The sequence below is a fragment of the Dipodomys spectabilis genome, unplaced genomic scaffold, assembly GCF_019054845.1.
Source record: "Dipodomys spectabilis isolate Male_0828 unplaced genomic scaffold, ASM1905484v1 ptg000436l, whole genome shotgun sequence".
Lineage (NCBI taxonomy): Eukaryota > Metazoa > Chordata > Mammalia > Rodentia > Heteromyidae > Dipodomys > Dipodomys spectabilis.
The window spans coordinates 4,399,059-4,663,306 of NW_024871113.1; the positions used below are offsets into that span (position 1 = coordinate 4,399,059).

At 39.1% G+C, this 264,248-nt stretch overlaps 3 protein-coding genes, 1 long non-coding RNA gene and 2 pseudogenes across 8 annotated transcripts; 4 read left to right on the forward strand and 2 right to left on the reverse strand.

Moving 5' to 3' along the window:
* LOC122097813 overlaps positions 1-910 on the forward strand; it is a 1,588-nt pseudogene extending 678 nt beyond the window's left edge.
* Positions 911-43,002: 42,092 nt separating this feature from the next.
* LOC122097814 lies at positions 43,003-45,247 on the reverse strand (annotated as a pseudogene).
* A 19,218-nt stretch (positions 45,248-64,465) lies between these two features.
* Positions 64,466-74,091, forward strand: Spp1 (secreted phosphoprotein 1). Of its 5 annotated transcripts, none has more exons than XM_042668412.1 (8): positions 64,466-64,579; positions 65,716-65,783; positions 65,884-65,922; positions 68,817-68,900; positions 69,419-69,460; positions 70,824-71,174; positions 72,444-72,481; positions 72,617-74,091. In XM_042668412.1, the coding sequence occupies exons 2-8, from the start codon at positions 65,730-65,732 to the stop codon at positions 73,704-73,706; spliced, it is 1,698 nt and encodes a 565-aa protein (XP_042524346.1). In that variant the 5' UTR covers positions 64,466-64,579; positions 65,716-65,729; the 3' UTR covers positions 73,707-74,091. The 5 variants fall into 5 exon arrangements, with proteins under 5 accessions (XP_042524346.1, XP_042524347.1, XP_042524348.1 ...); XM_042668413.1 differs by having other exon boundaries at positions 65,893-65,922; XM_042668414.1 differs by lacking the exon at positions 72,444-72,481 and having other exon boundaries at positions 72,594-74,091.
* Positions 74,092-87,286: 13,195 nt separating this feature from the next.
* On the forward strand, positions 87,287-126,777 carry Pkd2 (polycystin 2, transient receptor potential cation channel). The gene is made up of 15 exons (XM_042668467.1): positions 87,287-87,991; positions 95,392-95,505; positions 104,445-104,578; positions 106,158-106,408; positions 111,640-111,864; positions 113,108-113,336; positions 114,734-114,901; positions 116,739-116,920; positions 118,955-119,075; positions 120,623-120,721; positions 121,484-121,605; positions 121,860-121,977; positions 123,040-123,203; positions 124,427-124,574; positions 126,071-126,777. Exons 1-15 carry the CDS (start codon positions 87,388-87,390, stop codon positions 126,308-126,310), a joined length of 2,919 nt encoding a protein of 972 aa, XP_042524401.1. The 5' UTR covers positions 87,287-87,387; the 3' UTR covers positions 126,311-126,777.
* Positions 126,778-137,796: 11,019 nt separating this feature from the next.
* Positions 137,797-153,650, forward strand: LOC122097872. Its single transcript, XR_006145598.1, has 3 exons — positions 137,797-137,806; positions 150,376-150,381; positions 153,418-153,650. It is a non-coding gene; the product is annotated as an uncharacterized LOC122097872 (long non-coding RNA).
* Positions 153,651-154,512: 862 nt separating this feature from the next.
* On the reverse strand, positions 154,513-210,882 carry Abcg2 (ATP binding cassette subfamily G member 2 (Junior blood group)). Its single transcript, XM_042668468.1, has 16 exons — positions 210,799-210,882; positions 193,584-193,797; positions 182,340-182,399; positions 180,236-180,350; positions 179,231-179,383; positions 174,062-174,219; positions 172,117-172,268; positions 170,439-170,543; positions 168,788-169,038; positions 165,464-165,546; positions 162,975-163,064; positions 161,664-161,788; positions 160,618-160,772; positions 157,372-157,461; positions 156,601-156,692; positions 154,513-154,715 (listed from the first exon to the last, which is right to left on the reverse strand). The coding sequence occupies exons 2-16, from the start codon at positions 193,784-193,786 to the stop codon at positions 154,568-154,570; spliced, it is 1,980 nt and encodes a 659-aa protein (XP_042524402.1). The 5' UTR covers positions 193,787-193,797; positions 210,799-210,882; the 3' UTR covers positions 154,513-154,567.
* Between the last annotated feature and the right edge of the window lie 53,366 nt (positions 210,883-264,248).

Sequence of the window (264,248 nt, forward strand, 5' to 3'; positions counted from 1 at the left end):
TTAAACCTGTCAGTCTCTTATTTCAGCCAAAGAGGTGCCTGGATAGATGGACCTTTCCATTTTCCAGCTACGGTTTGGTAAGATTTTTGTGCCAGAGGTTCAAGCGTACTTAAGATCCAGAGACTTGCAGGAAAAGGCTGGGCTGTTTCGAATAATTCACCAGTACATTCAATAGAAAATATCCTAATGTCAGATGATGGTCAAATATTTGCCATCCAACATGGCTTCACTGATTTGGCTTCTGGATCAGGGAGTCATAGCAATGATGAAGAGAAACTATCATGCAGGTCTTCTCCGGAACAACGTGGAAGAAGGCAAGGACCTGAAATCACTTCAGAAGAAGCTAACTCTGTTGGAGGCACTTGATGAAGTAGCAAACCTGTGACCATCAGCACAGCTTGGAAGCAGATTCTCCCCACCATAGAGGAGAATGGATAATAGGAGTTGGATGAAGATATTTCTATGACTTCTGTGACTGCCATCTTACAGCCATACCAGAGGACTGGAAAGCCTGAGTCCTGAGAACATTGAAAAATGTCTTGAAGATGACAGTACCGAGCCAGGTATGAAATATTAAGCAACAGTGAAATCATCAGGAGAGCACAAGGCCAGACAGATAAACCCTGTGAAAATGAGGAGGAGGAGGAAATAGAATTAGTTCCAGAGACACATATATTACGCAGTTTCCTTCCAGTGGACTGAAAATGTATTAGATTATCTAAAACAACAAGGTGATATGATTCTACCTGATAGGCTGGTCATATGTAAACTTCAAGTCACCATCAGAAATAAACAGAAGAGGACAAACGAGTCAACGATGATACTTCAATGTTATCATCGTTCTGGTAATTGTATATACTTTCATTTGGGGTGCGAGTTCTCAAGATGCAGTCCTGTGAAATATATCTGAAGTAGTTTTAGAGCTGTGTGTTTCATTCCTTTATTTGAACAGTTAGTCAGAAACTGATTCTGTTCATAAATTACATGTGTGTATATTTATTTTGCTAAATCAGCAGTCAATCCCTCTGTAACAGCAATATCCCTCAGATTCTCTAGCAAAAGTTAGAGATAGCTAGGTGCTGATGGCTCTCTGCGGTTGGAATCCTAGCTATTCAGGAGACTGCAATCTGGGAAGACTGCAGTTTAAAGCCAGACCAAGCAGAAAAATCAAGTGACTATCTTTCTAGCTAACTGGCAGACAAGCTGGACTAGAAATATGGTTTAATTAGCAGAGTGCCAAGTGTGAGCACAAAAACCAAATGAGAGAATGAGGCCCTGGGTTCAAGCTTGGTATACCAGAACAAATAAAGCACAGTGAGCAGATTGAGCACTTTCCTGAAGTCTTTTGCTTGAATTTTGAAGGCTGCTACAGCCTTGTGCTAGCCATCTTAAATGGTTGTTTTGTGCCTGTTTAGGCTGACAAGATTGGAAAGATATTTATTGTTAGATTTTAAATGACCATAATAATTGCACATGAAATTATAATCTATGAAGTATTAAATAATTTTATAAGTCATACTTCCATTTTCTTACATTGGTGTGGGTGGCAAGGAGTGGAGATAATTCTGGAAATGCAGAAAGCATATTAAATTAAAGGAATTAGAGGCCATTGGAAAGTTGATATGTAAAAGGTATTCTCTTCAATTCATATGTGGGAAACAGTTAACCTAGGAACTTTAAAGTTTACTTGTCTAGATTGAATAAATAGGTTTGTGTTAATTTGGTTTTAAGTTGGGTAGCAGTATAGAATTATTTATTCATCTGATTATAGCATAGGTTCCGTAATGTTACATGTAAAGGTATGTTATATTTAGGGATAGCTTCGGATTTAGAAAAGTATTAAGGATTTTGTTTATTTACAGAATAATATTTAGACACAATCTATAATTTGACACATTTTGCCATAACAATAAGGTTTTTGTTATTTTTAAATAAAGCCTATATTTGTATCCTACTGGCAAGTGCCAGTGAGATGGAAATTCCATTGTTTATTGCTCTGACACTTCTGAAATGATTATTTCTTCTAATATAAGCTAGAATTTTCACAAATTTTCTTTAATTTTATTATTCAAGATATGGAAATATTTTGCAAAAGTTAAAATATTTATAATTAAAAATAATCATCACAAGATATTTCATTTGGAAGACTCTCTTTTTCTTTTTCAACTCAATTCATTTAATTGGAAAATTGCTAATCATAGAAACTTGATGCTTAATTATCTTCAGAACACATTGCTCTCCACGTAAGTTTTACACCTAAGTGTTAATTATTCCTAGCAGATACATTTCCCTCCTATAAAAGTAGGATGTTTCTTAGCTTAATTTTTAATATTTCTGTTCTTTCCATGTTTGGCACATGGTTGAGTTCTCCAGGGAAAAAGAACCAATGTGGAGACAGAAGCAGTGTAGAATTATCTATACTGTACATATCTGTACATATACAAACCGCCTCTTACAAGGAGAGCCAGGAAAGCTGGTGGTAGCATTTGAAGGCCTGAGACACAGTCAATAGTGTAAAATTTATTCTGAGTCTGAAGGCTTCATAATCAGGACTCTTCAAGGAAGGAGAAGAAGAATTCTTTAGAATAAACACACAGGAAAAAAAGAAAAAGTCATCCTTCCTCCAATTTTGGGTCACATATTAAAGGAAAGACCATGAAAACAACAGCAACAACTAACTGGGTTGTCAGCTGTTTTCTCACACAGAAATTGAATTGTGTTTTAGAAAAGACAGCATGGAAGCAGGGGTATTTGATAATTTTTTCAATTTTTTAAAAATTGGTGGTGACACAATGAAATTCTTTTCATTGGTGGGTCCCCCCCCCACAAAACTAACAATTATAAATTCCTTCCTCCCTTTTCCTCATTCAAGCTTAAAATATCACCAGTGTGTATTTCAGTGCTCTGCCTGGATATTAATTCACAAACCACACTTACTGGGACCATTATTCATAGTTAAACCAAACAGTCGCACAAATAGCTCTCTGGAAGTCAACTGAATTATGATTATGTACTTTCTCCTGAGCCAGGAGAGAAGAGTTCCAACCATCCAACTACGCAAGTTTGAGGTGCATGTTGGGGAATTATTATTTGAACAAATAAACAGAATTTATCCAAAGAGGCACAAGATTTACAGAGAAAGTATGTTTGAGTATGTAGAGATTTGTTTATTTTGTCTTTTCTGATAAGTACAAGATAGGCATTGTTCAAGATTTATTGTACTGATATATAGATGTGTTGGATTAAAACCCCTTTGCACCCTACTTTATTTTATTAAAAAATAATCAAGCACAGAAACTGGAGTGGTTTCAGAACTTTGGTCCTCTGGACTGGATGTCAATTCACAAATAATAAACGAAGGATTTTTCAAGAAAAGAAGTCAAATATATTCATTTTCCCAGGCAAAATAAGGTCTTCATGAGCTGCTATCTGATTTTTGAGGGCACGCCCAAGATGAAGGGGCTCCTCTGTTTTGAGTTGGTTATGACTTCAGGTCAGAAGTGGCCTTAGGCCTGCTTGTTTCATGCACTAGCTCCCAAAGCTGTGCGTTGCTCTCACTTCCTTGGTCAGTGACAAAAGGAAAGGAGCATGGTGACCTGGCCTGAAGCTGAAAAGACCTCCCCCTCCTCCCCCTCCCCCTCCTCCTCCTCCTCCTCCCCCTCCTCCCCCTCCCCCTCCTCCTCCTCCCCCTCCTCCCCCTCCTCCCCCTCCCCCTCTCCCCTCCCCCTCCTCCTCCCCCTTCTCCTCCTCCTCTTCTTCTCCTTCTTCTTCTCCTTCTCCTTCTCCTTCTCCTTCTCCTTCTCCTTCTCCTTCTTCTTCTTCTTCTTCTCTTGAACTCATGTCCAGGACTGGGCCTGAGCTCAGCTATACCTGAGCTTTTATTACTTTTTATTTTTTAAACCACTGATCTCATCTTCACTTTTGGCTTTTTGATGGTTAATTGGAGATAAAAGTTTCATGGACTACTTTCAGCATTTTGTTATTCCCCTTCCCTTCCCCGAATCAGATAAACATATATACAAGGGGGGAGGGTGTACCAGAATCAAAGACAGTGATTGCCAGCCATTTCAACAATGATACTCACAAGACACTATGTCAGAAATGAACTTTACAACTTTGGGGATGAGGGGGAAGAGTGGGGGAGGGTAGGGATAGTGGGAGAACAACAAAGGAGTGGGTAACAATGTTCGACAAGAAATGCATTCATTACCATATTCATGTAACTGTAACCCCTCTGTATAGCATCTTTAAAATAATATAAAAACAAAATGTAATCAAGGTCTCATGGACTAGCCTTGGATTGTGATCCTCAATCTCCAGCCTCTTGAGTAGTTAGGATTACAGGCGTGAGCAAGCAAATAGACTGGCCAACAATGTAAGTGAGTAAAACTATAGTTGTCTGGGTAAAACTATAGTTGAAAGTTTATTTAGTTGTCTGTTCCTGTTCCAAGAGAGCCTTGAGGTCATGTCAGTCTTTCAGCCTAGTCTTCTGCTACATATATATATTGTACCTCATGGAAGCACACCCCATCATCAGAGAGATCCTTCTTTCTGCCTTTCTCATCTCTCCAATTCTATCTGTTCCCTATGTATGTCCCTCCCCGCCTGCCTCTCTTCCTCTCTTCCTCCCTCCCTCCCTCCCTCCCTCCCTCCCTCCCTCCCTCCCTCCCTCCCTCCCTCCCTCCCTCCCTTCCTATTGTCTTTCCTTCCTTCTTCCCTCCATAAATTGCCTACTCTTACCCTCTTTCTGCCCCAGTGGACCTCTTCTTGCCTAGTGCTTTCCAAACGTTGTCTATATTGCCTATTCCACTTGTCTTAGTATGTGTTTCATAGCAGATTATAGCAAAGTAGTAAGAACAACGAACCTGTCTTTCTTGTCCTTCAATTCTGCTGTGTGCTTAAGACATGAGTCAAGTATATTGTAGTTTTCTAATGTATGTCCATGTATTAATCTGTTCTGATATTTCCTCTCCCTTTCTCCATTTTTTTAATAAAGCTAGGAATGCATCTGGAGTAGGGAAGGTGAAACATGAAGACAAACATGAAAGGGCACAGGTGATAAGTAGAGGAAGGAAGGAAGGGAGTAAGGAAGGAATGGTAGGGAAGGAAGGAGGACGGGAGAGGAGAAAGGGAGGGAGGGAAGGAAGGAAGATAGAAAGAAGAAAAGGAGAAGGTAGAAAGAAAGGAGGGAAAGAAGAAGAAAGGAAGAAAGAAAAATTGTGTTTAGTAGATTAGACCCATCAAGTACATCTGGCTTCACAATATTTTTTAATTTACTGATGAGCTTATCAGAAGTTCTCTCCTCATTTCAGAACCACAAATTTCCAGTCTAGGTAACTCAGAAGGAAATCCGTTTGCCTTCTAGTTACATATTCACACACAGACACTTGTTCTTTGTGTACTCTCTATGAAAATGACCAATTTGTTTTAGCTAAGAAATAGAGCCTTGTTATTATATGTAAAAATGGGTTAATGATGGTGACACACCTCATCTTCCTTCACAGGAAGCAGTAGGAGTGGGGGAAGAAAATTAAAACAGGAAAGCTATGTTGAAACAATTTGAAGAGGAAAGAGTTGCCCTTCTCCCGGTTCTTCATCATGTCCAGAGGGGTTGATTCATTTCCTCTTTTAAGTGAATTCAGAATCCTTCTCTGCTTTCTCCGCCAGTTGCTGAATCTCACCTCTAGTCCATTGGTCCAGTGAATCACAGCGTTCACACCTCCATTCAGGAAGAAAAAACTCAGAAGTAGGAAAAGTATGCTTTTTTAAAAAATTAGAAAAAAATGGAAAGGGAACTTCCTCCATTGAGTAGCTTCTACAATTATTAATAGAATTGATTAAACAATGATGAAAATTTTACAGAGGTATAACTTGGATAAAAAATTTGACAGCCAGCTGGGAGGCTGTGAAACTCCCATCAAGATTACCCCCCAGTACAGCTACTTTCAGAAAAATGTTTCCACCAAACACCAAGCTTAGGAAGGGCAGACTCTTCCCCCAAGCTTTTCTGCCAGCCTTGTAGGCCAAGAATACTTAAACTTGCCGGATACATGGCCTTACAGGTATGGTGTTGATTAGTGCATCTACCATCTTTTGCGAGTTGAGCTTTGATTGACCCAACACACATGTGGAGATCACTGGGTCAAGTACAAACCTTGTTGTCAAGTGCAAAGAGATGATGGATACAGACAGAATTCAAGGATTGTCAGCAACAGATGATCATGAGTCTACTTTTTGGCAATACAGGCATTAGTGTGCAAGTATTTGTTCCATGTGCTGTTTTTCTTGGGATCAAGCATAAACACAATATATCCAAGTGCAGATGCTATTGCTCAGCTTTTCCTTGAACAAAAGAAACCAAGCTGAGCAAGTTAGTAAGACCAAGAGCCAGTAACAGTAAGAGCTGGCAAGATTGGTTTAAAATGAATGTTCACTACCAGGTACCAATGGTTCATGTCTGTAATCTTAGCTACTCAAGAGGCTTAGATCTAAAGATTATGGCTCAAAGCCTGCCTGGGCGGGAAAGTCCTTGATACTCTTCTTTCCCACTACCAAAAGAGCAAGGAGTGGAGCTGTGCCTCAAGTGGTAGAGAGCTAGCCTTCAGCAGAAACCTCAGGGACAGAACTCAGGTCCCAAGTTCAAGCCCAAGGACTGGCACAGAAAAAGTACGTGCCCAGGTTGTAAGTGTGCAAGTTAATGGAGTTTTTCACAGGTTATAAATATAATTGTATGCCTGTGTGCACACATTGTGAAAATCATGTAATTCTATACAAATAAAAAAACTCAGCATTATAATAGTCAGAAAACATGTGTTTCCACAAGTTCACAAACATCATATGTCCCACACAGTTAACGCCTCCATATTTCTCCCTTCTTGGGCTTGTCTTTAGAATCTACAGAATGTCCTTTTATGGCCGTTCTCATTTAGCCTGTCTGTGAGAGTCCTTCACAGTGTTGTACATAACAATATATGGAGGGTTGTTATTACTTTTTAACTGCTGTGCATCATCTCATGGTCTAAATTTTACCAACTAAGCAAGTTTTGTGATTGAAGTATAGTATCATAAACTTCCTTGACCACTGTTTTTGAAGGGGAGGGGAACAGCAGTGATGAGAACTAGGCACTAACCTTGTAATGAGTCTTCCTACTTCTGTTTCCCTACTGCAGTCTGGCTTACAAACCTGGTCTCAAGAATTTCCATAAATGAGCTGGGATTCTGGTACCCTGAACAGCTCTCAGTGGATCCATGTTGGTCTAGAATGTTTGGTACAACCACAAATCAGACTTTTAAGGCCAGCCATGATTTTGACACCTATTGCCTATCCAAGCTCACTGTAGCCCAATTGTGAGATTTCTGACCTCCTACTGTCTCCTGTCCAAACACACCACTGCTGTTCTGGTCACAGGTCCCTAACCTTTGTTTATGAACATACCAATCCCTTCCTTCTCAGAAAGCATTTTGTCAATCATAGAAATTAAGGACACAGGGGTTTTTTTTGTTTGTTTGTTTGCTTGTTTTTGCCGGTTGTGGGCACTGTCCCTCGGCTCTTCAGCTCAAGGCTAGTGCTCTACCGCTTGAGCCACAGCACCACTTTCAGGTTTTTCTGCTTATGTGGTGCTAAGGAATCGAACCCAGGACCTCATCCATGCAAGGCAAGCGCTCTACCATTTGCCTCTGGACATCTTCTTGCTAGGACTTATACAGTTATCAAAAGTAGCAAGTGGTTTAATTGGAATTTACCATTGAGTTGGAGGTGGCCAAGGGAATACACCTGGGAACTTTTTGGCACAGTAAAGGTTAGAAAATTGGAGAGAAGTTCCAATTCTGCTACTTTCTATGCATCTGGACTTGAGTCTTAGCCTAAGTCTTAGTCTTCTCATCTAAAACAAAAACAAAACCTTCCTTACAGGCTATTATAAACAATAAATTAAATACTGCCCGTGACTTTAAAAGGTAACAGACACATACAAACTGTAGAATGAATCACAGTGTGTGTGCGTGTGCATGTGCGCGTGTGTGTGTGTGTATGTGTGTGCACGTGCGCACACGCTAGTAAAGGGCTTGAACACAGGTCTAATATTCTACTGGGCTTACTTGACTTGCTTGCTCAGCTGGTGCTCTACCATTTGAGCTATACCTTCAGCTCAGTATTTTGCTGGTTAATTAGGGATAAGAGTCCTGTGGACTTTTCTGCCTATGCTGGCTGAGAACATCAATCTCCCAAATCTCAGTTTCCTGAGTAGCTACAGTTGAAGGAGTGAACCATCAGCACCAAATATCCTTATCATTGTTAATAAAGAAGCTGTATGTACATTGTAGAAGCTCAGAGTACAAATTTAGGACCAGGTTGCCTGAATTTTCATTTCAGATTTTCACTTAGTAACCTTAAGTCTTGGCCACATTATCAATCAGCATGTGCCATAAGTTCCTCATTGGATCCTTCTTCAGGGTGTTCAGAAAGATTAAATGCATTAGTTGGTAAGTCTTGACTGCTAACAGTACTGATCTTATTCCTTATCACCAAGTGCCAGTACCCATGGTACTCTCAGAGAACACTACTATTCTTCAGGATTTCTGGATTTGAGTCTTGAATGATAAGGAAAAGGTTGAAGACAATATGCCTAGAGATCTTTTTGAAAAGGATTGTTAAAAACAAAACTCCCAACACCAAAAGATCTGTAGAGGCAAAATAGTAGCCCCACAAGAACTACTACTGTGATCGGATCAAAGAAATGTTCCACTGTACCAAGAGACCCACGTGACCGGGCGATCGGGGACCAAGGCAAATCTGTGTTTCAAAATGGGCACCTGAGAGTCCTTGTTGCTCACTAATTCATGGAGCTCTCCACCAGACGGAGGGCAGAAGTGGTGCCATGTAATTCACACTGTGTGTCTTTTTGTTTGGGTTTTGATGGTAGTGAGATCTGAATTCAGGGTCTCATGTATGTTAGGCAGGTGCTTTGCTATTTGAGCATACTTCTTAAACCTCCCCCCCCCCCCCCCCCACCCCCGCAACCCTGCATTAGCTATTTTTCAGGTTGGATGTTGTTTTGGGCTGTGATTTCCCTATCTCTGCTTCCACCAAAGCTGGGATTGCAGATGTGGCCCACTACTACTGGCTTATTTGTTGAGATGGGATCTTTAGAAGTGGAAACTTCAATAAACCCTGCTAAGATTTACAAATGTTAAAAATTTCCTTTTTAAATGTCCAAGGCACACTATGTCTTCAAAGCCTCCAGGATTACAGGGAGCTTTTTGCTTAATGGATGCTTTGTTCTGTATTGCAAAGTGGTCATGACTGTCTTGTCCAAAACATTAACAGAGACAGAAAATAGGGAAATACAAGTACACAGAGAAAACCACACCAAGCAATCCCACAATTATACTGTGCTCAAGGAAATGGTGAGAGCCTTGTAGGTGGCAGTGCATGAGGCAAATGAAGTACTTGCTTACTTGAGTCAGTCTCTGCGGGTGAAGTCTCACTCCCACTACTTCATTTAGCTGGAAGTGCTTCACGGAGGGCACTGCATTTGGAGTAAGGAAAGGAGTAGTTAGAAGAAATTTATTTAAGGAACGAAACGTCGCCTACAAAACAGTGTTTCAAGAAAAATACAAGACGCTATACTATTTCTTTGGCCATAAAAGACTTAATTGAAATGCATGAATTTCCTAAGAGTAGGAATCCAGACCATGAACTAAAATCCTCCTCCTTGTTTTTAATTCACACACCAAGTCTTGGGAGTATACAGTTCAGGCATAATTAGTATAGCAAGCACTGCAAGATCCTTTTGCAAATAGCTATGCTCTTTTTCTGCTGAGGAGAGAAAATATTTGGATTTATTGCAAACAGAGATATCCAAAGGGGCATTTATTCATTATGGCAAAGAACTCAGTTCCCCTTCGGAGCACTCAGTCCTGGAGAGAAAACCAAGAACTGCCGACTCTAAACTATAAATATCCTCAGGGAGCAAGGGGGCATATGTTTTCAATTTGTGCCTGGGTGGTTTGTACATTCAGAAATACCTGCCTGGTTTTAAGGCATCTGAATAGACGCCACAGAGGAAGTGCCCATTTTCCAGACTTTGTTGTCATTTGGGTTTGTGAACTCCACCTGCACAAACAAGAGTGACTGTGACCACCAGGCCCCAGAACTCCCCTCCAGCCCTGGACTTCCGCATGGATGAGGGGACCGGAAACCAGTCTTGGTGCGTCTGCCATGCAGATATGTGTAAGCCAGTGACTCACAAAATAGATTCAACACTTAATTTCTGTGACTGATCCACTTTGTAATCAGAATAATTTTGGTATTACCTCAGGCTTAGCTCTGTTGCCACCTTGCTTTTTCATGGTCAATGTTGTATTCTAGATCATTGCCAGCTTGGTGTTTAACCTTACACAATACCTAATTAGCTGGAGAATGGACCATGTACCCATTTTTATGAGTAAATGTAATGACTTAACAAGAAAAAGGAGTAACTAGGCTTGGATCTAAAATATAAGAAAAAGAGGGGTCCTATTAGAAATTGGTCTTATTTATCCTTTGATTCTGCCTAGATAATAGATAATACCTTCCACGTTCACAGTGAGTAAAACTAAGTTATTGAATCCCAGCCTATTTTCTTAATTTTTTTTTTTTTTGTCGGTCATGGGGCTTGAACTCTGGGCTTGGGCGCTGTCCCGCAGCTCTTCAGCTCAAGGCAAGCGCTCTACCACTTGAGCTACAGCGCCATTTCCAGTTTTCTAGTGGTTTATTGGAAATAGGAGTCTCGCGGTCTTTCCTGCCAGGGCTGGCTTTGAACTGCGATTCTCAGATCTCAGCCTCCTGAGTAACTAGGATTACAGGCGTGAGCCACCAGCGCCCAGCTTTCTTAATTTTTTTTAGGGAAAAAGTGAGCTTTACAAAAGGAGCTTGCACACAGTCTCAAATCCTAGGACGCCCACACTCCACAGACCTGAAAACAACCTGGAAAATCATTTAGTGTCACAATTTCTCAGTCTGTAACATCTGTATGAATGCAAATCTTTCACAAAAAAGAAACTGTCATTTGTATTTTCTGACCTATATATATAGTATAATTCCAGAAATTATTTAGCTTTGTCTAGCCTAAAATCTAGCACAGCTCTCCCAGGACTCTGGTCTTGATCAATTTTTTATTACCAAACAAGTATCCTGTCTTTTATTTTTAAGAGTATCTTAAATAGCCACAGTAGGTTAGTTATAACTGAAAGCTCATTTTGTGTTAAATACATTTTAATGTGTAGTGAGTACAAAAGATATATAATAATCCACCCCTCCCAAAGCTTTTGTATATGCTTAATCTATTTTGTGTTGCTTATAATAAATTGCCTGACCCAGGGCAATGTAGGAAGGAAAGACGTTTGCTGGGCTCCTGGTTCTAGCCACTGGGGACTGAATGAAGAGCAACAGGCAACACATATGGACATTTTCATAGGATGAGAAAAGTAAGAGACTGTGGAGGGGTCATGCTCACTTTCTTAGAGCAATCCACTCAGAATCTAACCTGGGCTTTTCAGTTATGGGAATCCCTCTGGAGGGTGGTGTTTATCATCCCATTATTTCCTTAAAACCTCACCACTTCTGCAGTGGTGGGGGGGAGGGGGAGATTTGGAAGTGCCTGAGTAGCTGTGCGGCTGGAAAAATTAGAGGCGGAGCCCAGGCGATAACTGTCAGCTGCCCAGGGGGAGGTGGGGTTCTGCATGGGGAATGAGAAGGGGAGGAGCCTGGGGATTCATGGAGACCAGGAAAGACATTCCTGGTCACCAGGCTCTGGAGCCTCTTCTCCTCAGAGGAGCTTTGTTATCTTAGCGTTCACAATAAACTTCCTTTTGGCATGTGTCCTTGACCTTTTTGCTTTCTTTGCTTTTCAGCGCATACTAGATAAGGCAGTCTGCTGCTACTCTGGTTGCAGGACTGTATTGTCTCTCTGTCTCTGTGTCTGTCTTTGTCTCTGTCCTCTCTCCTCTCTCTCCTTTGATCTCTGTCTCTGTCTCTTTCATATCTCTGTCTCTCTCTCCTTTCTCTCTCTCTCAGTCTTCTCATTCACTTTGGCTCTTGCCTCTGTCTCTTTCTCTCCTGCCTTCCTAGTCGACTTTACAAACTCTCAACTCTTTGAGACTAGTTGAGGAGATGGATTCAAATCCTGCATGGTAACACTACCATTACACTGAGACCATGCTTTCAGGACATGTACTTTTGAGGGACACATTGCAATACTTCCAAATATCAGCTGGTTACTGAGAGCAAAGGAATACCTGTGGTATAATGAGGCACAAATAAATTATAAATAACCCAAGAAACAAACTCATACACAGGAGGTCAGAAAACAAAAATGAGATTGATGTCAATCAAGGGGTCTTAGGAATGTTTGCACTAACCCTTAATTGGGGAGGCCTTTGGATGAGGAAAAGCATGTTGAAGGACATTTGCTTCAGATGTGAGAACAAAGAACAAGAAATCATTGCTTCAAAGAAGCCTTCTGCCAGGTACCAGTGGCTTACTCCTATAATCCTAGTTACTTAGGAGACTGTAAACAGGAGGATCTTCATTTGAGGCCTACTTAAGCAGAAAAAGTTTGTAGGACTCCTTTTCAACCCACAGCTGAGTGTAGTGGCTTCTGTTAGTCATGAGAGGCTGAGATTGAGTGAATCACAGTTCCAAGTCAGCCCCAGGAAGAAAAGAAGACCCCATCCTAAAAACAACCAATAAAAAACAAAATGGGGGATATGGCTCAGTTGTGGTATGCCAGCCTAGCAAGTGTGAAACCCTGAGTTCAAACCCCAATACTATCTCCCCTCACACACACATACAAAATAAAACAGCATCAAGCATCAATGCTGAAGAAATGGGGGCTCATTTGTACCTTTGGAAGCCTTTTCTTGCCTAGCTTAGCCTGGGCCCTTCTTGGAAAGCCTTCAATTTTTTTCAGTAGAGTAAAAGAGTAAGACTCACAGTGGCTTCTGTGAGAAAGTAAACAGAGCATTTGGACATTCTAGATATTTCCTAGCCAACATAACACAGTTGTGAAAAGTACAGTAGCTTAAGCCCTTGTCCAGTGGTTCAGATATATCATGTGTAAAAATGCAATATCAAGCCAAGTGCTGGTGCCTTATGCCTGTAATCCTAGCTACTCAGGAGGCTGAGATATGAGGATCACGGTTCAAAGCCAGCCTGGGCAGGAAAGTCCGTGAGACTTTTATCTCCAATTAACCACCAGAAAACCGGAAGTGGTGCTGTGGCTCAAATGGTAGAGCACATGCTTTGAGCTGAAGATCTCAGGAACAGTACCCAGGCCCACAACTGACAAAAAAAGGCAAAAAGTAGAGATTTGTGGTAGAGCACAATCCTTGAGCAAAGAGCTCAGAGATAGTATGCAGGCCCTGAGTTCAAGCCCTGGCACTGGCACAAAAAAAGCAACATCTGCCTGAGTAGTAAGGATATCATGAATATTTCAGATATGAGGAACCAGAGCAAAGATGTTGGAGACATGGCTGTGTCATGGAAATGACTCTTCTCATGCACAGCAAAGCATCTAACTTGATATGGTTTAGTTTTAGTCTTTGTAATTTTTGGTGTTGCTTAGGATCAAGCATGCAAAGCAAGAACTCTACCACTGGGCTGGGAAGTTGGCTCAGTGGTAGAGCGCTTGCCTTGCATGCATGAGGCCCTTGGTTCGATTCCTCAGCACCACATAAGCAAAAAGAAAAAAGCCAGAAGTGGCTCTGTGGCTCAAGTGGTAGAGTGCTGGCCTTGAGCTGAAGAGCTGAAGGACAGCGCCCAGACCCAGAGTTCAGGCCCCACAACCAGACCCCCCCCCAAAAAAAAAAAAAAAAACTCTACCACTGAGTCACATTCTTCAGCCCATTGATATGGTTTTGACATCTCAAGTAGAGACCTTGAAAGAGCACATGATTGCTTCAATGATGCTTCCATTCTTTAAGCCACTTGCAGGCCTTTCTATTTAACTTGCTCTCAGAATTCACAGCCCAGTTCCTAGAGTCTCCTCTTCACCAGATTCAACTCTCGCCCTTTGCACTGCTGCTCTCCACAACATGCCTGCCGCACTTCCCTAAATTTATGCACCTGCCTTTATTTTGTCCCAGACTCTCTTCTTCCCCTGTCTTATTTATTGATTCTATTTCCTGTCCACCCCCTACATGTAGGAGTCACAGGCTAGGGCAGAGAACACACGGTTTGAATTGTAGGAGATTTACTAAATCATAAACTAAGAAATAGGCTGTGCTCCATATGCAGATGGAGACCAGAGACACAGTAGGGAGGAAGAGAAGGGAAGTGAACAAGCACCTAAGAATGAGAAGAACATATCAAGACACCTGGAAAGCAAGACCTATGGGAGAGATGTAGAATTATAACCTGAACTCAGTACCAATTATTGATAAGGAAGCATTTGCGGATTTTCCCTGCCTCACCCAGTATGCATGGACTTCTGGTTTATTGGGCCAATTCTCATCAGTCTATTTATGCCAACCTTCTTACCAGTCAGTGGGATGCAGAATTGATAAGGTAGGGAACTCAAGAAGTAAGAAGGGAAGGGTAGTAAGAGAGTGAAAATTGAAGTTGGTAAATAAGAATCTAGAGCATAAAAGAGCCTGAGTGTAAAAAAGTAGATAGTTCATGTTCTGTGAGCTCATCCCCTGTAATCCTAACTACTCAAGGTGCCGAGATCTGAAGATCTAAGTTTAAAGCCAGCTGTAGTAGAAAAGCCTGTGAAACTCTTATCTCCAATTAACAACCAAAAGTCAGAGGTGGAGCGCTGGCTTAAGTGGTAGAACTTTCTACTTAAGCAAAGAAGCTTAGGGTCAATGCCCAGGCCTTGAGTCCAAACCCCAGGATCAACATAAAACAAATAGAACTATCAAACTAATTCAATTTCTCTTGGAGATGGATCCTAAATGAGAAAAAAAAGCTAATTTTAAAGGTCTACTTTATAGGAACTTTTTTCTGTTTAATCTATTTTATTAAGATACAACTCATTCATCCTAAGATATCCTACATATGCAAAACTTGGGAGTTTCAGTATCTCAAAGAGTTGCATAAGCCACCATCACTGTCAAATTTTAGAGCAATTTCATCCACATTCCTGAAGAAAATCACATAACCATTGGCAATCATCTGCTGTCCCCTCCCCAACCTCCTGAGATCTTTCATTTGATCTTTGTCTTTGTGACTTTGCCTTCTTTGTACATTTTACATAAATGGAGTGGCAAACTTTTGATCTTAAAGTCAAGGTTCCCACTGAAGGTTGTTAACACCTGCTTTATGTTTTCAATGATAAGAAAACAAGGAAACGAACATATATAACACTTTCCAAGGAGAGAAATTTCCACTCTCAGATGTTCTCAACATTTAAAAAGACTTATCAGGGGCTGGGAAGGTGGCTCAGTGGTAGAGTGCTTGTCTTGCATATATGAGGCCCTGGTTCGATTCCTCAGCAGAAAAGGCTGGAAGTGGTGCTGTAGTTGAAGCGGTAGAGCACTAGCCTTGAGCTGAAGAGCTGAGGGACAGCGCCTCAGCTTACTTACCAGATTACTTATCAGATTACTTATCAGGTAATCAGTGAAACATGCTTATTGAGAACTTTTATGAGAAAGAAGAAATAGTGTGCACCTGTGTTTTAGTCAGTGCGAAAGGATGCCAGTGGCAGAGACAGGAATTCTGACCTCAGACTGAAATATATTGTTGGGCCAGGTTCTTTTCATATGACACAGAGCCTACTGACTCACAAGCAGTTTCCTTATTATTATTGTTATTGTCATTACTATTATTATTTAGACCCACAGATTGAACTCAGAGCCTGGAACTTGGTTAGATTTCTGTGCAAGGCTGGTACTCTACACCACTTCAGTTAAGCCTCCAGTCATGCTTTTTGCTGGTTAATTGCAGGAGATTGAGACTTATAGACTCTTCTGCCTGGACTGATTTTTTAAATTCACATCTTCTCGATCTCATCCTCCAGAGTAGCTAGGATTACAGGCGTAAGCCACTAGTGCCTAGCTTTTTCAATTATTTTAAAATATGCCTCTTGTGGTAACATTTACAAGATTGTTGGCCAAGAGAAAGAATTCAAATGGGAACACAGTGTTCAAAAATAGAATAAAGTAATAGTATGAGTAATATTTTAATGGAAAGATCATATCATGGGCTCACAATTCCATTCAGGGAACATAAAAATACCTTAACTTCAAAAAAGTAAAAGAGGTCTGGAAACATGGTTCAGAGGGTGCACTGCTGGTCTGTTTTTAAATATTTATTGATTTAATAGTCAACTTTTTCTAAATTTGTCTTCCTTTTCTTTTTTTGTTGTGAAAATACTGTACAGAGGGGTTACAATTACATGGACATGATAATGAGTACATTTCTTATCAAACATTTTAGCCTCCTCCTTTGTTTCCCCTTCCCATCCCTTCCCATCCTTCCCCCACCGCTACCTAATCCCCCTCCCCCCACCAAAGTTGTAAAGTTTGTTTTCGACATAATGACTTGTACATCACATTGCTGCAATGGGTCCACCTGTATCCCTATTTAAATGATCTGTTTTTTTTTTCCTTCCCCTCCACAAATTATACCAACATCAAATACAGTGAAAGTAGGGGGGTTATACCTGGGAGAGGGACATACAAAGCAATAAAGAAATCATCTTATAAATGTGTTAGAAACAATCACATGAAAGAAAAAACATTTGAATACATATCTTAGAGTTCATTTCCTTAACATTACCTTATCTAATCTTTCCTGCTTGACTCAGATATATACTAGTTATTGCAAATAAAGGAAACCATGGGATTTATGTTACTTTAGGCCTGGCTTACTTCACTTAATATAATTTTTTCCAAGTCTTTCCATTTCCTAACAAATGGGGCAATGTCATTTCTTCTGATGGAGGCATAGAATTCCATTGTGTATATATACCACATTTTCTTGAACCATTCAACTACTGAGGGGTATCTGGGTTGGTTCCATAGCTTAGCTATGGTAAATAATACTGCAATAAATATAGTCGTGCTGGTAGCTTTAGTGTGATCTTCGTTGTGATCATTTGGGTAAATGCCCAAAAGTGGGATTGCTGGGTCATAGGGGAGCTCTATGTGGAGTCTTTTGAGGAACCTCCATACTACTTTCCAAAGTGGTTGAACAAGTTTACACTCCCACCAACAATGCAGTAAGGTTTCCTTCTGTCCACATCCCCTCCAGCATCTGTTGTTATTAGAGTTCTTGATTATAGCCATTCTAACTGGGGTGAGGTGGAATCTCAATGTTGTTTTGATTTTCATTTCTTTTATGGCTAGGGAGGTTGAGCATTTCTTCATGTGTCTATTGGCTATCCTTTCCTCTTCAGAGAAATTTCTCTTTAAGACTTTAGCCCACTTATTTACTGGGCAGTTGTTTCTTTGAGGATTTGTTGTTGGGGGATTTAATTTTTTGAGTTCCAAGTATATTTTAGATATGAGACCCTTGTCCATTGTATGGCTAGTGAAGATCTTCTTCCAATCCGTGGGCTTTCTATTGATCTTGCTAGCTATGTCCTTTGCCATGCAGAAGCTCTGCAATTTCATGCATTCCCATTTGTCCAACGTTTCTTTGATTAGTTGTGTTTCTGGCTCTCTATTAAGGAAATTTCGGCCTGTGCCATGGAGACCTAGGGTTTCTCCTACTCCATCCTGTAATGTTTTCAGGGTGTCTGTTTTGACTCTGAGGTCTTTGATCCATTTGGAGTTGATTCTGGTGCAGGATGACATATAAGGATCTAGCTTTAGTTTTCTACAAGTACTTTTATGTCTTCTTTTTCTTAAAAAGAAAAATTTAAATGTTCCCAACTTGCTTGAAAGTTTAAACTCAATCTATACTTTTCTTTTTAGTGTAGTTTAGGGGACTTAATTCCTCAGATTACTTGCACACAGCTGGCACTATACCACATGAGCCACGCTTCCAGATGCCCAGAAAAATCACATACTTTTATATTAAATTAGCATCTGATAAGCTGGGAGTAGGTTCTTTAAGGCTCCATATTAGTTGATTAGAGCTATGATGAAAATATGCCACTTTTAAGAAATGTGATAGATTTTTTTGTTGGTCGTGGGACTTGACCTCTGGGTCTGGGCGCTGTCCTTCAGCTCTTCAGCTCAAGGTGAGTGCTCTACCACTTGAGCCACAGTGCCACTTCTGGTTTTCTTCTGGTTTATTGTAGATAAGAGTCTCATGGACTTTCCTTCCTGGGCTGGCTTTGAACCGTGATCCTCAGATCTCTGCCTCCTGCATAGCTAGGATTACAGGTGTGAGCTACCAGCACCTGGCAAGAAATGTTATTTTTTTATCAAGGATTCTAAGATCAACTGTCTTGATAATCAAGCACACTTAGATTACTAGTAATCATTTACATAAAAATTGGATTTCTTTTTTGCTTTTACTTCATTATACACTGGGTGAGAGCAGAAAAACAAATCTATGTGTCACAGTTATGAAGGCTAGAAGACCAAAGAGAGTGTTAGCAGGGCCTTACTCCCTGGAGATCTGTAGACTGAAACCTGTGGGGAAGGCTTTTCTGGACTGCAGTGATTCCTGCAATTACTATTGCCCTGGTGACTTTAGATTTGTTTTATTTTCAGTCTCCATAGGTTGTTCTGTGTGCCACTGTCTCCTTTATAAAAAAATCAACAGCTTGGGCTGGGAAGGTGGCTCAGTGGTAGAGAACTTGCCTTGCATGCCTGAGGCCCTGGGTTCGATTCCTCAGCACCACATAAGCAAAAAGAAAAAAGAAAAAAGCCGGAAGTGGTGCTGTGGCTCAAGTGGTAGAGCGTTAGCCTTGAGCTGAAGAGCTGAGGGACAGCACTCAGGCCCAGAGTTCAGGCCCCATGACTGGTCCCCCCCCCCCAAAAAAAAATCAACAGCTTAGGGCCCTTCTCATAAATGCATTTTAATGTGATTACCTCTGCATAAATAAGTCTACATTCTGCAACACTTCACATGAGGACTTCAACCAACAGTTCAACCCATGAAAATGCTCAAGCAGAATGATATAACTACTTACTGATCCAACATACATACATATATACATCTGTTATTTTGTGTGCATTTGCTTTTGTTTTTACTTTATAAAGTCAGTTTACACATTAGAGGAGGCCATGTTCCAGATAAAGAAAGAATATGAGCTCAAATTGCTTCAATGTGTGGAAATTTCCATCCTTTTGTAAAGAGACTGACAGCAGCAGTGGAAAATTCAAGGCACCTTGACAGGTCATTGAAATTATTTTTACCATGACCAAAGGTGTGCTTCATGCTTTTCTATCCAGGTGATCTCAGCACGTAGATATGATGAGAAAGCACAAGAGGTTATTGGGAAATGTGATATCAGCTGTGCTCTGATGAGAATAATAATAAGTAGTTGACTTCACCAAATATTTATTAAGTACAGTTATGCTCAGATATGCACAGAATGAGGATACAAAGTTAACATAATATGCGGTCCTGTCTTTAAGATGTTTATCTCTCTGAAGGAAGAAACAAAGGAAATATTTTTTAAAATCTTCCAAGCAGTGGTGGATACACACCTGTAATCTTAGCTACTTGGGACAACCAGATTACAAAGATCACAGTTTAAGGCCATCTCTGGGATCAAAGTTCATGAGTTCATGAGACTCCATCTCAACCAACAGCTGGGTGTGATGTGGTGGTACACCACTGCCATCCCACCTTGCAAGGAAAGGTAAACAGGAAGATGGGGGCCAGATAGCCCAGACAAAAACAAAGACCTGATTGAAAAAAAATAAAAACAAAAATAAATGGGGCATTGCTCAAGCAATTGAATGCCTTCCGGAGTTCACGCTTCAATATTTATGAATAACGTAAAAAGCATACTCTATTTGCAACAGTCAAATCTGGGATAATAGTCATTGAAATTAATAGTCATTGATACACCTTTATTAAGTATTCCTTGCTTAATCTTCCTTGTCTTAAATTGAGCCCAATGACCAGATGCACTGATCTTGAAAGCATTCCATTCACCTATCATCTTTATGATGAGAAAGAAAATGATGAGGGACCAATTGAATCTCTGTTATACGCTACAGAATGTTTACACTTATAAAATGAGAGATGGAATTAATGTATAATTGTATTTTGAGTTAACAACACAAGCCTCATTATTCTACATTAAGGCAAGGTCAAAACAAACTTTTTCCATGGGACTCCAAAGTAGTATAATTAACAGGTTTTATTCTTCAAGATTGTCTTTATTTTGTCCAAGCTTATAGTGATGCCTGGCCTCACAGCTGCTTGGAAGGTGGAAATAGGAGGACTGCAGTCCAAGACTGGCCTGAGCAACAGTGAGAGAGATTTCATCTGTAAGCAAAAAGAACTGAGACTGTGGTTAATGTGGTACAATACTTGCTTACCAAGCATAAGGCTTTGGGTTCAATCTCTAGCATGGCCAAAATGTAATATTGCAGTATCTCTTAAAGATCAAATTTCAAGTCTTATAATATATATTTATTTTGCCAGTCATGGGGCTTGAACTCTGGGCCTTGGCACTGTCCCTGAGCTCTTCAGCTCAAGGCTAGCACTCTACCACTTGAGCCACAGCACCACTTCCAGTTTTCTGGTGGTTAAATTGGAGATAAGAGTCTCACAGACTTTCCTGCTTGGGCTGGCTTTGAACCTCGATCCTCAGATCTCAGCCCTTCTTAGTAGCTAGGATTACAAGCATGAGCCACCACCGCCCTGCCTTATAATAATTATTATCCCTCACTTAGATGTTCATTCATTTTCAGTACTGGCTTTTTTGAATTGCTTTCTTTGAGACAAGTTCTCTCTGTGTAGTCAAGGTTTGTTTTGAACTCACTATGTAGCCCAACTTAGAGTCAAACTTTCTCCCAAATGCTGAGATTACAGGAATACACCACATATGAAGCAAATATTTCATTTCTATTTCTTCAGTGCTGCAGGTGAGACCCAGGGCTTTGTGCATACCAGGCAAGTACTCCACCACCGAGCAACTCACACAGTCCTTAAACAGTACTGTACCTTTGTCATTGGTGAAATGGAAACAGAGGATGAGGAGAGTGGAGACCTGTCTGAAGTACTTAGGACCAGAAGCTTATATATTGTTTTAAAAATCTGCACAATAATTGCACATATTTTGTTATACATACACAATGTTCATTTCTATATCGTTTTATGGGACACACAGTTATGTTTGTTACATATATATATATATAATGTGCAATTTTATATATTTGTTTCTTTTGTGGTAGCGGGGTGGGGGGTGTTGGCTGTTGTGGGGCTTGAACTCAGGGTCTGGGCCCTGTTCTGGAGCTCTTTTGCTAAGGATCTGGGCCCTGTTCTGGAGCTCTTTTGCTAAGGGCTAGTGCTCTACCACTTTGAGCCACAGCTCCACTTCCAGTTTTGGAGTGATTAATTGGAGATAGGAGTGTCATGGGGACTTTTCTGCCCCGGCTGGCTCTCAACCATGATCCTCAGATCTCAGCCTTCTGAGTAGCTAGGATTGCAAGTGTGAGTCACTAGCACCCAGCTATTCTACATCTTTTTAACAGAAAAGAGCATCAATTTGATAAGTACAAGACAAAGAAAAAGGAGTCTTAGTACATTGTGGGAAAGTGACTGAAAAATCTATGAGAAACTAAGGAAAGATAAAATCTCTTTTAGCAGGCTTATTTGCCCAAGTTCACACCAGCATTGACTGCCAGCCTCTGCTGATGAGAATATTCCCTTCCTGGTGCAGGGAAACTATGACCTGGTTTTAGGTAGCGATGGGGAGGGCAGAGCCCTCGCTACACCAGCTACATCTCAAGTGCCTTCAGCTCAAATGACTCATTGTGCCACATTGGTATGTAAAGGAGCTGGGAGCATTTCCTGAACCCCTTCAAAGCCATGGCAGAACTGTGATCAGCAACTTGGCCACAGTCAAACTTGGGCCATGAGGACAGACTGCAGATTCACTTATATGACACAAACACCAAATTACGGAGCCCCTCTGGGGTTTTGAGCTAGGCCATACCAATAATGCCCTGAATATTTGTGCTCAAGAAATATACTTGGCCTACTGGCAAAAAAAGGCTGTTAAAAAGGGCAGGATGACATTAGCAGTGATCACCTCCAGTGTCCATCTGTACTTCCTTCATAGCTCCTCCTCCAGGCCAAAATAAATACCTTTGGTTGTGCTGATACTAGGGCTTGAACTCAGGACCTGAGCCATATCCCTTAGCCTTTTTGCTCAAGGCTGGTGTTCTACCACTTCAGTACACCTTACTTCTGGAATTTTGCTAGCTAATTGGATAAGAGTCTTATAGACTTTTCTGTTCAGACTGGCTTTGAACCTTGATCCTCAGATCTCAGCCTCCTAAGTAGCTAGGATTAGAGGCATGAGCCATTGGTGCCTGACTATTTATTTATAAGGTCTCACATTTGCTGAGCATGCTTGCTCATCCATACTATCTGAGGCATATCTGGCTGTTTGCTGGTTAATTGGAAATGAAATCTCATGGGTTATTCTACACAGGCTGTACAGCATCTGGAGTAGCTAGGATTATAGCTGTGAGCTACCAGTACTGGGCAATAAACATTTTTTCTAATTTCAATATTTGATTGAACTTATATATTTTTTGTGTGTATATTCTAAAAAATTTCCTTCCTTCCTGCCTCTACTATGCACACATAGCTATTCTTGTACTCCTATCACTATAACCATTCCTTCCACAGCACCCTAATGAAAATCTCAACTTTCTCATGTCTGTCATAGGGTAGCCCGCAACTAGTGGACAATCTACCTCCGAAGAATTGCCAGAAAGTGCTCTTCTTTTCCATCCCTATTAACAATCATGAATCATTTTTCTTGCCTGAATGACACTGTCGTTCTACTTGTAAAATGCCTTCTTGGATTTTCCTCTCAGGAATCTAGTCTCCAGCCTGCTTCTAAAGATATCATCACATTATGGCCCTGTTTCCATCATCTTTATTAGGGACTTACATAATCATTCATGAGCCAGTCCTGGCCTAGCCCTAGAATTCACTCTTCTACTCTGTTCCCAAGCAAGCTTTGCTGAAGCCAGTTGAGTCCTTATTGAATCCTGAACATCCCTCATTACCTGATAGTCTTATTGGCTATTCCTGTACTTTATGCTCTTCTCAGCACACTTAGATATCTTGGGGGTCATTATTCAGATGTCCACACCTATCTTTCTGTCTCAGACTTTCCCATGCAACCTAAACCTAGCCTCTCTCTTTGGAAATTTGTTACATTTTCTGGGGATATTTTACTACTGTCTGAGTTTGCCTGGGACTGAGGGTGTTCCCAGAACATAAGACTTTCTTTGTTAAAATGAGAAAACTTTCAGGCAAACAAGGATGAGTCAGTTACCCTAAGTCCACATCTTTGTAGCACTCTTCACATGAAGTGACAAGGTATAATTTCCCTGCTCTTCAGTCTTTCTCTCCTGCTCAAGTGTGGGCAGGAATGTGTTCCTTATATGCTTGTGATGCTTCTGCCTCATTATCTGGTATGTGCCAAGTGCTTCATTGGGGAACGGATGTGAGCAGAGTTTGTGGCACAGCAGACAATCAAGACTGAGTGGAAAGTTTTCAATCATGTGACCAGAACAGAAATAAATCAAAAAGGAACACTAAATACCAGGATGATATGCTATGTTCTCTTGGGTATTTGTTTCTTTACTTTTCCCATCTGAACTTTCAAATTTGAATTAAACAAGGCAGAACTCTTTGGAAGAACCCAAATATTCCCAGTTCTTGACAGAACACAGCGTCTCTGAACAAACAGAGGCGCTATTTACAGCTCATGTTTTCCACTTGTCTTGCCTTTTCTTGAAGATCCCTCATCATAAACAAAGAACATGGAAAATAGATTTAAGGCCACGTTCTCAGTCTTTAACGTTTATTTTTCTTTTAAAAATGAATAAAATGGGCTCATTCTTGCCAGGAGCCGATGGCTCATACTTGTAATCTCAGGTACTCAGGAGGCTGAGATCTGAGGAGCTCAGAGAGCTTGGAAGTAAACTCCATGAGATTCTTATATCTAATTAACTGCCAGAAAGCTTAAAGTGGAGCTGTGATATAGCACTAGTCTTGAGCATAAAGCTCAGGGACAGTGCCCAGGCCTGGAGTTCAAGCCCCAGAACTGGAACAAAAATTACTACCACTTCCACTACTACTACTACTACTACTACTACTACTACTACCCCATTCATGTAACTTATCTCCTGAATGCCATGGAAGCTGGAGCATAGATGTGTGACTCTCTTTGAGAGTGTGACTCCATTCCCATCATCTGTCCAGCCAACATTCTTCAATGAAAGTGTCCAAAATTATCCAGTAAATTAGTTAATGAAACAATCAAGATAAATATTAAAAATAAACCAGGACTTTAACAAAAACATCAGTTTGCCAGGGTTATTGGTTCTGCATTGCTAATTCTGGGAAAACAAGCTTCTATTGCTGAGCATGCTTGTGCCCGGAAGCCATCTGTGCTTATGATGCTTGTGCACAACCTGTGAATGGAAACTGTGAGTAGAGAAAGAGAGTGAAGTAAGTATAAAAATTCGTAAGTGTGTAACTTCTGTGATCCATTCTATAAAGAGAGGAACTAGAGGGCCAAGCATTTTGGCACAAGCCTGTGGTCCCAGCCACTCATTCAAGAGGTAGAAGTAGGAGGATTATGTTTAGCAGGACAATCTACCCAATAAAATAAGAGCAAAGAAAACTTCTCACATAGTTCAAGTGATATAGAGCCTGCCAAGCAAGCATGAGACCTGGAGTTCAATCCTCAGAGAGAGAGAGAGAGAAAAAAAACCTAGAAAGTCAGAACCTATGTTACACCAGTGAAAAACCAGAGGCTTTACATCTTGTCAGAGGATGAGATATTTCTAATGAATAAGAAAATGAAATTTGTAATTTTTAATGAAGATCAACTATATATGTATATATACATATATATGTATATATAGTTGATCTACATATATTGATATATGTATATATATATAAAGTTGACATACATATATATGTATATATATAGTGTGTGTGTATGTGTGCTCACCCGCGTGTGCGGGCCCTCCACAGTACTAGGGTTGAACTCAGAGCTTCAAGCTATTGCTTTATTGCTTAGTTTTTTTTTTCACTCAAGCCTGGTGATCTGCCACTTGAGGTGAGAGCATTTTAGATTTATCTACCTGGGTTGGCTTTGAACCAGGAACCTCAGTCTCAGCTTCCTGGGTAGCTAGAATTACAAGTGTTAACCACTGGGCATGCCTAGTTTTTACTTCTTAATGAGCTACAAGGTAGAATTTTTTTTAAGAGCTGTATAGGGCAACCTAGATTTCCTGAGCTCTCTATGTCCTCCATATATATGAACTTAATACTATTTGAACTGAAATGGGAAAGGAAAAGTTCTTGCTTTCCTTTTACCACAGTCTGGAATTCTGATTACCTTGCTTCATTAGATTAAAATTTAATCTAGTGAAGTTGGTTTAAATAAATAATGCATTTTATATAATCACGAGAAAAAATTGGAAGGTCTAATGAAGGTTGTGTTAAATGTTAACTTCTACCAGGAATCTGAGGCTGAAGTTTTACTAGTAGAACTGGGAGTTTCATTATATGAATCTATTGTCAAGATGATTCAGTTGTGTTTACAGGATACTAGGCAGCAGTAATAATCCAACATTTCCCCCTTAGAAAATATCAGTGACCTAGTTTTTTGTCTTCATAATATATATGTATTTATTTATTTACTTTATGTTTTGTTTTCTTGACCCTTTAGCTAGGTAAAGGGTTTACTTCTGTAAATCTCTAGTATCTTATCTTACAACTTCAGGATTTTAGAGTCAGAAGAGCTGTTAGCTGAGGCAGTAGCTTCCAGATGATTTTTTAAAATTATATAAACTGGGAAAAATAGTAATCTATTTAAGACAGCACTAATCAAGATGCATTATATTCATATGTTGATATGCTGAATTGAAACTACTTTGTACAACTATTTTGATAATAAAAATAAATAATTAAAAATAGACAATAAAATCCTACTAACTACTGTCAGTGCCATTTCATAAATGACACAATATTTTCACTCCAGAAGAAACCAAAAAACTATAATCTAATGGGAGAAAGGAGAGAAATGTATTTGGAGATGGTCAATAGGTTCAAATATGCAATTAGATGAGAAAAAACAACTTTGAGTGTTCTGTAGTGCAAAGGACACCAATTACTGTGTGTTTTGAAATAACTGAGAGGATTCTGAATGCTTTGTAATTTTTTTAAGTGAGAAAAATAAATATCAGACTTGATGGGTATGACAATTTCCCTGATCTAGTAATTATCTGTTTGGCCTTTCACTTAATTTTTTAGCTTGCTTCCATGGCTTATGCTCAACCACTTGATTTTGGCTGGTTAATTGGAGATGGATCTTACAGACTTTTCATCACAACCTGGCTTTGAACCATGATCTTTCAGCTCTCAACCCCCTGAGTAGCTAACATTTTAGGCTTGAAAGACCAGTGCCTGGCAACATGTACAATTTCTATGTGTCAATAAAAAATTGAAAATATATTAAATATATTTGAATACCTTCTAAATACATTTTTTATCAGTTACTGACAGAATTGTTTTCTTATTTTATCCAGTTAGATAGACTTTTGCCTGGTAACTCAGGAAACATTGATCTCATTTACCTTTGAATCTTTGATTGAGGAAACTAAAACTCAGGGTCATTTGGCCAATATATTAATCTGCTTCTTTATAGCAACTCTTATACTATATATATATATATATTTATACATACATACATGTGATGAGATATGCATCTCATCACATCAAGTAATAAATCAGAGTTATATAAAGCCCATTTATGTTTAGAAAAGAATTATATAAGACAATATGGACATAGTATCACTATATAGTAATTTATGTCTACTTAAACTACTGAAAAACCATATCCCAATACAACAATGATGATACCTGATAGCTCCATTATGAATGTTTTTCCTTTCCTAAGTGGTTGTGATTATCACTCTTTTCTGTAATAATTATATTTAGTTTCATAATCATAAGAATCAACTACATTTTTTTAAAAGTCTAATAGCATATCTGGGTTATGATCTAGTGCCAACATGCTCTTTTTTTAAAAAGTAATATAAATATGTACCTTCTAAAGAAGTTGACATTTTCATCATGGTTTCATCTTGGTTGACTGGTTTGATGAAAATCAGATCACAGATCACACGTCACTGAGGGAACTCATTGACCCACAGTTCTGCATCTGAAAAGAATATATAGCTTCTTATTGTGTTTCACAAACTCTGAGAAGCAACAACTCTTGACTAACATTTGTGTAAAATTCATGTGTCTGAAATTGCAGGGATAAAAACAGAAACTAATGTCTAACCTTTCAGCAAATTGCAATCTTTAATCTAGAGACACTTCCCTGGGAGTCAGGTTTAAGTCTGCTATGTTGCAACCAAGCAATGATGAAGATTATCATAAGAACGCATGTGGTCCTGAGATCTTAAGGCTTAAATAAAAAAAAACAGCATCTACCTTGTTTATGAAGTATTTGCATCTTAGGATTCAGAAATCTCTTACACACAACCTCACACAATTAAATGTCTTGATCTAAGAGAAAAGAAAAACAATCTCAAACAGTTGAAGAATTTACAGAGAAAAGAATCAAATTAATAATGTTGACTTAATACTTTTCTGGCTTCATCAGATGTAAAACAGATGTAAGACAGACAATTGAATGGTAGAGAAGAATGCATATTTAGTAAAAATGAATACTTATTTTAATGTTATCATAAAATAATTTAAGAGGCAAATATGGGCCATAAAAGTGGAGAAAATGAGTATAGTATTATAGGAGTTGGCATTATATGAATGTAATTTAAAAAACCCTCCAACCCAGTGGGCACAAGAAAGAAGCAATATATCCATGCAACTGAAAAACCAAAAGTTGTGGCTGGATTGACTCTTTTTATGCCTCCAGTCTGAAGTTCTCTGCTTTAAATTCTGTATTAATCAGAGTTCTCAATTACAAGCAATAGAAACTGACTATAGCTAGTATAAACAGGGAAATAAATTCATAAACATATTTCATTTAGCTCTCACCAACCTTGAAACTACTTTATCTACCTTATAGAAACTACTTTTGGACCTGGATCCAGAAACACACCCATAGGCTACTTAAGAACCAGATCAGGGGCTGGGAAGGTGGCTCAATGATAGAGTGCTTGCCTTCTATGTGTTAGGCCCTGAGTTCGATTCCTCAGCACCATATATACAGAAAAAGCTGGAAATGATGTCATGGCTCAAGTGGTAGAGTGCTAGCCTTGAGCTGAAAAGCTGAGGGGCAGCGCCCAGGCCCAGAGTTCACAACCACCACCACCAACAACAAAAGAACCAGATCAGTGAAGACACACTGGGCTCCAAGTTTCTTCATCCCAGACACTGAATGTTTCTGAGTAAAAGGCTTCTGATTCAACACCCAAGGAACCCAGTGCTGGCAATGTGTGTAATCCTATCTACTTAGGAGGTTGGGATCTGAGGATCAAAGTTCAAAGCCAGCCTGGGCAGGAAGGTCCATAAACTCTGATTAACTACCAAAAAAAGCCAGAAGTAGAGCTGTGGCTCAAAGTGGTAGGAGGCTAGCCTTGATCAATAAAGCTCAGGGACAACAATGCTTAGGCCCTGAGGACCAGCACAAAAACATACACAGACATGGGCACAGACACATACACATACATACACACACACCCCAAAAACCTAACAAGAGTTAAGTCTGGCAAGTTTTAGAATACATGAATCCTAGGGCAAGAAAGATTAGAAAAGTTAAAAACACAGCTTTGCAAATAAAGATATCATCAAATGGGAAATTTTTTCAACATATAAAGTGTCAAGGTGTTCAGGGGCATTGTATGTTGTCACATGGTCATCAGCAGCTCCTGAGTTATGATCCTATCCCAGTTTCAGGGGCTGGGAAGGTGCCTTGCCTGCCTGAGGTCCTGGGTTCGATTCCTCAGCATCACATAAGCAAAAAGATAAAAGCCGGAAGTGGCTCTGTGGCTTAAGTGGTAGAGTGCTAGCCTTGAGCTGAAGAGCTAAGGGACAGCGCCCAAGCCCAGAGTTCAGGCCCCATGAGAGGACCCCCCCCAAAAAAAGTAAAAAAAAACACACAGCTGTATTTCTGCAACAAACCTGGCAAAATACTCTCCTGTACTGGCTCTAATAATACTCCATGCCCACACTGAGCCAATCACATGAATTGGGGAAAGAATCCATCTCTAAACTACACACTACATATTCCTTAAATACTGAGTTAACTGTTATTACTGATCTTTAAGAGAATCTAGATAACAATTTATAATGGAAAGGTGGAAATCATTTTGTTATTCAAGGAAGATAGATGTCAGAAGCCTATGTCACATGTTTATAATCTCAGCTGCTCAGGAGACTGCAATCTGAGGATCGTGGTTGGAAGCTAGTCTGGGCAGGAAAGTCTGTGAGACTATCTCCAATTAACCATCAAAACCCAGAAGTGAAGCTTTGGCTCAGGAAGTATAGAAGACCAGCTTTGGATAGAAGAGCTGAGTAAGGAGAGTGCCAGCGCCCTGAGTTCAAGTGTCAGTACCAGCAAAAACAAACAAATAAATATTTTTTAAAGGAGGGTTAATGATCCCCTTTTCTTCTCTCAGTTGGCTGCAGTTTGAGGAAACACCCTATTGAAAAGTGCGCATGGCTACTTTGTGTGCTTCTGCTATCTGGGATCAGGACAGCCTGAAATGACTATATGATGCATATATTCCAGACTGGCACAGTTTACCAGTGTGATCTAGGTTCCAGACAGCTTCTTCTGCAGGTTTGTGACTGAGTATTAGCTGCATCTCCTCCTGCAACAGTTCTCCTGGACAACTAACCACTGACAATTAAATAACACCTTTTGCATTTCTGTAGCATGGGGTTGCTGGAAGATCTGCTGTCTGAAGATAAAAATGCTTTGCCCACTTGGTTGAGCAGCCTCAAATACCCTCACACCTCAGACTACAGAGACAGAGTATAAAAAGTGGCAGAGGGGTAGGGATTCATGTTGCTGTTTAAAATTGCCCCATTAGAGGTTCTGAAAAAGGATCTTAAACTTTAGTTGTGTGGACAGGTGATGTTAATCTCTTTTATTCTATCATAAATATAATTTGGATTCAACTCTCTTTTACTATATACATTTGGGCCTATTAACAAATTTGTCTTCTGTTACTTTTTTAATATATATATGTATTTATTGTAAAGATACTGTACAGAAGGGTTACAGTTACATGAGTAAGATAATGAGTACATTTCCTATCGAGCATTGTTACCCCCTCCTTTGTTTTTCCCCTACCATCCCTACCCTCCCACCTCCCCAACTCCTCCCTGCCCCTGGCCCGAAGTTGTAAAATTCGTTTTCAACATAGTGTCTTGTACATTTCATTGTTACAATAGATCAACCTGTATCCTTGTTTCAGCATTTTGTTACTTTCCTTCCCCTCCCCAAATTAGAAAATTGTATGTACAAGATGCAGGGCACCAGAATCAAATACAGTGAAAACAGTGGTTATACCATGGGGGAAGAACATACAAAAGAAACAAAAAAATCACATAGTACATTATAAGTACACTAAAAACAACAGCAACAGAGATAAAACTTCTTGTGTCCCTATCTTGGGGTTCATTTCGCTTAAGTTTTAATATATAGAAAAAATTAAGAGTTTCTTTCTTCCTGTTTCTGAAGTTATAAAAGTAGTAAGAGTTATATTTTTAAAAGATTTTATAAAAATGTATTTTGCTCTTTGTTATGGTGTGTGTGTGTGTGTGAGTGTGTGTGTGTGTGTGTGTGTGTGTGTGTGTGTGTAAGTCAGTGCTGGGGCTTGAACACAGGATCAGGTTACTGGCCCTTTTCTTCTCAAGGCTAGCTCAGTAGCTCTTGAACCGCAGCTTTACTTCATGACTTTTGGTGGTTAAGAGTATCACGGTCTGTTGGCTCATACCTATAATCTAAGCAACTTAGGAGGCTGAGATCTAAGGATCATAGTCTGCAAAGAGCCTGGGCAGAAAGTCTGTGAGATTCTTATTTCTAATTAAACACCAAAAAGCTAGAAATGGAGATGTGGCTCAAGTGGTAGAGCACTGGCCTTGTGCACAAAACTTCAGGGACAGTATATAGGCCCTGAGTTCAAGCTCCTAGGCCACAAAAAAGAGTATCACAGACTTTCCTGTGTACTGGGCATAGTTTCTGTTTGCAAGATAAAAAGTATTTCTAGTTATCTGTTAAATAACATCATGCATATAGCTAAAACAGTAGTACACTGCACACTTAAGATGTTAAAGTTTCATGCTATCTATTTTTAACCACACTAAAAACTTCAAATTTAAGATGTTAAAGTTTCATGCTATATATTTTTTTTTATTATTATTTTATTTTCATGCTATATATTTTTAACCACACTAAAAATTTCAAATCTTTCCAGCACCACAGAATCCTCTTTGATACTATATTTATTTTGTAGTCATCCTCAAAGGCAATTATTAACTCAAACACTGTCATTTAATTTTTTTTTTAAGTTAACATAGAGAAAATAGACTGTGTATTATTTTGTACATGACTCTTTTGTTTAATATTATTCTTGGAGGTTGATCCATGGTATGGCATGTAGCTGTTCTTTATTTATTTTCACTGTTCAATAGTATTCCATTCTCCTGTTGATGCTTACGTGGTTTGCGCCCATACTAGGGCAACAACAATAATGCTGTTAGAAACATTCTTGTATATTTCTCTTGTTTCACACTTGGAGCCATTTGGGTATATCATATCAATGAGCAGACTAGCTTAGTCATAAATAGGATGATCATCTCTCCTAGTTTCCTCAGGGACTGCCCTTTTCCATGCCATTGATCTCAGCATCCCAGTTGGCTTAAAGTTGAGATCATTCTCTCTCTCTCTCTCTCTCTCTCTTTCTCTCTCATTGTGACTTAGTTATCAAGAGGGTTTGGTAGACTCTTACTATTTTGATCTACCAGCTATGACTAAGTTATCATTTAGCCATCTAGAACTCTGTGAGACACATATATGGTAAATGCAAGTCTCAGGTTGGCAATGGATAAACCTGAAGGGTAGCCACCAATAGCCTAATTCTGTCTTTCATCCCTTTATAGACTTCTAAATAACATGCTCCTTTAAGAACAGCATCTTGGGCATTCAATGAAACAACAAAATATGAACCAGCAACTAAGAAGCACAGATTTTCTGACTTTCCAACATTAGGAAATGATGGGAGAACTTGTTGGGCTACTGCCCAGTCAGACACTTAGTATCCCCAACCAGTTGTCCCATGGCCAGACCTGCAGCCTAAGATGTGCAAAAATGAGGGGCAGGATTTGGGATAACCATTGGAAATTGTGCGTGGCTAAGTGGATTTATATGGAAATAGAGGTTAAGCCATCCCTCTATAGAAAGTTAGCCTTAAATTCTTAGGTAGCTTTGTAAATTACTGGCTGCTGTAAATCCACAACTATTTATATATTTTGTTGCTGGATAATAAGATAGAACCAAGGATGTATACACAAATGGAATTGATGAATCATATGATTTCTCTTTCTGTGTGTGTGTGTGTCTGAGAGAGAGACAAACAGAGACAGACAGAGAGACAGACAGACAGAGACAGAGACAGACAGAAACAGAGACAGAGAAAGAGGAAGAGAGGAGCTTCCCAGTCCTTCTCTATAGCAGCTACACCATTTTACATCCTCAGCAACAGTGCATGAGCTACTTAGTCTCTTCACGTCTCTGCCAATAAGTAATTTGTGAAGAGATATCTCATGGTGATTTTAATTTGCATTTCCTTGATAATTAATAACATTGAGAAAATTTTAGGTGCTTGTTGATACGTTCTTTGGAGAAATCAAATCTTTTGCTAATTTTTTAAATGAAGATATTTGTTTTTGCTGTTGTTGGATTGTAAGGTTTATCTATATTGTTTGGGTATTTACCATCATCAGATATACAGTTTTCAAGAATTCTTTGCTTTTCTAGAAGTTGCCTTTGTACCTTGTTGACTATTTCCCTCATGAAGTCCCATTTATCTATTTTTTACACTTTTGATATCACATCCCAGTAATTATTTTCAATCCATTTTTCTTTTCAAGCTTGTTCCCTGTTTTCTTCTAAGAGTTTTGCAGCTTTGTCTTATGTTTAGACATTTTATGAGTTTTGATATGCTGTTTTTCATTGCCATTCAATTCAAAATCATGCTCAGTTCACCTACGGTTCCTTTTCTGACTCAGATGTAGTGTCAAAGTTTATTAATTATAAAACATCTGGGCACATTCTAATCAAGTCTCAAAAATTTTTTGTCACTTAGAAGGAATTAGATTTAATTTTAGATCATCATGGCTCTGCTGCATGCAAATGGCTTCTTAGAATTCTTGTTTCTCTGCTCTGAGGAGTTAGTACATCTTCCTAGAATAATTCCTATATGCTGATCTCACCCCTACTGACTTTCTGCTCTTAAATCTTAACTTTATAATTTCTCATTACTATCTTAGCATGCTCATGCCTAAAAGTTGCTTCTTGTCATAGCTGTTCTATGTCATAGTTATCACTAGAGGAATTACTCTAACTATACTGCAAATGGATGATATTTGTACAGCACATGGACTTCTTCAAATGACACTGCTATCTCAAAAAGTAGAAGTCTGTTAGATCCATGTGGTCGAATCATAGTATCACATACTCTCTCTATATAAAGGTTAAATTGTTTATTACTTGGGATACTATGAGATTTCCCCACTCCTCTATTTTTTGGAATTAAAGTCCTCTGTCCTCCTCATAGTGGAACAGGAAGAGGTATAGATGTGAGGCTACATAGAAAAGGGTTTTATGAATTAGCAAAAGGAACATGTTTTACATCTGGATCATCCTAGGTAGATCATCATCACATGCATGAGAAACTGGAGTTTAGAAAATAGAAAAGGCCCTGAGAATTCCCAGAACTCTTAGGAGAGACGTGAAACATCCTCAGATCAGTCTTTCTTCAATACTGAAGGCTACAGAGACCTCTGAGTGGCAACTTGCTTCAAATACAATGGACTCATGGATGTCATGTTATTCATTACTTCACCTGTTCCAGGCCCATGTAGCTCTTTGATTTTTTTTGTATAAATTCCATGGCAGTTATAAACTACACAGCAAACAAAATTAAAAGAGCATTTAAAGCTAGAATGACAGAGAGAAGATACTAAGTGTATCCATGAAAAGTAAGGTAAGAAGGTTATATGTAAGTTTGTTGGTTTTAATGATCCAATTTTTCAGAAATAGTCTTCTCATAACTTATAAAATATTTTAGTATTAAAATTTATCTGTGCTGAATGCTGATGGCTTATACCTATAATCCTAGCTACTCAAGGAGGCTGAGATCTAAGAATTGTTATCTCCAATTATTTACCAGAAAACTAGAAGCAGTATTTTGGCTCAAAGAGGTAGAACACTAGCCTTGAGCAAAAAAGCTCAGGAACAGTGTCCAGGCCCTGAGTTCAAACCTTACGACTGACAAAAAAGAATTATTGTGAAAAATTTCCTCTTTGTTACTCTTATACATGAGTTTCTAAAACTCTTTTATTCTTATGACAATATTTTTTTATTATTCTGTCTTCTATTTTTGTGACAACATTTTTATTATTCATCTATGTATTCCATGAGTCTTTTTATGAATGTAATAAACGCTACAGCTGAGCAGATTATAGACTAATTCATTGCAGCATATACTGGCAGTTATGGGCAACTGACCATCAGACTCCTTCGCACTTGTCTAGACTCAAACAAAAGACATCCGTAATAGGCTTAGAAGTGTTCCAATACTTCTACCAGCATAGTCAGACCAGCAGAAATAACATGTGGTCTGACCAGAGAAATAAAAACTTGGCAGCCACAAACTTGGGGAAAAAAAGAATAAGGTTTGCACAAAGATGAGTAAGCCACACAAGCACAAGATTCAGAAGGTGCCATTACAAATATGCTACCTTCACCTCTATACACACAAGAGTTTATTATTAAAGTTATCTTTGTAATAAAACTCATCCACAGAGCTGAAGGTTACATGGATAGAGAGAAAAATATCCCCAAATATGTACTTGGTATAAAAGATATAATGTTAATTCTCATTTTCAGTCCATGGCTCTTGGACAGGTAATTCTTAGCTCTAGGAAAGACGACAGATTATACTGGCCACAGGTTTAAGGTGAATGCTGTGTTTTATAGGAAGCAGCATATCTTAGCAGGATCTATCCCCAGAAGGTATCATAAACAACCTTCTGATGCCATTCCACAATTCCAGAAGACTGGTCTGAATGTAATGAAGATGTCATACTAACTTTAGCAGTAGCATCTGGATAGACAGATTGGACACTCAGGGATGATGTAACAGAGGAGCCTTGGAGTAAGCCGGGTTGGTGAGCCCATGCACTACTGTATCATCTTCCCATGCTAATACTCACCGGTAAAATAAAGGACTAAAGAAGAGTATGACATTACCAATTCCTTTTAATTATCCAAAGCAACCATTCACTAGTTGGGTACCAAGTGGCAGGCAATTATATATGACCCAAATGCCTTCCCACGTTGTGCCATTGTGACTGGCCCAGAAGACACCTGTCTTCCAGCTCTTACCACCAATCCCCTTGTTTGTTCTCTCCAAACCTTTATTGGCTGACCAACCAGCTTGTATGATCTCCCTTTCTTTTATTAAGTCATTAAACAAAAGACTGTCCAGAGCTCTTTCTACTGTGAACATATTCTCCTCACTGTCTTTCAGTGAGGTTTTAATGTAGAAGCTATTCATTTCTGTTGGATGCCTACAGGTCATCCATTCAGAAACAAGGCCTACTCTTTTTCCTTTCCTTCCAGCTATATATAGATAATTCCCCCAATGAGAATGTAAGTATAGTCTGAGGGAAAGGCAGAAAAGCAATTAGATCAACTACCATGGAAGTCTGAGGTACTTGTTCATCTAGTTTAGTTGAGTCTTGTGACGTTATTCAGCTCTTCTTGTTTCATTTGCATTTTATACTGGGAGATTATATATATGTTTAAGTTTCTGGTGCATATTCACTTATATTTTCAGGTCAAGTGATTGGTATTTGACACACCAGGCACAAGCCAAAAGGTGTATTTCCATAGAGAATAAAGGGCATAAGAGGCCAAATCTTATTCTAATCCAGAAGGTCTACATTGCAAGTTTGCTCAAAGCTTCCTATAGCATCCTATGTTAAGTGAATTTTTAATTGCTCAACATCATAGCTTTACTGAAGAACAATTTGTTGCTGTCTTGGTTTCAATTCCTTTCAAAACTTGCAGTCTTAGAAGTTTCCCATCAAAATTGTAAGAGTAGCAACCATATATAAGGTGCATGCATCCTTCCTATTCCTGAGGCTGGCAGGCTGGGCCTCTTTTTCAGTGGTCCATGCAAGATGCAGAAAGTTATTTAAGGAGAGATAGTCCAAAACATCCAAAGACAACTAGGTTCTGAAAAACTTCTCTTAACACTGAATTGACGAAACATGGCCCATATGTATTAATCATGTAGGTGTTTGATTGTTCCTGCACTTTGATTTCAGTTCATCAAAGCTTTGTCAAAGTAATGCATTAGGGTAGTGTCCTGTAGGATACAAAAATGGTCCCTGCAAGCCACATATGACAATGGAAGCGAAGGGATGCCATGCTTAGAGAAGTCAGCCTAGCTTCCTGTATACTGTAAACAATCTCCAGACTACTTACAATACCTAATACAACATGATGCTATGCAAATACTTGTTAAACTGTATTGTTTGGGGAATCATGACAATAAATTTGTATAGGTTCAGTAAAGATGTGGTTTTTCCATATATTGCATCTGAGACTGGTTAAATTCAAAACCTGTGGATGTGGAGGGCAGACTATTCACAAAATAATTGAGATGTGACAGAAAAGCATGCAGAAAACAGCAATCTAAGTACATCCTAACAACAAGTACAAACCTGTACAGGATAATGCAGAAGTAGGCTTTGGTGATGACGTTTATAACCAAGGGATTACCCTTTATTTACCTCTATAAGTCTGTTAGCCTTGCTTCTAAATAAATATCTTTTTTGTAGTAATTTTAAAAACTATGTCAATTTATCAGTTTTTACATGTTGTGTAAAAGTACTACTTTCCAGATGCCATTGGCTCATGCCTGTAATCCTAGCTACTCACAAAGCTGAGATCTGAGGAAGCCAACTTGTGCAGTAAAGTCTGTGAGACTCTAACATCAAAGGTCAGATGTGGAAGTGTGTCTCAAGTGATAGAGCACTAGCCTTGAGATAATGCCGAAGACATGAGTTCAAACCTTAAGACCTCCACCAACAAAAAAGAAAGAAAGAAAAAACAGTTACTACTTTGTTTGGTAAGACTGTATTGAAAGAAGAAATTGCTGCCCTGTTTCTTCTATCCTTCTGATCCAAAGTCAATACAATATTATTTTAACAAAAACTAAGACTAAAACTTTTTTTGTAATGTTTTGATAAGGAGCATTGTTAAAAATCACTCTTACACCCTACTGCACTATTGGTGGGAGTGTAAACTCCTTCAACCACTTTGGAAAGCAGTATGGAGGTTCCTCAAAAGACTCCACATAGAGTTCCCCTATGATCCAGCAATCCCACTTTGGGGTATTTATCCAAACGATCACAAACAAGACCATACTAAAGCTATCAGCACAACTATGTTTATCACAGCATTGCTCACCATAGCTAAGATATGGAACTAACCCAGATGCCCATCAGTAGATGAATGGATATATATGTGTGTATGTGTGTGTGTGTGTGTGTGTGTGTGTATATATATATATATATATATATATATATATATATATATATATATATTCTATGCCTCCATCAGAATCAATGACATGGCCCCATTTGTTAGGAAATGAAAATACTTGGAAAAAATTATATTAAGTGAAGTAAGCCAGACCCCAAAAAACATAGGTCCCATGGTTTCCCTTGTTTGCAATAACTAGTGTAAGTTTAGGACAAGCAGAAAAGGTCAAAAGCTATTTACATATGACCATATAAGATGATATTAAGCAAAATTATCCCTAAGATAGGGACACAAATGGTTTTTTTTCTTGCTATTGTTTTAAATGTATTTATAATGTACTATGTGATTTTTTTTTTGTATCTTTGGTATGTTCCTCCCCCACAGTATAACCCTTGTTTTCACTGTATTTGATATGGGTGCCCTGAATCTTGTATGTACAATTTGGGAAGGGGAAGGGAAATAACAAAATGTTGAAATAAGCATATAGGTTTACTCATTGTAACAATGAGATGTAAAAAACACTATGTTGAAAATGAACTTTACAACTTTGGGGGGGGGTATAAAAGTACTGCTGCTCACTCCATTAGTACGTAAATACAGACTTCTCAACCTAGTAAGCAGAGTCTTTGCCCAAAGTTTGTGGCTTTCTACATTATTTTAGCCCTAGTACAAAAAAAGCATTCTTTGTTGGTTCTTTTCAGTTGTATAATGGCTAAAACACATCAGAATTTTCTTCAGCCAGAAGCTAGAAGTCATACAAAAAAAATTTTTTTTTTAAAAACACCCATCCAAAAGTGACATCTTTTTGTCTAAACCAGTGATTCCTTTTTTTCAAACCAAATGATTTGATTATTTAGTACAATGGACATGACATTTGATCTCTATGTTCTCTTCTGAGAGACTAAAGTGATGAAAATCCTTAGGAAAAATTTTGTTTCAGACCACAGAATATTTAGCACCACAGAAAAATGGAGACACGGCTCAAATTTTAGGTCACCAGCAATGAGCAGAAGAGCCAAGTGAGAGTGTAAGACCCTGGATTCAAGCACCAGCACCAGCACAAAAAAGAAAAAACAGAAAAATGCAGAATTGTCCAAAATATAATTCTGTGAAATGTGCCTTTCGTTGAATGAAAGAGAAGCTCAGAGGTCAAGCATGTCATTTGCATTCCCAATGTTCTCAGTTTGATTTCTAGTATAAAAGAAAAAAATAGGAAGACTCTTTTTCATGGAACTCTAATAACATTTAAGCCATGGCCACAAAGCATTCATGAACCATGGTCTTCCATTTTAAAAATGAAGACCAGGCATTGATGTCACTACATTGTACATGCTATTGTGCCCAGATTGGGTTCAATGAAAAAAGGAGTGAAAATTACAAAAACAAACAAGAACTTCTATAAAGAGAGCTTCTCTAATATACTTCCACTTTCCATTTGTAGCCTGATATCCATAGAACAGGCTCTGACTCACCTGTCAGGTGAGGGTTTCCCATCTATATGACCAGTAGAATCTCACCACTTTCTAAGTCTATGACTTTCTAAAATTAAAATATTAAAACAGGAAGCCTTTTAGAACTGTATACATGAGTGAATTACTGGAGTTTGGACTCATGGCTCTCTTGCTCACAGCTGGTGATCTACAATTTGCACCATAGCCTTTGCTTCTGTTTTTGTTGTTGTTGTTTGTTTTTTTTGTTTTTTTTTTTTGCTGATTAATTGGAGATAAGAGTCTCAAAAGTTGTCTTCCTTGATTGGCTCTGAACTGTGATTCTCATGTCTCATCCTTTAGAGGAGCTAAGAGCTGTGTGTGAAAAACTGGTACCCAACATACTGGTGATTTTTGCAGATGAAAAAATGTCCAAGAAACATGCAAACTATGTTTTTGAGAACAGCTGAGGGTTCATTCCTGGAAATCACCAAGAACGTTTGCTTGTTGTGCATTTTTTTTTTGTTTCTCATGTCTGGGAGTAAGTAGCCCAGTCTTGTCCTCTGCAGTCCAAAGTTGCACCCATGATGTCCAGAGAAGGCCATTTCTTCAAGCATCCCCCAAGTCAATGTTCAAAAGTTTGCTTTCCTCTAACCACTACTTGATTTTATAGGCCTCTAGTCTTACAAATGGGAAAAAGAAAAACAAACACCAAAATAGCACAATAGAAAATACTAAACTTAAGATCTATTCCTGTAATAATGGAACTGAGTGAACTAAGAGATAAAGTATGACCTGTTATGCTTCTTCATGATTTCTTTAATTAAATATCATTCTAATGAACCTTCAATTATTGGAACAGTTTGACAACCAATAGAGACATCACTTCTGCCTTACTGACAAAAAAATACTATTCTGAAAGTTTACTTTGGTGCTAGTAGTATAAGATGTACCTTCAGCACATAGACACAGGCACTTTCTTCATTTCAGTATTTACCTTCTTTGAGTATTTTGATTAGTGGTTGTGATATATTGCAGGTCTTTAGAAGTTCATTTAAGAAACAAGACTTTGGCCATAGTGGTAGTTAAGTATTATTGGAAGAGTCTCAGTCAGGGAACCTTCAATTCTGTACATTCTCTATGAGTACCAATGTTAATTCAAGCTTGATTTAGGACCCACAATAACCTTGAGCTAGCAACTATTTATGAGTTAAATGAAATTATGTAGAATTTTATTTCCTTTGAACTGGTGAAATAATCTGAGATTTAAAAAATAAACATCACTTAAGATAATTTTTTCCAAGCCTTTCCATTTCCTAACAAATGGGTCAATGTCATCCTTTCTGATGGAGTCATAGAATTCCATACTATATCCAAATTTTCTTGATCCATTCATCTACTGAGGGGCATCTGGGTTGATTCCATATCTTAGCTATAGTAAATAATGCTGCAATAAACATAGTCGTGCTGGTAGCTTTAGTGTGGTCTTGTTTGTGAACATTTGGGTAAATGCCCAAAAGTGGGATTGCTGGGTCATAGGGGAGCTCTATGCGGAGTCTTTTGAGGAACCTCCATATTGCTTTCCAAAGTGGTCCCATGGTTTCCTTTATTTGCAATAACTAGTATATGTCTGAGTCAAGCAGAAAAGGTCAGATAAGCTGATGTTAGGGAAATGAACCCTAAGATATGTATTCAAATGTTTTTTTTCTTTCATGCGATTGTTTCTAACACATTTATAAGATTATTTCTTTGTTGCTTTGTATGTCCCTCCCCCACGGTATAACCCCTGCTTTCACTGTATTTGATGTTGGTATAATTTGCGGAGGGGAAGGGAAAAAATCATTTAAATAGGGATACATGTGGATCCATTGCAACAATGAGATGTACAAGTCGTTATGTCGAAAACGAACTTTACAACTTTGGTGGTGGGGGGAGGAGGATTGGGTGAGGGGGAAGGATGGGAAGGGATGGGAAGGGGAAACAAAGGAGGAGGCTACAATGCTTGATAAGAAATGTACTCATTATCTTGCCCATGTAATTGTAACCCCTCTGTACAGTATTTTCACAACAAAAATAAAATAAAATAAACAAATGAAACCTAATATGGACTAGAAGATTTAGCTACTCAGACACATGCACTGCTCCTGATGTCACTGACAACTTCTTCTAATCCTATCCCTCTCCTCCAAAAAGGGATAACTGAAGACTGCAATTCCTACCCCCTTCACTGATTATATCAACACTCTCACTGAGTTTCTGGTTACTGTTGCTAAAGGGATAAAGTCAAATTAATCATGTGTCAACCTAGTAACACAGCCTAGTGAGCTGGTGGCACATGTCTGTAATCCTAGTTATTCAGGAGGCTGAGCTCTGAGGATCACAGTTCAATCCTAGCCTGGGTAGACAAAACCATGAGACACTTATCTCCAATTAAACAGCAAAAAGCCAGACATAGATGCATGGCTCAAGTAGTAGAGGACCAGCCTTGAGGGGGAAAAAAGGTGAGTGAGAGCATGAGGCCTTTAGTTTAATCCCCAGGACTAGTACACCTACACAAAAAGCAAGTTATAACATATCAAATACCATGTCATACATCTAAAATATATTCAAGAAGTTGGAAAGTTCAAGTGTTATAAGTTAAAGTATTATAATCTGAATGAGCATAGCTTCATCTATTCTTTCAACAAATATTTTGAACCCCTACTACCTTCTAGGCACTGTACCATGTGATAAACCAATGAACAGCAGGAACCATTTCCTACCCATGCAGACCTTCCATTCCAGTGGGAGATTCAGACAAGGAATAAATGAGTTTATTAATGGACGATAAAATGTCAACCAAGCGTAAATTCTAGAGGAATGCAGCAAAGGATGAGCACTGGGAGAGCGATGAGCTGGCACACCCTCTTGAGGACCAGGCATCTGCTCCAGCTACTGGAATGACAAGAGGGAGCCTTCCTGGGGGCATGAGGACAATAATTCTGGTCTGGAAGAATAGCTGCAAGAGTCATGTGGCCAACTTAGAGCCTGGGGACAAAACAGGAAGGAAAGAGGCAAATCCAAATAGAGCCAAGTGACTTTGGGGAGAGGGTAGATTAAGTAATAGTTCAACATAGGGCAGAGCTATTTAGAAACCACAGAGAGGAGTTGGTAAATCATCAGGAATAAAAGTTGCAATGTTCACCTAAGGGGGAAGGATAATAGTTTAAACCAATATTTAGCTTATATTTGCACTGCTCTGAGCAATATTCAAACTTGGGTGTTTTCAGGATTTGTAGGACCAAGAGCAGAAGCCCGCATTCCAGAGCTGCTTTTAACAGTGCTTCAAATATATCTAAATCTTCACCCAAAGATTGGTAAAATGGCAGGAAAGATATTAGAAATAACCCTTCATTGATAATAATAAGGAAGAGTTACTAAGTATCATTAACTAGAAAGGCTGTACGGGTACTCTCAACTTTGGAAAAAATCCAACCAACCTGTCTGTCCCATAGTCTCAGGGCTCTCAACCTTAGCTCCCTCTCTGCCAATCCATCCTCTGCCCTCATTGGTACACCCATATATGCACACACCTGCGTCCAATCAAACACTATCTGTTTCTATTACATATTTGTCTTGTTCCACATGGAAATGAATGTCTAAGAAAATCTTTTTTAAAAAACTAAATGTTAGAATTTATTTCATCTTGATGAGTATAGACATAGGGTAGGCTAGACAAACAAAAATAAACCAAAGCACCCATCTCTCACATTTAAGCAGACACGTTTTTCCTGTTTATAATGCAGTTTGACTTAATTCAGATGGAAGCCATTAGCAGCGAATCTTTGTAATTTAGGCTCTTCTGTAGCCATTCCATGTATTATATTCAATTATTTGCCGTAAACTCTGAGACAGTATTCATTTCAGTGGTCTTGCAGCATTCACATCTTAAATCAGACAGCTCTTGCTAAGCTGTTAAAAGCTGTCTTCCTCAACTTTGTTAACCCAAGCCATCAGCAATCTTAAATGTCATATAGAAGTAAATCCAAGTATTGCTCAAAACTTGCTTGGATCCCTTTTTAGAGCATTAGCTCCCTGAGGAAACAAAAAGGTCCTGACTACTTTCATGAACAAGGACCCCCATACTGTGTATATAATGTCCTTTGCAGCAGAAATCAAAAGGTCAAGGAGCCCCGTCACTTTGACTAGCTTATAATGATTTATGCAGAAGGTATATTTGAAGTTGATTCCAGACCATATATTGCAACCATATCCCAAGAAATTGTCCCCTTTAGCACAGTGAATTCCTGTGAGATGCCAAAGCAAGTGAGAAATCATCTCAAAGCAGCATCTTTACACAAGGGAGGAAGAGGCAACTTCCTCCCAAACTCATTAAATAGTAATGACTTCATAGTCTTAAGCTGACAAATTCCAAAGTCCTCTCAATTTCCTGATATGAGGAATCCATTTTCAAGGTGACAAGCAAAGTCAAGAAGAATTTTCAGGCTTTTCTTTGCCATGGCCCATGAACTCCAATCCTTCAATAGGAATCTCTTTCTCCTTTTATTGCTTTCTGAACACACTGCTGGTAATGCTTGAAGAGATCGGTGCAAGGGTCCCCAGAACCATCCCCCTTGAGGAACTTCTTGGCAAACCAGAGGTTGAAGCACTGGGCGTATTCGCGCTTCGTGTTGGTGCAAGCCTCCCCGACGCTGTTCCTGGCGGCAGCGGCAGCGGCTTAAGAAAATCTTGTGAATGCTAAAAGGACAAAGACTTGAATAAGACTGAATAACTCCTTTCCTGTGTTTGCTAATGACTGTTTACACGTTGCTAATGGGTCACTAGGGTGTGGAGCTGAGGGAGAAATGTATTTAAACCTCCTGGTCTGAGAGGAGACGTAAAATATACGGATAGCCTTGGGAGATGTGTGTGGATCCTACGATGTGCTCACAGGATGTGATGATCTACTTTTCTTTTTTTTTTTTAAAAAAAATTTTATTTTATTTTATTTGTGAACATACTGTACAGAGGGGTTACAATTACATGGGCAGGATAATGCCTACATTTCTTACCAAGCATTGCAGCCTCCTCCTTTGTTTACCCTTCACATCCCTTCCCAGCCTCCCCCCCCCCCATTCCAATCCTTCTCCTTCCCCCCCCCCCCCCAACGTTGTAAAGCTCGTTTTGGACATGACAACTTGTACTTCTCATTGTTGCAACAGGTCCACCTGTATCCTTAAACGACTGGTTTTTCTCCATCTCCTCCACAAGTTATACTGACATCAAATATAGTGAAAGCAGGGGTTATACTGTGGGGGAGGGACATACAAAGCAACAAAGAGATAATCTTATAAATGCGTTAGAAACACATGCATGAAAGAAAAAAACATTAAAATACATATCTAAGGGTTCATTTTCCTGACATCACATTTAAGCCATCAGTTTTAAAGATTTAAACTTCCTCATTAGAAAAATTAGCACATTGGCTTCTAATTCCTTTACTTAGAATAATAATAGACAGCTATTATCTTCTGGCAGGAGGAGGGGGGGAGGGGGAGGGGGAGGGAAGAAGTGAGCAGAACAGGTGATTCCGGCTGCTTGGGAGAAATGAAGGGATATCCCAGGGAAGGCCCTTGCTTTGCAGAACTCTTGACTCCTTCCAAAACCAAAGGTAATTCACATTCCAGTACAGTTCTGTGAGCCAATTGAAAATTTGCTCACCATGACGTTATTTACTCTTTCATACTTCACAGAAAACCCCTTTCTGTTACTGAAGTAAGTTCAAATGATACAAGCAAAATATTTCCCAGCACACACTGCAAAATCAATAACTACTATTAAATTACCTATTACATGGCTAGAATTGCTGGATCTGGAATACAAGGACTGTGTAGCCTGGGGGTGTCTCAAGTGGGTCCAGCCAAACATTGGCTGAAGGTGACATAATGGAGTCTGGGACAACTGGTAATGGCCAGGCTCTCTCTCTCTCTCTCTCTGTCTCTGTCTCTGTCTCTGTCTCTCTCTCTTTCTGTCTGTCTCTGTCTGTCTCTCTGCCTTTCTGTTTTTCTATCTGTCCATCTCCCCATCCCTCTTTCTCTGTCTCCTCTCCTCTGTTTCCAGGATTTCTTTGTGTGATCTCTGTATAATATATTTATAGGGCTCCCCATCAATGTGGTGCTTTCGGAGCAGGACTTTTTCTATGGCAAATGACTTCCCTGAGAACAAGTATCTCAAGGCCATATACAGAAACATGGCATTTTTGTGACCTAACATTATGTCACATGGTATCACATTATAATGCCCCACAGTTCTTAGTATTATTATAGAGTTGTATATCCCTCATTAGAGTTCATTTAGATATTATTATCACATTAAAAGCAAACTTCAGCAGAGTATCAGTGGCTCACATCTGGAAACCTAGCTACCCAGAAGGCAGAGATCTGAGGATCAAGGTTCAAAGCTAGCCAGGTCAGGAAAGTCTATGAAACTCTTATCTCTAATTAACCACCCAAAATCCAGAATTGGAGCTGTGGCTCAAGTAGCATCATCCTTAAGCAAAATAGCTAAGGGACAGCACCCAGACTCTGAGTTCAAGTCCCAGAACTGGCACACAAAAAAGTAAGTAAATGGAATCGTCTCTGGTTTCTTCCCTTAGCTTCTTTCAATTACTTATCTGTCTCTACATATTTGCCTATTTGACACCTATGACTTAAAATATTTCTCTTATCTAAGAATAATTGTATACCATTTAGCAAATATCTCCTCATCTCCTTCCTGCTAATTCTTATAAAACTTTCAGTGCTATCAATGAATCATTATAGCATATATTTTGAGTTTCTGAAGCAAACAAGAATATTAATGGATAGCTCAGCCCTGTGAAGTAGGAATGTCAACAAGATTTAGGATTATTTTGTCAAGGAAAACCATGTCGCTGGCCGTGTATTATTTTCAGTGTCTGAGTAACGAGAGCAGTCTCAAAGGTGACATTTTTGGGAAAGCACAATCCAGGTAATGTTTATATGGGCTCACATTGTGGGATCACAAAGAGATATATCCTCTCATTAATGGATCCCGGATGCTCATCCAAGGAGTAGGTGCTGGCTTGGCACTTGTTGGTATTGTGCCATTATTTTATCCTGTGGCACAATGCATACTGATCTATCAGATTTTTGTTATAACACTAATTTTCCATGCCACTCTTTTAATCAGAGGATGTTACGTATTTGATAAAAAATTAACTGCATAGCCAGGTACCAGTGTCCTGCTCCTATAATCCTAACTACTCAGGAGGCTGAGATCTGAGGACTTCAGTTCAAAGTCAATCCTGGAAAGAAAGTCTATAAGACTCTTAACTTTAATTAACCACCAAAAAGCTGGAGGAGGAGCTGTGGTGCAAGTGGTAGAATACTAGCCTTGAGCAAAAAGAAACTCAGGGACAGTGACCAGGGCCTTGGTTCAAGGACTGGTACATACACACATAAAAAAAGATTAACTACATGCCAAATATGCAGAGAGGTCAATGCAACCACAGGCAAAGATTTTATTCCTGAAACATTCCTCAGCTTGTGTTTATTTCCTTTGGCTCCTGACCAACTCAGTCCAATCTTTTGCCCTTGTTACTGGGGTTTTCTTCTTGATTTACCTTTTGAACTATATGTCGGTTTGTGACCTTCCCAAAACTTTCACTAGCTTGCTGTTTTCTGGAAGAGTTTCTTAACAATTTACTCACCATTGGAACTCAACCACTACCCCTTCCGTTCCATGCCTCCCACCAAGTGGAGTAGATGGACCTCTTCCTGCTGTTCAGGACCCTGACTTGCATGACTGGAGCTAAACCAGAAAGAACTAGCCAAGAAGCTGGGGAATAAGTAAACCAATAGTAACCAATATGCCAAAGCAAAGTGCAAAATTAATTCAGTAATTAGAGTTCTTTCATGAATCTGTGAGATTAGAGAGAATGCTACACATTTATAAATATTTTTTTAATTTCTGAAAGGGAGGAAAGAGAAGGAATATATTAGACATTAACTGTTTCTTAATGTTTAAAAATATGACTAAGAGCTTTGAGAACCCAAGCCCTTCTGAAAGTTTGAAAAGTCAAAGTATTATATATGCTATTTTTGTATAGTAGAAAGAACAGTAATATAAGAATTTGACCAACATGTATCAAATGCAGATTTTTTTCTAAATAGAATGCAACTGACATCTTAACCCATAACTTCTTATCCATAAAATGTTTAATAATACCTATCTTATAGGAATGGTGTAAAGATTAGAGATAATAAGGCAATTCCCTAATAAAGATGATTTTTATGAATGTGTGTAATGACAGTAAAAAAAAAAGTGTTATACTGAAATTCGGGGACCCCCAGAAGACCACCAGAGACCACGATCAATGTAAGCAACAAAGAGCCGGTTTATTGCAAGCTCGAGCTTGGTCCTAAGCGCACATGGTAACCGGTGATGCTAAGAGGCCCTGAGCATAGAATCAGGGCTGTTTTTATAGTATTGAACAAACAACTTTAAGGAACTTTTACATAAGAACTTACATGATTGGTTAACATTTAAAGCAAGCTAAACTGGGCAAATAATGATTGGTTGACCTTTACAGAAAAATGTCCTTGGTCCATAGCTTGACCGAAAAAGGTTACGAGTCACACCTGGACCAACAGAATGCATGGCATGTCTCGCCCCAGGCTCTGAAGAACAGGTTGGTTAGAAACTCTAAGTCCTAGGTGGCTGGGGGGGGGGGCACACCACTTGGGGGCTAACACCTGCTTAAGCAAACGCCATCTATGGCTCCAAGATTGTGCATGGCTTTCTGTCATTAAATTCCTAGCATTGGGGCTAAAGTGGATCACGAGTCAAGTCGCAGAACTGAGATGGAGTGTTAAACAAAAATGGAGTTGCTTAGGTTTCTTAAAACATTATATTTCTTCCCTAGGCCTTACTGCCCCAGCCTCCGGGAGGGGCGTTGCAGCTGTGGGGATGATTCTGAGGGCTTTTCGCCCTTGGTCAAGGCTGTAAAGCCTTTGAAGTCTTTTACTAAGCAACTCTAGGCTCCCAGGCTGACATTCCACTACTGAGTAACTAAAACCAGTCACAGTTAAAATCATACAAAAACCATACAATCATCTAGCACAAAGCAATTCATACAGAGGCAAAAATGGCTGTTAGGTGCTGTCATATATATATATATATATATATATATATATACATATATATGATTTTTTTTTTATGTTCTTCAAAAGAAGTTCCAAAAAGGAGGACATTGGGAGAGATTAGGGATTGGAAGATTTGGAAAGGCAAGTACATTTATTAATTAAGGTAGAATAACTTACATGAAGCAGATAATTTTTTTGTTTAAAAAATGCATGAAACTGATATATAATCAAATGACATATTTCCTATTATCTCTGAATTAGTACCTCAATAAAGTTTTATTGTAAGTCAAATAAGTCAAAAGAGAAGATGCATTTGTTCATAGAAGTAAAAGCAATCTTCCTAGCCAGCCTCCATCTACCCAATGTTCCTGTGGGAACTTCAGGACAAAGAGAACGTATCACATTTGTCCATCCTGAGCAACAGAGAGGAGAGAAATAATCCTACCATGGAACTTACAATCTAGAAGAAACTGTAATTTTAAGTTCATCTGAACAATGTTTAGCTAAGTGTATGAAAATAGGCATAATTTTATACTGAACATGAGGGAAAATATTTAATCAATCACAAACAAGGGTGCTCTGCTATAGAATGGAGCTGAAATTTGGGGGTCAGAAGATAGAACAAGCTGAGCATGGGTAGCTCATGCCTTTAATTCTAGCTACTCAGGAGGCTGAGATCTGAGGATAATAGTTTGAAGCCATGAGACTCATCTCATTAGTCAGCAAAAATCCAGATGTAGAGTTGTGTCTAAAGTGATAAATGCCAGCCTTGCGGAATAAAAGGCTAGGGGACAACACCCAGACCCTGAGTTCAATCCCCAGTACCAGTACAAGGAGGAGAGGAGGGGGAAGGAGGAGGAGGAGGAGAAGGTGGAGGAGGAGGGGGAGAAAGAAGGGGAGGGGAGGGAGGAGGAGGGTAAGAGGAGGAGGGTAAGAGGAGTAGGCCCTGAGTTCAAGCCCCAGTACAAGGAGGAAGAAGGAGGAGGAGGAGGGAGGAGGGAGTGGAAGGGAGAAGGTAGAGAAGGGGAGGAAAGGGAGGGACTTAGAAGTGAACTTGGAAGTTGTGGGCTGAACCATGCGCCCCCACCCTCCAGATGTATGTGTTGCAGTTTTAACCCCAGTACTTCAGACAGTGACTCTGTTTTGAGATAACCCCTTTAAAGAGATAGTTAAAGTGAGGTCACTTAAGTGGCCTTAGTCCAACCTGACTTTGTCTTCCTAGGAAAGATGAAGACATACAAAGAGATACTAGGAATTCACAGGTCCAGAAGAAAGTCATGTAACGTCACAAGGGAAAGAAAGCCATCTACAAGCCAGGGAGAAAGACTACAGGAGGGTCATCCCGGCCCATACCTGGCTCCTAGGCTTCTAACTCTGTAAGTGGCATAAATCACCCTGTTTGCAATCCTTGCTGTAGCAGACTCATTTAAAAGATAACAGGAAGTACAGGGGTAGGGGTAGGCTAGGCAGAGTCCAGAATTAGAGGCAGCAGCCTAAGGAGAGACAGCTAGTCAGAAGCAATGAGTAGGGGTCCATACACTTCATGATAGCATGAGAATGACTGTTATTAAAGTTTAACTGTTGCCTTGTGGTCAGTCATGCTGGAATTCTACCACACAAGCCCCAAACTTCATTACAAGCACCTGTGTTTTCATATTCTGGTCAAGGAAAAATAGTCAAGTCATGGTCTCGAGTTGAGCAAAGTGACTCAGAAGATTTGTAGTTGGAAGACACAAGAGAGAGATGAATGTGAGAATTTCAATCAGTACATAAATGAGAGTGAGAGAGAGAGTGGAGATTTGAGGCTGGCCACGCAGCTGCTCCTGGAATCACTGCTGTGAAGAGTGAGTTCTGAATGAATGCTCTGTGAGCCACTTGGCTGCTGTCTTCAAGGGCCCACCAGGATCTTGAAATGTCTGGAAAGTAAATGTTAAGTAGCTACAAAGAAAAGACAGTGTTGTTACGGACAATTGTCATTTGACATACTACTTGACACTAACTTTCACCTTAGAGTAAGACAATTAGAGACCTATTGGGATTAAACACAGGTTCCTTCTGAAAAGGTTCAATGTAAACAGTCTGTATTTTACAGACATCACAAGTACATGAATTTAGATGAGCGCAGATGCTATGTGTTGAAGGTACTCCCCTATGACATTGGTCATCATGCATTGTACTCACATACTGAGACATTGCGTTGAAATCCCTTCAAACAACTACTTAAAGATAACAAAACAGAATATGCTCCCTGGGGTTGGAGATGTGGCTCCATTGGTAGAGCTCTAGCTAATGAGCAAAAGTAGCAGGTACCAATTATGAGTCTTGGCTGTGGATATAAAAAAGGAAAGAATAGAAAGAGAGAAGGCTGGGAAAGTGGCTCAGTGGTAGAGCACTTGCCTTGCATGCATGAGGCCCTGGGTTTGATTCCTCAGCACCATATAAGCAAAAAGAAAAAAAGCCGGAAGTGGCTCTGTGGCTCAAGTGGTAGAGTGCTAGCCTTGAGCTGAAGAGCTGAGGGATAGCACCCAGGCCCAGAGTTCAGGCCCCACAACTGGACCCCCCCCCCAAAAAAAAAGAAAGAGAGAGAAAGGGGGAGGGAGAGAGGGAAGAATGGAGGGAGGGAGAGAGAAGAATATATTCCCTTACATTCAATAGACAATAGCCTAATTTCATCTAGTACAGTGTCCTGGCAATCACATTTGTCTTGATATATTGTCACATAATCAATTATATCTACCCTAGAATATTAATATGAAAGCTAGCAAGAATGGAGATGGACTGAAAAAGATTCTCCTACTTTCTAAATACTTTCATATTTCTAAAGCATACATAACTGTCTTCTGCAACATGCAAAACAAATAGAACAAGGATACTTAACATTTTACAAATGTCTCCTTTTATCTGTGGCTTTACTGTTCACATTTATTTCCCAAAATCAATCACAGCTCACAAATATCAAAAATTTCCAGAAATAACAATTTATAAATTCAGATTGAATTAATTTCATGTGTGATGAAATCTCATATTCTCTTCTTTCTCCATACCACATCGCTAATCATCCCTTTGCCCAGCATGTCCTCATACTCTACCCAACTATCACCCATTTATTATCCCTGTAGATTATCAGAGAGATTGTCACAGTACCACAGTGATAATGTTTAAGTGATCTTTACTATACTTAATAAAACCAAAGCAAGAGTAGGATTGTGGACATTCAGACATGCCCCCAAAGAACTGAAAACATGTTTGCTTTAATTGAAAGGAGCAAGTTCACAATTTAATAAGGGAAGAAAAATAACTAAGCTGAAATTGCTAATATCTACTGTATACCAAAAGATATTATGAGAGAAAAGAGACAACATTCATATAATTTTAATTACAGTATATCACTATAATATTACAACTGTTACTAGTTGCCCCTGGGCCTCTTCTTGCTCCAGGTTAGTGCACTACCACCTGAGCCACAGCATTACTTCTAGTTTTTGAGTGGTCAATTGGAGATGAGAGTATCATGGGGGCTTTTCTGCCTGGGCTGGCTTCCAACCAAGATTTTCAGATCTCAGTCTCCTGGGTAGCTAGGATTACAGATGTGAGCCACCAATGCCTTGCTAGCTGTTTTTAATATACTTGTTTTCAGGATTCTTATATGGGGAATCCTGTAGGCTACAAGGTTGCCATCCTTTACTGATGGTTTGATATTTGTAAATATAAAGATTGGAGTCACCATTGGCCAGAAGGAAACATGAGAGAAGACAGAGAGGGTGGCAAGAAGGCAAGGAGGAAATGAGGTAGAGGAAAAGAGAAAAAGAAAACAGAGAGACAGTTATTGAAAGAGAGGGCTTTCTTCTTTTAAAAATATCATTTGCTCTTCTTGTGGAAAATATGATATCACTATTAGAACATATACTATTTCCTCAAACAGCTCATAGATTTCCATCTGTAAAGAAATGACATATGACTTCAATACACAAAAACCTCTCCAGCAATAGGGTATTGGTGCAATGGAAAATGAAAATTACAAGAATCAAAATAGACTTGTTGAGGCAGCACCATCAGGAATCCACTCACATCCCTAAATTAGAGGAGGAAGGCATTTTCCTGACCAGAGATGATACACACAGAAAGGAGAAATCTTCAGCTTCTTTCTTTCTGTCTACCGGTCAATATCATTCGTTGACTAAAATTAGAAGGTGATAAAAGACAGTGCAGTAGATTATCCCTCCAACCCAAGCTTAGCAAGTAAAATGAGAGTGCTAGATATGAGACTACTTAGGCCCTAATCTGTACATACCCTTTGTCTTCCACTTTCTTGAGACTATGAGACACCATCCCATCCCCATCACAGAGCCTTACTCTAAAACTCAGGAATTATAGAACCCATGACATCACTAGCAAGTCATCCAATGATGGTAGATCATGGAGTAAGCTTTAAGAACAAGAAAGGCAAGTTAACTAAGTCAGTGTTTTAAGATCCTCAACACAAGTGCTTCAGAGTCTACCCCATTTATTAAAATTTAGAGGCAGACTATTTCCTTATTGAGTTTTGCTTTCTTGCTTTCCTTGAACATAATCATAAATCCAAATTTGGTAAATTTATACTAGATAATCACATTCTGCCAAATTACAGTATTTATTTATATTGCCTCAAAAATATTCCAGTAACAATTTCAGAATAATGAAAAAGACAATAAGGACTTGAAGAATAATGTGATGTTCAAATTCATAAGTAGTTTTTGAAAGTTACATCTTGTTAATTGCAAAAGACTAAAATATGTTAAAACCCTAAAATTATGTTACAATCCACAAAGAAAACTCTCACAGTTAATTTGCATAGTGAGATAGTCCTAAGAATTTTATCTGGGGGCTGGGAAGGTGGCTCAGTGGTAGAGCGCTTGCCTTGCATGCCTGAGGCCCTGGGTTTGATTCCTCAGCACCACATAAGCAACAAGAAAAAAGCCGGAAGTGGCTCTGTGACTCAAGTGGTAGAGCGCTAGCCTTGAGCTGAAGAGCTGAGGGACAGTGCCCAGGCCCAGAGTTCAGGCCCCATGACCCGACCCCCCCCCCCCCAAAAAAAAAGGATTTTATGTTTATTTTAACCAGGTTTGGCTCTTTCTTGCCTTCAGAAGCCATAACAACTCCTTTAACAAGTATCAGCAACAACTCCTACCACAAGTACCAACAAAGCAAAAATAAAATCATGATAACAAAACAAGGATTTTTTACTTCTTTAATGCAAAGCTGGAGTCTTGTCTGATTTTTGCATCTCTGGCATGGAGATTCTGTTTGGTGTTGATATTCACAAATCCTTTAAATATTTGGAAAGTCTTAATCATTGGATTGGGGAGGAAGGAATGGAAACTTGGGGACATCACAGAAAACAATGCAGCAGGAACTGCATTTCATGACATATCACCGACCACAGAATAGGATTGTCAAGTAGAGTAGGGATGTCCAGTTAAATGTGAATGTCAAGTACATAATAGTTTTATAGTGTAAGCATGTCCTGAATGTTATATGTATAAAACACTTGAACATTTATATTTTTTATATTAAAACATTGTCCAATGTTATATTTACCTAGACATCTTTACGTTTTTATTTGCTTACTATGGCAAGCCTACTATATTAACCTATTTGTGCTTAGACAACAAATACTAGAGGTTTCAGTACTACTGTACTGAAACTTAGCTCTTAATATATTTTTTAACCAATATATTTTTAACTCATTTATTCTAATGGAAAAATAGCTCTGCATTCTGTATATCCAAAAATACTATCAAAATAAATACAATGTGCCAAAATGAAATACAGTGACAACAGGGATATACCATAGAGGGAAGAATATACAATAGAAACAAAAAAAATCACATAGTACATTAAAAACAACAACAAATAAAACCTCTTGAGTCCACCCTGTATCTTGTATATACATTTATGTAATTTGGAGAGGGGAAGGGGAATAACAAAATGCTGAAACAAGGACACAGGATGACCCATTACAACAAGATACTCTCAAGACACTATGTTGGAAATGAACTTTACAACTTTAGGGAAGGGGGGAGTAGGGAAAGTAGGAAAGAGAAGGGATAGTAGGAGAAAACAAAGGAGGAGGTAACAATGCTTGACAAGAAATGTACTCTTTACCTTACTCATGTAACTATAACCCTTCTGTACTGCATCTTTACAATAAAATAAAATTTAAAAAATAAATACAATGAGCCGGGCGCTAGTGGCTCACGCCTGTAATCCTAGCTACTCAGGAGGCTGAGATCTGAGGATCGCGGTTCAAAGCCAGCCCGGGCAGGAAAGACCGTGAGACTCCTATCTCCAATAAAACCACCAGAAAACCGGAAGTGGCGCTGTAGCTCAAGTGGTAGAGCGCTCGCCTTGAGCTGAAGAGCTGAGGGACAACGCCCAGGCCCAGAGTTCAAGCCCCACGACCGACAAAAAAAATAAATAAATAAATAAATAAATAAATACAATGTATGGAACTCTACCTGTGTAATTTTACTATAACAAAGATAGACATATGACTTTTATTTGCTGCAGAAGGATGACTGAAAAGCCTAGGGAAAACAGATTGCATAAGGAAGTGTGTGTGTGTGTGTGTGTGTGTGTGTGCGTGTGTGCATACACACACACACACACATGATCACTTGCACACACATATGTGTGTAGTTAAAACCTTTAGTAATCAACTGCATTAGAACAAGTTAAGACATCTTACCCTACTTTGTGATAAGATTATTATGAAGACATAGGCTGGCATTAGTTTTATCTGATAGAAAAGTAGGGTGTGAGCTTTGATGGTTCATTTACAGTTTGTCAAGGAGAAGAGAATCTTAGCACAAGCACTGACTTTCCTGTTATCATTGAGCTGGATAGAACACTTTTGTTTAGAAATAATGACGTTTGTTTAGAAAGGACCAAGATGCCGATTGATCCATCGATCATTGGATAGATAGATAGATAGATGCCCTAGCTCATAGTTCATCATGTCTATTCCAGTTTGCTTTCTAAGTCTAATGAACTCACCAGTACTGATGGTGTCTCTTCTCCTCTGAACCAAAACTCCTACTGTAATCTCTATTCTTTGTGTTTTCCTGCTGCTCTTCTATATCTTGGGTGGTCTTACAGCTTTAAAAGAGCCACAAACATAAACAACAACAACAACAAAAAAAACCCTACCCATTCTTTTCTCAGTGTCCCACCTCCCTATTCTTCCTCTTCCTGAGGAAGAAATTGTAGCACTGGAATTATGGAATTATAGAATAGGAAGTGCAATGTATTTATTTTATTTATTTTTGGTGCCGGTCTTAGGGTTTGAATTCAGGGTCTGGGTACTGTCTCTGAGTGTTTTTACTCCACAGCTTCACTTCTGGCTTTTTCAGTGTTAATTGGCCATAAGAGTATCATGGGCTTTCCTGCCCAGGCTAGCCTTGAACCATGATCACCAGATCTCAGGGTAACTAGTAACTAGAATTGAGTAACTAGAATTACAGGCATCAGTTACTGACCCCTGGCTGGGATGTCCCATTTTTCATAAATGACTATTTTTTTCCAAAACATATCTTCTGAATGCCTCAATAAATACTTAAAACTTAAAGTTTAAAATAACAACAATATTTTTTTTTGCCAGTCCTGGGACTTGAACTCAGGGTCTGGGCGCTGTCCCTAAGCTTCTTTTGCACAAGGCTAGCACTCTACCACTTGAGCCACAGTGCTACTTCTGGCTTTTCTGTGTATGTGGTGCTGAGGAATGGAACCCAGGGCTTCATGCAGGCCAGGCTAGCACTCTACCACTGAGCTACCTTCCCAGCTCAACAACAGGAATTTTTAGGCATGTGCTAAACTGTGTTCTTTCAAAGCAACTAAAATAAGTATTTATAAAGCAATATGTAGATAGCCATCTTGTTTCTTTTAGGAATTAATACAAATTTATTGGTTTCTTAGCTTTGTCTTCATAAATTCTTCAGATATTTATTATATACTTTTATGCTTCATGAAGTTTTTATTTTAAAGTATTCAAATCCATTGAGTGAAAGATAAAATGAGGAAACTCAGACAAATAATACTGGGGTCCCTCATTTCTGGAAAAGTGGGGTAGAGTTTAACTATTTTGTATCCTGGTCCTGATCCTTCTGCCTACCACTTACCATTCAGAAGACAGAAAAGCCAGAAACAAATTGGAGGTTCACTTTTACAAATATACCATGAAAATAGTTATGCTTTTAAGAAAACTAGACATACTATGTGTAGGACTTTTTAATCCTTCTAAAAAAGTAGAATATTTGTTATCCATTCCTATACTAAAGATTACAAGATTTAAATCAAGTCTGCTCCTCTTTTCCTTCCAAAATCAGAATATCAATGCGGACTGGATCTGTATGAGATTGAGCTTGCTGAAATAATACATATTTGAGATCTTATTAGAGGTTAAGATACCACATTTTACTTTTTTTCTAAACCAGTTCCCCATAAACAAAAATAAATCTGAAACCCCAGCCTGAGAGCTTTGGAAATGTCTAAAAGCAGAAAAAGGTGACTTTCTGACCTCAGCCTCCACTTCCTCCCCAACTCAGACAAGTGGGTGTATGTGAGCTCTACTGAGATATCACACAGAATCTCTTTTGCTGCCTCACCAAGAACTCTGGCTAACCCCTTAGCCAAGCTAAGATCCACAGAAAAAAAGCCCTCCAATGGTTAGGGTTTATCAATGAAATACACAGGACAGGGTCAAAACTCTAGCTCCTAAAGCCATAAACCTTACTGTTTCTTGTAATTATGGTCATTCCAATATTATGATGGTACATTTTAAAAAAATTCATTAACCTTCCTAGAATTGGTGACCCACACAATATTTGATCTAGTAGGAAGTGACTAAGTCTAAAATAAATCTGTACACAAATCTTTACCAGTAAATAGAAGTCATCTAAAATTGTAGAAAACATGATATTTAAGTTTACAACTATAACCAGATAGGCTGATGTTTCCTTCTCTACCTGTCTCTATTAGGAAATCAGGCCAAAAAAGCAAAATGTATCCAAACCAACAAATAAAAACAAGAACAAACAAAAACAACCCTGGTAGCCTAATTAAAAAATGAAGCAAATAATATGATGTGAACAATCTGCATCTATTGAAAAGTCAATTTATTACCTAGGGAGAAGTTTTAGTAGCTAAAGTTTGTAATTTAGGCAATATAACAGTAATGCATTTCATTTTCGGCATCGGACACTCTCCACTAAAACCTGCATTAAGGCTTACTCATCTCCTGGTATAAAGGGAAAAAAAATAATATCAAGAAAAACCTTTTGTCCCTGGTCAACAGAAAACTCAAGCTGTATCTTCTTTGGGTCCCTGCCCTTTAAAAATGCTTCAAACTTCTCCCCATTTGGCCAAAGGATAAAAAAGAGAATTATGGAGGCACATAGTGGAACGTAGAAGTAGAATACATCAATTCAGTTCGCATTCCATTTGTAAGAAATGAAACAAATGTGTTCTATTTCCATGGCCACGCTTATCCACGGAGTAGCAGCTGGGCCGAGGCCTCAGAGCAACTACTCTAAAGAAGACAAAGCTTTGGTATACAGTAAGCAGCACCCGCTGCAGTTATTAGGGGGTACAATAAGGAATTTAAATATAGTACTATGTACGGTTAACTATGAAACATACCTGTCTCTCAATAGGATATCTGTTAAAATATGACAAGGAATTTGCTTCAGGGTTAGAGAATCAAGAAAACTAATACTGAAGGTCATTGTAGGGTATGTATTTTATAAGAAGCTAATGATATCTATCAATAATCAGTAGAAGTGTATTTTTATTAGTGATTCACAGAGATTGAGATCGACAGTCTCTCACATATATTGTTCATGACCCTTGAATGATATTTGAATGATATTCTACAAAATAAGAAGCATCTGTAAAAAAGTAAACCTTTACATTTTATTAAATTTGAACTTATTAGAGATAAAACTGTTCTTTAAGAGACTTCTCACACCAAACAGTTACAATACAGCTGTTGTTGTGTTTCATTGGTTTTTATTCTGTTTTAACCAAGTTTAAGCTAAGGTATTTATAATTTTACTTTATAGCTTATCAGTCATCCTTGGATCAAACTTAGCTTATTATTATATTTTGATGGAACATTTATAGTATACAAGATTTGAATAATATATGGGATTTTAAAATGTACATTAGATCTAATATTCTTAACAAGGATATGAACACCATAACCAATCCTCAACTGAATGAAGGGTACCTTTGTAAGGTTTTTCTAATCCCAGTGGTAAAACAACCACACTCTCCTCTGAGCCCCACTAACTCTGTAAACATATCCTGGGATATTTTTTTTGAAAGAGCAAATCAAATCAGTTAAATAGATGTGATTAGCATACTAAATAACTTCTACTAGATGCTTATTTAAGATATTTGATCCTAAAAATTCATATCAAAACTTACACAGTTAGGAATATTGGACATAATGTATATTTGGATATAAAGCTTATTTTTGAATTTTGTACATTATAATTTATGTTGTCAATGCTGTTATTGTTATTTAGAATATCTTTTTATATAACTAATAATAATACAATTAACCAATAATAATAAATCCTTAAAACTCTAATCCATAGATTGCAAATACAACAATCATAGCTTATTTTCTGAGGGAAAAAGGTATGCCTTTCTCTTTTAACATGTGATAATAGAAGCTTCAACCTTGCTGCCTGTTATCACAGAAAAAGTAAACGCTGACAGTGTAATTTCAAAGAAGTATTTTTGTGAGAAATATAGTAGAAATTGTATTAGGTATCAAATAGGCAAGAGGAGCAGAAATTTTGGTCTTAAGCATGGATTCTGGATAGCTCTTGAACAATTTCATGGGCTACATGAATAGACATGAATAGATTGTCTAGACTGGTGACATGCACAGATGGTTGGAAATGAAGAGGATGTGATTGTGGGAAAGAAAATCTAAAAACATCTCTTGATTATGGTTGGGCCTGATAAGCCTGATCTCTTTGGCAAATAAACTGCCCTAAAACAGCAGAAGGCATTCTCCAGTAAAGTAACAGTCCACCTTTTGGGTTCGTCTCGCACTTTGGTGTAATAGAATACTCCCCAGGCTTGGAAAATGCCTCTAGAAAATTCACATTGTATGAGATAAGGGTCAAATTTTTCAGTATGAAGACACTGCCTTCAAAGGCAAATGTTTAGGCTGATTTCCCTGATTTTCAAAAACATTTTTTATTTTAGTTTTGTGATATTTGTATAACAATGCTCATTAACTTTTTTGGTCTGTGATTAAAAGAAAGCACAACAGGGGTTGGGAAGGTGACTCAGTGGTAGAGCGCTTGCTTGCCTTGCATGCCTGAGGCCCTTGGGTTCGATTCCTCAACACCACATAAGCAAAAAGAAAAAAAGCTGGAAGTGGCTCTGTGGCTCAAGTGGTAGAGCGCTAGCCTTGAGCTGAAGGGCTGAGGGACAGCGCCCAGGCCCAGAGTTCAGGCCCCACAACTGCCCCCCCCCCCCCACCAAAAAGAAAAGAAAGAAAGCAAAACATGTCATGCACAGAGGCTCAAGTTTGTAACTATAATTTCCTTGAGATGCAGATATTGTATAATCATGTTTAAAGGGCATCCTTTAAACAAAAAGGTCAAAAAAAAAAATAAGTTAGTGAGACTTTATCTTGACCTATGGCTGAATGAAGGGATGCAGAGCCATGTCCCAGTGACAGAGGGAAGCACAATGGCTGGGTGTGGTGGCTCATGTCTGTCATGTCAACAATGCAGAGATGAATAAATAGGAAGTCATAGTCAAGGGTAGCTCAAGCATAAAGCCAAACCTTTGGTTAGACATAGCACATTTGGGCACAGAATCTTGTTTAAAGTTCTCAGAGATAATCTTTTCAGCATGAAAGTTATTTCTAAGGGAATCTGGACAGATATGATATGAAATTTTTATAAAAACAACCAAAAAGTAATCAGGAATAACTCCACTTACATAAAATCACATAGATTTTATGATAGAGTTAAATCTATTCATTGGCACCTGAACTTCAGAGAATAAACATAATGTAGAATTCACATTATACTGAGAAATTCAAATGTTAAAAAAGAACAAAAGATTTATTATACATGTTTTAATTTTTATATTTTAAATGTTTTATGCCATGAAATAGTGGTGGTAACATAGTCATTCCTCAACAGTTTTATAACTGTGTTTCTTTTTTTCATATATGAAATTTCCAAGGAATTTGGACATTTGCATCTTTTGACTCTGACAAGCAGCCATGATCCTGCTATGCTAAAGAATGTAAGTTAACATTAGAGATACCCACACATGAATATTTATTACAACAACATTCACAACAGCCAATGAATGGATAAAGAGAATGTGGTATATGTACAAAGGAGTATCATTTGGCCATAAGGAAAATTAAATTATGTCATTTGCAGGAAAACAGATGGAAACGGAGACTATCATGTTATGCCAGATAAGTAGACTTGGAAAGGGAAATCTTGCATGTTCTCTCTCATCTCTGGCATCTAAACCTTAAAAAATATGGATATATGTGTGTATATGTATATATATAATGTTTAAATGTATCATGAATGAATATAATAAGGGGACTGTTTGGAGAAAGGAACCAGTGGAGATAAGGTGGAAAAAGGTCAGAGTGATGTAAAGTAAATATGATCAGCATATATTATATGCATCAAAATAGCATAATGCATTCCCTTAAAACATTTTTCAAAAGGGGAGATAAGTCAAAAGACAGCAGAGCAACAGAGAAGGCAAATTTATTAAAATATATTGCATGTGATATGGAAATGACAAAAGAAAAGAAATTTTTTTATACAATTCATGTATGCAAATAAAAAGAAGGGAAAAAGAATGGAAACGAGAAATGAATGCAGATTGAGCCTCTCTGGTTAAAACTGTTTAATATATTAACTATAACAATAGAAAAATCCCACTAAGATGTTAGAGGCACATTTAGGTACAAAAAGAGCAAGACATGTGCTCCTCTCCTAAAGTCAGAAGGGCATTCTGTCTGTTCCTCACTTTGCTGGATTACCTCTATTACACATCAGTTTCTCTTCTCAGCTCTGAAGAGTGACAGGCACATTCTTTAACCACGGATTCGTGAGGAATGACTCTGAGTGAGACATGAGAATTAGTAACCTTTTCAGTGTAGGAAGGGAGAAGAAAAAGATTGTGTCACCTTGAGATTGCTGAGGGCATCCACAGAGCTTTGTGTGTGAGCTGTGCTTTGGTTCTTTGAGTCTCTGGTCCCAATTGTGTAGAGAGTCCTAGTTGGAAAAATATTTCCTCCTCTGGCATTTCAAGAAACAGGGGCCTCCATGTCTGTGCTGTAGTTTTGTCATGGAGCAGGCTGGGGTTCTCTGTTACGGTCATGAGAAAAAGTAGTAGCAAGATTATGGTCTAGAGTAATTTTTGGAAGTGCTCCATCATGTGGCCCTGTGGAACTACAACAAGACATCCCTACCAGAGTCATATAGTTCACATGGCGATGGCTGAGCTCCAGCAACATCTGTTCCTATAACTCTCTAATTCATACTGAATCATTCCCGTAGGCACAGGGTAAACCACAAAGAGCTCTGCAGAAATCTTGTTTTTATAAATTGTGGACTTCCCACCACTTAATTGCAAACATGACAAGCTTATGTGGACAATGTATTTAAAGAGGGGGAAAGCATTTTAAAAACACAACTTACATCCTGTGTGATTAATATGTTTATAGCTATAAGTAATTTATAAATTTATTCAACAATATCAATTCATTAGTAATACTTCTAAGAGATATATTTCCTGCCTCACCAAGTATTTAGAAAACCTATGGATTGGGATAGGAATGTGGCTTAGTGGTAGAGTGCTTGCCTAGCATACATGAAATCGTGGGTTAAATTCTTCAGTACCACATAAGCAAAAAAGGCTGCAAGTGGCACTGTGGCTCTAGTGGTAGAGTGATAGCCTTGAGCAAAAGAATATCAGGAACAATGTCCAAGCCCTGAGTTCAAGCCCCAGGACTTGCACTAGTATATATATGAGTCAAGCGGAAAAGGTCAGATAATGTGATGTCAGGAAAATGAACCCTTAGATGTGTATTTTAATGTTTTTTTCTTTCATGCATGTGTTTCTAACACATTTATAAGATTATCTCTTTGTTGCTTTGTATGTCCCTCCCCCACAGTATAACTCTTGCTTTCACTATATTTGATGTCAGTATAACTTGTGGAGGAGATGGGGAAAAACCAGTTGTTTAAGGATACAGGTGGACCTGTTGCAACAATGAGAAGTACAAGTTGTCATGTCCAAAACGAACTTTACAACGTTGGTGCGGGGGGGGGGGGGGCTGGGGGGGGAGGAAGGAGAAGGATTGGGATTAGGGGGGGAGGGGGGAGGCTGGGAAGGGATGTGAAGGGTAAACAAAGGAGGAGGCTGCAATGCTTGGTAAGAAATGTACACATTATCCTGCCCATGTAACTGTAACTCCTCTGTACAGTATGTTCACAAATAAAATTAAATTAAATTAAAAAAAAAAAGAAAAAAGAATAGCTATGGATTATCTATACTACTGATCTTGTAGGAAATTACTTTATATATACCTTAAAAACAGCAACTGGCAAACAGAACTGACATTTAGAATTAATATGATAGTAGAGATTACCTTTCATCTATTCCCACAGGGAGTGTGACAGAAATAGTGTGCTCTCCCTTTCACAACTAAGAAAACAATGAGCACAAAGTCATGTCAAGATAATATTGTTTAAAATAGACCAACAGTTCTACCTGAATTGAGCTCTACTTCAGCTATACTTGAATTGTGCTCTACTATTCAGACTTGACCCATAATTTTCTCTCAAACACTTTTTAAGTTCTCAGTAAAGCTTTGTTAATATAGACATTAATTTTTTTCTTTTGTATTAAGTAGCTAACCATATATTCTAGAAAAGGACAATTCAGAAATGCATTGTATTCATATAGAGATGCACAGGCTACTCTTTAATGTATATAGTTTAAAGATCTCACGTGTATGCTAATTCTAAGAGCACATTCTATTTACATATCAGAATGACCTTCTCTTGTCAAAAATGTCCATCATAATTAACACACACAATCCTTAAAGTATGCAGGGACATCACACCTAATACATGCCACTTGTTACTAATGTCATGTACACTAACCCACACTTCTGAACAACCTTGAAGACAGGCAATAATAGGTGCAATCCTAGCTACTTAGGAGCCTAAAATCTGAGGATCACAGTTCAAAGCCAGTCTGGGCAGGAAAATCTATGAGACTCTCATCTCCACTAACCTACCAAAAAAAGCTGGAAGTGGAGCTGTGGATCAAGTGGTAGAGTGCTAGCCTTCAGCAAAAGAAGCTCAGTTACAGCACCAAGTCCCTGAGTACCTGAGTTCAAGCCCCAGGACAGGCACCAAAAAGAGAGGGGGAAAAAAAGTATGATAAAACTTGTCCTTTGGAAAATCATTTATCAACTTACTTTAACAAGAGTGAATAAAAACTATTTTACATTTGAAACACTATTATTTTTTAAATAACACATTTTTTTCAATGCAAAAATATGATAGAGACAAATGTGGTTGCAGATATAAACTTCATCTGTAACTAAAAAAAATCCATCCTATTTAATTTGTTAGATATTTTTCTATTAACTCAGAAATTGTAAATAAAATCTTCATAAGAACTATTTAAAGCACTCAATTCTACCTATGAAAAGCATACAACTAATGTTTTAGCTGTAGAAGTGTGTGTGTGTGTGTGTGTGTGTGTGTGTGTGTGTGTGTGTGTGTGTGTATGTGTGTGTGTGTGTGTGTTTGGTTTAGTATTTTGGTTTATTTTTTTTTCAATCACAATTCCAGAAGAGGAAGTGTGGGAGCAAGTGGGCTGGGCAGTGGCAAAAACCTCCTGACACATCACTCCGCCTCCCTGTGTTGGTGGAGAGTGTATGGAGCAACCTTTAAATTCTGGGAGGTCTGGCCTGTGAGCAGCAGGAGCAGGCAGGGAGCACAGCATCCTCTGGCTCTGACTTTCACTGGCCAAGGTAAGCCTCTAGCACTGTGTAGCTGGGCATATGCTTTTTAATTGAATGGGGAAATTGAAGATTTAGGAAGATTATTTTGGCTGTAATGCTGTTAGTCAGTCTTGAATTCTCATAGTCTTTCCAATAAGCAGGTCATGTGTGTGTGTGTGTGTGTGTGTGTGTGTGTGTGTGTGTGTGTGTGTGTGTATATGTATATACACATATACATTAAAGTTTCCAGGTATTTTGAAATACTTCAAAAATATGCATATAATCTTAAAAAACTTCTATCCTTCTCCAAAAAGACTGAAATCACTGTTCTCAATAGAAAAAAGGGAAAATTCTATGCTTCTTTGGAATAATTAATTATAGCAACATCACTTTCAGTAGTTATTATGAAGGCAGATAAAAGAAGGATCATCTTTGATAATGTAAGCCATCAATACTGTTAGTTTTTAATGAGTTAATTTATTTTATTTTCAAGGAAAATAAAACTCAAAGCCCTTTCTTAATATCTAACTTTTGAATTAATCTGTTGAAATTTTCACCAAGAAACCTGCTTGGCACTATGTAGACTTCTTATCACAAATAGAAAAGTTGCTGGCTGTTTGTTTGTTTCCTTTTCACTTAAAATTTCTAAAGTATTTTTCTGAAATAGCTAACTTCCAAAATGGTTATCAGTTCACCTAAGTAGCACCCTCTTAATAATTTAAACTAAAAATCACATCTAAAATGCATGTTAGAAAAATGGACAAAACAAATTTCTTTCATAATTTTATATCTGTGTTTTCTTTTCTTCCTTGAAAAATGTATTCTTGGGTTAGTTTATTATTTGAATTTATTAAATTACTTTCTGATCTGTTTTGGGGTTTCTGTAGCTGGAAATATAAGTGAGTAATGGTAGAATCTCTGGAACTCTAAATTTAAAGTTGAGTAACTATAGATGTGTAAAATTCCCCTGTCCCTTGTCAAGTGAGAGAGAAGGGTGGAAACTGCAGATACTAACTCAAAAGAACGTCACAGTAAAAAGAAAAGTGTCCTGTAAGAAGTAGAAAAGTTCCACTATAATAATCTTTGCTTGTGATGATTTTGTCATACAGCAGTATGAAAAAGCTATCTGTTAACCATATTAAATGTTCCTTTCAAATGTTTTCCAGGAAAAATCACAATCATGAGAATTGAAGTGATTTTCTTTTGCCTCATAGGCATTACCCATTCCCTGCCAGTAAGTACAGCAGAATCTTAGGGAAAGTTCTTGAAAAGCATCAATGAATTATGCTAAGAATACATTAACATTATTTGTCTTTTCCTTTCTTCTTTCCAATGTTAAACAGATTGAGTCTGGCAGCTCTGAGGAAAATCAGGTAGGCATTTTCTGGGTTTATCATTCCATGCAAGCATTTATGCAACTATTCCAAGAGGTGCTACAAAAATTGCTTATTAAAATCAAGCTTGCTAATCACTTTACCCTCAATATGGTTAATTTTTAAGTATTTATCCACTATCTACTGTAATATAGGCTTGTTAATTAGACTTATGAATATTTAAAACAACTTTCCATGTTATCAGTGCTCATATCAGATGAGTTTTATAAATGTGTGTGACTTTTTCATGAGTCAACATGTTCTAGAAACAGAAAATGTTACTTGCTGCTTTACTAAGTAAAACAGTTTAAAATTCACCTCAAACACTGGCCAGAACTGTTAGTATGCCCACAAAGATATTTACTAAGGAGCTCATTGTGAAAAGAAAGTCTATTTGTGCCATTTGTACCTATTGTGCTTATCTGCTGACATTTTTCTAACTAAGCCTAAGACCAAACCCAATTCTTTATTCATTACAATAATTTGGCCAGCATCATCCGTGTACTTGCCCCTCCACAATAGATAAAACTGTGCCAGCCAAATAACAAGTGAGCTTTGTCCTTGGAGCAAAGACAAAAGAGAACAGAGAGTTCAATTCCAGATGAACATAATGAATGCCAATGTTGTGCTGCCTGGGGGTCACTGTAGGCATGGATTTTCTGGCTTAATGAAGACAGTAAGAGGTGTTTGTATATGGTCTGTGTGGGAGTGGAAGTGTGGGCACATCCGTTTTCTATCTCATTTGATAACACAGGTGTTAATCACAATAATGAACCAGGAATGTAACATTTCCTGGTAAGATAGAGGCCAAACTAAAGGCAAGAACTAATGTTTGTAAAAATAGAATAAAATATGGCAAGGATATAGAACCATGGAGCCTTGGGGTGAAGAGTTCAAGTCTCAGTCAGCCCTTTAGAATCCCAGAAACTCTGACAGAGCAAGTGCAGAAAAGTCTGTAAGGTTAGAACCCAGAAGATGAGCACTAGCTGCACTAGCTGTTGGTGTTAGATTGCTCAATACTTTTAATATGTTCATTTTACAGACATATATGTCTATATATGTTTCCTCTATATTATTTTTAAATTATGAATTTAACTAATAGTTGGTTTTCCTGAACTTGTATTACATGTACCATCAGTGTGTGTGAGAGAGAAACATGTGCACATGAACACATACACACATACAAAGCAGAGAGATTGCAACAGAGACAAACATGCGTGGACACACACCAACACATGAACACACATACAGAAGACACAGAGACAGAGAATTCATCTGGCCTGGTGGCTGGCTCGGCCTCTTATTACCACTGAACCACATTGTGGCTGAGCTTCCTGAGTGGTAAGATAGAAAAAATAGTGTGGTCTATCTCACGGCATTTCAGAGGATCAAATGAACTAGTATTTATAAAGTCTTTTGAAAAAGTGCCTAAGACACTATTAGTGCTATTAAGAATTCAGTAAATGAGTCTGGTGCTGATGGCTCATGGCTATTATCCTAGTCAGGAGAGGAGATCTGAGGATCAAGGTTCAAAGCCAGTTCAGGCAGGAAACTCTTAGAGGCTCTTATCTCCAATTAACCAGAAAACTGCTATAAGCCTTGAGCAAAAAAGTCAAGCAAGAGTTCAAGACCTTGAGCTCAATCCTCTATACTGGCAGGTGCGCATGCCCCTGCCCCCGACACGAAGGGTTTAAAAAAATGAATTGTGAAACCTGATAAATAGTAAAAGACAAAAAAATAAAAAATATTACATTTGGACATGATAAATTAAACAGGACTCAGTCATACAGTGAGACCAAAGGAAGTTATTATTAGGAGAGAATCAGAAAGGCTCAATAGCTATATCATTATAAAATGATACTTATCGGCCTAGAAATGTGGCTTAGTGGTAGAGTGCTTGCCTAGCATGCATGAAGCCCTGGCTGCAATTCCTGAGTACCACATAAACAGAAAACGCCAGAAGTGGTGCCTTGGCTCTAGTGATAGAGTGCCAGCCTTGAGAAAAAGAAGCTCAGGAACAGTGTCCAGCCTCTGAGTTCAAGTCCCAGGACTGGCAAAAAAGAAAAGATACTTATTGACAAGAACTACAAGAAAAGGAAACAAGAGGTTTGTTATTGTACTGTTTATACTTTTCTTTTCTTTTTTTTTGGGTCTGGTCGTGGGGCCTGAACTCTGGGCCTGGGAACTGTCCCTCAGCTCTTCAGCTCAAGGCTAGCGCTCTACCACTGAGCCACCTTCCCAGCCCCTGCTTTTCATTTTTTTATTTCTGTTTTTTTTCCCCTTTGGTCAGTTTTTGATTTCTGTACCCTTTGTCTTGTATGTTAGTTTGCCTGAATTGGGGAGTGGAAGGGGAAGTACAGAAGCAGTGGGATACTAGATACTATGTTAGAAATGTTGAACTGTACAACTTGGAGGGAAATGGGGATCTGGAGGGAAAAAAAAAACTGGGAGAAAAATGAAGGATGGGGTAACACTGTTTAAAAAGAAATGTACTCATTAACTGAATTACATAACTGTAACATCTCTGTATATCACCTTTACAATAAATATGTTTTTAATTGTTTTATTAAAAAAGGATATCTGTATCTGGCTGAATATGAACACGTAATGTGTTTATACACTGGGATTAGCAAAGTGTCATTGTTTTTCCAGTTTATCAAGTTGAGATCCTTGAGTTGTTTAGGGTTGTTCCAATGACAAAGATTCACCTTTCTTTCCTTCCTTCCTTCCTTCCTTCCTTCCTTCCTTCCTTCCTTCCTTCCTTCCTTCCTTCCTTCCTTCCTTCCTTCCTTCCTTCTTTCCTTCCTTCCTGCTTTCCTTCCTTCCTTCCTCCTTTCTTTTTTCCTTCCTTCTTTCTTTCTTCCTTCCTTTCTTTCTTTTTCTTTCTTTCACAGCTTTTTAACAAAAAATATCCAGATTCTGAAGCCTCATGGCTAAAGCTTGATCTGTCTGAGAAGAATAATCTCCTAGCATCACAGGTATTTCTAAATTTCCTAAAATTAAACAGTAAGCCGGGAGCGGTGGCTCCTTGTAATCCTAGCTGTGATCTGAACTGCTCAGGAGGCCGAGATCTGAATATTACAGTTCAAACACAGCCCAGGCAGGAAAGTCAGTAAGATTCTTATCTCCAACCAAAAGGCTAGAAGTAGAGCTTACGTGGTAGAGTGCTAGTCTTGAGTAAAATCACTGAAGGACAGCCTTCAGGCTCCAAGTTCAAGCTCCACTACCAGCACCAGAAGCAAAAACAACAAAAACCCAAAGCAAACCTAAACAATAGACAGCAACTAAGCTGTCTATTGGGGTTTCTGACAGGTCAACTGGATTTCCCACCTGGTGGGGCATATGTGCCTAGATCACCAAATAATCCCCTGGTTAGATTCTTGTGTTGAAAGATATCCCTACTGAGGCTGAAAACTGGCTTTGGTTTTGTATCAGAAAACTGGGCATTTTTAATATGTATTGTATGTAATGTATTAATGTGTCCTTCTCTCCTCAGAATGTGCTGTCCTCTGAAGAAACTGATGTCTTGCCACCAGAGGTGAGTTTCCCTGGGGTTTTACAGTTCTGTCACTGGAGACAAGGAGGCCCTGGCCCTCTTTGACAAAGTACCACTCACAATTTTTCCAACTAATCTCCATTGCAAAACCTGTTCAGGAAAAAATTTTTAAAAAGGCCTTACATTTACTAAATGTGAGAAATGGAAGATACTTCGGATAAGTTTGGTGTTGCAGGAACTGTCTATCCAGGTCTATCACTTGAAACTTTAAGCCTCCTACAATTTACCGAAAGAATTCTAAATGTTTATCTAATATCTGAAAAATACGGCATTAATGTATCCCAAAGCTAGGATTTTTCCATTAGCATGTTCCTGTTTCTAGCACAATGCTTTCTGAAGTATTCTTTTTAACTAGGATCATGAATATATTTACTGAGCAAAGTAAATATATTTTCCTTAAGATTCCATTTGAAGATGCTAAGAATTCTTAAAGAAAAGTAGAAAAGGACCTAACATATTTACTGTTACAATTTAATATACTGTGTAATTCAATGCCCAGATTTGAACTGTAGTTACTTTTTGACCATCCATGTAGGGAGTAGTAGGGAGGGGTTATAGGTTTTGATACACGTAAAATAGATTCTTAGTTACCTTGAGACTTTTCATTTCACACAGAATAATGACATTTGTCTGTATCTATTATTCCACTGAGTTTATCAAACTACATCATGTCTGAATTATGCAAGTATTCTTGCACATTTTATTATTAATTTTATCAACAATCTCCTTGTGTGTGTGTGCATATGTGTGTGTGTGTGTGTGTGTGTGTGTGTGTGTGTGTGTGTGTGTGGTACTGGGGATTGAACCCAAGGCCTGAGAGTGCTGTATCACTGAACTATACATCAAGTACCTCAGACCAAAGCAATAGTATCAATATAGATGTTTTACTTAGGTATTTGGATTTAAAATACTTGTAAAAATTATGTGTGTATGTGTGTAAAAACTGTGTATGTGTATGCCAGAACTGAGTCTTGAATCCAGAGCTTTCATTCTTGCTTGGCTTCTTTGCTCAAGATTGACATACTATCCACTGAGCCATAGCTCCACTTCTAGCCTTTGAGTGGTTAATCAGATATGAGCCTCACAGACTTTTCTTCCTGAGCTAGCTTTGAACCTTGCCCCCCAGATGTCAGACTCTTGAGTAGGTAGGATTACTGGATTGGGAAATAGGAAAATCCCTGATTTCATTCATTCTTTTATTAAACTGATTTGCTCCTAAATGCTATAGGTGTTCTTAAACACACAAAAAAGATACCAAATAAAAAAGCAAGCAAGTAAAAGACTAGAAAGACTAAGGGAAAACCAAACTCAAGCCCTAATCTGAGGGATCATCTTTAACTCTTAGACCTTCTCAAGTAATCCCAATGAAAGCCACATGGATGAGTTGAATGAGGATGATATTGGAAACCACATGGACAGCCAAGACTTCACTGAGTCAGATGAAAGCGATCATGATAGTGATCATGATCATGAGCACCATTCACACCACCATGATCACCACAATCACCACGAACACCACAAAAACTCTCACCACTCCCATGAATCTGAAGAAGTGATCAGTTTGCCTCCTCCTCTCACACTGGAGACCCCGGTCTTCACTCCAGTTTTCCCTGCAGTGAGCACACTCGAAAGCCATGGAGATAGCAATGCTCCCGATGGGAAGAAGTCTAAATCTTCGGACATAACTAATGTTCAGGTAAGTCCCTTCACAGATACGTTCAATGGCTCTAAGCAGAGCTCACTTCTTGGAATGCAGGCTGTGCATATTCAGCTGTCATTCAGCAAACACAAAAACATTTTTAGTATTTAATTTATGATCTTTAGTACAGTCTTCTTTCCATTTGTCTCCACAGCATAATTTTACTTGATTTTCCAAATGCTGACTCTAAAACATTCATTATATTCACCTGACTTTTTAATCTAGAAAGATTTCAGAAAAGGGAAATTACTTATAAAATATACCTAAGAAAAATATAAAATATACCTAAGAAAAGTTGTAGCATCATAAATTACACTGAATCTACACAAAAATTCCAATCCAATTTGGTGTGCCATTACTGTTTACTCTACATTTTAATTTTCTCTTCCTTCTTTGTGGGGAGGGAGTAAAAGTGTATATTACTGGGGTTTTGAACCCAGGGCATCATATTTGCTAGCCAAGAGCTCTACCACTTGAGCCACACCCTCAGACCTTTTACTTTAGTTATTTCTTTTTTTTTGGGGGGGGGGGGGAGGTCCTCTCATGGGGCCTGAACTCTGGGCCTGGGCGCTGTCCCTCAGCTCTTCAGCTCAAGGCTAGCGCTCTACCACTTGAGCCACAGCACCACTTCTGGCTTTTTTCTTTTTGCTTATATGGTGCTGAGGAGTTGAACCCAGGGCCTCATGCATGCAAGGCAATCGCTCTACCACTGAGCCACCTTCCCAGCCCCTACTTTAGTTATTTGTTAGGCAAGCTTTCACAGGATTTTTGATTGCTTAGGATGGCCACATTGCACTACAATCTTCCTACTTACGCTTTTTTTTGAGTAGCTGGCATATCGGGCACATAACACCATGCTCAACTTTTTTTTTTTTTTTTGCTGTTGTGTTAGGGATGTTACTTCTTTGTCTGGGTTGAGCTCAAACCTGGAACCTCCAGAGCTCTGTCTCTAGGGGAGCTTGGATCACAGATGTAATCTGGCTCCTGCATTTTAACTTTCAATGCCCATTTTCTTTAAGTAAATAAGAAATATTGAGGCTACCCCATAAGTTTTGTCACATACCTAAGTGATTAAACTAAATGTGTCACCTTAGTAAAAAAAGAGAGATTTGAACATAGAATATGCTAACAGGTTTTCATTCAACCAAGTTTGGACCATATTCAGGATGAATTTGACCTGAGAGAGAGAGAAAAAAAAAGAAAAATATTTAATATTCCCACCCCTGCCTGGCCATTTAATTCTTCTTCCATTTGTGCTGTGATTTGTATCCTGATGATACACCTGGGGAATCCTCACACATGAGAGCAAGGATCCCGTTGTTCCTGTTGCCACTCATGAGGACTTTAGTCCACACTTTAAAGCCAAGGAGTCTTAATGATGCATACCATTTCATCCCTATTCCTAATGCTTCACAGGTGGACCTTACCTCACACAGGAAAAGCAAGGAGTCCCATGATGCATTCAAGGTCATCCCTGTTCTTCATGAGCCAGCAGATGAACTCTTGGAAGGCAAGGAAGGCAAGGAAGGCAAAGAAGGCAAAGAAGGCAAAGAAGGCAAGGAAGGCAAGGAAGGCAAGGAAGGCAAGGAAGGCAAGGAAGGCAAGGAAGGCAAGGAAGGCAAGGAAGGCAAGGAAGGCAAGGAGGGCAAGGAGGGCAAGGAAGGCAAGGAGGGCAAGGAGGGCAAGGAAGGCAAGGAGGACAAGGAAGGCAAGGAAGGCAAGGAGGACAAGGAAGGCAAGGAGGACAAGGAAGGCAAGGAGGGCAAGGAAGGTAAGGAGGGCAAGGAAGGCAAGGAGGGCAAGGAAGGCAAGGAAGGCAAGGAAGGCAAGGAAGGCAAGGAAGGCAAGGAGGGCAAAGAGGGCAAGGAAGGCAAGGAGGGCAAGGAAGGCAAAGAGGGCAAGGAAGGCAAGGAAGGCAAGGAAGGCAAGGAGGGCAAAGAGGGCAAGGAAGGCAAGGAGGGCAAGGAAGGCAAGGAAGGCAAGGAAGGCAAGGAAGGCAAGGAAGGCAAGGAAGGCAAGGAGGGCAAGGAAGGTAAGGAAGGCAAGGAAGGCAAGGAAGGCAAGGAGTCGCATGATGAACACTCGGAGCACAAGGAGTCACATGACACACTCAGGGTCATCCCCATTCCTCATATTACACACGAGGACTTTAGCCCACACTGGGAATCCAAGCCCCATGATACACTCAAGGTCATTCCCATTCCTCATCATATCAGTTTCCCCACTGAATGGGACACTCATGAGTTGGAACAACACGGTTTAGAATTACGCCGTTCAGAATCAAAAGGTTCAGAATCACACAACAACAACCACAATAATGGTGATCATTCCTCTGGATCTAAGAAATCCAAATACAAGCCTGATGGGCCTGACAGCCTGGGAAGTTCAAAGGTCAGCCACAAGCTCCATAGCAGTGAGTTTCTTAGCCAGGAAGACATGCTGGTCCTAGACCCTAGAAGTATTGAGGATAAACATCAGAACTTTCGCATTTCTCATGAATTAGACAGTGCATCTTCGGAGGTCAATTAAAAAGAGAATTAAAATTCTTGCTTTAATTTTATTAAAAAGAAAAAAAACACATTATAGAGAATTAAAAGTATAACGCATATTTCTCAGTGCAGTGAGTAAATATATATGTATGTGGAAATACTGTTTTAATCATTAGTTTGTTGTTTCTGGTAAGACCTTTTAAACCTAAAAGCTTCAGCATATACTTTCCATGCAAGCAATCAAAATTCCAACAATCACTACATTTTAGTGTTTGTTACTCAATCATAAATAGAAATGTGTGTAAAATCCAACAAAATACTATCTCATGCTTTCAAAAGAGACACTATATAGCATTTTATCTCCTTATAATAACTGTTTTTAAGTTTCTTGTGATCATTGTGTGAATAAATTTACCTTGAATGTAGCAAGTTCCCTGGTGTTAATTGCTTTTTCTTATTGGTTTTCCATGCTTGCCTTGGAATTCACAAAAAGTAACTTTTTTTTTAAATGTCTGTGTGTGTGTATGTGCTAGTCCTGGGCTTGAACACAGCACCTAGGCACTTGTCCTTTAGCTTTTTTTACTCAAGGCTAGTGCTCTCCTACTTGAGCCACAGCTTCACTTCCAGATTTTTGGTGGTTAATTGGATGTTGGAGTCTCAAAGACTTTTCTTCCTAGGTTGACAGTAACACTTGAAGATACATCATTAATACAGACACAAAAAGATAAAATGCTTAATAAGAAATGTGCCACAAGTATGCTAGGAAAATTAAAATATTACAGAAAAAACCAACAACATAGCATGTGCTATATCTGTTTTTTTTTTTGTTTTGTTTTTGCAATAGGGCATTACTATGTAGCCCAGGCTGAGCTTGAACTTGTGATCTTCCTGCCTCAGCCTCCCAAGTGCTTGGAGCTATAGGTGAACACAACCATTCTAGCTAGCACTTATTTTGTCGAAGGACTATACAACAGTTAAAAGATATTAGTTCTCCTGAAGTAATATATATGTTTATATAAAAATCAGGATTCCAATAAACAATAAAAGTAAGCCAAGGGCTGGTAGCTCATGCCTGTAATCCTAGCTACTCAAGAAGCTGAGATTTAATGATTTCAGTTCGAAGCCAGCCCAAGCAAAAAAAAAGTCCTGGACATGCTTATCTTCAATAAACTACCCCCAAAACCAGAAGTGGAGCTGTGGTTCAAGTGGTAGAGCACTGCCTTGAGTAGAAAAGCTCAGGGAGGGGCTGGGAAGGTGGCTCAGTGGTAGAGCGCTTGCATGCATGAGGTCCTGGGTTCGATTCCTCAGCACCACATAAGCAGGAAAAAAGCCAGAAGTGGCGCTGTGGCTCAAGTGGTAGAGTGTTAGCCTTGAGCTGAATAGCTGAGGGACAGCGCCCAGGCCCAGAGTTCAGGCGCTAAGACCAGACCCAAAAAAAAACAGAAAGAAAAAAGAAAAAAGAAAAGCTCAGGGACAACACTCAGCCCTGAGTTCAAACCCCAGGATTAGCACACAAAAAAGAGTAAAAAGTAAAAGTAAACTTTTTTCCAGGAATAAAGCAAGCTAATTCTAAAGTTGGAAAATAAGTATATAAGAATGACAGCAGTAAGAGAAGATTAGCCTTCATGAATATTAAAATATACTATAAAGTCTCTATAATAAAAGCATTGTGGGCTGGCACATGAACAATTGTCCATAGAAGAGAACACTAAGGCTAGAAATAGATTGAAGCTCATGTGGCAATTACTGTATGAAAGTACCAATCTATATTTATCTATTCTAATATATAACATGACATAACATCATACTTTCAGACAATATGAAATGACATGACATATTATGAGATCTAATACCACTTGGGAAAAGATGGAGTTTTCAATAAATAAGATTGAATGGTTGGATATCAGATCCCTGAGCATCTAGAATTTGTCTTTGGACAAAGAAAGAGTTGGATCTGTATCTTACACCATCAAAATAATCCCCCCATATTTCAATTTTAAAGGAAACTATTAACATATCAGACAAACACATGAGACAATCTCTGTAGATGTCACCAGGTAAAATGCAGTGGGCGGAGCTGGTAATACAGCTTGCTCAAGTGGTCCAGTGTCAAGCAACTAAAAGTAACAGCGATTAATTGTGCTCTCCCCATATGTCATAGAATACATTCATTCATTTCCCACATGCAGGCTGCTTAGCTAGCTATCCTTGTGCTCAAATCCAAAGGCAGAGCAACTAAACACTAGAATGACATCTTGCAATCCAGGTTCCATTCAAAGGCCACTCCTGTACTACTTTTCCATCAGTTCAAGCTCATTCACAAGATAGAAAACACAACAGTAATTTAAGCAAGAAAATTTTGCTACCAAGTAGTATTAACAAGAAATATGGAGTTAGCCTGAGAGGATCAATGACAAATTTTCATCACACCATACATAAGATTAAATTTGAGATGAGAATACTCAAAGATTTTGCAAAGGAGATCCTCTCCTGAAAGTTAAGATTCACAATCACTAGAAAGGATGTAGCTGAAGCCCAGGGCACAGTCACCAGCACAGCAGGGCCACAGTGGTGGGCAGATTGTTAAATAGAATACTTGCCAGGTGCCAGTGGCTCACACCTGTAATCCTAGCTACTGAGGAGGCTGAGATCTGAGGATCATGATTCAAAGTCAGCTTGGGCAGGAAAGTTCGTGAGACTCTTATCGCCAATAAACCACCAGAAAACCGGAAGTGGCACTGTAGCTCAGGTGGTAGAGTGCTACTTTTGAGCTGAAGAGCTCAGGGACAACGCCCAGGCCCAGAGTTCAAGCCCTACGACCAACAAAAATAATGAATAGAATAGAATAGAATAGAATAGAACAGAACAGAACAAAATAGAATAGAATAGAATAGAATACTTACCAGAGGGCCAAAGCTGGTGAGCAGGAAACCAAGGGCAGGATTCCTGAGCAGGAAGGGAGCTGGCGACTAAGTACCCTTGGTACTTTGTGTGTACAATGCTGGCAGCAGAACCTTACAAGAAAGGACAGCAGACCAGCTTGAAAGGACCAGCTCTGCAGTGTCCCTCCAGCGCCCTCTACTGACAAAGCTCAACAGCATGCCAGCTAACGTCATGTTGGCAAGATTCAACTCTGGCATCCCCAAACAGGACAGAGGGGATCGATTTGGATCAGGGAGACAGAGAACTGGAAGCTAGACAGGTTCATTGTCAAAGAGGCCAATTCTTATTCTTGGACAAGATGAGTACAAAAGGAGCCTGACAAGTCTTTTTTTTATACACAGATAAAATTAGATCATACCCACGGAACCAAAGAACACAGTGGAATGGGCTTCCATTGGTCATCACTGAGCCAATGAAACTACAATTTTGCTCTTTCTTTTTTTCTTTCTTTCTTCCTTCCTTTTTTCTTTTTTTTGGGGGGGGGGGCTTGGTCGTGGGGCTTGAACTCTGTCTGGGCCTGAGCGCTGTCCCTGAGCTTTTCAGCTCAAGGCTAGCACAGCACTCTACCACTTGAGCCACAGCACCACTTCTGGTTTTCTGGTGGTTAATTGGAGAGAAGAGTCTCACAGAGTTTCCTGCCTGGGCTGTCTTTGAACCACGATCCTCAGATCTCCACCTCCTGAGTAGCTAGGATTATAGGTGTGAGGCACTGGGGCCCCAGCAACAAGCAATTTTTTAAAAAATGATAATCATAGATTATAGCAAGTTGAAGCACTAAGTACATAGAGAGAGCATAAAAGAAGGAAAACTACAGATGAATGCTAATAAGTGCAGAATGAATGGTAAAATTAAAAAACCATTTTGCAAGTCAGCGTAATAATTTAGGAAGTGATTACTAATGAATGAAATCCTCTTTTTTACAAGTAATGTATGGCACTATAAAAGGTTTTCTTTGTTTTTTGTTTATTTTTTTATTTTTGGGTCCGGTCGTGGGGCCTGAACTCTGGGCCTGGGCGCTGTCCCTCAGCTCTTCAGCTCAAGGCTAGCGCTCTACCACTTGAGCCACAGCGCCACTTCTGGCTTTTTTCTTTTTTGCTTATGTGGTGCTGAGGAATCGAACCCAGGGCCTCATGCATGCAAGGCAAGCAATCTACCACTGAGCCACCTTCCCAGCCCAATATAAAAGGTTTTCTTAAAAATAATAATATACCTCAACTTGAATAATAAAGTTATGCAAGGCTAGTTCATCATATTTATATGTCAAATAAAAATCATGATTTAATGATAGAAGGTTATTGGCAAATCTGTCTTTCACTCTTTAAACTTTTAGAAAAATAAGAATAGAAAGGAAAATGAAAACCTATAGCCACCATCATTTTTAAAGATGATCACTTAAGACTGAATGCTTTTCTTCTAAGATTGAGAATGTCTCCTATTTCTATTCTTCTGCTAACACAGAACTGGAAACCCTACTCAATAATAAAAAAAGGTCTTTACCGGATCCTTACACTTCATATAAAATAATAATAATAACTCACCAGGTACTGGTGGCTCAAGTCTGTAAGTCCTAAATAGGCAGCCGAGATCAGGAGAATTACTATTTGAAGACAGCCCTCCAGGAAGAAAATTCTTTGAGACGTTTATCTCCAATTAATCACACACACACACACACACACACACACACACACACACACACACACACACACACACACACACTAACACTAAAAAAGCAAGAAGAGGAGCTGTGGCTCAAATGGTAGAGTACCAGCCTTGAGCAAAAAACAAGTTAAAAATCTCGAGTTTAAGCCCCAGTACTGGCTTAAGAAACAAATAAAAACTCACATAGAATGAAGGATTTGTTGTAACATTCACAATTATAAAACTTCTTGAAAGGAGAAAAAAAGAAGAAAACGTTGAAGACTAGGACTAGGCAGAGTTCTTAAACTTAACACCAAAAATATAACCCATGACAAAATGAATTATAAACTGGACTTGATCAAGTTTTAGGTCTTTCTTCTGTGAAAGGACAAATTATAAGCAGGGAGAAAATATTTGTACACATGCCGTCCTGGGAGGGACTTGCATCTAGAATATAAATGGCAGCTGTTCCACCACCATTCAATTCAATTCAGTCCTGACATCAACTACTCAGGATTGGAGCTGACTTTGCAAGCCTGCATTCACATCAGACACCAATTGCAAGTGTCAGGTCCTGACACCACTCACTTTGTTGACCAAAATTGGTTACAAACAGGGATTCTCATAGATTAGCTATTCAGATTTAATAATTCACTTGGAAACTCACTGCACTCAAGAAAACACTAACTTCCATTCACTGGTTTGTTCCAAAGGGTACAACTCAGAATGGATGCTATGCCAGCACCCAGGCTAAATGCTTTGGATCCTGAAATCCAGGGGTAGTCTGACTTCAGTTAGCACTGACACAGGAGCTCAGAAGATGTCATTAAAATGTGTTCTTTCTCCATCGTTTGGCTCTGCTCTGCTAAAATCCAGATTGTAGGGCCAACCGGAGACATAATGAAGCAGAATCTTTGTTGTTGGACCCTACAAATTACAAAATAAAGCCAAGCAGAAAACCTCCCTCAGAACAGCATTGGGAAGCCCTTATTGGTTAAGTATTTTGTGTATAGCAAGTGAAGTCCAAGCTTCTTGAAGGCCAGAAGAACTTCTTTTGTGCTCTAATCAGATCTAAGGTACAGCCATGAAATGGTATTCTGTAACACCTAATAGATCTGAGAATGCTGTAAACCTCTTTCCACTTGGCAGCAAGAAACACGTCAAAAAAAACAAAATGATAAACTTTTAGAAAAGTCTGGGCTAGTAAAAGTACAGTTAGTCAATGGGGTGTGTGTGTGTGTTGTTTGTGTATGTGTTTGTGTGTGTATGCACACGTGCATTCATGCTCTGGTACTTCAACTGAGGGCTTCAGCTCAGGTCCTGAGCAATTTCTCTTAGCTGCTTGAGAGTCACATCTCCACGCCCAGCTTTTTGGGTGGTTAATTGCAAATAAAAGTCTCACAGATGTTCCTGTTAGGGTTGGCTTCAAACCTCAATCATCAGATCTCAGCCTCCTGAGAGTACGAGTCTTTGGCACCCAGTAGATTCAAAACGATATTTTCAGTCTTCAGATTTCAAATTCAAGGTCTCACATTGGCTAAACAAGCACTCTACTACTTAAGCCACACTTAGCTTTTTAAGCTTTAGTTATTTTTTTTTTTTTACAGATAGTCTCAAGTTTTTCCTGATGCTAGCCTTGGACCATAATTCTCCCACCTCTACCTATCTAGCTGGAATTAAATATGGGACTGCCACATTTAAGTATTGGTTGAGATAGAGATATTGTTAACATTTTGGCAAAGCTGTCCTTGAACCATGATCCTCCTCTTCCCTGTCACCAAAGTACTGGGATTGCCAGTATAATTGACTATGCCATATTCTCATTTTACTTAACTACAATATCCAATAACCATTAATTAATAAATTAGAATTTATGTAGAGAAAACCCTCACACAATATTCTTGGCATTAGCTTGTTGAAAATTTTTTTGAAATTTAATAAGAATATAGAATAAATTTGTGGGGTTTTTTTTTGGCCCTGGGGCTCAAACTTTGGGTCTAGGTGCTGTCCTAAGCTCCTTTTTGCTCAAGGATAGTGCTCTACCACTTGACCCATAGGGCCACATCTGGCTTTTTCTGTGATTCATTAGAGGTAAGAGTCTCACAGACTTTCTTCCCTGGCCTGGATATGAAACACGATCCTTAGATCTCAGCCTCTTGAGCAGCTAGCATTACAGGGCATGAGCCACTGGTACCCAGCTAGGATAAATATCTTATCTGTAGCTGCCAAGGCAGATGATATTAGATGATTTTTAAAATTACAATGTTCTTGAATAGCAAAGCCACCCAATCATCAGTTCAGTTTGGGTAACCTTGTAGTCTTATTATAATATGTGCTTTTCATATGTTACTTTTGGCTCCAATTTTCCTCTGAATGCTAGCATTTTGACTGCCAGCTTGTCTGGACTTATATCCTTATAACTCCAGATCTTGTGGGAAGAATAGCTGGTCTTTTCGAATAGCTGGAGTGGTAGTGGAGTAGGAAAATCTGGCTTCTTCCTTCCTTCTTTCCTTTCTTACCTTTTCTTTCTGTCATTCCTCCTTTCAGTTTCCTTTGCTTTTCTCTCTTCTCTTTCTTTCCTTCTTTTCTTTCTTTTTTTCCTTTTATTTCTTCATTACTTCTTCCTTCCTTCCTTCTTATTTTTGCACTACGGGACTTGAACTCAGGGCCTGGACACTTAATCTTACCATTTTCAATCAAGGCTGATGCTACCCCACTTGAGTAACACCTCCAAATTTGACTCCTTGCTGTTTAAATGCAGATACGAGTCATCTCAAAGACTTTCCTTCCCATACTGGCTTCAAACTGCAAACCTCAGATCTCAGCCTCCTCAGTAGCTAGGATTACTGGCACGCTGGATGGCCTGATTTTCATTGAGCAAAACTGAATGCCATACTTATTGCTAAATTCTATTCATGAGGGCCAAGGGTACTCAAAGCTCTGTTGGCTACGCTTGCATTCACCCTCATCACTTTGGAGGAAATGGTGATGTTGGCCAGACTGAAATCTTACACACACACTGCATAGTTTGATTACTTTGAGAGGAAGAATCATGTTTATCTCCCTAGACCCCAACATGGCACCTGGCATCTAGTGGACTCTTAATGAATGTTTGATGAATATATTGATATTGCTTCATTAATCTTCAGCAAGAAAATCCCCAGGGGATTTGAAAAATAGGTATTTGACCTCATTCAGAAAAGTAAAATAAGATAAAGAGGTTAGGTCACCACAATCACAGTGTTAGCCACCAGTGATACCAACATACCCTTCCCTCTCAGAGACAGAAAGATATGCAGACCAATCCAAACCCAAACCCAAACTCAGACAAGAAGAACCACCCCTCCCTGACTTACACAAATACTAACCCTCCTTATTACAGCAGTAAAATGAAGTAAAAGTTTTGCTGCATTTATGAGTTTTTCTTATATAATCCTAAATGCCATAATTTCTTCTAATGATTTCAGATGTCAAGTTGTAAACATTTGTTTTACAATGTTCTTGGATAAATAAGGCCTGGGAAAAAATGAGGGGAAACATGTTTGTTTGGGTGGATTGCTAAGCAACACCAACATGCCAGAAACTCCTTTTGGATTTCCTTTGGAAGGTGGAGACCAACAGGCACTTCAGTTGGTCTGTTTCCCTGGTTCTCCCTGGAAAAGAAAAACAAAGCAAGAAACAAACGAGCAATTCTAACAAGAGAGAAGTTACAAATACGGAGACTGCTAAGTATTAAATTATACTAACCTGTTCTTAAGGTTGCCTTTTAAAATACCTTCCAAGATTCCACCATGGCATAGTGACACGTGTGTGTGTGTGTGTGTGTGTGTGTGTGTGTGTGTGTGTCTGTGCAAGCATGCGCACATGTCAGTACTGGAATGCCCATACTAGGGCTTGAACTCAGGGCTCTGTACTCTTGCTTAACTTTTTCAGTCAAGGATGGCACTTTTAAGCCACACCTCCACTTCCAGCTTTTTCCTGATTCATTGGAGATAAAGAGTCTTTTTGGATTTGTTTACACCAGGATTTGAACCAGGATTCTCAGACCTCAGCTTCCTGAGTAGTTCGGATTACAGATAGGAGCCCTAGGCATCCGGCTTAAGGATGGGGTTTAGAGCATGTTTCCTCCAGACCTACACTGATGGAATGAAGTCAAATAATGTCAGGCTGTGTTACCCATCCCATACAATACCTTATACTCTACTGACTCCTGAAACTTATGATAGTAGTAGTATGGCAGTCAGATGAAGAAAAGTTCAACTTGTACATGTCACTTTAGTAAGGAAAACCTCTCAAAGGAAGTAGGGTTTTAGGAAGGGGAAGCACAGAAGTGATGGGACAAAGGGTGAAGCCATTCACCAGTGATGCTACTTACTATGTTGAAAATGAACTATACAACTTGTAGGGAAGGAGGGTCAGAAGGGAAAAAAAACTGGTAGAAAGGGCTAGGAATGTAGCTTAGTGTTAGAGTGCTTGCCTAGCATGCATGAAGCCCTGGGTTCAATTCCTCAGCCTCATATAAACAGAAAAGGCCAGAAGTGGCCCTGTGGCTCAAGTGGTAGAGCACTGGCCTTGAGCAAAAGAAGAGTTCAAGTCCCAGGGCTGGCAAAAACAAAAACAAAACAAAAACAAAACAAAACTGGGAGTAAATGAGGGAAGAGGTGACACTTTTCAAAATGAAATGTATTCAATATCTGACATGGAACTGTAACCCCTCTGCATATCACCTTTACAAAAAGAAATCTAAAAAAGGAAATAAGCTTTGAAGATTATAGAAAGGAATATTGTAGAAAGGAATTCTATGAACAAGGAGAGAAATTCATAGCCTCAAGGACCACGTGAGCAAAAGTGAGGCACTCAAGCTGTTAAATACATGAAGTAAGGAAAAAGCGCAAGTTGTTCCAGACAGTATTGCAGACTTACTGCTATAGAATAAAGGTTTGTTTCCCAAACCTCTGTACTTTGAAATCCTACAGTTCACAGTGATGGTATTAGCAGATGAAGCCTTTGAGAGGTGAAGGTTATGGGGATGGCATCCTTATCAAATGTAATAGTGCTCTTATTTTGAAAAAGTCCAAAGGAACGTGTGCCAGTCAGCTTTGCCATTTCTGTGACAAAATGCCTGAGATAAGTCAAAAAGATGAAAAAGTTCATTGTAGCTCACAGCTTCAGTCTATGATCAGTTTCTTCTGTTGCATTTGGGTTTGTATATAGGCAAAATATCAAGGTAGATTGTACATGGTGGGGCAAAGCTGCTCACCTCATAGTAGCTGAGTAGAAAGGCAGCAGGGGGGGAGAGAGAGAGATAGGGAGACCAGCATAAACAAGGAGGGAGAGAGGAAGGAAAGAGAGGGAAAAGGGAGGAGAAGAAAGGAGAGGAGGAGAGGGATGGGACAAGGGCTTAGAATATTAATATTCCCTTCAAGGGCATGCCTCTGATGACCTAAATTCCAGCAGGCCCTACTTCATAGAGGCTGCACCACTGCTCATATGTTGGCAAATTAAGCCTATAACGCATAAGCCTGCAAGGGACATTTAAGATGCAAACTAGAAGGGGGCATGCAAACCAGAAAGTGGCTCCTCACCAGATACCAACTCTGCTGGCACTGAGATCTTGAAACTCCCAACTTCCAGAGCAGTGAGAAACAAATGCTATTCATACAGCACCCAGTGTACTGAATGGGGAATGGGTGGACTTACACATGTTTACCTAGTCCTTTTACCTAATCCATTTACCTAGTCCTTCAAGTGTGAGGTGAAGTTACTTCTCCCAGGGCACATAGCCAGGAAGTAGAAAGCAAGGTGTAGACCTAGGCAATATACTTCCTGGGTCAGTGCCCTGTAGCAAAAGAGAAGTAAATCTGAATCAAGAACTACTGAGGTTTCTTCTAGAGCTGAAACTCTAGATAATGAACGGTGGGATTCTGGGGAACATGTTTATAAAAGTCCCTCCTTTTGGAACATATTGGTACCCAGAGTCTTCTGAAAAGATTCAGAATTTCAGGTAAGAAATCTGGAGTTTCTGGAGACTTTGTAGAGATCTCTAGGTAACACTGTGAAAACATTGAACTATACTGTTCTCCAGGAGACTACTTTGGCTCCATTCTCCAACTTTCCTTTCATGTCTGGTTTTCTTCTGCCATGTGTCTGTTAAGAAGTTTTGATAATGCAGCACAAGGGGCATAACTCAGAGCCCTGCATCATTAGAAGCCATCCACAAGGCAGGCATCAGTTTCTATTCAGATTGGCAATTGCTGTGTTTTTGTTTGTTTAAGTGGTCTTCTCTTGAGATCAAAGTCTACCACACTTGGTTGAGTACACTCAACTTCTCATTCAATATACTGGAAATGCCTAGAGACCAGCGTGATGAATAGCACCAGCCAGATCTGGTTTCTCCTTTTATCACCAGCCCTGCCTCTGTGAAACTCAGTCACATGAAGGGCACAGATATTTTGACAAACTGCAAGATCAAGTGATAGGTAGTTGTAACAACCAAATGTAATCAGTGTGTTAGTGCGTAGGAACCAACAAAGCTGCATGGGTGGCTGTACAATATGGGAGGCCGTGTGAAAAAAGAATCTTACAAGCTGCCATGACCCGAATGGAGTCCTCTCCCAAATTCACATGGTGAAGTCCTGCTAGCATGGCAAACGTAACTATGTCCGTAAAAGGCTAATTAAGAGTTAGCCAGACCCGGCATAAAAGTCCATGAGATTCTTATCTCCAAATAATTAGCCCCTATAAAAAAAGAGCTATGGCTCTTTTTTTATAGTAGAGAGCTATGGCTCAAGTGGTAGAGCACTAGTCTGCACATAAAAGCTCAAAGACAGTACCCAGGCTCTGAATGCAAGCCCCAGGACCACAATAAAAAAAAAAGGCAACTAAGTTAAACTAGATCATTATGCTAGTTCCTATCCCAATACAGCTGATGTTCTTGGAAGAAAGAATGATTTGAAGAAAGATCAAAGACACAGAGGACTGGGTCATTTGAAAACCAAAAGGAGAAGCTTCCAAAGAAGCTAGCCAATATTTTGTGAGACAATGTATTTTTATTGTTTAAATTTCTATTGTTTAACAATTTTCTTATTGTTTAGTCTATGCTGTTTTGTTACGGTAGTTCTACCAAAGTAATATAGGAGTGAATTTGAAATTTTACTAAACCAGCTGGAGGCTGGTGGCTCAACAAGTCCACACCTGTAACCCTAGCTACCCAGGAGGCTGAGATCTGAGGATGGAGGTTGGAAGTAAGGTTGGGCAGAAAAGTCTCTAAAAGATCTTATCTCTAATTACCAAGAAAAAAAAAACCCTGGAAACAATAGCCCAGATGCCCTTAGATGAATAAATCAAGAATGTGATATATATGTATATATACACATATACATATATATATATATACATTTATACACATATATGTAGGAATTTTACTCATCCATTAGGAAGAATGATATTAAGTAATTTGCAAGAAAATGCATCAACTTGGAAAAAATAAGTGATGTAAGTCAGGCTCACAGAGACAAAGGACACATTTTATACCATACGTGGAAGTTAGGTCTAAGTTATAAATACATATGTAAACATATACAACTGGGCCATATGCTTATACACACAACATATTAACTAAAGCATGGTATACACTGGGGAAGATTTCAATGGTGTGAACCACTAACTTAACAGCTTAATAAAGCCGCAATGTGTTGGGTGGGTGAGGAGGTCAAGGGATGGGGGTAGACAAATGTAGAAGGATGCAAAATGCAGTAATATTATTGAGTATACACACATGAAAATGGAACCAGAAAAATTGAGAAGATGGGTGGAGATGCAAAGAACCATGAAAGGTTAAATTCTAACCCCTTTGAACAGCAACTTAAGAATAAAAACGAAAGAAATTAAAGTAGAGGTGAGGCTCAACTGCTAGAGCACCAGCCTTGAGTGGAAAAGGCTAAGGGATAGCACCCAGGCCCTGAGTTCAGGCACAAAAATATATAAATCAACCAGACTACTGAAATTAAACATTAACTTTTAATGCTAGCAGCCGATGAAGTGTCTAAGCAAAAATGTGATCAATGAGCACCTTTAGTTCTACAATTCAGGAAGAGCGATAGAAGTCATGTGTCCCAATGTGAAAAAAACACTGGCCACAATGAAAGGCCAGAGGAATGAATAGCAAAGCCCTTCTCAGATGGGGGGAGTGGGAACCTTTAGGCCCAAGTACGGAGGCTTGAGTTGAGAAAATAATGAAAGGGCCACCCTGGGAAATGAGGATAGAAACTACAATTGAGGATACTAGGGGTGAAGCAGTTTTAAAAGACAAGGGGGGAACGTTTGTTGTTGTTGTTGTTTAGGAGAGGTGGAGTTTAAGACATCTGCAGAGCGCTGAATTGGATATGTTATGAACAAAAATAAGGCTCTTAGACTTAGGCCTGAGGCCTGTTATGCAGAGGTCAGTGCTGGCCAGGTGGAGAAATGACATCTAGCTGTCCAGCCCCAGAGAGCTGAAGGCCCTGGGCCCCAACCCTTGAGATTCCCACAATGTGTGGAAAGAGACTGACAAGAAACCATCCAGCAAACAGAAGGGCCACGGAGAGGATGGCTGGGCAAAGCAAGGCAGCCTCGCCGTTGGTTGGTAGTTTCTAAGTGTGGGAAGTATTTCTTTGCCTCTCCGAGGACTTGAGTTCGGGCTGGATTTCACTATTTCTCCCTGGAAAGCTCTCAGCCTTCCTTCTCACCTCGTTCTGCTCTTGGATAAACTGGGGCACGGTGAGTCCATGAATCAGGGCCCATGGGTCCCGAGATTGGGCAAGCCACGACCCCTCTCCTTTCCCCTCAGGCTGAAGGGCCAGCAGCTCCCTCGCTTCGCGAACTTTCCACTCGAGTGGAATGTGGGCGTCTATCCGGGATCCGGCTCCACTAGGAAGGCAGGAGGGGGCGCGCGGCGGGGCGCGCTGCAGGCGCTGGGCGCGGCGAGGCGGAGAGGAGGCGGGCCCAGAGGGCAGGACTAGGGGGCGGGCGGGAACGCGGGAGTGCGGGGCGGTCGGGGGCGGAGAGGAAACGGGGACCCGGGAAGAAAAGAACATGGCTCCTGCGGCGGGCACCGCCGAGGGAGGCGCAGCGCCTGTGCGCCCCGGACGCCAGTGAGCACGATGGTGAACTCCAGCCGCGTGCAGCCGCAGCAGCCCGGGGACACGAGGCGACCGCCACCGCCCCGATCGCCGGGCCCGGGCCGGCTGATGGCTGGTGGCGCGGCCGTGGGCACCGGCCTGGGCGCCCCGGGCGGCCTCCGGGAGCCGCAGCGGGGCCTGGAGATCGAGATGGAGCGCATCCGGCAGGCTGCGGCGCGGGACCCCCCGGCGGGAGCGTCGGCCTCTCCTTCCCCGCCGCTCTCGTCCTGCTCCAGGCAGGCGTGGAGCCGCGACAACCCGGGCTTCGAGGCTGAGGAGGACGACGAAGACGACGAGGTGGAAGGGGAGGAAGGAGGAATGGTGGTGGAGATGGATGTGGAGTGGCGCCCGGGCAGCCGGAGATCGGCCGCCTCCTCGGCGGTGAGCTCGTCGGGCGCCCGCGGCCGGGGACTGGGGGGCTACCACGGCGCGGGCCCGGCAAGCGGGAGGCGGCACCGACGAGAGGACCAGGCCCCACCATGTCCCAGCCCGGCCGGCGGCGGGGACCCGCGGCACCGCCACCTCCCGCTGGATGGGCAGCCGCCCCGAGTGGCCTGGGCCGAGAGGCTGGTTCGCGGGCTGCGAGGTAAGAGCGCGCTCCGCCCGGGCTGATGCACACACCGGACCTGCGGGAGGTGGGTCGGACCCTCGCCCGAGTTGGGTCGCGAGGTCCAGCGCGGCTCCTCCTCGCGGCCCCTGCGCGGGCCCGCCTCCCTGGGAAGCGCAGTCCCCACTTCTGCCAATTCCACTCCATTTCCGGTACCCAGTTCGGAATTTCGCGGTGACGGTGTGGGTGCAGAGTTGTTGGGTGCCACCCTTTCTTTAGGCTACGTCAACTGTGTTTTACTTCTGCGAAGAAGTAAATGGAATGTTGCTGCCGGTACTACTGACTGCGGTCGCAACTGCATGTTTGCTGAATATCACCAAAGCAAACAGAAAAGTGTACCCGGGCGCTGGTGCCCCGCGCCTGTAATCCTAGCTGTCAGGAGGCTGAGATCTGAGGATTGAAGTTTGAAGCCTGCTTAGGCAGGAAAGTCAGTGAATCGCTCATCTCCAATTAACTACTGAACATATGGCTAAGTGATAGAGCCGTGCCATCCTTGATTTAAAAAAAAAAAAAAAGCCTAGGAACAGCGCCCTAAGCTCAAGTCCCAAGACCACCGCCCCCCCCCGCCTCCCCACCCCCCCAAAAAAGCAAAATGAAGTTTATGTGGCTCTCAGTTTGTTCCTCTGGAGTCGGTGCTGCCTGCCCTCCTGACCTGCCAGGAATCCTCTGCAGCTAACGGTGTTATCCAGTTGTGGGAGGGACTTCATTAGGTTATCAATGCTAATCTGGTGATGTGTGTGGTTGCTTGCTTTCTGTCTTTCTGATTTTCTTTCTGCCCCCCCCCCTCGCTCCCTCCCTCCCTCCCTCCCTCCCTTCCTTCCTTCCTTCCTTCCTTCCTTCTTGGTTCAGTTTCGAATCACATGAAAAACTATCCCAGTGATATAGTAGCAGCATGAGAAAGATTGGTCAGGCCTACATTCAAATCCCACATCACTAACTGTGTGACCTTGAGCAATAAATAGCTATATTTAATCTTTTCTGGTTATTAAAATTTGTAACTGTTAAAAAGAATAAGATAATCATAATATTTAGTATTTGACTTGTTTCTTAGGAGAATTAAGTGAAATAGGTAACAAGTCTGCCATATTATAAGTGCTGCATAAATTATAAAAAGACATTTGGTACTTTTGTCACATTCATGTTTATGTTAATCTAGTTCAGGGCATGGTAGTAGAAAACAAAAGCTCCTCTTTTTGATAACCTGACTGCACAAATACGTCATAGGACCCCTAACTGTATTAATACAAATTATGTGCTGAGTACTGGTGGCTCCTGCCTGTAATCTTAGCCACTTAGGAGGCTGAGATCTGAAGATAGAGATTTGAAGCCAATCAGGGCAGGAAAATTTACAACTCTTATCTCCAAGTAACCACAACAAAGAAACAACAAAAAACTGCAAGTGATGCTGTGGCTTAAGTAGTAGAGAGCCAGCTTTGAGCAAAAAAGCAGAGGGTCAGCACTCAGGCCCTAAGTTCAAGCCTCAACTGACACCCTCCCCTCCCCCCAAAAAAAATATGGTGGGTATCTATGGCTCACATCTGTAACTACTCCTCAGTAGACTAATACCTGGAGGATGGATATTGAAGGCCACTTGGGGCAGGAAAGTCCGCAATACCTCCAATTAACTAGCAAACAGCCAGACCGAAGGTGCAGTCTAGAGCTGCACCTGCCCTAGGCCCTGAGTTCTATATACTGCCATATAAATATTTATCATGCTTTTAAAAAAGTAGTCACTGAAATATAATTTTTTATAAGTTAGTAAACAATGTTAACTCACAAGATCTTTTTTATCTCAGTAAGTAATTGATAGAATACTTGATTGACTAGCTCAATAATAGAATATAATGAGATGAAATACATATTTTCTTCTTTTTTTTTTTTTGTCGGTCATGGGGCTTGAACTCTGGGCCTGGGTGCTGTCCCTCAGCTCTTAAGCTCAAGGTGAACGCTCTACTGCTTGAGCCACAGTGCTACTTCCGGTTTTTGAGTGGTGTATTGGAGATAGAGTCTCACAGACTTTCCTGCCTGGGCTGGCTTTGAACCGTTATCCTCAGATCTCAGCCTCCTGAGTAGCTAGGATTACAAACGTAAGCCACCGGCTCCCGGCTGAAATACATATTTTCATGACAGCATATTACAAGTTTTTTTAATTAAAAAATTTATTGTGAAAGTAATGTACAGAGTGGTTACAGTTACATTTTTTGTCAGTTGTACAGCCTGAACTCTGGGCCTGGGCGCTGTCCCTGAGCTCTTCAACTCAAGACTAGCGCTCTACCAGTTGAGCCACAGCACCACTTTTTCTGCTTATATGGTGCTAAGGAATCGAACCCAGGGCAAGCACTCTACCACTGAGCCACCTTCCCAGCCCCTTTTTATAGTCTTAAAAACCTATAGTCAGCCCTTACCAATGGAGCTTGGGGCTGGCTGAACTCATGGTTTCTGGCGGTTGGGAACCCTGGAGGAAATAGAAGCCCCCCATCTCTTCCTAGGGCCTCAGCTTCTGTGTCTTCTTGTCTCTGTGCCTCACCCTCTGTTTCCTTTTTAATATCCTTTCTAATAAACCAGAAATGTAAAAATACCAATAATACCTATATTGACAATCTAGGAGAAGAGACTTGGGAAATTTTAAGTTTAGACAAGTTTTAAATATTATTTTGCATATTCTGTGACAGAAAAATGAAGTTGGCCTTCTTCTTGATCACTAGCTAAGCAGCATTCATTAACTATTTAACACCTCTCACGAAGGTAGCATTTTACTAGCAGCTTTGAAAAAAAATTAGGAGAGTAATTGCTATTTTCTGATGGACAGAATCCAGAAATGTAAAATAAATAGCTATGAATATGCTATGGTTATTTTCCCTCTTGGATTACAAGTGATGGAATAGTGTATAAACTCTGTAAACAATGCCTTAGGATTAGAATGGAAAATAGCTTTTGCAAGTCTTAAAGGTAAGGGAGATTGAGGTCTGGATTGATCAGGTGCTTTCCTAGATTTCTCCTGCTTTTCTGACTTTATGTAACTCCACTTAAACTTCCCGGGCCTCAGCAATTCACTTATAAAATCAAGGAATTGAACTTAATCTCCATAGTCCCCTTCTAAGCTTTAGCATCCTAGGGTTGTGCCACGAGTCCCAAGTGGACAGTAAATGGTCTTTCTGTTCCTTAGACAGTACGTCTAACCAAGGAATTAAGATGATATCCCTAACTATTAAGAAGCTGGGAAGGTTTCTGAGCAAGAACAGAGCACAGGGACAGAGGGTAAGTCAGTAGCATGGTGCTTAGGAGAGTCTGTAGAAAGAGATACTAAATCAGGAAGACTGGGTGAAAGATAGCCAGGAGGAGGTGCTGAAAGGCCTGGAGAAAATTGAAGTTGCCTCAGACTTAAAGTTGTCCCAACAATCTTGTTTAATTATGATCAGTCATCATCATCATCATCAAACTTTTTAGTAGAAAAGTAAATTTGTGGCAGCCATCTTTGATCTATCAAATTGTCTGAATTTAATGCCCTGAAGTTCATCTCTTCTCATAACACTTCAAAGAGGGATTCCAGGTTAGTAACCACTCTCCTCTATGTGGGCATTTGTAGACAGGAAGTTCTTTCCTCTCTGGCTTTCCCAGAGAATTGACTTGTTATTGTGTGCTTGGGCAAGGCTGGTTTTCCAAGTTGTCACAGGAAGCTGGGAAAAGACTTGCCACTGCCCTTGTCTTTATATTTGTTTCTTCCAGTGTTAAGGATTGAATCCAAGGCCTTATCCTTGCTAGACCTAAAACACTTTACAATTGAACCCCATCTGGCCCACATCTCTTCTACTCATGCTTCATTGGTGAAGTTCTTCACCATATAATCAAGAAGCCCTGCAAGGAACAGTGGAAAGCATTATGTATGTACATGTCTTATAGGGGAAAATGGGATTGATAGCTAGCAACCTCTGTCACATTATAGCTAGGGCTCAAGTGCAATAGTAGATCTACTCTTCCTTTCTTAAAATAATCAAACATTGACGTTGAAATTGTGCTATTTGTATGTGATAAGTGACTGTCAATACAAACTTACTCATTGTCTTGCAATTCTGTTTAACTTACATTTTCTCTGCCTTTTGATGTCTAACAGAGAGTGCATTCACCTTTGTGTGTGTGTGTGTGTGTGTGTGTGTGTGTGTGTGTGTGTATACCAGTAATGGGACTTGAACTCAGAGCCTCATGCACAATGCTAGTGCTCTACTAGTTGTGCCACACCTCCCCTTCCTGCTATTTGCTAGTTAATTGAGATACTAGTCCCTCAGATTTGTCTGCCTGGGCTGCTCTCATTGAACTGGGATTCTCAGATCTCAGCATCCTGAGCTGTGTGTGTGTGTGTGTGTGTGTGTGTATCTGTGTATGTGTGTGTCTGTGTGCCTAATGTGCCAGGACTAGGGCTTGAACTCAGGACATCAGTGATGTCCCTTAGATTTTTTTCACTCAAGGTTGGCACTCTACCACTTGAGCCACAGCTCCACTTCTGGCTTTTTGCTGGATAATTGGAGATAAGAGTCTCATGGACTTTCCTGTCCAGGATGGCTTCTAACCACTATCTTCAGACCTAAGTCTCTTGAGTAGCTAGGATTACAAAGAGCCACTAGTATCCAGGTAGTTCTCCTGTTTAGGCTTCAGAATTAAGTGTTATTTCATCACTAGCAGAGAATTATCCTAAGCAGGGGGTAGCTTTTGCCCTTCAGGTGACACTTGGCAGTACCCATATTTTTGGTTTGCACAACTCAGGGTGGAAGGCAAATGCTTCTGATATCTACTGAGTAAAGTTCAAGAAAGGTCCTCACCACCCTCCAGTGCACAGGGCGGCCCCCTACTGCATCGCCTCACCCACACTGTCCAGGTGTATAGGTTTTTAACTTCCAGATGCCTAATTTTATAGGTGAAATAGATGTTGGTAAATAATTGCAATGGCAGGTTCTGGGTAAGGAAGTAACCCCAGGAGGAGAGGAACAGGTCTGTTTGAGGAGTTCAGTGGAGTCGCAAGGGAGTCAATGTTGAGCTCTATTTGGAAGAAGGAGGGGAACATTTCAGAGCCTGGAGCAAGACCAAGCGAACTTGAAATGCATGTTATGACATTGGTACTTAGGCATTTGGAGCCAGGAGAGGCTTCAGGTAGGAGGCAGGTAGGATCACATCAGTCTGAGGAGTGTAGAGGATGAGGTGAAGTGGAGATGAGAAATTGGGTCAGGATAGTGTTAATCAAGTTAGGGTGGGGTGAGGAGGCTACAAACCCTTGTGAGCTGGAATGGTAGGGAGTGAGATTAAAGACAGCTGTCAGAATTATAGCATCAACCCCATGTGGGGGATAATAGAAAGACCTGTTCTGTGGTGAACTCCCAAATTCTAGTTTGATGCCAGTAACAAATAAAAGGGGAAGAAAATGGAAATTTTCATGGTAGTCTTCGTTGGTGAGATGCCACCATTTTGGTCAAGAGCTCTGGGACCTGAACTCAAGGCCACAGCACTGTCCCTTAGCTTTTTTTCACTCAAGGCTGGACCTCTTAATCACTTGAGCCACAGCTTCACTTCTGGCTTTTTGGTGGTTAATTGGAGGAAAGAGTCTCACAGACTTTCCCACTCAGACTGGCTTCATACTGCAGTCCTCAGATCTCAGCCTCCTAACTAGCTAGGATTACAAGTGTGAGCCACTGGTGCTAGGCTAAAAGCTCCATCCTTAACTGTTCTTACCTTATTAGCTCTGCTAAACACAGGAAATAGTTGGCTACAAGCAAGTTATTTTTCCTATTTGTGGGTTCAGTCATTTCTCACCCATCAGAATTTAAAGGAGTCCCTGTTTCCTAAGACTATACACACACAGTGGGAAAAATTTAAAGCTCTTTAGTATTTGAGGGGGTAAATAGAATAACTTAGAAAAAGTGAATGTCTCATTCACTGGCCATATTAAATTACCTTAAGCCATTGCAAGTTTAACTTAAGTAAAATCTGTACAAGTGTGGTTTCTTTAAGGGCTACACAATATTTGTGAATACTACAAATCAGAAGCATGCCTATTTCCTTATTTCATGGTTGTCCATACACAATTGGAAAGAATAAAATCACTGACCTAGTAGTAAAAGAAATCTTTCTCATGGTAAAGAGACTAGCGATCTCTACTTTTGTGTCTGTTAGGCTTGATTTCCATAAAAGAAATTCACTCAAGTGCTGGTGTGCTTGAATCCAAGGCTACTGAGCCGGATCGTTGCCTGTCTCTGTTCTCCTTAGTTGTAATTTTCCATGTCATCTGAATTTGTAATGATTCTTCAGGATGAGAGCATTTCAGTGAGCAAACATTCTGCTTGCTGCATTTCTTCTGAATGAGTAATTCTCTTGACAACTACCAGATCTTGGCAGATGCAAACCTGGTCATAAGTTTGTGTTCCTATGATGTGTAACACAATGTCTTTGAGTTCAGATGCTGGAAAGAAAGAAGGGGAAGCAAAAGTAGAACCACTATTATTATAAGACTTTAAAAAAGACATTAACACTAATGATGAAGTCATTTCTCTGAAGTGAAAGGTTCTATCTATATTGCTTTCCTCTTTTCTCCATGTGGCTTGATTGTGGCTTAGGTGTTTGAAACTCGGTCATTTAGGAGGAAAGGTCTATAGAATAAACCTGCAAGGCTCTATTAACAGCCAACCAAATGTAACTGTAAAAAAGGAGAAGTTTGTCTTTTCTGGAATCCATTATGGTTCCTCCAGGGAAGCAGCAGTGTGACTTGACCGCACTATTCATTACCAGGGTCTTGGACAGCCATCGTGTCTGCTGGCTGGATTCAAATCTGCGGTAACTCTCCAGCCAGATTATGTAGGGTTAGGTCATCTTTGCTAAGCCAGCCCAATACTTTTTCCATCTGTCTGCTAAAATATAGAATGTGGTTGCTGATTTTACTATTTTCCCAAAGAGGGAAGAAGATGGATGAGCTGTTACTTTTAGTCTGAAGAGTATGCATCAATTGGCCTATAAAGAATCAGTTAAAGCTGGATGCTGGTAGCTCTCGCCTGTAATCCAAGATACACAGGAGACTGCTGTTTTAAGGATAGAAGTTCAAAACCAGCCTGGACAGATAAATCTAAGAGATTCTATCTTCACTTAACCAGCAAAAGTAGGAAGTAGAGGTGTGGTTCAAGTGATACAGTACCAGCCTTGAGCAAAAGAAAATGAATAAGTTAAACTAGTTACTTAGTTGCATTCAATTTTCTCACATATATATAGATGTATATGCATATACATTCATTTTTGTATATGAGAACTTATTTTATCAATTATACTATTTACTTCATTTTTTCCTTTTGCCATTCATGAAATTTCTTTAATAAATGACATCATTTTTCATTATTATTTTAAAGGTCTCTGGGGAACGAGACTCATGGAGGAAAGCAGCATTAACCGAGAGAAATACCTTAAAAGTGTTCTACGGGAACTGGTCACGTACCTCCTTTTTCTCATAGTCTTGTGTATTTGTAAGTAGACCCATTCTTTCTACTAATGGACACCTTTTGGAAATGTTTGGCTATGTTATGTCAATGCCTTCATTCTCATTAGTTATTTCTTCCAACCTTCAATAACTTCTGAACATTTACTCTACAGGAAACTTGTATCACCACCCATGTCTTTCTTATTCTCCTCTTCCTCAATGTGACTGTTCCTCTGCTGGCATTTAGGTCTTTTAGGAGGAAAGGTCTATAGTATAAACCTGTGAGGCTCTAAGCAAGGTTTTCATTAAGAACTGAAAGGAAGGAGAAGTTAGTCTTTTCTCGAATCCATTATGGTTCCTCCAGGGAAGCAGCAGTGTGATTTGACTGCATTGTTCATTAGATTAAGGAAGTGTTAACCTGAACTGTCTCCAAACCATTTGCCAGGGGCAAGTAGCTCAAGCCTATAATCCTAGCTACTTAGGGAGCTGAGATCTAAGGATCTCAGTTTGAAGCTCGCTTTGGTGGAGTGCTAGCCTTGAGCAAAAAAGCTCAGACAGCGCTCAGGCCCTGAGTTCAAGCACCAGGACCAGCATAAGCAACTACAATAACAACAACAATCAAAAAAGCCTGACAAGTTTAGAAAGTCACAGGGGAAAGATTTATCTATGAAAAGAGTATTTCTTTGCTCACTAAAAGCCCTACATAAGGACAGAAAAAGAAGCAGATTTATGACCCTGGATCTTTACAAAACTTCTCTGGGAAGAACATTCTCATATTTGCACATAAAAATGTTAAAAAATTAATAGCACCTTTGGAAAGAATCCCCTTTTTTGTATATAGAGAGTATCTGAAGTTAATCAGTATTTTTTGAATTTTTGAATTTTTATTGATTTTACTGCCTAAATTCTGTAAACTTAAAGACAGGTTTTTAATTTACTAGATTTATGAAAAAATTTTTTTAAGTTGAACATAAAATGTGAAACGTTTAAGTTTGTTATTAATTATAATGTTTGAATATCTGTTTATACCCTCACAGTGGTTTTTCCTAGTACTAGTAACTTTCTAAATGAGCTTTAGCAGTACATGGCTTCTGTTTAGATTTTTGAGACTTTGCCTATCCAAATGGAAATGAAAGTTTTAAAAAGAATTTATTTCAGCTAAAAACTATGTATTCATGAATAATATCACTTTCTTGGTTTTTACTTAGTAATTTTCTGAGTTTTTTTTTTAGAAGGAATGTCTAAAAACTTTAGGAAAGAATATCTCATGCTTTTAAAGATAACATTACTTCTTAAAAACAACTCATGATGCATTTTTTGAGGAGGAAAGAGCTTCATTGAGATATAATGCACATATCCTCAAATTTACCCATTTGAAAGTCCAATTACACTATTATTTTTCTAAGTATTCAGAATGATGCAGACTTCACAGCTACTTGTTTTCCTTCAAGTGTGATTACTAGCCCTGCTTGTTTAGTTTTCAGTTCCCCGCATTTCACTGGGTTTTATATTTGAGGGAGGTGAAGAGGGTGTCTGCGTGAGATTGTTTGGTTTTATATCCATTGACTAACACCTCCCTCTCCTGCCTCCTTCTCCCTGGGGAACCATTGTTTCTATGAGTTTGTGACTATGTTAGACTCCTCATAGGATAGGACATATGTTTTTTTTTTTTTTTTTTTTGGTCCAGTCGTGTGGCCTGAACTCTGGGCCTGGGCGCTGTCCCTCAGCTCTTCAGCTCAAGGCTGTCGCTCTACCACTTGAGCCACAGCGCCTCTTCTGGCTTTTTTTCTTTTTGCTTATGTGGTGCTGAGGAATCAAATCCAGGGCCTCAGGCATGCAAGGCAAGCAAGCGCTCAACCACTGAGCCATCTTCCCAGCCCAGGACATACTTTCTTAACATGTAACAAAAAACCAGAAATGTTAAAAAGCCAGAAAAATGATCTGTATGCTGGATTAAAAGTTGAACAAACTCGTGAGATGTTACACATTAAGTTTTTGTGGTTTAAGCTGTTAGAAATTGGAATACTTAGCAGGATGCCAGTGGCTCATACCTGTAATTGTAGCTACTCAGGAGGCTGAGAAGTAAGGATCACAGTTTGAAGCCAGCCCCAGGCAGGAAAGTCCATGAGATTCTTATCTCCAATTAATTACAGAAAAAGCTGGAGGTGGCTCTGTGGCTCAAGTGGTAGTCTTGCACAAAAGAGCTCAGAGACAGTGCCCAGGCTCAAAGTTCAAGCTCCAGGACTGGCAAAAAAAAAAAAAAAAAAAAAAAAGTGGAATATTAGCATAGAAATGATGCCTACATATTAAACTGGACTTAAATAAGTTGACTAGAATTACTAACTTTTTTCAAACATTACATATGCCGATGTATTTCTTAGGAAAAATGGGTTACCCCAATAAAGTATATCTGGAATTTCACTGGTTGCCCAAAGTGCCTGAACCTGAGAATTATCAAGTATTTTATTTTTCTTTTAATTAAGATTTGTCTAGATCCGCTAAAGCAGAGCTCTCAGGCCATACTCAAAGAAGTTTCGATGTTTTCAGATGTTTGGAAACTAGGCCAGAGAATTACACTGAAATTTTAGAGTTTCTTAAGAAGCCTACTTGAAGTCACAAAACAAATGTGTTTCCTTGTCCACTTAGAATGTTTATAGTTTTTTGTTCTTTTTTTCATACTAATTACATCTTTCCTCTAATAGTACATATATATTTTATTTTAAAAAATACTTGGGGGCTGGGAAGGTGGCTCAGTGGTAGAGTGCTTGCCTTGCATGCATGAGGCCCTAGGTTTGAAGTGGTGCTGTGACTCAAGCGATAGAGCGCTTGCCTTGAGCTTAAGAGCTGAGAGACAGCTCCTAGGCCCAGAGTTCCGGTCCACGACCGACAAAAAAAAAATAAAAAAAATAAAAAATACTTGGTTTTGTAGCATCTCTGGTTACAAAGGATCTTAATAGTTGCACAATTAGACCTCTAATGAGTACCCCCTTTCTCTCCCACAGTCTCCCTTCCCTAGGGATTGCTTCCCTTGTTGAGCAAGTTCCAAGTTTAAAAGAACAACTTTGTGGAAATCGTTTCCTTTTTAGGTGGCTAGGATAGAATGTCCTTCCTCACAGTCTACCTCTAGCACACTAATTTCAAGTGCCTCTCCATGTCTCTTCCACTTCTGCCCTTTGGAAGTTTGCTTTGAGATGTCCGTTCTTCCCTCAGTCTTCCCTAGGATGAACCTTCCAGTTCATTTAGTTAGTGATGCTGTGATTGGATCCTGATATTGGATAACTCCTACAATGGAAACTTCTCACACATGCGTTGTGCTCATTGGAGCCCCTCATGGTGGCAGTGCAGGGTAGTGAACTTCATCATCCAGATACTTCACTGTAGATGCTACTTTAGCCAGACTGGGGAGACTGCCTCGTCTTGTGCATAAGCCTGAGACTCTGGCCCTGCGATGGAAAGCAGTATTTCCATCTATTTTCCTGGCTCATGCTGGAGTTCTTCCCTTTTGCTTTGCTTAAATGTCATTTCATTAGGATCTACTCATAATTCTAATCTGTGAGAATTATTCTAAATGTGGGTTCATCATCTCCCCTATCAGCTAGTCCTCTCAGACTCACACTGTCAACAGAGGTATCATCTGTGTCCTTATCCTTGTAAATTACCAAGTCAAAAAAGATACTAAGAACATCAGTATGTTAATCTAGCCCATTGGGTAGAGTTTACTTCATTATGTGATCTAGCTCAATGTCATGAAGCAAGCTCATAGGAAAAGACTTTCAAATGTACAAAAAAAAAAAAAGAAAAAGAAAAGGAAGGAAGGAAGGGAAGAAGGAAAGAAGGAAGGAGGAAGGAAGAGAATGAAAAGAGAAAGAAAAAGAATGAGAAAGAGAAAAGCAAACTATATGATAATCAGAACCCAACTATTTCTGATTTTGTCTACTACATGTCAATCTGGTTTAAAAAATAGCCTCTAAATTCAGACAACTCTGATATTTACTAACTTTGTAAAGCTATTGTGCCTCCAGAAACTCCAGTTTTTTAATCTCCAAAAGAGAAATAACAGAATGACCTCATACCAACTGAAATCACACTGGTATAGTCACTAACTTGGTCAAAGAATCCTTAAAATGTCTATTATTGGCAATCAGAAACTTTACTTAACATATTTCTTATTCATTTATGATCAGAGATTTAAAATAAATTCTTTTCAGTTATTAAAAAATCATTTTCAAATTCAAAAGTAGATAAGAGCCAGACACTGGTGGCCTATAATACTAGCTGCTCAGGATACTGAGATCTGAGGTTTAAAGCCAGCTTGGGCAGGGAAGTACATGAGACTCTTACCTCCAATTGAACATCAAAAAGCCAAAAGTGGAGCTGTGGTTCAAGTGGTAGAGCACTATCCTTGAGCATAAAAGCTCAGGGACAGTGCCCAAGCCCAAGGACCCGCACACACAGACACACAAGTAGGTAAGGACAACCAGACATAGTTCACTCCTTATTAGTTCCCAGTGATTGAGTTCTTTCCAGTTGCTTAATAATCATGCTTTTAATTATTAGTTCCAAAATCTTGCCAGCTATCAGTATCACATGACCAAGAAAATCAAACTCACTTTTGTGTGTATAAAGGAGATAATATGAGATAATATAATTAATCCTATTAATGTTTTGTGTAATTACATACCAGAAGCTTTTTTTTTTTAATACTAGAATTTGAACTCAGAGTCTTGCACTTGCTAGGCAAGTGTTGAACCACTTGAGCCATACCTCTAACTGGAACAGTTGGTATCAAGTAGTTAAGAGCTCAGAAATGCAGCTTGACATAGGTGGAAAAGTGTAGACTTTTTTTTAGTTAGATCTGAATTTAAATCACAGCTCCACCAACTCACTTACTAGGTAAATTTGAACCAGTTATTTAATCTTTTTGAGCATTGTTTCCTCATTTGTAAGGTATTTATTGTCAACTATTGTTGTAAAAACGAGAAATATTGTAAGAATAGAAATAATACAATATTGTATCTGTTATACAATAGCTATAAGAAGTAAATCTTCCCCTGAAATAATTATCAATGCATTCTACGAACCACAGATAATAGCCAGTTGAGCCCAGAGTGTACTGGATTTTCTCAATGCCAAGTAAGAGCTGCTTTTTTCATCTTACCTATGTTAGTTCTTTTCTTCTGCCTTAAATCAATCTATTTTACCAAGAGGATGGAAATAATATGTGAATTAAGCAATCCAACTTTCCCTCTAATTCAAAATTTGTTCATACTTAAACTCTGAGGTTGCTATGAATTCACCATCAAAGTACTGACTAATAGGAAGGGTTTGCCATTATAAACAGCAATAGTACATGCTGATGTTTGAGAAAGTGATGAGTATTTTAGAAGATATTTGAAACAAGAAAAATGCAATGGACAGTGTTTGGTGAAACTACAATAAAAATCTTTTTTATGCTCCCCACTCATTCTAAAACTACTCAGGCCTACTCAGTGTAAGCACATTAATAGAAATCACTAAAACAGTCTAATGAATATTACAGAAGTGGATTTTACCTCTATAGGCCAAAGAAATAGGCAATATTAAAAGGCTGGGAAAGTGGATCAGTGGTAGAGTGCTTGCCTTGCATGCATGAGGCCCTGGGTTTCTTTCCTCGGCACCACAGAAGCAGAAAAAGCCGGAAGTAGCGCTGTGGCTCAAGTGGTAGAGCACTTGCCTTGAGCTGAAGAGCTGAGGGACAGCATCCAGGCCCAGAGTTTAGGCCCCATGACTGACAAAAAAAAAGGCAGAACAATGTAATGAGTACATTTCATAAAGGATTAATATTGTAACATTTTTAAATAAAAATATCACTTGTGTGGGAAAGTCACTGTCAAGACACTGATGTGCAAACAAGTAATGAAACTGAAGAAATAAATAACAAAATCATAATACAGTATGGTATGTTCTAAGGCAGGAGTCTTCTCCTTTTAATAAGAAATCTATGTATCTCCATTGTTTACTCTCAAAAGAGGTATTGTCTTGAAGTCTAAAATAGAAAAAAAAAGAAAGAGAAAGAGGAAGGAAAGCTTTTAAAGATGCTCATCTAAAAATAATTGTCAGTGAATTCACAGATTGGGTGGCTGATAACAAGAGTCATTGAAGGAAAGATCTGTTTTAGATCATGGCAGAGGGGAGCTAAATTCCACATCCAGTGACAAACATCTGCTTAGCTTTACACAACAAACACCTGCAGCTAAGGTCACACATCGTAATCCATGGGAAATAGTTGCTAAAGCCTTTGACTTGAAAACTTGTCCTTTCCAACAAATAACCAGGCAAAAATTGACTATTACAATAATAAAAAAGTAGATAGAAAGGACTTAGAACATGACTTTACATGTTTTTTGTCTTTTGGTAATGTAAATGTTAATATCTATTTCCTCTTATTTCTAAAGTTAAACAATTAGTTCAACATTGTCAATGTCAGTAGCTTCTGTGCCTTAAAGATTTCCATCTCAACTTTTATGTACTATTTTATTTTTGAGATTTGAATTAACCATTAAAGTACATGGGGATTTTAATGACTTTGTCATGAACACTCTCATTGATTCTGTAAGCTGTCTTCTACCTCATGAAAGGCCCTGTCAGGATTGCTAGGGATCTCTCCATTTGCAAATCTTGTGGGCTTTTTCTCCCCTTCTGCCATTTAGTCACACTGCATTTGGCATACTAGAAACTTCCTTCTGACTTCGGTAAATCCTTCTCTTTCTGTGTACCTTTAAGAGTTCTCCTCATATTATGTAATGCATTTTTTTAATATATCTTGAATGTTTCTTATTCCACAGATAAGAATTTTTGATAGATCATTGTGTTAGTGTACTTTATCAACATAAAATTGCCTTTTTCACTCAGTACTCCCCTCTTTTGCCAGATGATTACAATAGTAGTTAATTCTTTTAAAAATACCTTGTTCCTTACATATTTTTTCATTCCTTTCATGTTGAATAAGTTTCTTATGGAAATTCTGAAGGTACTGCTCTTTTTCCCCATTTTTAACTAATAGTTTAAAAATCTTGTCATTCCTTTCATGTCTTCATTAAATTTCCATGATCTCATTTTACTTTTTTTATATACTTACCTGTTAAATTTCCACTTTTACTTTTCTCTTGTTAGAGGGGAGAATATTTTCTGTACTGTTCTGTTCTAAGGATTAGAATATTTACATACTAGATAAGATGAAAAACATACTGTTTTCTTTTGTGTGTGTGAAAATACCGTACAGAGGGGTTACAATTACATGGGCAAGGTAATGAGTACATTTCTTTACTTTTTTTTTTTTGGGTCCGGTCATGGGACCTGAACTCTGGGCCTGGGCACTGTCTCTCAGCTCTTCAGCTCAAGGCTAGCGCTCTGCCACTTGAGCCACAGCACCACTTCCTCCTTTTTTTCTTTTTGCTTATGTGGTGCTGAGGAATCGAACCCAGGGCCTCATGCGTGCAAGGCAAGCGCTCTACCCCTGAGCCACCTTCCCAGCCCCAATGAGTACATTTCTTATTAAGCATTGTTGCCTTCTCCTTTGTTTCCCCTTCTCATCCCTTCCCATCTCCCCCTCCCACCCCCTCCTCATATACTGTGTTTTTAAAAAAATTGCTAGATTTGTTGTTTTTTTCTCAGTAGTACCAGAATTAAAGTACTATCTAAGTATACTTTTGAAGTTCTAGATTGTTACTTTACATAATGGTAGTTTGGTGATGTATGTATTAACATATCTTGTTTTGACATTTTTCTCAGGACTTAAGAACTAACTAGTATAAGAATTTATGGGTGTTTGTGTGTGTGTGTGTGTGTGTGTGTGTGTGTGTGTGTGTGTGTGTGTGTGTGTGTGTGGTAAAATTTAAATATTGCCTGATCATCCTTTCTGGTCCTCACTTAAGGTTGAGTTGGCCAATATAGACTGTCACACACAGATATCTGAGACAACCCAGGGCCTGGCAGAGGACAGAGACTGGATTCATGTTGGCTGATTAAAATATGTTCAAATGATTAACCATCAAAGCTAGAGACATTGTTTTTCTAGCTTTCCAAAAAGGAGTACTGCAGAACCAAGGGAAAATATGAGGTGTGAAAGCCTTTGCAGGCCCTATATTGTATCCCAATAGGAAAATAAGTGAGACCCTATAAAAATACTTGTTTGTGTGTTTATATATACCTACTGTATTTAGAAGTAAAAAAAAAATATCAAATTCCTTTATAGTGACAACAAACAACAATCTAGAATACTCTACATTAACCCTCTTCTGTCTTTATTCTAAGTCTACTCAGTATTCTCTTGTGACCATCTGTGTCAGGGCCATGGCTTAGATTAGAGGTTCCCATACAAGCAGCTAGTCTTTATCACTAGGGCCCCTGGAAAGAAAGAGTTGTACAAGGTGGAGATTTAAGCCAACTGAATACAAGGACTTTCTGCGGGGATGTGGCAATGTTAAGGGGGCCTGCAGGGGAGTGAGGCATTCAGGAAAAGGCTTAGGAAAAGGGACCAGAGGAGGCTATGGCATGGCAGGAACCCCGTGTAGCTGTGGCCAAGCCAAATACCATGCACCTGGCGAGGGAACAGAGTACAGGAAGGAGCATTAACGCTCTGCCCTGGCCCAGTGGTAGAGTCTGTATGTCCTCCTCAGGTACAAAGCAGGGCAGAGAAGATGGAGAAGAGTCAGTCTAGGGGGAAGCAACATTCCTGCTTCCTGTGCCATTTGGAGAGTAAGGAACACGTGTACAGGCTTAGTATGACGGGTTGTCATGGTTGCGTTGGGTTCTCTGTGCCTCAGTGTGCCTTGACCTGGGAGACCATGGAAGGATGTCCTAGATCAACAAATGTGGAGGAGAGCAAGGGTGAGAACAGATCTTGTGTGCTTTTTGCCCTTCAGCAGGTCCAGTTCCTGGTGGGGGTTGTTGGCTGTGTGACTGTGCGCAGCTCTCTCTCTGAGCTCAGCTTTCTCTGTGTTCCAGTAACCTATGGCATGATGAGCTCCAATGTGTACTACCACACCCGGACCATGTCACAGCTCTTCCTTGACACCCCAGTGACCAAAACAGAGAAAACCAACTTTAAAACGCTTTCTTCCATGGAAGACTTCTGGAAGGTATTTGCAAATGACTTTGAAAATACCTCTGTCTTGTTGCAAAATGGTTCATTTATTTGGTGTCATGAGGGTGCCACACAAGTATCTCCAGTACTTCCTCAGTGTGACCACTGTGTTCACACTTCCCTTATTTAACCCCAAAGGTTAAATAAGGTTAAATTTAACCCTGCAAGGAAGTAGTACATGGTGTTCTTTCTATCTTGTAGAGGTGGCAAGTGACATCTAAAAATGTCTGTTGTCACATGGCTAAGGGATAAGAAAAATGGACCCTTTCTAGCATAGCCAACACTTGTTGGTCCTATTTTACTCTTCATTATGTCATTCATATTGAGAATCTTCTAGAATGTATTGCCCCAGAAGTCTCTATGGATGTGCTTTGTATCTGTGTTAATGATGGCATGTTTTCCTTAACTCCAGAAAGCCTGATACAAGGTAGGCCATTATTTCAAAGGTCTGCTAAGGTAAAATTTAAGCTAGCCTCTTTCCCATCACACACTTTAACTGAGCAGCAGAGAATGAACAATGAGTGATACCACAGGACACATACTAAGCAGATCTGGATTTTACATTACTTGGAATCTAGGGAAATTGGAAAGGCAATCATTGTTCCTCTCTGGGGACATAATTGGTAAAATTCTTACTAAACCCTGGATTCAGAGATGTTGGTATTAAGCATTAACAAAATGATATCCCATGAACCTACTAATATGTGACCATACTCAGCATCTAAAGCTACACTTAAATATTATTAACCTTTTCCCACCTCATTGGGTCAGATCTGTATGTGTCATCATCTGATGAGTAACATTCATAACTGGGTGCTGGTGGCTCACACTCTAGTACTTGTTCCTCAGGAGGCTGAAATCTGGCGATTGTGACTCAAAGCCAGATTAAGTAGAAAAGTCTGCGAGACTTGTCTCCAACTAACTGGCAAAGTATAAGACTGGAAGTGTAGCTCAGTGGAGGTGTAGAGCTCTGGCTATGAGGAGAAATAAATGATAGTGAGGCCCTGAATTCAAGTCTTGGTACTTGAAGAATTAATAAAGAACAAAGAATAATGTACTTGATGCTCAATCTGTTCTCCCTAGAGTTCTAGCTCCTTACAAAAACTAAAAGAGACTTTTCCCACATACACAATTCCATCAAATAAATGCCAGTGTCTAAAGAAACAAGCAGAGTTATAGGACCCTGTATAGGAACGAAGCCCACTCACTTTAGTGTTGATCGAATTGAATTTGGGATTATAACTGTGAGATGCTCTTTCTTTTAGGAAAAATAGAGTTGATGGAGGGCAGTTTCAGCAACACCTTCACTGGATGCCTTTAGTCCCAGAACAGAAGTCAGAGATATCACATAATAGGCACTGTGGCCAAGTGTCTTGATGAGTCTTTCTAATCTGGGAGCCTTGCTCAAAGGATCCCACTCAAAATGCAAACCCAAGTCTCTTCACAGCAAAGCCCACTCTATTGCTCTTTATTGTTTTCAGAGTTGTCAAAGTCTTGCTCACACAAATGCTCACCAGCCAGGAACAAGCACCCCCGCACTTGGAACCTTTCAAAACCATGTCCTTCGTTTTCAGTTCACAGAAGGTGCCTTATTGGATGGACTCTACTGGAAGGTACAGCCCAGCAACCAAACAGAAGCTGACAACCGAAGTTTCATCTTCTCCGAGAACCTGCTGTTAGGAGTGCCACGTATAAGGCAACTCAGAGTCAGAAATGGGTCGTGTACCATCCCCCAGGACTTGAGAGATGAAATTAAAGAATGCTATGATGTCTACTCTGTCAGTAGTGAGGACAGGGCCCCATTCGGGCCTGCAAATGGAACAGCGTAAGTATCTATCTATCTCCTGGCTACTCAGTGACATGAATTCTGTTTCACCTGGCACTGTTTCATTTATTCATTCTCTTACTTCCCACTGGCACTTCATTCATTCACTGCCTCCCAAGGATGTTCACTTATTCCTTATTCTTCTACCTTCCTGTGAGGTTCATTCTCTATTCATGCTTTCTTCCTGCTCTCTCATTCCTGCGTTCTTCCTTCCAACTCCGATTCCTTCACTGTTTTCATTACTTCTTACTGATGTTTATCTCTTACTTTCCATTTGTATTCATTCCTTATTCTCTGATAATTTCATAGTAGGTGCCTAGTAATTCCTCAGTACTTATATGTAAGCCTGCGCCAAGTTGACTGACTTGGTTCTCAAGTTCTTGGTTCTCTGATGGTTAATCCATTTTAATGTCAACATTCATGTTTTGAGAAGGTTGAGGTATCACACAAGCACACAAAGAAGATTCTGTGAGTCTCTGGAGATTTTAATTGAGGTCTTCAGTTAAAATTTTAATGAATACTCTTTTGATAGGTTAAAAAACATTGTATCCTACATTATTTACTAGAAAGTTTCCTGATACAGAATTTTTTTTTAGTAGCTCTTAATCATTTTTTTTCAGAATATACTTATTTAAAGTGTTATTATTTTGCTGATAAATAATAGTACATACTTGTAGGTATAGTACTTTGATACATGTATACCACATAGAAATAATGATTGTATTAAGATACATAGTATTTCTATTCTATTGAACATTAATGATGTTTTTGTGTTAGAGACTTGACTCCTCTCATTTCATTATAGATATCTTAAGTTTTCACAGACTGGATTTATATACATGCTATAGAATCACAGAACTACTTTCTGTTTACCTATGTGTTGAGGCCTCTTAGCCAACCGCTTTCTTTCTCCATCCTCTCTGCTTTTCCTTGCCTCCAGAGACCAAACCTCTCTTCTCTTCATTGACTGCTTAACTTTTATTTTGAGTAAGGAAATGCAGTATTTATTTCTAGTTCTGTTCTTGGCTTATTTCACTTAATACTATATACTTGAGAGCCCCATTCACTTTGATGCAAATGACAAAACTTCTTTTTTTTTTTTTTGGTTGGTCATGATGCTTGAACTCTGAGCTTGGGCACTGTCCCTGCGCTCTTCAGCTCAAGGTGAGCGCTCTACCTCTTGAGCCACAGCACCACTTCTGGTTTTTTAGTGGTTTATTGGAGATAAGAGTCTCACAGACTTTCCAGCCCCGGCTGGCTTTGAACAACAATACTCAGATCTCAGCCTCCTGAGTAGCTAGGATTACAGGCATGAGCCACTGGCACCCGGCTATTCTTTTTTTTCTTTAAATACCTTTTTTATTGTTAAAATACTGTACAGAGGGGTTACTATCACATGAACAAGGTAATGAGTACATTTCTTATCAAACATTGTTGCCTCCTCCTTTGTTTCCTCTTACCATCCCTTCCCTCCCACCTCCACAACTACCCTCCATCCCATCCTAAATTGTAAAGTTCAGTTTTTGACATAGCGTCTTGTATATTTCATTGTTGCAATGGCTCAACCTCTATCCCTTTTTATTTTTATTTATTTTTTGGGGGGGTCTAGTCGTGGGGCCTGAATTCTGGACATGGGCACTATCCCTCAGCTCTTCAGCTCAAGGCTAGTGCTCTACCACTTGAGCCACAGCACCACTTCCGGCTTTTTTCTTTTTGCTTATGTGGTGCTGAGGAATCGAACCCAGGGCCTCATGCATACTAGGCAAGTGGTCTACCACTGAGCCACCTTCCCAGCCCCTCTATCCCTTTTTAAATAATTTGTTTTTTCCCTTCTGTTTCCGAGATTATACCAATAACATCAAATACAGTGAAAACGGGTTATCCTGTGGGGGAAGGACATACAAAGCAACAACAAAAAAATCACACGGTTCCTTATAAATACATTAGAAACAATAGCAAGAAAGAAAAACTACTTGTGTCCTTATCTTGGGGTTCATCTCGCTTAACATCATCTTATCTGACCTTTTCTGCTTGTCTCAGATATATACTAGTTATTGAAAATAAGGGAGACCATGGGACCTATATTTCTTTGGGCCTGGCTTACTTCACTTACTGTAATTTTTTCCAAATCTTTCCATTTCCTAACAAATGGGGCAATGTCATTCTTTCTGATGGAGGCATAGAATTCCATTGTGTATATATACCACATTTTCTTGATCCATTCATCTACTGAGGGGCATCTGGGTTGGTTCCATAGCTTAGCTATGGTAAATAATGCTACAATAAACAGTTGTGCTGGTAGCTTTAATATGGTCTTGTTTGTGATCATTTGGGTAAATGCCCAAAAGTGGGACTGCTGGGTCATAGCAGAGCTCTATGTGGAGTTTTTTGAGGAATTTCCATACTGCTTTCCAAAGTGGTTGAACAAGTTTACACTCCCACCAACAATGCAGTAGGGTTCCCTTTTGGCCACATCTCGTCCAGCATCTGTTGTTATTAGAGTTCTTGATTATAGCCATTCTAACTGGGGTGAGGTGGTATCTCAATGTTGTTTTGATCTGCATTTCTTTTATGGCCAGAGAGTTGACCATTTCTTCATGTATCTATTGACCATTCTTATTTTCTCTTCAGAGAAGTTCTCTTCTTTTTTTGTATAGATTATTTTTATTGTAAACAGTAAAATGTATGTAATGTCTACAAACCTTTCATGTGAAAGGGACTCTAACATGAGTTGTTTTGATATTGTGAAGGAAAAAATCTTTTAAGAACCTCACAGTGGAAACAACCCAACACTGACAAACTCTTGTGATCAAAGACATTCTCTTTTAGTTCATGTAAAACAAGGATAATTCAAAATTACAGAGAGAATGTCCTAGCTGTGGGTATAGTGAGACAAGCCAACTTAAGGAAAGAATTTTTCATATAGCACACTGTGATCAGTGATCACTCCTAAAAAAAACAAGAGCAAAAATTTTTCTTGCTATTGTTTTTAACGTTCTTATACCACACTATGTGATTCTTCTGTTTCTTGTGTATGTTCTTCCCTCATGGTATAACCCCTGTTTTCACTGCATCTGATTCCGGTGTCCTGCATCTTGTATATACATTTTTATCATTTGGGAGGGGGGGAAGGGATATAACAAAATGCAGAAATAAGGATACAGGTTGACCCATTGTAACAATGAGATGTACAAGACACTATGTTGACAACGAACTTTACAATTTCAGGTGGAGGGCAGGGAGGGGGAAGTTGTGGAGGTGGGGAGGGAAGGGATGGTAGGGGAAAAACAAAGGAAGAGCTAACAATGCTCAATAGGAAGTGTACTCATTACCCCACTAGGAGTCCCCATAAACATGTACTGTAATTCTTTGTATATAGAAAAAAATACTGTAAAGTTTAACTTTACTCTTCAAAAAAAAAAGAAAAAGAAAAAGAAAATTTCAGCCTGAGTCAAGGAGACCTAGGGTTTCTCCTATTCCATCCTGTAATGTTTTCAGGGTGTCTGCTTTGACTTCGAGATCTTTGATCCATTTGGAGTTGATTTTGGTGCAGAGTGATATATAAGGATCTAGCTTTAGTTTTCTATAAGTGATTAACCAATTTTTGCCAGCACCATTTATTGAAGAGGCTGTCTCTTTTCCATTCTATTTTTTTAGTTCCCTTATTGAAGGTTAGGTAGCTATAGGTCTGTAGGTTCATTTCTGGGTTGTCAGTTCTATTCCATTGTTCCTGAGGTCTCTTCTTATGCCAATACCAAGCTGTTTTGATTACTACGGCTTTGTAGTAGAGTTTGAAATTTGGTATTGATATTCCTTAGGCACTGTTCTTTCTGTTAAAGACTTCTCTGTTCTTTGCCTGTATTGATTGTCCAGAGCAATGGGTTTCATTGTGACATTTATGTGCATTAATTTTTTAATTTATGTCCTTGATCATGTTTACCCTTTTTGTTGTTGTTGTTGTTGGTCATGGGGCTTGAACTCTGGGCTTGGGCTCTGTCCCTCAGCTCCTCAGTTCAAGGTGAGTGCTCTACCACTTGAGGCACAGCACCACTTCCGGTTTTCTATTGCTTTTATGCAGATAAGAGTCACCAACTTTCCTGCCCGGGCTGGCTTTGAACTGTGATCCTCAGATCACAGCCTCCTGAGTAGCTAGGATTACAGGCGTGAGCCACCGGCGCCCGGCTTACCCTATATTCTCTTTATCTTCTTTACTCTCCTATCTACTTCCCTATCTCTAATTATTTCCTTTGCGCTTTCATGTCCTATTTTTCTTCTAAATCCCACACCTGAGAAAAAGACCTTCAGATTTTTCTCTTTGTAAGACTAGCATTTTTCACTTTACATGATGATCTTTGGTTTCATCCATTTGCCCACAAATAATTTTGTTCTTTATGAATAATACTCCATGGTGCAGTTATATTTATATCACATTTTCTTTATCCATTCCTCCACTGGCTGGCACCTAGACTGGTACCATAGACTGGTCCCTTGACTTGGCTATTGTGAATAGTGCCATGAACGTGGCCACACAATATTTGTGTTGAGCTGAATTTGATTCTTTTGGGTATAGAAATTGATTATAGGTAGTTTTATTGTTCATTTTCTGATGAAAATGACCTTGTATTTGCAATTGTTGGATGGAATATTATATAGTCTATTAAACCTATTTTTCCTAATACCTACAAACTGTTAACATGCCTTTTACTGGTGGCACCTTTCCTAAATGTTACTGCATCTCACACCATTGGTAAGAGAAATGTATACAGGTCCTTAGTATTATTTCATATATCCCTCACAAAACACCTCTCAGATAAGTGTTATTTCATTTTATATAGAAAACCAGAAGCTAAACAGTGAGTCTTTTAATAGTGGTCTTCCTTCTGTTTCTAATTCTCACGGAGAACCTCAAATCATTTCATCCTTCCTGAATCAGACAATTACCAGAAAGGCAGCCGTGGTAACTAAGGCTGATGACACAGACTCTGGGTTCTCAACTCTGAGCTCAAAGCATTGGCCCTAAGTTTCTTTACTAAGCCTTGGGGCCCTTGTTCTGCGGCCAATGACTATATGAGAATTCAGTAAGAAAAATGTAAAAAACACCAGGCAAAGCACACTGGCAACTTGATAAGTGTTATTTACTTCATACTTTTTCTTACCGAGAGCTATCTTTGCAATTGCCGCTGTGTTCTACTGATTTTTCCTGTTTGTTACTGTTTTTCACTTTTAATTAGTTGGATCTACACAAGTGAAAAGGACTTGAATGGGAGCAGCCACTGGGGAATAATTTCAGTGTACAGTGGAGCTGGCTATTACCTGGATTTGTCGAGAACAAGAAAGGAAACAGCTTCCCAAATTGCTGGCCTCAAGAAAAATGTCTGGATGGATAGAGGAACCAGAGCAACCTTTATTGACTTTTCTGTGTACAATGCCAACATTAATCTGTTCTGTGTGGTCAGGTGTGTACTTGGGGCACACAGAGGTATCACTTTGGGGTGGTTGTCCTTACATACTATTCTGAACATAGGTCAGAAAAGCATTGCCTGCGCTTGACTAGAGACAGGGACCAAAAACAGAGGCCAGTAGCAAGAAATAAGAGAAAACTTAAGGTTTAGTTAGATGAAGATATTTGAGGAAGGGATCCTAGAATATTACAGCTTGTGAAGAGCCTTAAGTCTGCTTCCAGTTCATCCGTATTCTGGGTCCCATCCAGAAAATGCACTGTTTTCTTCAAACATCTGTCTTTAGCCCCAGTAAGGATCATCACTGGTGTTTGTGCTATCGATGTCCACGCCACACAAAGTGTCCATGCTGGTCAGCTACAACACAGAGTCAGGGCCTGTGCCTGTGGATACCCAGGCACCTAACTCAAGACTCATCAAAGGTGCAAAGTCTTTCCATAAGCCCTGTAGTGTTGATCTCATGACTATACTGGGACGCAATGAGGAAACCGGTTTTTTCATAACCTTGTCTAGGAGCTCTTATTTGTCATTCATTCCACAAATATTTCTTGGACATTTTGTAGGTATCTGTTATTCAGTGTCTGAGACACATCAGTGAATAAAACAAAAGATCCCTACTCTTAAGAGTATGGGAATTTTCAAACAAGAGAAAACAAAAATAGAGATAAGGAGTATGTTGGCAGTACCTAAAAATCATTCATGGCTACTCTGCATATGTATTTCCACAAAATACAGTAATTTATTCTCATGACTATATTATACTTTTTGAGGTTATAAGAGCCAGTTAGCTTTTCCAAGTCTTTTGTCCATAACAACTTTTGCAGAAAATAGTAGCACATTAATTCAAATATCAGTTATTACAAGAGTAAAAGAAAATCTATTGCAATTATTATTAAGCTTTTCCTGGGATTCCAGCAAGGACCAAAACAGGATAATGAGAGGCAGGCAACTCCAGGGTTTAATTGCATGGCTTCTGTCTTTTACCTTTGTCCAAAACGTAAGGAAAGTTTGAGAAGGAAGTCATTCTTTGGGGTAAGAGGCAGTGGGAAATTGGGCTCCTTTTATAGCACACAGCCCTACAAGTAGGTAGGTATTGGCCAAGCTAGAGATGATTTTCATTAAGCTGAGGGAATTTCAATTTTATTAGCTCCTTAATACAATGACTAAGTATATAGATAGACATCCTGTCTTGATTATATCCGTGTGTCGTCATTTTAATTGTTGTCTCATTACATTACAGGTTATTGGTTGAATTCCCAGCGACTGGCGGGGTGGTTCCCTCTTGGCAGTTTCAGCCTGTAAAGCTGATCCGCTATGTCACAACTTTTGATTTCTTCCTGGCAGCTTGTGAGATTAGCTTTTGCTTCTTTATCCTTTACTATATGGTAGAAGAGATATTGGAAATTCGCATTCACAAACTACTCTATTTCAGAAGTTTCTGGAATTGTCTGGACATTGTGATTGTTGTGGTAAGTTGGAGAACAATGCCAAATTCTTTACAGTGTTCTGAAAGCATGTTCATTGCAGTCTTTGATCTCAGCATTATGGATCTTGGTATTCAATATTTCTTTTCCTTTTTTTTTCTGATGTCTGTGTTAATACTTGTTCTCATTTTGCATGAGAAACTTTCTGACTGAATTGGGTGTTTTATATTGTCTTAATTAACCACAGGAATCATGTGAGTAATTCCAAAAACTCTTTATTTGGCTTTGGCATGTCATATAACCTGTGAGGGATAAAATTATTTATCTTAGTTTTTTGCTGATATTTTTCTTCATCTGTTAGTAAAAATTAATGTATACTTTTGTGCACATGAATTGAGTTAATGGCAAAAACAATTACTGAAAACATTTGACTTACAGGGAAATAGAATTCCTACAAAGAATTCCCTGCAGATAATTCAGAGAAGAAAATACAGGTTCTGTCCATGTACTCTGCCATGTACTCATCTGGAGAGCCTTAGTTGACAGCTGGTAACACCATAGAAGTCAAGAGCAGTTTCTTTGGCTCACCAGCAACAACATTTTGCAGGCATTTCTTTGCTGGCTTGCCTGCCTTGGCTTTCATTTTGGCTTAACCCTTAGTGCTGCTGTCTCTCAGTTCAGACCATGTACTTTAATGCAGAGCAAGAGAGGTTTCCTGTAATCCAACAGGCCCCTCAGAACATTCTCTGACCAAATAAAATTAAGAGCATGTTTCCATCCATTTCAAAATGTACCCTTAGTCCATTGGATCATCTAGGTCATGAAAAGCACTTAGACTTCTTATTTTATCTGACCAAAATTTAAGCTCACTGAAACCTAGAATTGCATTCTTTTCTTTTTTTTTTGTCAGTCGTGGGGGCTTGAACTCTGGGCTTGGGCACTGTTCTTGGGCTCTTCAGCTCAAGGCTAGTGCTCTACCACTTAAGCTACAGTGCCACTTCCAGTTTTCTGGTGGTTAATTAGAGAGACGAGTCTCATGAACTTTCCTGCTGGGGCTGGCTTTGAACAGCTATCCTTAGATCTCAGCCTCCTGAGTAGCTAGGATTACAAGCATGAGCCACCAGTGCCCAGACTGGAATTACATTCTAAATATCACATCTTAATATCACTTTAAAATTGTTTCCTCCATTTTTCTACTTTGTTTCTCTAGCAAATACCCTGAAGTCTACAGCAGACATCAATCAGCCAGCCATCTGTGCTAAGCAGTAGTCTGAGGACAAACTAGCAGAATGATTAAAAAGGAAGAGCATTTAAGGGTTTAAATTAAAATAATATTGATTGCTTTGTTTCTCCAAGTAAAAATGATGAATTCATTTATTTCTCAAATATTTCTGAGCACCTACTTTATGTTGTAATAAAATGTAAATCTTTTTATTTTCCAGCTATCAGTGGCAGCCATAGGAATTAACATATACCTAGCATCAAATGTAGAAGAACTGTTACACTTTCTGGAAGATCAAAATTCTTACCCCAACTTTGAGCATGTGGCATACTGGCAAATACAGTTCAACAATATAGCTGCTGTCACTGTCTTTTTAGTTTGGATTAAGGTAATTTGTGTATTGCACTACCAGCATTTTTAATATTTTTCTTTCTTTTTATTAATTTGAGCCACACACAACATTAGAAAACTTGATCGAACTTACCAAATAGCTAGCAAAAACTGCTCCCAAGTTTCCATCATGTCCCACTAGTCCCACTGAGATTCATGTGACAATCATGTCACCAGGGATGAAGCTACTTCCACTGCTATCTGAATTCTTACCAGATCTGGCCCTGTTGATTTGATTTACACATGGAGTAAGAGGCCTTCTCAGGTTGTCTGCTGGATTTCCAGGCCACTGTAGCACAGGGACCAGTCTGGAGGCTCACATACTGGCATAATCAAAGGAGGTAAATAAAGGACCTTAGAGAGACAAATTAGGGGTGCAGCATATAGGACAAGAAATCCTATGCCTGTAAGCGTTCATTTGAAGCATCACCTCTTTGCAGGAGGAGGCCAAAGGGCAGCTCCACCCAGAATTGAGGTTACATCAGAAGCTTCCTACAAGGAGTCCTTACTCACGCCTGTCCTTGTTTTCCCAAAGCATACTGTGCATTTGCAGGAGTGTGAAAGATGGAGGGCACCTCTTTTCTGGAGATGCCGGAAAGTTCTGAGGTTGCTGCCAGCCTGCAACCAGATCAGTTCTAGGAATGTGCTGTACAAAACAGTAGTTCGAGTAACATGTGACTCCACATGCTTAAGTTTAAATGAAGTTTGACTGTAATGAAAACTCAGTTCTTTTGTCTTGGTAACCACTTTGGAATTGTTCATGATCTGGTGGCTACTCTGCTAGGAAATGGAATCATAGGTCATTTTCAGCATCACAGAAAGTTCTCTTGGGCAGGTAGTCTAGAAAATACTTAGCAACAGCCAAGTATTTTGCAGAATTGTTACCACCTGCATGTCCTGAAGCTAAAAGGTCATACATGTCCCCTTGGGTCTTTTAGAATGCTTTTTCAGTTCCATGCGTGTTCAATAGAAACCATCACCAGGCACCAAACTTCTATCATAAATAAGTAGGAATTAGGTGTGGGCAATAGAGCTCAGTGGTAGAGCACTTGCCTCATATGTATGATACTCAGCAAGTTTGATCTCCAGCACTGCCAAATAAAAGCAGACATGCATACATAACTAAATAATGAATGAGTTTTATTAAGCAATATTGATTATAATAACCTTCAAAAATTTTGTTGTGGCCATTAAGTAAAATTCTAGAGATTTCCTTCCAGCACTTGCATTGGGTTGAGTTTTACTTACTGCTTTGTTCCTCAAAACTTGACTATTAAGTTATTCTAGATAGGGATCACAATTCCATTTCTAATGCCCCATGAGCTCCTGAACCTAGGCTTCCTTCCATATAAAGCTACATAGCTTGTCCTGTACTTTGTGTTATTCACTGTATAGCCTGGACAATTATTTTCAGGTCTTTGTCCACAGCAATGTTCTGTGGGACTTTGCTGTCAGGTACAACTGGTCTACCTCATGCTTCCTAGATTCACTGAGTTCTGAGGATACAGACTAATACTTCAGTCATTGTGGGATTTAAATCCGTTGTATTTGCTATCTCACATATTTGATGCATAATAAATGATGTCATATCCTTACTATCAACCTCTTATTCCTCCCTTCACCCACATCTTTCTGCTTTGTCTATGAACTTAACTGCTCCAAGTACCTCCTATAGTAGAATCGTACAGCATTTGACCTTTGGTCCATGCTTATTTCACTGGGTATAGTGTTTAAAGGTTTATCACATAGATCAGATTACAATTCCATTTTTTTTATGGTGGAATAATATTGTATGTGTATACCCCATTGATCTGCTGGTGTCTTCTCTCTTACAGCTCTTCAAATTCATCAGTTTTAACCGAACCATGAGTCAGCTCTCCACAACCATGTCTCGGTGTGCCAAAGACCTCTTTGGCTTCACCATTATGTTTTTCATTATCTTCTTAGCATATGCTCAGTTGGCCTACCTTATCTTCGGTACTCAGGTTGATGACTTCAGTACTTTCCAAGAATGTATGTAAGTATGTAGGAATTTAAGGAAGAAAAATTTAATCAGATGCCACTTCCTTCCTAAGGACACAGAAGTCTTCATGGCTGCTATTAGACCAGCAAGAGTTAAACATTGTTATTTACTAGAAACATTGGTTCAGTAAAGAAAAGATGACCTTACATTCTGAAATGCTGATGGTTAAGAAAGCAGCTCTTAAGTAGAGAGACAGCAACACAGCCAGAGAAGCTAGTTCCATTTCCATGGCTAAAGTCCTCTCGGCATCCAGTATGGGGTTTCCAGAAGGCCATTTGCTGCTGGTGGGGATATAGCTCACTGGTATAGTGGGCTTGATTCTTAAACCAAAAAAGTGCTTGCTTGATGAAATTTTGATTCCTGTTGAATATTGTTACCATGTATTTTGAACTCCAAGGTATTTTATAAGGAAAATTAAATACAATTCTAATATTCATGGAGAAAAGTAGAAGAGTACATGAAAGATCCATCTTTCTAAAGTTTCCAGATATACAAAACAATAATCTGCTAGGAGCCAGAGACTCAATTCCATAATCTCAGTTACGAGACAGAGATCGGGTCATAGTTGAAAGTAGCCCAGGCAGAAAAGTCATGTGCAGTTAATGAGAAAAATGCTGGAAGTGGAACCGTAGTTCAAGTGATAGAATTCCAGCCTTGAGTGGGAAAATCTAGGAGGTATTGCCCGGGTCCTAAATTCTACCAGCATAAAAAGAAAATGAGAAGAGAGAGAGAGAGAGAGAGAGCGAGATCAGTGGTTTAGTGTTGACATTTATGCCATTTACGAAAGAGTAGTCAGGAAAGGAGACGGCCATGAAAGTTAATAGTGTTTTGTGAATAGAATCCTAATGAATCTTGGGGCTGGGAAGGTGGCTCAGTGGTAGAGTGCTTGCCTTGCATGCATGAGGCCCTGGGTTCGATTCCTCAGCACCACATAAGCAGAAAAAGCTGGAAGTGGCACTTTGGTTCAAGTGGTAGGGCGCTAGCCTTGAGCTGAAGAGCTGAGGGACAGTGCTCAGGCCCAGAGTTCAGGCCCCATACCGACAAAAAAAAAAAAAAACAGAAAGAATCCTAATGAATCTTGCTAATTGGTAAAAGTCTGGAATGGAGATGATTTCTCTTAAGACCCCCACAGGCAGCTTCCAGCCACTCTAGCCTCAGTCTGAGCAAATGTGACAATATTGGATCTTTGAACACATCCACTTCTGACTGCCATTCTTCACTTTCTTTTTCCCTTTGAAGACCTTTTAACTCCAGACCCAGTGTGACCTTGTGAATTTAGCATTACCATGTTTTACCCAATTTATATATTAATGCTTACAGCCAACTGCTCTATAAGTCATTTAAAAATCATTACATTAGCCAGATGCTGGTGGCTTACACCAGTAGTACTAGCTACTCAGGAGGCTGAGATATGAAAATCCCAGTTCAGGGAGGAAAGCCTCCAGATAACCATTTGAAAACTGGAAGTGGAACTATGGCTCAAAGTGGTAGAGCTCTAGCCTTGAGTACAAAAAAGCTCAGTGACAGTACCTAGTCCCTGAGTTTAAGCCTCATGACTGACAAAAAACAAACAAACCGGGCTGGGAAGGTGACTCAGTGGTAGAGTGCTTGCCTTGCATGCATGAGGCCCTGGGTTCAATTCCTCAGGAGCACATTACCAGAAAAGGCCGAAGTGGTGCTGTAGCTCAAGTGGTAGAGTGCTAGCCTTGAGCTGAAGAGCTCAGGTACAGTGCCCAGGCTCCACAACTGACCAAAAAAACCCTTCCATCATTACATTAATAGTACCCCAATGGACGTGACATGTAATATGAAAGCATATTATTCCAGTAGTCACTGATTGCCCAGATAAATAGCAAGACTTTTCCAAAGTTATTGACAATTTTCTACTATTTGGCAGTTGACTGTGGTTGCCTAAAAGCCTAAACATGAAATCTTTTAAAATATGTACATTCCTGGCTAGTCTTTGGTTTTGTATTATGATTTGGTTTTTTTGTTTTTTGTTTTTTTGTTTTTGTTTTTGTTTTTTAGCTTTACTCAGTTTCGTATCATTGTGGGTGATGTCAACTTTGCAGAGATTGAGGAAGCGAATCGAATTTTGGGACCACTTTATTTCACTACTTTTGTGTTCTTTATGTTCTTCATTCTTTTGGTATGTACACTTTTATTTATAGTAAGTTGACTGAACTTCATGCTCACAAATCACATTCTACTCCTCATTGTTTCAGATAAAAGCCCCCAAAATAGACACAAATGTTGAATTTAGAAAGCTTCCTTTATTCTATTTTTTGTTGATTCTTGGTTTTAAGCATTGTCCATATGTGTATATGTGTATATGTTTGGTGCAGAAAACCTAGAAAAAATAGTTTTTTTTAATTGCGTAAAATGATCGTTTTTCCTCAAAAGTAGGAGGTACTTATGTTTCTTCAATGCAAACGTCAGAACTTCCATGAATTACTTTCAATTTTGCTTGTTTTCCTTTCTTCTTTTAAAAAAAGGATCTGACAAAGCAAGATTAGAGCCAAAAATTCAAGGTAGTTTTTGAGGAATTCATTGTCCATCAAGATTAAGATATTCATTCTATTTCAGCTGATCCATATTTCACACATGAGAAATTGCCTGCCAAGATCTCTATGTATTGAGTTTATAGGTAATTCTGGAAATCAATGGAAGATGGCTTAAAAATAATTGTCTAAAATACACATTTCACTCTTCATTTGATATAAATTAACACATTTTAAATTAGTTGAGATTTTTGAAATGTATTCTTCTTATTCTTAACATTTTTTTTCCACTGAAAACTGTTTATTAGGCAGGAGACATATTTCATCCAAGCACTACCACTTCAGACTTACTGTACAGGGAAAACAATCTTAAGGAAACAGCAGAATCACTTCCACTATTAGTAAATTTTGTAGTGATCTTAATACTTCTGGTAAATCTCTAATATAATTGAATATGTAACAAAAAAATGAGCATAGGAAATGACACTGTGCCTCAAAGTGGTAGAATGCAAGCCTTGAGGAATGGAGCTTGGGGACAATGTCTAGATCCAGAGTTTAAGCCCCATGACTGACCAAAAAAAAAGAATGAGCATAATATACTACTTGTCTGAGCCAGGCACCATTGGCTTATGTCTGTAATCCTGGCTATTCAGAAGGCTGAGATTTGAGAGTTGTGGTTCAAAGCCAGCCTAGGCAGTTAAGGCCCCATGAGACTGTTATCTGCAATTATCCACTCAAAAATTAGAAGTGGCGCTGTGGCTCGAGTGGTAGAGTGCTAGCCTTGAGCACAAAGAGACTGGGGCAGTGTCAAGGCCCTGAGTTCAAACCCCACAACCAATAACAACAACAAAAATACTAGTCTGTATTGACTGTTGAAACCTGATTAATTCTTTAGACTTCTACATAAGTAGCTTACGTAAATATTGTAAAATATTAACATTTTTTTCTGGATAAGACAAAATTGAAATAATTTGCCATTTGTAAATAAATACATTAATAATTTGTTGCATTTTAAGTTCTGTATAAGTTTCATGATTTTGTAAGTGAACATGCGTTTTATATTTTGTCTGGATTAACTTAATGGAAAAATAATCTTACAAAAGGAATATATAGCAAAACAATATCTTCATAAAGTATTTAAAAGGCATGTGGCAATTATTGATGTTTACAATTTCTTCCTTCAATTTCCAAACAGAATATGTTTTTGGCTATCATCAATGATACTTACTCTGAAGTGAAATCTGATTTGGCCCAGCAGAAAGCTGAAATGGAGCTTTCAGATCTCATCAAAAAGGTAGTATTATCCCTAATTCACAGAATTATTTTTATTTCCTACATAAAATGAAGAGTTTGTAGTTTGCAGTGCTGGAGGTCTACCCAGGACCTTTCACATACCTATTAAGAACTTTAGCACTAAGCTACATTCTAGCTATGCTTCTAGTTTTTGACTTGAATATCATCATATTTGCCTTTTTTGGGGAAAAAAAAGAAAATGCTTAACATATATAAGGAAATTTTGCTGTCAGAGACTATGAAAAAGAATCTATGGCTGTTTGCTTGATATTCTAAGGACTTGCACATTTCTATTTTAGTGGCAGATGGTTCGAAACTTGTAGTGGTTTTCATTTTTCTTACTTGACTTCATTCTTGTTGAGGTGCCTTCATCCACAAGGCACTAGTTGTTTTTTGTTTTTGTCAATTGTAGTAGGCCTGAGCCTCTTTGTGCTCAGGGATAGCAGTCTACCACTTGAGCCACAGTGCCATTTCTGGCTTTTTCTGAGTAGTTTATTGGAAATGAGTCTTACAGACTTTTCTGTCTGGGCTGGCTTTGAACCACGATCCTCAGATCTCAGCCTCCTGAGTAGCTAGGATTGCAGACATGAGCCACTGGCAATCAGGCACTAGTTTTACAGTAGTTACTATTATATCTGAAAGATGGAACAAATGCAAAAGGAGAATGAACTAAAGCACATCTCTGTCTCTCTGTCTCTGTCTGTCTCTGTCTCCCTCCCCCCCCCCCCACCATCTTCCCCCTCTTTCTCTCGTGCGCGCATAGGGCTATCATAAAGCTCTGGTTAAACTGAAACTGAAAAAAAATAGTGTGGATGACATTTCAGAGTGTCTGCGGCAAGGAGGAGGCAAATTAAACTTTGATGAACTTCGACAAGATCTCAAGGGGTAAGAGTCACACTGCCTGAGCCCTGGGATGTTCGTCTTATTAATGATAGATTCTTGGTGAGAGGTGCTTTCTAGCCCAAGCACTCATAGGATCACTTGTGTTTTAGGTTATGTATCTTTCTGGAACATGCTGAGAGAGGAGGCCTAACCCTCCCCCTCACCATTTTCTCCTTTCCTGATGAGTTTTGACATCTCTGGGCTTAGGTTAAACTGTGTACAGAATGAGTTTACCTGTGTTTTCTCAATAATTTCAGGAAGGGCCATACAGATGCAGAGATTGAGGCAATATTCACCAAATATGACCAAGATGGAGACCAAGAGCTGACGGAGCATGAGCACCAGCAGATGAGAGATGACTTGGAAAGAGAGAGGGTAAGACTAATTTGGAGACTATGGTAGGTTCAGCTCCCTCCAAATATCAAATACTACATTAAATGGCAACCTACTATAAATCCATCTCTGTCTCTCTGTTTCTTTCTTTAATCTCTCTTTCTTTCTCACTTCCTCATTTAACTTATGTATTCGTTATTGATCCCCAAAGGATATATATCAGAATAATAATGTAAAATGCAATAAAATTGCATGATAGTAAAAAAGTCAAGGTGAAGAGTGAAACAAAACTAAAGTGAAACTAGACTATGATGAAGCCAAACAGTGCATTCTGTATCTGGGTACCTGGCTAATGTCTGTAATCAATCCTAAGCTACTCAGAATGCTGAGATCTGAGGATTGAGGTTGAGAGCCAGCCTGGGTAGGAGAGTCTATGAGATTCTTACCTCCAGTTAACCCACAAAAAGCTCAAGTGCTAGAGCCCTAACCATGAGTGAAAAGCCAAGCAAGAATGCAAAGCCTTGAATTCAAGCCCTGATACTGGTACAAGTGCACCAGTGCATGTGCACACGCATGTTTGCGCACAGGCACACACAGAGTATTCGGTAAATATAAATAAGCTTATAGTGTGCAGAGAATTTAGGTGAATTTAGGGCAAAACACTTTGCTATAGGGAAGAAGTCCAGTGTAGCTTTCCTAAACACTGCTCTATAGGCAAGTTCTGTTAGGTGAAAAACTTCAGCAATCATTGTGAAATATGAACAGAAGAACAATTAAATAGAAGTATTACAAGTTTAATTTAGCAAAAATTCTTTTCTGAGGTTATTTCTCTTCTACTTACGAGCTATTACTATTGTTTTCTTTTATGAAAAGGTGAAAAATGTACTCTTTGGTTTACTTTTTACTTTGTTTTCTTTGTTCTTTCTCATCCAAATAAAAAGTTAGCAACACCTTGCCAATTGCTTAAAATCTATGTTTTACATCTGTTGGTCCATAAAATTGAAACCTGTGGGAGTCCTGGGCCAATTGACCCATCTTTTACTTTGGTAAGATTCTGTAGGTTTGTATCGTACTTGCTGCTCACTTTGACTCTGTACTCTGCAGGAGGACCTGGACCTGGACCATAGCTCTTTACCACGTCCCATGAGTGGCCGAAGTTTCCCACGAAGCCTGGATGACTCTGAGGAAGATGATGATGATGACAGTGGACACAGTTCCAGGAGGAGGGGAAGCATCTCTAGTGGGGTCTCTTATGAAGAGTTTCAGGTGTAAGGATAAATGAATGGGCAGAATTTGGGCTGAACAGAGCCTGAGTCAGATGAAGTGGTTTCCTGTCACTCTACTCACACTCCTCTCTCCATTACTAATCATCAGTACTTTATTTCTGTAGCCTTTATTGATCTTTATCTAATTTGCAATTCTCTGGGTTTCTTGGACTGGAAATTTGGAAAGGGTTTTTTTTTTGTCCTATTTCTTTAAATAGTTTGATATACTACAGACTTTGGTCATTATTAAAATTTAGTTGATTTTCTTTAAAAAATTTCCATTTACTATTAACCCTTAGGAAAATTGCTGTAGCATTTGTAACACTTGAGTTTTTAAAAAATGATAATGAAGTAAAACATTTTAAATAAATAATAAATAAGTAAATAATGATAAGATGATGCTAAAAAGTTACAGTTTTTTCAGTAGGTAATCTGCAGAATTTTTATGTTCCTGTTCTAGAACTTACCTTTGATGATACGATTTTTAGGTATTTGTAGGATACTTTTTATACAAAACAATGGTGTGGTAAATGAACATGGTGTTTTCTCACTGCTTTATTTATTAAATATATTGTAAAAATAATTGTATTTCTTTAAATACAATTACGTCAAAATATAATTTGGGGTATCTCCTTAAAATTCCATTTTATAGATGAATGATACCTTATTTAAACAGTAACTTGTTTCAAATAATAGCACTGCAGTGAATATCTTTGAGACCAAACATCACACATACCGTTTCCTTTAGAAAATTCAGTTGCCATATACTGGTGGGTTAGGCCTATAATCCTAATTTCTCAAGAGATTTGAAGATTGAGATTTGAAGATTCAAAAGCTAGCCTGGGCAGGAAAGTCCATTAAACTCCTGTCTCCAATTAACCACTAAAAAGCTGGAAATGGAGATGTGGTTCAAGTGGTAGAGCCACCATTCTTGAGCAGCGAAGCTAAGGGGGAGTTCCTAGGCCCTGAGGTCTATAATGGCTTAAAAAAAGAAAGGATGGCACAGCTTTTTAAGACTTTCAAGATACCATGCTGACTGGAAGGAAGTTTGCTACAGGCAGCAGTCTAACCAGCCGCATAGGGTAGTTCGTCTCTAAAACTTGAGACCACATAGAAACTATGGCAGAGAATCGGATTGTTTAAGAGAAAGAAAAATATCAATTGCATGTGGAAACTCTGATCTATTAATGACCCAGTGCTTTGGTCTTCTTTGTGATTTCTTGCAGCCTGGTGAGACGAGTGGACCGCATGGAGCACTCCATTGGCAGTGTTGTGTCCAAGATTGATGCTGTGATTGTAAAGCTGGAGATCATGGAGCGAGCCAAACTGAAGAGACGGGAGGTGCTGGGGAGGCTGCTGGATGGGGTGGCTGAGGTAAGTGGTCATGATCAGAAAACACCTGACTGCTGAAAAAGATGTTCAGTGGTGTGTGTGCCTGCGTGTGTGCATGTGTGTGTGTAGGTGTGCGTGTGTGTGTCGTGCATGCGTATGTGTGTGCATGTGCACACTCTGGAGACTTTTTATTTGAAGAGTTAAAGAAGACTATTATTTATTTACTTAGAAAGTGAGATTTACAAGCAATCTCATTTTCTAAAAAATATAAAAAATAATCTGAGGATCATGGTTGGAAACCAGCCCAGTCAGGAAAGTCCATGAGATGCTTACCTCCAATTAACCATCAAAAAGCTAGAAGTGGAGTTGTGACTCCAGTAGTAGAGTGCTAGCCTTGAGCAAATAAGCTCAGAGACAGTACCCAGGCCCTGAGTTCAAGCACCAGAACCAGCACAAATAAAATGGAGTGGGTGTGAACTTTTCTTCTTCATGCTCCTCCAATTCTCAGCCTCTGAAGTAGTTGAGATTACAGGTGTGAGTCATTGGTGCCCAGCTGAGATGTGACTTTTAGTACTCCATATCAATGGTCCTGCCATCTCTGAAGGAATTAATAATTAAGTAGACAGTTAGTGACTGAGAATTGCTATTAGTTATTGTATGTTTCCAACCCTATCTAGCAAGAAACAGATTATTTTGCCCCTTGGTAATTATTCAGTTAGAGAGCATACCTTTCACCTCCAACAATATGTGACTTTTTTTTGTTTTTTGTTTTACAAAGTGTTATTTTTTTAAATTTATGTATTACAGAAACAAAGCTTCATTCACAATATGAACTACATATAATTATTTCAGCATTAAACTGCTTTTTTGGACCCCTAAAATAGTGTATTTTACAACCATAATGCAAAATTCATGCATTGCATACAAAATATATTCTTTACATCAAAATACATATTAAATTTAGATGGGGGGAGATGGAGTGTAGTTGTGGAGGTGGGAGGGGAAAAACAGGAAGAGGCAACAATGCTTGATAGGAAATGTGCTCATTACCTTGCTCATGTAACTGTAACCCTTTAATTAAGTATTTTTACAATTAAAAAAACGTATTAAATAAAACAAAGTACATATTAACAAAAAACGTTCTCAAAAGCATATACCTTGTAAAACTAATGAAAAAGGTTTTAGCAAAGAATTTAATTGTGAATAGCATTTCATTTTGGTAATAAGTCATTCATTTAACAAATATTTTTACAAAACTTAAAGGGCAGTTTATTTTCATATTTTAGCAGTGATTCCTTTTGTCAAACAATTCTGCAGATGAATGGTAAACAATTAATTCTAAAGTGAAATAGCATTGGAAATACTCAGTGAAATTTTTTTCAAAGTCTTAAGTCCTAGCTTTCACTTGAATCTCAAGAAGTTGTAGTTAGTTTACATTAGTAAAATCTGGCATAAAAGTATTCCCCACTAATCTCTTCACAGTTTCTTTAACAAATATTAGTGGAGATAAACCAAGTGGCTTCTTTTTCCTTTCTTAGGATGAAAGACTGGGGCGTGACAGTGAGCGCCACAGGGAACAGATGGAGCAGCTGGTGCGGGAAGAGCTGGAGCGCTGGGAATCAGATGATGCAGCTTCTCAGACAGGTCATGGTCAAGGCACACCACCAATGGGAGTCAGTGGTCAACCTCGTCCCAGGACTTCCCGCCCTTCCTCCTCTCAGTCTACAGAGGGTCTGGAAGGTGGAGTTGAAAACTCAAGCACAAATGTCCATGTGTAGTGCCTGTGTTATAGTGTGCTCCCAAGGCAGCCTCACAATGCCCTACCCTGAATTGCTTTAACACACACATACACTATTTATACCCCACCACTACCCTATGATGCTGGTCTGTAACTAATTGTTAATTGCCTGCACTTTAATTTATTTGACAGAAACTCTACCCATGGATCAAACGTTTCCTTTTTCTTTTTCTCATCTGACAAATGTGGATGTACATACTGAATTAAAAATTCATACCTTGGAAAGTAGATTGAGAAGGGATGCCCAGTTGCTAACCTGCCCAAGACTTCTCAGTTGACAATGAAGTAGCCTTTAAAGCAGCTTAGAGAACTGTGAAAGGGCTTCTAAGTTCACTTCCAAGCACAAAATTCACTGTTGTTTTTTTTGTCCCGTGCGTGAAAGGAAAACAAGGCATTCCTTCCTTTCTACTCACATGTGACTCATAAGCTTAGTGCATAACTTTCTTTCATTGTGGTCACTCACCTAGAAGTAGACTTTTCTCAAAAATAAAGCAGAGAGAACTCCAGACCCTACCTAGCATGGGACTAGCCATCAAGCTAGATTTGCACGAATGTGTGAGAAAAAGGTTAAGAGCCATTTATGTTACTGTTAATGTGTCTCATGTCTGACGTCTGCATAACTAGCTGTATCACTTAGTTTTTGTAATATTTAAGCTTTTTATAAAATGACCTGCTAAAACCACCAAAGAGCAATTGTAATAGGATACCATGGTGTTTTTAATGCTTACACAGGACTTGGAAGAAGCCTTAAATTGTCATTCACTTTTTCAACAGCTTGTTTACTATGAAGAGTTCTCCTATATGTGTCTTCACATGTATAACCGAATTTCATGTTGTAACTAATCTAGTGGAACCCACTTACAAAAGTTTTTTTTTTGTATGCATTACAAAAAGTAAGCTCATTTAAGCAAATCTTAAGGTACTTTTGAAATTCAAAAAGTTTATAAAACAATCTTCGTTTGGTACTAGTTAATAAATTTCGCTCTGATTTAGGATCTGGTAGGGTTTAGGATATTTTGTCTGTGTGCTGGTACTGGGGCTTGAACTCAGGGCCTCAAAATCTTGATTCCCTTTTTTGCTTATGGCTGGTGCTTTACCACTTAAGCCACATTTCTACTTCTGGCTTTTTGCTGATTAATTAGAGGTAAGAGTCTTGAATTTGTCTCCCATGGCTGACTTCAAACCTTGATTTTTCAGATCTCAGCCTTCTGCGTAGCTAAGACTACAGGGAAGAGCCAATGGTGCTTAGCTTAGGATAATCTTGATCTTATATGTCATTGCTAGAATTTACAATGCAAATGAAGCAAAATTTAATAGGTTAGTTTGTTAGCAGAGGGGCATAAACCAGACTTTGAATCAGTGGCAGTTGCTCTTATTAAGAGAAGAATCTTGTCAAATTTATCAAGTAGAATCAGTTTCTCAATAACAATGACAGTGTTATTTTTCAAGCATAGTAAGTATTGTGACCTTTTTTTTTTTTTTTTGGTCAGTTGTGGGGCTTGAACTTTGGGCGTGGGTGCTGTCCCTGAGCTCTTTAGCTCAAGGCAAATCCTCTACCACTTGAGTCAAAGCGCCACTTCCAGTTTTCTGGTGGTTTATTGGAGATAAGAGTTTCACGGACTTTCCTGCCCAGTCTGGCTTTAAACCATGATCCTCAGATCTCAGCCTCCTGAGTAGCTAGGATTACAGGCGTGAGTCACCAGCACCTGGCATATTGGGACCTTTCAGAGCTCATGGAACAAAAAAGCCATGATATAATGTTGGTGAGTTGTCCTCAGCTGGAGAATCAGAAGAAGAATATCTTTTTAATATTGCTTCTTTATGCATTAAATGGTTCATTCGATTGATAGCCAGTGTCAGTTGAATCTTTAATAAAAGATAGGCCAGACAGTCCTTTTCGGCTTCTGTAGAGTTGAAACATACTGGGTCACTTTTATAGACATTCTGTATGGCTCCATCTGTGACTTCTTTCCTTTGATTGTGCTGTACCAAGTTCTTTCTTTCTAGTTAATGTTTGCATTCCAGGGAAATTTAGTTTATAATTTATGTGTATGCGTGTCGAGTTGTTACATGTAAACAAACTTCAATTTGAAGTGCATCGATTATGTGGTATCCATATACACTGACCATGTGCCATATATTGATTATGGTCACTAGAGACTTCTTATGAGATTTTACTATTATGCTGCTTTTCATTTCACTTGTACAGTTTTGCAAAATTCTTTTTACCCATAAGTTCTATATATTTTTCTTTGTTGATAATGTAGAATTTTGTCCTTGTCCCTTACCTGTTTTCTTCCCCTCTGTATTAGTTACGATGTTACACAGACAAGTTTCCCTTGACAATCAAGAGTTTTGTAATACTGAGCACTTTACTTCTTAATAAAGTCTTGAGATACTAGCAAATGCAAGAATTGTCTGTTTCCTAAGTTGAAACTGCTGAGTAATTTGCCTTTTATCAGGAGATTAGTAAAGGCTTAGCTTGTGGGGGAAAAGGCACCTTCTCTAGTCCAAAAACAATACAGTTGACACACATCTCTATTACACCAAATATACATTTCAAGCCATCCCTTTGCCTTTAAACATAAGGTGGTCACATGTGGTCTCATTCTGGAGTTCCTTGACAGTACAACTCAAGACAAGGACTCTATGTATGTTGGGACCAGTGGGCAATAGGTAGATTGGGAATGACATTAAGGATGATGTTTAGCTGGTTCACAGTGTGGGCTGCTGAAGCCCTATTCCTTTGGTGGAACTCCAGGAAGCAGTATAGAACGCATAATTCAGGTTTATCTAAACAGGTAGCATTTGGGTTAGAAAGCTACTCTGGAAGAATAGTAGCAATTGAGTAGTACTACCACTAATGTGAGTTAGAGCACCCCTTGCTGGTTTATGATGGAGGAAAGCTGCAGACTGCTAACTGAATTGCTAGGTGCACACAGCAGTGTTTTAGCACAAAGGATTTGGTACCCATGCTATCTACTAGGGTTGCTCACACAGGGATTTCTGATCCAAGGGATTTCATTCCCATACAGCGCAATTCTGATGGTGCCCTGGAGACTTGTGCTGCAGGACTTCCATGGTAGCACATATAAAACCTGACTTTGAAGCCATCCTTCATGGTTTTTGGATTTAAATCCTACTAACATCCAAAGTACTTATAGCCATTAGGAAAATAGCATGAGTTATGACACGGTGCCTTTGGATTCTGCTAGTTCAATGGTCTTCAGAACAGAATTGTGGAAGTGGCAGGGTCCTCTAATAGCTCAGCTGTCACAGATCTGACAGCCATCACTGATGTTTCAGCTCTGAGCAGCAGAGCTGATACTGAGCTCAGTGGTGCCCTCCCTTTAAGGATACCTGACCAGTCAACAATGTGGAAGCTGATGGTCACATGCACCTACTGAAAGGTGGTCCTTCATATCTCCTCGTATCAATGTCTTGGGCCATGGAGCTCAGTGGAGTCATTAACTACAGAATTGGTTTTATATTATATGGTAGTTTTTGCCCTTTGATGTCCAAGTAGTTGTCTCAAGGAACATTATGGTGCACAAAGCCTAATATTTATTTTCTGTCCCTTTAGAAAGTTTGAAGACCCTAGCATTAAAACCATAGTCTGTTCCCTACAGATAGATGATGCAGGTCAATGGATCACACAATAGTAGCTTCTCTGTCTATCATATATTTTCACAGATTCATTTACAAAAACCACAGCAAACAATTATAGGTAAGCCCCAAATGAAAGCATATTAGTTCTCCTCATCAGAGAGTAAATATGAAATAATCTAGTGTCATTTATTGGCCTTTGAAAGGAACTTACTAGAATAACTAATATCAGTTTCTTCATCATTAGGATGAGTAGGTAGGTAGACCACTATCCCTGCAGATTTAATAGTCAATGAATCTATGGTTTGTCATTGTTTAGTAAATAATCTGTAATGTATGAAATCTAAAATGTTTGAAAAATCAGTGTGACTTTTAGGAAGACAGAAAGGACTGCTGAGAAGCTTCGTTTAGGTTGGTAGTCCTTGCTGTAAAATGGTGGCGCTATACCTCAGACATCTTGGCTGAAATCTGGACTTCAGGTACAGTAGAAGGCCAGGGGTTTGGGGATTATATAGGTCTTGGGCTAGTTCTCTCTTGAGAACTTACCCTTCTCAGGAGAGCTCTGTGCTGTGTCATAGAGCATCAGAATCTCCTAAAGAAACTTTACTAAGATGAAGTTGCCTATAGATCCATCTGCCTTGATCCAGCAAACAGCACTGGCAAAACTGCCTCCATGAAGACTGACCACCCCTGGATTTGCTAATTTCCACCATCCTTCCCAGTTCTGAAATTTTCCTACTCTGCCTTGATAATTTTATTTCCCTGAAGAGCTCCCCCCTCTTTCCCCCCACACCACTTGCATGCTCATTGCTGTTTCACAGCGTGATTGAATCGAAGACAAAAAAAGTCTTTTTTAGAAACTTAACGAACTCATTTTTAAACAGAGGCTAATTCAAAGAAAATTGAATAGGAATTTGAGAAGGCATTTTTTAAATGCAGGAATCACAGGGAGGTAATTAGAAGGATAATCAAACAACTCTGCCATGTGGTTCCCCTACAAGCCTTAACATGAGAGGTCCATGTCCTGGAATCTCAGTAATTCCTCACCTCAACAAACAAAAGAATTCCAACTACATCCCTAGCAGCTATCAAGTTTTACTCATTATATTCACTATTCCTCTGAGTGTGGTGGCTAATGCCTGTAATCCCAGCTACTCAGGAGACTGAGATCTGAGGATTGCGGTTCAAAGCCAGCTTCCGCAGGAAAGTCCGTGAGACTCTTATCTCCAATATCTCTAATTAACCACCAGAAAACTGGAAGTGGCATGGTGGCCCAAAGTGGTAGAGCACTAGCTCTTCAGCTCAAGGTCAGTATCCAGGCCCAGAGTTCAAGCCCCACAACTGAAAACAAAAAGTTAACCAAGTTGCAATTATGCCTTCATATGTAATAGTTAACATTCACGAGTGCTTACAACTTTTCCAGATGCTATGCTAAGCAGCCTGCTTTTAATAGTTGAGTAGGTAAATTTCTAAAAGAACCCAAATTAGGACAGACATTATACACACTTGAAAGAGGAGGGCAAGTAGGTTTAACCTACTTGCACAAGTTCACAACCACACCCTGAAAGAAGTAACTAGGAGTTCAGGCTCCTTTATTTCCTGATCTCTAATTCTGCCCTCTTCTGAGGGCAGAAGCTTTTATGAAGTAACTTTTCACTCATTCCTGATGCTGAAAACATCAGCTTTAAGCTGTGATGACTAGAGCCCTTACTAAGATCATCTGGGCTCTTTGTGGTTCTGCTCACCCACAAGATAGATATCCAAAGAACACAGGCTGCAGAGGGAGCAAGACTTCCTGACACAGGGACATTCTGTCAGCTCTTTCACCAAGACTGCCATGAGCATGGCAGACACTCAGCTACAGGATGTCACCAGAAGCTCAGGAATCAGATTAAACTCTCAAACAGCAGCTGGATCAGAGCAGATGGAAGTGGTCCTGTCAAAAGTGGAAAAAGACTTTATACTAAAGCTACTGAGTACAATCATCATTACTGCCTGCTATCTTCCTGGGTATCACTTGGGATCTGGCAGTTCCAAGGATAGCCATGATACCTCTTTGTTTTTAAAAATCACTTTCTTCTCCCTCTGAGAATGAGTCTTATGTGAGCATGAAGCATGAACCTCTGTCTGATCCCACTTTTCCTGTCAGCTTCCTTCTAGAACCTTTAGCACATGCTTCTCAGGAAGAGTTATTAGGGACATGAGATTGCACTTTATACCCATGACATTAGGATTTTCATGGTAGTCAGAATTCAGGCTTACAATTATCCAGAGCCTAAAACTAATAAAGAGCATGCTATTGGAGGGTGCAGCAGAAACTTAGTCAAAACTTACGTGAAAGCCTGCAAAAGATAGTATTGCAAATGGAAATGCCAGGAAGGATTGTCCACAGTAAGTGAGCAGAAGACAGCTATGTAGTTCACATAAAGCTTGTTCTAACTAAATAAGCATACTGGAATATGTATAAAATCTCAGAGGTGTGTGTGTGTGTGTGTGTGTGTGTGTGTGTGTGTGTGTGTGTGTGTAGACTTGAGCTAACAAAGTGCTTAGTTGGAAGGTGTTGGATGGCCTTAACTGTATACTTAAAATGGTTAAAAACATAAAATGTATGTTATGTATATAGTTAAAATATAAACTAACAACACATTGAAGGCAAATATAAGCTCCTCTATTCAGTTTTCAGTGCAAGAACTCACCCTATCCTACAATAAAGCAGAGTTATTTGTGATCACATATTGAAATGCTCAAAGGGTATCTATAATCTCAAACGAACTAACAGTACTTTCCCCAAATCAACATACAAATTTACTTAAACTATTTTGGACTTCAGTAAATTCTTTTTTTGTTGTTTAGCCAAACAAAAAGAGCACCAAAAAACAATCCCAGTAATAATTGTCTTTTCAAAATGAAAATTTAAAAAGAGGAGGATTCTATTAGAGATTTTAAAAAGCTTTATACATTATATTATTATTATACATTATTTTATAAGATACAGGATTGCATAGCTCTCACTACAGAAGTAAACATTTTAAAATGACTTGACTAGAGACTCTCATAGAATATAAGACAGCACATGTTACTAGAATTATTCCTAGGTTAAGCTGAAACTTAAGATTATCTATTGTGGAACTGTTGTGATGCAGCAGACTCTGGGAAAGATGGCAGGTCCCTCCAAGTGCTTGTCCCGGGCCAGTGGCCAGCTCTAGCACTGGCTGCCCAAGTGTGACCCAAGGTAGCAGAGGATTGAAGGCATTGGAGGAAACAGTTTAGAGTGGAAGCCGAAATCTAAGAGGCTAAGTATTACCCTGACCTGATCTGAATTTAGAACTTTAGTCCAGGAAACATGCATCATTTTTTACAGTTCAGTAAGTTCAAGTGAAAACAAGGTCTCATTCTGTCTTTGTCTGTCTGTCTGTCTGTCTGTCATCTGTCTCTCTTTTAGTGACAATACTAGAGTTTGAACTCAAGGCCTTGCTCTCTTCCTTAGCTTTTTTTGTTCAAGGCTGATGCCCTGCCACTTGAGCTACAATTCCACTTGGCTGGTTAATTGGAGATAAGCATCTCATGGACTTTTCTGACTGAGCTGGCTTTGAATTTTGAGGCTCAGATCTCAGCCTCTTGAATAGCTATCAGGTATGAGCCACTGATGCCAGGTAGGATCTTTGTTCTTGTCATTAAAAATACATCTTGGAGGCTGGTGATGCAGTTCAGTGGCCCAGTCAGTGCTTGCATTGCACAATATAGACTCAGGTCAATCCCTAGCATCAAAAAAACCATCTTCAAGAAGCTTTCTTGTTAATTAGACCATGTTATTAATTATTGATAAAAACAATAGTTGAGTAGCTCTTATTTGAAATAATAAGAATGGAGTTTAATTTTTTCACATGTTGGTATATTCTCATATGTGTGTATGTGTATGTGCATGTGTGTATATGATAGATACTTTGGGGGAAGGGATCAATTTCATACATGCTTTTCACACATAATCTGAGAATAATTTTATACAATTATATAATGTTTAGTGATACACTTTATGATAGTTATACAATACTCTAAATAATTTTGTGCACAAAATGAAGTTTTAGAGCATTGAAATTTCCACTTGTAGGATCATATCAAATTGTTAAAAAGTTTCAGATTTTTTTCTTTTTTGGGTCTGGTCGTGGGGCCTGAACTCTGGGCCTGGGCGCTGTCCCTCAGCTCTTCAGCGCAAGGCTAGTGCTCTACCACTTGAGCAATAGCGCTACTTCCAGCTTTTGTCTTTTTGCTTATGTGGTGCTGAGAAATCGAACCCAGGGCCTCATGCATGCAAGGCAAGCGCTCTACCACTGAGCTACCTTCCCAGCCCAAAAAGTTTCAGATTTTTTGATGCAGATATTGAAGCAACTTTAGATTTAAGATTGTCATGTTACAGATGCTCAAATTTCATGAAGACTGAGCTACCTACGCAACATATGCATTTGCATCCTGGCATTCAATTCCAATTCTTAATAAGACTAAGTGATTTTAGTCTACTTTCTCTGTCAAAGATTGCGAGGTGCAGGGTTAAATTTTCAATTGCAATGTGATTTTACTAATGTTCTCCATATGATTAACAGACATTGTGTTATGAATCTTGATGCTCTGTTATTCAGCACATAATCATTTATAGGCTAAATCATTGCATAACTCCATTTAGCATATAATTAATCTTTACATCGGATTCAATACTTCCTTTATAAGGTCCCTTTGCCAGATAAATACAATTACATGAAACATCTTTTTAAAAGATTTTATCCTTGATGTACTTTCTCAAAAATTTCTTTATTTTTAATTCTATTTTGTGTGGGCTTTGTATAAAATTTTAGAGGTGATTTTATTTTTCAATCAATTATTGAAACGTTTTCATCTAGTGAACTCATTCAACTGCATGCTTTTGTCAAAATTTTCCTGTCTTTTTTGTACTTTCCCATTATTTCCACTTTTGTCTTTTCTAAATTGTTGATAATTCCTTAGTTTTTTTATTTCAGCAATATTACTCTATTTGTTTTAAATATTTGAATTATATTTTGCAATAATATGCAGAAGAAAATGCACACATTACCTTTTTTGAATAATAAACCATGTTTTGAAGGCAGCTTGTATTAATTCACATGCTCTTGTTTGGTGGTTTCTGTTTTAGTATATTTTGTTCTGGATTCATTTATAAAAAGATGGAAAGTCAGAGTTTAAAACAAGAGCTAATTAGTAGATGAATTATGTGCACATGAGCTACATATGTGCTTTTTTCTGGTTGGAGCTTAATGTCTCTACTCTTGCCCTCATTGAAGGCTACTTCATGCCATGGGAGAATTTTTTCACAGTTTATTTCATTTATAGAGCATGAGCACCTACCACAAAGGGTGGTTACGGAAAGAACTAGTTCTATTGCAGTTGAAAAGTGCAAAAGACTTCACATACTTTTCCTTACTTTGGCTTTCATGAAAGCCCCAGATGTTATTATTCTTGTTTTCTAGATGAGAGCATTCAAACTCCAGAGAGTTAAAAAACTGTCCTAGATCCCAAGACATCAACTATCTGCCTTACTCTTGAACTCTGGAGGCTGACACATAGGGTAGAGCAAAGCTGAAATTCTGACCTAAATCATCAGATTCCTAGTAACATTGATTTGCCACCTGCATGGACTACTGGTTCAGAGACTTGTAGTGTGGTGATGAGCATTAATTTGGTGTGCCTGGGACCTGGTGCACCAGAGAAACAGGGTTCTTGTTGGCTAATGCAAGTTTATTAAAATATTCATCCTTCAAAGGTGGGGAAATTGTTTCTCTGGCTGTCCAACAGAGGTGCTGCAGATCAAGGGGAAAATGTGGTTTACATTGAGTGAAGCTGTGAAAGCTCACTCAGATCCTAAGAATTCAGCAGCAAATGCCAGTACTGAATCTAGATCAAAAGAAAAGGAGATACATTTCTTTATCAGCCACCAATGCACAGCTAATGATACCATATTGAGAAGTCAAAAGCTTCTAATGATTCACCAAAATCCCTTCATGATCATGACAAAGCCATAGGTAAAATGCTCTAGAATAGTCTATTTATTTTGTTATTAATAATCTATTAGTGGTTCTATCAGAATTACATTCTGATTTCACATTGGTTGAAAGTTAATCATCGTAGCAATTTATTTGGATTTTGGAATTCTTTGTTCCTTTTTCTTTCATGTCAGCTATATTGCTATGATTAACTTCAGTCACCAGGCCTCTGCAGAGAGCAGCACACCTCTGCCCAGCCCTCTGTGGGGGCTGGGCAGGTGGCATACTACATGGGCACTCAAGGCTCATTTTCTTAAGGGGATGTCATTTCCTATTTGCCATAATGGTCCATGATCTTGAATTTTAAGCCCTTAGCTCAGATCCAGTATAATTTGGAGGTGGTGAGGTAGGGAAGATTTGAAGAAGAATGAGCTTGTACTTAGTAATTTGGTCCATAGAATGACAAATGTAGGAGCCTCACCAGGGAGACGGGGTGACATGTACAACCTTCTTCACACAGTTCACAACTTGTGCATTCATTGCTTCATTGATTATTTGGAATTAACTCTAAAAATACACTAGGAATGGATCACTATTACCTATTCCCCTCCTTCAAGAGCTTCTATTTTCTAATGACAGAGGGTACACAAGCAGAGATTTATCATCTCAAGTAGAGCATCTGTGCATGGATAGCATTTATTCCCCCACATATTTACTATAAGGTTTAATATATGTCATGATTTCTGAAAAGCATTATAAAATCAGGTAAGTATTGGTCACCTGTTGAGTCTCCAATATTGTAGTCAAAAGAAATATACCTATTTCTTCCCAATGTCATTTCTATCATGAAGTTACTGCCATTAAGCATATCACAACTATAATCATTGGAGTCCAGCCTAGGATAATTGTTGTTAAAGTGCTGACCTTTGTAGTAGAAGTGCTGTAGCAACCCTATGGAGGAAGAAGCCACATTACTGCAGGATAGGTAAGTCTCAGTCTGTGAACTGGGTAAAATAGAGTTGTTTTAGCACCAAAGACCTCAGTGGGAGTAGCAAATCATCCCATGATGCAAAGGAGGAAACTGTTTCATGAAGCTTAAGCAACCTTGCCAGTTACCGAGGCAGGAGGAACATGGCCTTGAATCATACACTGATTTCCTTTGACTTATCTTTTCACCTTCTTCCAAGTCCATTCTTCCAAATCCGCGAGTGTTTGTGTTAGAGCCATGAATTAATGTGGGAGACAGATGAGTCTCTATAATACTTTGGCTCCTGGAAGGAACAGAGAAGCAAGCTGAATGCAAGGACTCTCTGCAGGGATGTGGCAGTGCTCCGAAGGGGGCCTGCAGGGGAGTGAGGCATTCAGGAAAAGGCTTAGGAAAAGGGACCAGAGGAGGATATGGCATGGCAGGAACCCTGTGTAGCTGTGGCCAAGGCTACAGCGTCCTCAGCCAAATACCATGCACCTGGCGAGGGAACAGAGTACAGAAGAAGGAATGAGCACTGACACTCTGCCCTGGCCCAGTGGTAGAGTCTGTATGTCCTCCTCAGGTACAAAGCAGGGCAGAGAAGATGGAGAAGAGTCAGTCTAAGGGGATGCAGCATTCCTGCTTCCTGTGCCATTCGGAGAGTAAGGAACACATGTACAGGCTTAGCATGAGGGATTGTCATGGTTGCGTTGGGTTCTCTGTGCCTCAGTGTGCCTTGACCTGGGAGACCATGGAAGGATGTCCTAGATCAACAAATGTGGGAGGAGAGCAAGGGTGAGAACAGATCTTGTGTGCTTTTTGCCCTTCAGCAGGTCCAGTTCCTGGTGGGGGCTGTTGGCTGTGTGACTGTGTACAGCTCTCTCTCTGTGTTCCAGTAACCTATGGCATGATGAGCTCCAATGTGTACTACCACACCTGGACCATGTCACAGCTCTTCCTTGACACCCCAGTGACCAAAACAGAGAAAACCAACTTTAAAACGCTTTCTCCCATGGAAGACTTTTGGAAGGTATTTGCAATGACTTTGGAAATACCTCTGTCTTGTTTCAAAATGGTTCATTTATTTGGTGTCATGAGGGTGCCACACAAGTATCTCTAGTACTTCCTCAGTGTGGCCACTGTGTGAGATACTGTTCTTGAGAGTTGTTTGTGGTTTCCATTCCTGTCCCCAAAGAGGATAAACTCCAGTGATGGAGAACCTGACATTTGTCCTACACTGAGCTGCGTGTTCACACTTCCCTTATTTAACCCCTAGAGTGACCTGCAAGGAAGTAGTACATGGTGTCCTGTCGTGTAGAAGTGGCCAAATGACATTCAAAATACTTAAGTATCTATTATCATATTACTAAAGAATAATAGTGAGTTTTATTATACAACAATTTTCTCATTGAATTCACCCTTAGTGAATGAGAACCATCTAGGAGTAAAGCTCAGGAGAACAGTTTGACTTTCTGTATTAATTCTGTTACTGTGTTGTGACTCTGTTGTAGATAACCTCTGCCCCCAGATCCTAGAACAGTGTGAGGGAGGTACATGATTTCAAGGGTGTACAAGTATGAAATTCAGACATGGTGTCTGAATTTAAGCCATGTATGATGCTATAGGAAAAATACTATGCTGATCTGGATGATCTGTTTCTTGGAAACCATTAAAATAAAAAAGGAAATTGGAAATGAAATTATTGTTTCTCTCCAGCAAGAGATATTTGTTAATTGCTTCCTGAACTGGGGTCCAGAGCTACTGATCTTAACCTTTCCTTACCTCAGTGAGGCAGACTAGTTTATCTCTCTTGATCGTCTGATAAGAATAAAGTATTCAGAGTTATATCTGGCCTCCCAAGAGGAACTAGCTCCTTGTACCGACTAACAGGGGCTTCTCACACATACATAATTCCATGAAGTAAATGCCAGTGTCTGAAGAGGCAGGTAAAGTTGAAGGGATCCCCACAGAGCGAAACTGCTCAGACATTAAATATATCCAGTAGATGGCAGACTGCTAATGCACACTCTCATTAATATTGCTCCAGACCTGCTCTGATTTTGCAAGATGCTCTTTTCATAAGGAAAGTTGAAGTGATGCTGGTTATGGATTTATGTAATATCTCCACTCTGACTTTAGTCCCAAAACAGAACACAGAGATGAGACCAATTCAGTACTGGCCTTGTGCCAGATGCCCTCGCATTTTTCTATTACATTAATCTCTATGCTATATCTTAAATTCTCATGTTTTCAGGAGAAACCTTGCTGATTATGAAGAAGACAGGAATTTGCAGTCAGTTCTCAATTTATTATGAAAAGACTTCACTAAAGCAGATTGACTTTGGCATGCCATAGAAGATATGGAAAAGGAACTTATGATTTTGGTTTTTAACTAATGATTTTTTTCAGCTGCTAGTAAAAAAAATCGTGCACATGGGTCAAGTAATAGCAAGAAGGAACATTCCCAAAGTATCTTTGCTGGCAAAATGTCTTCAAGATTAAATTTCCAACAAATATTCTGCAGAAATAAGGTACAGAAAACATAAGATCCCAGCACCTTTTAGATTCAGAGCCTAGGGATGGGAAGGTGGCTCAGTGGTAGAGTGCTTGCCTTGCATGCATGAGGCCCTGGGTTCAATTCCTCAGTACTACACAAGCAGAAAAAGCCGGGAGTGGCGCTGTGGCTCAAGTGGTAGAGCGCTAGCCTTGAGCTGAAGAGCTGAGGGACAGTACCCAGGCCCAGAGTTCAGGCCCACAACTGACAAAAAAGAAAAAGAAAAAGAAAGAAAAGAAAATAGATTCAGAGCCTTCCCTAGACTCTATTGTATCTTCCATTGCTTGGCCACTTTCCTGTCCTTCCTTTAAATGGCTTCATTAGTTAACTTCATTTCAGTCATGTCCTTCCAGAGGCCTAAGTATAACTGGTAACTTATTCTAAGTTATTCCTTCAGCTGGAACTGATAAGCTTTGGCTAAGTTTGGATATACAGAATACCATATAATTTAATCATACCTAATTTTGCATGCTTCACAGTATTCATCAGCACATCTGTGCTATTATTAATGCTTGTTTGGGCTTCCTCTGTGCAATCTCAATAAACACTGAGCCCAGTCTTCGTTCTATCTTCTATTTGCTTTCTATTTGCTTCACAGACTCTCAAAAATGTATTGGGCTTTAATGAAGCATTTATATAAATCATTATCAAAATATTTCTCCCTTTGATTACTTAAGAAAACACAGAACATATGTGACTCATATGAGAGGGCATTAAAAAAAAGAGCGGCACAAATACGTACTATGTGACATTAACCTGTTTTGTGCAATAACTATGGAAATTAGTGTGTGTTAGGTACAATTCCAAGTGCTTTACACCTGTAAAAGCTTCCTTATTTTAATTTTATTTTGTTATTGTTATTATAAAGATGCTGTCCAGAGGGGTTACATTTACTTAAGTCGGGTACCCTTGCCCTTGCTCTCTCCCCACCCCCAAGTCTTTTAGTTCATTTTCACCATAGTGTCAAAATGTCTTTAATGCTTACACAAACCCTCTTATGCACTTTGCTCCTATCTCTAGAGCCATGGACAGGTTCAGTTCAGAAAGAGGTTCACTCAAGTAAAATTCCTACAGAAGAGAGAAGGTGTGGAACTCACTGGACTAATTCAGTCAGCCTGAATCTCATCTTCCTTGATGGTAGGGTCACAGCTCACATCTCACACAAATCATGGTGTTAATAATGAGCAAAATTACAAAACAACTTCAGTACCTAAGGCAGTGGGTGAGGCAACAGTACCGGAAATCATTTTTCAAAATATTTCTAAATGAAACAATGGTAGAGTGCAGTCAACCTAGATTGAGAAATACTTGGGGACATAATCACTGTTGGTAACTATTATTCTTAAAATTCTCTTTAAGTAGTCCTACAAAGGGGTTTCATGTCAACATGCTAAGTTATGAGTACAATGCATCAAGGTCACCCTGTTGATAACACTTAAGTTAGCAAACGCTGGATCTCAGTTTGAATCCATCCAGGACAGAAAAGTTCCTCAGATTCTACCTTCAAAAGACAGAATTAATTTTGTGCCCTGAAAATCTTCAAGATCAACAAGAGACTAATCAGTAGGATTCAACATTTGAAACTTTCATGCCTAACAAAAAACCTGGACTGTACTCCCTAATTTCCTTTATTCCTTTAGTGACTGTGTATGTTTGTATTCTGCTATAGGAGACATATGTGTAAAAACATGTACATTCACAGAACTTAAAAAGCGTATAATACAACTAATACAAATAGAATTTTAATATTTTAAGCCCCTATTGCAAGCTCCCAGGTCTTTTCCCCACACTTCATGAACTGCCTTTTATCCACCTAAGAAGCAGCTGGAGACACCAGAGAGGTCAAGGGCAGTTACTTTGGCTTAGCAGCTACCGAATTTTGCCAGCATTTCTTTACTAGCTTGTGTCCCTTGACTGTCCCTTGTGGCTCAACCTCTGGTGTTGCCAAGACTCTGTTCAGATCACGTGCTTTCATGAAGATCAGGGAGGGCTATTGCAACCTCATGTCTTCTTGGAAATGTTCTCTGAGCTAATGACAGTGCTTGCAGCTCACCCCAAAATACACCTTTACTCTAGTAGACCACCTACACTGCAAACAGCTGAAGCTTTTGTTTCCTTCGCCCGAATTGGGTAAGACCTTCTAAAACCCCAAAGAAATTACATTCTAAATAGCACATCTCAATATTGCATTGAAATTGTTTCCTCCATGGTCCTTCTTTCTTTGTCTAGCACTCAGAGGCCTGGCTTACATCATCAGGCAGCCATCTGTTCCAAGCAATAGTCTTAGGACAAACTAGCAGAATTATTGGAGAAAAGACCATTTCAAGGTTTATGTTCAAATAATGTTGTTTGTTTTCACTGAGTGAAAATGGGTTCGTTTATTCCACAAATCCTCCTGAGCAGCTCTTCTGTTCCTAGCTCTGACACAGGCACTGACACATTCAAACCTCTCACCTCCTAAAGCTTGTATTCCTCTGTGGAGAGAAATGGTTTGTGTATTAGAGAAAAGGATTCCAGAGAAAATTAGGAATAACAACTCACATGCTTATAAAGTACCTTAGCTTTCTCTCACTTTGTTTGGGAAGAAAACTACCAATCAAATGTTAATGTAGTAACATAATAAAGTTGTATAAAGGAATGTCTACTGAATATTTTTTTTATAAATGTTCGTCCTGTATAGAATATAAACTATGTGGAGGAATTTTTCTCAGATTACACCTGGCTTCTTTATTCTTCTTAGATGTGTTCATGTAGAAGTACATTTTTGCTTTATCTCAAATATTCCATTTACCAGCTCAAAAATATATAATTGGCACTAGAAATCCTTTTCTGAAGATGAGGAAGTTGCTTTCTAGCTATGATTGGCATCCAGGCAAATCTTTGCTAAACACATGCAGTGTGGTCTGAATGGCTTCTCTGAAAGGGGAAAGAGAGAGAGAGAGACAGACAGACAGACAGACAGAGACAGAGAGACAGAGACAGAGAGTCACACAGACACAGAGATACAGAGAGAGATAGAGAGAGACAGAGAAAGGAGAGAGAGAAAATGAACAGAGAAGGCCATATCAGATTCCCCAACTCACCTACTCCCAACTCAAACTGTATCCTTCCCAGCTCAGTGATTATCTGTGTTCACCTATGTTCACCTGGATGTCTAGCTCCACGATTCCTGAGGACCAACCCATTTTTTTCCCCTTGTGAGGATTCCATTTTAGTGTAGCTGTTTTCATCCTTCATTTGACTTTTGCGATACCAACACTTTCATCGTATTTTTGTATTTACCATTGTTAGCCCAGAAGCCTCCTCCATCAAGGCTTAACATAATCTTTCCCTAGGCAACACTAGGCCCACTTAGTAAAGGCAGTAAATGATTAGCCCCTACCCCCTTTACCTGAGAGAGCTCTCCTTTAGAATAGCTATAACCACATAAGTCAGCAAGATTCCCCTAAATCTCAAAGGTCATATGGTCACTCCTTTGAGGCAGCTATAATTATATAAAGCAGCAAGATTCCCCAAATCTTGTAGTTTATAAAAGTCACCTGAAACAATGGTCAACACTTCTTCTCACTCCTTCCTTGTGAGAAGGGGTCTTGCTGTTCCCTGGTCCCTTTACTGGCAATAAACCTTTTCTGTGTTCTTTGTACCTGGATGTCTGTGTGGTTTTTCTGGCAAACTTTAATTTGATAACCATAGTGATTACATGCTCTTGCAGCAAACTATTGTCAACTACTTGAATGCGTCTAAAAGGGATAAAGAAGTCAGATAAGCTGAACGTATCTGAACAAATCCCTAATTTCTAAGGTACCATTTGTTACATATTTGGTGATGAGAGAAACAATGCATGACTGGAAATTGGAAAATAGAGGAAAAGCAGAAAAATAAAATAAAAGAATAAAATAAAAGAACTCAAAACAAGACCAAGAAAACAAAGGGGTGAAAAATTCTTTATATGAGGTTGCAGAAAAGGCAGAAGGCTTTCCCATGGTATCTGAGTTTGTCATTGAGTCATGGCTCTTGTGCATGACTGTGCAAAGTTGCACATGCACTCACTGGATTTCTAGTTCAGAAAAGGAAGTGGAAACAATTCAAGTGTTTTAGGAGTAGTCAGGATGGTGCTTTAATGAGTGACTTTGTGAATGCTACGGGGTAAATATAATTATGATTTACCCTGGAGTACACGTATTAGTGAAGAAACATAAAATAGTTAAAGTAAGTTATATACGTCTAAAGCACTGCAGGTACTTTTTTAGTCTTCCAACTAGTGACAGTCACAAACCTGCCAGATTGATTGCAGGTGAACTATGCCCTATAATCCTAGTTACTCAGAAGGCTGAGATCTGAGGATCATCGTTTGAAGCCAGCCTGGGAAAGAACGTTCACAGGATTCTTATCTTCAATTAACTACAAAAAAAAAAAAAAAAGGCCAGAAGCGGAGCTGTACCTCAAGTGGTAGAGCACCAGCCTTGAGCAAAAAATTTGAATTCAAGTCCAGGATGGGCATGAGCATGTTTGTGTGCATATGTAAACACACACACACATATCAAACTTAAATGGACTCCTACAGACCAGAGAACTTTCCCCAACTTTGAGCATCTGGCATGCTGACAAATACAGTTTAACAGTTGAACTCTGTGTGTTGTTTTTCTTTGCTTTGTTCTATGGAGGTAGAGTCTTATTCTATAGTTTATGCTTACCTTGACTTTCTGATTCTCCAGACTTAGCCTCCTGATTGCTAGGATTGCAGATAATGAGCCATTGTGCCCAAATAATTGTAGCCATTTTTTGTCTGGGTCAAGTTAGTTTATATATGTCATGTTCTGAGTTTTTAATCATTTTTCTTTCTATTAACATGAATCACATAAAACATTGAAGAATCTGATTTTGCCTTTGTAGCCGAAACTGCTCATTATTTCCTATCAAGGAAACTAGTGGATCTCCATAAAACATTCTTGTTACCAAGGATGAGGCTATGTCTCCTGATACCTAAATTCTAGCCAATCTGTCTCTGAAGCCTAATTAGCATATGGAATGAAAAAGATAAGTGAGTAAAAGAACTTGGTACCCTGAGTTCAACTCCTGGTCCTGCCATAAAAGCAAATGAAAATGTATATTTGTATCAAGTAAACTAAAAGTCTACTTTTGATAATAATTTTTTATTTATCTTGCATTAAGTCTGCTTCTTTTTAAACTTAATACTTGGAGATTCTTGGCAGGCAACCTCTAGTATATGCCATGAGTGAGTTCAAACAATATAGCATGATCTTAACATAAACCAGTTTCTTCAAATACTGCTCTTGAGTTCCTAGCTCCAGTTTGCTTTGTCAGTTTCTACTTAAAAATAAATCAAACAGGAAAGAGAGAAATGTAGAGTCATGATTGCAACTAACTTCAAGAGTGCTGACATTTCTATTTTTAAGAAACATGTGAACATGTTCTAATTCTAAAACAAGCCTCTATTTTCGGTAACTTTGCAATTTTGTTGTTGTTCTAATTTTTTTTACAGTGATAGACACAGTTATATGGATAAATGCAGAAAAGATGTTTGGTTCACCCTTAAAATTATGCACTTCCAGGTGTAGCATTGCATTTCCCACACCCTGTCCCCCAACTTGTCTTTCTTTAAGATCCTTTTCCTCCTCTGTTCACTTCCAGCATGTGAAACTCTGGACCTGCCCCTGCATCAAAGTGGCCTGGAATGCCCAGGCTGACTTCAGCCCAAGATCCTCAGATCTCAGTCTCCAGAGTAGCTAGGATTTACAGGCATGAGCCACTCATGTCCCACATTCCCTTCCTTTGAGTTTTTTGCATTCAGGGACAATCCTAACTTTAAAGGTGAAAACTGATTGAGAACTGATTGGACCCAGAGGGAAGCTGAAGTAAAACTCAGATTTGTCAAAAAGGTAGAATATGTTTCTAGTCCTCAGATTTATTTTTCATATATAAAATGAACATTGTTGCAGTCCAGCTCTAAGTCATCATTGATTCACTGGAATTTTTTTAAATGGAGCACATTGCTGTATTTGAGGAGTGTTACACATGTTCACAATCTGTGTACTATGGCTTATGGATATGCTGCTACGTAGGACTCAGTTCCCTAGAATTCAATTCCCAAGAATCTTGGAGCTGAGAGTTCTCATATGTTGTGAGATTTCCTCTAGTTGGCTCTTATTTTCAGATCTCGGGTCCAGAGTAAACTAGAGGATGGTGTACATACAGACACTTCTAGTGCTTCCATCAATTACCATTTAAACAAAACGCTAGTTTAAAAAGGATTATATATAGTCATTTACCTTTTACTAATTTATCCTTTCCTAGTGATCTCCTGGGCAGTTGCAAATCAAAGGAAAAGTCATGAGATCTGGTCTGCAGACCTGGATCTGGGAATTCCACTTCAGACCTTCACTCAGGAAGTGCTACATTGTTAACCACAAGGGCAGGACAGGAAAGAGGGTCAACTTTGTTCTTTCCAGGCTGACTTCTTTATTTGGCTTAAAGAATGAAACTATACAACAACAAACACCCAGTTTGTTCCCTTCTGTCTCCTTGGTGGGATATAGTGGCTGGTTTACTGTTTTTTTTTTTCTGTTGTTCAAGCTTTTGAACCAGGTTGTCTGTGAGTCATGTGGATATGGAAAACTTAAACTTCTGTCCTCATTACCTTGCTAATGTAATTGTAACCCCTCTGTATGGTATTTTCACAATAAAAAAGTATTAATATTAAAAAAAAGCTCTGGAGAAAATAGGAATAGAAGGAACATTCCTTAAAACAATAAAAGCTGTATAGGACAGAGCAATAGCCAATATTATACTTTTTTTGGGGGGGGATCCAGTCGTGGGGCCTGAACTTGGCCTGGGCACTGTCCCTCAGCTCTCCAGCTCAAATCTAGTGCTCTACCACTTGAGCCACAGCATCACTTCCAGCTTTTTTTTTTTTTTTTTGCTTATGTGGTGCTGAGGAATCGAACCCAGGACTTCAGGCATGCAAAGCAAGTGCTCTACCACTGAGCCATCTTCCCAGCCCCACCAATATTATACTTAATGGGAAAAAAACAACAACCAATTCTCCTAAAACCAGGAACAAGGCAAGGATGCCCACTTTCACCACTCTTCTTCAATATAGTTCTGGAATCCTTAGCCAAAGCAGTAAGGCAAGAAAAAGACATTAAAGGGAAGGAAGAAGTTAAACTATCCCTCTCTGCAGATGACATGATATACCTCAATGTTCCCCAAAACTCTACCCCCAAACTCTCAGAACTTATAACCTATGCTGCTGACCACATATATGGCACATATATGCATATATATGCACATCTGAGGGAAACTAGGAGGAGAAGGACAAAGAATCAGAGGGAAACAGGAAAACATACAAAAGAGGGGCCCATCAGCTGCACTGGACATTGATGAAAGCAAACTAAGAAAGTCAAGGCCAGCAATGGGAGGGAGGGACTGACAGGGATAGAGGGAACAGGTGACCCTAAGCAGAAGGAAAGAAATATACATACCACCCCATGTGGAAGAAATAGCTGTATTGTCAAAGCTTATAGAGTTCACAAATTTTATACACCACGATAATGGCAATTTGCCTCATGAAGGTTAGAATGTGTCTGTGACTTTAACTAAGTATCATTATCTCACAATACTGTGAAATTTATGTAATCAATCACAATAAATTTTTTTAAAGATGCTTTTTACTGTGTCCTATAAATTAAGTAAAAGTCTATCAGCTCTGTGCCCTTTGATCTGAGATATCCTTTCCTGCAATTGCTTTGCAACCACCTGTTTTCAGGAGAAAAGACAATTGATAGCCAGATAGCCATGTTATCTGGAAGGAAACTGCCCCTCAGACAATGTTTTCTTATCATCTTTAACAGCACCCAAAACTCAGGAGACTCTCTGGTTCTTGTTCTTCCCAGAACTCCTCCAGAAACAAAGACTGACCTAATGGTCAACTAGGCCATACCTGTGGCTTGGGACTACTTCCCTAGTGCATACCTTCCTCATTCCCTACCCCTAATTCTTCCTGTTTAACCTATAGCCAATGTCGGTACCTTTGAACACGGCTGAAGTGCTGTCTTCCCATGGCTACCATGTAATTAATCTTCTTTCTCTGTCCAGTAGTAGGTCTTAACTCAGGATTCTTGGACTTTGGGCCTGGGGTCTAAAAATCTCGTTTTACATTCATTTGAGGAATACAAAATGAGATGGAAGAGCACTCTACTCTCCCAAGAGTTTCTGAAAACACAGCAGCTTCTCTGAATAATTCTGTCTCTCTAGTTACTTCAAAGATTCCCCACTCAGGTCTAATAGGAGTCCCTTCTCCACCCATGATTGCTGTGAAAGGTAGGCCCAGTTTATCTATGCAGGCCAGCATAATTAAGCAGCTAGGACCAGGCCTGCTTGTTACCTTTCCTCTTGCTCCTCCTCCTTCTCTACTCTACATATGCAGGCCTCCTCTCACTCTGATTGGATCAGAGTGTTTACTGCTTCTGCTCATACTGCAGCATGAGACCTATAAAGACTCTTACACCAGGGCCAGCTGTGCTGACTGCAAAGGCTGCAGCCATGGCTGGAAGCCAGCTTATGACACCAAGGGCAGCAAACAACCAGATTGATGATTTGTCCTGAGTTCCAGAGAGCTTCAGATGCTTCTACTTCTGCTCTGGGGGAGCAAGGAAGAGACCTGCTAACCCGGAATGCTAGCTGCACGTTGCCTATTTTTGCTTTCTATTGGAATTGTAAAAATATCCCTTGGCCAACTGCTAAAAATAGAAGAGCACAAGCACTGTTCAGATTATACTGAATACATATTTTTCCAAATAAAACAAAAGACTTTAATTTTCAGTATAGTTTTCAAATTTCAGTTAAAAAAAATAAAGATTTAGCTGGGCACTGGTGGCGCTTACCTGTAACCCCAGATGAGATCTGAGGATTGCTCTCAAAGCCAGCCCAGGCAGGAAAATCCACGAGACACTTATTTACTCTTTTTCACTACCTTGCAAAGCAGAGCCTGCCTTTCTTGTGGTGCCGAGTGTCAATGCTGGACATCTGCCACGGCAGACATTACCACTGAGCTGCATTCCCAGCCTTGCCTCAAGCATGTTAGTGGAAAAATCCCTCCATCATTGTGCACTGGCTTTTTGTTAAACATATTTAGCAGATATAAAGGTATTCCTTACAATGAGACAAAGAGAAAATAACCCTTCTGTAACTGATATTTCTTGGTATTCTTCAGAAATGTCACACATTTCCTATGTGTCTTAGACATTGATAGCATATGTAGTGATTTCCATTTCAATTTCCTAATCGTGAATTTGCATAGGAGGAAAAGAGCCTATTTCTTCTTGCTGTATGGGAAGGCTTTGCCCCTTCCCACATAACTCTTCTATTGTGGATATTGTGGAATTGTGGATATACTCTCTATTCATTCACCACCACATTCTTATTGAGCTGCCATCTTCCATTAGGCACTAGGTTACCAGAAGCCACTGAAAGGTAAATCAAATGCAAAAGGAGAATAAATTAAACAAGGTTTTCTTTTTCCCATAGGGTTACCATAAAGCCCTGGCTAAATAGAAATTGAAAAAAAAATAATATGGATGACATTTCAGTTTCTGCAGCGAGGAGGAGGCAAATTAAAATTTGATGATCTTTTATAAGGTCTTAAGGGGTAAGAGTCATTTCCTGAGCCCTGGGAAATTTGTCATACTAAAGATAGATTCTTGATAAGAAGAGATTTTTTTTTGGTGCAAACACTCATAGAGACACACTTGTGTTTCAGAGGTACATGCTGGAAAAGGAGGCCTGGCAACCACTAACACTTTCTTCTTTCCTGATGCATTTTAACATCTCTCAGTGTGGGTTGGATCATGTACAGAATGAGTTTACATGTGTCCTCAATAGTTTCGGGAAAGGTCATATGGATGCAAAGAGGAGGCAATATTCATCAAGTACAACCAAGAAGATATCTCTGTTTCAGTCAGTCTACTATCTCTTATATATTAGTACCCTGTTTATTCAAATTGAATATAGAACATGACCGTATGTATTAAGTGCAATAAAATATTCAAATAAAGAGAGGAGCAAAAACAAAAGTGAAAATAATATATTTTGATGACCCTAAATCAGCATTCTGTAAACGTATCTGTTATGACTAAAGACTGTATTCTAATTTTATTTTAATTGGGCTTAAGCTTTGTAATAAACTTCAAAAAAAGAAGCCTGGTTAATTGCACAATTGATAATGTGCTGAATGAGGAAAAGAATTGCCAGGGCACCTAAATTTTTTCTGGTTTCCAACCACAATCCTCAGTTCTCAGCCTCTTGAGTAGCTAGAATTAGAACCATGAACCACTGGTGCCCGCTACACTGACTTTTTAACACTTCTCTTAAAGTAAAACTCTCATCTATCTGCCATTTGAGTATTTACTACAAAATAATTAAAAGTGAACTTAATTAGTAGGTGTGGTGACCCATGTCCCAGAAGTACAATGGGTTATATGCTTCCTACATACCAACCCCAATCAAAGTCTTTGAGCTACTTCTACTAAATTTTGTTTTCCATTTCCTTCATAAAGACTCATTCTTAGAATTTTGCATATGAAGAAAAATAGGCCTGTGTCTGAGCTTAAATAAGTGAATTTATACTATTAGAAGTAAATACAATTGTATTACTCAACTAGCATTTCTTTTTCCTTACAGCATGCTATTAAGGTATGTTTGTACTGTATCATAGCTCTAATAAGCTATTCTGATTATTGGGTCATTTTCTTACATCCATCCAGCATATTTTGCTTATCATATATAATTGGCTCTAATCTCTCCATCTTAAAAATCTTTGTAAATAACCTAACTCCCTTATTGGCTTTACCTGGATTCCTCTGTAAAGCATATGATAGGATCTTAGTACTGAGACCCAGGTATAAAAATGTTTTTACCCATGACTGTGAAGTTGCCTTCCCAAAGAGATTCCCAATCTACAACTCTATATATGTAAGGTTTTAGCCTAACCTAAGCAGAATGGCTATATCCAACTTCCTAGTGGAATGGATTTAAAGTGAGAACTCATTCTATTTTGCATTTGTCTGATTCCTAATAAGGTTGAACACATCCTTGTGTAGTTGTCCAGCCTCTGAGTTTCCTTTCTTAAAGGGAAACTTTAACTTTTAACTATTTAAACTTTAACTGTTTGACAGTTTTAATTTTTATTTAACTTTTAACTGTTTAAACTTTTATGTTTTCATCTAATGGCTAATATACTTTGTTCATTATCTACTTCTCACCTAGAGTAATGTATTTTTTATAGCTTAATAAAAATGTATAGTTCAAGTTATTAGACTATACTGTTAATATGATAACTTAAGGAGTCCTTCATTTTTACATAAAGAAGTCTCACATTTTTTCCTCATTGATTTGGGGGTCTTTTTTGTGTTTTGCAGTACTGGGGCTTGAACTCAGGACCTGTGCCTTTTCCCTGAGCTTTCATGCTCAAGGCTACCACTCTAGCACTTTAAACATAGCTCCAGTTCTGGCTGTTGTTGGAAGGGGAGTATTTAATTGGAGGTAAGAGTCTCATAAAATGTCTAGCTCTGTCTGGCTTTGAACTGTGATCCTCAGATCTCAACTTCATGAGGATCTAGGATTACAGGCCTGAGTCACCAACACCTACTGGGTTTTGAGGTCTTGAAGGGATATTCATACAGTCAGAAAATTCTTATTTATTGAACTTCACTTTTGAATTTTTCTTTTTTTTAACTTTTGACTTTTTTATTTAACATATGTTAAGAGCAAATTGTTATGAAGCCCTTGGGTATTTTTGATAATATGAGCCAGTTTTCTAACCTTCTCTATTAAATACATAATTTTTACTTATTAGTTCATAATGTCACTGATATAGTTCAAATTCACATATATGTGTGTCTGGTTTTGAACTCCTAATCTTCATGTCAATAGATGATATATGAAACACAACAATTTTTATCATTATGTCTTATCAATATGTGTTCATATCTAGTACAACAACAACAACAACAACTCATTTTTATGTTTTTATTTTCTCACATCCATTAAGGTGATTTTGATGCACCTTTGTTTTCCAGAAAATATTAGAAGAAGTTTGCTAACTTTCTGAGGGGAAGAAAAAGGAGAAAGTCCCATTGAAATTTAACTGGAAGTGTGTTGTGTTTTACTGGCTTGGAAAGAGCTGACATATTTATAGTACTCACAGCCAGATAACTCTCCATTTATTCATCTTTCCCTTATGTACATTAGTAGTTCCTCAAAATTTCTAAAAACTACTTATTGCCCCTATTAGTGTATGATTTTGTAGAGACAATGAACACAATCTTGGGATCCACTGTATTTCTTAGTTGATTACGGTTTTACTATGTTTTGGTTTATGTTTCTCTGAAAGACAAACCAAGACAAGGACTCACTAAGATGTTTTACTTAGGAATTGTATTAGGAAACTAAAGTATGAAGCAGAGACAGGAAAAGACTCTCCAGGATTCAGGTTGTTGCCTAAGTTGCTACTGTAGGCAGCAGTCCTCCTCTGAATGCTTTCCTTGGCATGTTGTCATCTACCTCCACAGATCTGAATTGATTGTTGATTGGTCAGGTCTCCATGAGGGGCAGGATCCTACTAAGAGCATCAGCCCTGCTAACAGCTCAAACAAGCATTGGCAGTGACTGTTAGATCAGTCTCTATGATAGCGGAAACTGTGGGAAGACCCATTAATAACCTCCAACCCCATCACCTTGGTGATTCTGTTATGAAACCCTTTGAACAGTACTGGAGAAACCAAAAGACATCTCAAATAAGTAATGATACTTTTCAAATGTGTACAGGTGCTATGCTAGTTAAAAATCCTTCACATCTAAAGATTGAGGAGGATGGCTTCAAAGACAGGGAGAGAGGGGTATTTAATTTTGTCTTCAATGTCTCTCTCCTAATTCTCAATTTTTCTTTCCTTTTTTATCTTCTCTTCTTCTCCAATATACTAAGGGGTCTTCCACCAGCAGCCTTTCCTAACAGCAGATAAAGAGCAACTGGACTATAAATAGCAACTAGCATTTCTTCTTCAACAATTATTCCTGTGGCTTCTTTTAAGCCATATTATTTGGTCTCCACTATACAGATTAGTTCTAATGGCAAAGAAAATAAAAAAGAGATTTATAAAAACACATATATGTATATATATATATACATATATATATACATATAAGAAGATATACATATTCTTTTTTTTTCTTGTGCCAGTACCAGAATGTGAACTCAACTTCTTTTTGGGGTCTTTGTTCAGCTGCTGCTTTACCATTTGAAACATGTTTCCAGCCCACATGTATTCATATTGATAGGAGAAAATTCTACAAGCTAACAATTTCTTTATTTACCTTACAGAAAACAATGTACCATTTTAATTTAAAAATAGGCAAGATAGTAAATTCATTTATGTTATTTCTTAACAAAATTAAATTAAAATACATAAAAGGTGATTAATATACAAAAAGAAGGTAATACAAATAAATCTATTTGGAAGCTAGCTTAGAAATTTTTTTAAATAGGCATTACAATTTCTGGGTATTTTTATAAAGTATTAGATATATAAAATACAGATATATTTTTCTTTCTATGTATAATAAGCATGTATGAAGGGCACTATGAGTAAAATAGCTATATTAAAGATCAGTGAATATACTCAAAATAGAAAAAAATAGATTTACTTTGATGTTCACACAGCAAGCAGGAAAGCCAGTATTTTATGATTTGCATCCTAATAAAAATGAGTCCTTATTGGGTGTTTGTGGCTCATGCTTATAACTCTAGCTACTCAGGGTGCTAGTTTGCAGCTAGCTCAGACAGAAAATTCCACAAGATCCCATCTCCAATTAAGCAAAACCTTGGGTGGAAGCCTGGCTCAAGTGGTAGAGTGCTAACTGAGCAAGTAGGAAGTTAGTAGTGTTCAAACATAAAAATAAAGTCATGACCCAGAATGATGTTGCAATACTCTGACAAGGCACTTACTGACAGATGGGTCATTTACGACACATCAAAGCAAAGTTCTTGTGATTGCCCAAGTTCTTTAACTTCTGACAGTATTTGCTTTTAAAAGATAGAGTAGTATTGGGGCTAGGAATGTGGCTTAGTGGTAGAGTGCATGCCTAGCATGAATGAAGCTCTGGGCATAATTCCTCAGTACCACATAAGCAGAAAAAACCAGAAGTGGTGTTATGGCTCAAGTGGTAGAGTGCTAGCCTTGAACAAATTAAGCATAGAATAGCCCACAGGCCCTGAGTTCAAACTCTAAGACTGGTACACAGAAAAATAGAATGGAGTAATATGTTTTCCTGAGGTGGATCCTGAGCAAAAAAAATGAGTGTCAGTGGAAACTTGATGGACTATGAACTGACTGTACAACTTAATAAACAACAATATCCCGTTAATGTCTTAGCTTTGACCAATGGATCTTAGAATGTAAAATGTTAACAGTAAGAAAATCTGAACAAAGGACACATGGACCTTTCTATACTAACTTTGCAACTTTCTTGTTGATTAAAATTAAAAATATTTCAAAAATTAGATTGTAGCTAAAACCATGAAACTGAGCTGAATTGATGCTCTGATAATTACAAAAGAGAGGAAATCACAAGGGTCCATTCAGAAACAGCCCCTGAAGTCAGAAGAAGCAGTGATTGGAAGGTGGTGAGAAGCTTCCAGGTCTACTGATAAGATCTACTTCTGGACTAGGGGTTGGTACATAGGTGTCTTTATTTTATGGAAATTTGCCAAACTGTACTTTATGCTACATTGTTCTCAATTGATAAAGTAAGTATTCAGTAATACTTATTGATTCTCTATTATGGCAAAGATTAGAATGAAGATGTAAATAAGTTGTGCAAGTGTATGAGGGAGCTGGTTATTACAGTATATTTATATGTATAATTCATTTGTCATGATATATTTTATGCTTCTGTTAAAGTAATTTTACTGAACCACAGTGTGATGGTAGCTGAACAAAATGCCAACAAAAATGCATCACTAGATACTTACAATAAATCCAAGTAATCCTTTTTAATATGAGGGGGCTTCATAGACATTAAAAGTATTTAAGAGTATTTTTTAAGAAATAACAATTTTAGGTATGCAATTGTGAGGAAGATAATCATCATGCAAGCCAACGCCAAGTGGTTTTTCCATAAACCCCAAGGTGAGAGTTCGATGCCCTGATTGATCAAGTAGTCTTCACCACTGCATCTGCAAATCATCACAAAAAGAACAGAACTCATTTCCAGTATCGGTCGAATTTTATCCTGAATAGTCACTGTTCCTTTGTTAAAGAACACTGTTGGTAAACCAAATCATTAAAGAATTATCCCTTCATATGCCATAGCTAACACTCAGTGAGTTTACAATTTGGCTAAATATTATACTAAGCAATTTGCATCTAAGTAGTTTAAACTCCTCTCTAATTCCACCCTGTTCTAAGAGCAGAAGCATTTATGAAGTAACTTTTCACTCACTCCTGATGCCGAAAACATCAGCCTTAAACTGTGATGACTAGAGATCATCTGGGCTCTTTGTAGTTCTGCTCACCCACAAGACAGACATCCAAAGAACACAGGCTGCATTGTACACCAGGCACAGAGGGAGCAAGGCTTCCTGACACAGGCACATTCTGTCAGCTCTTGCACCAAGACTGCCATGAGTACGGCAGACACTGGGCTACAAGATGTCACCAGCAGCTCAGGAATCAGCTTAAACCTTACACAGAAGCTGGAGCAGAGCGGGCAGGGAAGCCCTGTCAGTGATAGAAAAATACCTAATAATAAAGCTATTTGGTGCAGCTATAATTAGTGCCTGCTACCTTCCTGAGCATCACCTGGGATTTAGCAGCAGCAAGGATAGCCATGCTATTAAGAAGCCATTTTCTCTTCCCTTTTTGAGAAAGAGTTTAGGCAAACATGAGGCCAGCGGGAGCTCCTCTTTGTCTGATCCCACTTTTCCTGTCAACTTCCTTCTTACTAGGAGGCTGGCAGGGAATTTCTGTTACAGACATTTCACCCAGATCAAATCAATGGGCATGTACAGGACAAAGAAAGCCTTTCCTTCCAGAGGGCTCCCCTGTCTGTCACTCAACAGAGAAACTGGTTGTATTTCTATTTACTTATGTATTACTTAAATATCCAGGTTCTAGAATACTAGCATTTGTTTTTCTCTTGTTAATTTATGTATTGACCACAATCATTAAAAACCATCAGAGAAATATTAATATGTTCAAGCAAAGTCTTCGAATTCTATTAGCCTACCACATTTGTTCTAATGACATTTTGTACAAATAAAAATTATTTCTCAACTTCCCAAAATATGTGTTTCTGCATATGTGTGTGTAGGGGGATATTGGTACTTAAACTCAAGACCTGGGCACTGTCCTCTAGCTTTTTTGCCCAAGACTGGTGCTCTACCACTTGAGCCAAAGCTCTACCTTTGTTTTCTTTTTGCTGGGTAATTAGAGATAAGAGTCTCAGACTTTACTACCTGAGCTAGCTTTGAATCAACATTTTTAGATCTCAGCTTCCTGAGAAACTAGGATAAGTGAGCCACTTGCACTAAGGTGAATATGTATTTCTTACACACACACACACACACACACACACACACACACTGTGATGGTGGCTCATGCTTGTAATCTTAGATACTTAGGAGGCTTACTTCTACAGATCACAGTTCAAAGCCAGTCTTGGCAGGAAAGTCAGAGACTCTTACCTCCATTTAACTAACAAAAGGCCAAAATGAAGCTGTGTCTCAGTGCTAGAGCACTATCCTTGAGCACAAAAACTCAGAGAAAACACCCAGGCCCAGAGTTCAAGTCCTAGGATTAGCACCCATACACACACACACACAAAACTCTTTCAAGAAGCCCCAAACAAATAACTCATAGGAAAAAATTTCCACATTAAACATAAGCCTGACTGTAACAGAACAATATGTTGTACATGTTCACATGCATTAGTGAGCAATTACCTTTATAGATGGAAAAACAGGCTCCGAAAATGACATGTACCAACTCTGTTTCTTATAGCCTTTCTAAATCACCCCATGATAAGTAGCAAGCCTATCAGGACATCAAATGCATACTTACATTGTATAGTCATTATTACAGGTGCTATTGTTCTGTGTTGTATTTAGTCCTGGACAGAAGTTTTGTCCCATAAATTCATTATGCTGCAAAGCCTGTAACTCAAAATGGACCAGAGACAGGTAAATAGTTTGAACTTTCCAAAAGTTTCCAAAGAATATTTGTTATATTCTCTAATTTGACCTTGTTACTTCTAAACACATGCCAACGTTCACATTTGCTGTTTTTACTTCAGCAAAGCAGCTAGGGTTATTTTTCCTAGCAATGCAGAGACACAGAGCTGGGATGTTTCTTATACTGGCAAAGAAGAGAGGCCTCTGGCTAGATCTGTACAAAGCTCCCTTCTTCCTCCAACCATATTATATATTCCTATAAACACTAAAAATGAGATGATGTTGACTTAAGGCAACAATTTTTACATGTTTGTCTTCAATGAAAGTAGTTATAATTATGAGAGTTAGAAACTCAATTAATTGTATAAAGACACAGATGGTATTCTTTGGAGGTGAATAACTTTCAAAAGCCTATTTTTTCCTTCTAATTTCTCTTTTGATAAAAACTGCATCACTCTCTCATTTATTTCCCTTTGAGTGGAAATTTCTCCCCAACTTTTCCTCCCAAACAATAGTGTAATCAAGGAAAATGCCACGTGAGCCCCTGACCTTGTGCTAACCAAAGCTGAGGTAGAATGGATGGGAGCTATTCACACAGCTACACTTTAGTCTGGATGTTCCCAGAAGGGAATCAGTCTCAGGGACCATGTGGACTGCCTACCGTAAAGCCGTATCGAGGAATGCTGAGGTACTGAAGCCATGACAGCCAAGATGCAATGGTTCTGAGATTCACCAAGAGACCAGAAAAAATCTACAATAGTAAAAGATACGCATCAGAGTCCAGTCCAGCAGTTGCATGAGAAATTCCAAATAAGACTCTCTTCAAGAATCCTATGTGTAGAAAGGTTCACGTGTATGTATTCATTACATGCATGATGATGTCAAGTCCAGTCTGAGCTATATTGAAACACTGAAAAAGTAAAGTAAAAAGAAAAAGAATTCTACATCTTTTTAAACAAGTCAACTCTCAGCAACTCCAATTATTCTTTTTGTGTGTGTCAGTACTGGGGCTTGAACTCAGGGCCTGGGTGTGGTCCCTTAGCATTTTCCCTCAAATCGTGCTCTACCACTTAAGTCACTTCTGGCTTGTTTCTGGTTAGCTGGAAATAAAAGTATTACGGACTTTCCTTCTCAGGATGGCTTTGAATAGCCATTCTCAAATCTCAGCCTCTGGAGTAGCTAAGATTACAGTCATGAGCCACCAGTGCCCAGCTTTCCAAATTATTCTAATCATCCTTCATTGCATATGGATATCTCTATGTAGCTAAGGCTATTTATGGTTTCAGAGAACATTTACCTATACTATAAATTACCAGTTATTTGGAACATCTTTAATCCTCAAGACTATGTCTTGAACTTTAAGCTGTATACAATGAAGAGTCAAGGAGTACAGTTTGTCCTCAGGCCCAAGGGAGCTTACTTAGTTCAGGACCTCCAACACATATGCTAAAATCTTAAGATACACATGTCTCTTATTTCTTAAATATCACTGAATTTGAATATAACCCATTCATACTCTTTACACTTTTTTGTTTTTATTTTTTTTATAATCATTAGATGGTTGTACAAAGGAGTTACCATTCAGCAAAGCAGTTTATGAATGTAATATATCTTTATCAATGTCCTCCCTTTCATCATTCTCTCCCATTTTTCCCAATCCCATCCTTCCCTCAATTTTCACTATTTTATAGGATATGCATTGAATAAAATTAAGTTTTATTGAAGTAAAACTGACAAAAATTTTATATAACTAATATTAGATATGTATATATTGGGGAAATTACAGACAGTGGTAAATGAAGGTAATGACTAAAATATATGGAAGGTCTTCATTCCAAATTGGCAGCTTTTCTGTAAGTTTAAAATGGTGTCAAAATAAGGCGCTACAAGATTAATGGTGTTGACATTTATTTTAATAAATAATATTATTATATTTATTACAAATTGAAATTTAGGTACAATTTATTTAATAGCTTTTTATTTTGACACAATTTGCTTGTACTCTCATCTCACTAACTGTGAGCTTTTTGGTGAGTTTTTTATTTTTTTTTAAATTTATTATTCATTGTTATTGTAAAGGTGATGTACAGAGGAGTTACGGTTATGTAAGTCAGACAAAGAGTACATTTCTTGGCAGCTAATTAGTTCTTACTGTGAACAACTCATGCTTTAAAAAAAGAAGTAAGAAAGCTCATGCTGACTTGAAAGCACATTTTTAAAAGATGATGACTATCAACATTAAAGTAACAAAGTAGAATTTATTCTCAGCTAATTGAGGGATGTGTTTTCAAATGAATACTATTCTACTCCTTAGGTACCAGTTTCCACTTACTGTGAGATTATTACATTTAGACTACTCATTCTTAATCTGAAGGTCTTCATAAGAATGAAAGACTAAGGCACAAAATATTTATTATTTAAGATAATTATTTTATCTGGATTGAGTGTCATCTTGTATACATGTAAAATGTATGTCATTTATAAAATGTGGTTGTTTGTACAATGTTGGACATGAAATACAATAAGTATAAATCTGAGCAAAACAAAAAAGAGTACATTTCTTATTGAACAATGTCACTTTTTCACTCTCTCCTAGTTTTTCCCTTTCATCTCCTACCTATAAGTTGTAGTTTATTTTCACTATTAGGTCTAGTGAGTACCACTATTGCATTTGTTCACCCTCTGTCTCTAATTTCTGTGCCCCTTTTTACAGTTTACCCCCTTTTATACCTTTTTAAAGGTATTAGGGTTTGAACTCAGGGACTTTCATTGCTAGGCTTGTACTCTGCTACTTGAGCAATGCTTCCAGCTGTTTTTCTGGTTATTTTGGAAATGAGCTCTCACAGACTTTTCTATTCAGGCTATCCTCAAACTACAATCCTTTGTATTTCAGCCTCCTGTATAGCTAGGATGACAGGCTATGATCTACTTTCAAATATACATAGGCATCTCTAGATTTCAGATATTACCAAATGCAATGTAAATGCTATGCAAACAGTTATTATTCTGTATACTGTGGAAGATAATAACTAGGAAAAATGTCTGTACGATGTAGTGACTACATAATTTTTGTGCAGTTTTGATCCACATTTCGTTGAGTCTTCAGGTCTGGAAGCCATGCATACAGTAGGAAGATTGTACTAATGATTCTAATTCTAGTGATTCATACCACTTCTGTGTAGTCCCTAGTATACCTTACAATGTAGGACCAGAATAAACTCAAGCACTGAGTAAACATCTCATATTCCTCTAATTCCATATATCAACAGGGATTTGTTAGTTCCAAAGAATTATAATCTATCCATCACTTCAGGAATGATGTAGCATTCAAATGCAAGTTTGGAATAACCCAAAGCCAAGAACTGGTAGCACAATGTAATAAAAATGTGGCCAATATCTTCAGGTAAAGCTATTCATGGGGATGGCAAAAACTTCTCAAGAAGAAAAATAGACATCTAGGCAGTTTATATAAACTGTGAGATAACAAGTACTAGGAGAACTAAGGTATAAAAACAGTATTGCTGAGCTTGTACATTTTCACTTGTTCTAAACTTGACTATCCTCTAGAAGAGTAGTGACTCCAGCCATATCATCTGCCATGGTTAAATAGCTAGTGGTTCTTTTTTTTTCTTTTGGTGGGTTGTGGGTCTTGAACTCTGGGCCTGGGCACTGTGCCTTAGCTCTTTAGCTCAAGGCTAGCACTCTACCACTTGAGCAACAGCACCACTTCCAGTTCTTTCTGCTTATGTGGTGCTAAGGAATCGAACCCAAAGCCTCATGCATACAAGGCAAGCACTCTACCACTGAGCCACCTTCCCACACATATAGACCCTCCTAGCAACTTTTACATGACAGGCGAATCCACATGGGGAAAATTCCATCTTGGGGAAGCATAGCTCATACTCACCATCATAAACACAAAAGACAGAGTCATGAGAAGTGTGGCTACAGACACCACACTCTGACCTGCTGCGATGGCCAGTGACATGGAACTGGCTGTGTAAGCCACCATCATTAAGGTGAACATCATGATGAAGAAAGCCTCCACTGCGGGTCTCAGTCCTTAGAAAGAAAAGAAAAGCTCAATCCAGCTGTCTATGTCACCAAAGTTAGATGTTGTATAAATCACAGTACAATAACTGGAGAAAGTAATATTGGCATTTTATAGTCCAACTACTTCGGGTCATATTTTTTCCCTCCATGTAACTGCATTGAGTTATCATCAATTTTCTTTCTTACACTTCCTGCAAAAGCTCTTAAAACTTGTGCTCCTTTATGTGTAATTATGAACAAATTCTGTGATGCTGAGCTATAGGCAATACATGACTGGCCCAAATCCTACTGTCTCCTCTCACGGGAAATGCATAAGTGGGAAACTTTTTTATACATTTGTGTGCACATCATTCAGTAATTGTTGCAACTACATTCACCAAGAGGCTAGAGGAAGAAGGCATGCAAACCATGGTAGTCCTAGACAACCACTTAATTCTAGGACAGTAAGTAGGGATTAAATAAGCCTCTTAAGAAAAGTTTACAAATTATAATGGGTTCTTAGGTCATTCAAGTCAGAAGATTTTGCCCAGAACTCTGGACATCTAGATTCCATGCAGAATTCTATATGGCACAACTTTTATTTATAAAGTAGAAATATAACTTCAGCAATTCTTATTCTATAGTGTTTTGTCAAAATAGATATTTGTGGAGGGGTTAGGGGTAAGTTGGTGGGTATAAAGGGAATTTAATATGGTGAACCTGGGGAAATAAAATATTTTTATGAAATTAATAAGCCCCAAAGTCAATTTCACCCATTAGATATTAATTTTTCAAATCTCTGTTGATATATCTCACTATTATCTCAGTAGAGAGATACAAAGAGAGGTAAATAAGAATACACATAGAGGAACTAAGTACACTTTCTTTCCAAGAATAAAGACACAATCTGGGGCTACTTACCTAACATGAAGTACAGTAGGCAAGTATATATAACACTTGGTAATAATCTCATGGGAAATAAATCAGAAAACAATTTTCCAAAGAAATAAGATGACACTCTGTAGTATCCACTGACAAATTCATGTCTACAGAAAAAAAAATGTATATCACAGATTAGTTCCAGAATGCACAGAGCAGATGAGATGCTTGTTGTATAGACTTTTGCAGTCCTCAGGGCCTAACAGCGCACTTCCCACACCCAAGGGGTTGACCGCTATGTTCATCACCTGCTCAGGTGCCAGTCTCCCAGGCACCAAAGCTCTCACTCTGACTCTCTTCTCACAGAGCTCTCTTGTGCTACTGTATACCTTGGGCCCAGAACTGCCCTTCTAGTGAAGCAGGGTCTGTATCAAATCCATTGTCCTAAGAGACTGCTTCTCCTGTGATGCTGGCTCTGGAGAATAGTCTTTCAGTGATCAAGTTCAGAGGTAATGGGGGCTTTTCCCCCCTACTTGTGGCTACAAAGGAGAAGTTACTGCTCTCCAAATTCCCAATGCAGCTGCATGTCCCTATACCCTGTTTATTGCTGTTACTCTAATATGATAACCTCCTTTCTTCTATAAGCACCACCTCCAAAGAACAGCTTTGTCAGCTACTAAATCCTAATCCTTGTTCTTTCTATGTATTCCTCCAGTAATTAGTACTCTTCTACCAGTACCATCATGTCTTCTTTCTGTGTATTTTCCTTAGAAAGTAAACATGGACACAGCTCTTCCATCTTTGAAAAAAACCCACAAGTGACAACTTCACTTTAAAGCCTTCCTATGGCTCTTTCCACTCCTCTATCCACCAAGGGCTAAACTTGCTCCATTCTTTCTCAACTTTACCTCCTCACCTCCAATTTGCTGTTGAATCCATTGCTTAATGGCCACCAAAGTCTTCAAACTTTTAGTGCTGTTATTTGACAAAAGGATGCTTTGCATCCCCTTTACTGTTATTTCCCCAGTAGCACAGGGATTTACAAACTATACCCCAACATTGATACTCCTTTCCCATGGTAGCTAGTGTCACGACCTTTCAACTTGCTCAAGATTAGTTTACTTCCATTACTCATGGTATAGTTTACTTCCATTACTCATGGTATCATTTTGAAAAGTTTGTGTGCACTATAAATATCCATAATTTGCATATACACTACACATACAGTATGTGCACACAAATGTATACATTAAAAAACAGAGAAAAGAAAAATACTGGCATTCTTGTCTAACACTGGATGTGCTCAGTTTGGCACAGTCATGCTGCCCCTTCCCAGAACTGGAAGCTACTCACATAAAGAGCTTCTTCTCTATAACAAAGAGCTCCACAGCGGATATGCTGCTGAAACACTGGTTGGTAGTCAGGAAGAACAGGACCCCGGCTCTGCCAGGAGAGGACAGGAGCAGTTAGCTCAATATTTTCAGGTTAGATTTTTTTATCCATAGAACTCATTCCACAAATAATATACCATTAAGTGGATTAAAAAAACCCAACAGATCTGGTTAATACAGCCTAAAGGAAGCAGGGCTCTTTGAGGTCTTGGTGTTTCCAAAGTGGTCCTGATGTGGCCCCATATTATAACACATTTTTAAATTGGTTGTAGCTTATTACGAACTGAATTATATTTACTTTAAAATCCTTACACTGAGCTGGGCGTTGGTGGTTCATGCCTGTATTCCCAGCCACTCAAGAAGTTGAGATCCGAGGATGGCAATCTGAAGCCAGTCCAGGCAGAAAAGTCCCTGAGAGACTCATCTCCAATTAACCACTTAAAAACTGCAAGTGGCGCTGTAGGTCATAGTGGTAGAGTGCTAGCCTTGAGCAGAAAGAGGCTCAGAGACAGCACCAAGGCCTTGAGTGCAAGTCCCACAACTGACCAAAAAAAAAATTCTTACACTAAAGCCTCCAAATGAACTTGTGTACTTGGAGATAAAGACTTTGGGAGGTAATGAAGTTTAGATACATTTTTGAGAAGTATAGTCCCGAAGATAGTATGAATACCCCAAAAGAGGAAGAAACAGCAGAGTGGCCTCAGCCATGAAAAGGAGAAGCTTCAAAGGCTGCTATTGTTATTTTCAGTACCATACTGTGGAATATATCTCCAAGGAAGTAGAAAAATCTTTATTCTTCCTGTCTGACATTTGGTGCCTTTTGACCATCATCTCACCTCCGCCACCTCTGCAGGCTCTGGGATCACCTGTTACCCTCTGCTTTTAAGAATTCAATTGTTAGCTATGGCTCATGTGGTAGAGTGTGAGCCTTGAGCATAAAAACTCAACGACAGAATCCAGGGCCTGAGTTCAAGCCCCAGGACTGGCAAAAAATAAAAAGAGAGATAAGGAACAGAATGTATATATACATTCGTAGGTACAGATAGCTGTACCTACAAGTGTATCTTTGAGTAATATTTCTACTGCAGTAAACCAAAGTCCATTTCTAACATTTTGTGTATCGTAAACACCAAATTAGAATACAAACACTTTAAAAAATTCAATTGTTTTAGATTCATGATGTTTGTGCCTCATTTTACTTCCATATGTGTTCTCTAATTCCATCTATGTTGACACAAATAACAAAATTTTATTTTTGAGACAGAACTATAATCCATTGTGTTTACATATCACATTTCCCTTAGGTATTTACCTGATCATGGACATTTATGGTAACTATATATATAAAACCTGGCTGTTGTGAATTACTGTTCACACCGAACATGGCAGTGCAGATCTCTCTGCCACAAGCTGATTTCAAATATTTTCAAATATTTTGCACAAGCATCCGAAGTGAAATTATTGCCTCTGATTATCTTGTGAACACTTTTCCCCCTAATGTTTGGCTCTTACCGCAACTCTGTAATGCTTTTATATTGTTTGTAAAATCCCCCCACCTCTTATTTCTTTGATGATCTTATCTCTTTGATGATCTTACTGCTCATTCATTAATGCATTATTCAGCCTCTTGTGCTTGAGTATGTTTTGTAGTTTCAATTGTTGTTGGCTATTAGAATATAGGAAGTTCTTTCCATTTTATTGGTTAAGACTTGTTTTATACCCTAAAATAAGATTATTTTGGAAAAAATTCCATCAACTTCTGAGAATAAGTCTAATATATCATTTAGCATTGTGTAGCTGCTGAATGGAACTTCTAAAACATTATTGTTATTATAAAGGTGATGCACAGAGGGGTTACAGTTACATAAGTCAGGTAAAGAGAGTACATTTCTTTTTGGACAATGTCCCCACTTCCCTCACTTGCTCCCAGGTTTTTCCTCCATCCCTACCCACAAGTTGTATAATTCATTTCTAACATAGTATCGAGTGAGCACTAACTGCTGCATTTGTTTCTCCCTTGTCCACATTTCTGTGTCCCCCCTCAACTCCCTCAAAGACAGAAAAACAAGGCAAAAAAGAAAAAAAAAAACAACAATAAAGAAAAATCTTCTTTAACAAAAAGAAAAATCCTCATTTCCATTTTCCTGGAGTTCATTTTGATAAATATTATTTATATTTATATTCTGTATATGAGAGAAAACATGCCATTTGTCTCTCTGACTTTGGCTCACCTCACTTAACATGATTTGTCCTAGGTCATGGTTGTAATTATTCTTAACAGATGTTCTTAATCTTGAACAAGGTGCCAGCATCAAGTCCAACTCAAGATCCAAATTTGGCTCCTCTGCCTATAGTGTAGCCTGCTCTACTTCTTCTCTGTAATAAACTTTCTACTTTTCTTTTATTACAGTACTTCTTTGCTACATGGGAAAAAAAATAAAATGTACTTACCTATTCTGTATTCCAGCAGGATCATTTGTTAGCCTAAAGTAAATTGCACCAATTATAAGTCCCAATATGACTGTGACAATTACCTTTTCAAAAAGAAAAACGAAAATAAAAAAGCTTTAGTTAGAGTTTTGTGTGTGTGTGTGTGTGTGTGTGTGTGTGTACGCGCACGCGTGCCCCAGACCTGGGGCCTTGAATTTAGTGCCCTATCACTGTCCCTGAGCGTTTGTGCTCAACGCTAGCACTCTACACTTGAGCCACAGCTCTACTTTCAGCTTTCTGGTAGTTAATTGGAGATAAGAGTCTCCTAGACTTTCCTGCCCAGGTTAGCTTTGAATCTCAATACTCAGATATCAGTCTCCTGAGTAGATAAGATTACAAGTTTGAGCCCACCAAATGCCTGAGACAAGAGGTAAATTTTTTATATGTCATTTCTTATTTTAAGATATATGATTGACTACATAATCAGGTATCCCCATTAAGATGGTATCTCTTTTTTGGTCATTGTACTGGGATTTGAATTCAAGGCTTCGCCCTTGCTGAGCAGGCATTCCACCACATAAGCCATTCATCCAGCAGATCTCTTTGTTGAGATACACACTTTAAATGGCTTAGTCAAAGTCTTTGGGACAATATATAAAATCATGCTTGCTATTAGAATATTTTCTAATTAAAATGAACATTAATGTTACTTGCTGTTTGGTGAATTGACAACAACAAAGAAGCTACTGGAAATGCCAAGACTCCTCCCAGATTAGTCACTGAACCCCTGAGAAACACACAGGGTAGCAGAACACTGGAGAAAGATTTGGGGAGTGAAGCAAAGTCTAATTGGGTGAGTTTTCACTTGAACTTTCAGCCTTCTGTACTTACCCTAACATGTTTTACTGATTTCAATAATGTATTGTACTGCAATCAAGCAGATCAGACTTCCAAAATTATTGCTGATGGCTCTACTTATATCAGCATACATGCATATATAAAAGCCTGATCTCACTGCATAACTTTTAATAACATTCAGTTTTATGGACCACACACTCCACAACCTGGTTTTTTTTTTTTTTTTTTTTTGCATCCCAACTTGTTATACTGTAACAACACTGTGGGCATAATCATTAAGAGTGTTCTGTAAATGTATATGTAATACAACTATTCTCAGTCAGCTTTTAAACACTGACAAACTGAGGAATCTCATGTTTTTATAAGTTATTCATTCCTGTATGTTTCTGTCTTTCACAAGAAAATAGAAAACCTGCAAAGTCAACAGTGTAAGCAGAACTTATCCCCTGAGGCTTGTGAATCTAACCTCTGCTTTAAGTACAATGGTTAATTTAAAAAAAGAAGAAAAAAAAAACAACCGTGCCAAGTCTAGCCAAAGTGCTCTATGGAACTGTTTGTGCTATCATTATAAAACATGAGTTCATAACGAGAAGCTTAACATACTAATGACTCTCTGAAAGAGTAGGAATAAAGACTTCCAAAGACATTTGGTCAGAAAATGCTTGGGACATTAAATGATCATTACATTTTCATATGTAGATAATCTATTCATTCCAACATCTTCTGAATACAACCTCTGGCTAAAGCCATGGTCCTTGATCAAGTAAATACATAACTTGTTCAAACCAAAGTACAAATTTAAGGCAATAAATAACAAGATTTATGAGCAGGAAGTCATAAAACATTTCAATAACCCATGTTGAGAAACAAAAAGAACTCTTGGGCAGTAATGATGGCCCGAAGGACAAATAGGACCAGCTACTTACACTGAAAGTATGAGCTAAGCACAATTTCTAGTCATTTTTATGATTTAGGGAGAAAGCCAAAGATATCATTGCTTGAACGATGAAATTCATCATAAAGAAAGAATTTTATTGGAACACTATTGTGTTCATTTGATTGTATGTTTCCTATGGTTGCTTTCAAATTAAAAACACAGTGCTGACTACCTGACACAAAGATCATACATGTTTGCACAATCTAAGATATTTACTATCACTCCCTTCACCAAAAATGGTTTGCCTAGTCCTAAGCTAACATTCCAGCACTTAGAATCTGAACAAGAGCTTGTCCTGATTAGCACAGGGAGATGAAAAGCTCAAGGGAGAGGCTTTTTCTATCATCACTCCACTACATCTGCAAACCAATTATCTCCCTATCTCTATGCCCTCTCTGCTTAAATTTTCTTCTTAGTTCTTTTTACTATCTGACCTACTATAAATTTTAATTCTTTATTCGGTTATAACCTATCTGTTGTCACACAGAAATAATTTCCATGAAGATAAAAAGTTTTATTTTTATTCATTTTTTCTTACTATATAACAAACTGAAAGGCCAAAGACAATCATGTTTTAAGGTCATAGTTTAGATATGGAATGTCTCTTAAAATCTCCTGTGTTGAAAACTTGGTCCCAGGTAGTGGAACTATAGAGGAGTTATTGTATCATGAAGGCACTGGGTTAGTTACTTTTCTCATCATTGTGACTAAATCCTGAGAGAGAACGTGGAAGGAAAGATCTATTTTGCTCATTGTTTGAGAGGCTTTAGTACATGGTTACTTGCTACCATTAATTCTGGCCCTGTAGTAAGGCAGTTTATCTTGGCAGTGGGAACATGAGTCATGCTATTCATTTAGTGCTGGACAGAAAACAGAGCAAGACAAGAAAATGCCTAGGACACCATACCCACAAGAGCTTCCCCCTAGTGATTTACTACCTCCAGCTCGGTCCTATATCCTATTTCCAGAAACTACCAGAATTATGATTCCAGATAGGGACTTAGTATTCAGCACATGACCCGGTGGCAGGGAATTTCTTGTTCAAACCATAATAGATGCTAATGAGAGCAGTGTGCTAATCTATCAATGAGTTCATAGCTGCATGATGCATTAGGACATATGCTGAGCCATGGGATGCAAATCACTGGGACATGCCTTAGAAGGGCACACCTTATTTCTATATCCTTCTTTCTTTCTGTCCACCATGAAGAAAGCACTTCAAGAAACCACTAAAACAAGCTTCCTATAGTCAGGCATGGGTGGTGGCTCATGCCTTATAGTCCTAGCTAATCAGGAGGCAGAGATTTGAGTATCAAGACTTGGAGCCATCTTGGGCAGGAAAGTTCATGAGACTCTAATTAGCTGCCAAAATGTTGGAAGCTGTAAAATGATCAAGTGATAAAAATGCTAGCTTTGAATGAAAAGCTTAAGTGAGAACATGAGGTCCTGAGTTCAGACCCAAATAGTGGTACACACACACACACACACACACACACACACACACACACACACACGCATACATGCACACAAAACAGCAATGGGGCAGTTACCTGGGCTATAGAAGCCTGGGGATTCCCCAGTAAATTTTTGAATGAACGTTTAGTAATCCACCTGAATTGATGACAGAAGGGAGTGACATAGACAATCTCCTTGAAGGCTAAGTTCTTCTTCTTTCTCTCACCCCTTGAAAGTTGGTCTAATTCAGCTTTTGTTTCTCCACAGAAGGAAGAGTTGACATAAAACTCAGTTAATTTTTCTATGATTGGCTTTTCTCTTTTGGAAGATTCTTCAGGACTTTTAGCTTTGGGTGAAAATAAAAAATTAAAAGGAAAACATTAACAGATGAAAACTGATTTAATTCATTTGTGTGGCATATTTCTTGTATAACCCTTTGATTCTTGATAAAAGAAATTGCTAACACTGTCACTGTTTTTTTTTTACATTTTAGAAAGACACAGCAAATTGACCAGTTGCTGCCATAATCTGCATTTTCACGATTTAAACCATAACTCATTTATTTATTATTGATTGATTGTCCTTACCTAGTTGTACAAAAGGGTTTCTATTCAATATGTCAGTTTTTGAGTACAATAAATCTTGATCAATGTCTCCCTTTTCATCATTCTCTCTCAACCCCATCATCCCCTCAATTTACCTCGCTTCATTTTTATATATGTACACTGAATATCATAACTGAGTTTACTCATTCATCTTTTCTCCACTCTTCCTCTCTTCATTCTTCTACTTCCTTCATGTAACCTTACCACTACTACCCCAGCACCTGTTCCAGCTTCCTGGTATTTATTTTTTTAAGCTGTAAGCTAGTTGTTCAAAGGAATTACATCACTGGAATTCTTCCCTAACTCCACCATACTTTAGTTAATATGTTTGTGTATATATACATAGGATCCTTATGGCACATATATACTTATAATTTAGATCTAATTTCTATATATGAGAGAAAAGATGTATCCTTTGTCTCTTTGAACCTGACTTATTTTACTTTACTAAACACAGAACAATCCTATGACCCAGCAATCCTATTCTTGGGCATTTCTCCAAAAGATTACAAGTCAGAATACATTAAAGGCAGCTACAAAGCCAGGTGCCAGTGGCTCACGCCTGTAATCCTAGCTACTCAGGAGGCTGAGATCTGAGGATTGTGGTTTGAAGCCACCTTGAGCAGGAAAGTCTGTGAGACTCTTATCCCCAATTATTCATAGAAAAAGCTGGAAGTGGTGCTATGTGGTAGAGTGCTAGCCTTGAGCAATAGGAGCTCAGGGACAGCACCCTGGCCTGGAGTTCAAGCCCCAGTCGTGGCAAAAAGGGAGGCAGGTGTACACCCATGTTCTGTTGCACTAGTCACCATAGCCATTAGGGAAACAGCCCCAGATGCCCTCAGTGGACAAATGGATCAAGAAAATGTGATATATATGCTGAAGTACAGCACTCAGGCTCTGAATTCAAGCTTTGTACTGGTACACATGCACACACACACACACACACACACACACACAATTAGAGTATCAGAAAAATCTCCATTTAAAAATTAAGTCACAACACCTCCAGCTCTCATGGACAACTGTCTATTGACTAGCATCAGAATTACATGGCAAGTTCTAATGAGCCACACCATTGCTAAATTTCAGTCACTTCAATTAGGGGGAAAAATCAATTTGTGATTATTGAAGATTAACATACCTTCATGGTCTTGTTCATCTTTGTTTAATACCACAGCAGAAGAATCACCATTGATGACATCCAGGAAGAAGTCTGCAGGGTTGTTGTAAGGCTCACAGTGGTAACCTATGAAAGAAGGAAACCCAATTATGTATTTCCTGATGGTCTTGGAAACTGAAGAGGACTCATTTTCAAGAGAGAGGGCCTAGGGAAGACAGAATCCAACAATCTCGTCTTCTCACTCTTGCTCTCTCCTCTTCTCAGGTATATATTCTTCCCTCTCACATATTAAATCAATACATTAACAATTCCAAAGGAATCATGGGTGTTCTGCTGCCCATCAAGAATTCCTCAAAAATCTAAATCAATAAATATACACAAAAATAGCTAAGTGCCCATGCGCCTTCTGCTATCTGAATTCCCCTGGTAGATGAGAGGCTAGCAGGCTACCAATCAACAATAATAGTTTTGCCATACCAATTGAGAGGTACATCCTGTCCTAACTCCAAATAGAAAACAAATCCCAAGAGCAGGATTTATAGGAGAACACAGCCAGTCTAACATGCCTGAACTCTGACTTAATTTCTCAGGGCACAATCACCACAACTTGTCCTGATGTCTGATTTGTAAATATATCTCACCTTCCCTTCAAGACTCATAGGTAATTGGTTATTTTAGCATCCCTTTCCACTTAAACCACAGTTCCAGACCTTATTGTCTCAGTTATGTTTGAGGTAGGGTCTTATTTCATGCCCACACTAGTGGGGACTGTGACTCTCCTCTTTTGGTTTCCCTATGTCATTGAGAATGACAGAGTCACACTGTTGTATCCAGCCATTATTCTCCCCATGTAGCCAGCAATAAAGGCTCACACTTCTGCACCAGCCATTGGTAAAGATGGACTTTCATGAATTATTTGTGCCTAAATTCCTAAATTTGCCTTGAAGTGAGATCCTCTAATCTCTGCCTTCCAAGTAACTAAGATTAAGCTTGTAGGCTTAATGCACTGTGGCCACTAAAGGATACAAACTAAACAATATAAGAAACTAAGCAATATAAGAATGTTAGGAAGTGAATATTAAACTTTTACTCGAGTTTTTGGAGAATCATGTATAACCATATCCACATATCTCTGAAATAGAAAAAATTTCACGCTTATCTTAAAAAGGAAGAAAAGGAAGCTCAGAAATCAGAACATCAAAGTCAGACTTAAGATTAGACATTTTATTGATTAACAACAGTTCACTTGTGAGTCACGAAGGTCATTCACTCAAAGCCTGAATCTGCAATCTAGAACATTAAGTGGCCTTTCTATGACCTTTCATTAAGTTAGAGCAAGATCTCAATGTATTACCTATCATCTATGGTCAAGAAGGCAAAGATCCTGGGCCTTTCCCAAATGGTTCAGCTGACAGAATACCTGGTTATGAGCTCACTACATCACTGAACTTTCAGGGAAAAATACCATAACAGAAAGCAGGAAAAAGGCCAAGTAGAAACACATATGCATACATGAGTGGACAGAAAAAGGAAAGCCATCTAAACAATAGGATATGCCTCAAGATAAAGGTTCTAGCCAAAGGTGTTTTAGAATCTGAGGTACAGCTACACAAAAATCAAGCAGCACTCCTTTCCAACCCTCTGTTCTCTTCTAGGAATCTATAAATAAGAGACTTATTACACACATAATCATCCCTACCTGCTGATGCAAAGAAATCCAAAGCTTTCTGTGCAGGTCCATGGAACATTAATTTCCCTGAGGCCAATAAGGTGAGGCTATCGAACAACTTGAAGATGGAATACCGAGGCTGATGAATGGAAAAGATGATTGTTCGGCCCTGTTTAGACATCCTGTATTAAAACAGGAGAAATAAGAAATCATTGAACATCCCAACATGATACTTCTTGGGAAAATATTTACTCCTACTGTTAGTTCCTATTTTTCCCAGTTCACCCATCTCATCTCCTATTATCTAGCTGATAGTTTGGGAACCTAAATCAAGGATTCTAGTAAAGATACTATGGGAGCTGGGGGTATCTACTTCAGTGGTTTAGTATAGCCCAATTGAATAGCAAGTTTTTAGCACATTAAGACCTTCGGTTCAATCCCTAAAAGCAAAAAGAATAAAAAGCACCTAGAACTTCTCAAGGGATGGTGCATCAGAATAGTAAAATTCACTAGATGGTATTTATTGACAACACAGATTCATGAACAGCCTTCACAGATATTGACTAGAATCTCTTAGATGGGTGTAAGGAGTCCATATTTTCAAAAAAGTACCTCAGGAAAATATGTAAGTACACTATAGTTTGAGAAACAATTGTGTTAAATATTAAAATAATAACAATACGTCTTGTTCTTGCTAATTATTTAAGAATTTATTTTCAGCCGGGCACTGGTGGCTCACACCTGTAATCCTAGCTATTCAGGAGGCTGAGATCTGAGGATCATGGTTCAAAGCCAGCCTGGGCAGGAAAGTCCGAGAAACTCTTATCTCCAATAAACCACCAGAAAACTGGAAGTGGCGCTGTAGCTCAAGTGGTAGAGCGCTCACCTTGAGCTGAAGAGCTGAGGGACAACACTCAAGCCCAGAGTTCAAACCCCACAACTAACCAAAAAAAAAAAAAAAGAATTTATTTTCATTCTTTTTCTCTGAAAGTAAAATATACAGCTAAAAGCACTTAACTATATCTTTGCTAAATACTATAGACATCATCTCATTTCAATATTCACAATGTTGTTATAAGCCACTTGTGATATTTTATTAAATATGGTAGCCTTCCTCAGTGGGAAGAAATGGAGTGTCCACCATGCTTCCTGGAGTCACACTGAGGAGGATTCGATGAAGTTACTGATTGGTCTGAACCTGATTGGAGTCATTTAAGAGGTGACTAGACACACATGCACACAGTGGGAGAAGACAGCCATCTACAAGTCGATGAAAGATGTTTTGGTGGACCCACCCTGATCTCATACTTCCTGCTTTCAGAGCTGCTAGAAAACTGATTAGTACAAACTAAAATGTAATGAAAATTAAAAGAAAAATAATATTTGGTTTTAAACCATTCAATCTGTGATGTTACAAGAGAAGACTAGACAATGTCCATTCCCCTCATGTGATTGGATTCTAGTCTCTTTGATGTTCCAGACATATCTGTAATGTTCTGTTTCAGGGCTGCTGCCCCTTTGGTCCAATTAGATTACTCTTCCAATGTAAAATAGCATTAACTTGCTACAATGGTCATCGGTGTCCATGCTTTTGTTCTGTGTCTTGTTCTCTTACTCTTTCTTTGTCTCCCCTCTCTGTCTCTGTCTCTGTGCCTGTCTGTTTGTCTGTCTGTCTGTCTCTGTCTCTCTCTCTCTTTGCTTTCTCTTTTGAGACAAGGTTTCACTATGTTCGGCTGGCCTGTAACTCACTATATATCCCATGCTGATCTCAAACTCACAGTCCTTGTGTCTTAGCTTCCTGAGAGCCAGGATTATAGTTATGTACTCTTCTTCTTTCTTGATACTGTTTTGTTAACTGTTTCTGATAAAGAAGACATTTTGCCCTTCCCTTCTCAATTTCCTTCCCCACAATACCTGATATGAAGAAGTTGGCAAACATCAAATAAACAAGAGAACAAAATTCTGTGGTATTTACCTTTTCAGGAGCAAAAGGACAGCATTTGCTGTGCTTGAGTCTAAACCAGTCGTGGGCTCATCCAGAAACAAGACAGAAGGATCTGTGATCAGCTCCATTCCTATACTAGTCCTTTTTCTCTCTCCTCCAGACACACCACGGATAAACTGAGTTCCAACCTAAAATAAAATATTATCTCAGTCACTATTATTTGGTGGCATAACTTCTGCTAGCTGTACAAGACAATCTCATTCTGAACAGCAAATAAATGCACACCTGGGAGAAAAGGAAGGCCTTTCTTTCACCAGCTTAGGTTAGAGCCAAGTGGCTAGACCTGACATGAAGCCCATGCTTCCGACAATTCTGCATGTTGCTAATCAAGCCAAATGTGCAGATTCATGGTAGAGAAATCAGTCTGAAACAGGAGATAAAGACAAAGACAAAAGGGAAAGCATCTAGAGTAATTTATTGGTTTTCTACGAACATCTTCACCCTCTCTCTCAAATGCCTCTGTCAGAAGTCTTAGAAGAAGAGGGTCAACTTGAAAGTAGGAAAGTTTATATAACAAATCGGCACATTTTCAGGCTTCTTACTCCTTTGCTCTCTATCCCCTAACTCACTGCAGAATTCCTGATCATCCTTTCAGATAAATCCAGGGGGTAGTATATTCTACAGTGCCCTTAGCTCAATGTTTTCAACCAGTTAATATCATTGTGGGTGTGCATTGGGGAGTACATTGAGGAAGGCAGAAAGTAGCAAACAATTCTGAAATTAATTGTCTCCAAAGTGACAATGATCAAATGCTACTCATTGCTCCTGATTGAACTCTATAAACAGAGAAGATTTTTCTACACAATTTAGGAAATGTGAATAAATACAGGTTTGACATAATTGATGCCATGAAGGTATTATTCATTTTTTTAGTTGACAATAGTGTTGTGATAAACTATGGAACTGTCCTCTTTATTTTTGCTTTAATAAAATTTTTTTGAATCACAGCTCCACTTCTGTCCTTTTCTGGTGGTTACGTGGAGATAAGAGTCTCACAGACTTTCCTGCCTTGGCTGGATTTGAAATGCAATCCTCTTATCTCAGACTCTTGATTAGCTAGGATAACAGGCATGAGCTACCAGTGCTGGCTGCTTACTGATTAAGAAAAATAATTTGATTCTAGTGATAGAGTGCAGACAAAAATATACTCTACCTCTGATCCACAGCTTCAGCTTCATGTCATTTTTTTTACAGATGTATATAAAATATTGGAAGATGAAATACTATATGACTTTCTTTAAATTATTCCCTTAGGATATAGCTGAAGAAATTATGTGGTAGAATTCAATTCACAAAAACCAGTAGCTTTTCTGTATACTAACAATGAGCAGATAGAGAAGTAGTAAAGGACTTTTACAACAAAACCTATAAAACTTTGAAAAAAAAGACACTGAAGAAGATACCAGGAAGTAGAAAATGTAATTGACAAATTCAATACAATACCCATCGAAATCTCAATGTCATTCTTCACATAGAGAAAACAATTCAAAAATTCTTATGGAACTACCAAAGGTTCTGTAAATAGCCAACGCAATTGTGGACTTCAAATTTTACTATGTAAAGGTCACCAAAGCATCATGTCACAAAAACAGACCTTGAGAACAATGGAACAGACTAGAAGACCCAGAAATAAACCCATATACTTAACAGCCATTTGATATTTGACAAGGGAGATAAAATCATGGGGAAAAAGACAGCCAATTGGTGATGGAAAAAGTGGACATCCATATGTAAAAGGCTGAAATTGAATTCCTATCTCTCACCTTGTACTAATATCAGTTCCAGGATGGATCAGAGAGTTCAATGAAAAAGTACTACAGGGAGGAGAAGGAGGAGAAACATTAGAATTTATTGCCATTGGCAGAAAATTGCTGAGTAGAATTCCAGAGGCTCAGTAAATTGGAGAGAGAATTGACCAATGGGATTGCACCAAGCTGAAAAGTTTTCATAGAGAAGGGCATAGTTACAAGCTAAAGAAACAGCCTAGAGAATGTGAGATCTTTGCCAACTATATGTTTGACAAGAGCCTAATATCCAGGACAAAGAATTAATAATCCAACTAATAACTGGGCATTGGAGCTGGGCACTGGTGGCTCATGCCTGTAATCCTAGATACTCAGAAGGCTGAGATCTGAGGATCTCAGACCAGGCCAAAAAGTCCATGAGATTCTTATCTCCAATGAACCACCAAAAGTCAGAAGTGAAGCTGTGGTTCAGTGGTAGAGTGCTAGCCTTAGCCCAAAAGCTCATAAGTGGAAGTTAGATCTAAATTATAAACATGTATGAAAACATATCCACATTCAAAAGCATATCCATACAAACAAAGTCACCGAAGCATAAGGTATGAAAATGGCCATACTGGTATGAATAAGCCAATCACCTATTATATGCAGGAGAGGATTCCAATGGTGTAAACCCTTTGAAAAATTAACAGAGTTTAACACAAGGAATACCAGGAAGCTGGGACATGTGTTGGCAGAAGAGGGGAGAAATCTAAGGGAGTGAGTGAGTAGACAAATGGATAAAGATCATATGGGAGAATACAGTCAAAATATCCTACATATATTCATATATTCAAAATATTCTCCTTATATAGAATATATACATATATTCATATATATATATTTATATATATCCAGGTAACTTGAGGGGATGGGAGGGATTAGGAGAGATGGGAGAGAGTAGTGGAATAGTGGAAGGGATGACACTAATTAAGATACATTGTACTTATAAACTTATATGTTGAACTGAAGCCCCTTTGTACAACTACTTAAAGACAACTTTTTAAACTTTAAAAGATTTAACAAGTGGTGCTGTGCTCAAGTAGTAGAGCTCTAGCTTTGAGTGAAAGAAGCTCAGGGACAGTGCCCAGGTCCTGAGTTCAAGTCCCAGGACCAATACTCACACAAAAAATGATCTGGTAAAAGATCTAACAACTAAGAAATTCACATGAGTATTGGTAATACTCATTGGTAATGGCATTAGTATACCATACTAATTATCTAAAAATCACATCATTATGGTAACAAGACTATATTTACTATATTTTTTATATATAAAGTTTTATAAAAAAAAAATAGCTGGATGTGGTGGCTCATGCCTGTAATCCTAGCTACTTAGGAGGCTGAGATTTGGGGACTGCAGTTCAAAGCCAGCTGGGGCAGAAAAGTCTCCATGAGACTGTTATCTTCAATTAATCACTCAAAACTGGAAGTGGCTCTGAACAAAAAGAGCTCAAGGACAGTGCTCAGGGCCTGAGCTCAAATTCCATGACTGACAATACACAAACAAACAAATACAGTAAAAAAAAAAAATAAGCAAGCATGCTGGGGGCTCACATCTATAATCCTAGCTACTCAGGAGGCTCAGAGATCTGGGGATCACAATTTGAAGCCATCCAGGGCAGGAAGAGTCCAAGATACTCCTATCTCCACTTAACCACAGAAAGCAGGGAGTAGAGCTCAAGTGACACTGAGCAAAAGAGCTCAGACACAGAGTTCAAGCCCCAGTATTGCACGCACACACATGCGTGCACACGTGCATGCATACATACACATATACACACACACACATGAAAGTAATAAAAAATTAAATAATTCAAACACTGAGATTATATCAATTTTATGAAATCTGCCTTTATACATTTCCCTTGGTAGGCCCCACCACCCAAAGAAACTTAGAGGAATGAATACATAATGATGTGGAGCGGAAGAGAAAAAACAAATTGTTTAAATAGGGATACAGGTGGACCCATTGCAACAATCAGATGTACAAGACATTATGTCGAAAAATGAACTTCACAACTTTGGCGCAGGGTGGGGGGGGTTGAGATGGGAGGGGATGGGAAGGGGAAACAAAAGTAGGAGGCAACAATACTTGATAAGAAATGTACTCATTACCTTGCTCATGTAATTGTAACCCCTCTGTACAGTATTAAAAAAAAAGAATAAGGCAGGGCATAGCTCAGTGGGAGAGAACTTAACTAGCAGCCATGAGGTGTCTGAGTACAATCACAACACAAAAGCAAAACAAGAAACAACAACAAAAAAACCAGATAGCAAAATAGAGAGTAAAACAAAGTACCTTACTAAAAAGACAAAATAAAAATTAAACATACATGGTTAAGATAAAGAAGTTCCAATCACATAAAAATCAAAGCTAAGGTAACCCCGCTGTATATCACCTTTATAAAACCAATAAAAAATGTAATGATTAAAAAAATAAAAATTAAAAGATAAATAGTGGCATCCCTGAGTTATTCTAACAAAATATACTTCACATAGAGGACTGTCAGGGGAAACGGCAGCCAGGAAAACTCTGTTATTCTATAACTCTAAGTAGACAAATCAGGAGTTAAACCACAGCTAACACATGGCTTGTTTTTGCCCAAAGCTCCAAATAGTTACTCAAAATTTCCACAGTCATCTCAGTTTCTACTTCTGCTCTTGCATAACACATGAATGGAGGAGCTATGTTGTCTACTCTGTTACTCTTGGCCATACCCTAGCTCTAAAACCTAACAGAACTTGGCATGCAAGAGTATGGTAAGAAATATTGACAGAGGAAAGGGAAGAAGGGAAGGAAGAAGGGAAAAAGAGACAAAAACACCAACAGAGGGACTGGAAAAAGCAACTTGAGCACTGTATAGAGTAGAAACAATCCTAACATGACTGAATGTAGTCTGGGAAACCAAATTACAGCAAAGAAAACTTTCACACCGAGAGTCCTTGGATTACTGTTATTTCTCAAGTCAGGATATATGCCTAAAAAATGTAAACATCTCCTGGAGGAAAAGAGGGAACAGCTAAAGAAGGAAAGCAACATATGAAAGAAGAAAAGGAAGTGTCCACATACCCCAAAGCCACGACTAGAACCTCCTAGGGGAAGAGACTTAGAAAAGAAGCCATATGAGGACACTTTTCCACGCTTCATTCCTAGGGCTCAACATTGTTAAGATTGCATTGCCAGCTTCACTTGCACTTCATATGATGGAACTAGTGAATTTTTCTTTTTCTTTTTTTAAAATCCTTGTAGAGAGCAGGCACTCATTTCACACACCTTCTAGGAAACATCTGATGAAGATCATGTTACTCACAGAGGAACAGTCCTGGCTATGAAACAAAAACACTTTTCCATTACCTTGGAATCTGCCACTTTATCCAGACCTAACTCTCTAATGACCATGCTGATGCGTTCATTTTTTTCATGGTTTGTCATGGTTGTTGGAAGTCGAAGGGCTGCAGAGAATTGCAGATTCTCTCTCACTGTCAAGGTGCCCATCACCACATCGTCCTTGAGGCAAGAAAGTATGTTAATGAGACATACTGGATTTTTCAGTATATGTAAATATATGGGTGCAAAATACACACAAGTATGTGCAACTTAACCCATAAAAACAGCATACCCAAGGTATAATTCTGTAATTCAACAATAGCAGTAACTCCATATACAGACTCTCTGGTCTCCAGGGAATATTTTTACCCCCCCCCCCCCCTCCCAAATGCAACCTCAAACAGAGTTCAGACAACTATGATGATTTTTACAAGGCATTTGCAAGACTGCTTTCTACAAGTATTTGCCACAGACCTCTTCTAGGATGAGGAGAAGGGGAAGAAGGGCAAAAAAAGGATAATGGGGCATACATTAAAAATGACTTACCACCCAGCACCACTGGCTCACACCTTTATCCTAGCTACTCAGGAGGCTGAGATCTGAGGATCATGGTTTAAAGCTAGTCTGGGCAAAAAAGTCCATGAGATTCTTATCTCCAATTAAGCAACCCCTAAAAAATAGCTGGAAGTAGAGATGTGGCTCAAGTGGTAGAGTACTAGCATTGAACACTACAGCACAGTGCCCAAGCCCTGAGTTCAAGCCCAGGGCCTTCACCAAAAACAAAAACAAAGAAAAACAACAAAAATAGCCAGCTAGAGCTGGTGCCTCTAGTCCACAGAGTCATATTCCAGGTCCTCTCTGCCTGTCCATTAATTCCAGCCTCATCTATGGAGATTAGGAAACGCTGGTATAGAGAAACATGGATCAATGAGCTGGTTACACAATCAACTGGAAGCACACTAAACTATAAGCCAAGGCATGTGCCAACAAAGCAATAGAGGAAACCTAAAATCCATATCTGCTCATACTTACCTGTACCACATAACCTGAATTACATTTGAAATTGGCAGGTCGAGGTGCTCCATTTATCAGAACTTCTCCAGACAATCCATGTGGGTCTTTCCTTGCAGCTAATATATCTAGCAACCTAGAAGAAAATATATATGTTGTGTGCTTCTTTTGCCTACCATATCCCTAGGTTATATCCCTCAACTACTCTGAAGCTAAATCCTGCTAATATTAAAAAATTAACTAGCCAAGAAATCTATGGCTTAACTAAAATGACACAAGTGTGTGTGCGCATGAATGTTTGTATAACTTTAATATGTATAAAGTTTGGTGTATGTATCATACATATGTATGTATACCTATGTATGTATATATATGTGTGTGTATATATAGACACATAATATATATACATAAAATATATGTGTATATTATGTGTCTATATATACACACATAATACAAATTCTCAGCTTCCTTTTCATTCTATGCTACAAGAAAGCCCCCAAATATGAAAACAAGGACACAGGCTGATGTATCATAGGCCTCCCAAGCAATTCTTCCTACTGTCAGATCCTCCCAGTTGTCAATCCAGATAATGTGCTCTCTTTTTTTTGTTGTTGTTGTTTCATTTTGTGCTGGTCCTGGGGCTTGAACTCCGGACCTGGGAACTGTCCCTGAACTTTTTTTTACTCAGGTCTAGCACTCTACAACTTGATCTACAGCTCCACTTTCAGCCTTTCTTTTTTTTTTAAAGTAAGTTTTTTTTATTGTGAAAATACTGTACAGAGGGGTTACAGTTACATGAGCAAGGTAATTAATGAGTTCATTTCTTATCAAGCATTGTTGCCTCCTCCTTTGTTTTTCCCCTAACATCCCCTCCCTCCCACCTCCACAACTACACTCCCCCGCCAAATTGTAAAGTTCGTTTTTCAACATAGTGTCTTGTACATCTCATTGTTACAATGGGTCAACCTGTATTCTATTTAAACATCTTGTTTTTTCCCTTCCCCTCCCCAAATTATACTGACTTCAAATACAGTGAAAACAAGGATTATACCGTGGGGAAGGAACATACAAAACAACAAAAAAAAATTACATGGTACCTTATTGTTGGTGGGAGTGTAAACTTGTTCAACCACTTTGGAAAGCAGTATGGAGGTTCCTCAAAAGACTCCACATAGAGCTCCCCTATAACCCAGCAGTCCCACTTTTGGGTATTTACCCAAATGATCACAAACAAGACCATACTAAGGCTACCAGCACAACTACGTTTATTAAAGCATTATTTACCATAGCTAAGATATGGAAGCAACCCAGATGCCCCTCAGTAGATGAATGGATCAAGAAAATGTGATTTATATATATATATATATATATATATATATATATATAGTGTGTGTGTGTGTGTGTGTGTGTGTGTGTGTGTGTGTGTGTGTAATTCTATGCCTCCATCAGAAAAAATGACATTGTCCCATTTGTTAGGAAATGGAAAGACTTGGAAAAAATTATATTAAATGAAGTAAGCCAGGCCCAAAGAGACATAGGTCCCATGCTTTCCCTAATTTGCAATAACTAGTATATGTCTGGGACAAGTTGAAAAGGTCAAAAGCTATGTACATACGACCATATAAAATGAAGTTAAGTGAAATGAACCCCAAGATAGGGACACAAGTGGTTTTTTCTTTCTTGCTATTGTTTCCAACCTTTCTTTTTGGTAGTTAAGTGGAGATAAGAGTCTCAAGAACTTTTTATCCAAGCTGGTTTCAAGCCATAATCATCAGCGATCAGCCTCCTGAGTAGCTAGGATTATAGGCAATGTGCTTTCTCATTTAAACTCATGCCTTGAATTAAATCTTGAATTATGCTCCATTCCGTTGATTTTAAATATCATTCTCTTTGTCCTCCCCATTAGCCCATAATATAGGCCAACATTAAATTCCAGCTCCTTTAGCATGTGCCATTGGTGAAGATGACCTAATATGACTTCCTGGTGCTTGGAAACAACCACAAGGCAGCCCCTAGGCCCATACCCCACAACCATAGCAAATGCTCAGGCAATCCCATTCATGATAAAGCAGTCTTTAAAAGTAGATTCCAAGTGAGCAAAGACGAATAATTCTGTGATACTCACGATGATTTGCCTCCACCTGTGGGTCCCAGAATGGCATTGAGGCCAGGCTTCATGATCCCACTGCAAACATTAAAACAGACTGATCTATTATTCCACCCTACAGAAAGTTCCAAAATTTAGCATCTTCACTCAATGCACCCAAGAATATGGATAAACTTGTAAACAGCAAAATGTACCAAGTCTTGATGAGTAACAGAGAATTGTTGACTGATAAAAGTATAGTATCTCCTAACACAGGTTGAAGTGTTCATCAGCATTTGAATACCATTGATGACCAGTGTGTTCAAATCACTTCACTTGGTACTTCACTTTGACACAATAAATCATTACTTGTAGAACATAGCAGAAATAATGTTCATAAATCACACCAAAATTCAAGACATCTTAAGTTAGAAACCCTAAGGCTTGCATGAAGCACTCTAGAGGATGAAAGAGCTGCATCGTTTGGCATTCCAGAAAATGGTCTTACAAATTACAAAGGCAAAATATGCAGCCCCAGAAAAGATTATTCCTTCTTTTTCTTTTCTTTTTTCTTTTTTGGTTGGTTGTGTGTAGAGCCAAGCTGTGAGACCAGGAAAGGGTTAAGAGGTTGGAATGCCACCTCAATAGTACTCAGAAAGCTGAGAACTGGACCCCAGAAAGCCAAACAGTCAAAGCAAAACAGAAGGATAAATTACTACCCTAAGTCTAAGTTAGAGCTGTTTTGGACACTATAAGCTTAAGACCTTGGAAATAAGATGAATGTCTGTTTATTGTTCCCCTCCACTCCCTAATGAGGGAGTCAATTATCACCATGTATACAAACTATACCTTATGTTAATGCTTTTTCTCATTATGATGTACATTTTTTATTGTGAAAATACTGTACAGAGGGATTAAAATTACATGGGCAAGATTATGAGTACATTTCTTATCAAGCATTGTAGCCTCCTCCTTTGTTTCCCCTTCCCATACCTTCCCATCCTCCACCCCTCCCATCTCCCCACCCAACCCTGCCCCCGCCCCAAAGTTGTAAAGTTTGTTTTTCAACATAACGACTTGTACATCTCATTGTTGCAATGGGTCCACCTGTATCCCTATTTAAACGATTTGTTTTTTCCCTTCCTCTGACAAATTATACCAATATCAAATACAGTGAAAGCAGGGGTTATACCGTGGGGGAGGGACATACAAAGCAATAAAGAAATCATTTTATAAATGTGTTAGAAACAATCACCTGAAAGAAAAAAAAAACATTTGAATACATATCTTGGGATTCATTTCCCTAACATCAACTTATCTGACCTTTCCTGCTTGACTCAGACAGATACTAGTCATTGCAAATAAGGGAAACCATGGGACCTATGTTCCTTTGGGCCTGGCTTACTTTACTTAATATATTTTTTTCTAAGTCTTTCATTTCCTAACAAATGGAGCAACGCCATTCTTTATGATGGAGGCATAGAATTCCACTGTGTATATATACCACATTTTCTTGATCCATTCATCTACTGAGGGGCACCTGGGTTGGTTCCGTATCTTCGCTATGGTAAATAATGCTGCAATAAACATAATAGTGCTGGTAGCTTTAGTGTGGTCTTGTTTCTCATCATTTGGGTAAATGCTCAAAAGCTAAAAAAAATAATTGTGTGGTCTTAGAAAAGAGTCTTTTCTTCCTTAACCTGGAGCTTGGTTAGGACAAAGCGTGAGACCCTGCAGGGAGTGTGCGCAACCAAGTGAGATAATCCAGGGACTGCGAAGTACAGACATCGAAGAGATGGGAGTAAAAGGAGTGGACTGAATGGCTGCCCTGATCAGATGTCAAACCATCTCCTTTCTGTGAAGTTACCTTAAATTCCCAAAGTGTCAATTCCTTGAGAAAAACAAGGAAGAGGAGTCATGGGTGCCATCAAAGATTACTTCTGTTTATGTCCACGGAACTAAGTTAGCAGAAACAGAACAAAGATTTTGTTTCCTGAGATCAGCATTATTCGACACATTTTTGGACTACCCATAAAGGAAATGCAACTTGAAGTGATTGAGAGCCAAAAGGAAAGGGAAAGTGATTGACAAAAAAAAAATTGAAAAGGAGAAAGAGAAACAAAAAAAAATTGAAAAGGAGAAACAGAAAGAGAGAGAGAAAGATAAGGGGAGAGAGGGAAAGAGTTAGATCTCAGGCACAACGAGAATTGGGCATGAATAGCTCATTCATCTGATTTTCTTCCTCTGACAGATTTTCTTTGGTTGCGGTGTGTGAGCGAGAAGAGCTTTGATTTCAGACGTGTATGCCATCATTTCCAACAAAAATATCATTGCTTGTTTCTGGGTGGAGACGTGTTGAGTCAGGAGCAAAGATCTTTGTGAGTGTTGAGTCAGGAGCAAAGTTCTTTGTGGCATGGCATGGATAGCATTCTTGTTTTCACCTGAATCTCATGTCCAGAGGTAGTCATCCCAGGCAGGGTCCATCCTCAGACAAAGTCCACAGAGGCCTGGTCCATCCACAGGTACCATTGTACTTCCATGTTCTCTCAGGTCTCCTGCTCCTTCAGAGGTTTCTCCATCTCTCAAAGTCCAAGATTTCTAGCTTCAATTAAAATTTTCACTGAATGTATCTTCTCAAAAACAAGATCGCTGTGGCTTTCATAGTCTTCCTTCTTTTTCTTTTCACATTCATTAATCTTCGCCCAAGCGGGCCAGGAGCTCGGGATCCTCCTCCTCTTCCACAGGAGTCCCAGGAGCACAGAGATCCTGGCGCATCTGGTCCTCCTCTCTGCTGGCCCGGCCCACGCGCCGCCCCGTAGCCCTTCCCTTATGTTAAAGTTATAACCACAAGATAGATTGACACCCTAAAAATAGTTCCCACACGTACCTGTCATTACCTCCCCTGGGCTGAACTAAATAAATAAGTTTGTTAATGGGAACTTGGGGTTCAGAAGACAGTAACATCTGGGTCCCTTGGTCCCCAACTTTCCTGTGTGCTTCTTTTTCTTTTATTTCTTTGGCCCAGATATCCTGCCATGCTGTTCCTGTTTGTGGGTAGCAACAGTCATGGGGCTTGAACTCAGGGCCTGTTGCTCAAGACTAGTGCTCTACCTCTTTGAGCCACAGCACTGCTTCCAGTTTTCTGGCAGTTAATTGGAGCTAAGAGTCTCATGGGCTTTCCTGCCAAAGCTATCTTTGAACCCTGACCCTCAGATCTCAGTCTCCTGAGTAGCTAGCCTTACAGGTATGAGCCACCAGCAACCATCCCTTCTTTCTTAAGTGTCTAAGAAGGGCATACTCCATTTAGAATTGGGAGTTATCTCTTTAGCAATGGGCACCTTTTTAATGGTTTACAGGACCATAACACCTGTTATTTTACCAAAGTAGATGTGTGAGGGATGTGAACAGTTCAGGTGAGTAAGAGCACAGAAACACAATACAGCAATGTTTACTGTGTTGAGACCCAAAAAGATGGCATATAGTTTGAGTTTTATTCCAAAAGTAGATGATATGGCTAAATCAAGTGACCTGGAGAGAAAAGAATTAAAGGAAGGCCCATGGCATGTACATGGAGATGATAAAACAGAAGCTCATCTAAGACCCTTGTATGATGCCAAGTCTCTACAATTGGTAAGTAGGTCAAGATGGATTCCCAGTGAAAACATCTATTTCCACTGTAAGGCCAAACCTGATAACCATTTTGCTCTAAGATAGTGGTTCCCACATCAGTCTACCCTGTAATTATACAATTGTTGCATCACAGTCAAGAAGATCTCAGTATGTACTGCCTTTGAGACTTGAACTGTGACAATTATACAATGCCTGGCAGGTGCTAAAGTGAATGTATTTTTTTCTCTTTGATTATTAACTATGATGTCTCTTGCTGAAATACCAGACAAATAAGAATTTCATAAAATTGAAGTATACTTTAGCACAGAAAAACCTTATCATCTGTTGTGCTCCTCTTTTGTCTAATGTAAGAACACACCAATGATTGGGTAAGTAACTCTTAACTGTAGCTTATGATGCATTTCTTTATTAATAGCTCCCTAGTGTCTAAGGATTCTTTGCCAGAAAACCTTTCCAGATTTTAAAAAGATCTACTCATATAAAGACCAAGCAATTTGGAATGTTTCACCCAAAACTGGAAATGATTGTGTCAAGAAAAAAAAATTACAGGTACTTGACTCTGGCTGGCATTGACACTAAGCTCCAACATTACAGAATACAATATTGATGCACCATAAATGCAAGAATTCCCATCTGGAGCAGTGTCTAATCACACCTCCATTCACTGAGCACAATGATTAAGCACCAAGTATGTACACACAAGACACTCTTACAGAACATGAGAGAAGGCAGAGAATAAAGAAAGCAGTTAAGAAATGGAAAAAAATGGGCTGGGAAGTTGGCTCAGTGGTAGAGTGCTTGCCTTGCATGCCTGAGGCCCTGGGTTCCATTCCTCAGCATCACATAAGCAAAAAGAAAAAAGCCGGAAGTGGCGCTGTGGCTCACGTGGTAGAGCGCTAGCCTTGAGCTGAAGAGCTGAGGGACATCGCCCAAGTCCAGAGTTCAGGCCCCACGACCGGACCCAAAAAAAAAAAAAAAAGAAAGAAAGAAATGGAAAAAAATCAAAGTCCTGGCCTTTGTGGAGTTCTCACTCTGCTTCTGGGATCAGCATACTGCAGCTGGTTACCTGTTCTCTATTTGAATGGTGTGATTGGAAAAGAATCATGCTCATTGGTTTATGTAGTGTCTGAAGATGTTTTTATGGTGCAAGGACAAAGTGTAATTGTAATGTAATATATGAACCAATAAGCTGAAAATATTTATGATCAGATTCTTTATAAAAGTCAACAGTCCACATTACCTTCTCTCCTCACCATCTGCTCTTCTGCCATCCCTCACAAGCTCTTCTCCACTTTTGTTTATTGCTTTACAACACTTGCATGTATCTCACTGCTATTATAATGTGAAATATTGCCAAGAACATTCCATAATGAGACCACTTCCTGCTGCTTCCTTCTGAGGACAAGCACCTCACTGAACATGAATTAATGAAATCAAACCATGTTACTTCCATTACATTTGAGTCGATAATAAACCTTTAGTCTTGTTTTGTTTATGTGTACAGGAGTGAAGCCTGTTCTTGGAGCATGGCCTACCTCCCTACACACATCATTCTACAAGGTCCTCAATTTTCAGTCTCTATTTGCCAAGCCCTCCATTTGAGCTATGGCTTTGAATCCTTCTATCATGCAGAGCAATGTAGTAAAAGTGCTCTTGTTTTCTGAATTTCCCTTTAAACAACAAGACTTGTGAACAAGTGACCTATGTGTACTGCTAGTGTCATAGCCAAAGCCAGGCACTGAAATTCATCATATATATAAAGATCTACATTGTTCTACAAAAAAGACATTTTTTTAATTTTTAAAAGCCAGGAATTAGGAAATAAGCCATTGATGTGTCCATTTTTTCTTTCTTTTTTATTGTTAAAATGCTGTACAGAGGGGTTACAGTTACTTGAGCAAGGTAATGAGTACATTTCCTATTGAGCATTGTTGCCTCCTCCTTTGTTTCCCCCCTACCATCCCTTCCCTCTCACCTCTATAGCTATACTCCCTCCCCCCTCGCCTAAATTGTAAAGTTCGTTTTTCAACAGGGTCTTGTATATCTCATTGCTGCCAATTGGTCAACCTGTATCTTGTACATCTCATTGTTACAACTGGTCAACCTGTATCCCTATTTAAACAATTTGTTTTTCCCTTTCTGCTCCTCAAATTATACCAACATCAAATGTGTTTTTTTTCTTGCTTGCTATTGTTTCTAATGTACTTTATAATGTACCACGTGATTTTTTTGTCTTTGTATGTCCCTCCCCCATGGTATAACCCCTGTTCTCACTGTACTTGATGTTGTATCCTTATTTATGCATTTTGTTTTTTCCCTTCGCCTCCCTGAATTAGAGAAGTATATATACAAGATGCAGGGCATCTTTTGAAAACATGGGTTATACAGTGGGGGAGGAACATACAAAGCAACAAAAAAAAATCACCTGGTACATTATAAATACATTAGAGACAATAGCAAGCAAGAAAAAAGGTATTTGTGTCCCTATCTTGGGGTTCATTTCACTTAACATCATCTTATATGGTCATATGTACATAGCTTTTGGCCTTTTCTGCTTGTCCTACACATGTACTAGTTATTGCAAATAAGGGAAACCATGGGAACTATGTGTCCATTATTTATGTGTTTATGTGTCATTTAGAAATAAAATCAGAGGTTGAAGATGTGGCTCAGGTGGTAGTGCACTAGCCAATAAGTAAAAGCATCAGATTAAGAGTCCAAGTCCTAGTCTTGAAAATAAAAAGTCAGGTAATTAAAAAAATAACTTATCAAAATTTATACATTGTGAATGGGAAAAAAACTGAGTTACATTCTTATTTGTTATTTTTGGTTCCAATAATGTGTCAATCATATCTACTAGGCTAATCCCCCTCCTTTCCTTTTCCAGTAGGGAGGTTATGGGAGTTCTGGGGAGAGACAAAGCCACTGCATGACCCAAGAATACAGACCACAATTCAAGGATGGAGGATGAGAGGAGCCTCCATACTAGACACATGCTTACATTAAGAAAGAAGAAAACTTGAGCAAAGTAGTAAGTACATTAAGACTAATGACATCCAGGTCTTTCCCAGATATAGAAATGTGGAAGAATCCAAAGTGTTGGATTCGAATTCATGCATTAATGGGATGTCAAGAGTTTAAATCTATATAGAGGCAGCTAAAGAAAGTTAGATGGAAAATATATTTCCTAGTTATTTCCATTGAGAAGCCTCAAAGTAATGGAATTCTAACAGCAAGAGCATTCTCCTTCCTTCCTTCCTTCCTTCCTTCCTTCCTTCCTTCCTTCCTTCCTTCCTTCCTTCCTTCCTTCTTTCCTTCCTTCCTTCCTTCCTTCCTTCCTTCCTTCCTTCCTTCCTTCCTTCCTTCCTTCCTTTCCTCCTCCTTCTCCCTTACTCTCCTCCCTCCTCCTCCTCTTTTCCTCCTTTTTCTTCTGCTGTACTGGTACTGGGACTTGACCTCAGGCCTCGCATGCTTGTTTAGCTTTTTTGCTTAAGCCTGGTGCTCTACCACTCAAGTCACACCTCCACTTTTGACTTTTTTCTGGTTACTTGTAGATAAGAGTCTAATGTACTTTTCCACCTGGGCTGGCTTCAAACATATCCTCAGATCTCAGCATCCTGAATAACTAAGATTTTAGAGGTGAGTCCCCAGCACCTGGTTTAGCAATGATCATTCTCAACACCCAGACCTTGGTTTCTAAATACATACTCCAAAAAATAAACAGCAATTGATTCTAGATCCGAAGCAGGTTAAATATAATGTTTGGAACTTCTTCCTAAGCAAAGGAAATACTGAAGGATGAGGGTAAATCAAATGAATGAGGGACTCACCTTGAAAATCCTTTCACTCTTCATCAGGAAAATACAAGTATAGAGATTAAATAATAGTAATGTATTACTTCTGAATGCAATTGAATGAAATATAAATACACGAATCTATACAGCAAATCAAATAGATGATAAATGAAACTTCTCACTGAGAAATGTAAATTAAGAATGATAAAAACAGAAAATCATCCTTGGCAACTGTCCTAGTGATAGAAGATTCAGATAGATAAAAGTCAAAATTCTCTTCAACATTTTATGACTTTTATCTATCTGAATCTTCTATCACTAGGACAGTTGCCAAGGATGAGTTTCTGTTTTTATCATTCTTAATTCTCTTCAACATTTTATGAATATAGGTGTTGATCTAAATGGTGATATGCTATCAAACCTAAGGAAGATAATGACAGCACCCCTTCCCACACCATAGGAGCTCTAATTTAGATCCCAAAGACCAGAGAAATTGGTGTAGTCAAAAAAGGATCATGAGGAAATGGTGCTGTGGCTCAAAGTGGCAGAGCACTAGCATTGTGCACAAAAAGCTCAGGGATAGCACTCTGGCTCTGAGTTCAAGCCCTAGAACTGGCACACAAAAGAAGACTTTAGATTATAAGTAACACCTAACAATTCCCAAAAGATTTATTGTCCTAGTTCTTTTGCAGGAACTGGTGGCTCACACCTATAATCCTAGCTAATCAGGAGGCTAAGATCTGAAGAACATGGTTCAAAGTTAGCCTGGGTAGGAAAGTCTGTGAGACTCTTATATCCACTAAACTACAAAAGTCAGAAGTGGGGGCTGTGGCTCAAGTGGTAGAGCTTTGACCAAAAGATGTTCAGGGACAATTCCCAGGCCCTAAGTTCAAGACCAGGACTGGCATAGAAAAAACAAAGGATGATGTTCCCATGTATACTCACAAAGAAATGTGAGTAAGCCTGAATACCAACCCTTGGTGTCTTTCCAATTATAAAAAAAAAACAGAATTGCAAGATTAGTCTAGTTTTTATGAGTCTAGGAAAGCCTTCTTCTTTGCTAAGATGCCATCATTCAACCATAAATACTGTGAAGCTCTGAGCACAGGAGGCATTTGGTGTATCTCATCACTATTCTCTCAACTTGAAAGTAGTAAGAAAAGCTTCTCAGTGCTACAGCACGTGCCTAGCATGACAAAGGCCTTGAAAGCAATCTCAGTACCACATTCAAAAAAATGTGTCCTAGCCGGGCGCCGGTGGCTCACGCCTGTAATCCTAGCTACTCAGGAGGCTGAGATCTGAGGATTACGGTTCAAAGCCAGTCCAGGCAGGAAAGTCCGTGAAACTCTTATCTCCAATAAACCACCAGAAAACTGGAAGTGGTGCTGTAGCTCAAGTGGTAGAGCGCTCGCCTTGAGCTGAAGAACTGAGGGACAGCGCCCAAGCCTCATGACCAATCAAAAAATAATAAAAAAAAATGTGTCCTCTATGTGCATCTCATCATCTAAAATACTATTTATCAACTTCAGGAACTTGTTGCTGTTTTATCTTTTTGCCTTGTTTCTTTACTTACCTATCTTTGGGATGTAACTGAGGGCATAGAAATGGAGGGACAAAGGGTGAACAAATACAGCACCAGTACTCACCAGACACTATGTTGAAAATTAACTATACAACTTGTGGGTTAGGGATAGAAAGGAAAAACTGGGAGAGCACTAGGGAAAGGGTGACATTGTCCAAAAAATATACTATTTACCTGATTGATGTAACTGCACTCAAATCTTTGTATATCACCTTTATAATAACAATAAGAAGCTGAAAAAAATGTGTCCTCACACAATATGCGTTTTTACATCTAATCAACTGGCCCACATTCAAATTGTTACTTTCCACCTCTTTCAGCTGAGATTACCATTATTTTCTTGATTACTATGAGTTACAAAAGGTTTGTCTGTGCTTCATTAAGTTACCCTGCTTAAGCAGACAGCAAAAGATAAAAAGCTTTGCCAGGTGCTGATGGCTCACACCTGCAATTCAAGCTACTCAGGAGCTACTCAGGATCAATCTGAGGATTGTGGTTCAAAGCCAGTTCAGGTAGGAAAGTCCTGAGACTCTATCTCCAATTGAATATCAGAAAGCCAGAAGTGGAGCTGTGGCTTGAGTAGTACAATGGTAAGTAACCTTGAGCAAAAAGCTGAGGGAGGACAGTGCCGAGGTCCTGAGTTCAAGCCTCAGGACAGTGTGGACACACACACACACACACACACACACACACACAAGCTTTGCATCCACCATCCTATTTCTTATTCTTCAATAAAGAGTCCTTAACTAGACAAAAGTAACAGGCATATGATAGTAGGTGTTGCTGTGTAGGCAGAGTTCTAATCCTGCACAGGAGTCTGGCCCATGTCAGTCTCAAAATCTTATCATTTCTCTCCCATTGACACCCAGTAATGTTCTATCCTGCTTTCACATTGCCTTACCCTGTGAAAAAACTAGGACATTTCTGACCTGCAAAGTTTCTTTCTAGGAAGAAAAGACAATAGCTCCTTACAAAGCATCAAGGAAACAGGAGGGTGATCTGATTCCATATAGGTCTGCAGCCACACTGAGTCAAAGGACACTTTTATAAACCAATTCCCAAGCTTTACAGTCAAAAGAACTTGCTGGCTTTGCCTAGGAATAATTATTTTCTGCCATTCAACAAATAAAACACATACATTATGCTGCTTGATGCAAATTTCTTCCTGATACCATAGAGAAGTATAAATTCTTTGGGAATCATAAAAGCATGAACTGTAGTGACATCTCTGAACTACTAGAGTCTACCTGGTATTAGGTAGGTTCTACGTTCATCTCTTTCCTTGCTCTAGGACCCATTCAACACTATGCCCTGAATGGAATTTGTTGCAGAAGGAAAAAAATACAAATCATAATTACCTGATGCTTTTACAGTAGAGTTGAATACATTCAATTGGATTCTAAATCCTTACCATTTTTTACTTTGGTTGCATAACTTCAGCTAAAGTACAGTTTTCTTGTATGGAAATTTTTTTGTTTTTATAATGGAAGAAAAGTATTAATTGGTTCAGACTATAAACCACCCCATTATACTATCATTTAAACAATATACTATCATTTAAACACCCTTGCTGCTAGAATACAAAGAGTCAATAGTGTCTAAGTTTCTAAAACACGCATGGATCTGGAGGTATATATGGTCTATATGGTCTCTTCCAGATGGGAAAATGAAACCTCAGGTTACAACTATATCCCTGCAATCAAAAAGCAGTAAATCATCCAGCCAGGCCAAAAAGCAAGACTTACCCAAGAGAAACAAAGTAACACATTAATTGTTCAGGTCTCCCTTCCCCCACAAAGTAGATACAAGTGGTACAGTTCTTATTAAAAAATAGTTTGGTAGATCCTTTGAAAGTTAAAACATACACATAAAACATACACAACACAAGTGATCTAATCTAGTTTAAACAAAAGAAAGAAAAGCATGTGTGTATGTATGTATATGTATGTATATATATATATATATATATATACATATATAAAGACATTCACAACAGCTTACTAGTAATATGCAAAATCCTTGAAATTCACCATATGTCAATAAAGCAGTTAACAAGTTCATGCATGAAATATGATAGAAGTATATTTTACATATGTATGAAAATAGCATAATGAAACTTATCATAGCTGTTATAAAAATGGGAGAGAGCAGAAAAGGATTAAGGAATAATATAGACAAGTAAATACGCTCAAGGTGCATTATATGTGTGTATATAAATGATACAATATAATTCCTTTGTTTAATTAATGTTTTGAAAAAAAAAGTTTGTGCACCTACTTGATATTTGATAGTATTACTTTCTGAACTGTTTTCCGGCCAAAGAGGAAGCCACTCTTCACTTTCACTTGATAGCTGATGTTATGAAAACTCAACACAGCCCCTTCAGTAACTGTCTTCATGTCATAGGAGGTCATTCCGGTAAGACCATTTGTGTTTCTCTGAGACATGGGTATAGAAACCTGGTCATTACCAGACGACATCTGGGGAATATCTGTAAAGGGAAAAGCAACGGTAAATTGACAGTTCAGATAAATGATTTTAAATACTAGATGATAATCTATTTAAAATAAATCTGTTTAAAAGTAAACTGTAATTAGTTGATTCCTTTCCAATGAACAGTCTACTTCATTGTGACAGAAACTATAATGGGAGAGAGAAAACACATCCTTGACTACATATTTCCAGACAGACATCAAAATCCTAAGACATGGGGCTGGGAAGGTGGCTCAGTGGTAGAGCGCTTGCCTTGCATGCATGAGGCCCTGGGTTCCATTCCTCAGCACCACATAAGCAGAAAAAAAAAGCCGGAAGTGGCACTGTGGCTCAAGTGGTAGAGCCCTAGCCTTGAGCTGAAGAGCTGAGGGACAGCACCCAGGCCCAGAGTTCAGGCCCCACAACTGGACCCCCCAAAAAAATCCTAAGACGTAAATGGACTCTAATTATTAATAGTGTGTCAAAATTATTCAAAGCTCATTAAACAGGAAAAGAATATTTGAGGACTAGTCTCGTCTGACTTGAAAAGCCTATTATGATACAACTTAACATCAGGGGTTCATTTACATGTTTACATGAGAGATATCATGGCCCCCATATTTGCTTTTCATTTGTTTTGTTTTTTTTTCTGTTTATATGGTATTATCATTGTAATTACCAAGCTTGGGCAGTCTGAAATGTGATTTTCAGTGAATTAATAGCTCCAGACATTGCATCTCTTCAAAAAGGTAAACTGTGAACTAGTGTGAAATGACATAATCATTTCTTTAATGGGCAAACATAAACTTAAACTCCAGGAAGATTTAAAAATAAGTATGAAAATGATGAAGGAAATCGAGCCAATAGTTAAGCAGCTCAAGTCTTTAGAAAAGGAATCCAAGTCTATAAATAACATTTAAAATGTGTCATTAACTCCCTTACGACCCAGTTATACCACTTCTAGGCATCTACCCTGAACAACAGGAACCAATATACAAGGACACAGGCACCTCCATGTTTATTGCAGCACTGTTCACAATAGCTAGGATATGGAAACAACCCAGATGCCCCACCACAGATGAATGGATCCAAAAATTGTGGTATCTATACACAATGGAATATTATGCAGCCATTAGAAATGACAAAATAATGGCATTTGCAGAGAATGGATGGAGCTAGAAGGAATCCTGTTGAGCCAGGTAAGCCAAGAGCAAAGAGACAAACGGTACATGGTCTCCCTGATAAGTGGATGCTAAATCCAAAATGTTAGGTGATATGACAAAATTAACAGGACTTAAGAAACAAAGAGCTCCCACTCATCTGGTCGAACCACTACTAAATATCCCCATGCTGCTGATCACATGTATGGTATATATGTGTATACTGTTATATATTATAGACTGTGATAGACAATTTGCTCCAGGAAAGTTAGAATGAACTTGTGACTTTAAATGAGCATCATTATTCCACAATACTGTGAAATTTGGGAAATTATGTAATCACTTAATCACAATTAAAAAAAAAAGAACCTCGGGGAAAGTAGGGAGGGAAGGGATGGTAGGGGGAAAACAATGGAGGGGGTAACAATGCTCAATACGAAGTGTACTCATTACCTTGCCCATGTAACTGTAAACCTCTGTATAGTATCCTTACAATAAAAAATTTTAAAAGAATTATACCTTAAGGTAAACTGAGCTCATGAATGGTTTGAAATGCTAACTGCAATGAATCTAGTTGTTTTTCAGAAGCTAAATCATTCATACAGAATTCTCTCTCTGCTTGTGATACGATAGATTTTCCAAACAATTCCTCCTCCTGAAAACAACCTCAAGTAGCCAAACTCAAGAGCAATTGTGTGAAGCTCTCTCTGTCTCTGTCTCTTTCTAATGAGGATAGCCAAAGCAGTCAGGTGCCCAAGGGTAGAAAAAAGGTAACAGCACATAAGCAAACTGTTTGCTTTCCTTTTTTGTGGGGGGGGTCCGGTCGTGGGGCCTGAACTCTGGGCCTGGGTACTGTCCCTCAGCTCTTCAGCTCAAGGCTAGCGCTCTACCACTTGAGCCACAGCGCCACTTCTGGCTTTTTTCTTTTTGCTTATGTGGTGCTGAGGAATGGAACCCAGGGCCTCATGCATGCAAGGCAAGCGCTCTACCACTGAGCCACCTTCCCAGGCTCTCTGTTTACTTTCTTGTCGTGGTGTTTGCACATATGGACTGGACAGGTTTGGGGCGAAACTCAAGAACACTATGGAGAAAGAGGCTGCTGTGAGCATCTTCCTGAATTCCTAATATTCTGAGCAAATATTTTCAGTGGTTTCTTTTATGGCAACAAAATTTGGGGTTGTAGACTTGACAAAGATGAGGAGAATAAAAACTGCAAGTTTGAAGATCCCAGGAACTTATGCTGTGGAAACAAGGGCAAATTAAAAGACCAGCCTCACTCTATCAAAGTGATCTGTTCAGACTTTGCTAGAAGTTAAATCCATTCCCATAGAAAATCATACCACTTGGGGCTGGGAAGGTGGCTCAGTGGTAGAGCGCTTGCCTTGCATGCATGAGGCCCTGGGTTTGATTCCTCAGCACCACATAAGCAAAAAGAAAAAAGCCGGAAGTGGCTCTATGGCTCAAGTGGTAGAGCACTAGCCTTGAGCTGAAGAGCTGAGGGACAGTGCCCAGGCCCAGAGTTCAGGCCCCACGACCGGACCCTCCCAAAAAAAACAAAAAAGAAAATCATACCACCCAAATATTCAATTAAAAAAGGAAAGAAAAGACTCAGATATCCATACCAGAAAATGTGACCAAAATTTCCAAAGATGAGAACACAGAGACAGAACCATAGGTAGTTCAGATTGGAGCTAGCAAAACATTGACATTAAAAAAAGATTCATATATTAAGACCAGAAATTAAAGGGTAAAGTATCATCAAAGAACCAGAATTTATTTAAAAAAATCAAAATCAAGAATTATCAGGGCACAATGGCATACACCTTCAGTCCTAGAAGAGAGAACTTACTTGTAAGATAGTTTTACTGGGCCCTGAGAATTTACTCCAAGTCCGCCAACTTCTTATCGATGCTCTTTGACTGAGCTAATCTCTGCTGCAGTTACTTTACAATTACTTTGGGCTCCAAGAAAGAGAAAATTCACTGACAAGTACCTTGAAACAGGGCAGAGTGCCCACTCCAACAAGCAATGCTATCCTCTTAGCATCTTCAACAAAACAAAACCCAAAAGCTTAGAAGACTGAATGCTGACAACTCTGTTTGGTTCCAGTAATAAAGTGATAACAGCTTCTCACTAACTCCTCTAAGGACAAAGACTGAAATAATGGTCAGCCAGGCAATATCTTGACCAGGACTATGCATTCCTTTCTCATCTCTTGCCTCCAGTTCTCACTATTTAACCAAAGAACAATGTCTATATCCTTGAAGACAGCAGATGAACTGAAGTGCTGTCTTTCCATGGTTGCCATGTAATAAATCTCCTTTCCCTGCCTTTCACCATGACATTTGACATATAGAAGTGAGTGGCTAGACCAGAATGAGACTCCTGGACTGTAGGCCTGGGGTCTAAAAATCTGGTTTCCAACTTAACACCATTCTAACTTCAAATTGAGATTTTAATTTCCAAAATTTACCCTTGCATTTAAATTATCTTCTATTTGAGGCAGGATAGATGGGTAAAGATACTGGGAAATTATATCATTTTTAACAAAATGGGCCAGATTAGAAGTTGGAAATAAGAAGCAGCTAACAAAGCAGTAAAACTTCCTTCATTTAAAGGCTAAGATACAATAACTGGGAGATGGACAAGGCTTTCAACATCTAACCCTCTATTTGAAATGGTAAAAATTTGACAACTCTATAAAAGGATAGACAGGAAGCCGGGCACCGGTGGCTCACGCCTGTAATCCTAACTACTCAGGAGGCTGAGATCTGAGGATCGTGGTTCAAAGCCAGCCTGGGCTGTAATATTCTTTTTTTTTTTTTTTCATGTTTTCTCTATCCTGTCCAGCCTCCTTTTTTTTTAATTGTGAAAATACTGTACAGAGGGGTTACAATTACATGGGCAAGATAATGAGTACATTTCTTATCAAGCATTGTAGCCTCCTCCTTTGTTTCCCCTTCCCATCCCTTCCCATCCTTCCCCCCGCTCCCCTGCCCCAGCACCAAAGTTGTAAAGTTTACTTTCGACATAACGACTTGTACATCTCATTGTTGCAATGGGTCCACCTGTATCCTTATTTAAACGATTGTTTTTCCCCTTCCCCTCCACAAATTATACCGACATCAAATATAGTGAAAGCAGGGGTTATATTGTGGGGGAGGGACATACAAAGCAACAAAGAAATAATCTTATAAATGCGTTAGAAACAATCGCATGAAAGAAAAATAAACGTTTGAATACATATCTTAGGGTTCATTTCCCTAACATCACCTTATCTGACCTTTTCTGCTTGACTCAGACATATACTAGATATTGCAAATAAAGGAAACCATGGGACCTATGTTTCTTTGGGCCTGGCTTACTTCACTTAATATAATTTTTTCCAAGCCTTTCCATCTCCTAACAAATGGGGCAATGTCATTCTTTCTGATGGAGGCATAGAATTCCATTGTGTATATATACCACATTTTCTTGATCCATTCATCTACTGAGGGGCATCTGGGTTGGTTCCATATCTCAGCTATAGTAAATAGTGCTGCAATAAACATAGTCACGCTGGTAGCTTTAGTGTGGTCTTGTTTGTAAACTTTTGGGTAAATGCCCAAAAGTGGGATTGCTGGGTCATAGGGGAGCTCTATGTGGAGTCTTTTGAGGAACCTCCATACTACTTTCCAAAGAGGTTGAACAAGTTTACACTCCCACCAACAATGCAATAAGGTTCCCTTCTGTCCACATCTTCTCCAGCATCTGTTGTTTAAAGACTTAAAGAGAAACTTCTCTGAAGAGGAAAGAAGGATGGCCAATAGACACACGAAGAAATGCTCAACCTCCCTAGCCATAAAAGAAATGCAAATCAAAACACCATTGAGATACTACCTCACTCCAGTTAGAATGGCTAAAATCAAGAAATCTGTGAGATTCTTATCACCAATTAGCCACCAGAAAGCCACAAGTAGCACTGTGTTCAAGTGGTAGAGCACTAGCCTTGAGCTGAAGAGCTCAGAGACAGTGCCTAGGCCTAGAGTTCAAGCCCCACGACTGACACAAAAAAAAAAAGAAAGAAAGAAAGAAGAAGCATAGTCAGGAAAATGGGAAGCATACCTGAGAAACGGAAGCCCTAAAACTCACCCACTATTATCCAGGTAGTTCCAGATACATTGCCACATTTTAGAATAATAAATAGCACTAATCTTGTCCACTCCAAATGATGGTCTAATGTTTAGGGATTCCTATACACATGACCATGTATACTCTCTCAGCTCAGAAAGAATAACTCCCATTTCCTGCATGGGGAATAGGAAATGTTTCTATTTCTCCTTATGAAGAAAAAGAGAGGGAAGCTGTTAAGTAGATAGGGATAAAAACTGGTGGACATAAAATGGGACAGCCAACATGTGGCTCATCGTGATGCTTCTTGTTCTCATAGTGCTTCAAAACTCCTGTCCCAAATGGTGCTCATTCCCATAATTCCCTGGGTTCTCACTCAGAATCCTACATTAGTAATTTGGTACTAGCTACTGCACATTAGGTATGACCAACTGGATTTACTTCTGTGCTTATGCTCAGTGGCAGAGACTAATGAGGGGCCCAAGTTGGTTCCATGGGCCCCTACCAACCAATCATCCTCCCATGGTAGTGTCACTAGATCCAGGTGAGGGTTTGTGAAGTTTCCCTCTAAAAGTGAGGACTCTTCTTAGGGTCCTTGACTTTGACTGCTGAATAAGAATTTCTCAAAAAACCATAATGGAAATAAAACTTGACAGAGCTTTATGAAGTAAGCAAACAGGAAAACAGACGGGCAGAAAGGCAGAAGCACACTCTAACCAAGTGTGAGTGCTTTCAAAGAGTATCAGGAGTATTTACATGATAAAGGCGGGGGGTCTGACTGGAAAGTTAGGCAAAGATAGGTGTTTTATCTTTGCTCTAATCACTTCTGGTGTTATAGTTTCTGAGCTCCTGGACATTTGGGGCATTCCTTCCTGAAAAGAAGGCATACTGCCATAAAACAGATGCTTATCCTTGTGATAAACAAGGTATGCTATTATCTCTCTTAGAATTAAAGATAGTGTGTCTATGTTTCTAAATACCTTGTTTCTGAGTTGCCTTCACCAGGTCTCATTTTTCTCTAGTCTTTCCTGCCTTAGACGGAAGGTAATCAATAAAGCATAAAGGCCACTCTCCTGGGGAAAGGCTCCAGGGCCCTTCTTTATGGAGTGTCTATATTTTGCTTTCAGGAAGCTTGCTGTTTTACCATACTTCACTACTCCTCTGCTCTTAATTCTTCACCTGACAGAGAACTGTACATATAGATAGCATCATCTACTTTATCTGTTTTACTAAAATAAGTCCTTGCTCACATTTGCACCTTGCGAGACTTTTTCTTTTTATGAGACATCCCGAAGTGCTCCAGTGGCCTCAAGGACTTGTGATGTTTGTGTGAAAGCTGGGAAAGAGGGAAGCCCTCATCCAGTCTGTGGTGACCTGTCAATAAGTGTTCTTTTGTTGTCCCTCCTTGGGCACAACCACTGTAAGGTATCCAAGTATCAACTACACTTCAAGGCTGTTCAGTAATTTCATTTGGGCATCAGTCCACTGATTGTTCTAGGCCCCTCACATTGTTGTAGCAGTGATCTGAGACAAAGACCCAATTTGGACAGAAAGGCAGAGAGCTTGTCATAGAAGATAGCTATGTACAGTTGAGAATAAGTCCTCTGGGCTTTTAATCAGAAGACTCGCTTGCTAATCTAGCCTTTGTCAGGTAAAACTTATCTGGCTCCAAGCACTGAACCTAAGAGAGAAGAGGAAAAAAAATGACTATTCCACTATACTGTAGACCAAGAAGTTCAATGACACTCTGAGATGGGATATTTGAAATCATAGAGATTAGGAAGTACCAACTAGGGTACATAACTGGATGAAGTTTAAAATTATCAATTTCCTTTGAGCCAACAAATTACACAAAAATCACTTTATAGTAATCTGCTTCAGATGTATAAAAGACACTACAAATAGAAGCTTCAAAAGTGATTCTCTTGTACTTCAGCTCAATGCAATGGGGTCCCATTGAAAAACTTCAGTGCTTCTTTCAGTTTCTTCAGGAACACACAAGGAACAAAGATGAAATAGTCACTGTCCTTTAGATCTATTCACTACTTACTCAGCATATGATGGGAGGTAATGGGGCTGAATTCAACTTGTAATGTTACTTAATTTCAATTCAGTTTCAACATCTAGCTGGTGTCTATCATATTTGACGATGCAAGTCCACACTGTTTACTGTCTCAAGATATATTCCAATGCTCGGTTAGCTAAAATTAAATCAAATTTATAATGCCATAAAAGGTACTAAAGTGGGGAGATCAGGCCTGGCCATCACCATCTTGGCCACATGGTGGGTGGTAGGGTCTGGCATCTTGTCTTCATGGTGGAGGAAGATGAAGCCTCTACCTCCCAGGTCTTGAGTGTCCCTGATCCCTGGAGGCAGGGGCAGGGACTTGGATAATAGGTTACTAAACCTGTCAGTCCAGTGCCTGGGACTCCACTTCCTGTGAACCTGGCCCCTGACCTGACCTCATTTAGGCCTGGATCAGCTTAGGCACCACGTTGTCTCTGTGTCCTGTCTCCTGTTTCCTGGTTCTTCTCCAGTCACCATGGTGTCCCATGGTATGGTTTTGTTCTATCTTTCTTCTTCAGGCTTCATGGCTCCGTTTCCTAACAGTGTTAAGTGTATTTGCTGGCTGCTGGTCTTTGATACAGGAGTCTACTATGCAGCCTTTTAATAAAAACTCCCAATTCAATCTTGCAAAATGTGGCTTTGTTTTCTCTTCATACAACACCACCTATGTATCTAACAAATTCATTCCTGAGTTTCAAGGTAGCCCAAAATTGTGGTAGCATTGTATTTGTTCAAAAGTAGGAAGACGCTTACAAAGCAGCTAGAAAAGTGCTATGTGCCTCAGACTGAGAAAAGCATATCTTTAAAGCAAGTGTGACACTAGCTCAAAAGAAAATGTGGCTTCTGTTTTTTTACCCCTGCTTTCTCCTGGCCGTATAAGCATTTTCTGTAAGAAAAACAAAGTAACTCCTGAAGAATTAGATCCAACTCTAAATAGAATTCATGTTTTTTTATGAAAGCATAATATTTTAGTTCCTGACATGAATTTCAGTGTTTAATTCAAAATCTTAAACAGCAACAGGAGACTAATGGAAGAAAAAGAAGAAAGATTTTAACAACCACAACCCTGCTGGTACCTCCAGTGTTCACCTACAAAGTTCTCAAAGATCCCTAACCATGGATTCCGGTATTTGGATTATAATTTCAATATTTCAGCATTAAATCATTCTCGAAAACCTGGATCTAGAGCAGGAAGCTTCTCTTGCCCATGACCTAGAGATCTCCTACATTACAAGTAAATAAATGAGTCCTATTATATAGAAGCACCTTCCTTAGACTTCATTGCAAATCTTCAGCTTCTAAAATGGTGTTTGTTTTTGAAAACCCAATTTTCCAGCTGACAGTAATGATTGAAAAGGCCCCTAGGGACCTGATGTCCCCTATGTTGGGTCCTTGGGTCTTCTCATACCCCATTCTCAATGATTCCTATAGAATCAAAGACAATCACAGCTAAGCACTGGCTGTTCACACCAATAACCCTACCTGCTCAGGAGACTAAGATCTGAGAATCACAGTTTGAAGTCAGCCCAGACAGTAATGTTTGTGAGACTGCTATCTTCAGTTAGCCACCAAAAACACAGAAGTAGATCACTGGCTCAAGTTTTGGGTGAAAAAGTTAAGAGACAGTACCCAGGCTCTGAGTTTAAGCCTCAGTATCCAATGTGTGTGCGCGTGTGCGCACACACGTGTGTGCACGTGCACGCACAAACACACAGAGACTCAACCACAAGGTACCAGAACTATTATAAACAGTAGCAAGAAGTAACTAGGCATTATTTAAGTAGTAGGTTTACAGAATTCCCATAGGGAGATTAGATTCTAGTACAATTACTAAACTATATACACAATTTAAAAAGAGAATGTACGGAAATTCAAATATTGAGCTTTGAATTTTTTAAAGGAAGGACAAATCCTTAACAATACCACCAATAAGGACTCAACTTACTAATAGCTCTAGGCCACTGAAAATATACTTGTGCCGTTTTTAATGTCAAAGTCACTCTTCTAGCTCAAAATATCCTATCCTATCTCAGTTCCTACAACTTCACATTCATTCAATAGCTGAGAGGTTAAGTTACAGTTCCATTCTTGTGAAGCACAAATCTTAGATTGTGGAAGGATCTAAGCTCCATAGGAGCCAGACCACATGCTGGGAAAGAAGAAAGGAGAAGATGGAGTAAAGGAATACAAAATCCTTTGCCTAAAGAGATGCCAAAAAACAGAGGTGCTAAAGTTCAGTTTTCAGAGTAGGGCAGGAAGAAATGAGGCTAGAGAGGGACAAACAATACCTTCAAAAGCTGATGAAGCCCAGTTAGGAGCTAAGTCATGACTATGGAAGCCCAGAGGATCCTTGAGTGTGCTATTCCCATTTACTTTACTGTTACTCAACCTGGACATCCTGACCTTCCAGCACTGACAAGGACCTCAGGAAGCCAGAAGGCATCTTTGCAAAATTAATCACTGACAGAAATCAGTGACTTATTACCAAAAGAGAAAAAGCTGTTTTAGTAGAGCATCATGAGTCAACTCTAAAGTTAACTAGTTACCTAAAGTTAACTAGTTGTTATTGCTATGGAATGACAACAGCAAACAGCATCATAAGCAATAAGATTCACTCTAAGTGCATTCTGCAGTCTTTTGAAAACAGTCATGTAAGCTCTGCTATCAAGTATAAACCACTGACACCACCCCAAAGAAAACCATCTCCCCACTTTTACACAGTAGGGTAACTTAACTACATAAGAAAGCTATCTTCTGTACATTTCACATGTCAAAAAGCCAGAAGAAACCACTTACTGCTGGTTCACATCTATAATCTTAAATAGTCAGCATGCTGAGATCTGAGAGATGGCAGTTCAAAGTCAGCCTAGGAAGAAAAGTCAAGGGGACTTAAATGAACCAGCAAAAAGCCAGAAGTAGAACTGTGGCTCAAACAGTAGAGTATCAGCCAGGTGAGAGCTTGAGGCCCTAAGTGCAAGTCTCAGTACCAGCATACATACAGCCAAGAAGAATTTTGAATGTTTTCACCAAAAAGAAGTGCTTGAAGAATTTAACACACTTAAACCTCATTTAAACATGATACATGTATATGTATTTAAACATAACAGATAGCTTAGTACATATGATTTTATACATCAGTTAAAAATCAATTTAAATTTTAAGCTTTTAAACTAAAATGTTTACTAAAAAAGAAGGAAAAAAGGAAAAAAGGAGAGAAACTGTCTCTTGTCAACTTAATCTAAGTACTTTCTTTAAATAAGCGCAAATAAAACTCCATGTGACTGTCCCCCCCCTCCCATTTCTCATTCCCACAGATCCGCAAGTTAATCTGTGAGTGAAAAGCAAAACTAAAAAAACAAGTCCATTTTAACTCAAATGACTAAAGTCAGGTGTGACCTCCATGTGTATCAAACCCCAGACTTTTCAAATCTAATCTATAACTTGGTCACCAATTTCCCAGAGGATAGTGAGTTAGATGTGCTGTCCTAATATTGCTTGCCCATCAAATGCTACTACACCAGAGGAGAATGTGTGGGGTTTGTGTTTCTTCTGTCCTCTAAACTTACTAGCTGTGTAACCTTGCAAGAATAGCTTAGTCTCCCAAGCCTCTTTCTTGTCTGCAAAACCAAGTCGGCAATTGTTTCTAACATATTTATAAGGTGATTGTTTTGTTGCTTTGTATGTCCCTCCCCCACGATATCACCCTTGTTTTCACTGTATTTGATGTTGGTATAATTTGGGGAGGGGAAGGGAAAAAAAAAAACCAATTGTTTAAATAGGGATACAGGTGGAGCCATTGCAACAGTGAGATGTACAAGATGCTATGTTGATAAACGAACTTTACAACTTTGGTGGAGGGAGAAGGGGTAGTCCTGTCCTCCCTGGAGATGGGAGGGCAGAGATGGTAGGAGAAAAACAAAGGAGGAGGCAACAATGCTTGATAAGCAATGTACTCATTACCTTGTTCATATAATTGTAACCCTTCTGTACGGTATTTTCACAATAAAAAACTTACTAAAAAATCAAGTCAGCATTCACTAGACTTATGGGATGTGTCAGGCCATGGAGATAGGGCAGTAAGCAAAACTAAACATCCTTCTCATCAGTGAGGTTCCTGGAAAGTTGTCAGGCAACTGTATGATACAGCAAAAGGGAAGGGAAGAGGACCGGCAGGTAAAGAAGGCGCTTCCTAAAAATGTGCTGAGCAGATACCCACAGCTGCTCACCTGAAGGAGCATTTCATGTCCAAGTGTTTGTCTCTAGAAGAAAAGAGGACTAAGGCCTGGGGAGGGAGAGAGGACAACAGGACAGGAAGGTTAGAGGAAAGTCTTCCAAAAGGATTTGGCTTTGAATGAGGCCAGCCTGTACCAAATAGTTGTGAGCAAAGAAAAGGCATAATCTAACTATGGGTGTTTATTCTTGATGATAGTAGTGGTGGGTGACGTGTGTGTGTGTGTGTGTGTGTGTGTGTGTGTGTGTATGCCAGTACTGGGGCTTGAGCTCAGGACCTGAGTAATATGTATAGCTTTTTTTCTTTCACTCAAGACTGACAGTTTACCACTTGAGTCACGCCTCCACTTCCAGCTTTTTGATGGTTAATTGGACATAGGTCTATAGTGGAGATCTCTCTCAGGATATTTCCTTTCCCTTTCCCAATTACTTTCCCTTTGCCATTCTTTTTCCTCTCCCCTTCCTTTCTCTTTTTGTTTTGTTCTTTTTATGTATGTTAGTACTAGGCCTTGAACTCAGGGCTTTGTACTCTTGCTTGGCTTTCTCATAAAGCCTGGTACTCTATCACTTGAACCACACCCCCTCTTCCATCTTTTTCTCCTAGTTAACTGGAGATAAGAATCTCTCAGACTTCCTTGCTGAAGCTGGCTTCAAACTGTGAATCTCAGATCTTAGCTCCTGAGTAGCTAAGAATACTGGCATGAACCACAGGTACCCAGTCATATCTAGGTTAAAATAAAAATACTTATTTACAGACTGCTGCCCACCTCTTCATGCAAGAGCAGACAGAAAACACTCAGGAAGTACAGAAACACAAATGTATTTGGTTTCTCAAAATGCACACCCAAGAACTTAGCAACACATTTCTACAGCAGGTTCTTCTTTGCTCATAAGAAGGAAGGTGTTGGGCTGGGAAGGTGGCTCAGTGGTAGAGTGCTTGCCTTGCAAGCCAGAGGCCCTGGGTTCGATTCCTCAGCACCACATAAGCAAAAAGAAAAAAGCCGGAAGTGGCGCTGTGGCTCAAGTGGTAGAGCGCTAGCGTTGAGCTGAAGAGCTGAGGGACAGCGCCCAGGCCCAGAGTTCAGGCCCCATGACTGGACCCAAAAAAAAAAAAAAGAAGGAAGGTATTGGGCTGGGAAGGTGGCTCAGTGGTAAAGCGCTTGCCTTGCATGCCTGAGGCCCTGGGTTCGATTCCTCAGCACCACATAAGCAAAAAGAAAAAAGCCAAAAGTGGTGCTGTGGCTCAAGTGGTAGAGCGCTAGCCTTGAGCTGAAGAGCTGAGGGACAGCGCCCAGGCCCAGAGTTCAGGCCCCACGAAAAAAAAAAAAAAAAGAAGGAAGGTGTTAGCAAAATGAGCTCCCTTCCCATAGCTTAGTACACTCTCTTCCCTTCTCCACAGCTTAGTATGCTCCCTCTGTAGGCAACACTAGGTCCATGTAGTAAAGGCAGTAAATAACCAACTTCCAACCCCCTTTATCTTGGAATGGCACCTCTCTGGGGCAGCTACCACCATATAAGGGAACAAGAGCCCCTTAGAGTGACCTTCAGGGCTGGGCAGCTGCAGGACCCCTATCTACTATTTGGATAGTAGCCATAAATCCTAATCTGCCATGATGGAGACCCTGGTGTGGATATGTGCACCAGGGTCTCCTGTGGGACCCGGGCCCATATATCCACACCAGGGTCTCTGCCTCCTAGCCCCTTCTAGCTTCTCCTAAGCCTCCTAGGTTATATAGGTCACCAGGGACAATAGCTGGCACTTCTCACTTCTCCCTTGTGAGAAGGAGTCTTGCCGGCCCCTTTCCTGGCAATAAACCTTTCTTTATTCTCTGTACCTGGATGTCTACATGGTTCTCTGGCAAAATCTAATAATCTTTCAGAAGGAATAGTCTGGGGCACTGGTGGCTCATGCCTATAATCCAGCTACTCAGGAGGCTGAGATCTGAGGCTGATGGTTTGAAGCCATCCTGGGCAGAAAAGTCTATGAGACTCTCATCTCCAATCAACTACCAAAAAGTCTTAAGTAGAACTGTGGCTCAAGTGGTAGAGTGCTAGCTGTGAGCACAAAAGCCCAGCAAAAACACTTAGGTTCTGAGTTCAAGCACCAGGAAAGGGACTTTAAAACAGCAAGCAAACAGAAAGAAAGCAAGAAAAAAAAAAAAAGGAAGGGATGGGAGGGAATAAAGACCCACAATTGCAGCAGGAGGCACCATTCTACAATAAGGTCATAACCAAACAGAAGCTTTGTAAAGATTCTTTGGAGACTGGGAAAGAACAGGAGATGGGAGTATAGAGTGATGCCAGAGTTCACACAGCTCATCAAATCCAGGAATAGTGAGTTAATGAATCTCTAAGGCAGTCTTCCTCTTTTTTTGTGAGACAGTCAACCTTTAAATGGAGATCACTTTCTACAGTCTTCTTTTAAGCCTTCAGGATAATGTGAGGAACTCAATAGAGGTGACTTACAGAATGTGACCTGGGCCTAAGAACTCATTTTAAGCCATGAACTGCTCTAAATAGTAACAACACCTTTCCAGCCAAGCACAGAAGATTGGCCTAGTGATCCACCAAGTGAAGAAATATTAGTTCAACAGTTGAATATTCTATTTTTTAGATGCTAGGTAAATCTCTTTTTCTCTCCCTCTGTCTCTCTCCTCTCTTTCTCCTCTCTTTCCCCTTTTTACCTCTCCTTTCCTCTTCCCTCCATATTTTGAAATAGTGGAATTTCTTATTCTTCTTATTCTTCCTCTTCCTCCTCTCCTCCTCTTCCTTGTCCTCCTCCTCCTCCTCTTCTTCCTTTGTGTCTTTATCTTTCTCTCTCACATTCCAAGACTTTGCTCACCTTTCTTGTGAAAACAAACTTATTCAATGGTATCTATCAGGATGGGAGCAGGAACAGGAGAAGGAATTTGGGATGGGAGCAGGAACAGGAGGAGTTTTAGGATGGGAGCAGGAACAGGAAAAGGGGTTTGCTGTATATGTACCAACCCACCCTCAGTTTAAATAAGTACTTCATGACTGCCTTTGAATAGGATTCTCTGAATACTTCATATAATTCTATAAATAAGTTAACTATGTAGCTCAAAATTAAATATCCATTCTTTTCAGCCTGCCAATGAGTGGGAGTCATCAGTATCAGTTGGTGGGGAGAGCAGATGGGAATGAGATGCTGAATCACTCCAAATACGCCAATGCTTTCCTAAGTCTGTAAGTTAAATAACATGTATATGACATAAAATGCCATTATTGAAAAGAAAAAGGAAACATGATTCTAAAATCATTTCAATGATCAATTTCTAGTTCACTGTCTGAGGTGAGCTGAGCACTGTTTTATAGAAACAAACTTAGTTTCCCTTAGGCCTAAAAAACATTTTGACATAGGCAGGTGGCCATGCAGGACATTTAAGTTTTAATCCTAAATTATTACCCCAGTGAGCAACAGAGTATGAATTTTGCCACATATATTTTTTTCTTCAACTGCTGCCAAACTTGTACCAAAAACTATTGACAGACCAGATACAGAGGATCATTTCTAATACCATGGATTTAAGGCCAGTTTGGGCTACACAACAAGTTTCAGACCCCAAAACCAAAACAAAAACCTGCTGACAAAATGTATGAGGCAGGTGACAGATACGAAAATTACCCTTAGCTCATCTTTACATTTGTAAATTGAAATGTCACAATGAACCCTATAAATAGCTACAATTACAATATGTCCATTTAAAAAAGAGGGGCTAAAGGTACAATGCTTGGTATAATGCTTGCCTAGCAAGTGTGAGGCCACATGTGTGTGTGTGTGTGTGTGTGTGTGTGTGTGTAGAAGAAGGAAGAAGGAAAGGGGAAGGGAAAGGAGAAGGGGAGGGGAGGAGGAGGAGAAGAATGGAAGAGCGGGGAGGGCAGAGAACAGGAGTAGGGGGAGAGAAAGACATTTACTAAGCATCTGCTAAAGAATACAATGTTCACCCAATCTGCATAAACTTTAGGTTTGTCCCAGAACAAGACCCATCAGCACAGGGTCACAAAGCCTCTGCTTCCACAGGTCATCTCAGGAAGGGTGCTAAGAATAGGCATTGGTGCCTGTAGCAGGCAGGGCACTCTCCACTGCTACACTCTTCGGCCTCGTTGCCACCCAAGGATACAAAAACATTTCCCTCCAAAGTAAATGCAGCAGAAGCTTCTGAAGAGGCAGAATGCTTCCTTCTCATCCTTCTTTCCTGTCATCCATCCTGTGTACTAGGGCATTCAGGATGCAACTTAGTAGGAACAAAAGGCAGTCCAGTCTACACCTGTTAATTTCACGATGTATGTGTGTGGACTTTACTGTATCTTAAAACAATGTGTTTCCTAGTGGAGTTCGTGTATAATGCCTAAAGGCTGGAAGAAAGCTACCCAAGACATATTTATGACTGTTTTTTTGAAAGGGGTTTTAGCTCTAACACTTCTAAAATTATGGCAAACATAAAAGGACAAATATAAGTATATACTTAGAGCTAAAATTCAACCCAATTTGTTTTGTGTCCTATGATTGTGTAATGTTCAAAGTTTTCAACATTATTTTTAACAAGCGCTACAATAAGCTGGTTACTTTTTTTCAGTTAATTATTCAAACTCAACAGCGTTTTATGTGGTGTGCTGCTTGTAGTCACAGCTACTTGGAGGCTGGAGGCAGGACTGGTTGTTGAAGCCAAGATTCCTTGCCTATGGGGGAAAACATAGTTTCTTAAAATAATAAATTTTTTTAAAAATATGGCTTCTGCCATAAATCCTAGCTACTCAGGAGGCTTAGATCTGAGGATCGTGGTTCCAAGCTAGGCTAGGCAGATAAAACTGAGATTCTCATTTCCAATTATCCACCAAAAAGTTGGAAGTGGGGCTTGGCTCAAGTGGTAGAGAACTAGTCTTGAGCATAAAAGATCAGAGACAGCGCCCAAGCCCTGATCCCCCCCCCCCACACACACACACACATAGACCCAGACTCAGACACGGGGGTGGGGGGTGGGGGAAGGAGAGAGAATATATAAGCCACAGGCACTGATGGTTTGTGCCTATAATAATATTAATAGCACACATACAGAAGAAGTATCCACAGAATAATTACAAAAGGGAGCTAAAACTACGGTTAAATTTTATGTCCTGGAAAAAAATAGATATGCCAATTTCCTAAAATAGTAAATATCAACAAATTTCTTCTTCACTATAGTAACACGTTGAATAAGCTTTATCCATCCAACATCAACTCTATTTGATTTTATTTACACAATTGAAGGAGAGTCCTACCACAGACTACAGGGTCTGGAATCCACTCTAAATGATCAGTGCAGGCTGATTTCAAAACTCACTTTCAAATGAATCCGTGCAAGCTCTCCATAGCCATCCCCGCCACGGGAGCTACTCTAAATTAATTATCCACACCATTCCCACCGTCCACATCCTGCCTAAACGTACTCACTGGGTGAACAGCGCTGCGGAGAGCCGAGAGCTGTGATCTCCGGATAACGCGTGTGCAAGGACGCAGAGCCCGGGAATCACTAAACACACACGTTGTCCTGAGTCATCAGCCTTGCAAACACGCCCTCCGCTCCTCGGTGACGTCCAGCCTCTGTGCGGGGCTCCGAGGATTGTATTGCTTCCCCCAGCTACAGCGGGGCGGGATCTTCTCCTGGCTTCAGGACCCCTCTCCTTCCTGCGCAATGGAAACACTCACGCCACGCTGCGCGCGGCCGGGCACCCACCACGGTGCGGCAGCGCGGGTAGCGGCGAGCGGCGGCCACTAGGCGCCCACAGCCACCGGGACGCGGCTTGGCGATAATGACCCGAGAGCACAGGGCTTTTTCTCCCTTGGCAATTGGCTTTCCCCAGGACAGACGAGGCCGGAAGGCGTGGCTCAGTCTGCCTGGCCGAGATAAGCTTGCGCAGTGAGCCAGGGTCACCAGGAAGACTGACAAAGGGACCTAGGCGCTCAGTTCTGGAATCTCCTCTCCCCAGCTGATTTGCACACCACCCCACCCCACCCCACCCCCGCTGGCTTGGACAGGTGGGGTCCTTATGCCCTGGAATGTGTGGTTGGGGTTTCTCAGCTTAAGTTGCACGACACAAGGGCTGGTTTCTTAGAAATGAACTAAGGAGAAATTAAATGTTGGAAGATGTTTATGCCTTAGGGTCAAAAAGAATCAAATATGGGGCAAGCAGTTATATAACGTTGCTATTGTGCACAATTAACTGTTATTCTACATACTGCAGGAATAAGGACTTTGGCTGTTGGGAAGTGACTCACCCCCAGGAAAGGCACTGGTGGTGATCAGGTCTCAAAGTCTACCTCAGAAATTAGCTCCGAAATGGAGATGGGGTTTTTTTAATGTTTTTTTTTTAAAATTGTAAAAATACTATACAGAGGGTTTACAGTTACATGAGTAAGGTAATGGGTACATTTGCTATGCAGCATTGCTACCTCCTCCTTTGGTTTTCCCCTGCCATCCCTACCCTCTCCAACTCCACCCGTCCCTCCCCCCCCCTCACCCGAAGTTGTAAAGTTCGTTTTCAACATAGTGTCTTGTCTCATTGTTACAATGGGTCAACCTTTATCCTTATTTAAACATTTTGTTATTTCCCTTCCCTTCTCCTTCCCAAATTAGAAAAATGTATATACAAGATGCAGGGCACCAACATCAAATACAGTGAAAACAGGGGTTATACTGTGGGGGAAGAACATACCAAAGAAACAACAACAACAAAAAAAAACGCAGTACATTATAAATACATTAAAAAACAATAGCAAGCAAGAAAAAAAAAACACTTGTGTCCCTATCTTGGGGTTCATGTAACTTAACATCATCCTATATGGTCATATGTGCATAGCTTTTGACCTTATCTGTTTGTCTAGAGAGATGGTTTCTAAGTTTTGCATTCACAAACGCCCACAATGCTAGTTAGGTTGTCCAAATTGAACTGAACATGATAATTCCTCACAAGTAACATCTTAGTCAAGAAATCTAAGTAAGAAATTGGATGGTGCATTTTAGAATAATGAAAATACTATGCTGCGTACTTCCAAAGAACTTAGATATATATATATATATATATGTATAATACATCAAATATATAATATACAATATATATTTGTATATAATATATATAGTATAAAATATAAAATTTGTAATAGATAATATATATAACCATGGTTCACCCAAACGTGGGTAAAATTACTCTTGAAAAAATATTCTTTTGAATCTATTTCTGTCCATTTAAAGATTCAATAAGCAGGAAAACCAGCTAAGGCTACAATCCAGAAAGATTTGCAGGAGATGTGAGCCTGCTACAAGGCATCCAGAAGCTCTAGCTCAAGAGTCAGCTTGGCCTAGTGCTCAACCTTCAAGGACTCTGCAAAGCTCACTAGGTAATATGGGCACAGATTAGCCCACTGCTTGATTTGAGCAGCCTCCCTAGGATTTAGGGCAGCACCTCCTGCCTGGAAGGAGAAAGTCTCCTATGTAATCTGATTGCTGAGTTATTTTTCATTGTTTTATTTATTTAATAAGTTAGATCAGTTAGTTGTGAATTAGAGACAGGGTCTCACTGTGTAAGCCTCCACCCCAGGTTCTTCAGGGAATTCTTGTTTCAGGGAACTCCTGCTTTGCTGATGTACAGCAGCAATGAATGGGGGTGGTTAAATATCTCCAAAAAGAAGACTTTGCATACACTAGATGACACCCACTTAGGAGAAACCTCTGCCAGCTGCATTATCCTGAGAGAAGGACCAACCATGGTGTGTTCTCTGGGTCACTACTGCAGCGCATTTCGCGCCCCCCCCCCCCCCCACCCAGGCTGCTTTTACTTTCATTTTAGGCTCTAACCAATCAGGGAATGGGAATGGTTTTCTTGAATTTGTTTAGATCAATTGAGCTTCTCAAAATACATTCCAGATTTAGGAGTTCATGTATTAGGAAATTTTTAACTATTTATGATTTTAAGAAAAACTGAAGTTTCAACCAGGGAAATGATTTAAATTACAGAGAATATGGTTTTGCCTCAGATTGTGTATTTTTCAAATCAGATTGTAGGGAGAAATCAATTCAAATCATTGCAATGACTGTGGCTGCCTGTGATCTAGCCATCAGCAGTGTGTGTGTGTGTGTGTGTGTGTGTGTGTGTGTGTTCTTTTGTTCTGCTGGGGAATCACACCCTAACGCAGGGCATGATAACATGCTAGATAAACATTCCACTACTTTCCTACAAGCCAAAGACTAGAAATATATTTCAAACATTTTCTTTTCTTTTCTGTTTCTATTTTTTTTTTTAAGAAATCCTCTTGAAACTTCACATACAAATACTTTTTTTTTTTTTTGCCAGCTGTGGGGGTTCAACTTGGTCTGAGTGTTACCCCTAGGCCCTTTTTTGCTCAAGGCTAGCATTCTACCACTTGAGCCACTGTGCCACGGGTGGGTTTTTCTGTGATTATTGAAAAAAAGACTCTCACAGACTTTCCTGCTGGCTTTGAACTGAGATCTTCAGATCTCAGCCTCCTGAGTAGTTACTATTACAGGCATGAGTCACTGGCACCTAGAGCAAATACATTTTAATCATACTTTACTTTGATCCAAAATGACGAGGATATGTTTTTCATATCTGGTTCTGAATGATTAAACACATACACACACATCTGCGAAGCACTCTTCAAAGAATACACCTGCAAGCTCAGAAGACAGTTCCAAGAGGTAACAACAAAAACATAAAATTGAGACCTAGCACATGTAAAATAAATAAATGAGATATGAAATAAGAATAATGTATAACTCAGGGAAATATGCAAACAAGGAAGCTAGAAAGCTGAGGGTATTGCCTAGGGGTGTTTGTATCCTGGGACTAAGCTCCAACATAACAATCAATCAATCAAAAGCAAAATCCATGCCACAAACCTATATGTACAAGAACATGTTAGAGTTCAACCACTTTGGAAAGTAGTATGGAGGTTCCTCAAAAGACTCCACATAGAGCTCCCCCATAATCCATCAATTCCACTTTTGGGCATTTACCCAAATGATCACAAACAAGGCCACACTAAAGCTACCAGCACAACTATGTTTATTGCAGCATTATTTACCATAGCTAAGATATGGAACCAACCCAGATGCCCCTAGTACATGAATGGATCAAGAAAATGTGGTATATATATACACAATGGAATTCTATGCCTCCATCAGAAAGAATGACATTGCCCCATTTGTTAGGAAATGGAAAGACTTGGAAAAAATTATATTAAGTGAAGTAAGCCAGGCCCAAAGAAACATCGGTCCCATGGTTTCCCTTATTTGCAATGACTAGTATATGTCTGAGACAAGCAGAAAAGGTCAGATAAGTTGATGTTAGGTGAAATGAACCCCAACATAAGTATTCAAATGTTTTTTCTTTCATGTGATTGTTTCTAACATATTTCTTTGTTGCTTTGTATATCCCTACCACACAGTATAACCCCTGCTTTCATTGTGTTTGATGTTGGTATAATTTGTGGAGGGGAAGGGAAAAACAAATTGTTTAACTAGGGATACAGGTGGACCCATTGCAACAATAAGATGTTATGTTGAAAAACAAACTTTAAACTTTGGTTGGGGGGTTGGGGGGGTTGGGAGGGTGAGGGGGTGGGAGATGGGAAGGGATGGGAAGGGGAAACAAAGGAGGAGGCAACAATGCTTGATAAGAAATGTACTCATTATCTTGCCCATGTAATTGTAACCCCTCTGTACAGTATTTTCACAATTAAAAAAAAAAGAAGAACGTGTTAGACATTCTGGATAGTAACATGAATGTCTTTTCTCCTTACTTTAGTAAATTTTTTAATATTTTATTTAATGCAAATACAAACTTTGATAATAAAAATGAATTTTGTTTACAAATAAAATAAGTCATTAAAATGTACACATAAGGAGACTGGACATGCAGCTTAGTGATCGAACACACGTATCAGGCCATCTGGGTAAAGTGTGATTCCTCAGCCCAGCACAAAGAAGACAAAGAGAAAGAAGGAAGGAAGGAAGGGAGAGAAGGAGGGAAGGACACAAGAAAAAAGAGGAAAGGAAGGGAAAGAAAGAAAAGGAAACACTATTTGACAAATTCAGATTAAAGCCAGAAATTTATAAATGTATTAGATTGCAGAAAAATGAATTGCTTTAGGGCTTGGGCTAGGCCCTACCTAGCAAGGGGGAAACCCTGAGTTCAACCCTGAAAAACAAGGGAAGAAGAAAAGAGGGAAGGAGTAAAAGAGAGAGGAAAAGAGGAAGGAAGAGAGGAAAGGAGGAGGTATTTTACTTAAGTCTATTTGTTTTCAAAAGTCTTGATTTCATCTCTAGTGTTTAGACATTTTAGGTTTCAGGGTTTCAGGAAGAGAGAAAAGCCTCTAAGTTTTACAATCCAAGGGTGATCAATTTGACCAGGGCCAAATAGGACACTCAAAATCTCCAAGGCACAGCCCCCTGCCTTGTGTCACACGTCTCTTTTATGCTACCTGTTAAGTATAGATGCCCAGTGTTTACAAGTAATTCCCAACTCTGGAATCCTGCTGAGTGCCTATATGCAAGTTGCAAAGATCATTACATTGTGATCATGCCACTGGTGAACTGCCAAGAGTTGTTTCTCTGTGACAAGTTCATGTTTTAGTAAGGTTTATCACATATCTGGGGCACTTTGGATTAATGTTGTATTGGCCAAAGTATGCTGATCTTTACCACTACTACTCCAGGTTAAGATGATTGAACAGGGGCTATATTACATGTACATTATTCCTCCCATAATTCTGCTCACAGCTATGGGAAATGGTTCTTAGTTATTACCAAAAAAAAATTAAGTGAATTAAGGAACACAAGCAGAGCTTGACCCACTCTTCCCAAAAGATTCACTATTGAAGGAAAAGGAAATTGAAAAGATATACAACTAGGATAAATTACTTTAGATAGGTTCCAAACTGTGTATATCAAGAGAACCAAAGACATTAAAAAAGAGAGAGCTGAGGGCCAGTGGCTTTTGTCTATAATCCTAGTTACTCAAGAAGCTAAGATCTGAGGATCACAGTTCAAAGCCAGCTGGGGCAGGAAAGTCCATGAGACTCTTACCTCCAATGAGCCACCAAAAAAAAAAAAATCTAAAAATGGAGCAGTGATTCAAGTAATAGAGCACTATCTTGGAGCAAAACATGTCAGGTACAGCACCTAGGCCCTGAGTTCATGCTCCAGAATTGGCACAAAAGAAAAGGAGAAAGAAAGAAAGAAAGAAAGAAAGAAAGAAAGAAAGAAAGAAAGAAAGAAAGAAAGAAAGAAAGAAAGAAAGAAAGAAAGAAAGAAAGAAAGAAAGAAAGAAAGAGAGAGAGAGAAAGAAAGAAAGAAAGAAAGAAAGAAAGAAAGAAAGAAAGAAAGAAAGAAAGAAAATAGAAAGAAAATGGAAAGAAAGAAAGAAAATGGAAAGAAAGAAAGAAAGAAAATGGAAAGAAAGAGAGGGAGGAAGGAAGAAGAAGGAAGGAGGTAGAGAAAGAAAGAAAAGTAAGAAAAAGAAAGAAAGAAAGAAAAAGAAAAAGAAAGAAAGAAAGAAAGGTAGGTTGAAGGAAGGAGGGAAGGAAAGAATGAATGAAGGAAGGAAGGAAGAAAGAAGAAAAGAGAAAAGAAAAATTTAAATGAGGGCAGTTCCAGGCTCCTCAGTGCTTGAGTTTGGATGTGGATAGGGCTGTGTGTTAAGGGGTTGGTCTTGTCAGAAGGTAAAAACATGAGGAAGGGCAGTTCTCTCTTAGACTCTGTCTTTTTTACATTCTCTGTTTTCTTTCTTCTCATTTCTCTTTCTCTTAGAAGATCACAAAAATTCTAATCTTAATTCTACTTGACAGGAGGCAACATAGTTACTATTGTGCTCCAGACTCTAGAAAGAAGTAGGTAAGTTAAGCAAAAGTTGGGTAACCAATATATATTTAATCTTGTGGTGCTCAGGATCAACCTCAGGGTTTTAGGCAGTTTAGGCAAGTTCTGTACCACTGAGCTACATCCCCAGCCCTAAAGCAACAAATATCACAAGTTGCCCATGCACTTATGGACAGATGAGCTTTGTTGAGTTTCTTGTCTGCTAGATTCTGTTTCATCATCTTTTTGTCTAATCCCATGCAATTAGCTTGCCCATGCTCTATTCAGGCCTATGCAATGAGGTCTCCATAAAATCCAAAATGACCTGTAACTCTAACTACATGGGAGATGGAGATATGGTGATCAAAGTTCCAGGTTGAGATTGCATCTCAACCGATGGCTGGACACGGTAGCATGTGCCTGTCCTCTCCAGTGACACCAAGAAGCACAAGCTGGGGGATCATAGTGAAGGCCTGTTCTGACATAAAGGGAGATTCACCTGGGAAATAACCTAGTGCAAACAAAAGATGATGAATTGGCTCAAATAAGTAGTACAGTGATTATCTAGCAAGCACAACCAACCACCACCACCCCTCCACACACACACAACAAGATGTCCAGGAAGAGATAAATACGTGGAAAGCTGCAGGAGGGTGAACCTGCTAGGAAGATGATTCACCCCAACTCCAAGGAGGAAAACTCTTGTGCCTGGGATACTTGTAAATCTCACCCTGTGTGAATCTTTTCATCTAGCTGCCTCTTTGGTTCCTGAGTTCCCATGAGCCAATCCCCATGGAAACTGGGAATCATAGGAATTTAGCTTGTCAATCTGAGGTTCCAGAGGCCAAACCTTCCAACACAATCTGAAGTGGAAACAGTCTTAGGGACTGAGGCCTCAACCTTGAAGGTTCGAGAGTGATTCTGTCTCCAGTAAATGAGGTGAACTGGATAACAGGACAGGCAGCTGGTGTCTGCTACACAGTAAAGGCTTGCTTGCTGGGCAGAGGGAGAAACTTCCACCTTTTAAATCCACAAAAGTTTGTGTTGATCATTGCATGTGAAAGGAGAGGATACCAGCTTTTTTCCCAGGGCAGAGATATAAATGGTAAGACAGTGAATCGGAGAAAAGAATGAATGTCACACCTGACCTAGACTCACGTTCTCTTGCTTGATGTATAACAAGTTACCACAATGTAGTGTTGTAAAACCATCTATTTATCACCTTACCTTTCCTCAGGTTAGAAATCCAACATGGATCTGGATTCTGAGCTGGGAAAAAGATGTCTAGATGTTCAGTCCTTTCTGGAGCTTTTGAAAAGCATATATAAGGCCACATGCATTCCTTGGCTCATGGGCCCAGTCATCTGTCATCAAAGCCAGCAATACAGCCTTTCTCTGTCCTGCTTCTATCATCACAGTTCTGTGACTTTTTTTTCCTGTTGCCTTCTTCTGTGTCTAATGATGCTTATGTTTTTCCCAGCTGGGTATCCATCGGGATACCATAGGAATATCCATAGGGAAGCTTATGTCTTGAATTTATAATCCTCCTGTCTCACATTCCTAAGAGTTGGGACTACTGGCATGTTTGTCCTTAATGACTCTGTGTGTGTGTGTGTGTGTGTGTGCCTGCCAGTCCTGGGGCTTGAATTTGGGGTCCTGGTGCTGCTTTTTGTTTTTTGTTCAAGGTTAGCATTCTACCACTTGAGTCACACCATTTTTTCTGGTCAATTGAAGATAGGAGTCTCATGGACTTTTCTGCCTGGGATGGTTTCAAACTCTCATCTTCAGATCTTAGCCTCCTGAATAGCTAGGAGCTGCCTGGCTCTTAATGACTCTTTAAATTCATGACATTAAAAAATTTTAATGTATAACATTTATAGCCTTAATTTTACCTATCACCTTGTTCTCCTTTGCCATGTGTCTTCACGACATCCTAGGGATTAAGACAAGGATATCTTCAGGAAGACAACGTTCAGTCTACTGTAAGATCCTAAAACATGAACCCACTGAGTCGGTTGGGAGATTACTTTAACTGAGGACAGTGAGGGAGGAAAACTATTTTGGACCTCCCCTGGTCTCAGTAAAAGCAGATGCTTCTGGGAGAGAGGTTGTTCCAAATCTACTCTTAGGAGAGCTTCCCTAAATTAAGCTGGCATGGACAATTACTCCTAGCTGTTTAGAAAGCTTCTTCATTGATATACCTCAAATTAAGATAGCATATAAAGAATTACCCCTAGCTGTTCAGAAAGTTTCTCCATTGATACACCCCAACATGGGTAACTGAGAAACTGATAAATCTTGTTTTCTCAGTTGTCTATTGTAGGTTAATTTGCAAGCTCCCAGCCACCATGTCTTAAGTTAACAGAAGAAGACACTTTCCTCTGATACTCACAGCAAGATTATGCAGATACTCCATGTGTCTCCCTAAAAGAGGATTCTATACGCAAAGTGGTATGAGAAGCACCAATGAGTGTGGCTTTCTCCTGCACAAAGATGTGAAGGTAGATGGTTGAATAAAATCCAAAGTGTGGTTTCTACTGGGGCCTGGGGTGAGGCAGTGGAGGAATGAGCAGGAGAACAGAAGTAAGACAGGAACTTAGCATCTGTGAACATGAAGACAGCAACAGACAGAAGTGGACATGTGCAGGAGCCCCTCAGAACCCGAAGGAGCTGAGCTGGGAGGATGAGGCCACTTGGTAGAATTAGTAGCATTTAACACTGGCATTACAGGTGTTAATGGTGGCTAACACCTGTAATCGTAGCTACTAAGGAGTCTGAGATGTGGAGAATTGCAGTTGAAGGCCAGCTCAGGTAAAGAGATTTGCTAGACTCCTTCTTCAAAATAACCAGCAAATAATTGAGCTAAAGATGTGACTCAAGTGGTAGAATGCCAGCCACAAGCAAGTGAAAGGCCCCGAATCCGAATCTACTCCTAACACCAATATTAAAAAAAGTAAAAAAAACGTTCTTATTGTTTAAACCTTATAGGTCTTCTATTGCAAAAAAAACAAAGAAACAACAACAACTAGATTAGATAAACACTGTTAGTATCTTAAAGCAGAATTCATTATCTCCTAGACTGGAAATGGGCATTTCATGCTAGATTAGGCTCTGCTCAGGTTATCATAGGCCAAATTAAAGTGTCAGATAGCTGAAGCCTTAGTTGGAGGCTCTTGTTGGAATAGTCCACTTCTAAGCAGAGTCTGGGTGGAGGTAATCTGGGAATGTTGATACTGTGATTGAAGTGCCTGTGCCTTTGCTAACCTATCAGCTGGTGTCACCTCAGCTTCTCTAGGCTACCTGTACTTTTCCATGTGATCTGTCTTCACAGTAGGGTGAGCCTTTCTCAAACCTAGGATCTTTCTGCCTCTCCTCCTGCCTTTTAAAGGGTTTTGGTCTCAATCCATGATCTCACCATGTTAATCTGCCCCTGTTTTTAATTGGACCTATAAAATTCTTCACATCAAGCTGAGCATGATGGTGTATGCCTATAATCCCAGCTACTCAAGAGACTGAGGTAAGAGGATTACCTGAGACCAGGAGTTTGAGGCCTATTTGAGCAAGACCTTCCTTATCTTAAAAACAAAATAAATAAACTAGGCACCAGTGGCTCACACCTGTAATCCTAGCTACTCAGAAGCTGAGATCTGAAATTTGCCTGGTTCAAAGCCAGCCTGGGGAAGAAAGTCTGAGAGACTCTTATCTCCAATACATTACTCAGAAAAAGCCTGAAGTGTCTCTGTGGCTCAATTGGAAGAGCACTATGATCTAGGGGACAGTGTCCAGACCCTGGAGTTTAAGCCCCAGGAAGGGCAAATAAATAAAATTAAAATAAAAGAGTCCCTCAGATCAATCCCTGGATTACTGTTTAATGAAATAACTAGAAGATGAACTGGAATCTTAGGGACTAGGGATAACATAAAACCATTAGAATTATGTCTACACTGGAGGTGAAGTTAAGTTGATCAAACACCAAAGAAGCCAGGCTAATGGATTATTCCTTAAAATAAATACCGAAGTTAATAGGATAGTTATAATCTTAGGAAAGATATGCCAGAAACCAGATGTCAGTATGTTTTCTACATACAGAAAGTGAACAGAATGTATGTATGTATGTATGCGAGTGTGTGTGTGTGTTCCCATACATGTTTATGTAGCAGGCCAGAATTATTATATTAAGGCCAAGATGGAACAGGACATTTTGATCTAGATCCATAGAACTTGTTTTATGCAGCAGCCAAGAGACCAAGTAAGAGATAACTCACTTAGTCATAAAGTTCACAGGCAGATAAGTCCTAGTAGAACAAAATATCTGAGTATTCCTTGATGATTAACCCAAAGAGTCAGTCAATGAAGTAGACAAATGTAATATTTGTCCCTGAAAAAGAGGTTAAAATGTTCAAGGGGCAAGGTTCACAAAACAAATTTCAGTACCCATAAAAATCTTTTGTTTGGGGAAAGCAGAAAAGAAAAATAAAATGTACTCATTACCTGACTTGTGTAACTGTAGCTCCTTGTACATCACCTTTACAATAGCAAGAAAAAAAAGTAAATTTTAAGCAACCTTTTTATCGAGGTACAGTATGTGATATCAGAATGTGCAGGGATTATGTGGATAGCTCCGTGGTGAAATACATAATGTCTGAGCATGTCTGAGGCCTTAGGCTCAATCTCAACCCTTAAAGAAGTAAAAGGAGCACAAGAAATCTAATTAGTCAGCTTGATTCCCATTTACAAAGTAAACACACCTGAATATTTGACATCTAGACTATTTAACTGCATATAAGCAATTCCCCACAAGCCTCTTTCACATGCACACCTTAGTCATTATCCCTTCAAAAGGTCACCACCATTCTGATTACCGGAGTAATAAAAGTTACTTTATCATTGTGCTGTGACAGACACCTGTAATCCTAAGTGCTCAGGAAGCTAAGGATCTGGGTTCAAAGTCAACCTGAGCAGAAGTCTGTGAGACTCTATTGCCAGTTAAGCAGCAAAGTCCTGGGTTAGAGGCATGGCTCAAGTGGTAAGGCACCAGCTGTGAGCAAAAAAAGCACACTGAAGTACAATGTCCTTAGATTAAGCCACAGTACCACAGAACCAGTACAAAAAATAATAATCAGGTCTGTTCTTGTGCCAGTACCAAACTGTTTTGATTACTGTGGCTTTGTAGTAGAGTTTGAAATTTGGTATTGATATTCCTCCAGCAGTGTTCTTTCTGCGAAGGATTGTTTTGCTATTCTGGGTCTTTTATTGTTCCATATTAATTTTTGGGTTGCTTCTATTTCATTGAAGAATGAGGTTGGAAAATTGATAGGTATTGCATTGAATTTGTAGGTAGCCTTTGGCAGTATTGCCATTTTCATGATGTTAATCCTCCCAATCCAGGAGCATGGGAGGCTTTTCCACTTCCTAAATTCTGCCTTAATTTCTTTTTTTAGGTTTTTAAAGTTTTCTTCATAGAGGTCCTTCACTTCATTAGTTAACACCTAAGTATTTTATTTTTGGTGAGGCTCTTACAAAAAGAGTTGCTTTTCTGATTTCATCTGCACTCTTCTCATTGTCGGCATACAGAAAAGCTGTTAATCTTTGAGGTTTAATTTTATACCCTGCTACTTTGCCAAAATTTCGAATCAGCTGGAGTAATTTGGGAGTGGAGTCCATGGGATTCTTTAAATACAAGATCATGTCATCTGCAAAGAGGGAGAGTTTTACTTCATCTTTCCCTATTTAGATCCCCTTTATGTTTGCATCTTTTCTTATTGTGTAGCTAGGCATTCTAATACTAAATTGAAGAGTAGTGGAGAGAGTGGACATCCTTGTCTCATTCCTGAGTTTAGAGGAAATGGCTTTAGAAAGAATTATATTAAGTGAAGTAAGCCAGGCCTAAAGAAGCATAGGTTCCATGGTTTCCCTTATTTGCAATAACTAGTATAAGTTTAGGACAAGCAGAAAAGGTCAAAAGCTATGTACATATGACCATATAAGATGATGTTAAGTGAAATGAACCCCAAGATAGGGACACAACTTGTTTTTTTCTTTCTTGCTATTGTTTTTAACGAATCTAAAATATACTCTGTGATTTTTTTGTTTCTTTTGTATGTTCTTCCCCTATGGTATAACCCCTGTTTTCACTATATTTGATGTTGGTACCCTGCATCTTATATATACATCTTTCTAATTTGGGGAGAGGAAGGGAAATAACAAAATGCTGAAACAAGGATACAGGTTGACCTATTGTATCAATGACATGTACAAGATACTGTGTTGAAAATGAACTTTATAACTTTGGGCGGGGATGGGGGACGTAGGGAGTTGGGGAGGGAAGGGACAGTAGGGGAAAACCAAAGGAGAAGGTAACAATGCTCGATAGGCAATGTACTCATTACCTTACTCATGTAACTGTAACCTCTGTATATATTTTTACAATAAAACCATAAAAAGTATTCATCAATAGCTTAATCTTATGTAACTCATGGGCTCAGCCACCCTTATCTGAATTGTGCATGTTGTAATAGTGGTTACATTTTCTATTGACATATTTCTGACCCCATGAACTTTTTACCACTTGTAGAGATATGCATTTATAAAGTATAGTGGGCAGTAAATGATACTTATGACTCATTATGTGATCTACCCATTATGCTTACTATTATAAAAGATGATAGCAGCAAAACTAAGGCCTCACCCACAATTACACTTCACTCTTCCCTGTGTGATCACTATTGTTAGACTAGGAAACTACTTGTTCCTGTGTCACAATACACAAGCCAGTCGCGTTCTCTTCCTCTCTTCTCTGCAGCTACATGTCTCTGTTCCATCCCTCAAATGAAGTGATCATATTCAGGCCACAGGATTGAATACAGATAAAATAAAATCATGTACATTTGCAAACCATAAGCCAATCTGAAGCTTTACTCCTGCTAAGAGCAATAGTCAGTATTTGCTGAGTACTTGGTACTTGCCAGCAGTGTTTAATAACCTCACTGACTAGATGACTGCTAGACAAAAGTGTGTGTGGCTCAGGAACACTCTACCATTACCTGTACCCAACCTCAGCAAACAAACAAACAAATATGACTGATGTACTGCTCTGGCAAGGAACATAGCCTATGAATAGCTCTAGTGCCAGGAAACAGGGATGCACAGACAAGCGATCGATTTTCCTTCTAACCCTCCATATCCCTAAACTTCCATATGATTTCTTTACATCTCTTTCTTAAAATTTTTGTTGTAAAGGTGTTGAGCAGAGGGGTTACAGTTACATCAGTAAGGTAATGTTTACATTTCTTGTCTAACTTTGTCGAACTTCCTTCATTTTTCTCCCGCTATCCCTACCCTCCCCCCCCCCGACTCTCTCCCTCCAAGTTGTAAAATTCATTTCCAACCTAGTGTCTTACATCACTGTTACATCTTTCTATGTCTTTCTTTCTTCTCTGTGGCTAGATCTTGGGTAATGTCTACAGATATATCTTCCAGGTTACTAATGTCCTGTATAGTTAAATTAATCCACTCAACTTCTGCCATTTATATTCTTCATTTCAGTTATCACAGTTTCTGGCTCTAAATGTAATATTTTACACTTGCTCAGAGCTTGATCTAACTATCTGGTAGTCACTTCTTGCATTTATTTTCTATGCCTTTTTAATATTTTAAAACTTTTCTAGAAGAATTAATTTCTATTATGATTCTGATAATTATAATATCTGTAGTAAATGTAGACCCATTGTGATTTGCTTGATTACTTTACAATTGTTTATTATGTTTATGATGAGTTATTTTTTAGTGGCTGTCTCTCTGTAGAGATGAGGGTCTAATCATCTGAGAAAACTGTATGCTTGTTCATCTTAGATACTTGGGGAAGATACCTATCCTAATAAATAAAGCTATAACTTTACAATTGCAGACTTCATATATTGGATTCCTAACCCCTAACACCTAAGGATGTGCTGATATCTGGAGACACAATATTTGAAAAAATGGTTAAAGGATGGTCTTGTGACTCATTCCTGTAATCCTAGCTACTCAGAGAGCTAAGACCTAGATGATCAAGGTTAGAAGTCATGCCAAGCAGACAAGTCACAGAGACTCCATCTTCAATTTAAAATGCTCAATAGAGGCATAGCTCAAGTGGTAGAAAGAATTCTTAACCATGAACGAAAGGAATATTAGTTGGAAAATACTAAACAACAAAGCCTCACTTAGTGAAAAAGGTTAAAAAAAAGTCAACAACTCTGAGTAAAAGGTAGCAAAGTTATAGGTAGTGTCCATTAAGTACATTTCTATAGAAATAATACTACCTCCCACTTGTGAAATTATAATTGCAAAACATAATAGAAATGCTAGAAACAAACATTTATAAGTAATAAAATTCAGTGGCAGGAAAAAGGAGATGAAATGTGAGTGCTATTCTTTCTCTCATGGCTGGGAACTAATCAGTACCACTGAAAATAGAAACAATTTAACACATACTCATATAAGCTCCAACTATTTATTATTTCAGCAGAGGGAGATTTATGTTTTTGCTTATTTTTTTTGTCCATTGTGGGGCTTGAACTCTGGGCCTGGGTGGTATCCCTCAGTACTTCTGCTCAAGGCCAGTTTTCTACTACTTGAGTCACAGTGCCACTTCCTGTTTAATTTTTAAGAAATAAAGTTCAAAGTATAAATTATTAATGTTGTGGTCTTGGGTTTGAACTCAGGATTGTTATTTTAATTGTTCACTTTTATGTGCGCATTTATTTATTTTCTTATTGCTGACACCAGAGCTTGAACTCTGATCTTCATGATCTCTTAGCTTGTTTTGCTGAAAGTTGGCGCTCTGCCATGTGAGCCACACTTCCAGCCTGGCTTTTTGTTACCTAATTGGAGATAGAGTTTCAAGGACCAACCTTTTTCTGCTGTGGCTGGCTTTGAACAGAGATTCTCCATATCTCAGTCTCCTGAGTAGCTAGCAGTATAGGCATGAGCCACCATTGCCTGGATTAATCTTCCTCTTAAAAATATTTTGGCATTGTTTGAATTGAGATGTGTAATTCCTATGAAAAGAGCAAATTTTAAACAAGTAAAGCTTCCAAAGTAGCTATGAACCAATTCACTTGTCTGACAAGGACCATGGGCAGAGAATATACTCCATTACATAATGTTCTGTCTTATCTGAACATACACTATGAACAGTGCACACAAAGATTCCCAGATTTTCAATAGGGGCAGTCTACATTTCACAGCGTATATTTGAAAATGTCTAGTAGCATTTCTTTTTATCATACTTGGGGTTGCTACTGACATTATTGGTCATAGTTCAGGAATGAAAAATGTCCTATAAAGTAGGCAACACTGTCATATCTAAGAAGTCCCTGACAAAATTGAAGGTTAAAATAAAATTCCCTTATGTTTTCTTCTAAGAGTTTTATAAATATAGTTCTTATATTTAGCTTTTGTTATATATACATAATATACTTTGTGTTTAGCTCATATATAATATATATAATAAAGGCCCCAATGAATTCTTACTGTGTATAAATGTGCTATGCTATGGATATTCAGTTTTTCCAACCCTCCTTGTTGTAACAATGGGTCCTTCTCTGTTAGTCAACAAGGAAGAAATCAATTGCCCATATATACAAAGGTTGTTGTTTTTTTTTTTCTGGGCTTTTTTTTTCTGGGTATTTTATTTTATTTTTTCTAAAGATCTGTCTGTATCCAATACTACACTGTCTGCTTGTGATAGTTCTATAGTAAATCAAGAACTATGAGACTTTGTCCAGATATGGTAGCACACATCTGTAATTCCAGATAGCCTTTCAGAGATGGAAGAAGAAGGACTGTAAATAAAGCAGGACAGCCCATGCTACAGAGTCTCATCAAAGAAAACAAAGACGTAGGAAACTTCTAATTTTGCTTTTTCCTTCAAGAAATGTACTATACAAATTCCCTTGAGACTAATATGAATTTTAGGATCGATTTTTCTAGTTTTGACAAGCAGATAGTCCATAGTCTGTCTCCATCGTGGTGGAGACTATGTTGCTGACTTTAGTGCACTGGTGTTTTAGTAAGGGTTTTCACATCAATATTTGTAAGGGATTGTAATCTAAGGCTTTCTATTACTTCTGTTTGGTTTTGGTATCAGTATAATAATGCTGAGCTTACAACTTGAGTCAAAAAGTACTTCTTCCTCTTCAACATTTGGAACACTTTGAGAGAGACTGATGTTAGTTCTGAAACTGTTTGATAGACTTCCTTTGTGAAATCTCTGGCTATTTGGTTTTTGTTGTTATTGTTCGATTACTAGTGAAGATGTTTATGGCTACACATTGGCTCTTCATGTTAGTGGTAAGTCTATTCAGATTCTTTGTTTCTTCATCAATCAGTATTTATAGATGTTTCCATTTCATTTGAGTCAACTATATATAGATTATCTAAATGGTCAATAGGCATTTGTACAGAGTATTGTCTATAATCCTGTTTTTGCTATACACTTGGTAGTTGTGTACTCATTTTCATTTGATTTTAGTAACTTGAGTCTTCTTGCTTTCCTTGGTCAATCAAGGTAAATAGTTTTCAATAATTGTTTACCTTTTCAAAGAAAGACTTTTTTATTTCCTAGTATCATTTTTATAATTACAAGTCTACTAAGATAAAATTACACAATACTTTGTCCATAGCCATTTCCACTTTCCCCTTATGAAATTATGAATTACTTTTTAAGTCTAGTGTGCAATTTTATAATGGATGTTCAATAAATTTTTACACAAATGAATTCATTTAATGGTTCAATGAATACATAAAGTTGGTTTTAAATTTATCTATGATTTAGATAAACTAAAAATAGGTAAGTCATCAAAATAAAAAAAGAATGAGGGGGGGGCTGGGAATGTGGCTTAGTGGTAGAGTGCTTGCTTAGCATGCATCAAGCCCTAGGTTCCATTCCTCAGTACCACATAAACAGAAAAGGCCAGAAAGTGGCACTGTAGCTCAAGTGGTAGAGTGCTAGCCTTGAGCAAAAGAAGCTCAGGGACAGTGCCCAAGCCCAGAGTTTAAGCCCCCGGACTAGCACCAAAAAATAAAAATAAGAAATAAGAAAGATGGGGTGATTTGTGATAAATATGCAAATTCATCCTTCATACATCAAACTACCTTAATGCATAAATTTTTTGTTTGGCCTTTTAAAAATCAATATAATTGTCTTTTCAGTGAATATCTATTTTTAAAGCCTTATGAGTTCAAAGTTCTTCCTTCCTTTGCTTTGAGACCTAATTCTCTTTTATCTTAAGCCAACAAAGAAATGCCTAGCACTTTTCACTTCATTAGATTTCCAAGGCTGAGTCCTTCAGTTCTAAATTCTGTTTACCCACAGTTACTATCTGGGCCTCCAGTATTCTATAAAGCCAGGATTTGTGATTTATTTACATGTTTAATTGCAAGGCTAATTGCAACCCCACCCAACCATAAGTCTATTACTCAGCTTGCTAAATTTTAGCCTCAGTAAAATGATCACTTGCAGAGGGTATGTCCCTCCCCCACAGTGTAACACCGCCCCCCCCCCCCCCCCCCCCCCCCCCCCCCCCCCCCCCCCCCCCCCGCTTTCACTATATTTGATGTCAGTATAATATGTGGAGGAGATGGGGACAAACAAGTCGTTTAAGGATTCAGGTGGACCTGTTGCAACAATGAGAAGTACAAAATGTCATGTCAAAAACGAGCTTTACAATGTCAGTGTGGGGGAGGGGAGGGGGGTATGATTGGGTGGGGGGGGAGGGGGGAGGCTGGGAAGGGAGGTAAAGGGTAAACAAAGGAGGAGGCTGCAATGCTTGGTAAGAAATGTATGCATTATCCTGCCCATGTAATTGTAACCCCTCTGTACAGTATGTTCTCAAATAAAATAAAATAAAATTTAAAAAAATAAAAATAAAAAAAATAAAATAATACAGCCCAGCAGTGTAAAGAAACAATCAATTGGTTTATGGCAAATAAAATGTGATAAAACTATACAATGGGATAGTGCTTAGAAAAAATAGTTTTATTTATGGTGATGAACACTACTTTAAATCTGATTTATAAATCTGATTATAACAAGACCCAATTTATGCTACAAGAAGGATCAGCTCAAAATCATACTAAATGAAAATTAATGGAATAAATATTAGAGGATTCTATGATTCCATTTAATGGAATAAATGTTAGAGGACTCTATTCAATGGAATAATTAGGCAGGCAAGTCATTTTTGTTTTGGCATAAGGGAGGTTTGAACTTGAGGCTTCACAATTGCCAGTTGTCTGCTCTACAGCTTGAACTACATTAGCATCCCTTTTTATTTTGCTTTAGATATATTTCAGATAAGGTGTTTCTACCTGGTGTTGGCCTTGAGCCACAATTCTCCTACTGATGCCTCCAGGTAGCTGGGATTGCAGATATGAACCACCACATCCCCTTAGGAAGGGAAATCCTCAGTTGTCTGGTGCAAACATGGTAGAGATGATTGCAAATAGGCAGGTAGAATGTTTGTGAGCTGAAAGAAATGTATTAAAATGGAATTGGTAGTAGTTATATGATTCTACATATTCATTGAAATTCATTGGATTGTACACATAAAATAAATGAAATAAACCAGGTACGTGGGCCCACAGTTGAAACACAGGAGGACTGCAGTTTGAGTCCAGCAGGGGTAAAATACTAATGACACTTTACCTCAAAGAATAAGAGTGGTACAAATTGTCATCTTAGGTACTTGAATAACAAAGAGGAAGATTGTAGTCTGAGGATATTCCTAGGCAAAAACATGAGACTGTCTGAAAAATAAATAAATAAATTAAATAATTAAAGCAAAAAAACGGCTGGAAGTGTGGCTCAACTGGCAGAGCAAGGCCTTGAGTTCAAACCTGAGTATCACTTCAAAGGGAAAAAGGTAAAACAGTTGAGGTATGGCTCAGTGTTACAGCAAAGAGAGGCTTAGTATTCAGGAGGTTCTGAATCTCAACACCAAAAGAAAGCGGAGAGGAGAGAGAAATGAAGAAAGGAGGGAAGTAAAGCAGGGAGAGAGAAAGAATGAGAGAGAAAGAGAAAGAGAAAGAGAAAGGGAGAAAGAGAAAGGAAGGAAAGAAGAAAAGAAAGAAAAAGAAATAGAAAGAGAAAAGAAAGGAAAGAAGGAAGGAAGGAAGGAAGGAAGGAAAGAAAGAAAAAAGAAGGCAAAATATATGGGATTTAAATGGAATTTTAGGATTATTGTTTGAAGCCAGACAGGAGACATAAAAAAAATCTAACTCTTACCTACAATTAACCTGCAAAAAATCTGGAAGTAGAAATGTGACAAGTGATAACTGCCATCCAGGGATGAGCAAAACACCTAAGCAGGAGTTGGAGGTCCTAAAGGAATTGAACAGAAGATCCAGAAATGAACCCACAGACCTTTAGCCAACTAATATTTGATAAGGGAGCCAAAACCACAGGATGGGATAAAAGCCTCTTCAACAAATGGTGTTGGCAGAATCGGCTTTACATATGCAGAACACTGAAGCTAGGTCCTTATATATAAAGTTCCTAAGTAAAGATCCAGAATCACAACAAATCAAAGAAAGACTGGATAAGTGGGATTGTATCAAACTGAAGAGTTTCTGCATGGCAAAGGACACAGCTAGCAAGATAAATAGAAAGCCCACAGAATGAGAGAAGATTTTTTTACTAGCTATGCATCAAACAAGGGCCTCATATCCAAAATATACTTAGAGCTCAAAAATTAAACCTTCCATAAAACAAATCCTCAAAGAAACAATCACACCATTGATAAGTGGGCTAAAGACTTAAAGAGAGACTTCCCTAAAGAGGAAATAAGAATGGCCAATAGATATATGGAGAAATGTTCGATATCTCTGGCCATCAAAATAACACTGAGTTTCCACCTCACCCCAGCTAGAATGGCCATTATCAAGAAAAATAACACTAACAGATGCTGGCAGGGATGTGGCCAAAAGGGAATGCTACTATACTGTTGGTAGGAATGTAAACTTGTTCAACCCTTCTGGAAAGCAGTAAGGAGGTTCTCAAAAAACTAAACATAGAGCTTACCCTATGACCCAGTAATTCTATTCTTGGGTATTTATCCAATAGACCAGAAACAAAGCCTCACTGAAACTACCAGCACAACTATGTTCATTTCAGCACTATTTACTATAGCCAAGATATGGAATTAACCCAAATGTCTCTCAAGAAAATGTGGTATATATACACAATGGAATTCTATGCTTCCATCAGAAAGAATGATTTTGCCCCATTTGTAAGGAAACAGAAAGATTTGGGAAAAATTATATTAAGTGAAGTTAAATCATACTCAAATATAGGATGCATGTTTTCTCTCATTTGTAGTAATTAGAATGTGCCCATAAATCTACAATTAAACCCAATGGATAGTAAAAGACAAAAATTACACTTAGACATGATAAATTAAGTAAGACTCTAAACATTTACACACTGAGACCAAAGGAGGATATTCTTAGGACAGGATTACAAAGGCTCAATAGCTATGTGCATATATACGATCATATTAAATGATGTTTATCTAAATGAACTCCAAGAAACAGAAATTGGAGTTTTTCTATTTTGCTTTTTGTTTTTGTTTTTCTCTTTGTCGCTGATTTTGATTTCTGCACCTTTTGTCTTGCATGTAACTTTATCTCTTTGGGGGACTGTAAGGAGGAACACAGAAATGGTGAGACAAAGGGTGGACAAATGCAGCAGTGATACTCACTAGACACTATGTTGAAAATGAACCATACAACTTGTGGGAGAGGTGGCCAGGAGGGAAAAAATAATGAGAAAATGAGGGACGACGTGACACTGTTCAAAAAGAAATGTACTTATTACTGTCACCCTTCTATATATTACTTTTACAATAAAAGTTAATAAGCAAACAAAAAAAAGAGTTGGAGTCCTGAGTGTAGGCCCAAAGTACACAGACACAGACACACAGACACAGACACAGACACAGACATACACACACACACACACACACACACTTTTTCCCACTGACAAACTTCCCAGTAAGTTAATGTAAAATTATATTTATATCAGCAGATACATTATTTATATGTATATTTATATGTATATATAGAGATTTTAAAAGATTTCTGCTGCCTAAACAATTTGTGTGTGTGTGTGTGTGTGTGTGTGTGTGTGTGTGTGTGTGTGTGTGTACTGGAGAGTCTGGGAGTGTCCCTTATATTTTTTATTTCAAGTGGCTCACCACTTGAGAGAGAGCTCCACTTCCAGCTTTTTGGTAGTTAATTAGAGTATCATGGATTTTCCTGCTCAGGCTGACTTCAAACCATAATCCTCAGATTTCAACCACCTGAGTAGCTAGGATTACAGGTGTGAGCCACTGGCACTAGGTCAACCATTTTTATTTAAATCTGATTTCTCCTAGGTCACAGATGATGCAAAGTCCAAATTTAATGTTTTTATTTGTAAGCTCATTAGAAACAACTTCAATTGAAGGAATACCTTATTAGTATACTCAGGATTGCCATGGAAGTAGAAGATAAGGTTGTACTTATAATAATAGTTCATAACAAAAAACCTCCTTTTTTGACAGTATTGGGCTTTGTATATGTTAGGGCCTTGTATATGTTAGGCAAGTATTCTAGCTCTTGAACCATACCCCCAACCCCATAAAAACATTTTAAAGAAAATAAAATAGAAACATGGGACACTCCCTTTTTCTTGGTTGGAATACAAACACAAGGACCAGAATCCCTGAGCTATCTGGTGAAATAACCAAGAATGCAAGTTACTTATGATGAAGCAGCAAGATACGAGTGTGGTTTCTTGCAGTCAGGGATAGTTGTACAGACACTTCTTGGTTCCAGGACACCCAAAGCATCCAGAATCTGCAGATACTTATGACCCTTATATAAAATGCTATAGTATTCACATAAAATCTGAGTCTATTCTCCTACATGGAGATAGCATATAATACTTAATGCAAATGCTATGGGAATAGTTATGCTGTATTCCTTAAGGAATAATGACAAAGGAAAAATATCTGGACATATTGATTACAGAGAAATTCTTCAGAATATTTTTGATTATCAGTTAGTTGAATTCAGGAATGAAGACCTTGTAAATACAGAGGGAAGACTCTACCATCTTTGGGATGAATACTCTTTCCTTCCTTCCTTCCTTCCTTCCTTCCTTCCTTCCTTCCTTCCTTCCTTCCTTCCTTCCTTCCTTCCTTCCTTCCTTCTCTCCCTCCCTCTCTCCCTCCTTCCTTCCTTTTCTTTTGGTAGTACTGGGGTTTGAACTCAGTGCTTTGTGCTTGCTAAGCAGATGATCTACTACTTGAGCAATACTTCCAGCCCTATGGATTTCTTGAACATGAAAGATTAATTAAAGTTTGTGTCATTTATAGCACTGTCTTAAGAGTAGGTCAGATGGAGAGTCTTGTACGAACCAAGGCTCTGAGATAGGAAAATTCTTGTCACATAGACAATGTGACAAGATTAAAAAAAAATCACGGTTGAAGTACAAGTAATAGAGATAATTGTTAGAGATGGAGTGAGGGTTAATGGTGAGCCAGATGAAATAGAGTCTGGTGATCCATAATGACTTTGAGCTATTAGTTTTATTATTATTTATTTCTTTTATTGAGGGCCTTGCTATTTTGCTCAGATATAGATATATAGAAGATTATCAATATATTTGCCCACCATCCAACTAACTCTCCATTTGTCTTCTCACTCCAGAACTAGGATTCTTAACTATACTTTTAATATTGGATCAAAACAATATAAAATATAAAATTATTTTCTCTGTTATGAAAACAGATTGTAAGGTTTTTTTTCATTACTTGAATTTAAAAAAATCTCTGTTGAGCACATCTACTTTTATCAAGTCCCTAGACATACCTTTGTAAGGAACATGTATATTTCATGTACAGAAAGGAGTGTCTCATAAAGAAAAACAGAAAACAAGTCATACCATTCTAATTCATACCTTAATTTCCTGTGAGCTCAATTATTATGAATAGGCAAGTATGAGTTTCTTCAGTAAGTATTGCTGCTGAGTCAGCAACTCATCATTTAATAGTTTAGACACCAAGATGTTTTCTATAACTCTTGAGGATAGAACTTAACCATATTGCAGACTTCTACCAGCTGGTAGGCATGTGAGAAGCTTAGAAATAGTCCTGACATTTTTATTACACATTAAAAAAAATGAACAAACTGAACTGCTCATTTAAGAACTGTCCATGAAGGAAGGCACAATAAAAGCTATCCTAAAAGCCGAGCAGACAAACAGGAGGTCAAATGTTTGGAAATTAAACAACACATTTCTAACTAGCACATGGACCAAAGAAAAGGTCCCAAAGTGAATTTTGTGTGTGTATGTGCCAGTCCTGGGGCTTGAACTGAGTGCTGTCCCTGAGCTTTTTTTTTTAGGCTAGGGCTCCACAACTTGAGCCACAGCTCCACTTCCAGCTTTTTTGGTGGTTAATTGGAGAAAAGACTCTCACGGACTTTTCTACATGAGCTGGCTTCAAACTGCTATCCTCATATCTCAGCCTCCTGAGTAGCTAGGGTTACAATCATGAGCAACTGGCACCCAGCTCAAAGTGATATTTTTTTTGGGGGGGGGATCAGTTGTGGGGCTTGAACTTGGGGCCTGGACATTATCTCTGAGCTCTTCTTTTCCTCAAGGTTAACGTTCTACCATTTTGATCCACAACGCCATATCCTCAAAGTGATTTTTAAAGCCTTTTGAATTAAATGAAAATACAACTTATCAAAATATATGGTGGGATATATAAGGTATAGAATAGAAAATAATATCTTAAGGTGAACAGTCTAAACTACCATATTAAAACACCAGCTAAAATTAAAATAAAAATAAGCAGAAAAAGAAATAAAATTTAGAGCTGAAATAGTAAAATTAAAACAAAAAGATTAATTCAGAAAATGAGGAAGTAAAAGATAATTCACACAATGACTGAAAAAAATCATTAAGTGTCTAACCTCAGTAAGAAAAACAAAGAATTAAAATTATTGATAATCAATATGAGAAGACAACACATTCCACAGATATTAAAAGGATAATAAAGTTTTATAAATCAATCTCTTCCCATAGATTTCATAACCTAGATGAAACAGACCAACTCATTGAAATAATCTGCCAAAACTTGAGCAAACATAAATTTACAATCTGAGTAGTCCTGTGTAGTTTTAACTAATTCAGTAAGTAATAACATTCCAAAATAGAAAATCCCAGACTCAGAAAGGTTCACTGGTACATACTGCTAACACTGGAGGAGGAAATTGTACCAATTCTCTGGAATGTCTTTTAGAAGGCAGAAGTAAGCATTCAATGTTCATGTTTTCCATATCTGTGGTTTCAACCAACTGTGGACCAAAGTAATCTATCTCTACTAAGCATATATAGACTTAAAAATTAATATAAAATAAATAATAAGTAGCTGTAAACCACAAAGCTATAAAACTCTTCCATATTGACATAAAAGAATGTCTAGGAGACCTTGGATATGCATATCAATGATCTTTTAGATATAACACCAAAGACAGAATCTATGAAGGAAATACAAAGTTGGATTTCATTAAAATTAAAAATGTCTGCTCTAGGGAAGACTGTCAAGAATAAGAATACAAGGTACTGGAGATGTAGCTCAGCACTAAAGCACTTGCCTAGTACGTCTGAGGCCCGGAGTTTGATCCCTACCAGCAGCAGCAGCAGCAGTAACAACAGCAACAGCAGCAGGAGCAGCAGAAGCAACAGCAACAGCAACAGTAGCAGAAGCAGAAGCAGCAGCAGCAACAGCAACATCATCATCATCACCATCATCACAGGAGAAGCTATAGAGTGGGAGGTTATATTTGCAGATATCTGATGATAAAGGTCTATATTATAAAAATATATAAACAAATCAGAAACTTAACAAAGAGAAAACAACCCAAGAAAACAGATGGCCAAAGCTTTGAACAGACTCCTTACCACCAAAGATACACAGGTGGTAAATAAGCTTACCAAGGGAGTCTACACATCATATACCATTAGTTAGTTACAAATGCAAATGTCAATGAAACACCATTACATACCTTCCAGAACAGTCAGAATCTAAGACACTGACCACAACAAATGCTGGGTAAGATATAAACCAATAGAAACACTCATTCCTAGTGAGAATGCAAAATTCCCATGGCTCAGCAGTAAGAGCACCATCTTTAAAAGAACTCTTAATTTGTTTATATGAAGTATTTGAAATAAAACTTGTAAGATGAGAATAAGCAAATAAGAACCGATTCAAAGTCCTAAAAGTCCTAAAATCGTGTCTCTAGTTTGGGTTCCTTCACAATTTCAAAAATCATACACGTCTACAGAAAGAATGTAGGTATTCTTAACAATGAACATTATTCATTTACAAAACAACTTCATTTAAGAACACCATCTTAGCAAGTGCAAGACACTTGTGGTATTGGTTCAAACTTTAATACCACAACAAAAAGAAAGGAAAGGGAGGGAGGGAGAGAGGAAGGAAAGAAGAAAGGGAGGAAGGAAGGAAGGAAGGAAGGAAGGAAGGAAGGAAGGAAGGAAGGAAGGAAGGAAGGAAGGAAGGAAGGAAGGAAGGAGGGGAAAAAATCATGTAACTACTTTGGAAGTCAGTGTGGGAATTTTTCACAAGATTAAGCCTACTCTCATCATAGGGTCCAGAAATCATCATCTTCAGTATTCACCCAAATGAGTTTTAAAATATGTATCTACACAAAGCCAGCAAATGGATGTTTATAGGAGCATTATTCAAAATGAACTAAACTGCAAATAACTAAAATATCATTGAGTAAGTAATGGATAAATAAATCATTATATATTCAAATGAGTACATGTTATTAAACTTTAAAAAAGATTACTGATGCTGGGAATTTGACTTTCTAATTGATGATTGTTAGATCCTTCTTTGGTGCCCACTGCCTTGAGCAGAGGACTGTCAACTCAGTAGCCTGTAATCCTAGCTACTCAGGAGGCTGAGATCTGAGAATCAAGGTTCAAAGCCAGCCTGGGAAGGAAAAGTCCATAAGACTCTTACCTCCAATAAACCACTCAGAAAACTGGAAGTGGTGTTGTGGCTCAAGTGGTGAAGCACTTGCCGTGAGCTGAAGAGCTGAGAGACAGTGCCCAGGCCCAGAGTTCAAGCCCTACGACTGAACAACAACAATAAAATATTACTGAGCCTTTAAAAACTATCTTAAATACTTATTCTCCCCAGCAAAATATCTCAAAAGGCTGTAGACAATACAACTTCAATTAATAACAGTCTAGATAAAGAAATTTATAGGTTATATAAAGACTGGTGGTTACTAAGGCTTAGAGAGAAAACAGAGATGGATAGTGAAGCATACTTATTTTGGAGCAGTGAAGCTATGAATTACAATGGTGAACACCTGATTATACATTTACCCATGCCCACACAATTTACAACAACAAGAGAGAACCCAAATATGAGTTAGTTACTTAGGGTGAAAACAACGTGTTGGTGTAAGTCCATAGATTTTCACATAGCTATTAGTCTTGTGCAGGACTGAACATTAACAGAGGTGGTATTTGGGGTGTAGTGGGGGCAAGAGGTGTATAAGAACTCTGTAGTCTGCTTCACTTTGCTGTGAACCTAGAGCTGCTCTAAAATATAAAGGGTTGTTTGCTTGTAGTACTTGGGATATAAGATAGGGGAAAATGACTTAACTCTTCTCAAGGATATTCGACTAAGAGTTAAAGTAATTAAAGCGCTGTTAAATATTGGGAAGACGCTATGGTAGGCCCATATTGGATGCTTATTTTTTCCTCAAATAAGCTTAGATGCTGGGGACTAGGGAATTTGACTTTCTAATTGATGATTGTTAGATCCTTCTTTGGTGCCCACTGCCTTGAGCAGAGGACTGTCAACTCAGTAGCCCTCTTTTGTAGCTGGCTGGATTGCTCTTATGGTAGTCTACCTACTTTGAACCCTAACCACAGATACTTGCTGCCAAAACACAACTCTTAGTTCCAAAAAAACGTGCTAGGATTTTTGCTATCACAAGCCCTGATGAGCTTTAGTAGCCACTTCTCACAAGCTGGAGGGTGAGCACTTCCCCTTGTAGCCCATAAAAAAGATTATGATTGGTGAAAACCTAGTCCTTCATTTTCATGGATAGGTGTGCCATGATTGGTACAAATGCAATCCTTCATTTGCATGGATGTTGTGCATCCATGGTTGGTGTTAAGTACTGTCCTTCATTTGCATGGAGGACTGTGTCATGAATGGTGCAAACATCTTTGCTACACATTTTTCTGTCTATACAAGCAGGCTGTTCTTGTTCTGTTCACTTTTTGAGTCAGATGGAAACCACCCTCCTGTGCTACTCCTTGCCTGGTATTACAGCATTAGGTCCATTAATGATCTTCTCGACGGTGGTCTTTTCTGTGTTTGAGAGACCTGAGCTGCTAATAGAAGAGATGGCAGATGCAGCAGCAGACAGAAGCAGTGGTTAAGGAGGCAGCAGCCACAGTGGAAAAAGCAGTAATGGCAAGAGTGTGGCTAAAAGAGTTGCAGAGAACAAGTAAGGAGCAGAAATGATGGTGATCAGAGACAGTAGATCAGAGCAGAGAGACTATAGACCCAGATTACTACAAGAGTTCTAGAGAGCAGACAAACATTAAAGGATAAGAGATCTGATGCACTGGCCTGAAACATATCTCACCAGTTGCTACAAGGAACTAAAGCCCATGCAGGAGTTATAGCATGAGCAAGCAATGCCTGTTACTGCTACTGCTGTCGATTGCAATTGCTGCTGGAAGCCAAGCATTACAATAGCTACCCAGTGCTAGGCTGCTATGATTTAAGTGCTGAGCAATGAGACTCTAACTTCAGTATCTAAAGCTATAAGGCTATGATTCTAAATTCTGGAGCAAGAGGTCCCTAGATCTCTGGACTTGGAAATGTAGGTCTCTGGATTTGCTAGTACAACATCTTGAGCTTGGACACTCAAGGGCCTGGGGCTGCCAATACTGAAAGAGCTTCTCCTCATTGAATATTCACAATTTCCATCTGGGTAGAGCAAAAGATCCTGGTCAGCTGATTGACAATGAATGAATCCCAAGGTCTCATGAATGCAAAGCAAGTACTTTATTGATAATAGTATATCCAGCCCCAATATAAGTGTTTAAGAAAAAAAAGAGAAATAATGCTTTGAAAATTATGACCATTATAAAACCATAATTGAGGCCAATAAACCATAAATATATATTAAATATTTAACCGGACGATGTTTTTTTGTATCTCAAAAGGTTTGCATTCCTGAAAAAAACATTTAAAAAATGACAGGGAGAGAGTAAGGGAACAGAACACGCTGTATGAAAGGAAATGTACTCATTGCCTGACTCATGCAATTGTAATCCCTCTGTACATCATCTCGATAAAAACAATAAATTAATTTAAAAATTAAAATAGGATATCAATCTTTAAAAAAATAAAAAGATAAGTGTGAAGGATTCCATTACATTCAAATGCTTAATGGTTAGATTAAAAAAACAATTATATTAAGATTCTCTTTCCCAGTTACCAAAAATATATACCAATATTCAATACTTATTCTAGTTTAAGTTGCAGACTTAGGTTGGCAATCAGAATTAGGTCACAGTAACCTTGAGGTTATAGTAACCTCAGTTATCCCAGTAACTTGAGGTTATTACAGTAAGCTTGAGGTAATATTTGAGCATTCACTAGACAAGGTTAGGGCATGAAATTGATCCTTGAAACACTGTCAATTTTCAGGGTCTTGTGAGCTCATCCAGCTTAAAATCAAAAATGGTAGTGGTTCTATAATATTTCCTGAACAGGGAAAACATTTTACATTTTAGGAAGATTTACAGTCAATCACAATAAGATTTAAGATAATCAACCCCATCTTCATATTAAAGAGTCTTCACTTACTTTTTTGTTTTTTATACAGTATTTATGTTATTTAACACGATTTATTCAACAGAAGGTTAAATTACTCAATACTGGGAAGGAGGAAGGAGGAGGAGGGAGGAGGAAGGAGTTTGAGGCTAGCCTGATTTATACACTAAGACCCTGCCTCAAAAGCGTTAGTTTTTTTTATTTAAAATTGCTTTAGGTTTTTTATTTAAAATTGAAATCTTAGAAGTCTGGAAAAATGATGGGATACTAAAAAAGGTCACTTTGGCTGTAGTTACAATTTCACCATATTTGCCTGATTTAGGTAACAAGAAAGTTTAATTTTTAAGTAGAAAATGGAAGTACCTTTGTGCCCAGCAAACATGTTAGCAGAGCCTATTTCCCTAGGCCCTGTTGAGCATCTGGAAAATGGCTAATGTTCCCTGTTAACTGGCAAAGGTAATTCACCATGTCTAAACTATTTGGGTTGAACCACCTACTTTTATTCTGGGACTATGAAATTTTGGAACATACTAGGAAGATCCCACATATCTGGCAAACCCAATCAAAGACTTGAGTCTTGTGGTACATTTTCACTGTTAGGAATGCCTTGTGACCCCTCATAGGAAGGAGAGACCCTGAAGAAATCTGTGGGTAAATTCTACAGACTCTTCCTGCCTATGTGCACTCTTTTTGTGCAATACGTATTAGCCAGGAGAAAACTATATGCCAAAAGTGTTTCATAAAGTATCTGAACATGAAGGTGACACAGGGCACCCCTCATAGGAAGGGAACTCACTGAATATTTTCAGTTTTTAATAAAGTGTATGGAGGTGTTTCATTCAAATTATAAATTAAACACTGCAGGCAAATTCCATAGATGTGAGTACTAAAATTTTCTAGACTTATAAATACAGCAAATTTGGGGAAAAGAAACATCTTACATTTATAATTAGAATCATTGAGTAACTATTTCTCATGCCTAGGTTAGCTATTGAGTGGGCTTTTCAGTCCATAAAACATATCCCCAGCGGGATTAGAAAGGCTCAAATTTAATCTGTTTTGGTGGAAGGTATTTGTTTACATCCTCTGCAGTTCCATCTCACTGAAACTTTTGTTGATGAGGAGTCTCTGACAGCTCATACCTGCAACTCAAGCTACTCAGGAAGCTGAAATCTGAGGATCCCAGTTCAAAGACATGTCAGGCAGAAAAGTCCATTAGACTCATCTCCAAGTAACCAACAAAAATCCAGAAGTGGATGTGACTCAAGTAGAAGAGCACCATCATTGAGCAAACAAGCTACTGGGTAGTCTCTGACCCTGAGTTTAAGTCCTTCAGTACTGGCACATATACACAGCCAGAAAAAGGAGTTTCAGACTCAGTCCTACTTATCCCCCTACGTAGTAATCATATCTTATCCCTGTGAAGTCTTTCAAGTCAGCCTCTGGTGGTGATGTCAAGGAATGAAGTTCACAGAAGAATGTGTAGATAGGGACTGCAATGGAACTCATTGCACCATAATAAAAAAAGTTAATAAACTCTAGTTTTGCTTTGTTTTTAATGGCAGTGGTAGGATTTGAACTCAGAGTAGGTGCTCTACCTCATGAGTGACACATCTAGCCCCTGAAAGTTAGACTTTCACTAGTCTTCAATGTCTCTGACAGATTTCTTCATTAGATGACAAAGAATGTGAGACAGGGCTCTCAAGTCATCATAACTGAAGCATATTTGTTATTCACCAAAAAACTGCTTTGATAAATACAGATAAAGGAAAAAACCCCAGAGATTTCCTGCTCATAGCTAGCATTACATCCAACACTTGGTAATCCCAGAATATATTTGCTGGATGGATGGAAGGCATCAAGACCAGTTGAGGAAATAAGATGCAAACCTCTCTAAAGCTGAATGGTAGTGTGAGGCAGTAATTACGGAGATATGAGGCAGTGAGTAATGAGACACTGAATGACGGGAAGTGAGAATAAATGTTTTGAACTCAAAGCATGGTGAGACTCCTGCTCTGGTAGGGGACCGGAGAGTGGGGAAAGTCATGGAAATGGATAGTGTGAAGAAAGGGATCAAGTGAGAAGGTAAGAGGCATGGATGTGGGGTGCGTGCTAATTCTTCATACTAAAGCCTCACTGTCTTCCAAAAGAAGAATGGAAAATGCTTTTCCATCGCAGAATGTAGTGGCACTGCTTTTCAGATGTCTGGATTTGCTTCTCTTAGTACAGAAACAAATGGATAAGTTTTCAACAGTCAATGATATGAAGAAAACATTTTACAATTCTCTTTTTCTTTCTTTCTTTTTTGTGTGTGGTACTGGGTTTTGAGCTGAGGGCCTAGTACTCGGTAGGCAACTTAATCTACCAATCTACCAATCGAACTATGTCCCCAGCTCGCTTTGGTTTAGTTAATTTTTTTCAGAAACGGCCTTCCGCTATTTGCCTGGGCAACCTCCATCTATGACCCTCTGACCTATGTCTCCTGTCTAACTGAGATTAAAAATGTGCACCACTGTTGTCAAACTTGTTCTTTGAGGTAGAATCTGACTAAATTCTTTTGCTTGCTCTGGTCTCAGCCCACAGTCCTCCCTTATCCACCTCCCAAATAACTGGGATTACAGGCCCATGCCTGTAATAAAAAATCCTCAAACATTGTGAAGGAAGATGGAGAAGACCAGTTACCACATACAGAAGATAAGAATATCTTAGAAAGAATAGAGGAAGGGCAAATTATTAGAATGAAAGCATGCTTCTTTGGGTCATTTATATTTTTAGTTTTCCTTTTTTATATCAAGTGAGTTGAAATGTGTATATAGAGAAAGATAGGGTTAAGAAGAAAGTTTAGATCCCTACTTTTTCAAGGTGGAGCATGGGGAGAGGAAGCAAGCCTGAAACTCAAAAAAAAAAAAAAAAAGAATTGGAATATTTACCTTCTAACTCTTCTGCTTTGTAAGATTAATATCTTGGCTTTACCAAATAGATTTTTGAAGAATCACAAATTCCTACTTAAAGGGGACAAATACTGATGAAATGATAGGCTACAATCTGCCGGGGTCTCAGGGGGCTTTGTAGAGAAAAAGCCAAGTGCCAACAGCTTTGATGACTATACTTCAGAGAAGAGTACAGGTTGTTAAGTTCTTTGTCAGTGGAAGTTGAAGAAAATAGAACTAACAACAGGAATTGTTTGGACATTTCCTAGTATGTCTTGGCTGCTAGCTTTGCTTCAGGAAAAGGTAAACAGATCCTGGCCAAGGAGGAAGCAGCTTCAGGAAAGCAAAGCCAACATTAAGAATTGGCAGTACACTTAGGTGGCTGAGCAGCACTAACCAAGCCAGTCCATTCTTCCTGTTTTGTGGGACTTGAAAAGATGTTTTGTATTTAACAAGCTTCTAGCAACTCAGGACTTGGTTTTCAATTCTATTTCTCTGCAGAATTCATTTGCACTGATTGCACAATTCAAGGACTACTATTAAATACTGTCATAATCTATGTATTGTAGAAAAATATAAATATTTTCATAGATATAAACTATCAAGTTGCTGGGGCAGAGGAAGCATCCCTTTGAACCTGACTTTTAAATAGCCTGGAGAACTTCCAAAATATCCAGGGTAAAGAGAGCATAAGAGTTAGACCATTGGGGAAAAAATAGAGGAAAATCTCTCTGTCTGTCTGTCTGTCTGTCTCTCTCTCTCTCTCTATATATATACATATATATATATGTATATATATATATGTATTTATATATAGCTGACAAGGGAAGACAGAACTTACATGGGAAAAAAGCAGATTCTTCATTAGTGTTGGGAAAACCAGATATTAGTATGCAGAAGAAAGAAACCCCATTTTTCATCATGTAGGAAAATCAACTCAAAATGAGTCAATGACCCAAATGTTAGACCCCAAACTATGAAAGCACTAGAAAAAAACCATAGAGGAGTCTTCCATTAAACTGATCTGGACAAAGAAATGAGATTATATCAGACTCAAAAACTTCTGCACAAGAAAGAAAACTATCAGCAGAAGGGAAGAGAAACCTACAAAGTGGAAGAAAATATTGCAAACTATTCATCTAAGAGGGTATTAATGTTATTCATCTAACAGGGTATTAACATTTCAAATACATTAAAAATACAAGAGCAAAAACTGAGTAAATAATCTAGTTCAAAACTAATCCAGTTCATAAATAATCCAGTCCATGTGACCCAAACAGTTTCTAGAAAAAGATACATAAGCAGCCAAATTGCACATGAAAAAAGGCTTTCCTGAACTTATTGGCAGGAAAATATAAATTATAGCCACAGTAAGATATCTCAACATTCTAGCTAGAACAATAATTATTTTTTTAAAGCAAATTCTGGCATGATGCAAAGAAAGGCAGAGCCTAATATGCCGTTGTTGGAAATGTATAGCCATTATGTAAAATGGTATGGAGTTGTTCAAGATAATTAAAAAGAAAACAGCCATGTGATCCATTAGTCCCACTACTGCATAGATAGCCACAGGAACTGAAATTAGGATGTCCAAGGGCAGTCTACACTCTGTTTATTGTGGCACTGCTCACAAAAGTGAACATATAGAACCAACATAGGTTTCAGAGAATGAAAAAGTAGATAAAGAAAATGTGGTATAAGCAAGCAGTAGAATTTTACTCAGTCAGGAAATCAACTCCTGTCACTTGCAGCAACACAGATGGAACTGGAGGTCATTGTGTTAAATAAAGTAAGCAGGTTCTTGCTTATCTGTGGAAGCTAAAATGTTGATCTCATAGATGTAAAAGCTAGAAGAGTGGCTATCAGAGGCTGGGAAGGACCTGGAGAAGGCTGGAGTGGAGAGATACCAGTTAACAAGTTCACAGTTGCAGCTGGATAGGCAGAATAACTTCTCATTTTCTATAGCAGAATAGCTATGGTTGACAACAATTAATGCATATTTCATAATAACTAGTAGAGATTTTGAATGCTTCCAACACATGTCTGACATGCTAATCTGTCAATCAGCAGATGCTGACCATTATAGATTGTACACATGTACTTAATGTCAACCTGCACCCCAGAAACATACATAATAAAAACTATATAAAATAAAAATTATAGAACTATCTTTTCTTATCATGCCAAAGTCTAGACCATGACATACCACCTAAGTCAAATTCTCTCCCACTAATTAGCAACTGTAGCAGAAGACCAGCGCTGTCAGCAGTGACTGTCCTATCACCTGTGGATCTAGCTGCAAATGCAGGCTCTGAGTGTGGGTCTGGCGGGCGCAGGGGTTTGCATTTCTGCTGCATTCTCCAAATCTCCTGTGATTGTTGAGTAGCAATGGAGGGATTAGATAAAGATCAGACTTTGATCCCAATCATAGATCATGGGAAACTTGGTTAAAATTCCTATCTGAAGATACATGGGCTTCAGCGTTTCTTTGGTGACATAAATTAAGACAAATAAATAAATACATTAAGACACAAGAGCCATTGTTAGAGGAACTTCTGGCCCTTAGCTGTGTAATCTCCTGGCTTTGCCAATTATGAGAGCTTTCTTGATGCCTGTTCTGTTTCCTTTTTTGCACCTTCTAGAATTCAATCTTTTATTTTATGGGTGAAACAAAGTATTTTAATTATTATAAAAGGAAGAATTGTTACTGTCAGTAGTCATATTATTCTTACAGAGTTATGCAAATAACGAAATATTTAAAAATTCATCTTTCTTCTGAAACATGGATATTAGACCTAAAAATATATATGTATTCTCATATACACATAATATACACACACTAAAGCGTAGTATGCACATAAATGTATAGAGAGGATGGTATACGCTTGTGTACAGCACATGATGAAACTCCTTGAGGTGGTGTTCAGAGTGGTGTTGTGACATGGTGTGACAATGGATGTATATAATGCATTGACCTGTTGGAAACAAGAACCGTTGGTGTGACTGTCCTGTCCTGTCACAGAGCACTGGCCATATCTTTTGGGATGAGAATGAGTGTATTTGACATTTTATTTGGAAAAATCTCACTTGGATTCCTTTTATGCAGGAACCACCATCTCCCTCCATTCTTGTGCCTTCCACACACACTGTGTGTTACACAAAGTAGTATTTCTATGCATGGCATGCTTAGAATGGCTTCACCTCAAACCATAGCAGTGTCACTGAATGGTCTTTTTTACTTATGTCTGGAAAAGGAGATTCTCTGATATGCATCATATTTTGATACAATGTGTTGCTTTCCACTATAATGTATGTTATCATACTTGGGCTATATTGAAAAAAACATTTTTTCCTAAGAAAAGGTAGCTATGACATCTCTTTATTACAAAATCTCTTGTATGAGGGACTATATAAGTATGATGTTTTCCCATGGGTTTTTAGTGGTTATTGTTGCTGTTGGTGGTGGTGGTGGTGTTTGATTTAGCTTTTTTTTAGCAGGGGTGGGGTGGGGGGAAAGCTAAGGGACAACCCTTAGTCCCTGAGTTCTAGCCTAGTTCAGGCACACACACATTCATGTAGTAGATGCACATTTTCCCCCAACTTAAACTCACTAAAAATCATGATGAGTTTTTCAATCAGTGGCATGTCCTAGTTACTGCTGGCCACATGATAGTCATGATGACAGAGTCAATATTGTCTTTATTGGCCTGAATAGCAAAAGCATGAACATCTAACCCTTTAAAGAGTAAGATGAAAATTGCTAAAATAATTCTGGGCAACGTTCATAGAAAGAGACATTACAATATCCAGTCATGTATTGCTTAACCTTCAGAGCCACTAGATGATGTCACCATTGTGTGACCACAGTTTCCTTACACAAATTGGGACATTTATAATGTCTCTGGAGGACAGAGTTTTATGGGACCACTGTTGCATATGCAGTCTGTCATTGGACCAGAATGATAATGCTTGGCACATGACCATATTTAGCAATGTTTCGGAATGTTTAAGTCAACTCTGTAAAACTGCAAGGGCAGCTAAAAAGCCTAGAAATTATGGCTTTCAGTTACTTTACAGATTATTTAGTCCTGCTATGTCAGCAAGACTCTTTAAGGCACAGAGGCCAAAACTGTATAAAAACCAGAAACAACCATGACTCAGTCAAAGGCAATTCAGCAGAGTCAATCTCTGAAGGCAAAGAACTTTTAGAAGCAATCTAGCCAGAAAATGTTGTTTTTGTTTTCCTTTTTTAGGTTTGCACATAGCTTTTTGAAGTCTCCAGTCAAAATTTCTTACAACACTGTATGTGAATAATTAAAATTCTAAGTGAAAAGTTTTTATTTTCAGTTTAATTATTGGGTTTTGTTTGTAGCGATGGCATGTAAAAATATAATAATGATAGGCCAGACAATCCCAATCCCTTGGGAGGTTGAATCAGGAGGATTGTGATTTTGAGTTCAGCCTTAGCCATGTAGAGTGACCTTACCTTAAGAAAAGCAAAACCAACCAAGCAACCAACAAATAAACAAATGAATTTGAGATTCAAAAGAATATATAATTAGCAACAAACATGCTTTGTCTTGCCCCAAAGACAACCTATAGACAAAACAAATTGTTACCTCTTCTAGCCTTCACTGTTTTCCCTAGTTGGTTATGATTTTTGGAACCGTTTTTAAGAGGACTGAATAAGTTTGTTGTGTTTGTTCTTTCATGGTAGATAACTCTTTATACTTAAAAAATGTGTCTTTAAAAACAAAAACGAACAAAACTGCACAGACATAATGTGTAGGAGTATCATTTTGTTAGTGTTCCTTAGTGGTTTAGAATGCTACTTTATTTATAAATTAAGTAGTTGGGTACCAGTGGCTCATACCTATAATCCTAGCTACTCAAGAGAACCATGGTTTAAAACCATCCCAGGCAAAAAAATCCAAGAGACTGTCTCTGATTAACAATAAGTTGCAGTCCTAGTTTGACTGTATCTTCAAGGAAGAGAATTGCTTCACCTTAAGAAACATGGTTGGGCATAAAGCACCAGTCAGTTGTGAACATGAGGCTCTGAGTGAAAGCCCCTCTAGTTGCTCAGAAATTAAAAAAAAATAAGTTAATGATTAAATCTTTTAGTTTAGATGTGATCATGTAAAAAGACATCAACACATTAATATTTTTGTTCTAGTTGAAGGGAACAAAAATAAATGGAAATCCATTTCTGATTAATTTGGAATGCTCTCTGAGCAAGCTTATCCTCCTATTCACTTTCTTCTTGAGCTATATTCTATATTTATTTCCACTCACTAATGATGGAAGAAGCTGCTAGAAAGCAGAGAGGTAGAAATAAGCCCACTGTGCTGGGAATTTATCTATACTCACCTACATATGTACATTATTTAAAGGGATACCGTAAACAAGAGTTGATTTTTTTTTGTACTTACTAAGATGTCAGAATAGGAGAAAAATACATTAAATAGAAAACTAAAGCTGGGCTCTGGTGGCTTACAGCTGTATCCTAGCTACTCAGGAGGCTGAGATCTAAGGATTGTGATTCAAAGCCAGTCAGGACAGGAAAGTCGATGAGGCTTTTCTCCAGTTAACCACCAGAAAGCTGGAAATGGTGCAGTGGCTCAAAGTAGTAGAGCACTAGCCTTGAGCAGAAAAACTCAGGTTCAGCACTCAGGCCCAGAGTTTCACAGCCACCAACAACAATAAAAACCCTAAGCCACTTTCAACATGTGTGTTTAAATGCCCTTAGTATGTAATCCATGTTTAGAGAAGTAAGACTAACATAGAAGTAATTGGCATATAACAGAAAAGAAATAGAACTCAAATAGAACTATGAGGAATTAGAGAACACCATAGATTACTTTTGCTTGATCAAGATAACTTATAATAAAGTAATTCTCTTCCTTGAAGATATAGTCAAACAAGGACTATATAAAAAAGAAAAAATAGGATCCAAGATCAATATAGTTAGGGATTAGGGGGTAAAGGCAAGGCCTCTTTGGACCTTCCCTTCAAGATGAAATCATTTGGATATTTCCCCTTTCTTTTAAAGATTATTTTATTTATTTTAAAAAGTAATAGATGGAGGTATTTAGTGACTGGGAAATTTTAGTGGCCATAAAATGTCATATTTTTTCATACTCTGATGTAATACATACTCAGAACACATGCAGCAAATTGGTGAATTCATTACCAACCTATCCATTCATCTCTAAAATCAGGAAAGTAGCACATAGTTCATTCTTCTTTTAGTACTACAATAAAAGGACATACAGATTTTTGATAATTATTTTTGAAACATAAAATACCGAGTAAAAATCACTCTTTACAACCAGAAGCTTGTAGATACCTCACATGAGGCAAATGAATAAACTTCACCTATAACATATATTTCTAATTTCATTGATGCAGAACAAATTACATAAAGCTACAGGGTAATCTAAACTTTTCCCTCTTTCTTACCTATTTCTGTATCTATTACAGTGAGAACAGAAATAGAGCCTGGCTTGGGGCTGAGAAGGTGGCTCAGTGGTAGCGTGCTTGCCTTGCATGCCTGAGGCCCGGGGTTCGATTCCTCAGCACCACACAAGCAAAAAGAAAAAAAGCCGGAAGTGGCGCTGTGGCTCAAGTGGTAGAGCGTTAGCCTTGAGCTGAACTAAGGGACAACGCCCAGGCCCAGAGTTCAGGCCCCACAACCTGACTCCCCCCCCCCCCCCACCCCGAAAAGCCTGGCTACACAATTAGGACAAAGGTCCCTTCATAGAGGCTCTGCTTGGCTCACCATGGAGGCTCTGCTTGGCTCACCATGGACTGGAGTAGTTAGGCCCCCTCCGGCATGACACCAAGGCTAATTGTCCCTGGAACACTTGCACATAAACAATGAATGGACTAAGCAGACCTCAGCACCGTGGGCCTTAGCGAGCTTCCAGTCAAAACGCTAAAGGATACATGGAGAGCTCCTGCAGGCTGCTTGAAGCCTCTGATTGGGTCTGGGGAGCTGATGCGGCCCACAAGCTGTTCAAGGACCTTGAAAGTTACATACTTCTCTCCTGAAGGTGTCTTATTAACCCCTGCACACACAGCCCAGGAGCTACCTTCTCTAGGAATCCAGCCTGTTCAGTCAGAGCTTTGCTGATCTTTTTCTCCAAAAAAACTTTGCTGTTTCACTCGCCTCTATATATCCATGCACTCAGTGTTTGACACCATAGAGACAAAGGACCTGATCCAGGTGTTGTGATTTTTCAGTATCAGAATGAAGTAAAAACCTGTTGTAGAGCTGAACCTCCCTTGTACAACTTAAAGATAATTTTTTTTTTAAAGAAAAAGATGATGAAACTGGGCCTCAGTGGCTCACGCCTGTAATCCTGGCTACTCAGGAGGCTGAGATCTGAAGATAGAGGTTCGAAGCCAGTCTGGGCAGAAAAGTCCATGAGACTCTTTTCTCCAATGACCAAAAAAGTCCAAAGTAGAGCTGTGGCTCAAGTGGTAGAGGGCTATCCTTGAGCAAAAGAAGCTCAGGGAGAGCTAGGCACCAGTGGCTCACACCTGTAATCTTAGTTACTCAGGAGGCTAAGATCTGAGGATCCCAGTTCAAAACCAGCCCAGGCAGGAAGTCTATGAAACTCTTATCTCCAAGTAACAACCAGAAAACCAGAAGTGGTACTGTGGCTCAAGTGGTAGAGCGCTAGCCTTGAGCTGAAGAGCTGAGGGACAGTGTCCAGGTCCAGAGTTCAAGCCCCACAACACACACACACACACACACACACACACACACACACACACACACACAAGAAGCTCAGGAACAAGCCTCAGGCCCTGCGCTCAAGCCCCAGGATCAACACACACACACACACACACACACACACACACACACACACACACACACACACAAAATAACAACAATAATAGTAACAATAATAATAAATAAAAGTATTATGTAAGAATGGCACATTTTTAATACCTTCTCAGGAAATGCAACTAAATTGAATAATAGCAAAATTAATAATGCAATAATTTTTTAAAATGCTATGCTCATATTGCAGAAGTCAGGGAGACAGTCAGGTCCCAGTTTGTGTGGAAAAGTTTCAATGAACACATATCACCCAGCCCCCAAATTATTACTAGTGATTCCTCCCCTTTTTAAATAAATATGGTTGTCCTAGCTCTAGATAAAATGTGAAAACAATCCTTTTCTGGATTCTAGCGCCCTCTTGTGATAGCAAATGAATAGCTTCAACTTTCCCTTTCTCAAGCATTTTCCTTGAGGCTGTTCATTGGGGCAAGATGCTGCTTATACTGAGAGGAAAATTGACTCCAAAATATGAATATCCCATAGTGGATCACCTACAGGCACTCTTCAGGATTATCTTAGCTTTAAGTTTTATGTCATTGTGTCATTAAGCTTCATCACTGACTTCCCTGAGTGATCCTTACTGTCTTCAGGCTTCAGGACCCTTTTCTCTTTTCCCAGTAATTTCAGATCAGGGGTGCAGCCCATCTCTCTAGCATTGCTGTCGTAGGTCTCAGTGACTCAGTGATATGATTTACAATGTACATTCTTCCCACATCCTGGCCTCTGGTGACCTTGAACATTTATCCTCCAATCATTCTATTTTCTGCTCTGCTGTATCTGTGCCCTCCTGGGTAATATCACAAACTTGGTTATCACTCATGTAATTTTACACATCTCACTCTCTGACCATTTTCCAACTTCCCTCCTAGCTCCCTAAGTAGCCCAACTCCTGCAAGTTTTTGACTCCCATAAGGAGCAGTGCTCCATCCATTATGCCAACAATTCACTGTTGATTCATTGTAATCACACCTCTGTAAAACCCTTTTAACTCTTGGCTCCTCTCAGGTTTAGCCACTCACTCCTTTGCAAAATTATAAACTCTAGTTAATTCAAGTCTTCCCCTACTTTTTGCCTGCATTCCTGCAGCTGCACGTGGATAGAGAAAAACACAGAGGAATAATGATTCATCTGATTTTAAAATCAAGTTCTAGAATCTCAATGCTAAGTCCCTCATTAGTTTCTAGCCCTTTAGTTTTGAGGTATGTATGTGAGCTTCAGGATTTGAACTTAGGAGTTCACACATGATCAGCTTGTTTAGCTTGGTGTTCTACCCCTTGAGCCATGACTCTAGTCTAGCTCTTGGATGGAAACTTAGACTTTTCAGCCCAGGCTAACTTTAAACTGAGATCCTCCAGGCCCCAGCTTCCTGAGTTGCTAGGACTACAGGCATGAGCCACCATCACTCTGCTTCCTATTTATGCTCCTATTTAAATATTACCATTTTTCCTCTCCCATATCCATTCTCACTTGACAACCTTATTTCTTCCCTTCCAGAGAAACCAAAGGAAATTCCAGATCACAACTGCCCACTTACCAGTATACTCTGCCTTTCCTTCTATTGCTCCAAACTAGGGACATTCAATGTGTCCAAAGCCTAAGATGATATCTGCTTTATACTACTATGTCACTCTTCTCTTACTAGTGACAGTATTTCTCTCCAAGTCTGAAGCCCTCACTGAGTTCAAACCTCAGCACTTCCATAAACAAACCCAAACAAGAAACCAACAAGTAAATAACAACAAAGAAGACCCATGCTGATTCTTAGGACCATTTTGGAGATGTTGGTCCAGCTCAATGGCAGAGCACTTGCTTAACATGCTCAAGGCCCAGAGCTCAAGCCCCAGCACCAATATAAAACAACAACGACAAAAATGATTCTTAGGATTTTTAAGACCTCTCCTACTCCTCCCCCACTCCTCTTCTTGCCAAAGAATGTGATTTGGTAGGATGAAACACATGCTTGTGAATTTACATTTTTAATTTATTTTACTTTTTTCTTTCTCAGTATGGAGTTTAAAGTCAGGATCTATATCCTTGTCCCTTGGCCGCCCCCCCCCCCACTCCCCCCACCCCACCTCTCCCCACCCCCGCCCCGTTTTGGGTTTGGGTTTCGGTTTCAGATACAGTTTTTCTCTCTGGAACTTTGCTGTGTATCAAGCAGTGATCAACTACTTCTGTCTCTGAGGAAATTAGGATTATAGGCACAGGACGTCATACTCAGCTTAAGTTTTATTTTTATTTATTTTTATTTTTCATACTGGGTCTGGAGCTTGAACTTGGGGCCTGGGCACTGTCCCTGAGCTCTTTTGCTCAAGGCTAGTGCTCTACCACTTAAGCCACAGCTCCACTCCCAGCTTTTTTGGTGATTTTTTGGATTTGAGAATCTCACAGGCTTTCTTGCTGGGGCTGGCTTGGAATCCTGATGCTCAGATGGCAAAGTCCTGAATAGCTAAGATTACAGGCATGAGCCGCCAGCCTTAATTTCTTTTTAAAGAGCTTCTAGATGAGTCTGGCCATCCTGGCATAGAAATAGATTTTGGATACTGCTACCCTACAGGTATCTGCTGGATAACAGCACACTAGGGAAAAGGAAATGGCAGCACTTCCAGAAATAGGCAACCCCTTTCCTCCCATATACAAAATAAAGATTCAGAAGAGCAACTCACAGAGATGAGTGGAAAGATGGGTGTTGGCCAAGTTACTCTAACAGTGGATCCCCATGTGGAGTGACAGCTGTGGTGCTACAAACCCGGATCTACCCTCAAAGTCCTGCCTTCTGCCTACCATGAACCTTAACCCAACATTCACAATCTGACATACTCCACTCCTTTTGTACATCCACACAATGCCATGGTGGAGAATGCCACACCTGACTCTCACCTTGAAGGGCCACAGTCGAAAGGCAAATGTGTTAAAAATATATGTATTTAACATATGTGTACGATACACATATATTAATACATGTACATATTAACATGTACGTGTGATCATTTAACATATAGATGGTGTAAGACGACTCTCCTCTTCTATGTAGATAGAGTGAAACACAAAAGTGAATACAACCATCCCAATATGCTTCAATAGGCATATTTCAAATATCCCCAAATCCAGAAACTTCCTAATCCCCAGGATTTTGCATAAGAGATGCTCAACCTTGGTTTACTATATCCCTGGGAGAATCATCACGATTACTACCACTCATAGAGATCAGTGAGATCAGGTGGCAGTTCCACCAACATCCTACCCAACTCACCTGTTGAGCCGCAATGACTGTCAGACAGATGGGACAGAATGGTGTCAGAGGACCAGAGCCTCAATCACTCAGCAATGCCAATCTCCAAGGTAGTTCCAGTGAATGTTATTTTTAGAGAAGACAACACAGCACCTAGTACCTAGCAGGCAGCCATTGATCCTTCAGATATCCCTAATGGAGACACTGGAGACAACTGGATGAGTGTGGGCTTCTGGAATGTAAACAGAGTGTGATGATATTGTGTATTGTGGAGATATGTCTGGTAAAGGATTTCCATGATGCTGGACAATCTCGAAATTTGATGACCACCTTGGGATCACATTGCCTTCTGACGGCAGGAATGTCACTAGGCCTCTGTCCCAAGCATTCTAGGCCATGCTCAATGGTTCTACATGGGATGGAATGGGTGAGCTAACATGGTTTTCACCTCACCAAGGCTGCCTGGCTATAATTACTACCGGGAATACTATCTGCCAGGAAATGAAGCCAGTACAAAGTTGCTGCCATGTCACAATGATCCCAGGTAACCAGGTGGTCACCAAGCAACAGTTGCTTCTCTGTGCTCTTCCAAGGATAAAGCAGCCAGCTCTTCACTCTCGCAGGGGTAAGTATGTGTTCTGGATATAAACATGCAACCCCCACCTGCAAACTTTTGCCAATGCAATGTTCATAAAGTTACAGAGCATCTGATCAATGGGCATATATGAAGGTGAAAGAGATTTAGAAAGGGTTTCTGCTTCCAGAATTCACTCTCTACCTCCCTCATTGAGAAGTGGCTGGTGAATGGACTGCTGGTGATGGCTGGATTTCTGGGTAGGTGGGGAATCCTACAAGGTTGCAATGCTGTCCTAAAAGACAAGGAGATGCCTCAAACGGAAACGCATTGCACAAATCAATTATAGGGGTGTGGGGACATACAAAGGACCAGTTCTTCTACCATCACTCATCTCCTAGATAGTTTTCCAGTAAGCTGAGCTTTCTCCTACCTCCATACCCTCTACTCAATATGGCTCCTACCCAGGTGTCTTCTTGCTTCCTTCTTCTTTTTTTTTTAGTTTGTTTCAACAATTTATTTTAAATTCTATTGTCAAGGTGATGTACAGAGGGGTGACAGTTACATAAGTAAGGTCGTGAGTACATGTCTTGTTGAACTTGTTTCCGCCTCTCTCATTTTTCTTCCACTTTCCTTCCCACAGACTCAAGTTGTACAGATTATTTTCAACATACTGTCTGTATCACTGTTGCATTGGTTCCCCCTTTGTCCTCTTTGTCTCGCCATTTTTTGTTCCCCTTCCCTTCCCTAATTCAGATAAATGCATTTACCATACCCTGGGTACCAAAACCAGATATAGTGACAACAGGGAATAAATCATAGGGGGAATAATACAAAAGAAACAAGAAATTACATAATACATTTAAAAACAACAACAAAGAAAAACCTCATCTAGGATAATCCTAGCAGATGAGCAGAATAGCTCAATAGCTCTGAATGTGCATATAACCATGTAAGATGATGGTGAGGGAAATAAACTCCAAGACATGGACACAAGAGGGTTTTCTTCCTTCTGTTCCATAATTTGTTCATGTATATGTTCAAACGTCACCTTCCTAACCTGAGCCCTCTACTGCAAATGTCAAACCTGCTTTTGCTTTCTGGGCCATTCAAGGTTTTTCACTGTAATGTTTTCACACTACAGGATGGTATAGTAACATAATTGTTTATTTATTGTCTAGGAAGTAAGCGTCATACGAGAGTCACAGGAGTAAAGATTTCCATTTCATCCACTTTTCTGTCCTTGGTGCCTGAGACTGCTTCAGCCATAGCAGGGGCTCAACAAATATTTCTTGGCTGGCTTGAGTACTATGGAAGTTCTCAGACGAATTAAACCAATCTCTTCTTTGTTTCTTTATGACATGGGTTGGGCTGGCAAACATTTTCTATAAAAGTCTGGAGAGTCGTGCTGGGAAGGTGGCTCAGTGGTAGAGTGCTTGCTTTGCTTGCATGAGGCCCTGGGTTGGATTCCTCAGCATCATGTATGGAAGTGGTACTGTGATTCTAGTGGTAGAGCGCTGGCCTTGAGCTGAAGAGCTGAGGGACAGCGCCCAGGCCCAGAGTTCAGGCTCCACAGCAGTCTAGAGAGTAAATATTTTACATTTCTGGGCCAGGAAGTGCCTGGCCTTGAGCTGAAAAGCTGAGGGACAGTGCCCAGGCCCAGAATTCAGGTTTCACAGCAGTCTAGAGAGTAAATATTTTACATTTCTGGGCCAGGAAGTGTCTGTCTCAACTACTCCAGTCTGGTCTGGATCAGGAAAGCAGCCACACATGCCACACACAGTAGGAAAACGAGTAGATGATAGATCAATAGCAAAGAAAGGGGACCCTTGGGACTTGGGGACCAGAAGTCTGTGGAAAGAGTGGGGATGGGAAGTTGGTGAAAGTGATAACGAAACTTTGTGCAAGGTAACACCATGTACAAATATGTTTGATACATTTGCCATCATGTCACAACTAGTACAGAGCTTATTAATGAATTCAAATTTTCTTTTGGCCTAAGATCCCAGCACTCAGGAGGCTGAGGAAGCAAGACCCTATCTCAAAAGATTCTATCTCAGAGAGAGAAAGAGAGAGAGACAGAGACAGAGACAGAGACAGACAGAGACAGAGCATGCAGATGTGCACATGCACATATATACACAACTCACAGCATGTTTGTCATTGTGGGACCATTTGAGGAGATTAGGAGGAAGAGAATGTTCAAGAATGTTTGACACTGGGGGCTGGGAAGATGGCTCAGTGGTAGAGCGCTTGCCTTGCATGCATGAGGCCCTGGGTTCGATTCCCCAGCACCACATAAGCAATAAGAAAAAAAGCCGGAAGTGGCACTATGGCTCAAGTGGTAGAGCGCTAGCCTTGAGCTGAAGAGCTGAGGGACAGCACCCAGGCCCAGAGTTCAGGCCCCACGACCAGACCCCCCCCCCCAAAAAAAAAGAATGTTTGACACTGAACAATACCAAAATCCTTTGCATTTGTTAATGAAGATGGTAAAGTGAAACTCACTAAAAGTTAAGGAATAATAGAAGGTAATGGGCACAGGGAAAGCGAGAATAAATAGGGAGTGCAGCTGATTAATGTTCTGGAAATAGATGTGTGAAATACCACAGTGAAACCTCTTTGTACAAGTAACATATGCTTGGGGAAAAACATGGATGAGATGAAGGTTAAACATGTCCTGTCTGGAAGGTGGGTGCTATTGGGAGAGAAGAGGGTGAACAGAGAGGTAAAGGGTTGTGAACATAGTCATAATACACTCTAGGTACAAGGTGGGAAAATGAAACTATGATACTTATTGAGAGATTAGCTTGAGAAGAAAGTGGGTGAGGAGGAGGAAGAGTGATTGGGGGTGAGGATGATCAAGCACACTCATAAATGTAAAAAGGAAACCCTTTTGTAGCGCTAATTTATGCTAATAAAAATATGGGGTGGGGGCACGGGACCAGTTTTGACTTTCATTAAATACAAGAAAACTGGCAGGGTACTTACCAATCCTCCCGGTGAAGCCCTTTCTTTTTCTCAGTAAATATTTTATTAGTTTATTCCACAAATATTCATTTATTTATTTTGTTGGTTGTAGGGCTTTGGGCTCAGGGCCTGGGTGTTGTCCCTAAGCTCTTCAGCTCAAGGCTAGCACTCTACCACTTTGAGCCACTGTGCCACTTCTGGTTTTCTGGTGGTTAATTGGAGATAAGAATCTCACATTCTTTCTTATCTGGGCTGGCTTTGAACTATGAACCTCAGATCTCAGCCTCTTAAGTAGTTAGGATTACAGGTGTGAGTCACCAGTACCTGGCTCCACAACTATTTATTGACTGTGTACTTTGTGCCAAGAATGTTTAGGGTAGCACTGAATGAACAAAGATCACTCACTCAAGGATTTTTATATTTTATTGCATAGGACAGAATAAATATGCATTAGATAAGGGAATAGGTGATTTTAGATAGAATAACAGGAGGACTTCCTTGAGGAAATTCTGTTAAACAGAAAATGGGAGAATACTTAAAAATCAGTCATGTTAGTACTGAAAGATGGTTCTTTTATTATCTTTTATTGCAGTAAAAGTTCTCTATAACACAGATCAGGGAGCCTGAATCCCTGAGTTTGAATATTGTGACCATGTCAGGGAAAGCTGTGCTTTTGCCTTCTCATCTGCAGATTGAGAATGATGGCTACTACGGCCTACGGTGTGTGAGGACCAACAAGAATATCCACCCAGGTATAAAATGCTCATCTTGACTGTAGGCTGTCATCTCAAGTTTAATCATGTTCAAACGCATTCTCGTGTGTTTGTGTGTGTGTGTGTGTGTGTGTGTGTGTGTGTGTGTGTGTGTGTGTGTGTACTGAGTCCTGGGCCATTACCCAACACTTTCCATGAGGATGACAGATGGCAGATATTGCTGAGAAGTTGACAAGGGCTTGGCATTCAGGGCCTCCCATGCCATGCTAGGATTTTGACCTTGACTCCTTGTGATGAAAATGATTTCACACAGTTACAAACTGTCCGTGTGATTAGAATTGCATCTGCTGGAGGTTAGTGTGGCACAAAATGATATCATAGCTGCAACCTGTTTAGGCTGTTGCAACAGTTCTTGAGAAAAGGATCAGAGAACTGAAAGAGACTCTCATGGTTCAGATATAGGAAGTAATATATGTCTGTACTCAGAGAAGGAATATGCAACCATGTGACTTACTGTCTTCACTGTGGTGCTACAGAATCTCAAGGTCTACATACATATGGTAAGAAAGTGATGTGATTGCCCCAAACATCTTAAGCTTCTTTTCTATATGGAACTATGGAAGGTCTACATTGAGCTAACTGCTATGTAATCCAATTCCTGGTTCTTGGCAGGTCCCTGATAAATGGTTGGTGAGTGGCAGGTGATAATAAAGGAAAGTAAATCCAGTCCTCCTGCGGTCCACAGGCCCATGAGATCTGGCCCCTGCTTTTCTCTCCAACTTCTTCCATTATTTTCTACTCTCATCACTGTTCCTAAAGCGCTGGCCATCCTTCAAGCCTTCAAAAATACAAAGTTTTATTTATTTTAATTTTTTAAGTTTTATTATTTTGGTGCTTGTTCTAGGCTTGAACTAAGGATGTAGGCATTGTCCCTGAGCTTCTCTTGCTCAAGGTTAGTGCTCTACCACTTGAGCCACAGCTCCAGTAGTTAACTAGAGATGAGAATCTCATGGATTTTCAAACCTTGATCTTCAGATCTCAGCTTCCTGAGTAGCTAGGATTATAGGCATGAACCACTGAAACTAGGGTGTCCTGCTACTGTCTTTGTTGTTGTTGCTGTTATTGCTTATTTTTTTTTATTTTGTTTTTTGGTTGTGGGGCTTAAACTGGTTCTGGGCACTGTCCCTGAGCAATTTTTGCTCAAGGCTAGCACACAACCACTTTAAGCCACAGCTCCACTGCTGGTTTTCTGGTAGGTACTTGGAGATAAGAGTCTCATAGACTTTACTGCCCAGGCTGGAATTGTGATCCTCAGATCTCAGCCTCCTGAGTAGCTAGGATTACAGGCATGAGCCACCAGTGCCTGGCTCCTGCTACTGTTTACAGGAAGAAAGTTTTATAAGAAAAGGGGGGGCACACAGGTTGGTACAATGTCTATGGCCTGTGAAGTCCAACATAATTATTATTTGATCCTCTGCAGAAAGTGTTGCCAACCTCTGCTCTAGTCCTTTGAGCTTGCTGAGGCCTCTGAATGAAAATTTTGCCATCAACAAAGTTATAAGAATAAGCATGGTTTAGCACTAACTTAAAAGCAGATATTCAGACCATTGGGATAGAGAGAAAGGGAGCCCTGAAATAAACTTTCACATATTTGTTCAATGATTTTCAAAAGGGTGTCAAGGCCATTTGATGGTACAGGGAAAAACTGTATGTCCGCTCATAAAACAATAAAGTTAGATCCCTATCTCGCACCATATGCAAAAATTATTCAAGACCTAAATATGAAAATTAAACCTGTAAAAATAGAAGAAAGCATAAACAAAATGTTTATGACATTAAATTTGGCAATTTGTTCTTCAATATGATACCAGAGGACAGAGAAAGCCAAAAGTTGTTTGTAATCAAAATTTAAAAGTTCTATTTATCCAAAATAATTCCAAGAGAATTCAGAGATAACCTACAAAAAGTAGTGGCAGAAAGTTAGGCAAATTAAGTCTTTTGTTAGAAATATATATCCAAAATACATAAAAAAACGCCTATAGTTCAAAAACAAAAAGCAATCCAGTTTTAAAAAATAGGAAAAAAGAGATACTGATGACCCACACCTGTAATTCTAGCTACTCGAGATGAAAATGGGAAGATTATGGTTCAAGGCCAGTTTGGATAGAAAAGTCTGTTATACCTCTTTCCAAATCTCATAGCTGGGCATAGTAGCACACTCCAGTCATCCTAAGCTATGTAGATGGCTGGGACTAGAAAGATCCCAGTACCAGGCCAGAGCAGACAGAATAGCATGCAAGACTCCATTTTCATACAGGGAAGATAAGCATGGTGGTGTTAACCTCTGATTCCAGCAATGAGTAAAAGTAGGCAGAATGTGACTTAGGCACACAAATAGGAAGGAAGTGAGACTCTATCAAAAATTAAAAAGTGAATGTGAGCTCTGGTGGCTCACAACTGTAATCCTAGCTACGCAGGAGGCTGGGATCTGAAGATCACGGGTTGAAGTCAGCCTGAGCAGGAAAGTCTATGAGACTCTTATCTCCAATTAACCACCAGACTAGCCTTGAGCAAAAAGCTCAGGGACTGCACCCAAGCCCTGAGTTTAAGCCCCATGATTGAAAAAAAAAAAAAGTTAGAATGATCTACTTTATGCCACTGAATGTGTTCTTGTAACATGTAGACTGAAACTGCCCTGATATTCAACACTATGTACATTCTCAGGCCTGGGAATCAGAGTTTGAGCCAGGCCCAGAGATCGAAGTTTGGAGGCTAGCCAGCTTCTTAGGCAAGGTGTAAGCATGATGACTGTGAGAAATATTGCTCTGACATGAACTTTTCCTGTGAGGCAAAGAATTTTGTTTCAGAACTGGGGACTAAACTCAGGGCCTCAGACTGGACTTACGCCCCCAGTTCTTTTCACTTGTGTCTTCCAGGTAAGGCCTTGTGATTTTACCAAACAGTCTTGGACCACAATCCTCCCTTTACGCCTCCTATATAGAATTACAGATATTTACTACCATAACTAGCTGTGCTTTGAGATAGAGTTTTGCTTTTAGTCCAGGCTGGCCTCAAATTTCAAGCCTGTCTCTAACTCCTGAGTAGCTGGGATTGCAGAAATACACCACCACACCTGGACTCTGTTTCTAGATACTTAGGAGGCTGAGATCTGAGGATCACAATACAAAGTCAACGTGGGCAGGAAAGTCCAAGAGACTCTTATTTCCAATTAAGTAAGAAAAAGAAAAAGAAAAATAAAGCCAGAAGTGGAACTGTGACTCAAGTGGCAACACACTAGCCTTGACCACAAAACACCTTCAGGGTCTGTGCTTAGGTCCTGAGTTCAAGCCCCAGGACCAGCATACACACACACACACACACACACACACACACACACACACACACAATTATGTTTGTCTTAAGTTTTGTCTCCATTAAGATCTTTCTTAATGGATATCAACAAAAAAGCCAGGTAGTGACACCCTTGTAATTCTATCTACATGGGAAGCATAGGCAGGAAGATCATTGTCCTGCGCAAAAATTTGAGATTTTACCTGACCTGACTAAAGCAAAAGGAGATAAGAGTGCTACTCAAGTAATAGAGCAAACCTCATATGACTAAAAATAAGGGGGAGAAAAGTAGAAATAGGATTCTTATCAATGCAGATTTCAAACTATGATCTAACAAGTAAGCAAACAATAGTAGAGAATCTAGGTCACCACAAGTCTTGAAAAGAGGCCAAAGTAGAAAAATCACAGGATGTACTTGAAGTTAGAGTGAATGGGATGGAGTGACATCCAGCATACATGCCCACTGGCTTTGTGCCTATTCAAAAGTTGCTTAACAAGAGCCTGTATTTCTTCTTCCAAAGGTTAAAATAGCAATGTCCTTGAGCCATCTCTCAGGATGGTTGTGAAAACTCCAGTGGGAGATTTTGCTGGATGGCCCTGTGCTTCCCCAGTAAGTAGAGTCATGGGTGACCAAGTTTCATTTCATGTCACAGCTCTTTTCCAAATATGCCACATAGACAGGATTTTGAATCTTCTAGTCTGTGCGATAAGTGGAAAGGGATGGACAGCTGGAAGGAGGGATTCTCTGGGCTGGGAAAAAAAGGGGGTGCAGTGGCCTTACCTGAGACACTGGGGCCACAGTGTGGCAGACAGTGCTGGAAATTGGATTACATGTCTCTGAAATCATCTGTAACTTTGTAAATTCCCCTGAATTGGAATAGCTTTAGCTGGTACTTAGTGCACACCTGCTTACCGCCTCACAGGTGTTTCCTGTTGGATGAACTATTACAGGTAGCTGGAGTTTGGACTGGTCTGTGGTCATGCTATAAGTTTGTAAGATGATGATGATGGTGATGATGATGACATTGATTTGATGCTAGAGAAAGAACTCAGGGTGTTTCTCATGATAAGCACAGATTCTGCAACTGAGATACATCAATCCTAGATTGTGTGTGTGTGTGTGTGTGTGTGTGTGTGTGTGTGTGAGTACATGTTGGTACTAGGGTTCTAGGGTTCAGGTTCTAGGCACTGTCCCGTAGCTTTTTCATTCAAGGCTGGTGTTCTACCATTTAAGCCATAGCTCCACTTTTGGCTTTTTCGTGGTTAAATGGAGATTCAAATCTCATGGACTTTCCTCTCTGTGCTTGTTGAAAACTGCAATCCTCTGATCTCACCACCCTGAGTAGTTAGGATTACAGGTGTGAACCACAGGCACCTAGCACAACTCTAGATTTAAGGAGAAAGAAAAACCACAAAGCTTCTCTTGTTATGCCTCATATAGAAAGGGATGCTATTTTTGAAGCTTAGTTCAAAGAGAAGCAGTTCTGTCTGTCTGGGATGCATGAGTGGCTTCTGGTGGCCATCACTAGGCCTGGTCACTTCTTTGACCTTACATGATTTAGTGACAAAGCTTTAATGTGTTCACTGGAGAAACACAATTTACATGTCCAACACATCTCTCCAGTGAAGAAAGACATCACCCAAGGCTCTAGAATAACTCCTATGCATGTATGGCAAAGAATCTATTTTCAGGTGAGAGTTATTTTCATTCATTTTATAAATCTGATTATTCTTTCACATCTTGGCTACTGCCTTCTTTTTTTACTTTTATGCTCCCATGTCTATTTGTCTCCTCAACTAGGGACAGAATAAGTATTCATTAACTCCAAATGGATCAAAGACCTCAAAGTCAAAGCAAACACCCTGAAAACATTACAGGATGGAATAGGAGAAACCCTAGGTCTCCTTGGCACAGGCAGAAATTTTCTTAATAGAGACCCAGAAACACAACAAATCAAAGAAAGGTTGAACAAATGGGATTTCATGAAGCTGCAGAGCTTCTGCATGGCAAAGGACATAGCTAGCAAGATCAGTAGAAAGCCCATGGATTGGGAGAAGATCTTCACTAGCCAAACAACAGACAAGGGTCTCATATCTAAAATACACTAAGAACTCAAAAAATTAAATCCCCCAACAACAAATCTTCACAGAAACAACTGCCCAATAAATAAATGAGCTAAAGACTTAAACAGAAACTGCTCTGAAGAGGAAATGAGAATGGCAAATAGACATATGAAGAAATGCTCAACCTCTCTAGCCATAAAAGAAATGCAAATCAAAACAACATTGAGATTCCACCTCACCCCAGTTAGAATGGCTATAATCAAGAACTCTAATAACAACAGATGCTGGAGGGGATGTGGACAGAAGGGAATCTTGCTGCATTGTTGGTGGGAGTGTAAACTTGTTCAACCACTTTGGAAAGCGGTATGGAGGTTCCTCAAAAGACTCCACATAGAGCTCCCCTATGACCCAG

Bases quoted from the DNA above. Each gene is read 5' to 3' on its own strand.
- Spp1 (XM_042668412.1), top strand. From the start codon at position 65,730: ATGAGAATTGAAGTGATTTTCTTTTGCCTCATAGGCATTACCCATTCC. The intron at 65,784-65,883 runs GTAAGTACAGCA...CTTCTTTCCAAT, and splicing joins GCATTACCCATTCCCTGCCA to GTTAAACAGATTGAGTCTGG. The intron at 71,175-72,443 runs GTAAGTCCCTTC...TGCTGTGATTTG, and splicing joins CGGACATAACTAATGTTCAG to TATCCTGATGATACACCTGG.
- Pkd2 (XM_042668467.1), top strand. From the start codon at position 87,388: ATGGTGAACTCCAGCCGCGTGCAGCCGCAGCAGCCCGGGGACACGAGG. The intron at 104,579-106,157 runs GTATTTGCAAAT...CTTCGTTTTCAG, and splicing joins CCATGGAAGACTTCTGGAAG to TTCACAGAAGGTGCCTTATT. The intron at 106,409-111,639 runs GTAAGTATCTAT...ACTTTTAATTAG, and splicing joins GGGCCTGCAAATGGAACAGC to TTGGATCTACACAAGTGAAA.
- Abcg2 (XM_042668468.1), bottom strand. From the start codon at position 193,786: ATGTCGTCTGGTAATGACCAGGTTTCTATACCCATGTCTCAGAGAAAC. The intron at 179,384-180,235 runs GTAAGTATGAGC...TCTTGCCTCAAG, and splicing joins ATTCAGGTTATGTGGTACAG to GACGATGTGGTGATGGGCAC. The intron at 165,547-168,787 runs GTAACTGCCCCA...CTTTTTGAAAAG, and splicing joins CCCAGGCTTCTATAGCCCAG to GTAATTGTCACAGTCATATT.